Source organism: Ictalurus punctatus, chromosome 1, assembly GCF_001660625.3.
Source record: "Ictalurus punctatus breed USDA103 chromosome 1, Coco_2.0, whole genome shotgun sequence".
In the NCBI taxonomy this organism is placed as follows: Eukaryota; Metazoa; Chordata; class Actinopteri; order Siluriformes; family Ictaluridae; genus Ictalurus; species Ictalurus punctatus.
The window spans coordinates 28438236-28726593 of NC_030416.2; the positions used below are offsets into that span (position 1 = coordinate 28438236).

Sequence of the window (288358 nt, forward strand, 5' to 3'; positions counted from 1 at the left end):
GAAAACGCTTTCGTATTTTCGGTGTGTTGAACCGTCTCGCATTTTCCACTCTGGCTTGAAATTGCTTGATCAAGGAGTAGTATCCAGGACCAATCACTGACTCTGCAATCACATCTTGCAAAGACTTTGGATACTTTGCAACCATCCTTTTGGCAACTTCTGTTAAATTCTTCTTATTTTGACAAGCACTAACTTTCATCATTGCCTTAACAGCAGTCCTTACCATTTCCCTGCGCAAACGAGGACTTGGCCTTTTCTGTCTCTCAAGGGCCTGCATTAATTCCTCCGGAAACATTTTCCATGGAATTTCGAAACTGTCTACCCAGTTCACAGTAGGAGGGGAGCAGGTGTTGGAGGATGAGCAAAAAGAACTCTGGGACAAGGAAGATGCTTGAGATGAATAGACTGGTTGCTTCAAGGGTGCTGAACTTTGCGCTGTAAAAAAAAAAATTAAAAAAAGAAAAGAAAAAGTGTCAGTGATATGTACTTAGTTAGAACAGGTATAGTTCACCCAAAATTTATATTCTGTCACCATTTACTTACCCTCAGGTCATTCCAAATCAGATATTTGTTTGGAATAACAAGAGGATGAGTAAGTAACTTTTATTTTCAGGTACTCAACAATTTCTTTAATTGTTGTGACCAATTTTACCCCACTGTTAAACAAAAACATAAAATGATAAATAAAATTTTAGAATTAAATGTAACAACATATTTGATATTTGGTTTGTCCAACCATAAAGGTCTTTGTACTTGAAACAAATACATGGACTTATTGCTCTCCTTCAAAGCCGAAATAAATTTTCTGACTTGAATGGCCTCAGTACAGCAACCAGATCCGATTCCTCAAGAAATGTTACATCTTCTGGGGTCTCCACTCCAAGCGATTTCAAGGGGTCTTCAAGAGATTGTTTTAGTTGTGACTGGGAGGTCAGGTCATCCAGCAGCAAGGGTGATGCTAATGTTTGGAATGCTAAGCTCTGATTCACCCATTTATGAAAAACAACCAAATAAGAATAATTAACATGAATAAACCAAGTGTGGAAAAAAAATAGAGCCACAATCACCTTCAGTGTGATAACACACAGTGCTTCAATGGAATTACTAGTTTCTCATTCATCATATATGATGATAAGGGATAGAAATCTGCCGGGTCATTGATGCTCACACATTGCATTACTTTGGTCTGGGTTTTTTTCCTCTTTTTTTCTTTTCAATTCATGCAGACTGTACTCAGGAATTAACTCTGCTACACATTTTCTCAGCAGAAAATGAACTTCATCTTTTATTACATCTTTGGTAGCAACATGTTTATCTGTCTTTTTATGTCTACGGTAAAAAAAAAAAAGAGTCTTGAGAGTATTAACCAATCAAACTCTTTGCCCATTGGAGCGAAAGAACATGCTGCATTTTGATTAGATGATGCGCAAGTGTCATCTTTTAAATACTTGCGGAATTTGTTTTCTCGTCTTGAAATATATCCCTGAGTACAGAGACAAAAAGCTTGACTTTCAATATATTTTGTTTCAAACAAACATGTTTTCGACATTAAAAAACGTGAGCTGCTTATAATCAGTGTAGGAAAGCTGTTTTTCAATGCGAGTTATTCTTAATCAACAGCATTTGTTGCATAATGTTGATTACTACAAAATACAGTATCTCACAAAAGTGAGTACATATTTGATTATATCTTTTAATGTGACAACACTGAAGAAATGACACTTTGCTACAATGTAAAGTAGTGAGTGTACAGCTTGTGTAACATTGTAAATTTGCTGTTCCCTCAAAATAACTCAACACATAGCCATTAATGTCTAAACCACTGGCAACAAAAGTGAGTACACCCCTAAGTGAAAATGTCCAAATTGGGCCCAAAGTGTCAATATTTTGTGTGGCCACCATTATTTTCCAGCACTGCCTTAACCCTCTTGGGCATGGAGTTCACCAGAGCTTCACAGGTTGCCACTGGAGTCCTCTTCCACTCCTCCATGACGACATTACGGAGCTAGTGGATGTTGGAGACCTTGTGATCCTCCACCTTCCTTTTGAGGATGCCCCACACATGCTCAATAGGGTTTAGGTCTGAAGAAATGCTTGGCTGGTCCATCACCTTCACCCTCAGCTTCTTTAGCAAGGCAGTGTTCGTCTTGGAGGTGTGTTTGGAGTCGTTACCATGCTGGAACACTGCATACTGATCATGCTCTGCTTCAATATGTCACAGTACACACACGCTTGACACCATCTGAACCAAATAAGTTTATCTTGGTCTCATCAAACCACAGGACATGGCTCCTGTAATCCATGTCCTTAGTCTGCTTGTCTTCAGCAAACTGCTTGCGGGCTTTCTTGTGCATCATCTTTAGAAGAGGCTTCCTTCAGGGACGACAGCCATGCAGACCAATTTGATGCAGTGTGCGGCATATGGTCTGAGCACTGACAGGCTGACCCCCCACCCCTTCAACCTCTGCAGCAATGCTGGCAGCACTCATATGTCTATTTCCCAAAGACAACCTCTGGATATGACACTGAGCACGTGCACTCAACTTCTTTGGTCGACCATGGTGAGGCCTGTTCTGAGTGGAAGGCCTGTTCTGAGTCTTGGCCACCATGCTGCAGCTCAGTGTCAGGGACTTGGCAATCTTCTTATAGCCAAAGCCATCTTTATGTAGAGCAACAATTCTTTTTTTCAGATCCTCAGAGAGTTCTTTGCCATGAGGTTCCATGTTGAACTTCCAGTAACCAGTATGAGGGCGTGTGAGAGCGATGACACCAAATTTAACACACCTGCTCCCCATTCACACCTGAGACCTTGTAACACTAACAAATCACATGGCACAGGGGAGGGAAAATGGCTAATTGGGCCCAATTTGGACATTTTCACTTAGGGGTGTACTCACTTTTGTTGTCAGTGGTTTAGACATTAATGGCTGTGTGTTGAGTTATTTTGAGGGAACTGCAAATATACAATGTTACACAAGCTGTACACTCACTACTTTACATTGTAGCAAAGTGTCCTTTCTTCAGTGTTGTCACATGAAAAGATATAATCAAATATTTACAAAAATGTGAGGGGTGTACTCACTTTTGTGAGATACTGTATATCTTGAGCTGGGTGCTGATCACATGGATGTGACTATTGTGAGTCACGATCATAGCGCCACCACCTGGCAGCAGGAAGTCTGCCACTTACAAAAGGCTTTCAAAGAGTCTTCTCATATTTACCCGAATCGCTACAAACTTGGTCAGATTAATGTCGAGACATGGCTGATGTCAAATTGCAAAATGATTCTTGATATCTTAAATAGTGTTGCTGTAGTAATGCATCAAATTTTAATACTCTTTTCTTTGTATATTTGTGTATTGTACTCTATAGCACTCGCTTCACTATGCATTGATTTCACACACCCACAGGGTGGTGATGGAACCGTAGTGCTTGGGCGTGTCATTGCTGCTTGCAGCTATATTATTTTCTTATTATTACACATTCTTATTTGGTTTCTTGTGCAGTGTGCATTTAAAGGAATATACTTGGTTCAATACACGTTTAGCACAATCAACAGCATTTGTTGTATAATGTTGATTACCACAAAAAATTATTTGACTCAAACATTATTTTAACACTTTAAAAGAGCAGATCACTGAGTCACCTACAATGGAAGTGCATCTGTAAATGATAAAATACTCCTGTTTCTAGAGCCACGGGACATAAACAAATGTATATTAGCATGCTTTTTGTGCCATAAAATCAGTTACTGATCTTTTCTGGGTAGTTATATTCAATTTTACAACTTTGTTGCCATGAAGACACAATGACAACAAACCCTTAAAATCAATAAGGGTAACAATAATAAACAATCTTAAAATCAATTTAAACAAATTTACAGCTTAAATAATACACGTTTTAACAAAAAGATTAAAGTAAATACTTTTATAAAATTATAAGTTTTTCTTTTCTGTCATTAAACCCTCAAAAACTTGTTCACTTTCACTTCCATTGTAATCTTGATAGTGATTTTTTTTTTAAATAAAAGGAGGGAGGAGATGAACTAATATTTTGTAGTAATCAACATTATGCAACAAATGTTGTTGATTAAGAATAACTTACATTGAAAAACAGCTTTCCTACACTGATTATAAGCAGCTCACTTTTTTAATGTGGAAAACATTTGTTTGAAACAAAATATATTGAAAGTCAAGCTTTTTGTCTCTGTACTCAGGGATATATTTCAAGACGAGAAGTCAAATTCCGCAAGTATTTAAAAGATGATGCTTGAGCATCATCCAATCAAAATGCAGCGTGCGCTTTCGCGCCAATGGGCAAAGAGTTTGATTGGTTAATACTCTTCGCGTGCGGCACGCCGTAGTGTTTCCAAGTCTCACAATTTAACTCTGGCAGTTGCTTTTCGGATCTCACCTCTGAAACAGTCTGGGGTACATAATGTAAGATAAACGTTATACGGATAGTTTGTAAGTAAGATTTAGTCGTCTTAGCATTGCCAGGTTTGAAATATAAATAAATACGTCTTTACCTGCTTCCGTACTGTACTCCCTTACGTCTCGCGATGTGACAGAATACTCTGGAACAGAAACAAATCAAACGCACGTGTCTACTGTAAACAATGTCACGGTTGTCAACATCCAAAGAGCATGCGCTCGTGCACGTAGCACGTGTGTGCGCGCCCCCCCTCATAGCTCCGAACGCGCTGCCGGAAGTGGAGGTCGTGAAATTTGCTGGTCTCACTCTGGTTGCTAGGCTATTTGGCGCGTCATTAAACACTTATTCGGCCGAACACCCAAAATGCTTTTTTTCGTTATTTTTGGCCGAATAATTTCGGTTGCCAAACATTCGGTGCATCCATAATATTATATATATATATATATATATATATATATATATATATATATATATATATATATATACATTTATACATTTATACATATATACACTGTAAAAAAAGTGAAATTTACAGTAAAAAAAAACAGCAGCTGTGGTTGCCAGAACTTTATCGTAAAAAACTACAGTATCAACGTTTTAAGGTGTACAGTATTGCACGTTGTTTACTGTATTTTTTACAGTTCATAACTGTCTAATTTAAAGGTTTATGTTGCAATAATTACAGCTCAGTAATACAGGCCAATTTTGAAGGGTAGTGAATGTTTTAAGTACCAGTATTAAGTACCAAACATCAGACAGACAGCAGAGATGAATGTTCGGTTCGGTTGCCGAACATTCGGTGCATCCCTAATTATTATTATTATTATTATTATTATTATTATTATTATTATTATTATTATCCATCCATCCATCCATCCATCTTCTACCGCTTACTCTTTTTCAGGGTCACGGGGAACCTGGAGCCTATCCCAGGGAGCATCGGGCACAAGGCGGGGTACACCCTGGACAGGGTGCCATTCCATCACAGGGCACAATCACATACACACTCACACACCCATTCATACTATTATTATTATTATTATTATTATTATTATTATTATTATTATTATTATTGTTGTTGTTGTTGTTGTTGTTGTTGTTGTTGTTGTTGTTATTATTATTATTATTATTATTATTATATCTGTCTAAGCACTTTATATGCCCAGAATGTACAAATCACTGAAAGCATTTAAATTGGGATTAATTGCAGCTTGGCCTGTTTTGTGTACCGACAGGATTCAATGCAGCTTTTCTATAATAAAATTGAAAGCTATTTTGAATTTAAATGAATGTTTTGGAGTGAGTTTGAACTTAATTTACTATGTTCCTTGAGACTCAGTTGATCAGGTTCACCAGCACTATGGTTACAGAATTCAGAATGCAGAATTCAGAATTCAGAATTCGGAACAGTGAGCGGAATTGCATCACAGTCCAACTCAAATGCTGTTCCTGCACAAGAGAAATCTATTCAGACCTTCAACACAGCAACTAGCAGCACTTAGCAGCACTTAGCAGCGATCAGTATTTCTCTTGTACTCCTGGTCATTATCATCTGTAGTAAGTAGCCTTGTAATAATTTATCAATTAATCTTTTTTCTTATAGTTGAATATTAACTGGTATTCTGAACACTTTTCAGACCGTTTTTATTTGTTTTTCTGTAATTTTATTATTGTACTGAGAGCTGTAAGAACCTTTAGTCCTTTATGTTTTAAGATTTTTCAATTTCCGAGGAGAAAAGTATTTTTTGTGTACTATACTTAATGTTTGTGTTTAAAACTGTAGGTTATTGATTTCCTCCATCACTGAGAGTTTGATTGATTGATTATTTAATTTTTAGGTAGAATGAACCAGGAAATGATGGCCTCACTGTATGTGGGTGATCTGCACCCCGAGGTGACGGAAGCCTTGCTTGCGTGGACGTTCAGCCCTGCAGGCCGCATTCACTCCATCCGGCTCTGCAGGGACTGGAGGACCCGCTCCTCACTCGGCTACGCTTTTGTCAACTTTGAGCAGCGGGCTGACGGTAATACACAAACCACACAGAACACTGAAGAACGCTGTTCTATACACTGCTTCTGCATTTTATACCAGTTTATAGCCTACTAAAGTCTACATGTCTGATTCAACATTATTTTACTGTTTACTGTTTTAAGTTATGTGCCTTATAATGACATGAGGTTTTGTTGAAAATGTTATAAATTTTTACAAGTTATTAAAATAAATACTTCAGTTAAAAGTGTGATTAAGTTAATCAACCAAAGCATTTTTCATAACCTTTCTTACCCATCTTCACCAAAGGTGCCAATTATTCTGAATATGCGCTTATCTAGCCTTTTTAATTGAAATGAATGAGCTGCAATTAATTTTTTTCCCTCAGCTGAGCGAGCAATGGAAATGTTTCATTTTGAGCTCCTTATGGGACGGCCTATGCGCGTCCAGTGGTCTCAGAGGGATAAATCCCTGAGGAACTCCACCGTTGGAAACCTGTTCATCAAGAACCTGGACAAGTCGATTGACACCTTGGCCCTTTTTCACACCTTCTCGGCCTTTGGGAAGGTCCTGTCTTGCAAGGTTCGGGCTTTGAACTGTTTGGATCTGAATAGCATCTGTATAGCGTGATTAGCATGCATTTTATACTAAAGTCCTGTATTAGTTCTGTTTAATATAAATTGTGTGTTGACATGATGTGTCTCTCCTGAAGGTTGTAGGTGATGAGAAGGGGTCGGAAGGGTACGGCTACGTCCATTTTGAGTCTGCAGAGGCAGCGGATTTTGCCATGAACCGGCTCAACGCCAAAGTGTTGAACGGCCGTAAAGTGTAAGCCATGTGTAAATTACTACGTTTTAGCAGCCTGGGTTCTAATGTCAGGGTTCTCTTTCGCTCTTTTGTGTTGAACTAATTCCATTTGATTTTTATTGAAATCCTTATATTGTTGATATAAAGGTTCTGTTTGGTCACATGAGGGTATTTCAGCCAACATCAGCTTGTAATTTTGGTGGCGTAGGCATAAAGACTTAGAGCAGTGCCTCTGTTGTGTTACAGCTTCATTGAACGCTTTAAATCCCGTGAGGAGCGCAAGGCTCAGACGGGCCACTGGGGCTGTAAGCCGTTGTATGTGGATGTGGCCCAGCGGAAAGAGGAACGTCAGGCTTACCCTGCCAATCAGAACAGGCAGAGGATGGCGAGCATACAGGTTAATAACATATAGAACATCTACCAACCCGTGGTGTACACATTAAAATGATTCAGTATTGCATTTAGATATTGCAGTTAAAGGGGTCACTGCCTGCAAAAGAATGAGAACCCCTTCTAACTATGCCAAGTTACATCAAAAGGCTACTGCTAACTGGATATGGCTATCTGCTAGCTGTGATGATGATCTGAGAGAAAAAAGATGAAATAAAGTGTGTTAATGGCTGTGTGTATCTGTCTTACAGGCTCAGAACCTGGCTGTCTCTTACACCCCCAGCCAGACGGTTGAGCTCCGCCCGGATCTGCTCTGGGCTGCCCAGACCATCCAGACACAATGTGAGTCACAGCTGTCTGATTGTATATCAGTATCACATTTGTTATACAGTGTGTGTTCCAATCTCTCCACGGCTGCATAGTGGCTGAATAGTACTAGCATAGCAGGATATGGTTTAGGATGAAGCCTGTAACTATATGTCTTTGTTTGGTGCTTTTTTCTGTGTGCAGATGTCCAGAATATACCCGACGTGGTTCAACCCGTACTGGTGCATCAACAGACTGGTGGCACCATCACATCAACTACTCCAGGCACCATGTTTGAATGAAGAGTGTACCAACCATCATTACACCAACACCTGATGGTACTGTTCCAGTGACAGACACCGTGCCAGCTGTAGGAACAGTTCAATCTGTACATAGTGTCCCAGCTGTAGACACACCCACACCGGGTGAAGCAAATATAACAGAAATATGTTACATGTAAAAAAAAAAAGTATATAATCCTATATTTTTAGCATACTCTGTTTTTCCACACAATTGTATTAGTGCCTGTAAATGAAAAGTACCAAATATAATATTTAAGAAATATTACCAGGCCCTAACACACATATTGGTATTGTGGTTTTTAGGACTCTCCATAATATATTCTGTACTGTACAAACTTTACATTCGTAATAAAAAGTATGTCAACCCTTTGGAATTAGTTGGTTTCCTGCATTAATTTGTCATAAAATGTCATCTGATCTTCATCAAAGTCACAAGTATAGACAAATACAATGTACTTCAGCTAACAACACTCAAGCAATTATAATCTTTCATGTCTTTATTGAACACATCCCATTAAATATTCACAGTGCTGTGGAAAAATTAAATGAACTTTGTAAGTGACTACCTTGTTGTCGTTACCTGGATGATCCACAACTGTTTTTTAGTTCTGTGATAGTTGTTCATGAGTCCCATGTTTGTCTTGAGCAGTTAAACTGCCCACTGTTCTTCAGAAAAATCCTCGAGGTCCTGCACTTTCTTTGGTTTTCCAGCATGTTCTGCATATTTGACCTCTTTCCATTAAGATACATTAAGACCTGGGGGTGTAAACTTTTCCCTTACTCTTTCCACAGCACTAGTCAGGCACCATGTTTGAATGAAGAGAGTACAACCATCATTACACCAACACCTGATGGTACTGTTCCAGTGACAGACACAGTGCCAGCTATAGGAACAGTTCAATCTGTAGATAGTGTCCCAGCTGTAGACACTCTTCCAAGTGCAGACACGCTTCCGTCTCTGGAAAGTGTCCCCTTTGTAGAGACAGTGCCACCTGTAGATAGTGTCTCGGGTCTAAATTCAGTTGCAGATGAGGTTCCAGCTCCACCTCAAGCTCCAGATGCAGCTGAACTGCCTTCCACATCCATCAGTGAAGTGCAGCAGTACAAGGACACAACGGTAAGAACAAAGCTCTAATTGTGTAATTATAATTTTGAGTAATAATAATAATAATAATAAGTTTGCAGGATGTATCCACATATCCACCAGCTGGGAAGCGTCTGACTATCTACATGTTGGAGTCATCTCGTTTAGACGACCAGATCCAGATGGCGCGTGAGTCTCACACTCATATACAGACACAAACACACACGTAAATATGGCTCATATACACTCCTGCTCTGCAACTCAGTGATTTAATACACTTTATTTTACTTCCCCATTACGGTTTGGAACGTGTTTCCTTGCATAGAACTAAAACTTCTACAAGCTCCGGCTTTTGACTCCTCTTGCTTTTGTTAAGCAATAACAATGTATAGAAAGAGTCTGGCCTCTGAGCCCCGTTCATTTTACATGATTTGGATGGCTGGCACCATTCACTCTTCCTCCCTAACCCACCTCACACTCTGAATCTCTCTCTTTCTACAGATGATCACCTGTTACCTCTGGTCGAGGAAATCCACCCGACTCAGGCTAACAAAATCACCTGGATGCTTTTGGAGGATGCGAACAATTTTGAGATCATAGACATGACTGCATACCCTGAGCTCCTGCGTACCAAGGTGAGCACACACACACAAACACACACATACATTTTTTCAATATACCAAGTGTTTCGTATCTGATTCTTACAACTGTTGATATTAAAATGTGTATGTGTGTGTTTGTGTGCAGGTGAATGAAATGGATGCACTCCTGATGGCGAGGGACGCTGGATGCAAGCCGGTGAAGATTTTTAATGAAAACTGGACATGTGCTGATAATCGGTTATGTGACACACAACAATATTTCATATTTATATTTATCGCCACAACACAGTTTACACAGGGATAAAAAGTTCCATTATCAAAGCAGTCAGACACACACACACACACACACACACACACACACACACACACACACACACACACACACACACACAGACTAAAACCACTCTACATTTCTATTTCAGGAAACCCTGAAGATGTTATTTAACAACAACAATAAGAATAAGAAGAACAAGAAGAGAAAGAATAAATACAATACAATACAATACAATAAAACACTGCAACCAATATTGTACATATTATGAAGTGGTCTTTGTCTTGATTATTGTCCTTTATTTAGAATTTAAAGATTGTATATGAATTAGCTCCAGAATGTTAAAATCTTAGGCATTAACTGAGAAGAATTAACGTCACAGAGTCAGAACTCACAGAGATTACGTTGTAAATGGCTGAGTTAGTTAAAGAACGAAGATTTGACCTGATTGCTGAGACTTTGTCAGAAAGGGGGGAATATTCTTCAAATAGTGTCTTGTCAAATCTGAGAATAACTTCTCTAATAGACCATGAGCACCCTAGTTATCTCAGAAATCTGAAATGATCTTAAATCTGAATGTTCATAACATTCGATCAGGGACTTCACTAGAGATTTATTCATTTTTTCAAGCCACCAAAACATTTTTTGTCATGTATATTTTAGAGTAAAAATGGGTATAAAATCTATAGAAATAAGGTTATTTTTGGTCAAGGTATACCTGTCTATATAATTTGTGTTAGAGACTGATCTGATATGACTTACTTAAATTATATTGAAATTAAAGTCCACTTTGTCCACATCCATCCAATACCAACAAAAGGGGAAAATGGCTGTTCTATGTAGCCAAAATACTTTGGGGATTTTATTTAGAGAGAAAGTGAGTGAGTGAGACAGAAAGTAAGTGAGTGAGTGAGACAGAAATTGAGTGAGACAGAAAGTAATTGAGTGAGTGAGACAGAAAGTGAGTGAGTGAGACAGAAATCAACATTACATTACTGCACATTGTCTTTGTTAATTACATTAACTACATTTACATTTGGCAGTTATAATCGAGCTACTGTGTAGTCGAGCTACAGTCTTATTTGTCTGTCCGAGCATACATGACACGATGCGTAATCGAATGATTGAGACAGTTTGGTGCGATGCCTTGTGTTGCACATTACCTTTTGTAATGATCTGGGAGTATTTCCCTTTAAGACCAGGAGTCAGGGGTGCAACTGCACATTTGGTGAGGGGTATGCAAGATCAGAGGTGGTGCCCTCAAATCCCTCCCAACCACTTCCCACTCCCCCCACCCACAGGAACAGTGAAGAAGAAGTAAATATGACAGAAATATGGTACATATAACAAAAGAATATAATACTATATTTTTAGCATACTCTGTTTTTCCACACAATTGTTTTAGTGCCTGTAAATGAAAAGTACTAAATTTAGTATATTAAGCATACTATATAGTATATAGTATATGAAGCAATGTTGGTTAAGCAGACGTGATTCTGTACTAGATAGTGTAAAGTTTCACATTGCAAATATCATGGATGTTTGAAACATTGTTCATCCCTTGAACAAGACCCTTAACCATCAGCTACTGAGCTCTATGCCTGAATTGGAGCATCTTGCTTCTAAATGAATACTAGCCATTCAAAAATCATCTTTCCTGTTATACGATAGAGTTATTTTTTTAAACTAGAACAGTGACAGCCAGGTAATAAAACATACAGTACTGTGCAAAAGTCTTAGGCACATGCAAAGAAATGCTGTAGAGCAAAGATGCCTTCAAAAATAATGAGATGAAATGTTTCTACATGAATAAAAATACTATAAAGAGCAGTAAACAGTAATAAATTAAACAAACTCAATATTTGGTGTGACGACCCTTTGCTTAAAAAAAAGTAATCTCAGGTACAGTTTGTGCAGTTTTATGAGGAAATGAGCTTTAAGTTTTATTGAGCGTCTTGCAGAACCAGATACAGTTCTTCTGGAAACTTTGTCTGTCGCACTTGCTTATTTTTGCAGCAAAATCCAGCAGCCTTCATTGTGTTTTTTTGTTGTTGTCTGAAACGTGCCTCCTACATAATATGCTGCTTTCTTTACTGACATACAAACACTTTTCCTTAACATTTCATTTAAATTCATGTTTTGAAATCTAAAATGTTTGTGTACTGACTCAGTAATGTAGAAGTCATAAAATAAAAATCTGTAACAAAGTTTGCACTAAAAAAAAAGGGTGCCTAGACTTTTGGACAGTACTGTACATTTTCACCAACATATTTTGATCAGATACTCTTATTCCATATCAGTTGATCCGCTAGACCCCCAATCTCTACATGTCTGAGATAAATGACCCATTTGTCCCCCATGTTGTTGGGGGTCCCCCTAGAGTTACTACAATGCTGAACCGGCCTCTTAAGTAAAATCACGGTAGTACAATTTAGAGTAATGTTCTTGTTTTCAAATACATTAAATGAAAATGCTTGTTCATTTTTGAGGCTTTCGTTCCCTGTACCTTTTGTCATCCTTGCTACCAGCAGCGGCTATCATAAACAATACAAACGAACAAAAAAAAGGTTAACACTTTTCACTGAAGAATACGTTATTACAAATTGAGAACTTTTCTCTAATCCCTGTATGAAATTGAAATATATTCACGGATCAATTTATGACAACAGTGATTTAATTTCTCTTAATGACTAAAGGATATTATGATGACTCTATGTGTTACACATTACTGTTCTTTATGTTCTTAAAATATTTCACACTTAAAATGTACATTAATAAAGAATGTGTCTTGGCTTATATTTCCTGGCTAGTCTTCATACGTGATTAAATCAAATCAATAACGGATTCAAATTTTAGACCCTATAAAAAAGCTCAGGTAGAAGTACAAGATTAAAACAATAGCCCCATCTGCTGGAGAAACACACCTAATGTGCCTACTAACGTCCTAAACAATTCTGAAATATTATGCTATAGATTACATGCCATTTTAAAATACTAGTTAGTACTGTAGTGTGTGTGTGTGTTTAGGTATAGCCAATCTGTTGTAAGACATGTGGCCCTGAAAGGCTACAGAACATTTTTGACAAGGAATTCATCGATTTGTGTTTTACTCCTATTTTTACAATTTGTAGGCTACATTTAATGGTGGTATGTTCTTCCATCCAGCCTGCCACCCCCCCCCCCCCCCCCCCCCCCACCAGTGTTTAAACATTTCTATTATTTGAATTAATAATAATAAAAAAGTTTATCATTGTATTATCGCTATGTATTATGTCTAACACGTAGACTCATTACAATAATTATACATCCATTTTCCAAATTGTTTATCCTACACAGGGTCAGGATAATCATTATTCATAATAAAGTAAGCATTTTCATTTAACAATTTCAAGGTCAAACTAAATAAATAAAAATTTAACTTAATTTCTCTACACACTACGGCAGCACCTGACTTCACATTTATATAAAACTACAGGAAATAAAGAGTATGTATAGCTGATGAAGCTTCTTTCTGTATTCACGTAGATCCCCCCCCCCCCCCCCCAACCACCCCCCACTGTGTGACCAGGTTTGTTTAATTAAGCTGTGCAAGAAATCAACACCCTTGATCTCATTTTGGTTTAAAGCCCAATTTCACAACAAAATTTTATTGGACTATTTTTGCTTTATGTAAAAATCATATCTGGGGTTAGAATTTAGTCAAGGCAAAAAATGTAAATATAATATTCATAATTCTGTGCAACTACATGAGAACTAAAAGGACATTGGATTCCAAATTGCTGAATGATTTAGTTAAAAATGAGCAAAGAATGAGCCATGCTGCCCAAGTTAAACATTTATTAGAAAGTTTGAAAGTACAAAGGTGGAGTTATTAACTGAACTTTAAATCGATTTCAAGGAACAGAAAGACAGAGAAATTGTGAAAATATGAACATATGAAAGATTAACACATCTTTATGCCAATTCCTCTTCCTCTTCATCAAACTCGCCCTCCTCTTCAGCTGTGGCATCCTGGTACTGCTGGTACTCAGACACAAGGTCATTCATGTTGCTCTCTGCCTCAGTGAACTCCATCTCATCCATTCCTTCTCCTGTGTACCAATGCAGGAAGGCCTTTCTCCTGAACATGGCTGTGAACTGCTCCGAGATGCGCTTGAACATCTCCTGGATGGCTGTGCTGTTGCCAATGAAGGTGGCAGCCATCTTAAGCCCTCTTGGTGGGATGTCACATACGGCTGTTTTGACATTGTTGGGGATCCATTCCACAAAATAGCTGCTATTTTTGTTTTGCACATTGAGCATCTGCTCATCCACCTCTTTCATAGACATGCGGCCCCGGAAGATAGCAGCCACAGTCAGGTAGCGGCCATGGCGTGGATCACACGCCGCCATCATATTCTTGGCATCAAACATCTGTTGTGTTAGTTCAGGCACGGTGAGTGCACGGTACTGCTGGCTCCCCCTGCTGGTGAGTGGGGCAAAACCAGGTATGAAAAAGTGCAGACGAGGGAAGGGCACCATATTGACAGCCAGTTTTCGCAGGTCAGCGTTGAGCTGCCCAGGAAAACGGAGGCAGGTGGTTACACCACTCATGGTGGCAGAAACAAGATGGTTGAGATCGCCATAAGTGGGAGTTGTGAGCTTTAAAGTGCGGAAACAGATGTCATAAAGTGCTTCATTGTCAATGCAGTATGTCTCATCAGTATTCTCCACCAGTTGGTGCACAGACAGAGTGGCGTTGTAGGGCTCTACCACAGTGTCTGAGACTTTAGGAGATGGCACAACACTGAACGTGTTCATGATGCGGTCGGGATACTCCTCACGGATCTTGCTGATGAGCAGCGTGCCCATGCCCGACCCGGTGCCCCCACCCAAGGAGTGAGTGAGCTGGAAGCCCTGTAGGCAGTCACAGCTCTCAGCCTCCTTACGCACAACATCCAGCACCGAGTCCACCAGCTCAGCACCTTCAGTATAATGGCCTTTGGCCCAGTTGTTTCCAGCCCCACTCTGACCTGTGAAAAGCAGGACAATAAGGCTAAATTACAACATAAAGACACCACAAACATGGCATTTTAAACAATTAAAGTGATCTATATAAAAATGTGTGCTTAATACATGCATTACTATCCAAAAGAAAATATCCAGATCTTTGAATGCATTTTTGGAACTTTCTAGATACACCTTAAGAAATATATGTTGTATACATTGGTTGTGACCTACATATCTAAAATGAGAAAAATATACTATTCAATTCTTCATTCAATGTGACCTTGCATTTCTTTCCCTCATTTCTCTAAATCTGCATTATATTGGGGTAAACTGGACCCTCTGACTGCATTCATCCACTCATTCAGCATTGCTTATGAGCATGACAAAATGTGGCCCAGACACAAGATGTAATAAATAAAAAGATGCGTTCATGTTGGGCAAAACATTACTTTAGGACAGATATTTTACATCTGTATCCAGCCATCTCCCCCCACCCCCAACTAGAAGAACATTTTATTTCAGTAGCACTTTAAAGGCCATGTAAGAAATACCTAGTTTACATTCAGGGGTTCAACCAGACAGATGGACAGTCTTACAATATTTTGAAGGATTCTGAAAAGTAAAACTTTGCTCATTCATGTATTTAATCATTTAGGAAGTCCTACATCTTACTTGCTCAAAAATTCCCTGGATATCCCCCAGATCTCTCCATAACCCCTTAAAAACAAAAACTTATGCATTCAAGGACTGCACATGTGTGACAACAGATTGTCTAAAAAGGCAATAGGTAAGTTGTTTGCACAATATTGAATTATTGTGAAGGATCTGAAGACAATATGTAAGGGAATTATTTCAGAGTGAAACTGCACTTCTGGGTTTGGGTATGGGGATTAGCAATCAGAATTTGACTGGTTTACAGAAACTGGGCATGTCTTTGCAAACAGTATTTATTTTATTTTTTTTTTATCATCCCACCATTTAGCCAAAATTCAGAGGCAGGAGAAAAAACCTAAACAAAAATAAATAAATAAATCACAATGTGACAAAGGAGATGAGCAAACAAGGATAAAAAAAAAAAAAAAAATTTTATTTCAATCATTAAAACTAAAATGAAATATAAATGTCACCCACCAAACACGAAGTTGTCTGGTCTGAACACTTGTCCAAAAGGACCAGATCTTACAGAGTCCATGGTCCCTGGCTCCAAGTCCACCAGTACAGCCCGGGGAACATACTTTCCACCTGTTTCACCACAGGACACACTTTCACTACGGCCAGTTAAGCATTTAAGGTGAGTAATTAAACCGTAAGCTTATTTGGACAAAAGGTGAAGCTATGAATAGCCGGGTTTACCAGTGGCTTCGTTGTAATACACGTTAATCCGCTCCAGCTGCAGGTCGCTGTCACCGTAGTAGGTACCGGTCGGGTCGATTCCGTGTTCATCACTGATCACCTCCCAAAACTACAACAACATCAAATTACAAAACCAGACCGTTATTATAGTCAGTGGTTACTACAGCATGTTCGTAACGTTAGCAAACTAGCTCGAGCAGCGCAGTCAAGGCATCAGCAGCAATTTCAAATAAAAAACAACAAACAAACCAAAAAAGCAGCTATTTTCGACTTTAACCCTGAAATAAATCAGCCACGTCGTAGTTAACGTTCAGTTAAACATGAGAAAAGTAGCTTAATTAGCTAACTCATCAACAACTGCTGCTAATATTCTTGTTGCTAAGTAACCGACATTTCCAACGACCACTTTTTTCCCCTGCAAGTTAACCAACTAATAAAACTAAACGGTAAGAATTATAATAATATTCAAGTTCTAAACTTACTTTTGCACCGATTTGATTCCCACACTGACCAGCTTGCATGTGAACGATTTCCCTCATTCTGAGAAGCGTTTACTAAACACAAACCGTGACCTCAAACACACTCGTCCTCACACTCCTAAGCGTGTTGTATCAACTGGAATAAAGTTGGCTTGATGTTGGATGTTCGATATTCGCGAATGTGCGGAAATTAAGGGACCGTTTCTAAAGTTACATACGACATTGTTAAACACGATTCTAACTTCAATAGCATCTGAAGGGAATGACTTACAGTCATATAACCAACTGGAAAGTGTTCATCTAGGTGTCCGGTATGATGCACACCTTTTAGAATTCTGATATTTAACCTTACAATGCATGAACCAAAAAACCTTCACGAATGCATAAAGGGGGTCAAAATGACCCGTACTGGATCGAATGGTTTCCTTCAAAAAATAGATGTCCCATGGCAATATTTATATATGATTTAATAGTTTATTTTGTTAAATATCAAAAATCTAAAAGGTGTGCAGCATACCTGATACCTAGATGAACACTTTCCAGTTGGTTGGGTGACTGTACATCATTCCCTTCAAATGCTATTGAACTTAGAAACGTGTATAACAATGTCGTATGTAACTTTAGATACGGTCCCTTAATTTCCGCAGTTCTGCGAATATCGAACGTCCAACGTCAAACCAACTTTATTCCAGTTTTGTTTCGGGGACTTTTTGGCCACAAAAAAAATGCGTTCCGTCTCTATAGAGACTGGAATTCCGACTCGTTTTTGTGAATCAGATCAGACTCTACTCAGCTCACCAATAAGAGCCGACTCTTTCGACTCCATATGTCTCAATGACATTTTTCCCGATATTTGTGAAGGTTCTTCTTTGTCCAACTATGGCTGAAATTGTTTAATGAAATCTAACTCCACCCTCCAATTAACAAAAAAACAAACAAAACTTTACATTGCATTATATACTGTACAATGCATTTGAATAACTGTTTCAGCAAGGGACCACACATGTACATCCACAAAAACAGTAAGCATCCCTCCACTGTTGTGTTCTGTTTTATCTGTGTTTCAGTATGAAGATTTATTTCCACTTATCCTGCTACGTGCATTAACTTCCCTCAGACACACTGAGTCAAACACACCATTCGTGCAAACAAACAGCTCAAATGATGAAGACATTTTCATGGAGGTATTTAAGCAGTTATCCAGCCTATATCCAGGAAAAAAATAAATTTAACATGCACACAGAACCTACTTTTCTTTTCATGAAATCACACACCGATTTACTATTAGTTACTGTACTATTACTAGATAGGGGTTTGAGTAAAGTTCAGCCTGTCCACAAGAATTGTGGGAGGTACAATCAGTAAGGTTAGGGTTAGGCAATACATGGGCATCACTTTGTTTGAAAGGTGGTGGAGATAAAGACATGGTGTGGAAAGTAGTAATATAGATATCAACAGGAATTACCTGCTTGAGCTGAGTGAATGAAAATCAGTAAACTAAAACACTTTATTAGTGGTTAATTAACACACCCAAATGCATCCCATGAGAGTTTAATCAGATTCATAGACAACATAAACACAATACTACAACATGCATCTGCACAAAATTACATGAACACACAACTATCTGTGACAGCCATAGTCAGGAGCTGGTAAGGAACACTTACTAGCACAGAAATCTTAATAAGTATTTAAATAGATATGTTAAATAGATATGAAAGTTAATAGATATGATAAATTTCCTTTCAAATATTCCTGTCTATCTTGCCTCTGTGCACAATATCATACTTTCTGTATCTGCATGTGAGTGTTTATTTTAAATGGAGGCACAATGCCTAGGGAATTGGTCATCAATTTTTTCTGAAGACATCTGTGGAAGAAATAGCCTTAACACGAGCTTCATTTCTTAATTGAATGTGAGCTTAATCATAGATATCATCTAAATAGGTGATGTGCTTTTATTTTCCTTATTCCTGCAGTGGCTGACCTTTGAAGATTTAACATGTTTGACTTTCTTTTCAACTAGGGTGCTGGTGGAGCGCATGGTGAAAATCTATGTTCCTACATTCATATGTTATGTTAGATACCAGACTCTCTTATGTTGAAGGTACTTCATAAAAAAAATAAAATAAAATGAATTTAAAAAAAAACCCTGAATATAAAAATGAATCAAGACAGATCCAAATAAACAATAAAGTTCCAATGAACAGTAAAGCTACACGTTCTGTTTTTCTAACTTGTTCAGTACTTGTAATACAGATTAAATACCTGTGGGCAGATGATGTAAACTATGGATCTGGTCCAATGTTATTTGGGAAGAAAGATCAAGCTGAATTTTCTCGACATAAATTTTTGTGTAGTTTGTTATCAGATTGTCTAGATGTACATCACACATCTGATGAACGAGATTTCCTCTCCCATGCTGTAATGATGGCGGGAAACTAGGACTTAATTTCATATACCGTAGAAAGGTCATATAGAACATGGAGAAATCTCATTGGGAATTGAGTCACCTTTCACGTTGCCTTTTATTCTGATCACAACCAGACAGTTATATTGTTTCTGAGTTTAGTCTTTGTTTAGTATTTTTTGATGCTGAAGAAGCAAAAATCTAAGAAACCCTTAACCTTCAGACTAATGATTTGCAATGTCTGAACACAGTGCTTGAAAAGAAACATGTATAACGAACCTGAAAAGGTAGAAAGGGGTTCTATGAATTAGTTAATGGGTATCTCTCTCTCTTTATATCACTATTAAAGTAGTGCTTAAACAGATACATATAGACAGTTTTATTTTGTACACGCATACCAACTTAATCTTCACCTATCATCATTCCCTGTTAACGAAATCTGTTACCACCTAATTAAACAGTTTAAATCACTAACCAAAGTAAGTATACAAACTGAAGCTATGATAAAAGAACAAAAACAACGAACCTTTCTTAAAGAAATTCCTAAATCCTAAGTATATGGCTGTGCAATCTGTCTATTAAATAAATGCCAGTCCTTCAGGCTGAAAAAGAAGGATCAGAATATTCTGCCAGTAGTTTGGCACTGTGACTCAAAAAGTTTTTTAGTTGTTGATCTGACATCTGGAAGCTAACTACTGTCCCAACTGCCCTACAATACTGATAATGCTCTTACACTTAAGAGGGCTGAATGGCAGACCTTGTTAAATAATATTATTATGTTTCTTCCTTATAATGTCTTATATTTTATAAATGTATTCTTATATTTCTGACCTTTTGAATTTAGTATTTAATGCACAGTCTAAAGAGAAATAGGCCGGGTTTTCATTTCATATATATATATATACTGTATAAAACTGTATATGTGACAAATAAAAATCTTGAATCTGGTTGCACAGTGTTTATTCATTCTTTATTTAGTCAGTTAACATGTGTCCATAGGCCATTTGTGGCCCTGAGGCTGGACTTTGGAGAGGACGCCCCTGTTTTAACTGTAAACTGTAAGTTTATGCCCCCTAATTAATTAATAAATCCATCCATCTGTTTAGAATGAATACAGTTTGACTCATTGTGTGCTTTATGTATAGTATGTTTGAGTTCTTTTCATGGTATGCATCACTCAGATCTGTACTTATTATCTAAATGTAATTATAAAAAACAGAAAATAGAAAATGTGTCCAAACCTCTGGAACTTTCCTTCACCTGAATACTATGAAAACCTGTTTTAATTTCCCAAATAAAGTGGGATAAAGTATTATGTTGGGTTTTTTAAATTATATTTTAGTTAAGTCTTAACATTTTTTTTTTTAATCAAGGAAGCCTTATCATTAATGAACAACGAAAAATTATGATTAATATATTCGGACGAGGGGGGAAGGGTGGATTAGAAGCATGCTTGCCTCGCACCTCCGGGGTTGTTTTTTATTTTATCCCACATCTGCCCTGTGTGTGCAGAGTTTGCATGTTCTCCCCGTGCTTTGGGGGTTTCTTCCCCCAGTCCAAAGACATGCGGCTGTTACGTTCTCCAATGTATTTCTGTTTGCTCTATGTCATTTGTGTGACTATGTCGGTGGTGGGATGGGTTTATTTTTGTCTCCGCCCCTTTGCTAGGCCACGCCCACTATATGCATCACGTTCCGGCTTGCTACTGGATGATCACATCTTGTCCACACCTGCTCCGACCTTGTGCGATAGGATTGGTTGGCTGCATGTTTCCGGAAGTGTACTTACGCCTCGTCAGTCTCCATTCCGGGGCAGGTCATTGCCATTGCTTCGTGTGTTGATGTTGCCTGTGTATGGCCTTATGCCTGTCTTTGAACTTGTTTATGCTCTGCCCCGTTACGAATCGAGTGGTACACTTGTGTATATATATATACATAATATTTTGTTAGCTAACACCACAACAGTCACCTTTGTAAATAGTGCACTGTTAATAGTGGTTAGTAGGAAGTCGGCGCCATTTATGTTGATCCTCTTTTCTCCTGGTTTTGGGTTAGCTAAGGAGTGAGGGAAGAAAGTGCATTTTTCTTTTCTTTTCTTGTAGATTAGTTAGTGTTCTTTGTGTAGAGTTAGAGGGTATTTTTGTTTATTATTTTGGCCTGGTCGGCTTATGAAGTGAATAAAACAAGGTAAGAATAAAACAAAGCAAACGCAATCCTGGTCTCGCCAACCCTTTTTTTTCCCTTTATTTTATTGTATGTTGTATATTGTACCTAATCCGGGTCGTAACACGGCGTTGGGTGATTGTCCATAGTATGTGTGTGTGTGGTCAGAATTATGGAACCCAAAAAGCAGAAAATATCTCTAGTCTCTCCTCTCGCTCTTTCTTTGTGTACACAGAGAACAAATGGTTTGTGCTTGGTGCAAAACTTCCAACTGTCTCAGGAAAATATATATTATTGTATTATAGTGTACTGGTGGCAGAGATGACATGGGGGGTTGAAATGTGGATGGTGTGGGTGGTGCAGCTGAAGAGCAGGATGTGTGTCCTGAGTGTCACAGATCATGTTCATTATGTTCCTTTTCAGTCTTATGAGGTATGCAGGGTCTTGAATTTGCCTCGGATCCAATGCAACCTGGTTCCCAAATGTTGCAAAGGCATCTGGAGTTGGGTCAGCATCCACTTTTGCAGCCATCTGTTTTAAGAATTGTATATTCTGCTGCTCGATGTCAGTTTCTGGCCTCTCCCTGCGTTTAACTCGCCTGGTGCTCAGTTGAGGAAGGGCCTTCTTCTGATGAGTCAAGGGAGGAAGCAGTACATGACGAGCTAGCTAGCAGCTGATGGTGTGTTGGGTCTGTGAAGTGATTGTGATGAAAGATCCTGGTCCTCTGTGTCATTCCTTGCCTTGCCTTACCTTGCCTTGGAGAATTGTCTTTTCTTAGCATGTTCAATGCTTTTTCACCTGGGTCAGTTCACTTTATTATACATAACTTTATTACACATAATGGGTTGTTGGCTGAGAGGGCAAAGTGGTTAACATTAATATCAGTTCATTTCTGAGTATCTCCGTCACTCAAAAAAAAAAAAAAAGTTGCGGTATGTTTGTGAATGGGCGTTTGACTTAAACTCAAGAGAAACTGAGATTGTTAAAGTTGAGCCTCCCCACCAAACACAGCCTGGTGATTGGACTTTTTGCTTCATCCTCTGTTAATGCAGACGAGCTGGTTAAGTCTTGCAGCGCGCAGTCAAATACGATATCAGAAACCACTGGATGTGGCGTGAGTAAATTATTACCTCATCCAGATGCAATTGAATAATTCCAGAGGCTAAGTCATTGACTTGCTTGTGAAATAGAGGTTGCTTAGAACCAATAATTTGGAACAATTAAGCATTTTCCCCCACTTGTTTCTACTGAAAATAATGGTGCAGATAAAATTCAATTAGTAATTGACTGTTTAGCAAATAAAACCATTTTCTTGCTTTGTACATGACTGTACATAAAAAAAAAAATGCATCTTAAAAACCTGATATACCACATCTTTTAGTTCAATAGTTTTTAATAGTTTTAAGCACTTTAAAAACTATATTTCTGGTAGTTTTTAACCAGTCTTTCATAGTATATATGCAAGGTATATGTAGTTTACGAAGACTATTCACTAGACCTATTCTAGATGTGGCATTCCCAAGTAAATCCAACTACGCCACCCTGGGGGAGAACCAGGGAAATACTCCCAAATAAAGGCACACAGATAAGTTTTACCAATTGGGGCAAAGAACATGAGAATGAGACATGAGTATGAATATAAAAATTACATTTTATTATGACACTTAAGCATCATTAAAACTTAACATAAATATAAAATCACTCTCCCATGAAGCACAATAAGGATTTTAAAACTAAGCACTTCTCCAGGCCCAGGCTTGGCAGGCCACTTTATAATATGTACAATATTGGTTGCAGTGTTTTATTGTATTGTATTGCATTTATTCTTTCTCTTCTTGTTCTTCTTCTTATTGTTGTTGTAAAATAACATCTTCAGGGTTTCCTGAAATAGAAATGCAGAGTGGTTTTTGTGTGTGTGACTGCTTTGTTAATGGAACTTTTTATCCCTGTGTAAAATGTGTTGTGGCAATAAATCTAAATATGAAATATTGTTGTGTGTCACATAACCGATTATCAGCACATGTCCAGTTTTCATTAAAAATCCTCACCGGCTTGTATCCAGTGTCCCTCGCCATCAGGAGTGCATCCATTTCATCCACCTGCACACAAACACACACATACACATTTTAATATCAACCGTTGTAAGAATCAGATACGAAACGCTTGGTACATTGAAAAAATTATGTGTGTGCGCATTTGTGTGTGTGTGTGTGCTCACCTTGGTATGCAGGAGCTCAGGGTATACAATCATGTCTATGATCTCAAAATTGTTCGCATCCTCCAAAAGCATCCAGGTGATCTTGTTAGCCTGAGTCGGGTGGATTTCCTTGACCAGAGGTAACAGGTGATCATCTGTAGAAAGAGAGAGAGAGAGACAGAGTGTAGGGTGTGTTAGAGAGGAAGAGTGAATGGTGCCAGCCATCCAAATCATGTAAAATGAACGGGGCTCAGAGGCCAGACTCTTTCTATACACTGTTATTGCTTAACAAAAGCAAGAGGAGTCGAAAGCTTGTAGAAGTTTTAGTTTTACGCAAGGAAACACGTTCCAAACCGTAATGGGGAAGTAAAATAAAGTGTATTAAATCAGTGAGTTGCAGAGCAGGAGTGTATATGAGCCATATTTATGTGTGTGTTTGTGCGTGTATATGAGTGTGAGACTCACGCGCCATCTGGATCTGGTCGTCTAAGCGAGATGACTTCAACATGTAGATAGTCAGACGCTTCCCAGCTGGTGGATATGTGGGTACATCCTGCAAACATAATAATAATAATAATAATAATATTAAAAATAATATTAAAAATTATAATTACACAATTAAAGCTTTGTTCTTACCATTGTGTTCTTGTCCTGCTGCACTTCACTGATGGATGTAGAAGTTATTTCAGCTGCATCTGGAGCTTGAGGTGGAGCTGGAACCTCATCTGCAGCTGAATTTAGACCTGAAACACTATCAACAGGTGGAACTGTCTCTACAACGGGGACACTTGGAAGAGTGTCTACAGGTGGGACACTATGTACAGATTGAACTGTTCCTATAGTTGGCACTGTGTCTGTCACTGGAACAGTACCATCAGGTGTTGGTGTAATGATGGTTGTACACTCTTCATTCAAACATGGTGCCTGACTAGTTGATGTGATGGTGCCACCGATCTGCTGATGCACTGATACAGGTTGAACCACATCGGGTATATTCTGGACATCTGCACACAGAAAAAAGCACCAAACAAAGACATAGTTACAGGCTTCATCCTAAACCATATCCTGCTATGCTAGTACTATTCAGCCACTATGCAGCCGTGGAGAGACTGGAACACACACTGTATAACAAATGTGATACTGATATACAGTCAGACAGCTGTGACTCACATTGTGGCTGGATGGTCTGGGCAGCCCAGAGCAGATCCGGGCGGGGCTCGACTTTCTGGCTGGGGCTGAAAGAGACAGCCAGGTTCTGAGCCTGTAAGACAGATACACACAGCCGTTAACACACTTTATTTCATCTTTTTTCTCTCAGATCATCTTCATCGCAGATAGCCATATCCAGTTAGCAGTAGCCTCTTGAGGTAACTTGGGGTAGTTAGAAGGGGGTTCTCATTATTTTGCAGGCAGTGACCCGTTTAACTGCAATATCTAAATGCAATATTGAATCATTTAAATATGTACAGCACGGGTTGGTAGATGTTCTATATGTTATTAACCTGCATGCTCGCCGTCCTCTGCCTGTTCTGATGGGTAGGGTAAGCCTGACGTTCCACCTGAGCCTCGTGCGCCTCACGGGACTTAAAGCGTTCAATGAAGCTGTAACACAACAGAAGCGCTGCTCTTAGTCTTTATGCCTACGCCACCAAAACTACAAGCTGATGTTGGCTGAAATACACTCATGTGACCAAACAGAACCTTTATATCAACAATATAAGGATTTCAATAAAAATCAAATGGAATTAGTTCAACACAAAAGAGCAAAAGAGAACCCTGACATTAGAACCCAGGCTGCTAAAACGTAGTAATTTACATGGCTTACACTTTACGGTTGTTCAACACTTTGCCGTTGAGCCTGTTCATGGCAAAATCCGCTGCCTCTGCAGACTCAAAATGGACGTAGCCGTACCCTTCCGACCCCTTCTCATCACCTACAACCTTCAGGAGAGACACATCATGTCAACACACAATTTATATTAAACAGAACTAATACAGGACTTTATAAAATGCATGCTAATCACGCTATACAGATGCTATTCAGATCCAAACAGTTCAAAGCCCGAACCTTGCAAGACAGGACCTTCCCAAAGGCCGAGAAGGTGTGAAAAAGGGCCAAGGTGTCAATCGACTTGTCCAGGTTCTTGATGAACAGGTTTCCAATGCTGGATGGATCCCTGTGAGACCACTGGACGCGCATAGGCCGTCCCACAAGGAGCTCCAAATGAAACATTTCCCTTGCTCGCTCAGCTGAGGGAACAAAATGAATTACAGCTCATTCATTTCAATTAAAAAGGCTAGGTAAGGTTATATTCGGAATTATTGGCAACTTTGGTGAAGATGGGTAAGAAAGGTTATGAAAAATGCTTTGGTTGATTAACTTAATCACACTTTTAACTGAAGTATTTATTTTAATAACTTGTAAAAATTAATAAAATTTTCAACAAAACCTCATGTAATTATAAGGCACATAACTTAAAACAGTAAAATAATGTTGAATTAGACATGTAGCCTTAAGTAGGCTATAAACTGGTATAAAATGCAGAAACAGTGTATGGAACAGCGTTCTTCAGTGTTCTGTGTGGTTTGTGTATTACCATCGGCCCGCTGCTCAAAGTTGACAAAAGCGTAGCTGAGTGAGGAGCGGGTCCTCCAGTCCCTGCAGAGCCGGATGGAGTGAACGCGGCCTGCAAGGCTGAACGTCCTCGCAAGTATGGCTTCCGTCACCTCGGGGTGCAGATCACCCACATACAGTGAGGCCATCATTTCGTGGTTCATTCTACCTAAAAATTAAATAATCAATCAAACTCAGTGATGGAGGAAATCAATAACACTAAACCTACAGTTTTAAAGACAAACATTAAGTATAGAACATGAAAACTACTTTTCTCCTCGGAAATCGAAAAATCTTAAAACATAAAGGACTAAAGGTTCTTACAATTCTCAGTACAATAATAAAATGACAGAAAAACAAATAAAAACAGTTTAAAAAGTGTTCAGAATACCAATTACTATTCAACTACAAGAAAAAAGATTAATTGATAAATTATTACAAGGCGACTTACTACAGATGGTAATATCCAGGAGTACAAGAGAAATACTGATCGCTGCTAAGTGCTGCTAACTGCTGCTAGTCACTGTGTTGGTTATCGAAGGTCTGAATAGATTTCTCTTGTGCAGGAACAGATCTTGGGTCGGACTGTGATGCAGTTCCGTTCACTGTTTCGAATTCTGTATTCTGTAACCATGGTACTGGTGAACCTGATCAGCTGAGTCTCAAGGAACATAGTAAATTAAGTTCAAACTCACTTCAAAACATTCATTTAAATTAAAAAATAGCTTTAAATTTCTTTATAAAATTCTTTCAGTGACTTGTACATTCTGGGGATATAAAGTGTTTAGATAGATTTAATAATACATTTTATTTAAAAAAAAAAAGCACCTTTCACAACACCCAAGATCACTTCACAAATACAACATGCAAATACAATTCACACACACCTGTAGTTCTCCAAGAGGTTAGTGAGGTAAGTGAGAGCGTGATTATGTAGGGCCTTAAACGTGAGAAGCAGAATTTTGAATTGAATATAATGAAATATGAAGTGTTTTGAATGAATATTTTCCTGTATGTAGTCATTCTGACTGTTACGAAACAAGACTCAAAGAGGAAGTAAGCACAGGAGTAAAGTCAAGGTACAAACTAGAGCTGACACAAAAAACATGAACTTAAACAGGGCATGGAAACACTACCACTTTTAACTAACTTAAATTTCTATCATTTACCTAGAAATGAGGCATGAAACCCAAAACGTAGAACAAGACTATGACATGGAACTCCCATTTAACTGGGACATGGAACTCCCGTTTAACTGGGACATGGAACTCCCGTTTAACTGGGACACAAACAAGGAACAAGGAACTAGACAGGACCTGGAAACTTCACCGCATGGCACCATTACACCATTAAGTCTCCACTCTATACATTAACTAGACCCGCGAAACATGAGCACAAACATGTACACTCTACTCATTTAACTATGGCATGCATCTATCCATTAACTATGGCATGAAACCATCGTTTAACTTTGGCAGGTAACAAGGAACAGGAAACTAGACAGTATGGAACCATTACCACCTGGCACCATTACTCATTCCGTCTTTACTCTAATACGGTGCGCAGCAACGCGAGGGGTTTAAATAACCAGTCACAATTACCTTAGTTGCTGACAGCTGGCAACACTTCACAGAACAGGAACCAAAACAAGTGCACATGTCCATTGTAAACAAAGTCTTAAAGTCCATGCGCACTTCAAGCACGTGCTCTCCAGCTGATCGTGCACATCGCCGCAGCGCCCTCCGCCGGAGAGATCGTGACACTGACCTTTTGAATTTGAATTTAGTATTTAACGCATAGTTTAAAGAGGAGTAAACCAGGTTTTCATTTCACTGAAGGTTATATACTGTATATAATTGTGTACGTGACAAATAACAATCTTGAATCTGGTTGCATAGTGTTTATTTATTCGTCATTAACATCTGTCCATGCACTGTAAAAAATTATTTTGAATTTTAGTTGCTCCCAAGTAAATTTTTAAGTTGACGCAACAAATTTTTTTTTAGTTTTTCAGTCAACTTAACATTAAGTTTTCACTGTCAAAACTAGTTTGTAAGTTGAATTAACGACAGTACCTGTCACCTCAACTTAAAAGCATATGTTGAATCAATACAATAATTATGTCACATTCTGAACATTCATCGCGAGATCTGACGTGAAGCGCGCGAAGCAGACAGAAGACGATAGATGTTGTAGGGCAACTGGGGAGGACTGGAGGAGGAAAACGGAGTACCCGGAAGTAACCCCCGCAGCACAGGGAGAACATGCAAACTCCGCACACACAGGGCCACGGCGGGAATCGAATCCCCGACCCTGGAGGTGTGAGGCGAACGTGCTCTCTATATACACCTATATATTTCTGATTATAGTTTCTATATTTCTTTGCTTACAATATCAATATGTATATGATCTGCTGGCCAGTATATCAAGAGATTTGGTGAGAAAGTATTACTTTGGTCCTGATATTGCTTGTGTACACTGTATATTACATTTTGAATGACTTTTTTTTTTTCTTCATAGTCTTTTTTGTCATATCCAATATGAAAAAATTATTAAACTTGCATTTTTTGTTCTTTTACCTAAAGTAAAGTGTAACTTTATGGACTTGGCTACATTGCACAGCAGTGCTGTAGTACTTTAGAATAGAACCTGATGACAATTGACCTGCAGTGTGAAAATTCAAATGACTTTTTTTGCAGTGTTATTTAACATGTTTCTGTGTTATGTTTGTTTGATGTTCTGTAATGACTGAAGATCAGCGCAGTATTCACCAGACTCGTGTCGATGGACCTGAGTAAGTCGTTTTATGAGGGTCTTGACAAACATGGCTCAAAGCTGCTGTATTTGTACTGCTCAAGGTGCTATGCAGACATCGCAGAAATGAGTGCCATACTGGCGAGCCCGGATAAAAATGTGAGTAGATTTATTTCAAGTGTATTTGCTTTGTAAATACTGTGGTCATTTGCTTTCTTGCTATTTCTCTTGTCCTGTATAATTTGAATATAAAACATTTGTACTTTTGAAGCATCAAATCACAGGAAGAGGGTTGCAGCACTGCTGGGGCTGCCATTGTACATGCAGGAGAATCCATCTCAGTTCTTAAAGATCTGTGAGGTAAGTGTCTGTGAGGAAAGTAAGAAGGGATGTTGGAAGATATTCAGATAATGTAAGTCCATGTATTGATATTTCCAAATATTTTGATGGAGTTTATCTTGTTTTATTTTCATGAAAGATGATAAATTTCAGGAAGTTGTACTGTATTTTTTACCACCTAATATTAATTCATTTTGTGCGATAATTGTAAAGTTAAGATCGGTTCACTCATGCTGTTCTTAAGTCGTTGAGCTTGTGAGGTTGAATGTGTGAAAGCACATTTTAAAGTTTGTCTTTGTTTGTAATACAGCACACAGATTCTGAAGAAGAGTTAATCAAGGGCACGACTGTTGGAATCATTACAGTTGTAGGTGATATGATGGACCCTATTCCGTGTGACTGCAGTGATGTAGCCCTTGTAATCAAAGAAGTTGTCATTCTACGCAATCTTGGTGATGTACCAAATACATTTGTCAACGTGATGGGATTGCTTTATGCACTTAACATAAACTACCCCAAAAACTTCAAATACACCTTTGAGGTCATTCAGAGGCTGTTCATGAACATTGGAACTGATGCCTGCAGTGCACGAGTACATTCACTTAAAAATAAACTGCTGAAGTGGAGATGGGTGTTATGCATTTCTTGTAAGAGCGATTTCATGTGTTGAGGTATAGAAACTATAACATACACATAACACAACAGCATGACTTCAATTTTGTTTTATATTTTCACCGATAAACACTGGGCAATTGAAATTTAATTTTGTTAGGCAAAAACGTCTGGGTTACGCATGAAACCCTCTTCCCTGAGAAGGGAACGAGATGTTGCGTTTAGCATAACAGTATGGCGCGTGACTGGTATCTGAAGCTTGTGTAAAATCATGCCTCTACTTATAGGCCTGTCATGATCAGGTGACGTGGCAATTAAGCGCGTTGCATGATTATATATAAATATATATTTATATATATATATATATATATATATATATGGCACCTGTGAATCATGCCGCCAGCCTCTATTATCTGAAGCGAAGACGCAATTCCCAGGCCTGCCCTGGTATGACAAAGCTACGCAACGTGTTGTTCCTTCTCAGGGAACAGACGTTCCCCTTCAAAGGGAACTTCGACGTTTAGCATAACAGTACGGGAACGAGAATACCAACTCCATCATACCGAGGGTACGGCCTGTTCAAAAAGACCCAAGCCCAAGGGTCACTGCAAGACACTCGAGCCCGGGGGTGGAATGAATATCCAGGCTGTAATAACGAATGAATGTGTGTTGCGTAGACCACCCTGCAGCAGCACACACATCCTGTAAGGATACCCCTTTGGACAAAGCCTTCGAGGAGGCGACCGCCCTAGTGGAATAAGCCCTTATGCTCAGAGGCGTAGCGAGACCGGCACCTCATAAGCAATAGAGATTGCTTCGACTATCCAATTAGAGATGCGCTGCTTTGACACAGCATCACCTCTATTGTCGGCGCCAAAGCAGACCAGCAGCTGCTCCGACTTACGCCACTAGCCGGAGCGGTGGACGTAAGTACAGAGAGCCTTTACTGGACACTGCATGTGCATCCTCTCTTGTTCCGGTGTGAGGAACGGAGGAGGGCAGAAGGCCTGCAACACCACAGGGTGGGCAGCCAATGTAGGCACTTTAGGAATATAATCCGACATAGGATACAGGAAGGCCTCGGCTAATCCAGGGGCAAAGTCAAGGCAGGAAGGGGCAACAGAGAGAGCCTATAGATCTCCCACTCGATTGAGAGATGTCAGGGCCAACAGAAGAGCTACCTTTAAAGTCAGAAGCTTCTGAGGCTGACTCTAAGGGCTCAAATGGGGCCCCTGACAGACCTTCCAAGACCACAGAAAGGTCCCAGGAAGGTGTGCACGGCCTGCAGATGGGCCTCAGCCACCTGACACCACGCATGATCCTCGAAGTTAGAGGATGTTGCCCCACAGAGGCTCCATCTCATTGGTCAAAACGGCAGCCACATAAACCCTGATTGTAGAAGGAGCCAACCCTGCTGAGAAACGTTCTTGTAAGAACTCCAGGACTGTAGCTATTGTGCAGTTCACTGGATCTAGCTGACATTCCTCACACCACAAGACAAAAAGCCACCACTTGAGCACATACAATTTCCTTATGGATGGTGCTCTAGCATTTAACATCTACTAGCTGGTGCCCCTCAGGGGCCAGACCCACAGTTTCCATGGTTCTGGCTGAGGATGATAAATCAACCCTCCGGCTTGAGAGAGTGGATCCCTGCAGATGGGAATCTCCAAAGGAGTATCGTCGACCAGGGAAATTATCACTGAGAACCATATTCGAGCTGGCCAATAAGGTGCTACTAGCAGCAGATGTAGACGGTCTTGGCGAACTCTCGCTAGAACTTGTTGAATAAATGATTGAAAAAGCTAATTTTCCTTGTGGTGTTGTTCAAGTATACTGTATAAACTTTATTAATAGGCACTGTTTCAAAGATAATCAAATGTTTGCTTGTCCAAATATGTAAAAAAAAAAAAAAAAAAAAGCCAACAATTTCCATGGGGTGTACTTATTTTTTCACACAACTGTATATATTTAATCTCTCTTTCTCTATCTCTTTCCCTCTCTGTAATGTGACTCTACAGTATATGTTTTTATAGCTTCTCTGTCTTTCTCCAGAGAGATAGTCTGCTAAATAAAGTCCCACTGATCCTTTTCCATGGCAAAAGTTAGTTTAACCCAGACTGATGTTAGCATTAATATGAGAGACGCCAGGCTCTTCTTCCAATTAAAAAGAATCCGAAATCATTATACTCAGTTGGGAATTCTCATTTATAAGCACAATAAATAATTTTTTGGATGGATTTTTCTCATTTGTTTGTTTTACATTACAGAAACTCTGATGTTTTCCTTCTGATTCCCTACTGATTTCAAGATTTTGAGTGCAATTATGCTTGTACAGAAAGTACACATGTTTACTATGAAATGTGAAGAGGAAATCACAGAATAAAATGTGTTTATTATCCTCACTGTCTTTGATTAATGTAGAATTTTGTCAGTAAAATCTGTTTTTGATCTGAAAATAGCAGTACTGATGGGAGAGCTGTAAGAGATGTTGATCTTAAAATGACCAGGTTTATCATGACATATCATCCTGTCTGAGAGCAAGGAAGCAAATTGACACCAAACGGTCAAATTTACATGCAAATTAACATGGTGTAACTATTTGTTGATTGAATACTAAGCAACAGGCGACATGTGTAAAGTAATATAGTTTTGAAGGTCAGAGTTGTTTGGCCTTCATTTGGTTGACAGCGAGATGAGCTGCCAGAACAGGGAGAGTGAGACAACTCAGAGAATGCCTAAACTACTTCGCCTTTCTTTTGACTTTAATTTTTTTTTTCAAATTTACTTTACTGTCTATAATAGACACTGTGATAGTATTGTAGTTGAAATTCTTTGAATGAATCTGATATTTCTTTTCCCTCTCATTTCTGAACTGTTTTTTTTTTTGCTTGAATTCTTATATGTTTCACATTTTTATCAGTATTAGGTGGTTTAATATTAGATGTAATCTCACTTTAAACCAATTACAGTTACATGTTATAGATAATAGATAATGTTGCACTTTTTCATCAACCATGCAACAGAATGAGGACAACAGAAACTTGCAATGAATGCCATCTAAAAGAACACGTTTTATTTTCATCTACTGTATGTGTCCTCTGACCAATGAGCAGACTACTGGTACTAGTTTCATTGTGTGAATAAACAACTAGGGAATGGTTCGGTTGTGGCTCATGCAATGTCAATGGCTTCCACCAGCTGTACAGAATAATGCTGCTATTGACTACTAGACAGAGGAGGTACAAGTACTAGTATACACATTGTTAACAGTTAATGTATAGTTAATTAAAAGCTCACTGACGATTGTACTTCTTATTATTTATTTAATAATTACACCAGAACTTCTCACACATCTACTTCAAAGTTTTGTACTGGATGAATAAATTCAGTCATGCATCCTTTTAATCTCAGTCAGACAACAAAATATCAAAAAGTTAAACAATAAAGACAATTTTTCACAACCGCGCATATTTACCAAGGGTGCCAATATTAGTGGAGGGCACTGTAACTATATTCAAGATATATTTCACTTGCTAAGATGCCTTTTGTTGCAGTGTAACTTCAGTTTAATACAACTTAAAGTTAAAACACTAATGATGCTCATACTCAAGTTCTTTTTTAACACAATTAGCATTGTTTGACTTTATAGTATACAGCTCTAGAAGATTTATAATCCTATTATGCAGATAAAGATGGGGTCCCTTTTAAGTCTGGTTCCTCTTAAGGTTTCTTCCTGTTGTCATCTCAAGGAGTTTTTCCTTGCCTCCTCTGGCTTTCTCATTAGGGATAAATTTGTATTCTCATTTTTAATTTAATTTAAATATATCCAGATTTCTGTAAAGCTGCTTTGTGACAATTAAGCATCCATTGTTAAAAGCGCTATACAAATAAAATTGAATTCAGCTGAATTGAGTTGAAATTTTGTATGGTACAATGTATTAACTGGTGTGTGCCTCTGTAATTCCATTCAGGCAGATTGACATGTCTGTGTTGCTTTGCAGTAAGGCGCTCGCTTGTTGTAGAAGCTCTTCAGCAGAATGCTGTCATATCTCTTATTGTTATCACCTAGTGGTCTTGCCTTCTTTTCCATCATAGTAAATCTAATCAACACAATACATTTGATAGAAGATAATGCGATGTTTGGGATGACAGATTTTGTTGATAGAGAAAAACATTTTTCCATTCACACAAAACACTGTGAGCTGAAAGGACATACTATTCCCAGGTCTGAGAAAATAGAAAAGAACAGGATTTTACCAGAAGTCAGTGGTTGACTTTGGCTCTTTGGCTTTGCTCCTCTGGGAAAACAACAGCATGGAGTGACATGTTTCATTTGGGGAGGTCATTAACCCCATAAGCCCGAAAAAGAGTCCTTTTGGTTTCTGTCCAAATTATAGGGGAAAAAAGAAGCAAACCTTTTTCTTTAAACTACAGAAAAGGTCTGTCTTTATTAGATATCTCAACTGTTTCTGCTCAGATGTTTTACACAGTGTGACTGGTTCAGGCTTTCTTTTTATTTTCAAAGATATATGATGGAGTTTTTTTTTTGGAACTAAAGCAAATCTGCCTTAAACCCAACAGATTTTCTGGTCTGAATAGAAAGCCATGATTTATTATTTCAAATCTTTGGAGCACCTCATGGTGTACTACGGTGAAGACATACTGAATCTCTATGAGACCTCCTCTGTATGCATTACATCTTCAATTTCAGGCTTCAGTTTGGAGAACTTTGTCCTCACTTTGTTGCCTTTTTGAAATTAAGAACAAGAAAAAAGCATAAGCAATAATAAAGCATGTTTTGTCTTTAAACGTGACTGAGGTGCTAGAAACCTACACACAGGGATGAAACATTATCCATTTTGCTATGGTTTTTGATCCTTTTAGAAGCTGACAAATTTTTTTTTTCCAATGTCATGGGTGGATCCCACACACTTGAACTAGTAATACCAGTGATGGCCACCAGATGCCGTTGAAGTGCAGTTGCAGGGTTTCATATCCTTATTTCAACTAAAATAAACCAGAGCACAGCCAATAGCCTTTAAAGAGCACAGAGCATGATTAAATAATTAAACAAGCGTAATAAAATGTAGTTTCTGCTTACTTAGAATGGAAACCCACACATGCCCTTTGCGGACAAGAGTGAAGACCCCTGGTGTAAAGTAACAGAGATGCAATAGGAACCATTTACCTTCCATCCACTTCAGTGTTAAGGGTGCATTTAAGTATCAAAAGCAGATGAAAACATATTTATTTAATTTAGCAGTTTGTGTGCACAAATATTTATTTAGATTTAACTTCCATTCCTCCGACCTTTACATTACTACAGGCCTGGGAGTGTAATTGAATTTGGTCTACTGAATGTAGTGTGTAAAGGAATGTGGCCTACAAAGGCAACTGTTTAGATAATGCAGTAAAGAGATGCTTATTTTATAACAATCCCAGAAGATCAAAATGTCCCTCATGGCTGATTGACTGAAGTGTTTCCATCTGCGTCCTGCAGGATTACAAACCACACCCCTTACAAAGCATGCCCACTATTACAAATTATGCCCACAACAAATGCAGTTAGGTTTAATGTTACGGTTAGGGAAATTGACAATTTTCTTGCAAGTCTTCAAATGGGCATGGGAATGTTGTGTAGTGTGATTTGCTAGTAGGTGTTCCTTGTAATAAGTGTGGTTTGTAGTCTTGAAGGATGCAGACAGACCCTTCTGGCTAAGCCAGGAGTATACAACTAAAATTTGCAAATGTCCAGTTACAATATATTCCTTGCTTACAAATGTGTGGATAAGCAACTAACATGACTGAATGGTGACGACAGTTCTTAGCCAGTAGTGATTAGTTTATGGCTATAAATAAGACAGTTTAACGTGATTTTGAAAGATGTTTTGCTTTGTAGTGGGGCTTCATGTTACTAGTTTGACTAGCAGTACAGACTCTGAACAGTTGAGACACAGAATAATGGCATATAACTGTTTGCAGATTAATAATCTACAAAAGTCTGTAAAGGATTTCATTTCCCCTTTCTGAGCTAATGTAGCTATAGGTAGTCACTGGTCCAATGAGCTGTCATCAACAGAGGATCTTCTACAGAAGCCGCAGTGTTTATATATATATATATATATATATATATATATATATATATATATATATATATATATATATATATATATAGTTTCCTATCATTGAGACTTTAATGCTTAGGCCACTCGAAAATGCCTTCTTTATGGCACAAAGAAAGTTTTCGATCTTTTAGCTGCATCTCCCACTTGCTTTCCAGTTGGAAACCTTAAAAGTCAAATCTAGATCTGGAGCCTGGTGCTGTTTCAGCAACTTCAGACTTGGCCTTTAACATGATATACTACTCACTCTTTTTGGCCTATTCTTTCTGGGCAGAGATTAAGTGCAGTCTCTGAATAAATACTTCTAACACAGATGCTCCACTAAAAAGACTTTTTGGACTTTGTTACGGATTTGTGTCCCAAACCAGAAGCCCAAGGTGTCCTTGAAATCCTTAACAGCACAGTAGGCTGCCAGATTTCTTCATCAGAAAAGCTGGAAGTTTTAAAGCTCAGAATCTTGCACGGGTGATTTCATCCTTAACTAACCCTCCCGATACGTTTTTCCCATTCTCCTCAGAACCTTCCAGGTGCAGAAGCAGTGCAATTTCTTTGCCTCGTCTTGTCCCACAGGACATCCTGCATCCTAGTCCCACCCTGTCTGCTGCAGAAATCTTCAGCTTCTGACTCACTCTCTTTCTATGCCAAGTCTTTTTCTATCTCACAAAAAATTCAGCGTGTCAGTGGGGTTATTAACACATTGTAAGTTAAACATGGGAAACTCAGATTCTGCCATAAATCTATTAGTGCTGAGCAGCATTTGTCCAAGAACTTTGTCACTTTTCCCTTGCCTTGAATTCTTAGAGAAATCTGTTGCCTGAACAAAGGAGAAGAGCAGTATTTTTGTGCCATCTGGCCACTGCACAATTAGCCGTTGTGTGCTAATGCGGTGGTTAAAAAGTTGCAAGAGGAAGAAATGGTGTATGCATGACAAATTATTCTTCCAAAGATATATATATATATATATATATATATATATATATACATATATATATATAATAATTGTGCCAACATATTCATTTCTTTCATTAGAAATATATATTTTTTAAATGGACAGTTTGGAGTGAAATATTTTGAAAAGTTGCCAGTAAGTGCCCAGCATTGGCGGGAACTCCTTTAATACGGTTTAAAAAGCATCTCAGGGGGATTCCTTGGAAATTCATTCAGAAAATGCCAAAAATATATTTCTGCAAATTCTAGGCAAAAAGGGTGTCTACTTTGAAGATGTGAAAATCTAAAATTAATTTGATTTATTTTGGATTTTTTTCACAAGATAATACCCATAGTCCCATTTGTGTTGCTCCAGAGTTTTGATGAATTTATTATTATTATAAAATGTGGGGAACATAAAGAAAGAAAGAATGAGTGTATCTAAACATTTATCTGGTAGTATATAGTGGTAGTGTATATATAGAATATCGGGCACAAGGCGAGGTGCACCCTGGACAGGGTGCCAATCCATCGCAGAGTACAATCACATACACATTCACACACTACAGACACTTTGGACATGCCAATCAGCCTACCATGCATGTCTATGGACCGGGGGAGGAAACCGGAGTACCAGGAGGAAACCCCCACAGCACGGGGAGAACGTGCAAACTCCACGCACACACAGAGCCATGGTGGGAATCAAGCCCCCGACCGTGGAGGTGTGAGACAAACATGCTACCCACTAAGCCACCGTGCGCCCTGCTGATCATTTATGTTTTCCAAAAATATTTCAGCCAATACATAGAGACATGCAATGACCAGTACACAAGCACGAGACAGCAATACAGAGATATTTTATAATACTTATATTTATCTAATAATCATACCCTACTTTGAGTAAGCAATAAAACATGCAACATGGTGCAAAGTGGACTTACTGTTACCACCCTGATGTTGATTATTTACCAAATACGTCATGACCTGAAGTGTTTTATTTCTCTTATACCACAGCAATTTGCTGATGCTGTTAAATTCTTAATGACACTGGAGATTCCTTCCATACATATTAAATAAACAAAGTTTCACCATATCAATTATGCAGTACATTGTTTGAAATTGAAACAACTGAAAATTGTTTTCCATTTGAGTTTTAAATTGTGATTTGCAGTCAGCACTATTGTCAGAGCTGTTGTTCTAGGCAATTCAGCTGTACTACACACTTTTATCTGCTTCACAGGTTTTGGTTTCCTCTCTATCTTTATCTCTGACTGTTCTCATGCAAATTTAAAAAGCAAACACATTTTAATTTTGCTACATGCTGATTCAGGAAATTCTTGGCCTGTCACTGCACTCAATTACTTTCAGTGGGTTCTTGGCTTAATGTTTTAAGATGCAGCTTCAAAGACATTTTATTGAACATTTAAAGGGATTACTGTAGACCAGACTTAAAGACTCATGAATTGCTAAATAGTGTTAAAAGCAGGAAAAAACAAATGCTGGACACATGAGATGTTCAGCAAAGCTACTGATGTTTGTTGTCTATTTATTCATCTTTCTTCAAGTCAGCATGGTGTTTGAGCTCACAGATTTCTGCTGTCCTGGTGACGTTCTTCCATGTCGCTTTCACATGACTTCCCAACCCCTGCGCTTTGTTCTGGGAACCTTCCTGTCTTTGAGCAGATGAGTTCATCTTTGAAGTGTCATTTCCACTAAGTGAACAGTAAATAAATAGGAAAAATGTCAAACATGAATACGGGCAAGTCTCATGTTCTTGTTGAGTTTGACCATTTCTGAATTGCAAGGTGATGTTTTGTCATTTTGGCTGAAGTAAACAAGAGAAAATGTAATGCACCCTGGTTGGGAAAATTCCTGGTGGTACACACAGACACAAAGGCAATTAACCCATTCCAATTGTGTTTAGTCAACCCTGTCCTGCTCCATCTGGAATAAATAGGGGGATTTTTGGGCGCTCAGAGGCATGACACGGGCCAGTGATCTTACTCTAGTGCATGACTCATCACATCAATAGCATTTGACTTTGGTTTATGTGTTCCACTTACTGGCAGACTTTTAATGTAGGAATATGCCTTGGTTTTGCTCCCATGACCGTGGCTAGATATGTTGATTTAAGTAAGGTGTAAAACACAATAGGATGTGCTGGTATAGGAAAATAATCAGTTACAAGATGGTGTGATGCCACCTGATGCAAAGCAGAGTTATTGACACCAGCGCAAAGTTGATTATTTCCCCAAAACTTCACATCCTAAAGTACTCTTCTCTCCTGTTTACCAAGGCAATTTTCCAACCTTAACAGTTTTATTTATTAAAGAACGACATAGTGTTTATCCATTTATAGTTACATTTAATTTAGAATGTCCAAGGAACAAGTTCACTTATGTTATAGCAGCTATATACAAAAAATTCCCTTACAAGCATCTTTGTTTCCCTTTCTCCTGAAGTTAATAAGGCAGAAACAAAGCACTGACACTGGAGACTCCTTCCATAAATGTTAAATGATTGTCAGGACTACAGTGGATGGAGCATTAAAGACCTTTTGGTGGACCTTGTTGGAGCATTTGACCTGCTGGTGATGCATTTACTTAGGTTGTGGGAAAAAATCAGCCTTCCTTTCCTGCCTGTTCATGCAATAATCCTTATGTTTTGCTTTCTCTCCCTCCTGTCTCTCTTTCATTCTCTTCCTGAACACCTACCCTCCCACTTAACTTTCAAAATCACTAATGCATCACTTGTGTGAAAGTCTTGGGCTCTGGGATCCTCTTTCTTTCCATGGCCTGATAACTCTGCTGAGTAAAATGTGAGTAGGAAGAGAATGAGGTGTCCCCTGCATTACCCCAGCAAGTTTGTAGCTCATCTAATGCCTTTCATGGCAGTCTGTTATCCCCGTCTGCTTCCCCTTGCATTCATCTGAAACTATGAACCTCTTAAAGAATGACTTGGAGGTTGTAACTTTGTTATATTAACAATATATACAGGGTGTGCACACTATATATGGTACACTATGTATATACAGTATATGCAGTGAGTTTGTACATGCAGTGTAATTTACACATTGATGAAGAGTAGCCAGAAAATGATCTATGGCATTTCTGTGCTATGCTTTGCTGCTTTAGGTCTTTTGTGAAATTATTCCATTTCTAATGGAGAGTGTGTATCATGTGGCTGCAGTGATAATGGTTTTAAATTGCATTCTCACAGGCCAGTATCCATCTGTAATCAAGTCCTGCAGCTTTTCCAGCTTTCCGCTCTGAATTATTACCTGGAAAATCTTTTACTGAACTGTGATTCACATTTATTCTGTTGAAATGATCACACTAAAGCAGGCTGTGACCTCCATTTGCTCAATAAATATATATATATAAAGGTAAGGTAGGATAGTGGGATAAAAGAGAAAAATGTTCTTGGCTTGGCTGCACATATATTTCGCAATTATTACATGATTTTTTTTTTTTTTTTTTTTTTTAATCAAGGCTGTAACTCAGAGATTGCCAATGCCATTCTCTGGCATTGGATTGGAGAGATTTCATTGGAAGGTCCATATTTCCTGGAGCCTTTTACTGTCTGAGGCTGTTGGCCAGTTATTTCAATTGTATCAAGGCTGGAATGTGTGCTGTTTGTATTCACAGATCAGGCTTCCTACATCATCACAAACATATCACATCATGGTGGACTGACTACAGATTTTGGTATAAGTTACAGTAGGTGAAATTAGCTGTTGTGAAACTCAAAATGTAAATAAATCTAGCCCTTGCCTACAGCTACAGGCAGTCTCTCCAAAGCCACACCCCTTAAAACACATGTATGTGTGCTCTCTTTTTTGACTGGCAATATGACTGTCTGGAGTGTCATGAGTATTTGGTTGTTGATGGTCTGTATAATTTTTACAGAACGCCTGAGATCTGAGTTTTTAAGCACACATTTCATTAATTTCCATCGATTCATCTTTAAGGTAACCACCTTATCCTGGTCAGGGCTGTGAAGAACCGTGGGTGTGATGGGTGAAAACACCCTGGATAGGATGCCAGTGACCCACCGGGCTCCATGTACACACCATCACCTACTGACAGCTAACAGATATTATAAAATGTGTTATGACTTCTCAGGTCATAGAGAAGTCATTCATATATCTATCAATAAATATTATTATCATTTACAAACTGTATTTTGTGTTTACTCAGATTGCCTTTTGTTTTATCTTAGGTTTTGTTTTAATTTCTGAAACAGTTTAATATGAGAGATACACAGAAGCAGAAGAAATCAGGATGGGTGAAAGTACTTTTTCACAGGACTGTAATCCTCACATCCTAAACTTGCTTTAATCCAACATCTTTACACAACATCTTCATCAATGATTTCATAACATTTTTCACGTCTTGTTTTGTCTCATGAAGCCTCAAAAGGACAAAACATACAGCCTAATTCTCTCATAAAGGATTTCAGATGGCTTGTTCAGTATGAGCAGCTCATGTCCCTCTACCTGAATTTAACATTTCACCTGTGTACAGGCTCATGTTTCCGTCAGTGACAATGACTGCTATTCAGAAGGACTGCACCATGGCCAGTGGTACTGCTGTCTTTATGTCCAACAACAGAAGATAAACCATTAAGATGGATGTAAATCTGTGCATGTGGGTTACACTGATTTCAGACTGATATGTTTACACTGAAGAGTCTTTGAGAAAGCCATGGAAATGAGAGAACATCCATAGTAAAGTCACCTGTGTTTTTTTTTTTTTTGTTTTTTAGCATGTCTTTCCACTTGTGTCTGTAAGCTATTTTATACACTTACTGCTGTGTTGGCTAGCTTCTAGTCTGCATTCCTGTGCCTCTTTCTACAGGAAATCCTATGTGTGACCATTATGTGTACCCTGATAACTACTAGTTTCTGTGTTGTTTTTCTCTTAATTGGCTTAATCTTGTGAAATAACACTGTAAGTATGCAACAGGAACAAGCTGTTTGTTCCTGATACATACTTACACAGTTAAGTGTATTGATAATATAACTGATAAATTTAGTTAATTAGTTCCTAAATTAAAGTGTTGTTTAAAGTGTTTTTCTTTTGTTTGTTTTTTGTTAGTGTATAATCTTCATTTCTCAGAGGAGGAAGCTCATAAGCCTTTCATCTCTTTCTGGCTTTTATGGAAAGGAAGAGGGAAAAGTGACGCTTGTACTGAAGTAAATTGTTCTACATTAATTGTCAGGCATCCATGGGCTTTAATGCAGTCCTGTTTCATCTTCAAATGTTTTTTTGGTTGTTTTTTTTTCTGTTCCTGTGTAAAACAGAGAGCACAGTTGTCATGAATTGGACAGATGGAAACAAATGCAGGTTTTGTGTGTTTTTCAAGCCAGTGTAGCAAACACGCCCCATGGCTAGGCAACACTCAGCAGCACAAGCAATCAGCAAACAGCCATAAACTGGGCAAGATAAATGCTGTGTTTGAGTAAAACTTGTAATACGGAAATTTCCAACTCACATCGGTTTCCTCAACCCAGAGTTCAGCATCTGCTTACAACATCAACAGTAAACAAAGCAGCACTTCTTTACTTTTAAATGAGTTTTACTGTATATAGTAGTATTTTTCTTTCAACATACAGACATATGAGCTTATTAAATCTAGAACATTGACAATACAGTTAACTGTTTTGAGGAGGAAAATATACATCACTCATCACAGTTAGCTGTCTAGATTTTTGCTAACAAAAGATGAACATGGAAGCATCCATGTTTTTTTCCCCCTACTTTGTAGCTCTTTGTCTCTTCCTATTCCGAGTAAGTCGAACACAATAAATGAGCAAATCTGAAACATCAACCAGGTAGATAATAAGGCTCATCAAAGACACGAAGAGTGAGTCTATGCAAAGTAACACAGAGAGTCGAGGTTATGTAAAGAGAATTGTGTAATTGTAAGCAGGCGAGTTCTCAAGTGACTTTAAAGGTCATGCGATGAGGTTGTGGGTTGAAGATCATAGGAGTTTTTTTTTTGTGAGGTGCAGACACGGCTGGGACAAGACTTTATTTTAACACAACCTCAGAGTTTATGCAGCTCTATATCTCTCCATCCACTTTCCCAGGATAATAAAGAATACTGCCACGAATTTTAACATGTAAATGATCTATATATTGACGTTCTGCTTTTTCTTTAAAAAAAAAAAAAAAAAAAAAAAAAAAGCAGTTTACATTAAAATGTATGCAAATTAAACTTCCTCAATGTTAAAGATTTATTAATACGTCACATTAGGTTTTGATACTATCTACAGAAAAGTTGTTTTGATCATTTGTCATTTATTCTGAGTATTCAAGACTTTACTGTAACAATAAATCTCTAGCAGCTTTGACACAAAGGTCCATAAAGGTGCTCCAGACCCACTTTAATAGCCTTTTAAACAATTTTAAGCAGCAACATGCTTCTTAAAGTCATATAATAAAAAATGTAACAAATTTGAAAAGGGATAAACCAAAATTTTTGGCCAAAAGAGAAAAAAGGCCAAAATTATGAGCCGGAAATGTATGCCACCCTGCCCCTCAGTGCTCGGTACTCAGATTTCACTCTCGATCGAGAAATGGGTGCATACAAGTGATGAGGCGCAAACTCCCTCACTTTCTGACAAGTTTGGTGAGATTCTACAGCAAAGCGTCCCGATCCACAGCAGTGCCACAACAAGCAATTACATTAAAATTCATGTAGCCCTGCAAAACTTTGTTCTTGACTTGAAGTTACATCTGTTGTTTACAGTTGGTTTTAGTTCTATTGCTGCCGTTTTGCACTGTTGTTTTGCACAATTATCTTTAATTAATGTGGAAATACGTCTACATAAACAGAATAGAGGCCTAGTTCATTACTTGACTGCTGTTTTGCATATCATAATAGTTTTCTAGAACTTATTTGGATAATTGGATAAAAAAAATAATCTGTTCAATTTGATTGTTACCGGACTGAATGAAGAATAATATATTTATATTTGTTTTGGTGTGTTAATTTCAATATAAGTGTGATCATTTTATTGGTTTGTAGTTTTTCGATTCAGATTAATTAAATTCCTGAAATAAATTAATATTAATCTAATATTAGTCTAATATTAATACAATTATACAAAAAAAACTATTATAAAATGGGTTTTTTAAAAATTTATTTTCAGTTTCGGTTTTCAGCCAAGTGCATCCTGGATTTTCGGTTTCGGCCCAGAATTTTCCTTCAGATGCATCACTAAATTTGAGTATACAAGGGCGATGCACACATAAAGAAAAGTACTGGTTAAAATGTGCACCCTATCCCAAACCTAAACTCCATTATTTTGCATATAAACGGATTTGTGCAAATAAGTATAAATTGTTGGTCCTGAATCGTATAATTAAAGTACACAGTAAGAATACAGTAAGCTACAATATAGACTTATATAATTTCCTAATGAATCAAGATATGAAAGACTATAGCAAAGGCTATGAAATTGACTCCTGGCTTTAAGACAATACAGCTAAAGGCTATGTAAGTGCAGAGTTGTAGTAAACAAGGCACACATGTTAACTTAACTTCTGCTCAGAAGGTCATGAGTTCAAATCCCAGCACTGCCAAGCTTCTACTGCTGGGAGCAAGGCCCTTAACCCTCAACTGCTCCTGTTTATAAGTGAGATAAATGTAAGTTGCTCTGGATAAGGATGTTTGCCCAATGCTGTAAATATGGTGTAATCATAAATAGAAAAATATATTGCATAAATCCACTTTACATTTATTCCAGGACCGAAGTTCACTTTAATTTAACGTTAAATATTGATGTCTAAACAAGGGGGTCTCAAACCTTTTTTTGCAGTCACAGAACACTTTAACTGTAAAATAAATTTCACTTACCCCCTCCGAGCAAAATACCATGTCTTGAATAAATAGCCAGAATGACACTGAATGGGTTGTTCAATGTCATTCTGGCTATTTATTCAAGACATGGAGCTTTTTACCTCTTCAACTTTCCACTAACAGAACACATTATGTCCAAGATGACATTATTTATAGACTTATTTTTTAGTTATTATGTCTTGCATTAGTTTGGCACTGTGGTAAATGGTGCTTTTTTTTTTTCTTTTTTTTTCAACCTTAGCAGTTCCAAAGCGTGTTACACTGTGTCTCATTCACCCATTCACACACACCAATGGTAGCAGAGCTGCCATCAGGAGCAACTTGGGGTTCAGCATGTGGAGTCATGTGGGCCGGGAATCGGGACAACCCGCTCTACCACCTGAGCCACAGCCACCCATGCTTAGTGACAAGCACGTTTGCCTCACACCTTCAGGGTTTGGGGTTCGATTTCTGCCACCACCCTATGTGTGTGGAGTTTGCATGTTCTTCCTGTACTTCAGGGGTTTCCTCTGGGTACTCTGGTTTTCTCCCCCAGTTCAAAGACATGCATTGTAGGTTGATTGACATCTCCAAATTGTCTATGGTGTGTGTGTGCAATTGTGTCCTGCAAAGGGTTGGCAGTCCATCCAGGGTGTTGGGCGCTGCATTCAATGTAACTGACCAATCAAGAAAGCTTTTAATTATAAAAACTCAGTAATAAATAACATACAGTATTTGCAGTATATGCTTTCATAATGATGGGTGGTGATTTCCACCACTGTAACTAACTATAATTAAAAAATCATGTTTTGCTTCACATACCCTTGGGAGTTTCTAGACCACACTTCAAGAACCAATGATTTAAACAATGCATTCCAATGATGCAAAAAAAAAAAAGAGACTTCCCTGAAACTGTGATCAGTTTTGATTCTAACTCAGATCTCAAAAGTGTTTGTGCCACCTCCCACACACATTCACACATATGCATAGCAGACATTTCCTTTACCAGGGGATCAGTCCATCCACCACCCTTAAACTTTGCTTATTTGGAGTATTATCCCCAACCTTGCTACTCATTGTGTGTATGTGTGTGTATTCACGCTCACTTCACCCACAATCCTCAAACAAAGATGGGATCAGTGTGTGTTAGTTAATCCTCTTGCTTCAGACCTGTGTGTGTGTGTATATATATGGAGTGGGGATGTTAGTTCTGCAAGCTCAAAGAGGTGTTCTGTTTGCTCTCAGTAACAGGCAAGTCAGCTACTGTAACTACCAGCTAAGGCTCTTAAAAACAACCATATGAGTATGAGAACTATTCACCCTGAATTTTTCCAAAGTTAGTTCAGTCTAGGGTGGCACTTCACTCAATCAGAGCACGTGAAAGCCCAAAATGCTATTATCACACTGTGACTACCTTGAGTGTATATCTACTGTTCACTTTTTTTTATTTGCCAGCTAACTACAGCTAATTACAAAATCATGATTGTTATGATATAGTGTAGGATAAATAATATTTTGGCTGGTTTGTCTAGGGTTAAATTGAGAATATTACATTGCAAATTGAGACTCTGATACTGAAACCCCACTCGAGTTCACCAGAGAAATTCCAGAGAAATTCTTTACAAACTGTTTTCAGTTTGTAAACAGAAATTTCTACACCCATTTGATCAAATCATTATCCTACATAGAATGTGTATGGTATAAAATTACTTTTATGGAAACTTTGAGGCTTGGCTAGTGAATAATGTGGCAGTCTGAAACATAAGCACTCTAGAGAACCAGATGAAATGGTCATTGGACAGGATACAGAATGTTCTGGACATTATTTGAACACAGTTATAAAAAAACATCTCCGGTCATGTACATGTAAATATTATTTTCTCATTTTCATCACAAAACATGTTCTTTTTATTCAGAGCTTCTGGGTATTCTTAAAGAACCAGAAGAGAATAAAAGATGGCGGATGGAGGAAAAAAGGGATAATCTATCATACACAATGCTCTGTTGCTGTCTGTTTTGGGATGAATCCCATAGCACCACGCAGAGGGCCTGGGATCAAGCCACCCAGCTACTCTCCAAAACCAAGAGATTATTGTCCATGGAGACAAGAGAAGTTTTCATACTGCTTCATCTGTTCTCATTTGTTTCCTGCCTACAAGAGATGTGCAGTTTTACAAAGGCAGATTCTGATACTGTCACACTTTTCAGAGTTCACATCTACTCCTAATAACAGATCTTTTTTGTTGTCCTAAAATATTTCTCTTTTAGTGAGTGTAGGTTTAAAAAGGCTATTTGACAAGTAAATGTGACACGGTTAGCTCTTTCCGTGTCTAAATTCCTAAAACATTTTGTTGTGGGATATTGAAAGTGCAGTGTACAATCACCTGTGCTATATACAGTCCCCTCCGAATTTATGAGAACAGCAAGGCTAGTTCTACTGTTTTCATTCTACATTAAAGACATTTTGGTTTGAGATCAAAACATGAATATGAAACGATAGATCAGAGTTTCAGTTTTTATTCCCTGATATTTACATTTAAATCATGGCACCTGGGATGAAAGACCAACCAATTTTTAGGTGAGCAAAAGTATAGGAACAGATAGTATTAAAGTAAATAACACTTAATATTTGGTTGCGTATCTCTTGCTTGGTATAACTGCATCAAACCAGTGACCCACAGACATAACCAATATGTTGCATTTTTACATTTACATTTATATTTATTCATTTAGGAAACGCTTGTATCCAAAGCAACATACAAATGAGGAAACTTTTCTTTTGTGATGCTTTTCCAGGCTTGGACTGCAGCTTCTTTCAGTTGTTGTTCGTTTTGGGGGTCACATGTTCCAATATTTTTGATCACTTGAAAAAAATGGATGGTTTCAAACAAAAGGTGCAATTTCCTAAGTTGTTTAACACATCTAGATGTAAATATGAGGAAATTCAAGCTTAAATTCTGATCGATCGTCTCACGTTCATCTTTTGATATCAAATCCAAACGTGTTCAATGTGTAGTGAATTTTTTTTTATTGGCCTTGCTGTTCCAATACTTTCAGAGGGGACTGCAGTATTATGTTGCAGTCAGTTAAATCAAGGTTAATCTTTAAATGATGAAGGTTAATCTTTACATGATGAAGGACTGTTCTTAATCTGGTCATTTGGAAATGTGACCACATTTCCTATCTCTATCTGTTTACTGCTCCAAATATTTGTATCTGCATCTGGATTTGGATTTAAACCTGAAGTGGGGTTTTTATTTTATTTTATTAAATATCAATCCTACCATTCAGAGGAAAACACTAATACATAGAAATGCCAACATCAGCACTGGCTGTGAATTCTAGCTCTAACAGTTCCTCAACCTCAGCTACATCACTGAAGAACATGTACCTAATAATTTGTAATGAATTTGGTAGGTTCTATTTACAAAAATATAAACAAACTAGTGACTTAATTTAAACCACCATGACCCTGACCAGGCAGTTACTAACGATGAATGGATGCTTCATATCTGACCGCTCTCGCATGTGAAAGTAAAAACCTCCCACTCACTACTTCTGGGATCCCAGTCCCAATGCACTGATCTAATCTCAACCAGATGCATCTGTTTAGACACATCATCTGTTCATTCTGAATAATATACATACCTGAATAGTATCCAGGTACATCGCTATGGTAATTACACTGAGCACAGTTTATAGATAATATACTTCATTTTCTCTGAAATGTGTGTGCCATGTGGTTTGAGTTTTCCTCAGCATGATTTGAGCGTGTAATGCACCAATATATTTGACACTTTTTTATGGGAAGTTTCTGTTTTTCCTTAATTGCACAAAACAGCTCATCAGGAGGAATTAGCTGCCTAAAGCATGTGGGAACTGAATCAGAGATCATTAAATTTGTGCATGAGTGTGTTTATATAAAGTTTTATATTATACAGTATTTTATTGATGACAGAGTTTCATTTCTGTGTTCCTGAATGACATGTACTTTGTCTGTGAGTTCAGACTTAATTAGTCTTGATCAAGAAAAAGTAGAACAGTACAGGTCTTTCTCAGTGCTGCTAGTGCACTTGATAAAAGTGCAATATCCACTAGCTCATATGTTTTTCTGAGGTCTTGACTCATTGATGTACAGTGTCTGATTTTATATTGTGCACTTTACTGAATCTTAAATGCTGTGCATTCAGATCGGTCTTTGCTTCCAAACATGGAGAGAGAATTTTGTACTTTTAATAGCGTTGTTCGTAACCCGGGTGTCATGGTGGGGCAGCATGTACCACTGGCACCTCAGCTTTGATCCAGACCATAGGTTACTGCCCATGTGGAGTTCTGCATGTTCTCCCCATGTCTCTGTGGGTTTCCCTTTGGTTCTTTCGTTTCCTCCTAAATCCTTAAAACATGTAAATTGTGACTAAATTGCTCCTAAGTGTGAAAGAGTACTGTATGTGGTGATGGACTGGCAACCCATCCAGGGTGTATTCCTCCCTCATGACCAAGTTAATCATGTTTGCAAAGTTGTAAAAAATTGTATAACTAAAGGTTGTACAAAAAAAATGCACTTTGTATTTCATATTTGTGGTTGTATCTCATATTCATAGATTTCATGTAATTTTACATTACATTTTATCATTACTTCTTGGAAGCCTTGTCAACCAAAGGACAGATGAACTCATGAATATTGGGCTCTTCAATATCCAATCCTTGCTTTAGAGGTTTAAGTCTATCTGGCCCTACTATAAGGCCTCTTTATTTGGGAGTGAAGCAGCTTTCATAAGTTTGACATCAGCTCTGAAGAAGTTTCCATATGCTCATAAAGCAAGTCAAAGACAGAACAGGGTGTAAAATGAGATGTCCTTCTACTGCATTATTCAGATTATTTCCATACCTCACTCGTGTGTGTGTGTGTGTGTGTGTGTGTGTGTGTGTGTGTGTGTGTGTGTGTGTGTGTGTGTGTGTGTTAGAGAGAGAGAGAGAGAGAGAGAGAAAGAGAGAGGCGGAATTTCATTAGCAGAGTGATTACTGCAGGGAACAGGGAAGGAAATTAATTTCCTTCACTATTCTTATGGTGATGAAGTTTGCTGTTTGCATAACCACAATACATATTGTCTGTTTGTTGTCAAGGTCATCAGTTTAGTTGACTGACTGGTGCTTTTGTGCTTATCTTTTGGATAAGCTGCTTTTGTTAGCTGTCACTTAAACCGTGTTGATATGAACAACAAATCTGGCACTAGATCTTTGTGAAAGCTTCTGCATCACTGCTCTTGTTGTGAAGGGGAAAACACACACACACACACACACATACACACACACACACACACACACACACACACACACACACACACAGTAGTATTCCAAATAGTACAAAAAGCTTACCATGACTGTATAAGTAAATTTTCAGTATCACTCTACTTTTTGACTCACTCAATTTGAGGACCACGATTTACAGTGTAGTTTCAATAATATTTAATAAAGTATTTCCTGACTCACTTTGTTGTTTGCAAACATTATACTTTCTATAGCATGTACCACCACCAACCTGGATTTACTTCTAGTGTAGGCTTATGCTGAATAATAAAAAAGGCAGGCAAATTCATGAAATTATTCAATCAGCCAATCATGTGGCAGCAGTGTAATGCATAAATCATGTAGATTATGGGTAAAGAGCTTCAGTTAATATTCATATCACATATTAGAATGGGGAAAATGTGATCTCAGTGACATGGACCATATGGTTGTTGGTGCCAGATGGGCTGGTTTGAGTATTTCGGAAACTTCCGATCTCATGGGATTTTGACTCAAAACACATTTTGACCCTTCACATATCAGGGGCACATCAATGAATTCACCTGTGAGCTAGCCATGTGTAGCCTGTGTAGAGGGTTGGGCACAATGGTGCTTGTAGAAGATATAGAAGAAGACTGAGCTTTAGGAATAGATTTCATTTAAGAAAGGCATGGATTTCTTTTAAGAAAAGAATGTGCTTGTGTGTCTGTTTATGTAAAGAAGAAACAAACTACATAATGAATGTGGGCCCATATTAATTCATTCATTCATTCATTCATTCATTTTCAGTAACTTCTTTATTCTGGTCAGGGTCACAGTGGATCTGGAGCCTATCCCTGTCTGCTGGACATAAAGCAGGAATACGCCTATATGAAACGCCAATTCCAAGGCACCATGCAGTCACAGATTTTGCGAGGTGGGAGGAAACTGGAGAACCCAGAGGAAACCCACTGTGAGAAGCAGAACTCCATACAGACAGTAACCTGAGCTCAGGACTGAACCTGATCAAGTCTATGAGGCAACAAAGGCAACAACGCTACCCGCTGTACACCGTGTTGCACCTGGCTGAGCCAGTTAAACACACCTATGCTTTTCTGATTTCTGATAAGGCTGATGCGGGGATTCATTACGGAGAAACCAACGAGAGCAATAAAAGATTTTAATTCTGATTATAAGTTCACACTGTAGGTTGACAGTAAATATGAAGCTTGAACTTTGGCAAACCATGGCTTAAAAACTGCATCATTCTCTTACTCAAGGAATGAATAAGTAACAATACTCTAAAAACAATGTGGAATTTTGTCCCACTCTTGCAGATGTGCAAGAATTTCATTATCATGAACATAATCTCATCTCACCACCTCCATAGCTACATGAAGCTACAGAGTAACACTAAATTAAGGCTTTATATAGTTTCATTACAGAGAAGCCTGCCAATCTTAGTTTCTCTGTATGAATGCATGCCTTTGTTAGTTTGTAGGAGACTGATGGAAATAATATGCACTGAACTTTTTTTTTTTTTTTTTTTAATTTATGTGAGTTTGATTGGCTCAGCCAGCTAGAGCTACAGCATCCATAGCTACAGAATAACATCACAGCACTGAATCCTTCTGGAGAACTGTGATTATGAGAAACAGACACCTTGCTTAGACTTGGACATTTTGCTGGCGTGGTGCACAGCCTAACTCGACCCATGACATTACAGAATTGGCTAGCACTCCTCTAATGTCCTGTTTGACAGAGGTACTGGACCCTTCCCTGTTTAGATCTGCCAGTTTGCCCATCTGTGCCATTACATAAGACTCTTCAAGGCAATGGGCGTTGTCTTTACACTCTGCCATGTCCTGTCTAATGACTTCCACATGAAAAGGGGAAATCAGCAATGAATGCAATGCCTACAAAACGTAATTTACCTCTTATTACCAGGGAATCATTAGCATCAATGTGGCATTCACACAGTTTGTTTCATTGGGTTGTTTATTCGCCTTTTAGTCTGAATTATACAAAAATAGCATGTTTTGAACCAAACCAGCTGTAATACACAAGCACATTACAAAAACTTTCCAGTATATGCCTTAAAAAAAAACAAAAAAAAAACAACAACAAGCTTAGACTCTTGGTGCCTAAATATCAAACATTTAATGAATAGCATCTGCAAATAAACTAAAGATCCCACTGGAGCTGTGCATTTTAATGTTTGCAGAGTTACATTTTAATTTAATATCTGTGATTAATATGTCTGCTTATGACTTGGGAAGAGTTTATCTCTACAGAAAAGACAGAGGAATGAGTTACTGCACCAAGGTATCCCTATAGAAGCAGCAATAATAAGTATTTATAGAAGAACAGTGTGGACAGTTGCCATCACACACAAGCTTTCTATTGTTATACACATAATAATCCAATAAATAAGATTATCGCTGTGTACTTTAGTGTGTACTAATAGAACTATTACTATCACTGATGTCCAATACACTGTATGCGATTTGTTAATATGTGCTGAATGTATAGCTTTGTCTAGTGTATTAATGTTGTTTGCTGCTGTAGCTCCAAAATTTCACCTCGGAGATCAATAAAGTACATCTATCTATCTATCTATCTATCTATCTATCTACTGGCTCTATCTATTTATTTATCTGTCTATCTATCTGTCTGTCTGTGTGTCTGTCTGTCTAATTAGATATAGTAAAGATTTCAGAAACTGAAACACCTTGTTAAGAAAGAAGGACTTTTTGTCCAAAATGCCCTTTTTCTCTGGGAGCTTTGTGTACTACATTTGGCCTGAGAAAAATGTCAGATGTTGCCACTGTTGAATTCTGGAAATAAATAAATACACAAATAAATAAATAAATAAATAAATAAATAAATAAATAAATAAATAAATAAATAAATATGAAAAATTGGTTTTCAACCAATATTGAGTTTTTTTCCTGCCAAAAATATATTTTGTAATCTCTACTTTAAGAAAGAATAAATATATTTGACCAAAACAACATTTTTAACCTTACCTTGTATACCTGTCTGCAAAGCTCATGTTAGGTAAGAAGCCAGTGGTCAGTGCTGTAAGTCTGCCTAAAGATTCTAAAACCTTGCTAGCTAAATGTGCTTTTCTCACAATTTCATAAATGTTTTTTGGAGAGCTGTGTGCTGTGACAAAACAGATATAAACTTAATCTATTCATTTTGTAATCTGATATCAGCTCTCAAAAGGTCTTTGAGGCTCTTGCACCTTCTCATGATCATCATTAAAACATTGAAGAGTACTTACACACGCTATACACAAGACATTGGACAAAGTTTTTTATTTTTTTAATTTTTTGAATGACTTAATACATTCATAAGAAAAAAATTTGAACAGAACTGAACTTCAAAATGCAAGAGGGAAAGTTTTCAGATCAGGAAAGTCTTTCAGAACTAAAGGCTCTTGAAGTTTAAATTACCTCTGCCTAAGTGGCTTAACTATTATGGTGTTGAGGCTTTAAATGTTAGAATCGCACCACATCTTAATAGACATAATTTTTATGTAAGTCTTTGTGATGTGTCTGGTGGCAAAAACATGGCACAGTGTTCCTCTAACACTGACTTCCTCTGCACCCAAAACGAATCCCTATACAGCCTTTTTTCTGTCAAAGGCTGGCCCTGAGAGTTGCGCTTTTATAAGTTGAAAGATTGCTTGAGTAATCACTTCATCTTGTGTACTTGAGAATAAACAGAGTCCCAAACAAATACCGTCCAGATATCTCAACCTTATGAAGAAACAAAGAATATGGGTTTATCACAACATGTGTTTATATTGTACTTTTATAGTTTTCCTTTATCGCATCTTGTTTAACAATTTCTGGACTTGCACATATCAGCTGTGCAGTGATTCTAAATAAAAAGTTTTAAACTATCATCTAAGTAGGCCTTAACACTGCCTTACATGAGAGTGTTTTTAAAGTATGGTATGCCATGGGGAAGTGACACTGACATCAAGTTCAAGTGTTTTTATTGTCATTTCAACCATATACAGCTAGTACAGTACACCGTGAAATGAAACAACGTTCCTCCAGGTCCATGGTGTTACATAAAACAACATACTAACCACATGAGACACAGAACTAAATAAAATCTACACATTTCTACATAAAGTACACATGCAGAAGTGTGCTAAAAACACAGGACAGTACAATACTACTAAAACAGGACAATAGGCACAGTAAGTGACGGTGTAGCGCCAAACAGTACACAGTTTTAGTGTGGAAGTGTCTGATGTAACAGGTAGTGAAGCAGATAGGTGCCAAGGAGTAACAATAAATAATTTAAAAATGGTATCAATGTAAACATAACATGCTATGACTGAGTATTCAGTAAATTAGGTTATACCAAATATGGACATAGCAGTGTGACAATAAATTAAACACTATATTTTTATAATCAATTAAATATAGAGGATTTGTGCTATTTTAAAAAGAGTAATGAATGGGTAAGTGGAGAGGAGGTGTGTAAAATGCACTGCTGTACTGTATGTTTCCCAGTTCATTCCTTAAATATTAAACAACACCAGCTGCTTCAATGTTAGGTCATTATCTGGCTCAAACTTATACCACAGTCAGAATTCTGTGTAAATTTTTAATAACTACTTCCTTATGATCCGGTTTAAATTTTCATTTTTCACCCCATATGGGTTACCATTCTGTCATAGGGCACCATGCACACACACATTCACACCCATTTAGAGTCACCAACCCACCATTTGTTAAAATGATCAGATATCAGTGCTGGATGCAGTATGGCTTATTTTCAATATGGACATCATTTAAGACCATCTGAGGTCAGAATAGTGAATAACTGTCATGCCTATTGGGAAAACTCCACCCTTTTCTTTCTCTTAAGTCTACAGTTATCTTCCTCTGAATTTCAGTACTAGGTCTTCATTTATTACAAATGCTTGACTCAACTCTGAATATATGAATATGAACTCGCGAGAATGAATGGGAGTAAGCTATGAATGCATAGAGTCCTCAAATGACACCAAATCTGGTTTTCTCTATACCATAAGGCATCATGTGGAGTCCTTCTGTAGTTTCTACTGTAAACACAAGGGCATCAAAGATGGCCAGGACGCACTATGTGACATACAGTGTATGGAGTTTTCCTACATCCTTCCATACAGTACATGTCCTGTTTAATGCCTCAAACACACACACACATACACACACACTTCCGGGTTTCCTCTCTTATAAACATGCATATGCCTGTGTACACAGACACACATACAGTACACCCCCCTGGCACTATTTCATATTTTTCCAGCTTTCCACTCCTCCTGTATAAGCAAGGCTTTCCCAAACAGGAGCCTGTGTTCAGAACTGGCCACAGCACCAGTTCAGCCAGGTTGGCTTTAGATACGAAATCTCTGATTGTGTTGCATCAGTGAGCAGCCATTTCTATAAAGTGGAGCTGCGACAACACAAATCTGAGCACAGCATAGGTGGCTGAACTGAATTTTACAGTCCAGGATTCAGTGCATATTGTGTCATGTGACCCTCATTGAAACAAACTCGTACCCAAAGCCCTGTGGCTTTAGTAGACTTCTCCATGTTTGTGTGGAATGTAGTAAATAATAGCACACCATTTTTTAAATATCCATCCATCCATCCATTTTCTATGCCACTTATTCTACACAGGATCATGGGGAGCCTGGAGCCTATCCCAGGGAGGTCAGAGCACAGGGAGGGGGACAACAGATGGGGTACCAACCCACTGCAGGGCACAATCGCACACACACTCACAGACCCATTCACACACTACGGATAATTTGGTAAAGCCAATCAGCCTACAAGGCATGTCTTTGGACTGGGGAAGGACACTGGAGTACCCAGAGGAAACCCAGAAGCACAGGGAGAACATGCAAGCTCGTTACACAGGGCGGAGGCGAGATTTGAACCCCCAACCCCTGAGGTGCAAGGCAAGCGTGCTAACCACTGAGTCACTGTGCCACCCCCAACTCCATTTTTTTCAGGTTTAGAGTTTTTTTCACACAATATTTTTAATTGCGTATAGGGTTGTAAGATTAAGCTTATTAGACTTCAGTGTAGTACTTTTTAAAAAATCTTTATCTTCAATTTTATTAAAGAACAAGATAAGTTTATTGAAATAAACTTATTGTATAACATACAGTATATGATGGTTAATATGCCCCAAAACCCTAAATATTAAGCCCTAATATTAACCACACTGCTGAACCCGACTCTCATCCTCAGTCTCTCTGTGGTCCATGTATATTTTGTATACTTTTCTAGCCACAAGACTCAGAATCATGATGATGCAATCTGATTGTTGTTATGTACACTCAGCACAAGACAATTCCTTGAACACCAAGACTCAGACTCAGTTAACTTTTCTGTGCAAGATGTAGAGAATACGTCTTTGCAAATAGTTTTGTTTGAATCAGTTAGCGGTAAGGAAACAAGATAATGTTGCGTGTTTGGCAACTGGCTACAGGAAAAGGTCTGTGGTTTGTTAACTGCTTTGTCATTCAGATAGCCTCAAATAGTCCAAATTTGGCAAAACATACCACGCTTTATAGTGAATGCTAGAAGTCTGACTTACAGGACTACATAAACCCTCTCTTTAAACCGTGTCCTTAGCCCTAACTTTTAACATTACCACTCTGTCTCATAATGCTAACCCACAATGTTAACCCTGGCCCTCAAACCCTCATACACACACACACACACACACACACACACACACACACACACATATATATATATATATATATATATATATATATATATATATATATATATATATATATATATATATATTACTGCATTTATGCTGTATATATCAAATCTCTAGATAATGTTTGACAAGGCCGATTCATAAGATAAGATAAAAAATTTTAAGGTGCAGTCTTATCACAGCTGCCAAAGATGACAAATTGCAGACTCTGTGCTTCCAGGATCCCCCACAGTACAGTGGGCTGACTCAAGACACATTGATATTTGCTTCTTTCTGTACGTGTGTGTATGTGTGTGTGTGTGTGTGTGTGTGTGTGTGTGTGTGTGTGTGTGTGTGTGTGTGTGTGTGTGTGTGTGTGTGTGTGTTTGTATCTGTTTGCATATGTTAGCTAACAGGAACATGGCCTCTGATTTAAAGCCAATGAGGGCTGCAGCTCCCCCAGCTTTTCTTAGGAAGCTGAATCACTAGCATGACCTTTGACCTCAGATAGTGCCTGTCTTCAGTCTGTTCTTCCAGTAAATTTATTTCTTCTGTCCTCTATGTCAGAGATTATCCTAGGAAGACTTGGCATGAGGTAAGACACCAGTTCATTGCTGGGCAACATTTTCACACATTCACACAGTCATACATACCTCGGGGAAATTTAGCAAAGCCAATCCATCTACCACTTGCAAGGTTGGAGGAAACTGGAGAACCTAGAAGAAAACTCCTTTGACAAAGGAAGGATGTGCAAAAAAGTGAACAGTGGACTAATTCAACAAAGCAGACTTCATATAAAAACCATAATGAACTTTCCTTTACTTTCACACTATCCATTGTTACCCAGATGAGGATGGGTTCAATTCTGAGTCTGGTTTCCCTCAAGGTTTCTTCTTCATATCATCTTAGGGAGTTTTTCTTCACTACCGTTACCACAGGCTCGCTCAATAGGGATAAATTCACACACTTAAAATCTCTATCCTGTGTTTATATGTTTCTGTAAATCTGCTTTGAGACAATGTCCATTGTTAAAACTGCTATATAAATAATACTGAACTGAATTGAATTGAAAACACTATACAGACTGTGACCTGATCTCAGGATGAAACTGGGGACTCTGGAGATGGGAGTCAGCAATGCTACTCGCTGTACCACCGGCTGTGATGAGCACACAAAAGGAGCTTCCTTCCAAAATTTCACCAGATCTTACAATTACAGCTGTTTGTGCATGTGTGTGTGGGTGTATGTGTAACACAAAAAGACGTGGAAAAGTAGCATGTGAGTGAAAACTGATGTGCAAACGAAATCCACTCTCTTGAAGGGAGTAAGTCAATACAACCTCCACTGCTGTTTTCCCTCCTCCCGAGGCTTAAACCAATGAGACCTGACCTTATGAGGGAAAAGCCGAACTGGAACCGGCCATTTTTAAATTAATTTTATTCTTTATTTCCTTTTTCCATGAACGTCTAAAGAATTTAGGACAGATCTAAAAAAGATTAAAACAATGAAAAACTTTGAGCTAATTATGCCTGCTGGGTTGAAACAGAACAAATGCAGTTTTGAGTGTAGCTTTGTCTATATTCATTTTTTATTTATTTTTAAACAATTATTTCTTGCAATCTCAGTCTCTTAAAGCATAATGGGTTTAACATTATCATAGTTCAACACTTCAGCTGGGTTTATGGTGCGTAGAGTGTTTTAATGGTGTATTAATCAGTATTAAAGATGAGCTGATTTTGGGAGATTTTTTGCTGTTGATATTGTAGAGTAGAGAACTCGGTTGTGTTGGATGGTTATAAGTGAGCTCTATTCTCCTGCCGACTTTGTGTCCCCTGCACACCATGAGTTCATGTTTACACTCCGGTTTGATGCTAAAGGCATCTGGTGACACAAAGCCCCTTCAGAGCTTGGCAGCGGTGGGTGGCCAAGATACACAAGCATCAAAGCTGAATTTTGGTCGTGGTTGAAAATTTCAGCCGTTTATATCCAGCGTATAGCTATTACTTAGTTTCACTTGATTAACCTGTCTAGTATGTGTATATAAATGCTTATATAATTAACACGGTGTACAATGCAGCTGCCAGATGCTGTTGGATTTGCTCAGGAAATGGGCTACCTTCAGGTTTGCAATCGATGCCCACTTCACTTTTTTCCACTTTGATTTTTAATTGTTTTGCTTTAAATATCTTTGAAGTTTTGGGTTGACACTCTTCAGTTCCGTCCACATGGGCCTTTTTTCTCTCCCATCACACCTGTTTCACGTCACGTTTGCTAATGAACTGCTGTTAAATCAGATTTATTAGAACAGAGAAACTGCAGTTTCCCAGGCATGGGGCTGAGGTCACTCCATTATTATAAAACCACAAATATGTTCAAAGGAAACATACTTACTGATCCTTTGTCTCTTATTTTCAACCAAAGTTGATTGTTTCCCCATAGAAAGGCATTTTTCTATCTTCACTTACCAAGGGTGATGCTGACTCATGGTAGACCTTGACCTTCATGTCAAATCTATTGAAGTCCCACAAAGTCTCCCTGTCCTCATCACCGACAATACACCTCAACAGAACTGTTTTCCTACAACACAACATCACCATGGAGATCATTTCACAGTCAGAGCAAGAGACTACTTTTCTGCAAACCTTACACTCTCCACATGGTTTTGACCAACTTGTCAAACTATGAGATATACTGTCTCAGCAATGCACACACACGAAAAAACACTGAAACTGTTTAATGATCTCAGATATGATTTATGCTTTAAGTGCTTGGTTGTGGTTGGTGTTATCTCTAAATCAAATACTCATACTGAACAAAAATGGATGAAGGCATTAGAGAGTGCCATACACTCATGAACCAGATGTTCTCTTTCAGGCTTTCTCAAAGGAAATGTTAAGCAAGTTAACACTCAATCTGTACAATGGTTTTGGTTACCTCAAAGTGTTTATCAATGTGCTTTCCCTGTTGTAAAACTTAGTTGGTATGGTTGTGTGAGAACACTTTAAACAAAAATAATGTGGTTTAATTGTTAGTCATGGTAGTATTTTTGGTTAAAACTTCTGTTAAAGGAACAGTTCAACCAAAAATATAGTGAATTAGACAAGATGTGTTTCACTACTTCAGGTTTGTGCTACAATATGAATATAGCTAATAAGTACAAGAAGTTTATACACAGCCAGTACTGTGTTAGCACCATCGCTAAATCATCTGCTTCAAGTTGTATCGAGTTTCAGTGTCTCAAACAGACTTTCTAATCTGGTTTCTGACACTAAACTTTATGACAATGTTGTCTAGAAGAACAAACAAAAATATGTCACATTGCTAAAAACAGTAACAGCCATATTGAATGAGGAATCTCTTAGCAAACAGCTTGGGATCAGTCAAACAAATGTCATATCAGATATGAGGTGATTTGAGAATCCCAAGATTTGAAGCGGAAATTCAATTTTAGGAGTAATCTACATAATAATGTAAGTCCAATATGATATTTGATTTGATTTATGGTGGGGCACAGTGGCTTATTGTTTAACAATGTATCCTTGTACAGGTTAGGGGTTATCCTCTAAGGTTAGGGGTTCGAATTTCGAGTTTGCATGATCTCCCTGTGCTTCGGGGGTTTCCTCGGGTACTCTGGTTTTTTCCCCCAGTCCAAAGACATGCGTTGTAGGCTCATTGGCATTCCCAAATTGTTGGCACCCCATCCAGGGTGTCCCCCCCATTGTTCCCTGGAATAGGCTCCAGGATGCTTGGATAAGCATTATGGATGATGGATGGATTTGATATATCTATTTTGAGCAGTGCTGGAAGGAGGCTGCTTTTCTGTGATCATCACAGCCATTTTCTATGCTAAATTGTCTCTAAATGTGAATGTGTGTGTGTGTTTGCCTGCAATGGACTGGTGTTCCATCCAGGGCATAATCCTAAGCACCAGATTCACTAAACAAGTTAATGAACATACATTGTTTGTTTGTTTGTTTGTATTTAACACGGAATTATTCTGTTTTATTGAACTGTTACAATTAACAATGGTATCACTGAGCCAAACAATGTTTTGGATGTGAGTGTGTGGGGATTTACAGTAGATATTATATGCCCTTATTATATGCACAATACTATACTGTAGTCTTTTCCTTGAATTACACCGTAGCAAAATTAACCCTATAGCTTTAGCGTAAACTGAAAAACCAAACTTCAGATACCAAACACTGTATATCTTTGCTGATTATTTAAATTTGGTGTATGGAGAAATTCCCAATAAAAAGTGCACGGTTAAGGTTTAGGACACCCAATTTGGATTATGCTTTGTATTATCTTAAAGCATTTGTTAAAAATAGACTTTGTGTAAGACATTTCAATGATGCGTTTATTTAGAGGAATAAAAATACTCTTTATATTTGTCTTTGTCTTGTTTGTCTTTATATTTTTGAACTATAAAGATAAACTTCATAAGTGTCTTTCTTACTACTTGCACCATTTCACTCTACATAGTACAAGATCCCATGAGCACTTGTCTGACTTGCCCTAATCATAAATCAAAATCCAGCAGAGTGACAAAAATCACTTCAACATGATGTCATACATCAGCCTTGAAAAGCCAACTATGGCTTCCCAGACTGAAAATAATGTTTTTGCAACACAGGAGCCTTCCGGCTTGTCGTGGATGTCCCTGATGATTCCTCTTGAAGAGCTTTCATTGGTTAGATGTCAGTGTATCAGTGTGGATAGAGAAGGGAATTCCAATGTCCAACATTATCTCTCCTTATTCTCTTTGGCACCTTTCAGGCACCATTGAAGGAGTGAATTCCATCTCCCAAATGAAATACCCCTAGAGATTAATCATAACCATGCTCATGGATTTGTCATTGGAAGAAACTCTTGAATGTTTCATCACTGTCTCCTAGATGTCTGAGAAAGTGAAGTCATATGTTGTGCTGACCACTTTGAGGTGGTTGAGGTATGTCTGGGGGAATATAGTCACAGGGTTATACAAAGTCTCCTCTTTTGGAGCTTTGAAAGAACATGAGTCTTGTTTTGACAGTGAAATCCTGGTTCCATCTGTATTTATGAGTGTGTAGTATTACCTGTATTCCTTGTTTAAAGTTGAAACATCGGTCTAGATTTGGCTTTAAACCTTTCAGTGGAATTAATTAAATTTTGCAGTTAAATCTGGATGAAGTCCATTTGTTCAGTACAGTAATAAACCTTACACAGTATCTCTCAGTAAAGATATTGCAACCCATGAAACAATTGTAATCCAAGTAAACTCCCTTCTTGGTTGAATCCAGATGTGCACTAGGCCAAGGGAGCTTATGCAATTTGCATTAGAAACTGTTCTGTAATGGACTTAGAAATATATGAAGGTGATTATGAGGGGTTGGCTTTCTGTAAAACTCCTAAACATGGGAGTCATCACACTGTACTCATTTCTAAGCAGGTGGTTCATAAACCCCAACTTCAAATCCATACCTCAACCTCACCTTGACCTCCATATGTTTGATGATGTGCAATGTACAAAATATGGTACATTTCAACCACTTGTGCTGGAATCATAACTAATACTGTATACATTTAATACTGTATACATGATTTCATAAAATGTTACTTGTTGCTTGTTTTGTGTCCCTATTCCTGGTCTATATAAGAACATTGCAGAACACTGAAGTGTTATCCATACCACTTATCCTACACAGGGTCATGGGGAGCCTGGAAGTTTATCCCAGGGAACTCTGGGCATAAGGCAGGGGACACGCATTGCAGGGCACAATTGCACACACATTCACACCCCCATTCACACACTACAGACAATTTAGAAATTCCAATCAGCATTTCAGCCTACAACACATGTCTTTGGACTGGGGGAGGAAACTGGAGTACCCAGAGGAAACCCCTGAATCACGGGAAGAACATGCAAACAATATGCGCACACAGGGTGGAGGCAGGATTCGAACCCAAAACACTGGAGGTGCGAGGCAAACATGCTAAGCACATGCCCTCACCCCAATACTGGCTCTCACATTTTCAAATTCATAAAAATTCACGCAACTCAATTAATAGGAAGAATAAATTTAGGAGTTTAAGTTTAAACATTAAATTTAGGAGCATTTGAACCTTACAGCATTTGTATGAAATTGTATGAACAAAATACAATCACAAATTAATTTGAATTTCTCATGAGCTCAGGTTGCCGTCTGTCTGTCCTTCTCTCTCTCTCTCTCACTCTCAGGTTAATAGTGAGGAAAGGAATTTAATTAAGATGGGAATTGTGAGTCACTTTAAATGTAAATTGGTCTTTTGATCTCTGTTTGTTTTGTTCCTTTAGGAAGGGGAACCCCTTTATGAAGCTAAGAACAGATATCTAAAAGACTAAATTTAAATTTTTAAATTTCTAATTTTCTAAATTTAAATCTAAATTTTTTCTCTTTTCCCAAAATGAGGTCTGGAGATCCCAAGCTGTCTATGAATTTCTTCAAAGCGGCAGTGATGCAGATCATGATCAACCACTTAACATCAACTCATCAGCCAATGAACAGGTTATATATAAAACTAAGTGAACTTATGTATGCATATGTATAAATAATGTCAACTTTAATCCTATGGCAAGTTTTATGAAACTGAACAAAAACACACACAGTCTAAGTGGTTTTGCTTTTGAGGGTGCAAAATCTAGGGATTAGTGTGTCTAATAAATTAATTTGATTTTATGGTTTTAGTTATTTGTTAGGTAACGTGACTACACTGCTGGGAAAAAAAACCCCAAAACAATAGAAACCCTCACAGAAATTCTAATGGTTTCCACTACAAATACTGTTAAAAGCCATCAAATAACCATTAAAACCATTACTATTTTTGGTAGCACTAGACATAGCATGCCACCAATAGTAGGCAACAAATTTCCAATAGAGACCCACAGGGACCATTACAGTTTCCATTAAAACCAATACAATTCCCATTAGAACCACTAAAACCATTACGAATTTTATGGTTTCTATTGTTTGTTTGTTTTTTCAGCAGGGTAATATTTGAAAAGTTGGATTATAATAAACTCAATCTGAGTTGTATACTGACGAGTATGTTCTTCACTGTGGAATTTGTGCTTGGTTGAAAAAGTTAGTTTGAAAAGCCAGCTATATGAACTATGATTGATACGATGCTTTGCAAAGCGCAGCCATCTTTTGGGGGAGATAACGTGGGAGACTTGTCTTATCGTCAGACTTTGAGGAGGAGACATGGCGTGCGTCAGTGAGAATGTGGGAACGGTGCAGGGCCGGATAAAGGTGGAGGTCCACGGCTTGAGCCCGGGAGTCAGATTTCAGTGTTTTTGAGGGGGCAGATTGAGCTGAGGGTGAACTGAGGCTGTCTTTGTTCAGGAGCAGCTCCTGAAGGTGCGGAGCAGAGCGCAGTAGAGCAGAGCAGAGCGGAGCGGAGCGCGGAGGCTCACTCACTGCGCCAGCGAGGAGACACACAGCGCCTCACGGTTTCTGCTTAAACCTGAGCGCGGAGACATGACTCGCGGAGATATGCCTTTCTTAAGGTGAATTTAATAAATATTTGATTTGTTTTGTTTAACTCGTTTTCTGAGAGGATGTTTCTCATGCCATCTCTCAACTCTTCTCCTGTCACCAGACTGCCGCCCTGGTGCTGCTTGTTCCTCGCTGCTTTGTGGCTTTTCCATCCAGCGACTGCGTTCCAGCTGCAGGACGGTATGCCACTTTTACACATTTTAGCACTCTTAAAGTTTTATTTATTTTTTTATGCACAGAACAGAGGCGGTTGTATGCTTCTTTCATGTGCTTTGCCTACGTGGTGAGAACAATGAAGTTTGAAGCTGAGATTGAGAAACACGTTTAAGGAAATCCTGGCTGAATGTGCAACTTTGACATTTTGCCCAGTTGAATGAATGAATGAATGAATGAAAGCCATTTCTCCAAATATGTTTGATCGTTTCTGTTCACGTACCTAGAGTTTATAAACCGATGACACTGACATAAAAGGACTCAGATATCTCACTAAGATTTGCTCTGACTACCTCGTCACGTTTCATGTTTGTTATGGAGTTTGTTATGGAGATGATGCGCTATTGCGCACAGTGCATCGTTTTCCCTTGTGCTTTGTGCAAACGTTTTTGAGACTGAAGAACTTCATCACCACCATTCCCAGTCCTGATCCTGGAATACCTCATGTACTGCATGCTTTAGTGTTTTCTCTAACACACCCACTTCGACTCTGTTAATTAGCTGAATAGTTGAATCTGGTGTGCTAGGATTTGGCATGGTCACATTGAGTAAAGCAAAGATTTAGCGCTCAGTCCAATTGCTGCAATACATTATGATTAAGATTATGGCCCATTTGTTCATGCTGTGAGTTATGAAGTTAGCCATGGATGGTGCTGATGTAGAACGGTGTGTTTGTAGCTATAAGCAGCACTGAGGATTTCTCAGTGTGATGTGTACAAATATAATGATGCATTCCTTCTCTTAAATTGAAACGGTTTTCATCATAATTTGATACTTTTTGCAAATTTGTAACATGAAATGTTGCAAGGCATAGGGCCAGGGTGATAAATTTGATTATTTGATTATGAATTTGAACAAAATGCAAATATGGTCCTTGATCATTTCAGTTGGTTCAACTTTTATAAGAGATTAAGTAGACGACCAAACTCTCTTTATCTGTTTCCTACATTTATAGCATGTGGCAGATGCCCTGTTCGTATCTTACAAAAGTGAATGGACATTATATTTATCTATTTTTTTGACAGAGCTTGAGGGTGAAGGGCCTTGCTCAAGGGCCCAGCAGTGCTGGAATTTGAACTTGTGACCTTCTGAGCATTAGCACGCTGCCTTAACCACTGAGCTACCCCTGCCCTGAATACTAATATAAGGTTAAATTTAAGGTGTTCTCTCTGATGAGCTACTCGTCTTGCTCTGACCAGCTACCAGCTGCCAAAACACAAACTGAGCTAATCAAACTGGTAGACAATCTTTACCAGCTTAAGCCATTTTCCAGCTTGTCTAATTTAATCAGTAAAGGTTTCAAATAGTCTGATTGCCATACATGCTTGTTATTTTCCTACAACATGTAACTTGTCTATGATGCAGCATTAGTAGCAGGAATTTGGAAACTGTTTCCTTTTTACTAGCACTTACCATAAAGTAATAAAGGTGGTCTACCAGTTTGACCAACTTGACATGTGTTTCGTCTGATAGCTGGTAAGACAAAGCCGGATGTTCTCATTAGGTAAATTACCTGCCTTTCAGAACTAGCAAATTAAGCATGCATCTAGGTTTACCTAGGGTTGCACCTTTTCCCTGACCATCATTTAGAAGACGAACTGAAGATGTGATCGTGGACTGATAAATCATCCTTGTCTTCATGCCTCAAAGTCAATGGCACTGAAAGACATCCTATGATTTTAACTACAAATTACCTCTGTAATGAGTGATGGGTGGCCAAATGCAGTCCATACATCTGTAGGAATAGCTAGCAAATAGCTATTATGCCAAAGAGTAGGGACTATATACCTGTAATAACCCATAAAGCATGACATTACATACAAAGGCTGGCGTGTTTTCAGACTGTAAGATAATGTTGTGAGCTCATTGCAGACCCTGTTACGTATGACTGGCTCCAGGCGTACAGAAATGAAGCATGCCAAGGAATCACATATTTCACCTTACCATACTTTGGTAGCAAGGCTGTTATGATGGAAGTGCTGGTAAAACATTTTACCATTGATACAGCTGTTGTAAACTGGCATCAGTTTGTCTCTTACGTTGGTGACAAAGTTTCTAGGGCAAGATTTACTGGTTTACATACTGGGAAATTGTCTTCCTGGTGTATTTTGGAAGTGCAAGTCAGTTTTAAAAGACAGATTTGGAGTGAATACTTGGTTGAGGTGAGTTGGGATGACTGATTTTTTTTTTCCCACTAGCTGGCTAACTATTGCTATTCGGCTAATACTGAATGGATGCTGGGTATTGTAGTATTAGTGCACTGATTGGTGAAAACACAACAATGGTACAAATTGGAAATTAAGGTAAAATGGTAAGATGTTGAGAATTGCAACACTGGGCTACAGAATACTACATAATGTGAGGAATAAAACACAATGAACCTTGCTGTTATATGAAAATATTGCATAACAGGGGGATTTATCACCACAAAGTGATTATTTTCCAACAACAGCATGTCCCAAAATGATTCATTCCTCTTATACCAATAATTACAACTTTCAATGTATTAATGAAAACCACACCATACTTTTTATTCATTTATAGTCACACTTAATATTGTGGAAGTTACAGTAGCAAGATAAGTTATTTCATGTTATCACTTACATTATAGCAGCTAGAAACAGTTCTTCCCTCAGCAGCTTCTGAAACTGGAAAGCTCAAAATCTGCTGTCTTGAAGATTCTCCTCCTCCTCCTCACAGAAAACTTTGATTATACGTTTGATTATCAACATGTTTTTTTAATCCGTTTATTATCAGACACCGATTATGTTGACCGTTGGCCATACACGTCACTGCAAATGACTTACTGTAGAAGCAATAAAGTATAGAATATGTGCATTAGTCTAAAATTTTTATCACTTGAAATCCAGCCAGAGGTATTCTCGAGCCATGCTGTTAGAGTAAAGAAATCAACGCCTTCTGACCAATCAGATTTGAGACTTTAGCAGTGCTGTGGTATTAACTATGTTGAAATGATAGTCTTATGCTGAAATGTTTCCTTGACAGTTTTTGTGGCTTTATTGATTTTGTGCATCCATTGTGTAGAGGTTTTGACAATAGAGCTTATGGAAATGAAGTCATTATGTCAGTATATGCATGACAGAACTGTACTATTGTATGGTTGACATTTGACTTCTGTAGTTTTATGACTCATCATGCAGGAGAACACAGCCAGCAGTGTTGTGTATTTGCCAGGCAGCCCATTTGAGGACAAATATTTCCAGCCACAGCTGTAAACACACATGAAATAAAGCCGTCGCTGTGGAAACCACATCGCTGTGTATACGCAGGAATGTGAACCCTTTTCTAATTCAAATGATTGTTTGATTCGCATGTTTGAGGTCTGCAGTAGTGTTAATGGTAATTCACACAGTCTGCTCGGTGTGTGGTCAGTGAGTTGTGTGAATCAGTTTTGCAGTCAGCATATTGAAGTTTTCAAAGTACTGACTTGTTGCTCTTGGCTTGAAGTAAATCCACAGCTGTCCTATCAGCAAAACCTTGAACTTCTTGCACTGTGTATGTTCTAGGGCTGAAATGTCCTCATTTGACCCTCCTCAGAGAAGTATTTAAACAGACATTTAGAAGGAGGTACCTTTAGCACTTCTGCTCTATGTCTATGAATTTGTCTTAGCAAATGAAGGAAAGGCTTTATTTAGTATATTAGTCTCAATTAAGTCTCATTCAGTACTTTATAATAGCACTTCCTCCACAATCGCAGCTTAGGCTACAGGTCCTAGTTATATTGCAAGCAATCAGCAATCAGGCTTAAATTCTTTTTACCAGAGGCAAAATTTCTGCCTGTTTTGAGGGTACCCATATTCAGCATTGAATTTATTTGTGATGTCATGCTCCACAGTAGTTAATGGCTCATATTAAAGTAGACACTCAGAGCTTTAAGAATGTGCAGTTTTTCATAAGCATGTCTTTTTTTAAACTAGCCTAGTGAGTTTAAATGTTTTTTGTTTTTTTTGTAATTTTATTGTGGCAGTTGTAGTCACTATACTCCACACACATAAGCCCAACAGTGTCCTGACTAATCTTATAACAGACTTTCTGTCATTTCCTGCCCTATACAGTGAGGGGAAAAAAGTATTTGATCCCCTGCTGATTTTGTACGTTTGCCCAGTGACAAAGAAATGATCAGTCTATAATTTTAATGGTAGATTTATTTGAACAGTTTGTTTGACAGAATGACAACAACAAAAAATCCAGAAAAACGTATGTCAAAAATGTTATAAATTGATTTGCATTTTAATGAGGGAAATAAGTATTTGACCCCCTCTCAATCAGAAAGATTTCTGGCTCCCAGGTGTCTTTTATACAGGTAACGAGCTGAGATTAGGAGCACACTCTTAAAGGGAGTGCTCCTAATCTCAGCTCGTTACCTGTATAAAAGACACCTGTCCACAGAAGCAATCAATCAATCAGATTCCAAACTCTCCACCATGGCCAAGACCAAAGAGCACTCCAAGGATGTCAGGGACAAGATTGTAGACCTACACAAGTTTGGAATGGGCTACAAGACCATTGCCAAGCAGCTTGGTGAGAAGGTGACAACAGTTGGTGCAATTATTCGCAAATGGAAGAAGCGTAAAAGAACTGTCAATCTCCCTCAGCCTGGGGCTCCATGCAAGATCTCACCTCTTGGAGTTGCAACGATCATAAGAACAGTGAGGAATCAGCCCAGAACTACACGGGAGGATCTTGTCAATGATCTCAATGCAGCTGGGACCATAGTCACCAAGAAAACAATTGGTAACACACTATGCCGCGAAGGACTGAAATCCTGCAGCTCCCGCAAGGTCCCCCTGCTCAAGAAAGCACATATATATGCCCGTCTGAAGTTTGCCAATTAACATCTGAATGATTCAGAGGACAACTGGGTGAAAGTGTTGTGGTCAGATGAGACCAAAATGGAGCTCTTTGGCATCAACTCAACTTGCCGTGTTTGGAGGAGGAGGAATGCTGCCTATGACCCCAAGAACACCATCCCCACCATCAAACATGGAGGTGGAAACATTATGCTTTGGGGGTGTTTTTCTGCTAAGGGGACAGGAAACTTCACCGCATCAAAGGGACGATGGACGGGCCATGTACCGTCAAATCTTGAGTGAGAACCTCCTTCCCTCAGCCAGGGCATTGAAAATGGGTCGTGGATGGGTATTCCAGCATGACAGTGACCCAAAACACACAGCCAAGGCAACAAAGGAGTGGCTCAAGAAGAAGCACATTAAGGTCCTGGAGTGGCCTAGCCAGTCTCCAGACCTTAATCCCATAGAAAATCTGTGGAGGGAGCTGAAGGTTCGAGTTGCCAAACGTCAGCCTCGAAACCTTAATGACTTGGAGAAGATCTGCAAAGAGGAGTGGGACAAAATCCCTCCTGAGATGTGTGCAAACCTTGTGGCCAACTACAAGAAACGTCTGACCTCTGTGATTGCCAACAAGGGTTTTGCCACCAAGTACTAAGTCATGTTTTGCAGAGGGGTCAAATACATATTTCTCTCATTAAAATGCAAATCAATTTATAACATTTTTGACACGCGTTTTTCTGGATTTTTTGTTGTTGTCATTCTGTCAAACAAACTGTTCAAATAAATCTACCATTAAAATTATAGAATGATCATTTCTTTGTCAGTGGACAAACGTACAAAATCAGCAGGGGATCAAATACTTTTTTCCCTCACTGTACGTTAATCTTTCAAACTATGTCTGTTAATCATGTTAAGACTACACTTAAAAGTCAAAACCCTCACTGAATCCTAATTTGAGTTTAGGCAGAATTTTTCTAGGAGACCAGCTGGATTCCATATTCATGTGATTTTCTCTTGGTAGGACAAAAATTCAAAGGTCAAAATGACTGGCAAATCAGCATGCAAATTCTGGAAATTGGAAGAATAAACCATTTTCTTTTTTTAACTTCACAAAAATCTTATGTCATAACCATCTTATTGATGATAATAATGTGATGTACATGGACACCCTTTGAAAAGAACATTCCATCTAGCACTATAAAAGGTTCTTTAGTTAGGCGCTATAGAGTGGAACCTTTTCTAAAGAGCTAGAGCCCTTCATCATAAAAAAATAACCCTGGAAGAGTCTTTTATATAATAGTGTAAATTTTAATCCAATACAACATACAGATGACCATTTATTTGTTGAGGGCCAACACTGGCTCTCTTCAAGCTATAGTATTCAAACTCTCAACCTTTTAGCCACTATCACAGAACCGTAATCCATTTCCCAAAGCCATTACATTTAGCTAATTACTGGCAGGGGGTAAAAAGGTCTGGGGATTTTTAAATAAATTTCTCCAAAATGGCAATTTATAGATCAAGTATGACATTCTCACTTTAAGACTGCTAGAAGGTATATAGCTGGAAATATCTGCCCAGCACAAACCAGATACTGATTGAAAATCTCACTTGTAACTAGTGAGCTGGTTGATTGGCATGTGTTGGTATCAAGCTTCACTGACAAAACTTCCAAAAAGTGGTTTGGGGTAAAACAATCAGCCTTTTTTTTAAGTAAACAAAGACCAGTGTGTGTCAGCCAAAAATAGCTTGTACCCTGACTTTGGTATTAGGTTTCTCAAAGACATTTGGAAAAGATATAGAGGATCACTTATCAAAATGAAGAACTGGATACAAGCCTTTGACCTTTAATTTTTTTTTTAATGATATTGTATTTCTTTGAGCAGGTCAGACCATGGTGAACCACATTTGGAACACATATGGCAGTATTTGGAGCTTCTTAGTGATGGTTTACAATTTGGTGATTTACAATTTTGAATAGTAGAAGAAGATTAAAGATGTGAAAATGCAGTAATACAACCAAAATTGTACAGTTATACAACCAAAATTCCAAAAAAAGTTAGGACAGTAGGGAAAATGCTAATAAAAACAAAGAGGAGTGATTTGTAAATGTACTTTGACTTGTATTTAAACAAAAAGCGTATAAAGACAATGTATTTGATGTTTTACCTAATCAACTGCATAGTTTTTGAAAATAAACATTTATTTTGAAATTGATGCATGCAACATGTTTCAAAAAAATTGGGATGGGGCAATTTAGGACTAATAGTGATGTGACAAGTTGAAATAAGAAGGTGATGTGAAACAGGTGAGGCAATCATCTAATCACAGTATATAATTAGCGTCCAAAAAAGGCCTAGGTCTTCAAGAGCAAGGACGGGTCGAGGCTCGGCAATCTGTCAACAGATGCATCAGGGAATAATCCAACACTTTGAGAACAACATTCCCCAAAGACAAATCGGTAGGATTTTAGGCATTTCACCTTCCACAGTGCACAATATAATTAAAAGATTCAAGGAATCTGGTCAAATAATGGATATCCTGTAATGGGCTCAGGAATACTTTGGTAAACTTTTGTCATTCAACACCATTCATCACTGCATCCACAGATGCAAGTTAAGGCTTTACTATGCAAAGCAGAAGCCATACGTCAACACTGTCCAGAAGCGCCGCCGACTTCTCTGGGCTCGGTCTCATCTGAGATGAACAGTAACACAGTGGAATCGTGTTTTGTGGTCTGATGAGTCAACATTTCAAATAGTTTTTGGACAAAACAGACGTCGTGTACTCCAGGCCAAAAAGGAAAAGGATGGGAAAAGAATGGGGGAAAATTCCGCTTGCTAAACTTAACCAACTGGTGTCTCCAGTGCTTAGTTAAATGCTTAATAAGTGTTATTAATAGAAAAGGTGATGTTACACAGTGGTCAGTCCACTGTCCCAACTTTTTTGGAGTGTTTTGCATATCAGATTTGAAATGGGTGTATATTTTCAAAAATAAATTCAATTCACAAAGTAAAACATCAAATAATGTGTTAATAATGTGTTTTTAATATACTACAGGGAGAACTGAATTTTCAGATGACTCTTTTGTTTGGGTTTTTTTTTTTTTTTTTTTTGCATTTTCCATACCGTCCCAACTTTTTCAGAACTGGGGTTGTATGAACATCATGTATCATAGTACACCTCAAACACAGCTGCTGAAGCTGAAAATAAAAAGTTAATGTGATGTGTGAACCCAGCTGTGTTTAAGTTTCAACATTATGAATCAGTATAGGATGCAAAAGAGTGAGATTTTCCTCTGCAGCACAGAAATATATTCCTTCAGTTTCTGGAAAAAATGAAGCAGAGGATGCAAGCGTATCCAGAGGAAGTCTTCAATGGAGTACAAACATGGGCTGTAGAAAAAAAGACTCATCTTTTTTTCCCAGTGAGTCTTAGAGAACAGAAAAGCCTTTTAGTGAAGCTGAAAATTGGAAAATTATTTCTGTATTTCATTTGTTCTATGTTACTGCTCATTATACAGACCCCATATTTTTTTGCACCTTGCGAACAGTTTCTGATTTCCTGTTGTCTCTTGGTTCTCAGAGTGCATGCATTCTTGGTTTGTAGTGGCCTGAGCGATGCCTAAATAGTGCCTCAAGTTCATCTGCTTAGCATCTGCTCATTCACCATAGTAGTGTCCTGCTCTAGAGACATCCTCCATCACAGAAAACCTGTACCATCTGGAGCAGATGAAATGTCAGTTGTGCTGCACCATCTCAAAGCAATACCCATTAAGTCAGACTGTGTACTCATAGCTAGGCCATGTATTTTGGGCTTGTATATATTAGAGAAATGCTCAGGCAATTGGAAATCATAACAAAGCATTTTACAAGCAACATATCCTCCTGTTGTCAAGCACAAATGGTGACTGTTGCTATTCCACTCCCTGCTGGTTGTGTGATCTCAACAGGAACGTCCAAACAATAGCTCAGGAAACACAGTACCATACGAAGCTGCATGGTAGGGGAACTGATCGAAAATGACAACATATATCCATGTTGATATGATGACTATGAAGAAAAGTAAAACAAAAGAGTGTGACAGGATTGTTCCATAATCTGCATGACCCATCATAGCCAGTGGAAATATAAATGCCATGTGCAGCTTTGGCAAAGTACTGAGCAAATTGTATTAGGTAAAGAAATGTCACAGGAAAGACATTATGTTTATGTTATTATCAGTTTTTTTTTTCAGTGTTCTGTTGGTAATTACTTAAATATATCAATTTCAGCACTAAATACATTATACATTGCCACCATGATTGCAGCTCTTTAGAAACAAAATGATATCAGTATTATGAAACATCTACCATGGTTGGTATTGCTAATTGGAGGCAATCTACAAATCCCTCAAAAATACAAATATCCATGTATGCTTCCAGGCTTTCACTCCTCACTCTTGTGACTACTTACCTTTCCTATTAGCTTCACTACATTTACTCAACAGCGTTGCGTCTGAAATCAAGTACTGTGACAGTAAGTACTGCATTCGATTCCGTACCTACTGCTCGGCTGTTCATACAGTACATACTGATGAGTGTATGTGTGTAGTATGAACACAATCCAGACATACTACATCCGCCATGTTGGCATTGTCATGTGACCTACGACGTCATCATACTTGCAAAAATTTAAGGGGCCCACCACATTAGAGCACCTGCACTGCAACTCTTTTTTCTTGTTTAAACCTTCAACAAGTTAACAATTTACTCAGGTGTTGTTAAATGAGTACGGTTTAACCACAAGGAACAAATTGTAATACCTAACACTTACACTTAAAAAGAGCCGACGAGGTGCCTTCCGCCATTTTTGATTCTGACAGCACTTCCATACTAGCCCCGTTGCCTTATGGGATAACGCAGTGTCCACTGGCTCCATACTGGAGAATCTCAGCAGACGCAGTATTTCATCCGGGTATTTCTCACATACTGTTTTATGGATACTGAGAATTCTGACATACTACTCCTTTGGCTTATTGTTTTTCGCCCACTGTATAGTAGGGTAGTAGCGACATTCAGATGCAGCTAATATTTCCACTCCCTTGACGATAGATTTGCTTTATGCTAAATCAAAAGATTGAGTCAGAGAGGCATGGTGGTGAGGGGTGTAGTGTTGCTGCTTCACAGTTCCGGGGTCCCCAATTCGGTCCTGAGCTTGGATTGTTGTCTATACATGAAGTTTTGCATGTTCTCTTTGTGGTTTCCTCTGGGTTCTGTGGTTTCCTCTTGAAAACATGCTAGTAGGTGGATTATCCACGAATGCAAAAATTTCTCCTAGGTGTGAGTGTGCATGTGATGGACCATCATTCCATCCAGGGTGTGCTTCAGATCCACTTTGACCCTGACTAGGATGAATCTGTTACTGAAGATGAATGAATAAAAAGACTTCGATCAGTAGTTAGTCAGTATTTAAGCTGGAGGCTATGTAAGTTGTTATAAATTAAAGATGGAAAACAAGAGATTGGAAGTGATTAATGTTTAAGGAGGATGAAATTCATATATGATTATTTTGCATAGTTTTTTTTTTTTAATAATTGACTAAATGTAGGCAATTTTATCTATATGCACTTTGTACTTTTATGGACAGTCGACAGTTTAAGTCACAGTGAAGTCGTCATACTCATACTCAGAGCTTGAACAGACATCAATCCATACGGAATACACGGATATTTATGGGTTGTTTTTATCTAGTCTGGATGGAGTGACTATTTGGAAAGTTTTAGTTCACACTACACAATAGGGGAACTTCCAGCAGGTGTGCATGTTTTCAGATTGGCAGAGAAACAGGATATGACCCTGGCCACCTACACTGAATCTACACATCACTATACATTAAAGGCAGTAAAGTTTCCTCTGAAGTTTGCTGATTAAGTTGGAACATGAAAGAAATTACATTGGATGAAGTATAGGGTGTTGATAATAACAGAGAGGAAAGGGAAATGGTGGGAACAGATGTATGGGGTCTGCATTTCATAAAGAGTTATGATTCCGCGTGTCTAGCATTCCGTTAAAAAATCACCTGATGTAGCACATCACAGTAAGACCTACTAGTGCAGTAACATCCACAGATTATTGCAATATTGTAAGCCTAAACTCCTAATCTTAAATCAGTATTTGGAAAACCGCCACATACTGTCTAGAGGATGTGTGTTTTACTGCACCAGATTATTATAGACACAGTGTCATGTGTTAGTTTAAGTAAAGTCCAGGGATTTGTCCACTTTAGTTAAGATGATATATAAGTTCTGATCACAGAAATGACTTAACCATTAACCACCATGCAGACAGTTATAGTGTTCATTATGTTAATCGTATACTTTAGGTTTTCGCTAATCTGCAAAAGTGCTTACTTTTCAAAGAGGTACAGTATAACGTTTAAGCCTGTAATTTGAATGTGCATAAAAATATATATATATATATATATATATATATATATATATATATATATATATATATATATATATATATATACACAGACAGACAGACAGATACTCCTCAGCTGTGTAGCATTTTTATGCAATTTTATGACACTACCGTAGGACTATGTTGAATGGCATTTCGATGCCATTTGATGCCATGGCCTTGTGGGAAAATCTGTCACTTGTATGTAACCATATGTTGATGTAATGTTCTTCTCAATAGTGTCAGTAACACTTGCTAATATTTCTTTACTTTTTATGTTATCTTTACCTTCCTACTGAAATCATTTGTTTTAGCAGCTAATCATTGCTTCCCTCTGTTGTTTGATTAAACAGAGGAACAGTTAACAGTTAACTAAATTGAACAGATAAGCCTATTGCTGCTGAAGTTTGGAATATAGTTATGACTCATTTAGAGTTCTAGAATTTATAGCTCATGAAATGTAATCAAAAGACAGAAGCCAAGTCCTGAAGTCATGATTAAGGCTTAAGTAGTTATGTGGTTTGTCAGCAGACATTAAAAATGGCTTGTGAAAGAGCATTTCGGAAGAGTTGTTAGAATATGCTCTGTTGCCAGACAAAAATCAGTTCCATTGTTGTCCTTGTAGTTGCCTTCTGTGTTGCATGGATTAACCCTAAGAATCAAAAGTGGTCCCAAGTTTCCTTTTTGGCTATATATAGCTCATTCCACAATAAACTTGTCTTTATTTGCTTGGTGTACCTGAAAATGTCTCTATTACCCATTTGCGTAATAAATGTTCTACCACACAACACTAGTTGTACTAATTTACTCTAATTGCCAACTCTGCATTTGTATTTGGAGAAGAATTTTTTTTATTTGATTAGGCTGAGTGATCTTTATACTGTGTGTTCTGTTTTATTTTGGTTTGTTTTTGTTTTTATTTTTTTAATAATAGTTCCTGATGCTTCCAAATGAAAGTCACTTATATAAAACCAAGTGAAGGGATGTAGAGGAACCAGACTCAAAAGGGAACCCTATCTCTTCTGCGTGACACTGGATAGTCAGAGTACAGTATATATTATTGCTCCTCTACATCTGTATACTACAAAGTCAAACAGTACTAAGTGTGTTGAAAAGATGTTCAGTGTGAGCATTATACTATTTATGTCTTTATCAGCAACATAATTTATAGAATATTTAACGAGGACCACAATGCACACGTTTGTGGTATGTTATTCATACACTATAGGAATACTTTCATTATTTTAAGTGTTTTGCTTGAATATTTTGAATAATTAAAAAAAACACCCCAGACTTTTATATGTCAGAATATTTAGAACTAAAATCATCAGGCATTTTAGTAAGTACTGCACTGTTTTGAGTATACAGAGGAATGACAAACTTTTTTCCCCCCAGCTAAACTACACAAATCTGTTTTGCCTACTAATGAAAAAATAAGCACTAAAATAATACATTTCTTGTTTAAACTTATTAAACTGTGGAAATAGAGTTGCGGTCGGGTTAGAAGCAAATGCAGGAAGTTCATCTTAAATGACGGTGATTCCAACTGACATAAAGAAAAACCCTGGAAAAAAAACACTGGAAAGTCGTCAAAACAGTATGGCCTGTAGCTGTAAAACACTGTTCTAGCACTGAAGTTTTATTTCCAGCAGGCTCCTGAAGGTTTTAGTAAGCAGTAGCATCTGCAGGCTGTCACTTCAGTCTAACCAGCTGGATGACGGCACAACTTTAAAAGATGAGTGAGAAACTTTTCGCCAGACAATGTAACTGTAGGAACAACACCTGCAAGTGAAGTGGGAAAGAGGCTAACACTCGTCTCATCTCTGAAAGGATTTTTGCTAGATCGATTTTGAAATTGTTTGCAAATGCCTTTTACTATCTGCAAAAGAGTCTACAAAAGAAAAAAAAACAGGTTGGCATAAATATTTATTGAAAAACATACTGAGTTTAGAGTATACTGGCTTCCTGTTCTTTTATAGGCACAGTACAGAAAACATCTTGAAAATTTTGACTGTGGGGAAAAAATTAATTTTAGGTGACAGCAAGTTGTATAGATAGAATCTGATCCCAGTAGTTTTCCAATAATTTTACACTTCACTAGAATCCAACTATAGTAACTGCTACAATGAGATATTCCTCTCACAGATGTGTGTGTAATGGATTTGTAGCATTTCTGCCTCCCAGCTCCTCAGCTTGATCCTGAGCTGGAGTTGCTGTCTGCATATTCTACCCTTGTCTATGTGGGTTCCCTCAGGGTTCTCAGATTTCATCCCACCTCTGGAAAAACATGACAGTAAGTGGATTGGCTACTCTAGTATGTGTGTACCGTGTCCTGTGATGGACTGACATCCCATACAGTGTGTATCCCCAATTCACACCCGGTGTTCCTGGGAGCCACTGTGACTTTGAACAGGATGGTGTTTGGTAAAGATGAGTGAAGGAATGAATGGTGGCCAGATACAAAGTGGATCTGATGTGAAGCGAGGTTAGAGATATGTGACTTGCTTATGATCACATATGTGAGAGCTTTGTAAGTATTACATTAATACAGTTCTCTAATTCCATAGCTAAAGAGGAGGTTACCTACACTAAGCTGTTTCCCTTACTAATGTAAAATACTTTTTAAATACCTATTTAAAATCATTAAACAGTGGAAATATAGTATGCAAATGCAGGATGGTCATCGTAACTGGCTGTAATTCCAGTTGACTTAAAGAAAAAACCCTGATCATCTCAGAGGTTTTACAGTTTCATTATTACTGTTAATATAGTCATCTCAAACCTGAAAAGGAGGGTTCATTCTATTTTTGGTGGTTAGCTGTGTCCAACTGATACATTATCCTTCCAAAAACAATGAGAAGAATGCACAGCAGTGAGCAGAAACACTGACACGGTAGCTGTTTCACTGTTTTAAATCAAACAGGCACAAGACGTACACCAAAAAGTACATAATGGCAGTTTCAGTTCCATGATTTTGGATTAGCTCCATTTCTTTTTGAATGGGGCAGATTTTGTGTGGTTTTGGGGTTATTTAACTTTGATGTCCAATTCCAAATCCAGAGACTTATTTTTTAGTGGATTAGATATGAATCAATATACTTACTTACTGGAAATAAAATGTGCCATGGAGGGTTTGGCCAGTTCATTCATTAATAATAAAGTTCTTTGTTATCTTTTAATACTATTCAGCTTGATTTCTTTTAGCATTTTCTTTCTCTTTTGCTTGTTTTGACTAGTTCCAAATAGTGAAAGCCTTTGTATCAGTCGGATGATACATTTATTAAAATTGAGGAATCTTGAATGTATCTGTCATCGTGCGGTTAGCTTGAGAAGTACCATTCATCATTTACATTCATCAGAAATTGATATTAGATTAAAGGCCTATAATTAAAGTAGAACCAGAGTTTTTCATTCAGAGGGGTGGTGTAGCTCTTTTTAGATGAGCAAAAGTACAAGGAAGGGGAACGTCAGAATCTGGACTAAATGAATGGAAATAAACAAGGAAGACGGATGAAGGAATAAAGTTAAAAAGAGAGGGTATTGAGAAGGGAGGAAACATGGGTGAGATGAAGGATTGTTTAAAAGGGTAAAAGAAATCATAAAGGGGGAACTGAAGAGGAGGATAAGTACTTCATCTGGAATCTGGAGCTTGTTCATTCTGTTATCCATTCAGATTCAGACTCCTCCATTCCTTGTACATTCTCTCAACCAAAAGAGCTACACTGGCCCTCTGAATGAAAAAAAAAAAAACTCTTGTGATGTCTTAATTACAGGTTTATAATGAATATATATATATATATATATATATATATATATATATATATATATATATATATATAATTACTGATGAATTTCATAGAATTGTATTTAAGTTAAACATGAGATGGCAGATAATAGTAACAGATGTCTTACATTACTATATAGTATGTACTCTATCATCGCCAAAAGACCATTTTACTTTCATCCAATAGTGAATACTTTTTAAAATAACAGCCATATATGTGTAAGTATTTCTCAAGTACAGCAAAATGTGTAACATACTCTATGTGGGCTTTAGTATTCTCTTATAATGCATGTTGAGCATAAAAGGACACCTAGCCAAAAACCTGTCAATTTTATTCTAGTCAGTTTCTGAGTTTTATTTGAAGATTTATGAGTGGAAGTTAACATGAAGTTAAAAAATGATGTGCAAGTTCAAGATCAAAGCTTTACAGGTACTAGCATGCTGTGACTGCCTTCAAATGCTCAACATGTAGATTTATGAGACTTGTGGGCAGTTGTGAACTGGTAAGATTCTTGCAAATCCTGCAATGCTCTTGACTTAACAGCGGAAGGTGACAGATAAACCGCTAATGAATTCGCATGCTGTACTTATCGTATGGGTGACATACATTCTTGGATCGCCTTTGGGGAAAAATTCACTGGGAGTTTGTTTCAGGCAGGACAAAGAGGGAAATTACTTGTATGTGTGAGTGTGTAAGTGTGTGTGTGTGCAGAGAGACCTGGAACGTATAATAATACAAACACATAGACAGACGTCACAGTACACATAATTTTAGCAAAGATTTGTGACACAGAACAATGAGATCACCCAGTAAATATAGCAGGACAGGTGAAAGTAGTGAAATATTCATTCAACTTTCAGTCCTTTTGATAGAAATATTTTCAATTTTACTTTTACCCAGTATCAAGAACATATCTGATATACATGCCATTCTATTGTCCTATGATTATGAATTAATGAAATGTTTTCTATTACCTGTACACCAAACTGCTAACTGGGCCTAATGTTCAATTTTCCAAATTGCCTCACTTTCCCGAGGAGGATGGTATCCACTTTCATTTGGTTTGGTTTTGTTCCCATTTGTGTTCAAAGTTGTTTTATTGCCAGTTTTGCTTTGGTTTGGCCATTCAGGTCTAAGAAACAACTATAGAACTGAGTTGTGACTAAACCTTTTGTAGTAGTTACTATAAATGAATGAAAATATTCTGATCTGAGATATGAGCATGCCAATACAAAGTCTGACCAGATTTGTGTGGTGGTCTGGGAAAACAAATCAGATGTTGCTGTGGCTGAATTCTGTTAAACAGGCGAAAAACCAAAAAAAACAATAGGAAACTTTAATTGCAGTTTTCTCCTTCTTTTTTTTTTTTACTTTTGGATGAGGCAGATTTTAAAATGCTGGTTGAGACACATGCAAATGAGAAACACATTTCACTTCAGGAAAGCTTGTAGTTTTCACATCTCTGTACAGAGGAAAATACTGTCTGTCTCAGATATTTGACTGTATAAAGTGTTGGTATGCCTGTTTGCTGAGTTGCAAGCACTGTGCAATGTTTTTCTCAGAATTGTGGTAACTTGCCAGGCTTTGACATAGAGAGCCGGGCCGTGTAATTATCATTCTGGGAGGCGTTTCGTTCTCTTGACAAACCAGACACCTTCCACAGAGCTTTCTTATTAAAACCACATTCACCAGTTTCACTGTGTCACCACAATAAGATGCAAGAAAATTCACAATGACAGGCTTTTTAGCTGAGCTCTGCATTTCTTTAGCAGTCATTCCACTTGTAAAGGCCTTGCTTTTTTTTCATTATAATGTGAGAAGTGGTATAAAAAGCTGTGTCATGATTTGCTGCACGTGGTATTAATTGCTGGTTTTGAGGTCATGAAATGTCATCAACGAATCATCATGTCCTGGCAGGGACCACACCCACACTAGTTAAGCATATAGAACCTAACCACTTAGCAAACTCAGAGCCTGGGAGAACGTCACAACTCTGAAATGCTGCAGTGTAATGTGAAAGACAGCTGGTTTCACTCAGTGCTTAGTATTACACATTTTCCTTAGGGATTTCTCTAAGGCACAAGCTTGGAAATAGGTAGTTAATGAGTCTGAGTCCAACTGAGCCATTTACAGGAAACTAGTTACTAATTTTGGAAAAGAAAAAGCGGATGAGATGGTTCCAGCTTAATGATAACATTAATTACAAAGCCACTGCTGAGCTATGGCTTTTCAGAATCTTAACATATCAGAGAATTTTTGTTGTGGGGATTTTGAAGCACAGTGATGAACAACTGAAACATTGAAGGACATGATAGAACATCTGAGAAATATGTGTATACTACAGGAACATCTAAGGAAGATGCCGTTGTTGAAACTTTTGAGGAGCAGTGATGGACTATGAGTACATTTGAGGAACAGTGATGAGTTACAGGACCATCTGAGGAATATGGAGGAGCATTTGAGGAGTACCTCAAGAATGTTTGAAAGACAGGCTTGAACTCCACAGACTTTTGAGGATTGGTAGTGAACTACAAGAACATCTTCAATGAATGGATTACTGATGATGGACTACTGACGGTTTTGAGGAGCAACAGAAGAAGACTAGTGACAAACTACAGGAATAATGACAAACCACAGAAAGAGTGATTAACTAAGAAAATATTTGAGGAACACTGAAGAACTCTGGGAAGATCTTGCTGAACTACAAGAAAATCTATGGAATATTGATGAGCTAGTGAACCATTTGAGGAACAGTAATGACCTTTTGAGAAACCGTATAAACTAGGGGAACGTTGATATATAATATTAATAAATATATCATTTTGAGTCTCAACAACACATACTGTAAACCTATAACTGATTTGATTTGGATTAATACACTTTGAATCATTTGATCATTACACAACCTGCAGCCATGTCTCCATGCTCTTTAACATTTGGAAGAATTCCTACATTCACACCAAACCTTAAAATCTCATCCTCTTCCATAAGTCAACACTTTCTCCAAACATTGTTTAAAAAGTTTCACACTCAAGCTCAAAGGCCTGCAGCTGAATGATTACAGTCTGGAGGCAATGCACGAAGGGTGCCTAAACCATGTGTTTAGGTATATGGCTTTACAGCTCAAACACAGGTGTAAGTGGTAGAGGCTTGTTTACACTTTTTACACAGTTTATAAGGATGATAATGTCTGAAAATCTTTAGGTGGCACTTATTTGATGATTTGGTTTGTAACTTTCCAACTTTACTTTGCTATTACATAGCCAAATTTATTAATTACCCAATTTATAAATGCAATTAACAATACATTTTATCCACATTACGTACCTAAAAATCAACATGATGTGAAGTCTTATTGAAGCATAGCCAGGGCTATAAAACCTTGTTACAGTGTTCAAAACCACAACCCACTATTATAGTTATTAGTCTATTTCACTGGTCACTTGAACTGAATGGCTTTAATCCAAACATTAATAACACAAAACAAGTAGCCTATAAATGATGTCAGCTCGGACCTAACGTGATCTATCGGCAGAGCTTCTAGAAATAAAATTGTAATAAATAGCCAAAATAGTTCTGCACTCATTTAAATAATGAAAACATTTTAATAGTTTAATTATGTTCAGAGAGGGTCCATGAAGTTTATTTGACAGTTTAATGGGGTCCCTCAGGATTGAGTAGTTTACCATGTCATTCCAAGAGGAGATCAATTATTCATGTATTGTTCAGACTAAGTTCCTTTGCAGTTACATTTATATAGTCCTTTTCAAGACACTCAAAGTACTTTATATAGTATTGGGGGGGGGGGTCTCCTCAACCACTATTAGTGTGTAGCATCCACCTAGATGATGTGATGGCAGCCATAGTGCACTAGAATGCCCACCACACACCAGATATTAGTGGAGAGGAGAGAGTGATGCAGCCAATTCAGAGATAGGGATTATTAGGGGGCCTTGATAGAGAAGGGCCAATGGGGGAATTTCACCAGGACACCAGGGTATACTCAAATTAATCCTGATTTAGCATGATTAATTTGCATGATTTCAGTAGTTTACCGTGCTGTTGCTATCAAAATGCTTAAGACATGGAATATGATCCACACTCTTATATTATCTAAAGTTTTAAAGCAGGAGGATAGTCTGGGCACCACTCCAACAGGTTAATTATGCTGGGAATTTAAGTGTATTTATTATTTATTAGTTATAAATAGGACTGCCCATTTTTCTGTATGTGTTTGTTCGTAATGTTATATCTGTTAAACTTCTATTATTTATACTTAGAGGAAATGTAAGCACTGCATAGACTGAAGAAGGTCAGCAGTGTTACTCGCTTAAAGTATCGTTGTAAAGGTAGTACAGTGTGTCCATGAAATTCCCCCAAATCTCTCTCTCTCTCACTCTCTCTCTCTCTCATTCCCTCTCTCTCTCTCTCACTCCCTCTCTCTCTCTCTCTGCTTACAAGCTCAGATGCATGAGTGACAGCAGATTTCTATTTTCTGCCCTCCAGTCCTCTAGTTCTTGGCACCAAACTCACACACATGCAAAGTTTGATTTTTTTCCCCCCTAGACAAAAGGTGAAGGGTCAGCCTTCCCTCTGCAATACTTGTGCATTCTTTTAATGGCTATTTGTTGTTGTTGTTTTTTTTTCAGCTAAATTGTTTACTGCAGGCTAAGTGATAACTCCAGACCATCAGCATATGCATTTGGTAGCCTCAAGAACAAGAACACATAGTGTGTGTATCATTTACAGTGTAGGAAAAAAGTATTTGATCCCCTGCTGATTTGTATGTTTGCCCACTGACAAAGAAATGATCAGTCTATAATTTTAATGGTAGATTTATTTGAACAGTCAGAGACAGAATAACAACAAGAAAATCCAGAAAAACGCATGTCAAAAATGTTATAAATTGATTTGCATTTTAATGAGGGAAATAAGTATTTGACCCCTCTGCAAAACATGACTTAGTACTTGGTGGCAAAACCCTTGTTGGCAATCACAGAGGTCAGACGTTTCTTGTAGTTGGCCACCAGGTTTGCACACATCTCAGGAGGGATTTTGTCCCACTCCTCTTTGCAGATCTTCAAGTCATTAAGGTTTCGAGGCTGACGTTTGGCAATTCGAACCTTCAGCTCCCTCCACAGATTTTCTATGGGATTAAGGTCTGGAGACTGGCTAGGCCACTCCAGGACCTTAATGTGCTTCTACTTGAGCCAATCCTTTGTTGCCTTGGCCGTGTGTTTTGGGTCACTGTCATGCTGGAATACCTATCCACGACCCATTTTCAATGCCCTGGCTGAGGGAAGGAGGTTCTCACCCGAGATTTGACGGTACATGGCCCCGTCCATCATCCCTTTGATACGGTGAAGTTGTCCTGTCCCCTTAGCAGAAAAACACCCCCAAAGCATAATGTTTCCACCTCCATGTTTGACGGTGGGGATGGTGTTCTTGGGGTCATAGGCAGCAATCCTCCTCCTCCAAACACGGCGAGTTGAGTTGATGGCAAAGAGCTCCATTTTGGTCTCATCTGACCACAACACTTTCACCCAGTTGTCCTCTGAATCATTCAGATGTTCATTGGCAAACTTCAGACGGGCATGTATATGTGCTTTCTTGAGCAGGGGGACCTTGCGGGCGCTGCAGGATTTCAGTCCTTCAATGGCGTAGTGTGTTACCAATTGTTTTCTTGGTGACTATGGTCCCAGCTGCCTTGAGATCATTGACAAGATCCTCCCGTGTAGTTCTGGGCTGATTCCTCACTGTTCTCATGATCGTTGCAACTCCACGAGGTGAGATCTTGCATGGAGCCCCAGGCCGAGGGAGATCGACAGTTCTTTTGTGTTTCTTCCATTTGCGAATAATCGCACCAACTGTTGTCACCTTCTCACCAAGCTGCTTGGCAATGGTCTTGTAGCCCATTCCAGACTTGTGTAGGTCTACAATCTTGTCCCTGACATCCTTGGAGAGCTCTTTGGTCTTGGCCATGGTGGAGAGTTTGGAATCTGATTGATTGATTACTTCTGTGGACAGGTGTCTTTTATGCAGGTAACAAACTGAGATTAGGAGCACTCCCTTTAAGAGTGTGCTCCTAATCTCAGCTCGTTACCTGTATAAAAGACACCTGGGAGCCAGAAATCTTTCTGCTTGAGAGGGGGTCAAATACTTATTTCCCTTATTAAAATGCACATGAATTTATAACATTTTTGACATGCGTTTTTCTGGATTTTCTTGTTGTTATTCTGTCTCTCACTGTTCAAATAAACCTACCATTAAAATTATAGACTGATCATTTCTTTGTCACTGGGCAAATGTACAAAATCAGCAGGGGATCAAATACTTCTTTCCCTCACTGTACTTCCACACCCATTGTATTTGACCATCTCAACTCCTTAGTCAACCCTGGAAGATGTCTATGTTTTGTATGTTATATAAACCATAATGCCTAGGACTTGTATATAATTGTATATACATGTATGTTTGGCCACTTCATGAAAGAACTCTCACTAGTCAAACGGAGTAGTTATAATTGCGATGGTATAGCTTATTATGTAATGTCTGAACAGGACTATAGTATGCAGGGCACATGATTGCTTAAGGATGCCGACTGTACCTAGTCTTTGGTGTACATTTAGACACTAAAGTGTCAAAGAATTGCAGAGTTTCTTATCCCGTGCTTAAGCATACGTGATGCATTAAAATCCCTCAAGTGTGTATTCAAATAAAGTTCAGGCTTCTCATCATTCAAACTTTCATCCTATTTTACCAGGTCAGTGAGGTCACACACATTGACACTGTCCCATTATACAGGATGTGACATTAAAAAAAAAAAGTTCATGCTCAGATTATGCTTGTTATTTGCTCATGAATGAATGTATCCCATAACTGTGCCATGTATTTGATAAAGAATTCCATCCAAAGATTGAATTTCTGTTATCTTTGAACCACTGCAATTACAAAAATGTGTAGTGTATTCTTAACTGTATTAAGTACACCTCTTTATGGTCTTCACCTTTGGAACACAGTGACTCTACAGATGAACCAGCCTTGTTCATCAAGATTACTGGATGAGACACAAGAATGTCCTGATGAAGAGCTTCTTTTACACTCCATATTCGTGTGTGTGTGTGTGTGTGTGTGTGTGTGTGTGTGTGTGTGTGTGTGTGTGTGTGCTTTCAGAAAGATAAGAATATCTAACAGTTTTGACCCCACAATAATGTTTTAAAAAGCCCAAAGATTTCCAGTTGGTTTCTGGGGTTTAGGTTAGGTTTAGGAGGCATTGCATTAATAAGCTACAATCATCATTATGTCAATGGAAAGTCCACAAAGATAGTGTTTGTGTTAACGTGTGTGTTTGTGTGTGTTTAGTGACCCTTTCGTTTTAGATCATTGGCCTACAGCCAGTGGATTGTTGATGTTACATGCTCCCAGCCACCCTCACCATTCAGAGCATTTAAATAGGAAGGGGTTCGTCTCTTTCTGAGAATGTGTCACATTAAGTAATGTGTTGTACATGTCTAGTTAAAGGGCTGGTTTCATTTTGCCAAATGTTTTCTATGGGTACATTCACTCCTGTTAGTCAGAATCAGAGTGAGATTGAGTGCTTGATTTGGTTTCACACATAATTAAAGAAAACCAAAAACTGGACTGAGACTACCTTGCTCACAGTCTCAGGCTGGTTGTTTTGGTTCGCACCAGAGTGTGACTGATGTTTACTGTCTTCTCACCTGCTTAAATGACCAAAAAAGAAAGCATACCAGGGTTTGATTGAAATGGATTAAATGTTGTATACATGAAAGCGCCCTAAATGACCTTATTAGTTAAATGTCATTATAACTATCCTGTTAATTGTTATTGAATGGTAAAATATATAAGCTCCTGTCGAGCATAGAACATAGTATGTGGTATGAACACTGAGTATGTGGTTATGTCAAGTGGGCAAAATTCAATCCAGTGCTTAAAAAAGGCTACAAAAAGAACAGCAATAGTCACCCTAGATGAGCTGAATAAAACTAGACCTCTGGGTAATTAGCTTATATCTGCTGTGCTATGCTGTCAGTTGTTCTAATGGGTAATTTAGTAGGTAGTTCAGTGCAAGGAAAGTAAATTAACCTTGGTTTATGTAAAACAATGTGTTTTAATCGTCTCTATAGTGATGCCCTGAGACATAATGCTTGCTTGGCATGACACTAATGTTGTGTGTATACATTTGCACAGCTTAGGAATGGTATATACAAATGGCAGGTGTCTGTACACAACATACGCAGAACACAAGTGTGTACTGTATATGTAACTGTGTATATGTTTATATGTGATGGACTTGATGAGATGCCGTATGTTGTGGCTGTGTACTGATACCATGACTACACACATGGCTCCAAGATGAATTTGCAGCAGCATGTACACGTCTCCTTTGTGAAATATACACAATTATTCAGGATGTTTTAGAATATTTCACAGAGATGAAAGGCCTATTCATGTCTCGACTGGAATCTTCCTCACTAATATCTTTTGTGCTGTTGTGAGCTGCTTGCTCTACTTTTGTGTGTGGGCTAGTACTATTCATTGCCTTTAAATGCATTTCAACTTCATTCAAGCTCTGAAATCTGCTGACCTTTAGTTCCTCAGCGTTTAGGTTATGGGTTATTAATCCCCATCAGTAGTATAACATGAATAAGACCAAGCTACTTATACTGGCGTCATTGGCTGCTGTGGGTTATGACCTCACGTCTCAACTTTTAATAGGCCTGACTCAGGTCAAAACAAATTGGGTCAGAAGCTTGTAATATAAGTATGCACAGATGTGCATTAACAAGCCCTGAAACGACCTTCACTCAGCACCACCTCATGCAAGTTAATGTGCTTTCACTAACCCCACAAACCCTGCATTGTTTTGCTTCAAACATTTCTACCTATATTACAGTAGCTAGTTAATATAAATGCACCATTTTATTGTTTTGTTTTTTTTGCCCAAGGCTTATCAGGGGCCAGCTGAAATGATTTAATATTCATGTAAACAATAGGAAACATTATGCTAAGCTGTATTTTTTTGCTTACAGGTAGCCAAAGATTTGTTCCACTTGGATTCTTGCTTGCAAATTTATAACGATTTGTACAAATCAAGTTATGTGAAAAGTTTCAAAAGGTAGGGTTAGGGGCAGAGTCAGCATTGGTACCTTTTCTTAGAACGCTTTGTGTTAAATTTAACAAAATCCAACATCGCCCTTACTGACTCTTAAGAACAGGTTCCATTTGTTAGGTCCTTCTTTAATGCCATCTTTCAATGGATGATTGAAACTATAAAGATGAAAGACGCTATAAACATTTCACATGTCTTATTTGTTCTTTATCATGAATAAGATCTTTGTATTGGTCTAAATAGACACTGTACCATTCCTGCTTTTAATGCTGGGTTTGCCTACAGCCAGTAGGTTGTTGATGTTATGTGCCCTCAGTCAAGCTCACCATTTAGATTGCTCGAAGAGGAAGTGATAAATACAAAATGCTATGCCCTACATGTCACATGTTAACATGCCACATTATTTGAAGTGTGAAACTTTGTATATTACAGAAGTCCTAAGTAGCCATGCATTCTACATTTTTTTCTTTGTTTTTTTTTCTCGTGATCTTGACTTTATTTTCTCGTGATCTCGACAAAACAAAAAATTGTTTTCTCGTGATCTCCATATAACAAAAGCTATTTCCTCCGGACGTAATTTATGCTGAATATCTTGTTCTTTGTGAAAGGGACTGATGTTACATGCATGTTGGCATCTTCGCCATCATAAATGTAATAATTGCCCGTTCCCCTAAACAAATATCGGACAATGTAGAAGTCATCCTGCAAAGATGATGACGTACTTTTGTAGGCCACCCCAGACGTTAGCATCACCCTGGTTACCTCGACAAAAAACTAATAGGATTTTTCCATTGGCTTTTGGATTATTGCAGAAAATAAACTCTGTGACCAACAAAAGTTTATGATTCTTCCATGTTTCGTTCATTAAGACAATCTTCACGAATGAACACAACGTTTATGAATTTTGAAGCCTAAATACAATCGCCAGAACTAAAAAGCACCACTACACCACTACACCACTGTCGCATGACTTCAAAATCACCACCACTAAGCTTCTGACAACTCTTTCAATCTTTAATTTAAAAAACAATACAATTGGGAAATTTGAGCTGCAAGAGCACGAGTATAACCACATTGAGGCTGTAGTAGATGAGTTTTCCTGTTCGGCGTGATGACGTTTAATGTCCCTCACAACCTCTGTAGTACCATTTAGCCACTTGTTAGCAAGACACATAAAGGCGTTTTTAAAAATCTCAAGTGGGGTATTATTGATATATTTTATGTCGTAGTATAAAATGTGAACATATCTTGAGCTTGTGTTAACCACAGACCTTATTTCAGGCATTTAACCAAAAAAAGCATTCAAAAAGCCCATTGACTTCGGGACGATGGATGTTGAGTACACAGGAAAATTAAGTCGAGATCACGACAAAAGAACTTTTGTTATGTCGAGATCAAGAGAAAATTAAGTCGTGATCACGAGAAAACAACAAAGAAAAAAATGAATAATGCATTACCGCTTAGTGATTAGTAATATATGTATAGTGATTAGTAATATGTATAGTGATTAGTAATATGTATAGTGATTAGTAATATATGGATAGTGATTAGTAATATAGGGATAGTGATTAATAATATAGGGATAGTGATTAGTAATATATGGATATAGGATGAATTTATGTCTCTTTTTTTTGGAAGGAAACCAGTAAAACAATTTTCAAGCCTTATTTAGGGTTTGTTTGTTTTAACCAGACCAAAACAAAATAGTATTTTTTTCAATTATGTAGTATGTATTATGTGTAACGTTTTGTTGGCTGCTGTGGCCAAACAAAATATTTTTAACGCTCTAGTTTTGGCCAAAACATGTTGTTTTGTGACACCTCAGCTTTAAAAATAGATATATTTAACCAAAACAACATGTAAATGTAAAAGTTCAGGAAAGCCTGTAGTTTTCAGAATTATACAGTAGAAAATGTGAGGGGGAAAACTCTGCCAAACATACTGTATGTTGTCTTCAACCTGAAATGCCATCTTACCTTTCACTCAAGCACTGCAGTGAATAAATAATGAGAGAAAGGTGGATGTGAGATGGCATTACAGCAGTTCTATGGTTTCCACTCCCAAATTCTACCACTGATTGTGAGGTTACTGAATCACAATACAGAGTGTGTACACACATGTTCACGCCATTTCCTCTTGTGGTTTCACACTACTGTGTCTACAAACTGAGGGTTGTATTGAAGTGCTCTCTCTCCAAATATCCTGTGTGTTGTATTGAATTGTTCTCACTGCAAATATCCTGTTTGTAATCTTCTGCTTACTTGTTGTTTAAATAACCGACGGATGTTTATTAAAGAATGTATGCGACAAAGGGCAGATAACTTTATATCCTCTGCGGATCAGATCAGCGGAGCGACAGCAAAGCTGTACATTAGCGATTACTCATGTTGTTTTGAAGGACTCATTTGGGATTGAACACCCATACTGGGTCCAATTTAAGATTATATGCATTAGGAGATTTATTATGAATATATATTCCAGTACACATTGTTTCAAGTATCTCGTCCAAGCCTAATGCCCAAGAAAGCTTCTTCAAAATCAAAACACAGTACAATCGAGCAGTTTGTAATTGTGGACTACTGTGGATGCCGTTTGTTTTCTCTGCCCTAATGTATTTTCTTTCTTTCTTTTTTTTTTTTTTTTTTGGCTTACCCAGCATGTTCTGACTTCCTTAATGAAAATACATTAAAATCAGGAATAATTTTACATCCCAAAACTGAGGCTTCATTGAGCTCTTGGCTGGTAAAGAGAGTAACTTTCAAGAGGTATAAAACCACAGAAATGCAGGCCTGCAAGCTTGTCAGGAGTTGAGCAGATTTAAATGAAAGCAGTGAGTGTGTTTTTAGGTGTGCATGTAAGCAAAATCACAGCTTGCACATAAACTTAACGGGAATTCAGAGTGCACACTTATCTTTAGTATTACAAGCTTGCATGGCTCCTCAACCAGCTGAACAGTGTGCAACCAATTTGTCTGCAATATAAAGTATACTGCAAAATACATGTAATATGTAATGCATATTATATAGCGTGGAAGGTGGAAGGTAATAACGTACAATTACTCTGTATTTGAGCTTTTCTTTCATCTAATACACCTGATGTTTACTTACTACATTTCAAAAGAAAAAATCTCTACTGTCTACACATTACATCACCACGTTTCTCTGTAATCATATATGTGATGCAGTCAGTTTTTAGTATCTGATAGCTTCAAGAAGTTGAATAAAATTTCTCTGAAAAAAATATTACTTTAACAGATGTGACAGCAACAATGAGGAGTAATATCCATTACTGTAATATATCTGTTGCTATGTACACTTTGTGTTTATCAAAGTAGTTTGTATTGTGACAGCTAGCTATTAGCATTGAGCTAGTTTGTATCTCTATCAGCTGCCTAGATGGTGAATCAGTACAGTATATCATGTACATGAGTTTGGGCACCGGTAAGGACCCTGGCTCACTAAACATTCGGACACTGATAACTCGATTTCAAGCGACAGGCCTACATACTTGTGTTGTAAAACATAATCAAAAATTAAACACTTGAAAATATTTCAGTTTTATGTGTTAAATAAATTTGGTAGCTTAATCACACACATTTTTATCATGGTACATCAAGCAGGATAGTAGGCTAGCTAGTAGATTTTTAACACTTTGAACACTTAAAATTCTTTAGACTCAAAAAAACATATATAGAATGTCAAATAAAGTTATAGATTGCTAATGTAAGTAATCATTTGAGAACTGCAACAACGATAAGAAGCTACTTACATTTGTAGACGAAGTTGACAGAAAGTTTCACTTCAGAAAACATGACATCATTTCCAGTAAGGGAACATAGTGAGCATCGATGCTCCCTGGTTTTATGTGGTGCATTGTGGGATTTTTTTAGGGAGCAAACTTTCCAGTGCACTGGAAGGATTTTTTGATTGAGACCCTTAAAAAGCCCTTAAAATGGCCGAGTCCCTGATCAGTGCCCTGACTACTGAACTAGGGAGCTGATTGAGACACACTGATTGTTATCAGGCTAGTTAACATGCTAGCTGTTAAAGTAGCCTTAGCTAATGTATTCCCATGTTCCTTTTTTGAAAGGCTACCACCATTTACTAAAATAAATACGTGATTCAATTTTATTTTCTGAATCTTTCTTGTACTTTTATGTTTGTACTTTTAAGTAAATGTAAGAGCATATATTTTGAAGCTGCTACTTCAACTTCAACTTTTATCAACTTATTATTTGTTTTGATGAGTAATTGTGAGATTTTCTGACTTTCACCACATCTGTATAAAACTAGGAGCAACCCAGGGCCATGAAGGAAAACTAGCAGGGTAACTTGAAAATACGCTAAATTTTAAAGCTAATCCAGCAATTCAAGCGTGCGTGATCATTACGTGTCAGTACACAAGTGTGGACAAATTATTTTGGAAATAAACACTGACTTTGATGTATTATTTATAACATGCATTTTGTTTTAGATCAAAGTCTATCAGTAGGGTAGGGACAGATGTTTTGCCAAGATTTTAGCAGATGTAGACAGGAAGTGGAAGTGAATAGGTAATTGTTTCTCTCTGGATTTTCAGTGGGTGGGTCATAATTGGCCAGCTGTTTAGCTAAAAACAGCTAGCTCATACAGTGTTGCGAGTGATTTGACCCCGTTTCTCAATGTCCTGAAACTGAGGTCACTTTCTAACACAAACCAGTACGTATCGCAATACACTAAGAATGAGCAGTTTTTGGTGAAAGAGCATTGCACTGCACTGTGTACTTTCACTGTGTACGTAGCACTGTGTGCTGTGCTTTCACTGATCTAACATAGCACAAATGCTCATGATCTGTACAATATTTCAGTTAAAAGAACACATTCCTGTTATAAAAGACTGACAAACACTTGTGTGCTTCTCATGGTTAGCTCTCAGTGCCAACTGTGTGCATCCTATAGTCTGACCTAAATAAGTCAGCATGCAAGTTTGCACAGAGTGGACGTTATTTCTCTTTCCTGTCATACATGATAAAATCCCACTAAAATCCAATTTGTCCTTATTTAAACAAATACTTTATCCTGTCAGCAGTGAGATGTTTACAAATCATAAATCTGTGCAGTAAAGGAGAGCAATTAGATTTTTGTATTGGACAGCGCAGTGCGTGAGGTGGCCTGGTTTCCTCTGAACTCGCTCTGAAATAGGATTGCATGTGAGCTTTGGAAGTCATGTAGATCGCTCTTTGAGGCGAAGCCAGCATTTTCATTCTGCGACTAAATGATTTTGTTCTTCTTCCATGACACATTCAACCCATGGTTAGGAATTTATTGTAATCTAGGCTTGTCTTTTCTGTTTCTTCATTCCATGCAGCCTCTGTGCCAGCCCTTAACTGAATACACACATTTCTCAGGGTCATGATTTAGATCAAGTGCAGAAAAAGGTTTAACCAAAATCAAAACAAAACACAAAAGAAGCTATAAACATATATATATATATATATATATATATATATATATATATATATATATATATATATATATATATATAATATGCATGTTTATATATATTTATATACACACACACACACACACACACACACACACACATAATGCTCGTTAACTAGAATGTGATTCAGGTGGTCATGTGACCGTGATGTAGTGCAGTGGCTGCTGGGAGCTGTAGTGCAAAGTAGCCTCCAGGATATCCATGACACTCAGTATTGTTCGTTCATAAACTGTAGTGTGTGTTTTCTTTAAAAGATGTGCACCCTAAAGCCCCCTCTGTAATGCTCTTAATAAAACCCTTGACCCCTTGTGTATAAGTTATAGATAGATTTTTTAGTCACATAACCACCCAGACAAAATTCTTTCCAAGTTCAAGTTCACTTTATTGTTATTTCAGCCATATGCAGCTGGTACAGTACACAGTGAAACGAAACAACATCCCTCCAGGACCATGGTGCTACATAAAACACTAACTACATGAGACGACACAGAACTAAATAAGAGCTACACATTTTTACATAACATGCACGTGCAAATCCATTAGATTTTTGCAGGAACTTGATGACAGCAGGAAATGGTCCACAGTGACCATCACTTCTTAGCCCAGCATCTTTTGCATGGATGACACAGTGATAAGCATAATCCTTCAGAACGGGAGCTCAGCCTTCATCCACTTTAATCTCTCTCTGACACAGGAATAAAGTAAAACACACAGTCCCCTTTTACCCAGACATCCCATTACTCCACTAGAACTTCCACCGGCTCCATAGATGTGGGCCGGGAGACATCTCTCTCCTCCACATTGCCTCATTTGGCAAATAGAAGTTCTCAGTGTGTGTGATGATGACACACTTGGACACTCTCACACACTCTCTGTCTCTCTCTCTCTCTCAAGCACTCTCTCTTACACAAAAACTCCCTGTCCAATAAAAAGCCACAGCTCCTCCTTATAAGCTAGATGACTCATATGGATCATACAGTTCACTGTAATAATGTAATGTTCATTTAACAACTGGAAAATGAAGGATAATATTTAGCATATCATGTAACTAAATTCTCAGGCCTGCTCAGTTCTCATGGCAGCTCACTGACCTACAAAGCTTCTGTCTTTGACAGCTGTTCAGAAGACTGGGTGCATTTTGCATGCAGCCTAAATGAACGTTTCATAACATTCATGTGGCAGTCTGGGAAATCCTGTCAGATGTTGCTGTGGCGAAATTTGCAATGGGAAACAGTCAGAAATTATGAAAGATCAGCTTTTTTTTCTGCCTGTAATAATATACTTCGACAACCCCAGTTGTAAGAAACCATAAGGACATTTTACTAAAACGATATGGAAATATTTGTATTTAATTTCAATTCTAATCTTGCCTAGGCTTCCTGTAAAGGTCATATTGGATACGGAGCCATTTCAACAAACACAGTGGTAAAAATAATCTACCTAAAGATATCTAAAACCTTGGTAGATAAGTGCCGTGTTGTTTTTTCACACAGTGAACAATTTCACACTTTAATCAGGTTGTTGCATAGCTATGTGCAGTAGCAAAACGGACAGAAGTCTGATCAGTTCAGTTTGTAATTAGATCCCGAATATTAAAATGCAAGGGCATTTGTGTATCAGTGGCTTAGTGGTTAACACATTTGCCCCACACCTCTAGGCTTGGGGATTCGAATCCTTCCTCCACCCTGTGTGTGTGGAGTTTGCATGTTCTCCCCGCACCTTGGAGGGCCTCCTCCAGGTACTCTGGTTTCCTTCCCTAGTCCAAAGTCATGCATTGTAGGCTGTTTGGCATTTCCAAGTTGTCTGTGGTATGTGAATGTGTGTGCGATTGTGCCCTACAATGGGTTGGCTCCCCATTCAGGGTGTCCCTTGCCTTGTTCCCTGAGATCCTTGGGATATGCTCCAGGCCTCCCGTGATCCTGTGTAGGATGAGCGGTATGGAAAACGGAGCTACTCCTGAGAGACTTGCAAAAACAATGCTCATGCTGATTGTAATAATATTTGCTTTATAATTCACACTTAATCACAAACATTCAGTGTATTATTGCATACCAAAATGTAATATAAGTGTGAAAGAAAAACACTGAGGAGAAATAGACTGAAGTAGAGAACTTTTTGTAGCCATCTGGAACATGGCAGTAATTGAAATTTAATGGCAATAAAACCACTAAGTTCTATGTATTAATCAATTGTATGACTATGATAGTATACAGAGCATTTATAGTGGAAAAATATCCATTCTCAACAGACGTCTGTCAGAAGCACCTGATTATAGTTTAAGAAATGACAGTCGAGCAATTCAGGTCTTTTATTATTAAAGTTTGGTGAGTCTTGTATGCATGCTTACATATTATACATACTCTAAATGAGTTTAAATAACTGTCATAATAGAGAGATTTAACTTTATATAATCTTGGGCTGTGTAAAATAAACCTCATCCAGTGACCGATGCAGCCACCCAAAACCAGATTTGTCATGTAACGTATAACAATTAATGATAACCCAATTAATATTAACTAATTCCACCTAAACATCCTATTAGAATAAATCCATCCATCCATCCATCTTTTATACCGCTTATCCTTTTCAGGGTCACGGGGAACCTGGAGCTTATCCCAGGAAGTATCGGGCACAAGGCGGGGTACCCCCTGGACAGGGTGCAAATCCATCACAGGGCACAGTCACATACACATTCACACACACATTCATATACTATGGACACTGTGGACATGCCAATCAGCCTACCACGCATGTCTTTGGGCTGGGGGAGGAAAGCGGAGTACCTGGAGGAAACCCCCGCAGCATGGGGAGAACATGCAAACTCCACACACACAGGGCCACGACCCTGGAGGTGTGAGGCAAACGTGCTAACCACTAAGCCACTGTGCGCCCATCTGCTGAATTTGAACTTTGTTATAGCTGATACCAAACAAACTGCATGGTGATCTCGAAAAGTTGGAATAGTGAGAATAAAATGACATGACAGTTTTCAACTGTCTTATTTGTACAACATTTGGCTGTGCTAAATGAACACAAAGGAATCCTGCATCATCTCTAACTTGAAAGTAAAAACGAATGCAATGGTTGAAAAAACAGTCCTGCTATGGCTGTACAGTTCATAGCATAATTTGGTCCAAAAATGTCATTCAACCAGACTCTGAGGACGGCTCTTTGTCCAGAGCTGCATCTGGTTATAAGATGTTTGCTGATTGTGTTGGTCTCTGGATGTTTGGAAAGTGCATTCTCAGTGGCCTGCACATATTTAACTGCGGTAGTTCGTTCTCTTAGCTGAGATGCGAAGCAGGCACCACCAGTTAGGGTCGTGTCTGTGCTGTAGCCTGTGGGTTTACAACAGATGGCAATGAAGCTGATGTGTTAAGTAATTCTGGCCTGTAAGGCACACATATACACAGAGTTTAAAACATGTTGAAGCAAATGTGGACCACCTTGAGCGTTGACCTTCTTGACCTCCTAACACTAAAAATATATTTCTGAAGTAATATGATGATTAAGTATATTACTATATTTTTGCACAGACTTTAAAACGTGTTATAACCAAAATATAGCACTAATGGTCCTAATATACACTTCATTCGCCAAATTCTCTTCAACACAAAAGTGAATCATTTCAATTAGCCCTATGTCTGACTACAAACTTACCCTTAAGTCTTAGTCCTCTTTTACCCTGAAAAATTATAATGAAGTTACTGTTGGACTACACTATCTTTCCTTCTGTCTCACTGCTACACTGGTATGTGAATTCGTACAGCATTTTTTCCACCATGGCTTTTTTACCACCGTACAGGGGCTCACAAATATTGTCATGCCCATGCAAGGCTGGAAGGGTTTGGCTAAAAAATGAGAATTCCTTGTAACACACCGTCTAAATACAAAAAAATTGATTTGATAATTTAGTCATTGCACTTGCAACCCAAATATTATATGATATGAAGCTATGAGTAATTTAAACATTTTCCATGCACGATTACATTTATACAGTTATAAAGTTAACATCCTTTATTATACAGGCATGTATTACTCCATGTACTGTACCTCAGTAGAGACTTCATTAAGTTATTGCACTGAAACTAGGGAAGGTATGCTAGGGAATGTATTTTGTTACAATAGTGAGGAATGCCTCAACATAAATCATACCAATATGTCCTGGGAGTTTAAGGAGTTAATCACTACACACTGTTATTCATATTCCACCTAAACCATGCCATTTGTGCAGACTGTGCATGGATGTGCTTATGCATATATGAATGCAAATTTTTTTTGATTACGAACACATGTAAGACGAACCGCATCAGTCATTGCAATTACTTGAAGCAGTTCGGTCCCAAGATCTTAAATACAACCAGTTTCAGGGTTCAAATATAATCAGGACTTCAGATATTCTGATCATTGTATTCTGAGGATGTCTACTGTTGTAAAGCAATCTCACAGCTACTATATGAGCAGCACATGGATTTGATATCCATTTTGATGCACCATATTAAGCCTAGAATATTTACATAATCCCTCCTTCTCCCACTAAAACAAGTGTAAACACAAACCATTCATTTGGAGGACCACAATTGTCCCCTCCACTCCTCTTGCCTACTCAGGTAATAAGCAACAGCTGGATCAACAAAGACACTTTTTTTTCTGTTCCGTTATGTAAACGTGCTTGTGAAGAATGATTGCTCCCAAACGTCTCTCAATTCATGCTGGGCAGGTTTTTTTGGGCTGTTTTTTTAAATAGCTCAGCAGTACTGTAACATTATGGTAAAGGAGATGTCTATGAAGCCTTAATTTTGGAATTCTTTTTACATTTTTTTTATTGACTAAAACAGGGTGCAAACTTTGCTAAAAGCTTGCCTGAACTTTTCTTCTTAATCATCTCAGCAAGACTATATTTTGTAGCCAAGTATATATTTTATTTTTTTATTTATTTTTTTTACAGCCATGTACTGTAGGTCAGTGCTGTATCGGGGAACTTGGCAAGTGAGAAATGCTGCTGTCCAACAGACATTTGATATCTTGCCTACAAAAACCTCCTCAGGCATGAAGTTATTGTTCACTCTTTCACAGCTGCGTCAGGAAGTAACTTTCTATTTTACTCACAGGAATCAAGGTCTAATCAAGGTCTGATCAGTATCATAGAGGCTCATTGGCCTGCCAAGAAGTGATAATACCGCACACATCTGCCTTGGTTTACATAATAGAGTTGCTCTACAGTCTGCAGGTTGGTTTACACAGTAGAGTTGCTCTACAGTGTGCCTAGAAGTTTCCATTTGACTTTTGGCCATAAAATATGTAACTTGATGAATATGAAGCTAGACATTATATTGGCTTATGCATAAAATCACATCATGTGCTTGATGATCTCACTGCCACTCCCTGTAATGTAATCTATCTCAGATCTGCAGTTGCGTACATATATGGTATGTAAACCATTAATCAGTGCATGAATTGGAATATGTTTGGACTCAAAGAGTGTGATTAAACACAGCACATCACGCAAACATGTGTAATGATGTTGGACCACAAAGTTGCTTGGAAACGTTAAAAGCATCCTGATAATGATCTGGCAGCAGATTGAAGTCCGAATGGGGTATTCCTCATCAATTTCAGTCCAGAATACACAGTTATTGCATTCCTGTGCTTTAGCCTGTAGCTTATCATTTATATGTTTGGTTCAAACAGACTTCCTGGGTGTCATGGTGGTGTAGCAGGTAGTGCTGCTATCTGATGGCTCCTGGATTTGATCCTGAGCTCGGATTACTTTCTCTGTGGAGTTTCCGTGCATGTTCTCTCTGTGCCTGTGTGCATTTCCTCATAGGTTAGGTGGATTGGCTACACTAAATTACCCCTAGGTGTGAATGTGTGTATGAATGGTGCCCTGGAATGGACTGGGCGTGTAACTGCCTTGCACAAAGTCTTTCCTGGGATAATCTCTGGATCAACCATGAGCCTGACCAGGATAAAGCGGTTAATGAAGATGAACAAATGACTGAGTATCTTGCTTATTTATTGTTGTTACTGCAGCCTACAGTGAACCACAACATGAATGAGAGAGTGAACTTCTGGTAGTGGGTCCAAAGCCCACCACCAGAACATAACACAGAGCATTTATTTAGAATATCTTTGAGATGTTATCAATATAGTTGTATTCTCAGCTTAAACTGAAACTGCTGAGAGGGGATATGAATTTCAGGGACAACCATATGGAATGACTGTTGAGAAAATGAAAGAAACAGAAAAGACAAGCAAACATATGACCACAAGGAGCATTATAACAGTCATGACAATTGTCCTCTTCAATAAACATCAATAGAAGAAGCCCCTGAGGTTTCATGAAAATATCCACAATGTTAGCATTTTTGCTAACAATATTAGCTGTTGTTAGCATTTTTGATAACAACATTATCCACAATGTTGGTGTACATTGCTTTACGGGCTCATGTGACGAAAGCGTAACTTATTTCATGCCTATCTCAGAGATGACCCTAGATGTGTCTACGGCATGGTTCAGAGCAGTTACATAGTAGCCCCTCTTAGTAGCACTGCACATATTATTAGCTCCTTGGTCCCCGTATGACTTAATGCCTTCCAGATGATCCCACCACACACAGTCTTCTTCAGCCTTAATAAGGACCGTATGTGTGAGGTTGGAATACTAAGGGAGATTGAGTTTGGGGTGAACCACTGTGTCAAGGTTTTGTTAGATCTTGCCTGATCCTGCTGAGCTAACACCACCATTGTGAGCCTGTCCTTGATGATGAAGTCCAAAGCTCTACAATAGAGTGCAGTTTGAGAAAAAAAGGTGGGCAGATGGTAATGCTTCAGAAAATTGATGGATGGTTTGAGGTAGGAAGGTCTTTTCCCAAACAGAAGCAGATTAATGTGGTGCAGAGACAATACCTGTACAGACCTGCAAAGTTTCCTTGTACACATGTGGGAGAAGACATTTATAGTAGGAGTGTTTGGCCCAAATCACAGCTGGGTATTTGGCTCTTTATTCAAGAATGATAGAACTATCAGACTGCTGCTATTCACACCCTATACTTAAATATTTCTCTTGCACTACAATGTAGCATCTGCAATTCTACATTTGCCTATTTGTAATAAAGATGCTGCTATTTCTTTTCTGTATAGTTTATATAATCTGTACAGTATTTTGTATTTCTTATTCCAGTAGGAAGTACAAAGTAAGATTTACATAATACAGTACAAGTGTATGTTCATGACTTCAGAATTTTTTGTGAAAGAAAAATACCATCTCATTTGACAAATTCAAAAGATAAGGCATGAACCCCATCTCTAAAATTAAACTTAATCTTTGTAACTTCTCATACAACTTGATTATTATATACCACTGAATTGTCTGCCTATTTAAGCTTTTAATTTAATAGATTTTTTTTGTTTTCTTTCCTCAGAGAGGGGCTCGAGTAACCAGCTGGATCTGACGGAGCTCATTGGTGTTCCACTCCCTCCATCCGTCTCTTTTATCACTGGATTTGAGGGTTTTCCGGCATACAGCTTTGGTCCAGACGCTAACGTAGGCCGCCTCACACGCTCCTTCATTCCTGACCCCTTCTTCCGCGACTTTGCTATTATTGTCACTGCTAAACCCACCACTCGCCATGGAGGAGTCCTGTTCGCCATCACCGATGCCCTACAGAAGATAGTGCACTTGGGAGTAGCATTGGCACCAGTGGAGGATGGGTCACAGCGAGTAGTTCTGTACTACACTGAACCAGGAACCACAAGCACTCAGGAAGCAGCTTCCTTTAAGATGGCAGACCTGACAGGCCGCTGGGCCAGATTCACTCTGGCTGTGCAGGGGCATGAGGTGAAGCTCTATATGGATTGCGAGGAGCACCACAGGGTTTCTTTCCATAGGAGCCAGAAGAGTCTTACATTTGAGCCCAGCTCAGGCATCTTTGTGGGGAATGCAGGAGGAACCAGGCTGGAGAGGTTTGTGGTGAGTGCAAAACTAGGTTTGTGTAAGTTTTTTTTTTTCCTTCCTGTCTGTTTGTATAAGTAAGTATGTTTGTGCATGTGGTCATGTGTTTGTGCACCTGCTTTGTGTAGTTTTCTTGTAATTTCCTACAACTTCATTTGTACAGCTTTTTTTTATTAGTTACAATTAGAAACACACTTGGGGATTTGAATCCTGCCTCCACCCCGTGTGCATGGAGTTTGCATGTTCTGCCGGGGGTTTCCTGCCCCAGTCCAAAGACATTTGTTGTAGGCACATGTCTTTGTTCATATTTCCAAATTGTCCGTAGTGTATGAACGTGTGTGTGCAATTGTGCCCTCTGTTGGATTGGCACCTTGTCCAGGGTGTCCCCTGCCTTGTGCCCAGACACAGAACCTTATGCTAGTACAAGTAGGTCAAGGTCAAAATGTTCTACAGGTTTTTGTTTTGTTTCTTTGCTTGTTTTATTTAATGCAGTTTGTGCTTGTTTAAGTCCTTATTGAAGAAGGTCTTCAGTCTTCATATGAAAACAGCCAGGGACTCAGCTGGTCAGACAGCCAAGAGTTCTTTCCACTACCTGGGTGCAGAGGAGAGTTTTGATTCTTATCTTCTTTGTGTCTTGAGAGATAGGGGGACAAATTGAGCCATAAGTATGATATAGAGCAGGGTTTTATAATTGTCTTGAAGTAGTTGGGGTCTAGTCCATTTTGGCTTCGATTTATATCATTTTTATAGCAATACTGAAACCCTGAGTATTGACCAATATGGAGTTTTAAAAAAGAAATGTTTAACTACCAATGTTTAAAAATTAAAATCTTTTCTTTAAAAAAAACAAAAAACTTTACGTGCACATTCCCACCCACCAGCCAGCTCTGCCCATTAGGGAGAGTGCTTCCTCAGAGACACATGAAGTCAGCCAACTGCGTCTTTTCAAACTGATGTTCATGCTGCATCACAGGGTAGAGTAACACACTAAGAGGAAAGATCTGTCCACCCTCTTCCTCATACATTAGCTCACAGACATCCACGATTGGCCAGTGTTGACAGAGGAGAGAGAGTATGCCATCTTTCCCACCCAAACAGCATGGCCAGTTTTATTCTCTTGGTTGCCGGCTATGGATGGCTGTGGCATCATCTGGATTTATTTCCAATACCCCCAGTGATAGGGCAAACCCTTTTCTGTTGTGCCATTTGGGAGACTCAAAAGAACTCAAAAGGTGACTACCTCACCATAAGTATCTCATGATCTACTATTGTCTTACATTATGTTTCACTACAAGGAATTCTTTGTTATTGATCAGGCAGATTTGTTAATGAAAGGATTAAGGTTTTTTCTTCAATATCTGATCTGGCATTTGCTGATATATGCTGAATAAGATACTGTACTGGATATTGTACCATCTTTGTGTGACATAATATTGCTATCCTTTGTAATTGAGATTTGTTGTAGGATTTTGTAAATTGTGAAAAACTGTAGTATGTTGTCTTTAAAACTGACATTATACCCTTCTGTAGCATGTAGTAAATTCCAGACATGATGTTTGCTATACAATAGAGTTATTGTTCATACATGACACTATCCATCCATCCATTTTCCGTACTGCTTATCCTATACAAGGTCGTGGGGGAGCCTGGAGCTTATCCCAGGGAACTCAGACCACAAGGGGACTGGGAACACCCTGGATGGGATGCCAACTCATTGCAGTGCACAATCACACACACACTCACACACTACAGAAAATTTGGAAATGCCAATCAGCCTACAATGCATCTTTGGACTGGGTGAGGAAAACAGGGAATATAGAGGAAACCCCCAAAGCACGGGGAGAACATGCAAACTCATCACACACAGGGTAAAGGTGGGATTTGTACCCCCGACTCCGAAGGTGCGCGGCAACATGCTAACCACTAAGCCACTGTCCCCCCCTACGTGAGACTAATAAACTGCAATTCCACCGAAATTACCCATAACGATTAATCCCATTTGGTTCCTCCAGACCTTTTTTTCTGCATTTCAGTTGCAGTGTAAAGTACAGAGAAGATTAGACAAATTAGCCCGGTGACGTATGACTTCACCCGACGAGGATATGAAGCCTCGAAGTATGCTACAATCAAACTGATTGTTGACACAAAGTAAGCTGATTTTAATGATGAAATGATGCAATGATGTAAAATGTTTTCTCGGCTCATAAAAACACATAGCAGGCTCTGATTGGAACACAAATGTAGCATATATTAAATATGTACTATGTATATGATGTGTACATAGTAGGGCTACACAAACCTTTGAACAATAACAAAAGCCCATGGCAAAAATACAAAGTTTAGAGTTCGCTGCAACTGAACTGGTGGTCGAGTGGGGATTCAGCACTCTCACCACCACAGCCCGGGTTCGATTCCTGGTCAGGGAATGAATTTTTTAAAAATCTTTGCGTAAAGGTTCATGTTTTAAAAACAGACAGTCTGAAATCTGTTTGAAATATATTTTCTGAAATCTGATCACGACATTGCAATGAAAACAAGCATGGAGGAGATTAAAGCTGTACTGCTGTTGATTGTGCCATATTGCTTTGCTAAAGAGGTAATTGAGAAAACGCTGGAAAAGAGATGAGCTGTGATAGTAGAGCGAATTCAGAATGCTCGTAATGCTAGACTTAAAGTAAGCAAACGGATTTTATCAGCTATTGCAGAGATTGACTGTAAGATTGACTCTGAGCTTCTCTCTGCACTGTTTTACTGTGTGAACAAACGCCCAGCTTGCTTAGCCAACTTGATATTTTTAAGTATACTTTTTCATTGCGGGTCGCCATTTCCAGTTCCCACTGTATTTTATCCTCGGCATAAATACTTAATAAGGCCTGAACCTCGTTGTCAGTCCATCGGTCGTATTTTTTAAGAAACTCCATTGTGTTGATTCAATTTTCAATAAACAACTGTTACTTGAAAAAAATGCATGCACTCAACCAATCAGCATGTTCAGCGCCCAATTCCCCCCGTCCCCCCGTCCCCCCAAAGTTCCTGAACTTTGAAAAAGTACTACTTCCTGTCTAGGGACTTTCTGAGAGGGAAATATTTTACCCGGAACTTAATTTAGACTCTGGTCGCTGCAGTGGAAACACACAGAGAACCTCCAAAAGTCCCTAGTTCCTGGGGAAAGTTCCAGTGGTGGAAACGAGGCTATAGATACTGTTACTGTTCCTTTCTACTGATTTAATTATTTGTTTGTAATTATTTCTTGCTGCTAGTATCCTAGATTAAAAAATAAATGATCCCTGTTGTAGGATGTGCATTTAATGAGAAGTCTAAATTCATGATAAACATAAAAGGAAATTGATTCTTAATGTGGCAATGCAGGGTCTCTATGCAGCTATTTACTCTGCACAGCAGTTGGACCATTGATCAATTATTGACAGATGTGGTATATGAACTTTCAATAGCACAGCAGACTAATGGCAGGTCTGTCAACGTGGCAGTGTTATGTTATGTCAGCATTTCAGTACTGCAGTGGGAGCGGTGCTTCTTTGGAAGTTGGAAGTAGCCTCTGAATGACTCACTGTATGGATGGCAGCTTGTCAGTTGGCCCCGCTGCTCCTGTTGACAACTGGTCTGAAAACTCTTGGCTCTTAACCTTAAAATGCACAGCATATTTGATTGTAAAACATTCATTATGAAACAAAAATATATGGTAGTTACCGGCAGTTGAAGTTCTCCGTTAGATATAAACTGACATAAATGAAAAGAAAATGAAAATGAAAGAAGAATACTGTGACTGTCTTCATGTGACTTTGTGAATAATTGGCTGGAAAGAACAACGTAAATAACGCCCTGGAAGGAGCAGTTTAAGAAATGGCTCTAGCAGGCAGTACGTGGTTTGAGAGACTTCCAAACATTATGGTGACTGAACGTTTGCCAAACGTCATGGATAAGCGAGCAGAGGGAAGAGAGATGGAGGGGAAGAGAAGTGAAGCTCTTATAGTTTGACCAGTTTACAGGATTTGGAATAAAATCATTGCTTAAGGTACTACTTTGTTTTAAAATATTAAGAAAGTTTGCCAAACACGGATGAGGGAGAACAGAGAGAAGGATACAGAGGGAAAGAGAGATGAGCTTCTAAATTGACCAATTTATAGGGTTTGGAATAAAATCATTGCTTAAGGTTCTACTTTGTTGCATGAAAAAGACTAGGAGTACTATTGGTTTAAGTCTTTACTAATGTATAGCTTACATAATACGAAACTCATATAATCTATATCTATAGCCAGTCTAGAAACTGCTGTATTCTGCCAAGGTTGCCAGATTGTGTGGAATTACTTTCGAAAAGCCCCAATCCTACTGGTCTGGAAACAAACAATCTTCAGTTGATAGCTATCATTTTGTTCAGATATCATTTGATCACAATTTGATTTCAAGTCAATTAGGAAGGTTTCACACTGTGATTGTTTTGGAAAATCAGACTAGGCTGGCAACCCTGTTTTCCACATAAACAACTCATGTGCATGAGCTTTGCACCCATGCCAATTTGTGGTAATCCCAACTATTGGTTTGAGATGAAGAAATGCTGAACTGTCCATGGAAATATGGTGTGCAATTCTCAATTATCAGTATTAACTAGTGATATTTATCTATAAAAAAAAGTGGGTTTTAGTTTTTTCATGAGTGATCATTTTTTCCTCTTCTCTCAAACTGAACATTACGTATCCACTTACATTCTCAGTCACTTTCCTGCTTAAGAGTAGTTGCAGTTGCCAGATAGAGACGCCAATATGCAGTTCACCCCAGACAGCACACATACATCTGTATGCTCGACAGAGGTGTGCATATGTTTTGGCAAGTGCCCCAGCTTCATGTGCAATTACTATGTACTGGGTGTCTTAGTTATTTAATCCTTTCCTCGTTATAATGAAATGTAGTTGAAGGAACTCCTCCGTTCCAGATCCTTCCATGTGTCCTGTACACTATACCGTTGTAATCAAAATTATTCAACCACCATTACAAATCAGATTTATTTAAATAAAATGTACAGACTTTCATCTATTTGCAATGAACAAATCAGACAAAAAGCAAGTGAAATAGTTCAACAGAAAGAATGCTTCAAATGGTTTCCCTAAATTCAATTGAAAATGTGAATTATGACAGTTTCACAATTATTCACCCCCCTGAATAGAATTCCTCACAACAGCACAAATATGCAAAACAGGTGCTGTCTCAAGCACACCTGACGCAACTTATCAAGGGCTTCATTTGTTGCACCAGGTGTGCTTGAGCTGCAACATATGAAATAAATGAATAGGCTAGAGGCAGAAAATATATGAAATACCTGGACGGGGCAGAAAAAGGAAGCTATCAATGGCTGCAAGCAGATTTCTGAGAAGGCAGGTTGTGAAAAACCCTCGAGTGACTGCAAAAGACCTGCAGCAAGACTTGGTGGCAACAAGCACTGAGGTTTCAGTGAGCACTGTACGGTATGTACTAAATGCAGAAGGTTTCCAAGACAGAACTCCAAGACACCACTACTAACCCAAAAGCACAAAAAAGTCAGCTCAAAATCATAGAAATAAGCCATAGAAGTTTTGGGATTCTGTTCTGTGGCGCGATGAAACAAAACTGGAACCTTTTGGCACGACGGATCGGCGGTATGTTTGGAGGAAGAAGAAAGAAGAAAGAACACTCTGTCCACAGTCAAGCATGGTGGTGGCTCGGTGTTGCTCTGGGGCTGCTTTGCATCCTCCGGCACTGGAAACCTGCAGCGTGTGGAAGGCAAGATGTATTCAGTGAAGTATCAGGAAATCCTAGGAGAAAATGTCATGCCATCTGTGAGGAAGCTGAAGCTTGGGCATAATTGTACGTTCCAACAGGACAATGATCCCAAGCATACATAAAATTCCACCAAGGCTTGGTTGCAGAAGAAGTCCTGGAAGATTCTACAGGGCCATCATAGTCACCTGACTTGAACCCCATAGAAAATCTCTGGTGGGATTTGAAGAAGGCGGTTGCAGCACACAAACCCAAAAATATTACTGAACTGGAGGCCATTGCTCATGAGGAATGGGCTGAGATTCCTCAGGAACGCTGCTAGAAGCTCTGCATCTCATTTACAGCAGGTCATAACAGCAAAAGGGTGCTCTACTGAGTACTAAAGATGCTTGCCATGAAGGGGTTGAATCATTTTGAAACTGGAGAAATCATTATAAGTTGCATTTTCAGTTGAATTTGGGGAAACCAATTGAAGCATTTACTGTGTTGAACTATTTCAGTTGCTTTAGTTTGATTTGTTCATTGCAAACAGCCGAAAGTCTGTACATTTTGACAATAAACCTGATTTGCAATGGGGGTTGAATCATTTTGATTGCAACTGTAAGTATGATGTCCTGGTACCGCTTTACTCAGTAATTTCTTCCTTGTTTTATTACAAAAATCTTAGGAGGTATATAATCACCAGATATACAATCTCAAACAAGGTGAGTGACAGGACTGCCTATGTGTGTGGTCTGGCTCTCTCCTGGTCTGTGTGTGTACAACTTGAATTTGCAAATGCTGAGTCAACAAGAATGGATGAATGAGGCAGTGAGGATGTCCCACATTCCCTTTTCTGAGCACACACATATCCTCACACACTCAGCCAATATAACTGCATATGAAGTTAAGGCAGCAATTAAGCGATGAGTTGGGCTAAGATCAGATTTGGAATAGTCAAACTGAAACTCTATCTATCTATCTATCTATCTATCTGGTTATACTATGTAAAGTTACCATTTTATATATCTGTTTTTATAGATAATGTATCTTATCATAAATATATCTGTCCTCTGTCTTCACACTACTTTTTCATCAGCGTTGTTATTGTCACAAAGGATTTAACGTGAAAAGCAGTACACACTGAATGGTGAAAATAAAATCTGAAATTTGCCTGGCATTCTGAAGCAGTATGTACTGTTACTTCCTCACAGCTCCAGATTACTCTCAGTGCAGAGTTGCGCATGTTCTCATGTCCCATGCCCATCTGGGTTTCCTCTGGGCTCTCCAGTTTCCTCCCACATCCCAAAAACACGCTGTTTGTAGAGGAGTAGTAGCTTGTTCAGGTCAGTTGGCCATTGCCATGGGCTGTCAGGACACAGAGACAAAATCCTTTTGGTCATTAATGCATACAGATGGATTAAAGATAAATAATGCAGCAGTAAATGCAGTGGAGATCTAAGCAGCAGGGACGCTGCGTGTCCTGGCAGGCTGTGCCCTCGTGATCGGGGCATGTTCGCTGTCACCTTGCACCTGATACATGTAACCAGTATATGATCAGTCCATGGCCAGGTCGTGGGGTGCTCAGCGGGGAAACCTCTAAAACTTTAACCTGCAACCGGATAGCTCCCATATTCTACACTGGTAGGTGAGTTGGCTACACTAAATTGCCCAAAGGTGTGAATGCTTCAGATCCAGTGTAACCCTGACTGGACCATGTGGTTACTGAAGATGAATGATCGGTCGGATTTTCATCAGATTTCATACAAACGTGGCTTGAATCTGTTTAGAAAGTGAGAGAGCGTTCACGGTTTTCACCACATACAGAAATTTTTTCCTGCTCCAATCTGAAAAATCAGATTTGAGCTGCCTATCTGAAATATTGTGACCTGTTTAAAATGATCTAAATGAGTGTTCTGTGTGGTTAACCTCATAATCTACTAGAATGTGGTAAATGGTCTAGACCTACATTCCTTACCCTTGTAACTACACAACTTTCCAATTAGTTTCCCTGTAGTTACGGAATAATATGCTTTTTAACTGAATAATAGGATGTAGTTTTTATGTGGTTTAACTCATACGCTTATGACATGCAAGTTGTATTATAGATCTCAGTATTTTAGTGGAAAATCCTACTTACCTTCCATAAACTTTAATTCTATGATTGTGCGGAACTGGGATTTCCCCAGCGTTAGATTATAGCTCCTATCAGTAGGTTAGTTTTCCCAGAAAAAGGGAATTCACGCCTGGTTCTGTTCTAGCTCTCACCACACTTTTTGTTAGTCTTGATGACGATAACGCTGCACCGCAATAAGAGAACAGTTATTACTCAGAGTGTTTGTCAGTTGAATTCTGAGACATGTGTTTAATGAATTGACATGTGGTGTTGATTTATTTGTTTACAGTCTGTCTCTCTTTCTTTCTATCACTATCTATCTCTCGAAGTTATTTAAAAAAAAGCTTAGGGAATGGAAAACAGGTGTTGATTCTCTGCTGTACAAATAATCTTCCAGCTCTGCTTCTTTGTATGCATTGTACTAAGAAAAAGGTTATATGCGACTCTTACTGTGGCGAAAAGTCCGCGTCACATCAGGTAAAAACCAACCACTTTTTGGTTTAGAGATTCGACACTGTCAGAAAGGACTAAGAGAGCATTAAAAAATGCTGCATCTTAATGTCACAAAAAGTCATTTTTAGTGGGGAGATTGTTGGCTCAAAGTGAGACTGAATTTTATTAGTTTTTTAATATATACACTCATCAACCACTTTATTAGGAATACCTGTATACCTGCACATGCATGCAATTATCCAATCAGCCCACCAAAACCTGTCCAGTTTGGGTGATCCTGTGCCCACTGTAGCTTCAGATTCCTGTTCTTGGCTGACAGGAGTGGAATCCGATGTAGGCTTCTGCTGTGGTAGTTCATCCAACTCAAGGTTTGATGTGTTGTGCATTCTGAGATGCTTTTCTGCTAGCATATACTGTTTCCTGTCAGTTCGAACCAGTCTGGCCATTTTCTTCTAAGCACTCTCATCAACCAGGCAGCTCTGCCTGCTCACTGGATGTTTTGTTGTTGTTGTTGTTGTTGTTGTTGTTGTTTTTGACACCTTTCTGTGGAAACTATACAGACTGTTGTGTGTGAAAATTGCATAAATGTATGAATGATTGTAATGGTGTTCCTAACAGATTGGCCAGTGAGTGTAGGTTATTGTGTTGAGGTGTTTATGACTGATGTGAGATGCCAGTATTTTTCTTTATTTTTCTTTTTCTTTCTTTTTTTTTTTTTTTTAATTTGTTGTAATCTTACAATCTCTCTTTCTCTTTCTCTCTCTCTCTCTCTCTCTCTCTCTCTCTCTCTCTCTCTCTCTCTCTCTCTCTCTCTCTGCAGGGATCTATCCAGCAGTTGGTGTTGACTCCAGATCCTAGGGCACCGGATGAGCAGTGTGAGGAGGATGACCCCTATGTGAGTAATGTCTGGAATTCCTGTTTGTGTTATCTTCTCTCACATGCACTTTTTTCTCTTTTTGATGTGCCCCGGAGCTTTGAACTGCTAACTTTAAAGCCTAGATGACGGTATAAAACTTTCCCTTATAAAGTCACTAAAGTAAACTCTTGAGATGAAAATCCGAGTGAAAAAGCTAAGGGTTTTTGTTTGTTTGTTTGGTTGTTTGTTTGTTTGTTTGTTTAGCTTGATGACGGGGGGCTGGGCGGGGGGTCGTGGGTGAGATGACGATATTATTAGTTGATCATATTTTCCCAGACTTGTGCATGCACAGCGAAAAAAAAAAAAAGAAACCATAAGACATTTATAAGCCAGTAAATGATTGATACCAGTGAATCCTGCATGAATATCGTTCGAACAAGGTACAAAGGTGCATTTATATTTTTTTCTATTATATCTTAATCATGATTTATATTTTCCCATAAGACTGATTATCAGCTCATGTGTGGATTCAGAGGATTAAGTGAAGTGCTGAAGTTAAAGTGTGTGAACAGATGTGTTCCTCAAGGACTACAGAACACTTGTTACGGTGTTGGTACACCAGTCTAAAATTGAGTTATTGCGCCCTCTAGTGGTAAACATTAGGCATTATGGCTAGCAGTTTTGTGCGTTTGGCTTTGCAAGAGGACAAGGCTGACCTGATATATCACCAAAACAAATAGTATTGAGCGAAATTGTGCTAATGGACATTAACTCAAATATTTGACTAAAACATGACAATGAGTCTTTATTTATCACATATGCACAGTGAAATTCTGTTCTCTGCATACCCCAGCATGTTAGGAAATTGTGGTCAGAGCACAGGGTCAGCCATGACACAGTGCCCCTGGAGCAGAGAGTGTTAAGGGCCTTGCTCAAGGGCCAAACAGTGACAGTTTGGTAGTGCTGGGGCTTGAACCCCTGCCCTTCTGATCAGTAACACAGCACTTTAACCGCCAAGCCACCACTGCATGGTTAAGTGGGTTAATTAACTCGAAATGGATACTGATGATCCAGAAATTTGGATATGTGGACAAATTCTCCTGCTTGTGTTTATATGCAGTGTGAGACATGTAACACACAAAAATGTATTAGACAGTTACACTAAAAGAAAAATAAAACAATCCTTACATGCTTATTTTATTGATTGAAGGGGTTAAATTCTTTGTCGTTGGGATTATATAGGAACTTGAATATTTTGAATATTTTCCTCAGCACAACTCGTCAGGTTGTGTCAGATTTTGTTCCCACCTCATAAAAACATACTGGTAGGTTAATACCCTATTTTAAATTGGCCCTGGTTATGAATGAGTATGCAAATGTGTGTACAAGGTATTCCTACAATCTTCAAAGGATAGGCTCCCTGACCAGGATACAACAAATGAACATGCAATTAATAGATTGGTGTTATGAATGTGGTGGTGATAATGTGTGTGTGTGTGTGTGTGTGTGTGTGTATGTGTGTATGTGTGTGTGTGTGTGTGTACTGTTGCAGACATCTGGGTATGGCAGTGGTAGTGATGAGTATGATGACACGGAGACCACAGACGAAGTGAAGAAAGTGCACGAGGAGAGAGAATACCCTGTAGTAAGCAGCTTCACACACATTCAAACTCACATATAAGACTCAGTTATTCTGACTCGCCAGACTAAAATGATTATAATATTTCATTTTCCAGCAGTGCTATTTTACAGTTATTGTGCACCAGGACATGCACAAAGAATTCACTACACAATACCATTTAATAACGTAAACATAGATTGTGGTGATATTCTTATTATTCTTGTTCTTATATTCCATTTTTTTTAACTTTGAGCTTAAAGTCCAGGGCATGTACTGCCATTATCTCCATTTATGCTTGTACACATACACAGCTACAAAAAAGATTCCTTAAAATTCAAATTAATGGCTTTGATATTAAATGGAATATTTGCACGGTCAAACAGTAAAGTGTTGGTTGAAAGCCAAATTCAGATGTTCATATTAGTAATGTAAATGTGAACACACAAACACACCCTATAGAGTTTTTGCTTGACCAGTCTTTCAGCAGGATGTGCTATAATGCTCATTAGTTTGCCAGCACTTATGATGTTAAAGCTTCATGAAGAGAGAATGCCTTGTGAATTAAACTGCTGAGACTTCCTAACATTTTGCATTCCTCATTAGCTTGGCTGTCTGCTTTTAGGATAAGAGTGTGGAGTTAAGTCACTATCAGTATCCTGGCCTGCCGTGTGATCTTGAAAGATTGCCCTGTGAAGGGCTTTGAAGGAATCGTGGAAGCCTAAACAATTTGATAGAGATGGAATTTTACCAGAACAGCTGCTTCTCTATTAGAGTCATTCCCCTGCCAATCAATACTACAAACTCGACCTACAGCAGAGATGCACATACCCACACATTCCAACACACACACACACACACACACACACACACACACACACACACACACACAATATCCAACTCTTTATACAGCTGCAAATTTTCTTTCCATCATCACCTAAACTCTGGGAATTTGTTCCAGAAATCATTAGAAATGTTAGCTTTGTGGTGTAATTTATTTCATCCAAATTAAATATGTAACTTGCCCTATTCCTATGTGTACACTAGTGAAATAAGTTTCAGTATATTTTTTTAGTAGAGTTCAAAGATTATAATATTTTTACTGTATCATCAATTTGTGCTTAAAATTTCTATGAAAAATGTACTTAGATTACTGTTCTCTGCTTACAGCCTGATGAAGATCAGACACTTCCTGTCAGAGCGCCCCCTACTGAAGCTTCTTCTAAAGTTCCGTTTGATGATGAGGACTTGGAGGAAGAGTCCTCAGGTCAGGACGTGGTGCTTACTGAGAGAGGTGAGTGATTATACAGGCTGATCGATGATATTTTAACCTTAAAGTTAACCTTAAAGTGACCTGCGGTTCTTGCCTGGTTTCCCACTGAAGCTAAGCAGGGTTGAGCCTGGCCAGTAGATGGATAGGAGACCTCCTGGGGAAAGCTAAGGCTGCTGCTGGAAGTGGTATTAGGGAGACCAGCAGGGGGTGCTAGCCCTGTAGTCTGGGTGGGTCCTAATGCCCCAGTAGAGTGACCGTGACACTATACTGTAAAAAAAACACCACTGACTTTTGGATTAGATGTTAAACCGAGGTCCTGACTCTCCGTGGTCATTAAAAATCCCAGGACACTTATCGTAAAAGAGTAGGGGTATAACCCCGGTGTCCGGGTGAAATTCTCCCATTGGCCCTTCTCTATCATGTCTCCCTAATAATCCCCATCTCTGAACTGGCTACATCACTCTCTCCTCTCCACTAATAGTTTGTGTGTGGTGTGGTTCTGGCGCACTATGGCTGCCGTCACATCCTGCAGGTGGTCGCTGCACACTAGTAGTGGTTGAGGAGACCCCCCCCCCCCCAACTATGTAAAGTGCTTTGAGCGTCTTGAAAAGTGCTATATAAATATAACTGTAGACTGTAAGCATTTAATTAAATTAAATTTGATTTAATTAAATGCAGTCATTTATAGATATCTCTAGTTGTAGCTTTCTAGTTTTGACAATGTTAAAATGTTTATTTAATCATGTGTTAACATGTTTATCCTTATGACATATTTATCATTGAGATTTATGTGCACTCCACTACACAGTGGCTGCCCAAATTAAAATGTCAATTTAATGTCCATTTCACATTTTATTTTCAGTGTTTATACAAATATGATTTGGGCGTACTGAAAAGGCAACAATCCATACATTTGTGATTGCATTTGATTTCCCTTTACCTTTGATAAATATTGATATTATTATTTGTTTCTTTTTACGTGCACAGAGCCAAACAGGACAGAGAAAGCTGTATATAACAAAGGAGATGTAAGAAAAATATTCCATTATTATAAAAACAAGCTCATATGCATTTATGTATACCTTCAAATACCATAGCATTCATCATTCATTTATGTGGAACACATAATAATGTGATATATTCAAATATCATATATCATATATTCATCCGACTCGGTCATGCCATTTAAGCAATTAATAGAAGCTTAAATCCCAACTCCATTACTCATTCTGTAATTTGGTTTTGCTCAGGATTATCCGCTGATGATGCCAGTCCATAAAGGGGAGAAAGGAGACCGTGGACCTGCTGGACCTCCTGGCCCTCCAGGACCCCCAGGCACAGCGAGCTCATCAGGCCCTAAAGGAGATATCTCATCTTGGGTAGGAGAACCAGGGGCTCAGGGCCCTCCAGGACCTACGGGTGCACCAGGGAAGGATGGCCTTCCTGTAAGTATACCCATGTGTTTTCATACTAACTGGTTTCTCTGGGCATGATTAATTAAAAAAAAAAAAAAACATGATTACTACTGCCTGAATCAATTCAAACCATTGTGGTAAAAATATATATAGTAAATGTGAAAAGCGGTAACTGTTTTGCTGTACTTAAACATGGTGAAATTGTCATGCAGCGTACATTTGAGCATTTTTTCATGTATACAGTGAGACTTTGTTCTTACTACAGAGCATTTAGATCATTTTTGTTAAACAAACTTGGCTACTCTAATAGCTCAGTCACTAACAAACAATGTTACTAAACATCCTGTTGGTTTGAAAGTCATATGAATCTAAATCACTGCATTAGGGTCATGCCTGAACACCATGGATTGCTTAGCATTATTTGATAGTTTGCATGATTAGTATCAGTTAATTCCCTAGATAATAGACAGCTATCCTTCATATTGCACCTGTTTATATATGCAGTGAGAGATCTACAATATCAATTTGATTCTTTTAGACTTGATGTATGATAAATGGCCATATGTATAATATCTCTCTTTTTTCCTTGGCCTTATGGGTGATTATCTTACTAATATGAATCTGTTCATCTGTTGAATTTAGATTTCAAATAAAAGATGTCTCTCATTTTCCAGGGTAGTCGTGGAGAAGATGGAAAACCAGTGAGTGTAATTTGGTCCTTTTTTCTTGACTTGTGTTTCAGCTTAAAATTTAAGATACATAAATTTATGAGATACAGTGAGCACTGACACGTGACACTGTAGTGCAGTGTATAATCACGAGCTTGGTTCACTGCTACTGTGTGAAATTTTGCATTTCGTCCTTACAGATACATTTTATATAGCACATTGCTAGACACTCAAACCACTTTATGGGGGAAATCTCCTTAACCACCACCAGTGTGTAGCATCCACCTGGATGATGCAGCCAGAACGCCCCCCACACACCAGCTATTGGTGGAGAGGAGAGGAAATTGTTATAGCCAATTCAGGCATGAAGATTATTAGGGGGCATTGCTAGATAAGGGTCAATGGGGGAATTTTGGCAGTAGGTATACCACAGTTCTTTAAGAGAATTGTCCTGGGATTTTTCATCCGAAAGACATTGCAGTTTTTATAGTTATAGTTGTCACTATAATGGGGCATTAGGCGCCACACAGACCACAGGGTGAGCACCCCCTACAGGCCTCCCCAATACTACTTCCTGCAGCAACTTTAGCTTTCCCCAGGAGGGCTGGGGCCAGGCTCAATCCTGTGGGACCCCAGGCAAGAACTGCAGGTTGATACGGATCTGGCCGTTCATGGTGCTGATGGACTGGCATCTTATTCAGAGTGTATTCCTACTTTGGGCCAAGTGTTCCTGGGATAGGTTCTGGGTCCACCATGACCCTGATTAGGTTACTCCCAGATCATCTTCAATGGTTGCTGAAGATGAATGTATGAATAAGCAAATGAGCCACTGCAACAATTAATGAGAACAATCTTCCACTCAAGTTCTTTTTCCTACAAGTACTTTTGAGCACATTATAACTATTTTTGGAGTTGGGAGTTTATTGTTCACTAAGCCCATATCAGTAACTCCTCAAACAAACTCAGACCTCCCAGTGTCTCACATATGTCCAACAGAGCTAAGCTAAAATAAAAAATTTTAAAAAAAGATTAAATTCAGTGCAGCTTCATTAGATGTTTGGCATGGCTCATTGATTAAGGAGTAGAATAACCCAGCATCAGACCAAAACAGAGACGTGAGACCTGGACTTCAGTAGTGGACTTTGAGCCTTTCGTCTTTCTCTGGGTTTAGAATAATATCTGCACCTTCCTTCATACCTGTGTGCCTGATTAGACCAAATACAGGCATCTGACCTGCTCTTTTCCACTTTCAGAATAAGTTATCTATGTGTTTGTTTCTCTCTTAAAACTCTGTCATTTTTAGACCTACATGGCTGTTTCTCTTTCCATGTCTCTGCAGGGAGGAACTGGAGCTCCAGGGTTCCCAGGTATACCTGGTGATCCAGGAATAAAGGGAGAAAAGGTACAAATACTCTATACACTGTGTAGACTTCATCATGCCTGTTGATCATTGTTCTGAGAAGTGAAAATTTTATTGTGAGTTTTATACCACCACAGTTGAGAAAATCCAAATCCAGTGAATGCTTATGTTTTTCAGGGTGATCCTGGAGTTGGTCTGCCTGGATCTCCTGGGCCTCCGGGACCACCAGGACGATCAGCGACACTCCGATATGTGGTATGTGTGCACCATTAACCCAGTGCAGGTATCAGCCATGACTGTGGAGATAGAGGCTCCAAATGGAAGGGCATACCTTTACTCTTAAACCTGGGCAATGTTCTCAAAATGAAACACCTTCTATCCATCTATTTATCATGGTACCTTTAAAAGAATGCAATTGTTTAACATAAAATAAAAGACTCATTACAAAATTATAAGAAGTAGTGAACAGTATTTCACATGACTTGCCAACACTTGTAGTTCCAGTTTAGTGCTGGGGACAAATATTAATTTAGAAACAACAGTGTTTGAGAAAATTGCACAGCCAATTATTGGCTGTCTAATTACATGACCACAATGTTACAGTTCTTAAAATAAGCTCTTCCCCATGTTCTTTCTGCATATGCAGGATGCCATTGATGGTTCAGGATCTGGGGACTTTGACATTGACACAGAGGTTATCAGGGTGAGTTGTATCCTCTCCCAGTGTGTATTTCCATCGGATGATATGGTTTGCTGGTCCAAATTGTTGGATTATGTATATACATAATAAATATTCCAAGTCATTTTGAAAAGATATTGGACTTGATATGTCTCTATCAGGGTCCACCTGGGCCTCCAGGACCTCCAGGGAAGCCTGGTCTTCGTGGCCCCCCTGTAGGTCTATCTCCTGGTCCAATGGGACCTCCAGGGAAAGATGGGAAGGATGGGGAAATTGGTAATCCTGGAATTCCAGTAAGTATTCTTTTGCATTCACTTCTGAAAATGTTATCTACAGACAGGTGACAAATTAAAGAAAAGAAACAGTGGCTCTTTTATGCTGTAGGTGGAATTGTGCTGGCATGGTTTGGTCCACTTGTCTCCTTATAGGGAAGGTTCACTGAAAACTAATTCAAAGTTGATCACCTGAGTGATCACCTTTATGCTATGTTTCTATCCTGGAAGTGGTCTCTTCCTGGATGATAATAGCCCCCATCCATAGGGCACAAGGGCTCACTGAATGTATTCATGAGGATAAAAATCGTCTAAATCATACGCTATGGCCTATCACCTTATCATAAAGGCAATTTTATAGCAGTGTGCTAGACAGTACTCTTGACTACCATCATCAAAACACCAACTGAAGAAATATCTTTTGGAATAACGATGTCATCCCTCCAGTACAGTTCCAGAGACTTGTACTAAGGTAAACTGAAGCTGTTCTGGCAGCTGATGGTGGCCCAACACTAACACACTTTATGTTGGTACAGTCTTAAATTTGTCACGCACCTGTATTTGCATACAATATTTCATAAGAGTTTATCTGGAATCCAGAAATATGATTCCTGAATAGAAACAACAGAAACGATGCTCAAATTTGGCATAGTAGAGGACTTCCTTGCCAAAGCTCTAGGATGTCTTACCACTCTACACATTACATTACAGGCTGGTTAAATAAAGCTGAACACCCAATGTTTATATTTTTACATCAGCTGATTCATGCTGTGTTTCAGGTAATTGAGGACTGGTTTAGTGGTTCTGCATATGATGGTGATTCTGGATATGACAGTGGTTCTGGATTTGATGTTGAGTCTGGGATTGATGCTGGGTCTACATTTGAGCTTGGCTTAGACCTGGAGGTATAGCATCTGGTCCTAGCTGGCAAATTAAAGCCACGGGCCACAAAAGGCAGGGTTTCCCCTCAACATGTTCCACCTGCATGCATCTTGCAATAATTCAGGCTTTTGCCTGCTGCATTTGCTTTCATTTGCTGCTTATGTAATCATATATAATCAAAGTGTGTGCATGAATATGTATGAGTGTGTAAGTCCATGCATATGTATGTGTGTGTGTATGCATGAAGTTTTGAGATTGGATTAGTTACAAATAAGAAACCTTGACAGGAACTAAAAGACTTCATATACTAATTATGATTTTAGGGAGTGGGGACATAGTGGCTTAATGCTTAGCAGGTTTCCCTCGCACCTCTGGGTTTGGGGGTTCAAATCCTCCCTCTGCCCTGTTTGTGTGGAGTTTGCGTGTTCTCCCCATGCTTCAGAGGTTTCTCCAGGTACTCTGGTTTCCTCCCCCAGTCCAATGATATGCGTTGTAGGCTGATTGGCATTTCTAAATTCTCAGTGGTGTGTGAATGTGTGTGTGAATGCCCTGTGAAGGGTTGGTGCATGACCATGCCCTCCCCCCCCCCCCCCCCCCCCCCAAGTATAAAATATACTTGTGGAAGCATTTTAACCATGCTTCAAATGAAAACCCAAACAAGTCTCTTTGCTATCTAGAATGCTTAGTCAATGAGTGACAGCAATAAATATATATATTTTTTAAGTGCAGATCAAGTAGGAATATAATAGTTGCTGTAATTCTCACTTCCTGGCTTTCAGTTCTGATATTATATTTACCTCACCTTCAAGGGCTCTACTAAAGTAGGTTTACAAGAAGAATGCTTTATTAGTGACTTATGACTTTGTGGAACTTTATCTTACCACAGTGTCACACAATATATAGTGCCACACACGTGTATCATTTATTTTTCTGTGTAACTATGTAAAAGCACTTGGTAGTTGTATTAAACCTTTCCTGTTGTGTGGTCTGTGTTTCAGGCACACAGGCAATACATTTCCCTTGAGTAGGTACACAGTTTTGACATTTCCCCTCCAAACCTTGGCCAGAGATTTAGGAAAATCCTCCCTTCATGTTTGAGTGTGTCAGATTGTCCTCCAAAACCTTATTTAGTTGTGACATATCTGAGGATGGAGAACATGTTTCTTTGCTCAAGTGGTATTTTGCCAGTATTTTGTCAGAAATTGTGTATCCTGGTTATTTTTAAAGGAGTGTTGTGTGATTGTGAAGAGGATTTTACCAGAATAATTACTATTAAACGTGATTTAAATGCTCTCTGTTGTACTACATTTTAAGAACAAAGAACAAGTATTCCTTGTTGAATGGTTTATCTCTGTCAACTTCAGCGGGAGGGAGTGAAAAGAAATCAGTTTTAATTTTAGTTTAATCCTGTGAACTGGGGGAACAGATTACTATTTAAAGAATAGAATATTACTGGGAAAAGTGTGTGTGTGTGTGTGTGTGTGTGTGTGTGTGCGCGTGTGTGTGTGCGTGTGTGTGTGTGTGTGTGTGTGTGTGAGTGTGTGTGTGTGTGCTGCACTTAATTTAACTTCATTTAACTGGAACTTGAACTTTTCATGGAACATGAAACTTCACCGTGTCATTGAGGGGAAGCTGCCTTTTGATATGAGTCCAATCAACTCTTCACGTTACGACTCAATCTCAACTTGGAAACTTTCTCATACTTTACTGACCATGTAAAATGAAGTGAACATCATTTCACTGATGATGAAACCTTCAACAAGTAAACAGGAATTGTAAATATATATCTCAATAAATGTAAATATAAATATAGAAATATAACAGATTTATATAAATATAAATAATGTGCATTTCAAGTATAATATTTTGTGATTACTCTTTTAAAACTACATTCTTTTTGTGGTAATATGAAATTATAGACTAATTAATAAATGAATATTTGAATACATTTTAATACTAATAGTGTGTCCCAAACGACATACCATACACTATACACTTATACTAGGCACTATACGCTCTGCCGTCTAGTGTATGAATTTTAGAACGATAGTATCATCTCAAACGGCACACTTTCGGTATTGTACTAACCAGGAGAATATGCTGTTTCCTGGTCGAGGGCAAATTACGTCAAACTCATGTAATGCGATGGCGCTAGCATTAGCGAAATAGCCAAACAAATAACAAAAATTAATTGTTACATTTTATTGCTTATTTTAATGTTTCCTTTTATGCCCAAAAGACCTCAGTCACCGTCAGAAGGAGGCGTAATCATCTCCACAGGTGAATTTTGCTTGCACAATTTAAAATCAGCATAGTAAGTTGTAGTTGTGGCTATGGCTGCTGGCAATGTAAACATCTTTTCTTTTTTTCAGTCAGCATATGAGCCTGATATAGCCCCTCTACATTGACTACATAAGGAAAGCTGCGACTGTTGAGTGCATGAAGTGTCTATCATTCCACACGTAGTTTTTTTTTCGGTTGAATGAATGCATCATCCGGGAACTTAAAGTGTGAACACACTAATCACGCTATTTATACTACAAAATGGTGTACAGTAGTGCTTAAGCGTACGGTTTGGGATGCACTATAAGTCTTAAATAGTAGTATTGACATTTTAAAGGCTTTGCATTCAAAGGAACAACCCAAGCCTATATATATATATATATATATATATATATATATATATATATATATATATATATATATATATATATATATATATATATACACACAGTAAAATACATATTTTATGCTACAATACAGAATCTATTTTTTCCTCATCTCTGTTTAATTTCATAACCTGCTGCTAAGAGGTCTAACACTGCTTTTGAGCTATTGTTACCTCTGTGTTATCTTAAGCTACATATATACAGTATACTGTATATACAGTAGCCTATAATAAGCCTGTTGAGTCTTTAGTGTCAAGCTCTAGACACTGGCACTGCCAAAATAACTGTGCCTTTGTACTACTGAGACTAAGTGATTATGTACTGTATGTATTTGTTATGTGGCGGAAAATGAGAAATTTGTCTACCTGACCAAAGGAAACATAGATTTTCAGAAACAAGTGTATGTCTTAAAGTTTATACACGAACAGCACACAGGATCTCCATTCTCTGAATTCTCCGTAATCTTTCAGGACTGGATGTCTCAGTCTCAGTCAAGGCCAGAGTTTTGGCATTATGCAAGTGCAGGGAAAAAGTAATAATTCTACTTTCATGGCTCTAATAGGGTGCTAATGGCAGAGATGGTGAACCAGGAAAAGAGGGCCAGAAAGGGGACAAGGTAAAATATACAATGAATAATTTATATTTTATTAGTTGTTCAGTCTGCTGGCTCTTTATCATGTCCACAATTTGCCACAATTTTCAAAAGTTATTGTGAACTTAACAGGGTGAAGCTGGATTACCTGGGAATGCAGGACAAAAGGTAATGTCATTGCAATTACTGTGTAAATGTCACTGCTATCAGCATCTAGTGCTTTCATTTCTCTAGCTATTCATATCTCTTTAAATAGTCTGTGTGAACTGCATTTTTATATAATGCATATTAACACAGCCAACTTCATTTATACCACAGCATACTAATTTATGTAATTTGTCTTGTAGGGATACAAGACAAATTACAGGTTTATATTCATGTGCTCATTGTAAAAAAAAATGTAATTTCTATAGAAACAACTGAAACAGAAAGTTGTATGATGGACACTCCTCATGAACAGATCTCAGCCATGACAAACCTCGGAATGAGATAGCGAGCTTTTATAGATAGGAATGAAGTGTAAATAGGTCTGGTTTTAGCAGACTGCTACGCTGCTGCTGCTGAGTGAGTACGAATACTTGCTCTGACAGACATGCACAGACATAGAAAAGAAGATAAGCATGCTGCTGCTGCAAAGGGAATAGAAGGAGGAGTTTTTTTATGAGGAGAAATTTATTTAAGATTTATGGAAGGAGTCTCCAATGTCAGCGTTTTGTACCAGTCACAGGTAAAGATGTCATTTTTAAGTTTTCAAACAAAGAAAATCTTTAGGATGGAGAACTTTGTGGTTTCTTGGTGATGTGACAAGCGTATTTTTTTGTCTTATTAACATTGAAGGTTATAGGCTGGTAAGGGAGTTACAGATTATGATGAATGTTTATAGCTGTTATAACAGTACATGGTAACAGGAAAATGTTTGGCGTATGTTTCACAAGATACTAACTATAAACCGATTTTAAAATAAAGTATGGCATGTCATTCTTAAAATAATACATTTTTAAAAATGTGATAGTTGGCAATTTGCTGTGGTATAAGAGGAATAAACATTTCTTGGTAATTTTATTGATACCCCATTGTAAACAGTTACTCTGCCTTGTTATCTTGTTATCACCCGATTGTTGTTGTTTGTTTTTCCCTATAAAAATGTGTTTCATTCCTTTCTTTTGCTTATCTCAGTCTTATGCTTTCTTATTTCTGTCTTTAAAAGGGTGACTCAGGACAGCCAGGCCTCCCAGGGGTACCAGGGGTAGCAGGACCAGAAGGTCCAAAGGGAAAACCTGGCCCACCAGGACCCCCAGGACCTCCAGGTCCACCTGCACGCTTCAGTTTTGATGTACTGGTGAGTTTCAGGACCAATGGAACATTCTTTATGATGTGAATCAGAACTCAGGATCACAGAGTTACTTAGATATCATTTGAAATCCACCAGAGGCCACCATTATCACTTTTCATTTTTGGTGTGAACAACACAGAATAAAGAAAAGCAGATTCTACAATATTTTAGCACTGATGACAGCTCATTTATAATTCCGTGTCGAATACAGCTGAACTACATTTTCTGGTTGGTTACACAAACTTTAAAATGGCATCTAAATTCCCCCAACCCAAAAACCTATTTCATGACTGATATATATAATATGTAGAGCTGGAGAACATATTGCAAGTGTGTGTGTGTGTGTGTGTGTGTGTGTGTACAGGATTCTGACGACTCTGGAGTGTCTGGAAGCAGTGGCTTTGGGCCAGTTCTCCCTAGGGGGCCTCCTGTAAGCACTTTTTCATTAGCAGAGTGGCAGGATGAATTCTTTTCTTGTATTTCTCTTGTAGTTCGGTTAAGAATTTAGATTTGTTTACAAACTCAAGTCTTCCTTTTCTCCTACAGGGTATACCTGGTTTGCCTGGCCCCCCAGGACCACAGGTGGATTTACCTCTGCAGAATGACAGAAACTAATTTGAATGATTTTTGATTTGTTATTTATGTGATATATTCTTAATAGCTCATTTTGTTTTTAATATTTTACTTTCATTTTAGGTTCATACCCATTTTGCCTTTCCATTCAAATAGCACATAGTGTGTTTTGCATATTAAATTATGTTAGTGTGTTTAGTTATTGTTACTCAAAATGACATACATGTAGTACTTAAAGTATGACCGTATCAAGGAGTGAAGGTCTATCATTAACTAAAACGTTGCACTGGATCTCTTGTATTTTTCTGATTAAGGGAAAAGATGGTGTGAACGGTCTTCCAGGTACTTCAGAGATGGTTAGTACCTGTTTATATGACCACAATTGCTAACACATATATTCAGTAAACTTCATTTTTGAAAAGTATCATTATTAGATGTTTTGTGACTTTAGTGTTATAAGTAATATAAAATTTTAACATTTTCAGCTCACCATTATACACTGATCAGCCATAAGATTAAATCCACTAACAGCTGAAGTGAATATATTGATTACTGCATTACAATGGCACCTGTCAAGGGGTGGGATATATTAAACAGCAAGTGAACAATCAGTTCTTGAAGTTGATGTGTTGGAAGCAGGAAAAATGGACAAGCGTAAAGATCTGAGCGACTTTGGCAAGGGCCAAATTGTGATGGCTAGACAACTGGGTCAGAGCTTCTCCAAAACAGCAGCTCTTGTGGGGTTTTCCGGTATGCAAAGGCTAGACAAGCATCTGTGGGATATGTTGGACAAACAAATCCAATCCATGGAGGCTCCATCTCATAACATACAGGACTTAAAGAATCTGCTGCTAATATCTTGGTGCCAGATACCACAGCACACCTTCAGAGGCCTTGTCTAGTCCATGCCTCGACGGGTCAGAGCTGTTTCAGCGACACAAGGGGGACCTACACAGTATTAGGCAGGTGGTTTTTAATGTTATGGCTGATTGGTGTACATTAAATTGACATTATCAAAATTCTAACATGATGAGAAAGTTGGGATTGTTGAAAACTGGTCAAACACAAATAGAAACATTTTGTAGACTCATATACTGTTTGGTTTTAGAAGGTCCAATCTGGCTGTTTCTCATTACATCATCCTTCAATCTAAAAAAAATAGTTAAGTTCAGCAGGGCAAAGACATTTTAATTCTGTTTTGTATAAATAACTTATTCAATTCTTAAACGTATTGAGCATAATTAAACTATGCATTGAGCAAGCTTAAAACATCTGCAGCTAGAAGTTTATTTCTCATCAGGCTCACCATACTGAGGCTTGGACTATGATTGGTCAGCAAATAGCTAAACACTTTGACAACAATAACAATAATAATAATAATAATAATAATAATAATAATAATAATAATAATAATAATAACAACAACACATGAGAATTAAATGTCACCCAGCAATGAAGTATATACAGTTAACTCATTTTTGACCAAAATGTCAAACAGAACCTTGTATTTATGAACCTGGAAACCTCAAATTTCCTAACTTGGCTGGCTAGTCCCATTTTTATTTAATTTTTCTTAAGGCAAAGGATTTCACATTCTCCTTTTTTGTCATAACTCCGCCAATTCAGTATTTTATTATGTGCAGATGATAGGACCATCTGTGATTTATGATTGGTAAATTCCACTCGAAATTATCATTTGTCTCTTTTTTGTGCTCAAACATAGACTGCACTCACATGAAGATATTTAATAAATGAGGCCCACAGTTTCCTGTTCCTTGTTGCCAAAGGAAGCCTGCAGTTCCCAGCCATTTGCTTCCCATTAGGATTTAATTTACCTAATAATCTCTACTGTTCAAAAAAATTATCAAACAGCACATCTGCTGTGGTCGGAAGAACTCACCACCCATATTTACCCTTCCTTTATATTCATTACACAGTGGAAGCTTATAGTTGCAAATCAACATCCACTGGTTTCTTATTTACATTGCTTTTGTTTTGCATGATGCCACTTCAGCTATATTGCTACATTTTAGCGTCCAAATGTGTCACTTAAATGTGTCAAATAGAAAAAATAGCCTGTCTTTAAAGTAGCACTGAAATATTCCACAATGGAGAAGAGCACAGTTTTGGTTCAATACATATGTGACATACAGATGTGGCACCACTTTATCAGTGATTTTAGCAATGTTAGAGCAGAATATTTTCATACTTCTGTATAAATAAACTGAATATTTATTCCACTGTTTAAAATTTGACAAAAGATTGCTGTTAGAAATTTTCTGATGATTATTTCTCACTTATGCCTCTAGGGGGAGCCTGGTCCTGCAGGACCTGAAGGGAAACCTGGACTTCCTGGAAGAAATGTCAGTGTTTCCTGAAAACCTTATAAAAACATAACATTCACAGCTTCATTTATCACTTATCTTTGACTTTTGGTGCACAGGATGCATGAAATCTGCTAGAAATATTATAAATGCTTGAGCAGGGATATTAGAATTGGTATTACACTTACCATTAACTTAAGAACACCTGTACAGCCAATCATATGGCAGCAGTACAATACATAAAATCATGCAGATGCATAGCTTCAGGTAATATTCACATCAAATATTAGAATGGCAAAAAAATATAATCTCTGTGAGTTTGATTGTGGCATGGTTGCTGGAGCCAGGCAGAAATACCTTGAAACTGGACAGTTCAAGGTTGGAACAAAACCAAGTGGCATTTTTCCAATCTTCAGTCTGTCTAGTTTGGGTGAGCCTGTCCCACTGTAGCCTCAGATTCCTGTTCCTGGCTGACAGGAGTGGAACTCAGTGTGGTCTTCTGCTGTTGTAGCCCACTCACCTCAATGTTTGATGTGTTGTTTGTTCGGAAATGCTTTTTGGCTCACCAAGTTTGTAAAGAGTGGTTAATTGAGGTACTGTAAGCCTGATACCTTGAACCAGTCTTCCCATTCTCCTCTGATCTCTCTCATCAACAAGCCATTTTGCCCACTGAACTGTCACTTACTGGATTTATTTACATTTTTTGGTCAGAGTTACTGAGATCACTTTCTTCTGGTGTTTGATGTGAACATTATCTGAAGCTCTTGACCTGTATCTATCAGTTTAAATATTGCACTGCTCCACATTGGATGACTGTATAATTGCATGAATGAATATATATTGTATATTGTAGTTGTTTCTCAAGCAATTCTTAAAATAACAATGGTGCAATAAAGAAATAGCCTGTGGAAATTATGGCACCCATTCAAATTTCAGAGGTCTCATTCTCGCTATGAGTTCAAATTCAACTACTCTATCAAATGCTATACTGTGCTACATAGAGTACATATTTCTTTCCTGTTTTTTGTTTTAACCCAGGGCGAGAAAGGAGAGAAAGGGGAAATGGGGCAGAAGGTATGTTTCCAAACAGTCTGTATCTTACTGTCCATTTCACCCTGCTGTATTTCAACTATAAATGTGAAAAACTCGCATGTGTTTAGGGAGAAAGAGGTCTAGATGGAGTCAGTCTTCCTGGTCCAGCAGGGCCACCCGGACCACCAGGACCTGTCCTCAACCTTCAGGATGTGAGTTCATTCATTTTAACGTGCAGTTAGATTTTAACCTCAACTGAAATATTGCTTATACATTTGTTTATCTTTTTATCTACTTACCAGTTAATGCTGAACGATACTGAGAGCCTTTACAACTTCACAGGGCTTTTTGAACCTCGAGGTCCTTTGGTGAGTACATTTCGGCCCTCTCAAGAAGTATTCAGTTATTCAAATGTAGTTTTCTCATTCTGACACATCATAATGTGGTATAATAATCATGCAATACCAGATTAGTATCAATTCAGTAGCGTCAACTGTATAAAGAGAGAAGTATAGATCATGGTTAAGAAATCAAACACTTTTTGCACAAGATGTTACAGGAAAAAAATGGGGTGGTGCAATTCAGCCAATTCACTTCAATGTGACGCAAAGTTACTGAAACACAGCAATATGCTAACGATGCTTCATTTATTTATTGTAAAAATACTTTCAATTGATCTCTTTATAGTTACATTTCATGTTGTGGATAGTCTGCAAAACAAGTCATTCCCATTATGTTATAACAGTTACAGTATATATCTCACTAGCGTTTCTCAAAAAACCTGCAGACAGTCATGCTACCAATAACCCGAAAAAAGACTTTCGGATGCGTGTCAGAAAGCTTAAAGAAGCAGTAATCGATTTTTAGTCCATTAGCTTACAGCTCATAGGAGCTTATTATACAACCCGAATTCCAAAAAAAGTTGGGACGCTGTGTAAAATGTAAATAAAAACAGAATGCAATGATTTGCAAATCGCATAAACCCATATGTTGTTCACAATAGAACACGGAAAACATATCAAATGTTTAAACTGAGTAAATGTACCATTTTAAGAAAAAAAAGAAGGTGATTTTGAAATTGATGGCCGCAACACGTCTCAAAAAAGTTGGTACGGGGGCAACAAAAGGCTGGAAAAGTAATTGTTACCGAAAGGAAACAGCTGGAGGTTATTAGGCAACAGGTTAGTAACATGATTGGATATAAAAAGAGTACCTTAGAGAGGCAGAGTCTTTCAGAAGTAAAGACGGGCAGAGGTTCACCAATCTGCGAAAAACCGCATCTACATTTTATGGAACAATTTCAGAATAATGCTCCTCAATGTAAAATTGTGAAGACTATCAGTATCTCATCATCTACAGTACGTAATATTATCAAAAGATTCATAGAATCTGGAGAAATCTCTGCGCACAAGGGACAAGGGTGAAAATCAGTATTGCATACCCGTGATCTTCGGGCCCTCAGGCGGCACTGCATTAAAAATGGACATGATTCTGAAATGGAAATCACTGCATGGGCTCACACACCTCCAGAACTCACTGTCTGTGAACACAGTTCTCAGTGCCATCCACAAATGCAATTACAGCTTATCTCTGACCGTTACAAAAGCACTGACACTGGAGACTCCTTCCAAAAATGCTAAATAAACTCCCAGAAATTTAACCATATGAACAATTACACACATTTGAAATTCTGCTCATGTGGAGTGTCTTCTGTACAAGCCCCTGTTTACGCTGTTACTACAGAAACAATTCTATACGTATCGTATGTAGAACCTGTGAATTGCCTTGTAGCCGAACTACAGTCTGACTTGGTTCTTATTCTGTTCAGTACTTTTGAGTCTTCGCAAAACCACCCAGTGAAACTTGTGAGGAGAAAAACACTGTCCTAATCGTGAGTGATTGTGTATGAAAGAGTTTGTGTAACAATAAACCTTGCACCTAATGATCTCAATGCATTAGTGATGCCATCCTACAATGCTCTGCTGCCTGGACAAAGTGTGAAGCAAATCAAGGAGGACAAAACACTGGAGACCATCATTCACCCTAATCAGTTCAAGTTTCCAGTCTGTATTTGACCTAGACACAGTCTTCTCTTCCCTTATGTAAAAGCTTAAAAGCTCCAATTTTACACTGAGGAAAATATCTTCTGTCACTGTATTTCGGAGGAGCAGTCTGGAGTCTCGAGCCTCACATCTATAAAGTGTAATTTTATGTTTAAAACTCTTTTAAGAGATCAGATACAAAGCTTGAGATTGAAGATAATAGATCCAGCTGGGCTTTATGCTGAAAAAAAAAACAACACTTTTCTGCTCAATTGGAGTATTTAGTATGTAGAATAGTATCTGGAAATTAATGAGAGAATGAGGTTTAGGCTAAATGTATGGTATATATACAGAAAATTCAATACAAATGTTATATACAGTGAAGCTTGTTTCTTAAAATAATGTATGCCACAGTGCTATTGATTCCTTTCATCTGACTGGTCAGAAGGTGTTGATTCATTTTCTACAGTATAGCAGCAGCTATAAAAGTAGATCAGGCAAAACACAGCTTTATACTAATGCACTCGTTACGATACGTTATCGTTTCTATAGTAACAGCTCGTTCATAGGGACTTGGCGGCGCTCCACCTAATCTAAAAAATAATAAACAGATTTGAAAATGTGTTGTCAGCAGAGGTAAAGCTGTTTCTTTAGGATTTTGGACACGGGAGACTCTTCAGGACAGAGACCTTTCAGCTTTGTGGTTTCTCTGTAACATGACAAGCTGTGTGGGTTTTTTTTTTTTTTTTTTTTTTGCGTCTTATTAAAATGAGCAAAACAACCGAGGCTGGTGAAGGAGTGACTGTTTTTAGTTGGTATAGTATAAGCGATCATTCTTTTTGCAGACATTCCACAGCATTAAATATAATTACACAGTGTCCCAAAAGTTTCCATACTTAGGGGACTATGTTTCCAGCACCACGTGGGTTGTGCCTTCGTCATTGGATGTTCGTGGACGTCCACGTCTCGGTCAGTCCGCAACACTTCCCGACTTTCTAAAATTGTTAATAAGTTTGGCGAAAATGTCGTGTATGATGTGTATGAAAACTTTTAGAAGATATTCTGCTACAAATTGTTAGTTTCTTAATGTATGGACAATTTTGGCACACACTGTATGTGGATGATGGATAAAAGTGTGATGTGTCAATCTTTAATAAATAAAAAATGTAATCGTTAGCAGATTGCTGTGGTGTCAAAGGAATAAAATCCTTTGGGAATATATATGCTATAGGAAAATAATTAATTCTGGGGTGGTAACAGTAAATATGCTTCACTTCAGGTTGCGTCACGGCACCCAGCCACTGATTATTTTCCTACATGATTCATAATGTTTTATTCCTTCCATGACAAACCTCCTATGTTATGATTTTTCTTTTGCATTTTTTGCACTTTTAACAGTCTTTAATTAAGCACGTCGAAGTACATGTCCTTAACTGAGTTATACAACAGCAATTTGCCAACATGGACTTTAAATAGTATACTTAGTATCTTCATATAAATAGTATACTTAGTATCTTCGTATAAATAGTATACTTAGTATCTTCATATAAATAGTATACTTAGTATCTTCGTATAAATAGTATACTTAGTATCTTCGTATAAATAGTATACTTAGGATCTTCGTATAAATAGTATACTTAGGATCTTCGTATAAATAGTATACTTAGGATCTTCGTATAAATAGTATACTTAGGATCTTCGTATAAATAGTATACTTAGTATCTTCGTATAAATAGTATACTTAGTATCTTCGTATAAAGAGTATAATTTAAACATTCATTTGCTTTTGAATAATTAGTGAATTTACTTTGCCATTATTGATTTACTCTTATTTACTTCAAGAGACTTCAAATGGCTCATGATTTGAGTTATACATTTTTTTCAATTTTATTTTGAATGTTTACATCTATACTGTAGCATTTTCTGCACATTTCTGCACACTGTCTATTCCATATGTTTTGAATTTTCACTTTTCTTTGAATCAAACATGGATTCTGTTCATTGCTGCTTATTACTGTAAATTGGAATCTTTATTGGTAAGTGATCGACTTTAAGCAGTCCTTTTAACCTTTTTCATTTTGTGTTTCATTTTTTTTTCAGGGGCCGAGAGGTCCAAAGGGTGACCGCGGCATCCCAGGAGTCCAGGGCCCCCCAGGGTTAAAGGTGAGGCTGATTATGAGGAAACCTGGCCTAAAGTCAGGCAGAGATTGATTAATGAAATCCTTCATATATGAGAAACCAGTTCTGACATCTATGTGTTAAAACATCACTTTTCCCAGAAAAATCCTTTAAAGGCATGTATACGTGTTAGATTTTAATCAGAGAAGTGACGCACTCAGTTCAAGATTAAAGAGTGTCTCCATATTGAGTTTCTGGCAAGTACGAAGCATTGATGTGTAAGAGCTTAATCACTACCACACACGCACACGCACACACACACACGTACACACACACACACACACTCGCACACGCACATGCGTACACACACACACATACACACGCACACGCACATGCACACACACACACACACACACACACACACACACACACACACACACACACACTCAGACCAGCAAATTCAGTCCAGACCTACTCAGAAAACAGAATGAGATTGTTATCCAATACTAACCTCTTTTAAAAGGTCCTCGGGTGCTTTCTTTGGCATATGGTTTATATTAACCTGAAAGTGTGTGCTTAAGTGTGTGTGTGTGTGAGAGTGTGTGTTCATGTGCGTGCGTGCATGTGTGTATTTTCACCCTGCAATGCACTGCTATACGACACATGACCTTGCCCACATTTGCTTATATATATATGTGTGTGTGTGTGTGTGTGTGTGTATATGTGTGTGTGTGTGTGTGTGTGTGGTACTTGTTTATCCATTGTGAAAACTACTTCATGGTTTTCTTTGTAATTATCTGGATTTCCATATAAATGCCTCATAAACTGTGATCTGATCTTTTCAAGTCACATTAGTAAATATTTTTAACAGACACCCCAAACAACAGTTTGAAATTATTTGCACTCTCAAATACGGTGGGTGATGGGGAAAGTATGTGAATCCTTATATATAGTAACAAGTAAAACTTTGTTTACTGGCGGTAATCTCACCCATCTGCTTTCTGTAGCTGCCGATCAGCCCTGCCCAGAGGTTAGGCGGTATTTTCACTCATTCCTCTATTGCTGTCAGGTATAATCAGTTCAGGTATCATTTGCGATGCCTTGCTTGAAAAGCCTCTTTTAAATCACGCTACAGCAGCTTAGTAGTCCGGTACTTGAACTATCATTTCTTATTCACTCATATGTTTAATGCCATTTGGCACTTTCTTTTCACCAGACTGTGTGATAGAGCACAGTGTCATAATAAAACCATGAGCCCACATCTTATTTCATGTTTCCATTGCCAGGTGACCTGTAATGTCAACTAAATACCTATACTGAAATTACTTACCCTTCTACCGAATGTACTGAACAATGACATATTCACGAGTTTTCAGACAACCGCCATTTTGAAAAAACGAAAAACAAAAAAAAACACTAGTTAGAATCTCTTTACAACAATCTTCAGTGGTAAAAATAAAACATTTTGTTAAGGGTTCATTGGACAGTTAGGGGTTTTTAGTCTACTTTTAACCCTATGTTCACACTAGCAATCAACAAAGCGGCATGCGGCATTCATTTTATGTCCATGATGCAGAGCCGTGATTTCAGCATTATCAGCAAACAACAGCGCAACAGGTGACATTTGAATTGAGATTTTCTCAACTCTATGCGAATTAGATCATTCACATACGTATATTTTACAGTAGTGCATTTAATTTAGAAAACATTGTTAAATGAAGGGGGGAGGGGGCACAGTAGCTTATTGATTAGTACGTTTGCCTCACACCTCCAGGGTTGGGGGCTCGTATCCCGCCTCAGCCTCGTGCACACAGAGTTTGCATGTTCTCCCTCCAGGTACTTTGGTTTCCTCCCTCAGTCCAAAGATATGTGCTGTAGGCTGATTGCCATTTCCAAATTGTCTGTAGTGTGTGAATGTGTGTGTGATTGTGCTCTGCGATGGGTTGGCACTCCATCCAGGGTGTCCCCCGCCATGTGCCCCGAGTCGCCTAGAAAAAGCTCCACACTTCCCTGTGACCCTGTGTACGATAAGCAGGATGGAAAGTGGATGGATGGATGGGGGGATGGATGGATGGATGGATGTTAAATGAAGGAATATCACTATAAAACATTGTCTGTTGTTTGTTTTATAAGTCTATTTCTTTGTATCAGATATACATATATTAATGGGGAATGGCTGATTCATGTAAAAATCCAGTTCATTTCAAAAGAGATAGAACTTTTCATAAGACTTTATGTGTAAATGTATGTGGACGTGTTTTTATCTGTTTTTCAGCTGCTTTATTGATGTGCATGCATGTCTGTATATGTTCATGTGTGCATGTGTTCATGTGTTCGTGTGTGCATGTGCGTGTGTGTAGGGTGAGAAAGGAGAACCAGGGATCACTATTGGTGCAGATGGATCATGGTTGTCTGGAGTGACTGGGCCTCAGGGACCGAAAGGACTCAAGGTGGCTTCTGTTTCATAAACTTTATCTCTGTAGCCGCTTTAAGGTGTGAAGTTGGGAGAAAACCGAGAAAGAAAAGTAGTCAATTATCAATTATTAATAAAAGTGATCTGCCAGTAAAAATAAGGCAAATAATAATCCTTTATAATGCTAAAGTAAAAACACATATTTAGCTTTTTTTTTTTTTTAAATCACTGATAGATAGACAAATGTTTAGATCTTTTTTGACTTTGCATACATGTGTATAATAATATAAAATGAGCAATGCTGCTCATGACTTTGGTTTAAGATCACCACTGAAGAATATATTAATATCAGCAAGCAGTTTAAAAACAGTTTGAAAATTGGATTTCACATTGATTGATTTGAACAAAAGTGACCGCAACTTCATGCATGGATTCATGTGTACAAATATTTCAGTGTAACGTTGCTTCCATTAGTAATTTGTGTGGTTTCCGTAGCTTGGATTCATTACTGTTGTTGTAATGGTATTGTTTACAAGTGGGCATGTTATTGAGTTAAATGCGAATTTCCATCGGCTAACTCTCTGCAGATTTTGTTATATTTTCATTAATTATCTGATAATGCTAACATGTACTGTCTTTTTAGGGTGACAGTGGTGATCCTGGACTGCCCGGTGTAATGGTGAGTGCAAAGACACTACAATGCTATTTTATATATATATATATATATATATATATATATATATATATATATATATATATATATATATATATATATATATATATATATAGATAGATAGATAGATAGATAGATAGATAGTGTGTGTGTGTGTGTGTGTGTGTGTGTGTGTGTTTGTGTATATGTATACTATAATATTAATTATTGGCCATTTGAATTGCTATTATTTTGTTTATCATGCCCTAGTTTGAAGTTTTTTTCTGTTTTCTTCCCCATGCCTTTGTTGTATGGCTACAGCTGCTTCTGTTCAAAGTGTTTTGGAAAATGTTGTGAGGCCAGAGTTGCCTGTACTGGAGTAGACCAAGTGGAACAGTTTTCCTTTTTTTTTGTCTGGCATGTTCCACTTCTTGCAGCTTGACTTCATTTGTCTGTGCACCTGTTATAAAGGCTGCAGTATTGATTAGAGCAGAGTTGTGCCTCAAGGTCATCATTTTTCTGTATTTATCAAACAGGGCCCGGTCGGACCAACGGGACCCAAAGGGGAATTTGGATTTCCTGGCCGCCCAGTAAGTTAACATAAGTTAACATTCTGCCATGCAAATTCAGCATATTTTCTTGGGCTGTCTGTGTTTAATGCAGATGTTGTGCTTCCAAATATGGTCAAATGTTCTGAGTGGGGTTAATATGGTTTGCACATTAATATTTGGACCTCTTCTGTCTTGTCGTAGGGTCGTCCTGGTCTGAATGGACGCAAGGGAGAAAAGGGAGACTCGAATGGACTACCGGTATGTACAATATCAATATCAAAGTTTTACAATATCATATTGGCACCCTTCCAGCAAATGTTAAATCGCTATGTCTTCCCTCATCATGGGGAAAATAAAGCACTCAATACAAAAAGGTGCTTGCTCACCTGCACAAGGTATGGAATGGATATGCAAAAAACATAAATAGTTACTAATGGTCGTTTTAAAAGCTACAATTAAGCTAATTGGGGTCATAATTTTTTTTAAAGGCTACAACAGTTAAACATTTACTGCAAAGATTTGCTTAATTTCTTTTTGGTTTTTTTTCATTTTTTTCTGTCCAGATGAGTTTTCACCTAATATTAATTGTGGACAATTTTGAAACTAGTGTTCTTCAGAACAAATGCACTACTCAATAATATTTCCCATGATGAAAAATATTTCATTACAATAAGACTATACAGCATCCTCATATGTTTAAGCTCAAGATGCCAATCATTGCATTGTTTTTCACTGTTTTTCACTGAATCTTTTTATTTTTGCTCATTTTCATGAAGGATGTCATTAATTCTGTGGTTCTCTCTCTATCTCTCTCTCTCTCACACACACACACACACACACACACACACACACACATCAAAGGTTCTCTTTTAGTGCTAAAATCTTATCTGAGTGTTGACAGTATTTTCAGATTTATGAACAAATCCGTCTGGTTTTCATACTCTGTCCCATCACTTTCCCTGGGACGCTGTAGCAGCGACCCTGTCAGAGACATACAATGTCTGCTGCATGCTAGGAAACTGAAGCAATATTTGAGGCTTCTTAGTGCTTTCATAATGACTTGTAATTATGCCACTTACCACGTTTGTCTTTTTCCAAAGGAGTTCTTGCACTCTAAAAGCACGAAAAGCAACTCTACAACAACAGCATGTCATCATACGGGGATAGAAAACAGCCTGTAAACATAACTGTTTACACTGTAGTTGTAGCATATATCCATGTCTATGTATCAGGAATGAGTGGATAAACTAGTTAGTTAGTTAGTTAGTTATCTATTAATCATATCAATAATATTAAAGGCATCATGTTTTAGGTCATTTTTGAGTTCATTCAATTATTTAGATCCATAATTCTGTTTCTGTAAATATTGTGCTTGCTAGACTTAATGGTTAAACATTTATTTTTGACAATTTGATTTAAAAAAAAATCAGCATTCCTTAAAAAAAAACCTTACTCTTGCTTTATTTTAGTGATTGCATAATAATTCTCTATAACTTTTATAACTTGACTATAACGTGCTATGAAATCTTAATTTCTAGTGCTTTAATTCCTAATAATAATATCACTGTAATTTCTCTCTCTCTTTCCATCCCTTCAACCTCTCTTCCACCACCCCCCTTCTGTGAAAGGGCCCACCTGGTCCCCCCGGCCCACCTGGACGTCCCGGAATATTCAACTGCCCCAAAGGAGTGAGTGTAACCTGTTCTGCTTTTCTTGCTCATACTGAACTGTAACTCAGTGACTCACCGTGTCTACTTTACCTTCACATGTTTATAGACAGTGTTCCCGATTCCTCCCCGGCCCCACTGTAAAACATCCGTAAGTGACGTGGGTCTTGAGCTGGTGTTCAGACTCAACCCCGTAGTTTCACACTCGCTGTGTGTCTCACTCCTGATATATGGTGCATTTGTCAAAATATAGTCTAGTGTTGATTGAATCAATTGAATGAAATGTAAGGTAATCCTGATTAAAGGAATAATCCAGTGTTTTTCAACATCATAATTTCTACCTTCTTGATCTGTAGTGCATGTAGAATTGCTGCAAACAATCATTTAGACATGTTATACAGTACTGAGAAAAGAACAGAAAAACTATTTTTTTAAATGCTCGCTTATAATGGAAGTCTAAGGGCAGCCTGTAAATATTTAAAGATATATGAAGCGCCTATTTTTGTAGAATTTGTTTACAAATTTTTCAATGAAAGTTGAATACAGCTCTAAGACTGTATTATTCATCCTTTTGGAGATTTAGTAAATTGGCTGTATGAGTCTGATGTCACGAGGATACCCCAAATCTTTTGGGAAAGCGTAAATAAAAATCGGAAATGCTTTTTACTGCATTGCTGTTTTGATCAGATGTTTTGTCATATCTGTCACATCCTAAGACATTGATGGTTACTGATTGTAGTACAGAACATCGTTTTTAAATTGTGCGATACAGTCACATATTTTAAAAGTTCAAAAACCGCCCTTAAACTTCCACTATGAGAACATTTTGAGTGAACTCTTCTCAGTATAGGGATGATTGTCTGTGGTAATCACACTGGATAGAGATTAGGTGTGGGGGAAAAAAAACTTTAGTGTTGCTTTAGTTTCTTTTGTCTCATTTCTCCATTTTGGCAAAACACCATATTGTTTGTCTTTTGTCCTTCATCTACCCTGCTTCATACCATCGCATGAAGTTTTACAATTTGAAGTAGCTGTAGATCAGATATGTCTTATCCACACAAAAAACAGTGTGGCTGAAGGTTTTTATTTTAGCCAAGCTGGAAAACACGTGATATATCTCATAGAAAGGTATTTAATGAATAAGAAAGAAGAATTAAATGTGAATCAATTGGTCCTGCTTGATTGGAAGGCAAACCTACAGAACGCTGGCTATTTGGATTAAATTGGACACCTTTGTTGTTGTAGAACATCTGAAGTCTGTCTGTGTGAGTTCAAAAGTTCAGTTTGATTGTGAAAACAAGTCATTATGGGCAATGTCTGAGAACTGTGTAAACCCTTGAGCGAGTGATATCATTTACGTGAAATTTAATTTAGGCTTTTCTTTTCTTTAAAGCTCATAATCCAAAGTCCTGAAGGACTATACAGCTTAGACTGTTCCTTGCTTTAGCAATTTGAAGTTAAAACAGGACTGGTGAAGCAGGGAAAACATTACAACAGTGTAAAAATGTGGATCTCTTTGCCTAATAACAAATAGTTTGAAATGCAAATTTGTGCCCAGGTTCAGTCAATCATTGAACTTGCACAGAAATGAAAACCCCTTAAAACCTGAAATGCATCAGTGATGAGCATGTTGCATGACAGGGAAACATGGTATGAGTTTTCTGCTCATTTTGTGATGAACTAACAGAGTGTGATCATGACATTTTCCCTTTAATAACCAAATATATTCACTAAATGTTGAATATTATATGTCCTCTTGTGTCATAGACAAGAAGTGGAAGTGGAAGTTGAAATTTCAAATGCTTGTGATTAATTTGACTTCTAATTTTCTGTTTCTTCTGTATGTAATGTGGTCCAGTACCGCTACAGTACTACCTCAATAAAATAAAATAAAAAATGGAATTTGAAGACACATATAGTGTATTGACACGTTGAGTTATTTTGGAGATCAATTCATAATAAGCATCAACTAAAATGAGTGTATACATTTGTGAAAGAATTACGGCTTAAAAGCATTTTAAGTTCAGACTTAAAACAATTACAATGCTTGTGATTGGATTTTGCTGTGTACAAAGAGTCTAAGGTGGACTATCCAAGCAAAACGTTACCAAAATGCATATGTGTATGAGATTGAAATACTTTCAGATAGATAGAGAGATAGAGAGATAGAAAGAAACTTGTTTACTAAACCAAACTGGCTGCTACTACTGAAGAAACAGCAACGCCACTGTATTTTGTCTTATGAAAAACATGCGTGTGCCTAACACAAGTGTTTTATGTTTGAGCATTCCCTTTTTTCTTCTCCATGGACTAAATGTCCTGTTTGTCCAGTGCATGATTTCTATCCCATATGGTTTCACTCTAAAATCATTCTGTTTGGATTAACACTACTTTGTTTACTACCGTTCAAGTTCTGCCCTTCATCTTGACCTGTAATTCTTTGTGTTTTTCTCCCTTTTTTTTGGGTTTGCACAGATCAATGGCAATTCTACTGCAGGTTAGTTTTCAAATCCTGCTGATTTACTGTCTCTTTGATTACTAGACTGTTTCATTTATTGTTCAAGCTGACATGACGTGAAGAAAAGCATAATTTTTAATGAAGAACAAAATAACAAATGTCATTAGCACTTTCTATTTTTCGCTTAATCTCTGATTTCAGTAAAGTAATAACTCTTCTCTCCTTGAACTTCAAAATAATACCAATTTTACAAATAGTGGCTTTTTGCTCAGTCCTCTTTTTTTTTTGTTGTTGCTGCTTGCTTTCCCCATTTGTCTCCTAAAGAGGGAGCCAGCTGTTCAACATCTGGAGCCAAAGGGGAGAAGGGTGAAAGGGGTCTTCCTGGCCCTCCAGGTCCCACAAGTATGTCACTTTCTAGTGTCCTTAAGCACTACATATGTAGTGCTCCACATTAAGTCTTTTCTTGTATTTATTTGTAACATTGCGACATTATGAGTGTGTTTATGAACTTTTTGTCCCTATCACAGTTCCTATGCTGGGTGCAGGCACCACGGTGAGTTGGAGACATCTAATGATCTCGCTTTTTTCATGACTTTTCATGGTCACCAGATCATGACTGAATGAAAATGCAATAGAAGTCTTAACCTGCATAACACCCTGTGTTTTGTCTGCATTTACTCAAAAAATGCTTGTGTTGTTATTTTACATGTGCATATATTCTATGTGAATAAGTTTACATTCTTTGTGTGTGTGTGTGTGTGTGTGTGTGTGTGTGTGTGTGTGTGTGTGTGTGTGTGTGTGTGTGTGCATGTGTGTGTGTGTGTGTGTGTGTGTGACAGGGAGAGAAAGGTGACCATGGCTTCCGGGGCGGGAAGGGAGAGAAAGGCGAAGCTGGGATGCCAGGACCACCAGGGATGCCTGGAACAACTGGATTGGTGGTCAGTAAACACACACGCACACACACACACACACACACACACACACACACACACACACACACACACACACAAACATATTTTTTTGTGAGGACCAGGTGATTGTGAATACATTTGACGTTATCACTGTTATGACATTTAGTCCATTTTGGCATCATGTAGGGCCATGTACATATGTATACACACACACACACACACACTTTAGAAAAAAAGGTGTAAAACAGTATTTTTGCAGTAATTGTAAGGACATTTGACAATCTCTTATGATTGTAGGCACATGTGGGCCTCACAAAGGCATAAAGGGTTAAATATATCTAAAGACACACTCACACACACACACACACACACACACACACACACACACACACACACATACACACACACACAAACACATGCACCCACTTACAGTAAAAAAAAGTAAATAAAGTTTATAATAAAAAAAAAAAAAAAACAGTACAAGCACTTTTGTGGGGACCAGGTGATGGCGAGGATATTTAATACTGTCCTACAGTTGTGAAAACATCTGTCCCCCCCTCTCCCCAATATGAGGCCACCCCTCCCCTCCGCACCCCCAACAACACACACAAACTATATATAGACTCTGATTCCCCCTGAATGGTGGCCTGTCCCCGTATCTCCTCAGTATGCCTCCTCCTTTTATTTATTTAAGTTTATTCTATTATATATACATAACTTTTTCTTTTTTCTCCCCTCTCTTCTGCTTACTCTACAGCTTGCCTTACATATATATTTATATACACACTGAATAGAAATGTACATGCACAACACAACCTCACACCTACACTTCACGTAATCACATGCACCACATACCTGTTTTGTTTGTTTTTGGCGTATTGTTTTGTTTGTCCTGTATTGATGTTGTTGTTCTCACATATTTTGTTCTTATAAAAAAATGTTCACATCAAACATCAGAATGGAAAAAAATAAAAGAACAAACTGTATGTACACACACATTATACAGACCAGGTGATTGTGAGGACATTTGATTCTATGCTGTCACTGTGAACACACGTGTTCCTTTTTGGCCTCACGAACAACTAAAAAGATGTACACACACTATCTCTTGCTGTCTCTCTCTCTCTCACACACACACACATACACACATACACACACACACACATACACACATGTACTCACATACACACATACTCACACTCACACACACACACACACACACATACACACATGTACTCACATACACACACACATACTCTCTCTCTCACACACACACACACACACACACACACACACACACACATAGTGCTGTGAAAAGCACTGTGCTGTGATCTGCTGATTTCTTCTGTGTTTGTGTACATCTCACACTAAATAGTTTTAGATCTTCAAAAGAAATACAATATAAAACAAAGGCAACCTGAGTAAACGCACAATACAGTTTTTATTTTATTTTTTTATTGAAGCAAAAAAGTTATCCAACACCCATCATCCATGTGAAAAACTAATTGCCCCTTAAACTTAAAGTCTTGTTGTGCCACCTTTAGCAGCAAAAACTGAAACCAAACTTCTAGGACTAGGATTTACTCGTATGCTTTGGATCATTGTCTTGCTGCATAATCCAGTTGTGTTTGAGTTTCAATTTACGGACTGAAGACTGGACATTCTCCTTTAGGATTTATTGGTAGAAAGCAGAATTCATGTTTCCCTCAATTACTGCAAGTTGCCCAGGCCCTGAAGCAGCAAAGCATCCCCACACCATGTAACCCTTCCAAGATTGATGTATTTCAATTACCTTATTCCTCATCATTTCTGGAATTTATTTCAGCTTTGGCATAGTGTGTTACTGGGTAAGACCTTTTAACCAACTTCATGCTGTTGAAAAAGTTCTATTTAAGTGTTGATTTGATTGAACAGGGTTTGTTGTAATCAGGTCTGGCTGTGTCTAGTCCAGCTGAACACCATTATGAATGCAGTTTCATAGATTTAGGAAATTAGTAACTACAGGGGCAAATACATTTTCACACTGGCCCAGTTGGTATTGGATAACTTTTTTTTTGCTTCAGTAAATAACATTATCATTTAAAAACTGTATTTTGCATTTACTCAGATTGCCTTTGTTTGATCTTAGATTTTGTTTTAATTTCTGAAACAATTTAGTATGAGATTATACACAAAAGCAGAAGAAATCACTAAAACTTTTTCACAGCACTTTACTTTAGAAAAAGATACTTAAGAAACAGTCATTTTTTGAGGGCATTTGGTACCATCCTATCATTGTGAAGATTTGGTCCTTTTGGGGGGTAAATACACACACACACACACACACACACACACACACACACACACACACACACACACACACACACATTTTTGTGCAACATTACATTTGTCTTGTAAATCAGCTATCCATATAGATAATTCCATTTTGAAAAGACTGACCTTTCCTGATAGATTGATTGCATGTTCTTTTATCCTCTTGCCTTGCTCTCTATCTCCCTTTCCCATCTCTCTGATCTCTCCCATCTCCATTTTTCTGTTTTGTTCTCCTGTCTGCCTTACATTTTTTCCCGTTTGTCTCTGCCTCCCACTTTCAATCTTATTTCTTCATATCTGTATTTTTCCTCATCAAACTCACCCAATTTCTCTCAACTGTATGCTCGTTTGATCTTTTTTGTGTGTGTGAGACTTTGGAAATTTATGATTGATGTTCCTTTGTAAAAAATAATTGCCTGATGACAAGCTGCCTTAAATTTTTTTTTAAGTGCTCCGATTCCTCGTGTAATTAGAAATGGATGGGTTGGCAAGCCTTTATCTAGAGATTAAAAAGAATCCAGGCAAAACAAATAAAAAAAAAAGAGAGAGATTCAAACCACTATGAAAATAATGGCAGAGTGCACTTTGTAGAGTGGGTCTCTTCGCTTCATAAATTCGAATTTAAATGGTGTTACAAGCAGCAAATAAATTACTCCCTGTTTGTACTGCTATCAGAGAACAGAAATCTCCTGGGTTTACTATCAGCATGAAAGAATTTGTTCTGGTGGCAATAGCTTATAAGTAATTTGTAAATTATTAATGATCTGCCATAGTAAATAATTAGTAGCAACTTTGTAATGTTCTTACTTCTCTCTGAAGGGACCTAAAGGAGATTCAGTCATTGGGCCTCCTGGTCGTCAAGGACTTCAGGGCCCACCCGGTTCTCCTGGTATCGGAAGACCTGGCACCACCGGACTCCGAGGCCCACCTGGACCTCCTGGACCTCCTGGCTATAGCTCTGGTAAGACGTTAGAGCTTAATACAAACTTAAGCTCTCTTTGGTGTTTTCTAGGCTCAGTATTGAAACAGATATCTCAGAAAAAATTCATTGTCCATCTGTACACCATCTGAACTGTAAAGGATTATGCTTTGTACTAGACTCAGTGATAATAATTGTTTTGGATGAAGGACCAAATCAATGCTCCTATCAGCCAGCATGATTTAAAAAAAGTCCTGATGATACTGTTAACGTATTAAACTCCCAGAACTTGTTGCCATGTCCACACTCAGTCCTCATTCCTCAGTTTGTAACTATACACTAAATAAATACTAGTCATCTGAATCTATGCATAACGAAATAATCAGCTTAGACTTTAAGGGGTTAAACTTCCCTTTCTGATGATGATGATGATGATGATGATGCATGCCGGTTATGAGGTATCAGGTGGTCTCTTAATGGAAGTCATGGAAGCATCAGGAAATTCTGTATCTTAATAATAAACAGACTGATACTAAAGTATTTTTGTGATTTCAGCTGCTGTTATTCCTGGCCCACCTGGGCCTCAAGGTCCTCCTGGTCCACCAGGACCAGCTGCTGGTGGCTCTGGCTCAGTGAGTGACACTCATCATCACACGCCATTAACCTACAACACTAAGGGCCATATTCACAGATGAGTTACACCCTCGTAGTGAGGAGTTAATAGTAAAATTGGACAAATTTGAATTCAGATCTCAGGCATGACTACAGACTTACGCACTACTCAGACTGTTGCAGAGGAGTTGTACATGAGGGATGGAGTTTGGCAAAAACATAGGCATGTCTCAGTTATATGTAATTCTGACCTTCAATTCAAGTCGATTTTTCTTTCATGATGTTGACAGTTTGCATTTTCTATCAAATAGTTATTTTTTCGGGGCTTAATGGCACGTGTTTTTTTTAAAAGATGATTGTCTAGACCCTATTGTAGAGCTGTCTCTGATGAGTCTACTCAAGAAAACTCTGGCAACCTCAGAAACGTGAACTACAAGCAAGAATCTGAATAAACAGCCCAGAAGATCAACTTAAGCAACCGCATGAGTCGATTCTGAATACAAGGAACTTTCCCTGCTTAAATGTTGATGTATCTTTTGAACTTAAGTTGTCAAAACTGAATATGGCCCTATGTTACTGTCCCCTTAAAGCCTATAACATCCTGAACTGTTGTTGCTAATGTAGTCCCTTCAGTATTGGCCACTGGCTTTTAAATAATGTAAAGATATGTTACATAAACTGGGTCAAAAAAGGCCTAAAATTTACAAGCCAAATGCTTGAAATTATGTTATATTATATTATATTATATTATATTATGTGTTGCATTTTTTTTTTTCATTTTTAACAATGGTTACAGAAATCTGCATATAATGCAAATAATTATCAAATTATTTGCTTCAATATGTTCTTTGATGTATTGAATTACTTAATTTAATCAATATTAAGTTATCAATATCATTAAGTCAATATGTAGCCTAATAAACTGCTCATAATGTAATATTAACTTATTACATGTTGGGTCTATACCAGGGGTGTCCAATCTTATCTGGAAAGGGCCGGTGTGGGTGCAGGTTTTCATTCCTATTGAAAGATTGGACACCCCTGGTTTAAACAGTTGCCATACCTACAGTAATATACAAAATATTGCATCTGTGTGCTGTGACTCTAACGAATGTATGATGTTGTTATTTCAGGTAAAGAAATACGCAAGTCTCTATGCCATGAAGCACGAGCCGTATGCGGTTGAAGAGGGAACATTTTCCATGGTTACAGATACGAGTAAACTCTACCTCAAGGTCCAAGGGGGTTGGAGAGAGATTCAGGTAATATTTTACTTTTCTTTATTCTATCATATGTATATTCTGTATCAGTCATTCTGTATCATGTCTTGTGTCGGAATGTTTTTGGTACAATATTTCCTAACATCCAGTCACTGTATCAATATCAGTACATTAAAAAATAGCTATTATGAGTTACTGTGAAACAGTTCATGAATGAAGATGTATCTAATGTTAAAAACTAGCTAACTATGTTTTCTTTTTTTTGTTTCCTAGCTTGGAGGGTTGATTGAGGTGAATTCCCCTACTGTCCTTTCACAAGATGATGTAAGTTCCAGCATGTTGTCTTTCACTGAAAACAGCACTTTTTATAGACAAAATTTTGTTTTGTGTGATGTGGGTAAAGAATGCAGCAAAAAATGTGGACCTCAACAAGTCCAGTTTCTCCTTAGGAGTAATTTCCAAACAGCTGAAGGTACCACATGCATCTGTACTAACAAATGTGTGCAAATATAAAAAATCTTGGGACCATACAGACACAGCATCATTCAAGAAAGAGGCACCAATTAAGTCCCAGGGATGAATGAACTTTGGTCTGAAAGGTTCACCTGAACCCCAAGACAACAACAAAGGAACTGGTCAGACAGTTAGAGGCATCAGGTACCAAAATATGTACAGCCACCATTAAGATAGTCTTACAGCCTCATGGCCTTAAAGGCATGTTGTGCAAGGAAGAACATGGTCTTACTTATGGTCATTTTTTGCCAGTCTTACTCTAAGACTGGCAAAAAATTTCAGACTGAAGTTTGCAGGTGACCACTTGCCTTTTGGAGGAGTGTTCTGTGGTCAGATGAATAAAAAGTTTTACTGTTTGGCCATAATAATCAATGCTACTGTGCTGTGAAAAAGTATTTGCTCCCATCCTGCTTTCTTCAGTTTTTGTGTATATCTCATACTAAAGAGTTTTAGATCTTCAAACGAAATACAACATAAAACAAACTCAACCTGAGTAAACACAAAATACAGTTTTTATTATTTTTTTATATTGAAGCAAAAAAAAGTTATCCGACACCTATCACCCATGTGAAAAACTAATTGCCCCCTTAAACTTAAACTCGGGTTGTGCCACCTTTACCAGCAATAACTGCAACCAAACGTTTCCGATATCTGGAGATCAGCCTTTCACAGCACTGTGGCGGAATTTTGGCCCACTCTTCTTTGCAGAACTGCTTTAGTTCAGCCACATTGGAGGGTTTTCGAGCATGAACTTCCTGTTTAAGGTCCTGCCACAGCATCTCAGTTGGTTCAAGTCAGGACTTTAACTAGGCCAGTCCAAAACTTTAAATTAGCTTTTTTGAGCCATTCAGAGGTGGACTTACTCCTATGCTTTGGACCATTGTCATAAAATTAAAATCTGGTTGTGCCACCTTTAGCAGCAAAAACTGGAACCAAATGCTTCCGATAACTGGAGAGCAGTCTTTCACTTACTTCTAGGACTAGGACTTACTCCTGTGCTTTGGATCATTGTCTTGCTGCATAATCCAGTTGTGCTTGAGTTTCAACTTACAGACTGAAGACCAGAGATTCTCCTTTAGGATTTTCTGGTGAAGAGCAGAAATCATATTTCCCTCAATTACTGCAAGTTTCCCAGGCCCTGAAGTAGCAAAGTATCCCCATACCATCACACTTCCACCACCATGCTTAACTGTAGGTATAATGTTCTTTTTGTGGAATTCTGTGTTTGGTTTACGGCAGATATAACAGGACCCCTATCTTCCAAACAGTTCCACTTTCGACTCATAAGTCCACAGAACATTCTCCAAAAAGGTTTGAGGAAATTCAGAAATTCAAATTTCACCTCACCTCTCTTCCATGGATGCATTTGATGTTGTCCTTGGCTCTTTTGTGACTTGCTGGATGAGTCGTTGCTGTGCTCTTGCAGGAATTTTGGAAGGTCGGCAATTTCTGGGAAGGTTCACTACTGTGTCGAGTTTTTTTTTGCCATTTGGAGATAATGGCTCTTACAGTGGTTCTTTGGAGTCCCAGAACCTTTGAAATAGCTTTGTAACCCTTCCCAGATTGATGTATTTCTGTACATTTAATTAAATTGGACAACCACAGGGGGGCATGGTCAGTTAGTGGTTAGCACGCTTGCCTCGCACCTCCGGGGTTGGGGGTTTGATTCCTGCCTCCCCCCTATATATGCAGAGCTTGCATGTTCTCTCCATGCTTCGGGGGTTTCCTCCAGGTACTCCAGTTTCCTCTTTCAGTCCAAAGACATGTGTTGTAGGCTGAGTGTCCATAGTGTGTGGAGGGGTGTGATTGTGTCCTGCAATGGATTGGCACCCCATCCAGGGTGTGACCCTGTTTAGGATAAGCAGTACAGAAAATGGATGGATGGGACTACAACTTTTTTTTAGTGCTACTTCTTTGTAATTTTGGCTTTAACATAATATCATAATATTTTCTGCGGGATACTTTCTGGAAGATACATGATAGTGTTTTAAATGACCAAAATGTACAGTCTATACACATCAGTTAAAGTGTGTTTACTCACTTTAAACTTTTTCATCTTAAAAATTGTTCTCTAATCCTCTTTAGGCTCACCCTTTAATATTGGCTCCTCGATTCAGCAATACTCCTAAAATTCACACAGGAAGTGCGGTAAGAATGGCCGTCTTTCTCTGACTATTCTTTTCTTTTCAGCTAAAAAAAAATACATGATATTGTTATTTGTTATGGTTTTGTGTGAAGCTTGTAAGGGGAAAAAATCATTGGTTTAATTCTAGCTTGTATTTCTGTGGTTTCCAAGGTTCCTGTTTTAGACTATAAATTATGGTGCTGTCCATCCAGCGCTGTTGTAGAACGTCCCAGCTAGTCTAAGTTTATTTTAGTGGTTAGCTCAATGGCAGGTCCATTTGAATAATGGACGCTCCAAAGCATAAGTATACAAAAGATGAAGAGAATCTGACAAATAGCACCTTGCTGTGTTTTAGCACGTGTTTAAGAGACCTATTTTTGTGTTTCAGCGTGTTGGTATGTTTGTCATGCTTCATTACAATTTGATCACTCCTGCTATAAAGTGTATAAGTGTAAGGAATAGTGCAAAAGTCTTATGCAAATGTTTGCACTCCCTTAAGCAACATTTATAGCAAGAAGACACAATGTGCTAGATTTACATTTACATATGTAACGAAAATGAATAAGGTGGATTATTTACTCTTTCATCATTTTTCCCCGAAAATGCCTTGGGAGGAGAAACTGAATGTACATAGATTAAGTACACATTGTCCCGTCAAAATAGAATCGCACAGTTATTTATGACAGAAGCATAGGTTTAGTGGTTTTTGTTTTGAATTAACTTGTTACAACCTACTGAGATAGATATTAGATTTTAGTCCTCCCATCTAATATCACGGCCAACCATCGTTGAACTGGTTTTAATGTTCAGCCCGCTATAGACCACCATTCTGCACATTCTTCATGACATATCTGACATACCTTCTTCAGATCAGGTCTGGAGCCTTAGAGGGACATGACAAAACGTTGGATTGTTTCATTTTTAATATTTTTACATTTATATTTTTGTTTTGTAGATAAATTGTAAAATAGAGGTGTATTTCCATTTTTTCATTGAAACAGCTTTTCAGCGTTTCACCACCTCAATTACTTTTAGATTGGCAATTTTCTCCACATTTATTTAGCCATCTGTACTTGACATATTATTATACACTGTATTATACACTGAACTTGTGATTATTTGGTAAAAATGGCTGTTTAGCATATGATGAATGCAATCCAAAACATAACTATTTCAATCATAAGATTTCAAGCTAAATATCACACATAATGTATGTGTGTCAAAAAAAAAGAAGAAAAAAAAAGAAGAGCAGATATAAATGTAATCAAAATGTAAAATGAATCTCATATTTCATTACGAGACTAATCATTTAGGTAAATATGTCTCACAGCTCAGGCTGGTTGCCCTCAACACACCACTGACTGGGGACCTGGGCTCCATCCACTCAGTGAATAAGCAGTGCAGACTACAAGCTCAGGCCATGGGCATCCGAGACGAGTACAGGGCTTTCCTTTCTCACCACCTACAGGACCTGATCGACATTGTGCAGCCACCCTACCGCACCAGCTTACCCATTGTTAACCTCAGGGTGAGCCACTTATCTTCTCTGATATGTAGATGTGTTTTAGTAAGAGGGGAGGGGTGTTCAAAAGCAGGAAAAACTAAATAGCGACCGTTTGGAGATTTAAAGCTATTAAAATCTATTCCAGTTCATATTTTCTTTGGTTTGAGCTGAAAATATTTTCTTTTCCTCATAACAGTACATTAAATAAAGTGTCTATCCTATTTTTGCAGGGTGAAGTTCTGTTTAAAAACTGGGAAAGCATCTTCTCCAATCACATTCTCCCCGGTGGGATCCCCCTCTACTCTTTTGATGGACGAGATGTGATGAGTGATCCTTTCTGGTCAGTTAATTTTAACACCATTAACACCAGTTAACACCTAGAACTAGTTTGTTATAAGAAATATGTAAAGGGACAACTAGCCAGTGCAGCTTATATAGAATGTATGTCAAATGGGCTGATGTTTTGTGCATCGATGAAGACCTTAGCTGTAGAGTTTTGAATATATTGTCATTTAGTGTGGTATACCAGGAAGATAAATAAAAAGGAGTGGTACTTATATTAATTAATTTACATTTACTCATACGTCTGAAGCTTTTATCTGAAGTGAATAACAAATTGAGGGTTAAAGGCTTGGTAAACCCAACAGTGTCAGATTGGCAGTGCAGGGTTTTGAATTCACAAGATTCCAATCAGTAGCTGAAAGTTTTAACCACTGAGTTACACTTGCTATGTATTAAATTTCTGAGAGGTACTAATTCCTTATGGTTATTATAGCACGTCATTTATATATTGGCTAAAACAATATAATATTTCTCCTTTAAACAAAATGATGAGTCTATGTTCATAGACTTTTTTTTTATTTCAGCAACAAATGTACAAACGTATTTACATTTGCACAATGTGAATGTTGTATTTGCATCTTATTACGCATTATGGATGTAACAGAATATGAATACATTATTCAGAATGAGCAGATAATTAGCTTTAAAATGGATTAAAAATACAGAATTAATTTGGAATACTAAACAGATAAAGATGACATGATGGCATTGTCGAAATTAAAAAATAAATGTAAAAAAAAAAAAATGACCATAGGTGGCTCTGGTGTAATTTGAAGAGTGGATTAGGAAAGATGTGTCCACATAATGTTATACAGAGGGCAAAGTTCTTTTTTCCAATATCTCTGCAGTAAAAAACCCATCTATTGCAGTTCCCGAGCTGTTCCCCTAAATGAAAAAAAAATCTGGCTTGCCCAGCCACAAGCTTGGGCTTCACTTATCAATTTTTCTTCCCCATTTTTCCACCACTGTATTTTGCAGCTAGTTTTGCCAGTTCCTTCTCTGTTTACATCTATTTATACCCGTGGGTGGTAAATATAGCTACTCGTACCATGCATCCGTGGCTACTGTGACAGTAGAGCTGCAATTGTGGTTAGCAAATCCTCTTTTTCAAGCTGTTTGTGAAACCTGATGTTTTTAAGCGATATGACAGCTCTGGTTTCAGTAAGTTGGCATGAATGTGCATGAATATGCTGTTGATGAAATCTAAGTTCATTGTCTAGGAGTGTCTTTTTGTACAGCTAGGAGCATTGAACTACTGCAGTCTTCTCTAATAAAGCCTAGCCTGCATGTGTGTTGTATTAGTAGAAAATGGTTACTAACAATTGTGAACACTGGATTATGACAGATAGAAAAAAGTCTAGACAGCATTTTATTCATCCTGTGCTGTTCCGAAAAAGATTTTCCCAACGAAATATTACCATGTACGTGCCAGTGAACACCATGTTCTTTAGGTTTTTGCTAGGTTCATATTAAGTCATGAACAGATTTCAAACTCCTGTTAGAAGTGGGGTTTATTTTACTGCTTGTATATTGAGCAACCGTCTTCTTTCTGTGGTCAGTCATTGGTTTCACTCCTATGTTTTGGCAAGTTAACCATCCCACTGGACTGAACCTCTGAATTTGATTGATGTGTTTCACGAAACCTTTGGCCACAAGGGGGCAATAATAACTATGTTGTTATACTAGATTATACACTTTGAATGGTATCCATGGAAAACATGGCAAATCAACTTGTGACATTCAGTTCAGTCATGAAAACCAGATGATTTATGCCTTAAAAATCAAATTTAGCGACCTTGATTACAGTTCATATAAGGGTTTTTGGTATAATTTGTAAATGTGCATGTATTTCTGTACATTGTCTGTTTAGTCTCACATTTTACAGCTGCACATTTCAGACATTAGTCACAAAGTCACAAAAGTCAAACAGTTTGTGCATCTGAAAGAGTTTTTGTCCAGATATGCTACATATATGAGCCTTAAGATCAGAGATGAGAAGTAGCACAGTACTACTTCTTTGTTACTGTTAAGTGTACTTGAGGGTTTTTTCTTTCTTTCACCAGTTTACTGTTGAATTTTACTTACTATGTTTCAAAAGAAAAGTCTCTGCCTTCTTCTCAATACATTGTCAAACACTGCATCAGTGTATTTCTCTATAATCATATATTTGTAAAATATGACTAAATATCATCTGACAGTCCTGATGAGTCAATCTAAATTCCTAACAAATTTAAACTTTAACAAATGTGAGAGCAAAAATTAGACATAATACCCATCACATCAATCTATCTGCTGCTATGCATGATTTATTGCATAATTTATTACTGATTTATAAGTGTGTGATTTGATGCCTTTTTCTTTTCCAAATCTTTCTTGTATATTTACATTCATAAATGTAAGATTTTAAGAGTTGAGTGAAGTTGTACTTCCACTTTTACTCAACTGTTTATGTAGATAATTAGTTGCGCTTTTACTTAAATAAATAATTTGGATATTGTACCACTTCTGGATGTGAAAAATGCAAGAAAACATATGATCCAACATATATGATCACATACTCGATTGGAAATTGTAGTTTCACTGCATGAACACTATACACTATACTTGTGATTCAGATATGAATAAATACAGATATAAATAGGAGGAGCACTATTTAATTTTTGGTTTTAGAACGTTTTCCAGAAAGCTTCACAGGACATCTGGTTGAGAATAGAGATGGGAATGGGATCCCATGGTATGCACAAGTAGGAGGAATTTACTTTCATGCGTGTGAGAACAAGTGGACAAATAGAAACTATGCTCATTAATATGAATATGATGCACTGCGTAATGCTTTCACAACATCGTTATATTTGTCTAAGTTGAACGTTCAGATGCTCCATAGTGAATGCGAATGAATCATGGTTACGCTATCACATTCTGCAGCATTGATTCGTCAAGGAAACGAAAGTTTGTTCCTGAGTCAAACAGGATATGCTGTTGCTGCTTAGTACCCCTACCCCACCCCCACCCATCCCAAAATTGGTTCAGACTGTCATCTACTCCACCAATCAATGTGTTCCTTTGGGGGGAAAAGGAGGAGGATGGAAATTCCTCATTTGAGAGACACATCTCTTTTATTTACACATCTACATTGTCAGTAAATAAAATGCCTTTTTTCATTGAAAACGTCTAGGATATTATTGTAATAAATGCCTATAACTTGCAAAGGGAATGTTAGATAAAGACAAAATTTTATTTGGAACTCTAAAACATCCAGGTATAACTTTCTAAAGAAAACAAATCCTAACTTCAGGAGGTTTTGTTTAAGTTCACAGTTAAAAACTCCAACTCGTTTCTGCCGTTTTTCTAAAACCTCTGGATGATTCATCCATTCTCAAACAAAAATAAAACTTAGAATTGGGACATTAAATGAGCTAGATTGAAAACTAAAGTTTTCCTGTTTGAAATGATATATGGCACTTATTGCTGATTGCTAGAATAGGTTAGAAAAAATAATACAGGAGGATCAGATTTCCCAAAAATCGTTCTAGGTCTTTAAGGGTTAAATGTCATTACTACAGTAGTTTGTTTAAATTCATTAGAAAATATCTCCAGTAGGTGCATACAAAAATAATAATTGTGTGAGCAGGATACAAAAAAAACCCTACATCTCTAGTTGAGACTAATTATGAATTCGGATGATATAGCTGATGTTGAGGAACCATCAGAGTCAGATGCTGATTCTGCTGCCATTTCTACCAATGGAGTTTCTCCGGTGTCTTCCAGGACTTCTGTGGGCATAGTGATTCCTATTTGTTTGTTTGTTTGTTGTGGCTTAAACCCTTCTGGTTTAGGCCACACCCACTTCTGGTTTAAATCCAAATACACATACATGCGTTATTCTCTGCATTGGTATTCATATTTGTGTTTCTCTGCATTTGCACTGATCTATTTGTGTTTCCTTGCACGGTCTCTCTGCAGGCCACAGAAGGCCATATGGCATGGTTCATCAGAGAGGGGAAGGCGTCTTGAGGATAAGAACTGTGAGTCCTGGAGAGCTGGTGACATGGCCATCACGGGCCAGGCTTCTTTCCTCTACAGTGGCCTGCTGAATCAGCAAACCCGTAGCTGCTCCAACCAGTTTGTCGTTTTGTGCATCGAGACCAATCCCAACCAGAACACAGTCAACGAACTCAAACAGGCACAATATCGCCACAGACGCTGGCATTACAGATATTGACATCTACACCAGAAAACCTCTGCAATTAACACGTCAACATTTCAGAAGGTGTAAATATCTGTACGCTGATAAAAGGCCATGTCATTGAGAAGCTAATGAACCATCAGTGAGAGCCATTCTCAGGTTTTGAGCACATGGACATTTAGTAGCAAAGCCATTTCTCTCACAGTGTAAAGCTGCATGATCACCATGTTTAAGCAGAGGGACGCACCAGACTTCCAATCCCTACAAGTCATTTTGATGCACTGTATTTTCATTTTTCAGTTTTTGGAAATTCATAGATGTCTTTTTTTTTCTACTTCACATCATCTTTTCTTTTCGAGTAGCAAAAGATGTCAGTATTTAATTTAATTTCAGTGTTTTATTTATACTTGACCGCACATAATCTAAATATGTCCAAAAATTGAGGATAAATATGTAATTTATAGTTTCAGTTGTTCAGATGAAATCTGCTCCTGTTTCTTGCCTCTTTTATGAAAGAAGAATTTCTACAGCCTCTCTATTGATCAAATTATATTCCATTTTTTTAGTTTCTGGAAATGTGACTGCAGATATTTTCTTTTTCCAGAGAGCAATCAAGTCCTCATTTTCCGGTGTTTCAGTTTTTAGGCCAACAATTTGAGCAGTGGTTAGTGGTAAGAAGTAAGGAGTATTCTTCATTTTCACTGGTGCTTATTGAATAAAATCTCTTTTTCAAATATATTGTCTATGCTGTCATGTGTTTAACCTTTCATTGTGTAAACAAAAATTCAGCTTTGCCTTATGAGGGATCTTAATACCATTAAAGCCTATTGGCACAATGCAATGAAAAAACCATGCAAATGTTTCTAAAAGTATTAATTATGAAAAAAAAAAAAGTTGTTTCTGAAGATGTAGTAAAATATATTTAGATATATAGTAAAAGTGTCAACTTGAAATAGCTCTCTAATTGACCAAGGTTTAAAATTTAAAATGGCTCCAGTAACTTTTTATAACTTAACCCTCCTATTATCTTTGGGGTCAATTTAACTCCATTCAATGTTTAACATCTGTAAATACTTGATTGACATAAATTTATTTTTGCTTCAGATTTAATGACTTTTCCTAATTTAACAGGGACAACTCTGTAAGCATAAAATTAACATGATATTTTTTCAATGTCCTGTACACATTTTGTAGCATCTGTGTTCTTTAGGGTCAATTTGACCCCAGGCTCTTTTAGCTGTATAAAACATGAGAAAAATTTTACACACATTTGTTTTGGTTGTTTTATTGAGGTTACTAACATGCTATAATTTTACATATTCAATATACAGTTGCAATCAAAATTATTCAGCCCCGATTGCAAAGCAGGTTTATTGTCAAAATGTACAGACTTTCAGCAGTTTGCAATGAACAAGTCAAACAAAAGCAATTGAAATAGTTCAACACAATGAATGCTTCAAGTGGTTTCCAGAATTTAAATGAAAATGCAACTTATAATGATTTCTCCAGTTTCAAAATTATTCAACCCCCTGAATAGAATCCAGCACAAATATACAAAACAGGTGTTATCTCAAGCACACCTGATGTAACTAATCAAGGGCTTCATTAGTTGCACCAGGTGTGCTTGAGCTGGAACACGTGAAATACCTGAACTGACTAAGGGTAGAAAATGTATGAAATACCTGGACGGGGAAGAAAAAGGAAGCGATCAATGGCTGCAAGCAGATTTCTGAGAAGGCAGGTTGTGAAAAACCCTCGAGTGACTGCAAAAGACCTGCAGCAAGACTTGGTGACAACAGGCACTGAGGATTCAGTGAGCACTGTACGGTATGTACTAAATGCAGAAGGTTTTCATGCCAGAACTCCAAGACGTTCATCACAACTGACCAAAAAGCACAAGAAAATTAGCTCAAAATCATAGAAATAAGCCACAGAAGTTTTGGGATTCTGTTCTGTGGAGCAATGCAACAAAACTGGAACTTTTCGGCATGATGGATCAGCGGTATGTCTGGAGGAAGAAGAATCAAGAAAGAACACACTGTCCACTGTCAATGGTTTATATAAAGGGCTATTTAAGTAGTCAACAAAGTCACATAAATTACCTGAGACATAAATCTTTGTAAAATAAAAATAAATAAATAAATAAATAAAATCATATTCTGGAGGTTTAAATTGCTGGGGTCAAAATAAAAATTTGATCAGATTTGAGGGTAACATCAGGGTTAAAGGCATACCTTCCATCTAAATAGATTACATGAGAAATATTTCCGGTGTACGAGTGTTTACATGAGGCTGTCTCTGTCAGTTTGACCTCAGGTGACCTTGGTGTTGTGTCTCTGTCCTGGATAAATAAATTAACTTAAAACTAATGGCAACTCTTACACTGGATGACTACCATGATTTCAGCTAATTGCTTTGCCATTTTATAGGCAGGTTTGCACCTCCTATAAACAGCATGTAACAGAGAGTCATGGCAGTGCCACTGGTTGGCAGTAGAAACTGGGTTGGCATTGTATTTGGCTGTTGTAAGGCCATTTTGGTGAGGTTCTGAGGTTTACCTCAGACTTTAATCACTGCACTCTTATATCACCTGCCAACAAGCATCACACTGCCCATAAGCTGATGTTTTGCTTTTTTGTTGTTGTTGTTCTTTAAAAAAAAAAAAAAAAAAAAACTTCAAAAACACCAATCCCTTTCAACTGTCTCATCACCCCAACATCTTAGCTCATCTTTGTTTTGCATTAGTCTTTCATTTTTTTCATTTTCTTGGAGCTATTTGCTGTTTCATAATGAACCTACTACAGCAATTATATCAGGACAACTGACAGCATTTACATATAAAAAAAAAATGCTTTTAAAAGAAATATTCAATAAAGTAACATTTATTTCAGATGCTTTTATTTGCTGTTACATTGCACTGTTTTCATTTACTAAAATTGCTTTTTTTTTTTTGTTTGATGTTGTAGTTGCAGATTTTGTTTTACCCCAACAATGATTTGGATCCCCATAAAAATTAATAGTTACATTTTTGTAGTTTTAACTAAAATTGTTTACATTTTTATTCAAGAATGTAAAGAAATGAGCTGCTGAGTGAATGTTTTAATTATTAAGTTTTGTGAGATGGAGCAAGGATGAATGTGTGTGTGTTTTTATTATTGAGGTTGGGGGTATTTAATATCTTAAGGGGGTTAGAATCTATATGCAGATTTGTCTTTGTGGGAAACATTGAAGAAGGAGGAGGAAAATAGCTTTTTTTGCTCAAAGAGCTGAGGTTATGCTTAGGGTTAGGCATCGCATTACTAATGAGCATTAATAATTTCATTATATGGCCAAAAGTTTGTGGACATCACACCCAGATGTGCTTGTTGAACATCCCATTGCAGATTTAGTCCTCTTCTTTGCTGTGATAATGACCTCCACTTTTCTGGGAAGGCTTTCCACTAGATTTTGGAGCGTGGCTGTGGGGATTTATGATCATTCAGCTACAAGAGCATTAGTGAGATCAGGCATTGCTGTTGTGTGAGGAGTTCTGGGGTGCCGTTGGCGCTCCAGTTCAGTGGGTTCAGTGGGGTTCAGGTCAGGACACTCAAGTTTGTCCACTCCAACCTTCACAAACCATGTCTCCATGGAGCTCGCTTTGTGCACATGGGTCATGTTGTCATGTTGGAACATGTTTGGGCCTCTTAGTTCCAGTGAAGGGAAATTGTAATGCTACAGCATACAAAGACATTCTCTACAAGTGTGTGCTTCCAACTTTATGGCAACAGTTTAGAGAAGAACCAAATATTGGCGCGAAGGTCAGGTGTCCAAAAACGTTTGGCCACATAATGTGTGTCAATGGAAAGTTTTCACAAGAAAAGTAAGACAAACGTTTGCATGTATGTGTGTCTGGGAATAACACTGACAGGAAGACTGACAGTCCGACTCATCAACGATTCTCAGCCTTCATACTTGGGTCAGCCCTCACTGTCACATGAGGATAACTGGAGGACTTGTAAAAAAAAAAAAAAAAGTATATTGAAAATGTTTATTAATTAAATGATTTGGGTAAACAAATGCCTGGCAGAGGTGAAGACATAAGGGTGCTAAAACTATACTGAAGAATAAAGAATGCACTTTTTACAAGTGTTTTTGGTTGAACTTCATATATTGGGTTTTAATGTCTAATGACTTCACAAATGATTTTTATACTGTACACCTGGGGGTTGTGGAATTCATATAGGAAGTAAGGGATTCTACAACAATCAAGCATTGCGAAAAGATTAATGTAATTGGGAATAGAGTTACATGAAAAATAAACTCACACAAACCATCATTTGAATTCAGAAAGCATCATCACATGACCATTTAGATTCATTAAAAACAAACATTGCATAATTAATCAACGGGATAACAATAACAACAATCTTCCTATTACAATCTATTCCATGTTCAATCCGACGAGTTTATAGGGTACGTGTAGTGCCACATTGAATTAGACACATATGAATGAAACTAGGTTGTGCGTGGGTTTCTTTTTCAATGTGTTTATGCTGTTTGAACATTTTTAGGTATCCCTTCTGTATGTGGCTAGTGGAAAGCTGCAGTGTGAAATCCCTTCCTCTCACGGTGAGGGTGACATTTAAACTCCATCAGAAGGGGACTCCTCGGCTTTCATTAGTCTCCTGCTCTATGATTAGGCAGCTGCCTCAGCCTCATTAAAGTCTAATGAGGGATATGCTCGGCTCTTCATATGAGGTTTCCTCTGTCTAAATATAGCCCAAACTCTATACTGGTGGTGGACCCAGGTCTACCAAGGGTGAGCGACTCTACACGTGTAAGCCACATTGAGGAATTAGTGCCACTTCCTGAGCTTCTTTCCTCTCTTTCAAGTTGGAGCCGGTTCATAGCCACAACAAAAATTGTGGTCATAAGCTATAATTAGAACACTACACAGGATGTGACAGCATAGTGCCTTAATGTAGATGGGTCTGTATGACATTTGTGTTTAATTAAATTTAATGTGAGTCAGTTATTTGTTGTTCAGTCTTATTCTGAGACTTGAAAAAGTTGTTTTATGTAGTTGGCGTTTGTTACCCAGGTTAGATGTGGCATACTTTCTGTAATTACATCCTGCCAAAATATAGCCTTTTATTGACAACTAAAAATCAATATGTCATTAAAGTATGTAATGTAAGGCCACATGTGGATATAGAGTCCAGCAAATGGGGGGAAATTAAAATGTGTGTGTGTGTGTGTGTTGGGGGGACCAAAGTTATTTTGAGGGTTGGACAGATACATTAAAATGTCATTCTAAAGTGTTACCACTATTATTAAAATACGATGGCGAATCAAATGAAAACCTTATATACAGTGCATCCGGAGAGAATCACAGCGCTTCACTTTTTCCACATTTAGTTATGTTACAGCCTTATTCCAAAATGGATGAAATTCATTATTTTCCTCACAATTCTACAAACAATACCCCATAATGACAACATAAAAGAAGTCTGTTTGAATTCTTTGCAAATTTATTAAAAATAAAAAACAAAAAAAGGACATGAATTTCCGGATGCACTGTGTGTGTGTGTGTGTGTGTGTGTGTGTGTGTGTGTGTTTATATATATATATATATTGCATTGTTTATTGCAAGGAGGTGTCACAGGTAAAAGTGTATCAGGTTTAGGTAGCAGTAGAAGGGGCCAACGGTCCAGTAGTGCCTTTTTACTTCTGCATCTACAAATGTAACTGTTTGTACTGTTTCTGTTTTATGTCATTTTTAAGGTTTTTGTTTGACTCACGCTCATACATACCAAATAATGACCATGTATGCCTCATAAATCATGTTAAACCTCAAACTCTGATAGACTGGTAGGTCAAACAGCGTCCATTTTGCTATGCAGGCACAGAAGCTAAAAATCATTTGAATCATTTATGCACACTGTTGATGCTGATTCAAAATGCATTTTGCACCTTTGTACCACACTTGTGTTTTGTTATCTTAGTGTAGTTTACATTTGTATTAGCAACTGATGACAGGGATAGAGAAATGAGAACATGAGTTTCTAAACTCATTTGCAGCTAGATCAGCCAATTAGCTCTGTGAGCCAGAGGAGCAGGAATGGTCATGGAGATGTCACAGGATAGCCTTGGGCACTATATGATGAACTGCCTGCAACATAAGGCTCATTGTGTGTAGCAGACCCAGTGTGTTGATTCAATTATAGTTCCTCAATCAAAGAATAGAATAAAATGATTTGCTTCACAAAACTGCAAAAAGAGGTTCTATTGCACAATAAAAAACAGATTAGTATATTTTATATTAGATTTTTTGAACACTTAACTATAGCAACAATCATTACCGCCATTACTTTCCTCAGTTATCTGTAAATTAAATTATGCTATAATTAATTTTTGAACATTCACATAGATTTTAGTGCTGAAAGTATAGCTCTAGATGACAGAAGGTTTAACCTCTTTATCCTGCTCAGGGTCACAGTGAAACCAGAGCCAATCCCTTGAACACTGGGCAAAAGGCTGTAGAATTCATAGTGGATGGGGTGGCAATCCATCGCAGGGTACCACGCACACATTCATTTACACCATGGGTCAATTTAGCATAACCAAACCACCTACCTGCATGTTTTTGGACAGTGAAGGGAAGACATGGCTGCTTGGTAGCGCTGGAGCTCAAACACATAACCTTGTGGTCAGTAGACCAGAGCCTTAACCATACTAAACAGTATGTTAAACTAGTACTCCAGCATCTACTATAACACCAAACAACCTACTTATTGTGTCCCACCCTGCTAAAAAAAAAAAAAAAAAACAATAGAAAGGGTCACAGAAATTCTAATGGTTTCCACTACAAATACAAACCATTACAAACCATCAGCTAACCACTAAAACCATTAATCCTTAATGCTATTCACTGGACATAACATGCCACCAATAAAAGGCATCAAATGACCAGTACAGTGACCCACAGGGACCATTAAAGTTTCCATTAAAAACAATACAATTTCCATTATAACCATTAAAACTATTACAAACTCTCTGAGAGGTTATTTTTCCAGCAGGAAAGACACTATATTACAGTTCTAGACAGCATATTAAACTAGTACTCCAGCATATATTATTGCTTTGTGTAGTCTGATCTCGCCTGCTGTTTAGAAGTACAGTATAACGACTGGAACCAATACGCATGCGCAGTCCGGTCCAGCCCATCTCTTGTAGGCGGCCTGTGTGTGTGTGTGTGTGTGTGTGTGTGTGTGTGTGTGTGTGTGTGTGTGTGGAGCACGGAAGAAAAAGCCGCAAACACACTGATGTAGAGTTATCTGCCCGGGGGAGATGTTCTCATGGAGCTGGTCACACCGACAGCGTCTCGTTTGTGTTTGACTTCACCATGCACTTTAGGACTTCAATAAGATGCGTGTGTGTTGTCAGATAATCATTTTGCTTCTCGCCTGCAACTTCTGCGCATTCGTTTATACTCAGGGTAAGTCTGTTTTGGGTTTATTGCACTCTTCTGCACCGATTAAAGTTGTGCTGTATCACTTTGTGTGAAGGGAAAGTGATGAGTAATAAACCTGTGACTGTACCTCAGGAGTGTTTTTTTACTCTAGATTCCGTTTGGGAAATATCTGGGCTACTTTTGTGTTGATTTGGTACAGTTCGTGTATTCTACAGACCGGATATTTGTGTTGTACTACTATAGAATTGAACATAACACATACAAAAACAAGCAAGGTTGAGAATAAATATGAATGATGTCTTTATTAAAGTGTATGAAGGCGGAGTTTCTATGGCCGGTGTCCGTTATTCCGTCGTCATTCCTCCGAGCGGTTTCACACAGAGCTGACAACTCAGTCAAAAAGTCCAAAATTACACTCTGAACGCTCAGCTCCAACTACACAACATTAAACCAACACAATAACACCTAAAAACGTTTGATAATCTTCTTATTTTCCGTTAAAAAAAAAAAAAAGCAACTTCGATAGCCTGTAATACTGAGCTAATGCTACCTTCACGTGCCGTCGGAATTATTGTGAATCTGAGTTTCCGATCTAAATGCTATGTATGAACGTCGTTTCAAGTCGTAATTACACTCTGTTATGGATCTTGACCAAAAAAATTTTCACCCAGGTTTATAATTTGTCACTATTAACGTTTTATCACGACGGAGGTTCTGTATTATCTTTGTTTTGTTATACTTTTAGTAGTCCAATCACTGATTTGATAGTGGTTTATATCTAGCTGCACCCATGAGTGCATTATGTAAAATTGTTTTTACAGTATTGGTTACATGTTAGAAAGATACCAAATGACTTCCGGTTGGATCATTTGGAAATCGTAGAGATTTGAGTACTTGAATGTAAGTAGCGTAAAAATTAGAATCACCAGAGAATAGACGAAGCACGTGAAGGCAGCATCGGATCACTTTCATCACCGCGGTGAGTGATTTAAACATGTTAAGATTCTGTGACTTTGTCTCGAGTGTTGGATTCTGTTTTATTGGGATGTTTGGTGTTATTTGATTGTATTTTCCAGATACAGAAAGTTTAGAGCGAGAGAGAGAGAGAGAGAGAGAGAGAGAGTGTACAGTTTAGAGTAACAGTGAAGTTCTCACTCTGATGCTGGCCTCACTTGACATGTTGCTCAGTTTTCCATTTGGCCGTCCTTATTTGTGTTTGTTTTGCATGCTGTTGTGAAGCAAATGGCAGTTTGGCAAAGTGTTAGGCTAAACCCTTGCCTGAGAGCTAATTCTTACTTATTTCTGTATTCAATTCATGCTGGAAAAGCAAAGAAACCAGGCTATAGGAACCGTCACAGAAAAACTAATGGTTTCCACTACAAATACCATTACAAACCATCAGCTAACCATTAAAACTGTTACCATTATCATCATTGGTCTTTCATGGTATCCGTTAGACATAACATGCCGCCAAGAGAAGGCAACAGTAGAGACACACAGGGACCATTCAAGTTTCGATTAAAACCAAAACAATTCCCAATATAGCCATAAAAACCTTTACAAATTCTATGAGAGTTTCTACTGTTTGTTTGGGGGGTTTTGTTCAGCAAGGATGATTTAATCAAAGGGCTACAGAAAGTAATTAGCATTAAAAATGACACCTAGGACATGATATTCACCTGGTATTCACTACCATGCGTGTCCACTGACAAACTTAATAAGATCACATCTGATGGTAGGTCAAACCTGTGTGACAGTGCTTTTACATGTAATTACTCCAAACTCTATTGACATTAATCCTGTTCAATTTATGAAGTCGAAATACTCAAGTAGCAAATTCTTCTTCTTCTTCTTCTTCTTCTTCTTCTTCTTATTTTAAACAATTGCTCCAGATATCAGACTTTTCAACACCAAGCTGTCCACAGGTTTTCACTCACATCTGTCTGGTGTCTGGTCAAGTAGCTTCTCATGTTGTACCTATTTGAAGTTCTCTTTTTTTCCGGAGTGAGCATCTGTAACCAATTTAAGCTCCCTGCAAGTGAGATTCGGGACACAAGGGGGTGGGGAGAGGTGGCACTGAGAGGCGCCCCGCACCAAACAGCTTTACTTCGTATGGCTCATGGCTTAAGCACTGCATCGGAAATGATGTACATTTGCAGTATCTCAGGGTTCTTGAGTTGTATGAAGTCTGAGATGTATGCTATTTAAAGAAAAGACACTCAAAGACACTTCCCAAACCTGGGAAAATGTGTAAGTTTAAAAAAAAGAAGTGATATTCAGTTTTCAGAGTAAGACCTAGGACAAGACTTCTTTATGCATTTTATGTTTTGCCTTTTTTTTCGATTCGTCGACACATATGTCTCGGTAGCCGAACAGGACACGCCCGCCTAACACTCTGCTATGCCCTTTATGTTGTCCCAACCCTTTGTAAATGCGCGGTCATAGAGCTGACTGTCGTTTAAGGGAACGGATGACTTGGGGCAGGAGCAGTTTGTACAGGTCCTGTTGGGACCTAAGAGGGCAATGATAAGTTCCACTTAGGCATGCTCTCTTTCTCTTCTCTCTCTCTTTGTTCCACATGATAGCCTGTACAGGAGAAGGGATGTACATATATGGTCGTTTTGCTCTCCCACAGGCGCCTTGCGTACAAGTGCTTTTATCACCTCGGCCTTCCCGAACGCTACATCTTCTGATCTGAGTACACAGAAATGTCTGTCCCTGTTCTGACAGGATAAGCTTTCTGTTCCTAGTTAAGTCAAGCAATGATTTAACTGTCAGACCCCCACTCTTTCTCTTTTTCTGTTTATATATACTCTGCTTATATCAGCATTACACTAAGAAGCTTTCAGTGAATTCTGTGTCTGTGTGACTTATTGCCGAGCTCGGTACTGAGAGGGTAACAGCAGTGGGGGTCCAACAATTTAATTCTAAAGCCGATATCGACGAAATCCTATCATGGCCTTTTACAGTATGAAGAAAGTGAGCACAGACGTGCTGGAAAGTCTGGGAAAAGGGGCTTCCGGAATATTTTCATGAGGAAAGAGAAAAAATATTGTATCTCACTCACGTCTTTGCTTATCTGTTTTTGTCTCTTTCTCTGTTTACCTCTCTCTCTCTCTGTCTCTCTCCCTCCAAACACTATTTATTGGCTATTAGATGTAGCCAATTGGAGATGTAGTGTTTTTTTTTCACCCTCTTCCTAAATAATGGATAAGCATTATGGAAGTGAAATCTGAACTAATATTGACCCGCAAAGTGTCTCAGTACCCACACACACTCAGTATCAATAAAGCGCCATGTATATCTGCGCCAGGAAAATCCCAGACCCGTACTCAAAAGTCGCACGTTTATGTACATATTACACATACACTGCAGCATTATAGATGTAACACCATGGGAGTTGCATGGGAGTTGAGACATTTACAACAAACACACACCATATTTTTGAGTACTTTTGCATAACTCATGTATATAATGCATATAAAATCGAAATATAATGCAAATAAAATTCACTGCTGAGGGAAATCGAATGTTATGTGGGAGAAAATTCCTTAGTAGGAAATAACCACATATGAATGTTGAAAAGAGACCAGAACAGAGTTTTCAGTGCTAATAATCATTACATTACTGCATTTGGCAGCCAGCCTTATCCAGAGCGACTTAGAATTATCTCATTCATACACACTGAGCATTTGAGGGTTAAGGGCCTTGCTCAAGGCCCAACAGTAGCAGCTTGGCAGTGCTGGGATTTAAACTCACAACCTTCCGATCAGAGGGCCAACATCTTAACCGCTGAGCTACCACTTCCCTGTTTTTCACATGCTTACGTTTACCCCTATAAGACTCAGCTTATTATTCGCTTATCCATCGAAAAGCATATTAATCAGTAGCTACAATGTTTTTTTTTCAGTAACTACAGTGAAACTAATAGCAGAATGTGTGTAGTTACAAGACTGAGGAATATACTGTAAGGCCAGTGTTATACGTGATGACACTGATGAGGTGATGTCTCAAATCACATAGTCTACATTTATAAGTATTTATTAATCAAAACGATCCAGAAGATTGATTATATAAAACAATGTTGTTCCCCCCATGTTGTTTTCTCCCCATGTCTGGTCACCTGATAATTTTTAAGTTTTAAGATACCGCCCCATTATTTACGTTGGTATTGCATTGGCACACACGTTGCACCCATTTTAATTTTTTGCACCTGCACAGTAGATGTGTCGAAGGAATGTGGGATATGCACAGCTGCCGTCTTGCGTATGTGCATGGATAGTTAAAATGTACAGAGTTGGCTAGTGTGGACCCTTCTATAGATCCTGAGACTGCATGTCTTTGTCTGTCTCTTGCACTTTGTTTGTCTTTGTTTGTGTGAAAAACACACACTAAACATTCTTTAAAATTTTTTGCACTTAGAGTCTAAGAGAAAATACGTACACGGAAAAGATTCCACACTAAATATAATCCAACACATCGCTTTATGTGCTCCACTCTTGTTGTGTGTGAAATTATTAGTGCAGTCTACAGCCTTGAGCTGCAGTGTTTTTGTGGTTATATTGATATAACTAAGTTACATTATTCATTGCCAGTCCATGCTTTTTGCCCTCTGGCTCCTGATGAAGTCACATGGTTTTGTTTTTCAGTATGTTGCTCTGCATGTCTCGTGCAGTGGTAGTGTGGGCTGGTCAAGCAACTCGCAATAATAACGCGAAAGCCATCAAACTGTACAATTTGATTAGAATGTTACCGAGAGAAGCTGAAAAGATAACGTCAGATTTCTGTATTTGTCTGTGGAATCGCACTTATTCTTCGGCCATTTTCGTATTCTTATTACGGGCTGGATGTTCGGACATCCAGCTTGTCAGGATTAGGAGGCGCTCTTACGTAACAGGGTAGGACGCGTCTCTCGTTTGATCCTTCGCCAGCCGATCTGTTGAGCAAGTCCACCAGTCACGCTCTTCATCTAAACATATGCAAACCATTTCATTCATTGCGTCCTCTCTCTGCCTCTTCAGTGTGGACGAGGATGACATGTCTACAATGTGTCTTCTGATGTCCTGTTATTGAATCCGAAACAGTGGTGCTCTTCTGCTTTCTATGAGAACTGGCGGGTTCTTGACATCTGCTGAATGAAAGTGAGAACTCAAGTGCTTCAAAGCTCGTCTAACACACACCATATACATGTTAAAACACCTGGAGTACACATGTGCGAAGCTCCGCAGCCAGATTCATGTTGCGACCACATCTTTTTGCCATCGTCACCTACACGGTGCATGCACCATGAGGATGCCATCGCGTTAACGTATGTCGATATTGTAAATATGTATAAAATATTTCCAGATGTATTTACAGCAGCGATGTAACTTTTCGATATTGAACTTTCTTTGAAGAAACATTCGGAGTTCATTTTTGAAAAGACGGGATTACAGTTTTTGGCCATGTGCTTGAGCTAACAGTTTAGGACAATGTCATGCGTAGATGACTGGCATGTGTTGGCCATGTTTGAAATGTTTTCATTGTTTCTGCTCTTTAGATCTTCATTTAACTGACCTTGGACAAGCTATTTGTCAGATAGCCTTCTAAACCTAGTGTCCATTTGCTTATTGAGAGCAATTCATAATTCAGTTGCACGATTCAGAAATTAGTCACCGCTTGGATTGTGTAGTCTCTGATTCATGGCGATTACACGGCTTCAAAAGATGTGTTTTGTAGCCACTGTGTCCTGTTTGAGGACCCAAAAATAAATAATTCACTTAGCAGTATGTGGCTGCAGCCTTGAACGTGGAGACGATAATACAGTAGCCATTCACTTTCTCTGAAGTGGTGGCTGTGTGGGGCTTTCCGTCCAGTTCTTTCATTTTTAAATTTGAAAAGGCAAATTAAAGAAAACCTGAATGGAAATCCCCACCTTGCACCCCGATCCCCCCAAAAAAACACTCCACATAAATAATATGGGAGTGGATGTGGCTCAGGTGGTAGAGCGGGTTGTCCACTAATTGTAGGGTTGGCAGTTCGATTCCCGGCCCACATGACTCCACATACCGAAGGCAAGACACTGAACCCCGAGTTGCCCCCGATGGCAAGTTAGCGCCTTGTATGGCAGCTCTGCTACCGTTGGTGTGTGAGTGTGTGTGTGAATGGGTGAATGAGAACCAGTGTAAAGCGCTTTGGATAAAAGCGTTATATAAGTGCGCCATTTACCATTGATCAAAGAACAGTTTATACAATAGACTGAGATGGAACATCTGCTGATCAGTTGATAAAGTCTCAAAATGCTAAAAAATAGTGATGGGAACAGTTTTTTTCTCTCTCTCGAGTGAATGAATGGGGACTTTGGGAATATACAGTGGGGGAAATAAGTATTGGACGCGTCAAATATTTTTTCAGTAAATATATTTCCGATGAGGCTATTCACATGAAATTTTTACCAGACATCAGTATTAACTCAAGAAATCCAAAAATATAAAGACTTCACAACATTAAAGTCCATAAATAAAGTTATGTGTAATAAAGTGGAATGACACAGGAAATAAGTGTTGAACACGCTAAGAACAAGCAGTTCTCCAAGGCAAGGTAAGGCATGGAACCAGCTGAAATCCATTAGTAATTATACCCCCTATATGTGCAAATTAATATCAGCGGGGTTAGTAAATTGATGGTCTATAAAAAGGCTTTTCATTACCAAGGTGTCACACAAGAAACATCTCATGATGGGTAAAAGCAAAGAGCTCTCCCAAGACCTTCGCAACCTTATTGTTGCAAAACATGTTGATGGAGTCGGATACAGACGTATTTCAAAACTTTTTATGCACCAAGTGGAAGCAACATCACTCTGTCATCAGCCGGCCACACACAGGAGTTCCTCGCAAGATTTCTGACCAGGGAGTCAGCAGAATAGTCAGAAGAGTAGCCCAAGAGCCAAGGACCACTCAGAAAGAGCTCCAGAAACACTTGGAGGCAGCAGGTGCCATCGTCACAGAGAAAACAATAGACAATGCACTCCAGTGCTCACGCTCACCCTGCAAGACTCCATTACTAAAGAAAAGGCATGTCGAAGCTCATTTAAAGTTTGCTACAACTCATTTGGACAAGCTTCTGAAATACTGGGAGAGTGTAGTCTGATCAGACGAGAGCAAAATTTAACTTTTTGGCTGTCAACTACACACCATGCTTGGAGAAGAACTTAAAACAAGAAAAAAAATCAAGGCGTTAGGGAGAATGGCCCAGTCAGTCACCTGACTTGAATCCAATTGAACAAGATTTAAAGACAACATGTTTAGAAGAATCTGCCAAAATCACACCTGAATACTGCGGCCCATTAATTTCTTCATACAGGAAGTGTCTTGAAGCTGTCATTACAAAAAAAAGGCTACTCCACTAAGTATTAAATAACTTTCAGTTAGCGTGTTCAACACTTTTTTCCTGTGTCATTCCACTTTATTACACATGACTTTATTTATGGACTTTAATGTTGTGAATTCTTTATATTTCAGATTTCTTGTATTAATACTGATGTCTGGTGAAAATTTCATGTGAATAGCCTCATTGGAAATATATTTACTGAACAAAAATATTGACGTGTCCAGTGTTTATTTCCCCCACTGTACTATGCGTTATGCTTCAGTGATTATATCTAGATTCATCTAAACATAAATATGGCCACAACAGATACTCATGCACTGTTTGGAAAGAAGAAGAAATGCAAGTTTCATCAAATATCACAACAACTGTAACCAGAAAATAAAAATCACTTATTGAGGGTGAATGAAAGGATGTCCATTAAATGTTAAATCTATCCATTATGCTGTTCTTTTCTTTCCATCCACAGGCGATAAAAACAGCCGTGCACTTTGGGTATTGTAGGCTTCCATCCCTAATCACTTCTACATAATCTGCAGGATTTTTGATTATTCATGACTATAGTTAATGGGAACACAGATTCATTTGCATTTTCTTTAAAATGATGAAACGTTTGGAAACATGGCTTATGGTTTTTTTCTTCAACACTTAACTTTTATCACCCTGAGGGATAAAATGCCCTGAATACCGAATATGCCCAGTTATTAAAGGCAAGCTGCATACATTCTCAGTTCACTTAAAGCTTGGCTTTGTGACATAAATGTCTTGACCGAGGTCCTGCTGTCAGGAAAAGAAGTGAGAGGATTGGAATGTTTTACATTTCTTCTTATTCCTTCCCTCCCAGTCATTCCAACAAGAGATTTAGCTATTAACGCATGACAGCATTTTTGCTCATGTCAAAAGTTGATTAATTGATGCACAGGAAGTCAACTTTGACCTGGAAACATTATTCGTTCTTCCTCCAAATGGCTGAGCTGCCGTGCAGGAATGCAGGAGTAAAAACAGACATGAATTGACCATTCAACATAGTACATCTTTATAACGCTACAGCTACTATATATCCGAGGGAGAGTGCACTAATGGTCATTTCAGCCAGAAGTGAACAGCTAAAAGTCTATTGAATTCTTGGCTTGTAGCAATTATTGTCTGTTCTTCCTGTATAAAGTCAGGAAGCAGTGTGCTTTCACTCCAGCTGTGGAAAAAAGCAGCCATGGAGCCGAAAATCAGAGGGAAAAGGAAAAAAAACCTATGAAAAAAGGAAGTGCATTGGCAGGAAATTCAAGCCATGATTTGTGTCTCATAATTCCACTCTTCATCAGCCGAAAACATTTGTGCAAAGATTTTCTATTTCAGACTTTGTTTGTCACTGAGTAAATATCCTTTTTCGTCCCAGCTTTGGCTCTAGCTGAGCCGTCTGTTTCTTATGATTGAAAGTGGGAAGAACATTTTGACTCTCCGTGAGCCTCGAATGAACCGTGACCAGCTTGAGCTGGCTCAGAAGGAGAAACAGCCAGGACCTCGTAGTCACACCCTCTTATTAAACCCAGCAGATGTTCCAGTCAAACCTCCACGACACCGACACCTTGGCAGCACAAAGTGAACAGGGGTTGTGTGCAATAAAATTCCCTCAGGCCATCAAGCAGTAGGACTTCAACCACAGAATATGATTATAATGCAGCAGTGACTGTTCAGATTACCATGCCCGGAGTCGACACGGCACACTCAGATATGACTTGCTCTCACCAGAAGACGTGAACGTTTAAATCAGACCTCAGTTTGGGAAAGAGCTTCTGAGTCAGCCACGAGAGAATCTACTGTACACACCCTTCTGTGCTCTCACCCCAGCAACTACCCAGAAATTCAAACATCGTGGTTACACTCTGAAACTTAGCCACATAAGTGCTGTCCACAAGTAGAGAAAAAAAAAGGACCTTTGTAATTATCTGCGAAAATAATGGAAAGCGAGTGCAGGATAAAGTGGTCTGGTGTTGATTGCTATAGATAGAGGCCAGGAGAAAATCCCTGTATGTTTCCCAAAACAGTTGGTTAAGCATGACACAGGCATCCTTCACTGTCTGAGCAAGAAGAAATGTTAAATAATAAATAAATAAATGCTGGACAAAAAATCGACATGGGGTGTTATGTTAGCAGGTCTTGAAGAAGTCCTATTGTTTTTTGTTTTGTTTTGTTTTGTTTTTAAACAGAAATTTAGAATAAATGTTCCAATATTTTTTTGAGAATGATAATGGATAATGGAAATGATAATGGGAAATGTATGAAGCAGCTTTAAAGAAAAGTCTGTCTTTCTTGGCACGCATTAGAATGGGACATTAGTCTGCGCTATAATAATTAAAAAACTATCAAATATTGACTCGTTTTTAATTGTTGCTGCCTGTTTCACCACAACATCTAGAACAGAGTTGATGTGGAAGTGCACACTGTTCTCTGGATAAAGATGTGTACTCTGGAACCTTACTCCGTTTTTTTTTTATAGAAAACATGATAAAAGATGCAGAACTAAATTTCAGGTGATTTTTCAAACGTTCTCAAATTGTAGCACCTAGAAAATTCTGCAGACGTTTTCATTCACCATGTCGTCCTCCCTCATCCAGAATCTCCAGGATTTCACGGTTTTGCGATCACAGAAATGAAGGAAAAATCAAGCAAACGGCACAGTATACTGAGGAGCTCGCAATTTTTCAAATTTACCTCAGATTTTCCGCAGATTTGGGATGCCGAGACGTCATCACAACGTACATTCAGCCAAAGCCCGCTTCGATGCACTTGCGTGGAACACGAGTACAGCTGAAAGGTCTCGTTTACCAACAGACATCACTGTGAAAAATTTGTGCAATCGCAGTTTCACCAATTCAAGTAGTTTTCTGTAAAAAAAAAAAAAAACGCATCAAAAAAATTGGCATCACAAATTTTGAAAAAAGCCACAGCAGAATGTATTCCGTTACAGTTACAAATGACTTCATAAATAATGGAATCAGTAACATAATCCAAGTATCACAATATGAAAGTAATGTATTCTGATTACTTTTGGATGAGGTAGAGTTTATTTTGGGATAAATTCCAAAATTTATTTTTGTTTATTTAGTTTATTTTATTCTAATTTAGATTATTCTATTAAACTTTTATTTAGTTTATTCTAAAATTTATTTAGTTTGGGATAAATTCACACCTTTATTATCTGTATACCGTGTTGATATTTCTGTAAAGCTGCTTTGAGACAATGTCTATTGTAAAAAGCGCTATACAAATAAAACTGAGTTGAAAATTGAATTGAATTTTAAAGTTTAAAAACATGTTCAATGTTTGGATTCGTTTCAATAAAATTAAAAAATCACTGTCCCTGATGTGGGTAACATTACACCACAGAAGCATTTCAGAGAACAATTTGTTAATTTCTTCCTAATTAACTTTGCTCAAAATTGAATTGCGTGTGCAATAGAGAACCTGAATGATAATCAAGCAGCTGTCTATATTGTGTTAGATCAAAAGATTCATTTCTTTGGTATTAAATGATAAAAAAAAAACGAATGGTAAATGTTCTGCACTTATATCACGCTTTTTTAACCTTAGCGGTTCTACAAACGCTTTACACTGTGTCGAATTCACCCATTCACACACACACCAACGGTAGCAGAGCTGCCATGCAAGGCGCTAACGTGTCATCGGGAGCAACTTGGGGTTCAGTGTCTTGCCCAAGGACACTTCGGCTTGTGGAGTCACGGGGGCCGGGAATCGAACCGCCAACCCTACGATTAGTGGACAATCCGCTCTACCACCTGATCCACAGCTGCAGATCCTCAATCCTGATTGTATTCCTATTTTTTACAAAATGTACCTGTAATCTGATTAATAATCCCCATCCCTGAATTAGCTACATCACTCTTTTCTCCTCTCCACTAATAGCTGGTGTGTGGTGTGGTGCTGGCGCACTAGGGCTGCCATCGCATCATCCAGGTGGATGCTACACACTGGTGATGGTTCAGGAGATCCCCCCTCCCCCCATACAATGTAAAAGCGGTATATATATCTAAGGAATTATTATTATTTTCATTATTATTATTATTATTATTGTTATTATTATTATTGCTTTGGTTTTTGACGTAACTGTAACAGATTACAGTTACCTTTTTTTTTAATCCTGATAACGTAAGGCCGTAACATGTATTCCGTAACTCCCCAAGCCTGCCAGTAATTGCGGATAAACATCAGAGTCACTGAAAGTCATTCAATAATTTTAGAATTAAACTGACTCTGAAATCATAACAAACAATCAGAAATATGAGAGATTTTTGCAATATTGATCAATGTCTACGTCTATGCGTTCTAGTTTGTATTTGGGAAGACTTGTGGCGGTTACTGTGTATAAAAAAAATTATATATATATATATATATATATATATATATATATATATATATATATATATATATATATATATATATATATATACAGTGATGGAAAAAAGTATTTGATCCCCTGCTGATTTTGTACGTTTGCCCACTGACAAAGAAATTATCAGTCTATAATTTTAATGGTAGATTTATTTGAACAGTGAGAGACAGAATAACAACAAGAAAATACAGAAAAACGTATGTCAAAAATGTTATAAATTGATTTGCATTTTAATGAGGGAAATAAGTATTTGACCCCTCTCAATCAGAAAGATTTCTGGCTCCCAGGTGTCTTTTATACTGGTAACGAGCTGAGATTAGGAGCACACTCTTAAAGGGAGTACTCCTAATCTCAGCTTGTTACCTGTATAAAAGACACCTGTCCACAGAAGCAATCAATCAATCAGATTCCAAACTCTCCACCATGGCCAAGACCAAAGAGCTCTCCAAGGATGTCAGGGACAAGATTGTAGACCTACACAAGTCTGGAAAGGGCTACAAGACCATTGCCAAGCAGCTTGGTGAGAAGGTGACAACAGTTGGTGCAATTATTCGCAAATGGAAGAAACACAAAAGAACTGTCAATCTCCCTCAGCCTGGGGCTCCATGCAAGATCTCACCTCGTGGAGTTGCAATGATAATGAGAACAGTGAGGAATCAGCCCGGAACTACACGGGAGGATCTTCTCAATGATCTCAAGGCAGCTGGGACCATAGTCACCAAGAAAACAATGGGTAACACACTACGCCGTGAAGGACTGAAATCCTGCAGCGCCCGCAAGGTCCCCCTGCTCAAGAAAGTACATATACATACCCGTCTGAAGTTTGCCAATGAACATCTGAATGATTCAGAGGACAACTGGGTGAAAGTGTTGTGGTCAGATGAGACCAAAATGGAGCTCTTTGGCATCAACTCAACTCGCTGTGTTTGGAGGAGGAGGAATGCTGCCTATGACCCCAAGAACACCATCCCCACCGTCAAACATGGAGGTGGAAACATTATGCTTTGGGGGTGTTTTTCTGGTAAGGGGACAGGACAACTTCACCGCATCAAAGGGATGATGGACGGGGCCATGTACCGTCAAATCTTGGGTGAGAACCTCCTTCCCTCAGCCAGGGCATTGAAAATGGGTCGTGGATGGGTATTCCAGCATGACAATGACCCAAAACACACGGCAAAGGCAACAAAGGAGTGGCTCAAGTAGAAGCACATTAAGGTCCTGGAGTGGCCTAGCCAGTCTCCAGACCTTAATCCCATAGAAAATCTGTGGAGGGAGCTGAAGGTTTGAGTTGCCAAACGTCAGCCTCGAAACCTTAATGACTTGGAGAAGATCTGCAAAGAGGAGTGGGACAAAATCCCTCCTGAGATGTGTGCAAACCTGGTGGCCAACTACAAGAAATGTCTGACCTCTGATTGCCAACAAGGGTTTTGCCACCAAGTACTAAGTCATGTTTTGCAGAGGGGTCAAATACATATTTCCCTCATTAAAATGCAAATCAATTTATAACATTTTTGACATGCGTTTTTCTGGACTTTTTTGTTGTTATTCTGTCTCTCACTGTTCAAATAAATCTAACATTAAAATTATAGACTGATCATTTCTTTGTCAGTGGGCAAACGTACAAAATCAGCAGGGGATCAAATACTTTTTTCCCTCACTGTATATCAGAACCCACTCTGTGATTTTAATGGCTCTTAGTCTGATCATTGTGTACATGCGAGCTCCATCTGTTAATTGCCAAGCTCTCTGATGTTTTCTATCAAGTGGTACAGGGAGGAATTGCTTTTCTTCCTCATAGCAGCAGCTCAGGGAGTACGAGAGGAAACAGCATGGTTTTGCCGTAGCAGATGTCCCATTCACACCAAGGAAGGCACGTGTCATGCAGCCTGATTGATAACTGCCCATATGTGGGCATCACAGGGAGCCTGGCAGCTTTGGAACGGCTGGCTTCACACAGAGGCAAATGACGATAAAGTTTGAGCAGGCAGTGCCTTTTAATCAAAGATTAATCTGAAGTGTCTGGGAGGTATGTAGCTAAGGAAATGTAAAAATGTTCTTGTACCCTAACAGGATTTAACAGAGATGATCAGCAGCCCGTTGTCGTTCATTTGGGAAGCTTCGTTGTCAGCGCATGGGGCTTTTCGCTTTCCCTGTATTTAAGTGTCGGTTAGGACAACAGGCAATATGGTTATACTGCATTAGCAGCGAGCCGTCTTACACTCAGAATTACTCTGCTCATTTCATCCATTTACTCCTCTATTGTTCTCCTCCACCCCGCCCATCAAAAGCCAATGTAGGTCTTAACAGCTTGAAAGGATTACCTCAGACCCCATGCTGCCCACTAACATGTCGGTGTTTATCTTCCGTGCTGTCGAGGGCATGTCTCCAACCGGGAAACTGAAAACCTCATTCTATCCGTACGTCTTACTTTGTTTATCTTACTCTTTATAAAGAAATTAACCCAAACTAACAATTATATTCATTCATTCATTCATTTTCAGTAACTGCTTTATCATGAATAAATACACCCTAGATGACACACCAGTCCATGACAGGGCACCACGACACACATTCACACCTAGGGGCACTTTAGCTTAGCCAAATCACCTACCAGCATGTTTTTGAGCGGGAGAGATGGGAAGAAACTAGAGAACTCAGGGGCCGTTTACACAACAATGTTTTCAACTAAACAAACGTTAACGGTTTTTGGGGCCTGAAAACACAGACTTTTGAAAACGGGTATCAAGTGCAAGTTTTTGAAAACGATATAGTTATCGTCTCAGTGTAAACGTACAAAAACGAGAATCTGTGAAAACGATTATGTCATGCGCACGCGTGTTCAGTATATAGGTTGTGCGCGTGAGTACTTCAAAACAACACGTGAGACATTCAAAACTACAGGAATGTGTTCGTTCTGCTCAAGATTATGAGTTTATCGACGCTTCTCCAGCAAAGTAGATTTACTGTATCACTACCATGACCAGCAGAGACGCATTTGTTACATACACCACGGGATTAACCCACATCTACACCAACAAAGGGTATTCAAAATTTTATATTTATCTTTGCAATTGTCTGTTTTGGAGTAAAGCTGTATCATTTTATTGCTAATAAAATACAGAAGCAGACTGACTGCCAGTGTCTCAGTGTTTGATTTATATTTGCCGATTTTGTTCCATTTTGGTACAATGATGGTCAATTGTTAGTACTTAGAGTATTAATCATTTATATAATTATATAATTACTAATAATTTAAAGTACTTAAATTAGTACTATTTTTCAGCATTTAAAAATGAACGAGCTTTGTTAACAGAATTCTGACCTGGAGCACAAGAAAAGCTAAAAGATGGGGTTGAAGACAGAAAAATCTATTTCAACAATGAAAAATAATTTATGCACATTTCATGAACATTAAATTACATTACATTAGGGACGTCTCAGAATTTATTAACCAAGAATAATAAGCCGAATCTATGCTTGACAAGCGTGAGTTTTCACAATTCCTTATGACAATGAATCATTTTCCAAGTCTAACGATCGAGATTCTAAGTAACTGGAGACGGAATTTGTTTTTCTACTCCATGTAGATCATAAACCATTGAAATCGTTTGAGAAATGTAAAAGTTATTGTGCTTTATATCCAGAAAAACCGCAGCTCCCCCGTTTACTTGTATTAGTTTATAGGGCAGTCTTGCCTGGATCAATATGGTGGACGCATTGATGTGAATGTTTACGTGCGCAGGCGTGTAGTGTTTCTTTACAAAGTGACATCGCCAGCTACTGGCCTGGCATGCATGATACAGCGATTTTAGTCATTTCCCCGGATCCGTGTGAGCGAAACTTTTCAAAAACGCAAAGGAAAAACTTTTCCGTTAGCACATCGTTGTCATGTAAACGGACCCTCCGAGGAAACCCACACAGGCACACAGGAGAAATCAGTAACCTGAATTCAGGTTTGAAATCGTTGACCCTGGAGCTGTGAGGTGGCAACGCGACCCACTGCATCACACGCCACCCCTGTGATTCATCATTTCAATAATATACTGCAAGAATGTATTTCTGCAATACATTCTACCACTTTTCTGCATGGATATTAGGGATGTTCCTACAATTGGTCGCTAGATCAGTATCGGCCGATGATCACATTCTGTGACTCGATCGGTAGTCTCTAAATTTGGCCGATCTCACGAACCGATTGCAATTAGATGACGTAAAACATGTGAGGATGTAAAACACTCGATGACGTTAAACTTTAGCGCTGCAGTCACGTCATCACCAGTGTGGAATTATTACGAGGTCTCAAGAAACGATGAAAAATTCGCCGTTTGCCGTGTATTTTTAAAGGCCTGTTAAAATGTTCATTGTAAAGTGGATATTTGTTGTGCTTATTTATTTGATTCTGAATTAAAACAACAATCTACAACATTACTGTAAATAATATAACCAAGGCAAGATCTGTGGTATTTATCTGGAAAAAAGTTTAGCAGTGATGGTCATCAGAAAGCTTATATATCATTATATGAAGCTTGAACGATCGGGATCGTCCGATCATGATGACAAGAAATTGATAATCGGTATCGGCTGCGAAAATCCCGATCGGAGCGTCCCTAGTGGATATCACTAATACTTCATTTTTAAAGGCTTTTTAAATTATACGTCCACTGATCACTTTAATAGTAACACCTGTACCCTAGGGCTGCACGATTATGGTCAAAATGATAATCACGATTATTTTAATCAATATTGAGATCTCAATTATTTATCATGATTATTCATTGATTTTAGGGACAACATATTTTTATTGCACTTTCACATTTAAATAAACAGACCGCTGCTTTCACCTCCATGTTGTGCTACTGTCACGTATCGTGACGGAGCGGAGATAGGACGGATGCAAGTGCAGTATGAACAGTTGTTTATTTTAAAAGAGAGACAGGCAGACAAATCCAAAACGTGATCCATAAATGTAATCCAAAACAGGCGAAGGTCAGGCGATCGGCAAACAGGCATACACAGGGTTAAACATGAATCAAGGTCGTGGTCACGGAAAACAGGGTCGGTAAACAAAACGAGAAACATGAACTATGATGAGGAACTGGGAGCGGATAACCCAGCGTGAACTAACTCTAAACGTGGAACGTGACTATGACTACTGGGGAAATCATGACAGAACCCCCCCCCCCCAAAGGCACTCCTCCCGGAGTGCCATGAGTCATCTCATTTCATTGGCGGCCCCGGCCCCCTGGGCTGAATGTCCCAAGCAGAGCCAGGAAACTACACGGTGTTCTTGGCGGAGCAGGGAAGGGGAGCGACGTCCCTGGCTGAACAGGGAGGCAGAGTAAAGACCACAGCCGGGCAGACAGGCTGAGCGACGTCCTCGGCAGAGCATGAAAGCGGAGCGACATCCTCGGCGGAGCAGGATGGCGAAACGACGTCCTCGGTGGAGCATGAAAGCGGAGCGACGTCCTCGGCGGAGCAGGACGGCGAAGCGACGTCCTTGGCGGAGCAGGACGGCTGAGCGACATCCTCGGCAGAGCAGGGAAGCAGGGCGACGTCCTCGTCGGAGCATGAAAGCAGAGCAATGTCCTCGGCTGAACAGGTAGGCAGAGCGACAACCACAGCCGGGCAAACAGGCTGAGCGAAGTCCTCGGCGGAGCATGAAAGCGGAGCGACGACCACAGTCGGGCAGGCAGGCTGAGCGAAGTCCTCGGCGGAGCATGACAGCGGAGCGACGACCACAGCTGGGCAGGCAGGCTGAGCAACGACCACAGCCGGGCAGACAGGCTGAGCGAAATCCTCGGCGGAGCATGAAGGCAGAGTGACGACCACAGCCGGGCAGGCAGGCTGAGCGAAGTCCTCGGCGGAGCATGAAGGCAGAGTGACGACCACAGCCGGGCAGGCAGGCTGAGCGAAGTCCTCGGCGGAGCATGAAGGCAGAGCGACGACCACAGCCGGGCAGACAGGCTGAGCGATGTCCTCACCGGAGCATGAAAGCGGGCGACGTCCTCGGCGGAGCATGAAAGCGGAGCGACGTCCTCGGCAGGGCAGGGAAGCAGGGCGAAATCCTCGGCGGAGCATGAAAGCAGAGCGACGACCACAGCCGGGCAGGCAGACTGAGTGAAGTCCTCGCCGGAGCATGAAGGCAGAGCGACGACCACAGCCGGGCAGACAGGCTGAGCGACGTCCTCGCCGGAGCATGAAAGCAGAGCGACGTCCTCGGCGGAGCATGAAAGCGGAGCAATGTCCCCGGCTGAACAGGGAAACAGAGCGCTGTACTCAGGAGTGCAGGAAAGCGAAGCGAAAGTCCCCTGTGAGGCCAGGGAGATGAGCGTGGGTCTCAGTGAGGCCAGGGAGAGGAGCGTGGGTCTCCATGAGGCCAGGGAGAGGAACGAAGCTCTCCTTGAAGCAGGAGGGGGGAACGATGCTTCGTTCGATGGAGCAGGGAGGCTGAGCGACGACCTCAGCCGAGCAGGGAGGCTGAGCGACGACCTCAGCCGAGCAGGGAGGCTGAGCGGCGTCCACAGCTGAGCAGGAAGGCTGAGCGACGTCCACAGCTGAGCAGGGAGACTGAGAAACGTCCACAGCTGAACAGGGAGGCTGAGCGGCATCCACAGCTGAGCAGGGAGACTGCAGCTCTGGAGTGGAGCTCTCCTCGTAGGTCTCAGGTTCAAACTCTGAGGTCGCCAGGTTAACCCCAGGCTGTAGATCTGGCGCTGACACCTCCTCATAGGTCTCGTGCTGGAACTCTGAGGCAGCCATGTGGACTTCTGGTTGGAGCTCGGCGGGTGAGACCTCCTCGTGGGTCTCAGGTTCGCACTCTGATTCTGAGGTTGCTACGTTGACTTCTGGCTGTAGTGTTATAGGGGCTTTTCGGTGTAGATGTTTGTGCTGATGCCAGCTGCTCTTGAAGCATTCTTTGGAGCAGAAAAATGCTTCCTGGAGGCCCAGCTTCTTGCAGGTGGGACATTGAAGCCGAGTCCCTCTCCCGCAGCCCTCAGTAAAACATCGCGCAGAATTCTTCCCTGCGTTGGCCGGAACATGAAGTGGATCACTGGTGACTGCCCTGTCAATTCCCTCATAATAGAGGTTGAATGGCGGGTCAGCCTGGGGCTGTCCATTGACTCTCCACCCCAGTAAACCCAAACCATGAAGTTGTCCGGGCTGCGTGAACTCCTCCATAAAAAGTTCCGCAAACTGAGTCACATCATGGAGGGCTTGGTGACCCAGCACTCACCAGCAGTTCCGCCCAGTCATGGGCCGGACCGCAAAACCTGGACACCAGCAACCCGATCCACTGTCTCTTAGAAGGCTTGGGATATGCCAGGCTGCAAAAATATACCTGGCAGCTAAACAGAAACTCCAGCGGGTAGCTCCCCAATCCCGCTGTCTCTGGCGGAGGTTCAACGTCGTACCTTTGGGGAAATTGCACGGACAAAAAACGCAGCCAGTAATCCGAGCGTTCCCCGATGAGGTATTGTCCTACTACTTCCCTGGTTTCTGTAGTGTGACTTCTCTCTCTCGTCCTCGTGCTGCATCCATGTTGTGGCGGAGGATTCTGTCACGTATCGTGACGGAGCGGAGATAGGACGGATGCAAGTGCAGTATGAACAGTTGTTTATTTTAAAAGAGAGACAGGCAGACAAATCCAAAACGTGATCCATAAACGTAATCCAAAACAGGTGAAGGTCAGGCAATCGGCAAACCGGCATACACAGGGTTAAACATGAATCAAGGTCGGGGTCACGGAAAACAGGGTCGATAAACAAAACAAGAAACATGAACTATGACAAGGAACTGGGAGCAGATAATCCAGCGTGAACTAACTCTAAACATGGAACGTGACAATGACTACGTTCACATGGACAGTAGTAATCTAATTATTGACCTTACTCTGAGTAAGATAATAATGTGATTAAGGTGTTTACATGAGTCGCTTTTAGAATACTCCTGTCATGTTCCCATTTTACATGTTTTAGAACATAAATAGATTAACAGTCCGCGTCATTACGTCACCGCGCCACGCCGTCCGACGTCCCTCCAGAATTTCACGTATCAACATACAGTTCGTCTTCGTTATGGTACCGTATACAGTTTTGGGTGTTTTTATTTATTTTTTTGACGAACGCTTTAAGTGCTGTTAATTATTTGTCATGCTATACGTGCTAATAGACAACTGCTTGAAGCGGTGGGTGTGTCCCAAATCACGTAGTTACCGTCTATATAGTAGCCGAGATACATATATTTTCCCACACTACAGGCCTATAGTAGGAAAGTATGCGATTTGGGACACAGCCGAACTCTCTTGTTCGCTGTAAAACGTAAAACTGCCATGTGTGATCGTGTCCTGTCGCAAAATGCGGTGAAAACTCCCACACGATGTTCATAATGTGATTAAGGTGTTTACATGTCACTACTACACGTCCATAATGCGACTAAAACAGGAGTACTCCACCTGTCTTAATTAGATTATTGTTTACTTCGATTATGACCTTAATTAGATTAAGGTAAGTAAAAATTGCTGTTTACATGGTAGTTTCTTAATTAGAGTATGGTCTTAATCGGATTAAGAGTGGATTATTGTTGTCCATGTAAACGCAGCTTATGACTACTATACGAACTAATTTAACTCTACGATAATCTGCTGGGAGACGCGTGGTATATATGTGGACATGATCAGCGTCTAAACTGTTAGCAGCTGAGGGCAATACAGACACACGTGAAATCCCAGCCAATGACAGAACAGGGAGGAGACATGACAGAAACATAAACAAAACACACGTGTCCAGATGTCACTACTGTCAACAATGGAAAAGCAGGTGCTCGCGCATTCACGCTTAGAGCACGCTGCTTCAAGGAGAAAACATGACAGCTACATTCCTGCTAATGTACAAATCTTTGTATGAAATTAGATTGATCCTTAAAGTGAATCATCTCGTAGAAACAAAATATAAATAAAATTGTACCCAAAATATAGGACAAATAAAAATAAAAATGCCGTCAACCAAATGAAAATATGCAAATATCAAATATAACAATATGCAACCAAATGAAAACAATTCAGGTGAATGCAGAACAGTGTTTACAGGAGGAGAGACGCAGACAAATCACCCAACAGAGAGGTGCAGATCATTTTGTACCGAAACCCAGAAGTTAGCATCACACTGGTTCCCTCAACAAAAACCCAGTAGGATTTTCACATAGACCTTTGAATTAGTGCAAAAAAATAAAAAAAAGAAAAGCTCTGGAAAAAAAAAAAAGCCCTGTGATCAACAAAAGTTTACAATACTAACACGTTTTGTCCATCAAAGTAATTTTCACAAACGAACACAACTTTTATAAAGTTTGAAACCTAAATACACTCGCCAGAAATAAATAGCTAACCGTACGCTATAAACAAACTACACCACGGTCGCTCGACTTCATCGTCACCATCACCGAGCTTCCCACAACTTCTTCAAACATGATTTAAAAACATTTTCCATAATACAGATTTTTTTGAGAATTGTGCACAGCATACCTGAACCAGTTTATCTGCAAAGACTTTTCCTGTTCGGCGTGGTGACGTTTAATTCCCCTGTCAACATCTGTAGTCCCATTTTGCAACATGTTAGTGTCATGATTTCCCCTCGCGCAAATGCTAAAGCACGCAGCTCGCTCTGAAACCCGAAGCAAAGCTGGCAGCGCTAAAATTCCCTAAAATGCTAACTCATTTCCAGGTTTTAACTTTACAAAATGACGTCATCCCTGCACCACTCTGTGGTGACTGGCTGTAAGTTTAGGAAGCGCTTGAGTTTTCTATGAGCGGAGGACGAACTTTAAACGTCAATATCGCAATCAGTCATATTCATGTAATCGTGGGCAGTCAAAATCGCAATCGAGATCAATATTCAATTAATTGTGCATACCCACTGTACCCATGCATATTCATGCAATTATCCAATCAGCCAATCACATGGCTACAGCACAATGCATAGGATCATGCAGATACAGGTCAAGAGCTTGAGTTGATTGTTACATCAACAGGGTAGTCCCACACACAGAATTGAATGCTTTTTTGTTTTTCGCACTACTCTATGGATTGTTGTGCGTGAAAATCCCAGATCAGCAGTTTCTGAAATACACAAGCCAGTCTGTCTGACAACAACAACCACACCATCCATGCTCAGAGTCACTGAGATCACATTTCCCCCATTATGCTGTTACCATGAGACTGCCTGACTGTATAATTGTATGAATAAACAGGGTTACAGGTGTTCCTATTAACGTGACCAGGGAGTATATATTATAATGCAATCATTGAAGTGTAACACAGCTGTTTAGAAACTAAATATTGCAACACATACTGTATAGTGTTTTGTAAAAAAACAAACAAACAAAAAAACATTCTTCAATGACTTTGATATAATATCCATCCATCTTCAACCGCTTACTCCTTTTCAGGGTCACGGGGAACCTGGAGCCTATCCCAGGAAGCATCAGGCACAAGGCAGGGTACACCCTGGACAGGGTGCCAGTCCATCACAGGACGCAATCACATACACACACCCATTCATACACTACGGACACTTTAGACAACCATGCATGTGTTTGGACTGGGAGAAGGAACCGGAGTACCCGGAGGAAACCCCCACAGCACGGGGAGAACATGCAAACTCCGCACACAGGACCACGGTGGGAATCGAACCATGGACCCTGGAGGTGTGAGGCAAACGTGCTAACCACTAAGCCACCGTGCACCCTACAGGACAGTACAATACTATTAAAACAGGACATTAGGCACAGTAAGTGACAGTGTAGCACCGAACAGTACACAGTTTTAATGTGGAAGTGTCCGATATAACAGGTGCAAAATATAGGTGCCAAAAGAGTAACAATTGCTGTTAACATTCCACAGGCTTTCTGTTTCTGATCAAAATGAGCTGCTTCCTGAAGGGTGGATATGTCCCTTGATGACTTTTAAGGAAGAAGTGAGTAACACCCCGGAGAAAAAGGAAAGGGAGAGTGTAAAGGATAAAAACTGTCTCACAAACATAGTCATTTCTGAGGAATTCTTTAGTTCGTTCCTATAGCTAATTTCCCTCTAAACACCCAAGACACCAGACATACCAGATGCTTAATGGAATCCCTGTGCATTTATTTGACTGAATTTGACTAACACCATTTGGTAGACAGGTTCCAGTCATGTTTGAATCCATTTCTTTCTCTCGACCCCTATCCTTCCTGCTCTCTTCTCTTTCACGTGAGCCCTGTGTGAGCTCCCTCTGGAGGCTTCACATCTGTCTACAAGGCTCTCTCATCTCCATCTTCCAGCTCTCCCAGTTCTCTATACTCAGTCTCAGAGGATCTCCTTGTCTACCACATGCTTCACTCTTATAAACGAGTCATCCCCCCTAATCTAAATAGTGTATTTCATTTTAGTATTGAGAGATATCGTGAGCCATGTAGACCTTGTGTAGACAGGCAGACTGTATACAAATTAGAAGAGGACAAAGAAAAGAAAAACTAAACGTGTTTAAAGTTTGATGATATCTTTAAAATGATCACTAAAAGCAAATACCTGTTTGATGATGTATCATTACAGTACTGTTACTACACAGCAAAAATGGCTTAGCATTGGTTTAACTATAATATTATACATAAAATAAATTTGTAATCAAATTTGAGGCAAATAATTTTAATTGTCTAAAGGTACACTATGTGGCCAAAAAGATTTGTGGACACCTGACCTTCGCACCCATATGTGGTTCTTCCTGAAACTGTTGGCACAAATTTGGAAGAACACACTTGTCTAGAATGACTTTGTATGCTGTAGCATTACAGTTTCCCTTTACTGGAACTAAGAGGTTCAAAGCGTGGCAAGCATGGCAGTGCCCCTGTGCACAAAGCGAGCTATATGGAGACATGGTTTGTGAAGGTTGGAGTGGAAGAACTCGAGTGTTCTCAACCTCAGCGTTCTCAACACTGGCTGCACCTCAGACCTCCTCACCCAACACCAGTGCCTGACCTCACTAATGCTGTTGTGAGTGAATGAGCACAAATCCCCAAAGCCATGCTCCAAAATCTAGTGGAAAGCCCTCCTAGAAGAGTGGAGGTTATTATAACAGCAAAAAGGAGGACTAAATCTGGAATGGGATGTTCAACAAGCACATCTGGGTGTAATGGTCCGGTGTCCACATACTGGTGGCTGGTCAGGTGGTCACATAGGGTTAGGTGACACTAACCCTAACTCTTGGCCATATAGTGTAACTACACTTGTGCAAATATTCTGAATGGTGCCAGTTATATAAACAGTATGACTAAAATACATCATCATTTAATGCCAGACATTTCAGTTCAGGTTTTTTTTTATGTACAAATTCAAAATTTGCATAACAATAACATAACAAATTCCAGTGTAACAAGTTCCTTGTTGCTGTCCTCCTCCTCATTAGCAGCCACTAGGACGCCTGACACTAAACATTCTGACGAGCACTTTTAGCTGCCCTTTGTGTAACCTTAATAAAGAATTTTAAACACACACACACACACATTAGGCCATTTTCTGGCTTGCTAAAGAATTCTCCCCCTCCTTTTATACTTTAAAGTAAGCTCTGAACTGATAGTAATATTAGGAAACAGAAATAATAAAGGCACAATTAACTGTTATATATTTTTATTTTTTAAAAAAAAAGGCTTTTATCAACTCCTAGAGCAACTGTAATTTGTATGGCCAGGGCTGAATGTGTAGCGTCCTTCTCTCAGGGCCAGAACAAAAGGATGCAGACGGGTGGATGGAGCAGAGAACTGGAGCTGCAGTTTGGCCTGAATGCTCTGCTGCACCTTCAATTGTGTCATTAAAATGGCAGCTTGTTAAAGGAGCAGGGCGGCGACCACAAAGAGAAGCCAGATTGCCCTGCTGCCCTTAACAGTGCAGAAGTACTTCAAGCAGAAATTTCCCAATTACAGCAAGCAAGAGCCAGCTTCAGCTATGCAAATCCTAACCTAAGAGCAAATAAGGCAAGCTAGCCTCAGATAATATTTGCTATTTGCCAGAACCGACAGCTGATTTGACTAACGCTTGCTCCTCAGAACTACTGGAGGTAATACTATTGAGGTGCCAGCCCTTTTCTTTGGCAAGTAATTAGTCTTGACAAGAATCTTAGCAAGGCTATTAGCTAAAGTATTTTCAGCATTGCCAAATCAGCATTTGCTTGGACTTGTGTAGATATTCCTGTATGTCCCGTTAGCCAGCATCTATCATACCTGAAAACAGTGTAGTATAGTGAATGGATAGATGTACCACATGTGATAAGTTGTTTACATTGTTGGATACTCTATGATTAGGGGTGTAATGCAATGACGCTATCTGTATCTATTAACTGCTCCATATATCTATATCTCTATTCGAGGTGTGGCCTAAACCAGAAATAATTTGTATGTTTGCTTGTATTACATATGAACCCTATGACTATGCCCCAAGAAACCATAGAAAACACTTTAAATAAATAAATAAATGAATAAATATATAAATAAATGAAAAGATAGATAGAAATGCCAGCACTGTTAGCATGGTCTGTGGATTTTGCTCCTGAAAGTTCGTCAAACTCAAATACATCACTCAAGTTCATAATTGGTCTCAACTAGAGATGTGTGCTGGACTATTTTATAATCTCACTTGCGCAGTTTTTCCCCCATGGATGTGATATTTTCGAACAAATTTGGTTGGTTCTTTGTCCTTAAATGTTAAGAAATTAGTTGACTACTTGTACCCTTGACCAGGCAGTTACTAAGACTAAGGATGTAGCGCTCAGTATCTGTATCAGATTCGTATCTCTATTTGTATTTATTTATATAGAACACATTATTCAAATTATACTGTTCACGCCAAACAAGGGTTACAGCCCTATCTGGAATGGACTAACGTTCCTTCCAGGATGTATTCCGACCAGCCCGTGGTCCTGGTCCAGATTGATTGGAACTCTAAACCGGATAAAGCAGTTTCTCAAGATGAATGTAAAATGGTAGGATCATCTGTGGCAATATTGCTCTGAAATTTGTCTCACATTGGTTTTAATTTTTTAATACACACCACTGGGTCTTCATTCAAAGGTGTTCATATCTGCTTATAAGAATTCCTTCCTTGTGCTAGTTTTAGTTTGGGTCTCATCATCACCACAATGCTACCTTATGCACTTCTCTGCTTAACCAGTCCTTACTTGTTTGATGCACAGTACTACAGATTTGCTCGACAGTTAGAGTTTGGAAGTTCACATCAGAACCTCTGTAAGGTTCTCTGAGCTAAAACCCTCTACTCTGCTGCTGGATGCTTACATAGTGAATAACGTTTATATCAGTAAATGCTCATACTATTGTATTGCTAGTAGATGTTGATCTTTGGTCACATGCCTACACACAGAGCTCTGTTAATGTCTGGGATATTTGCCCCTTGTGTTGCTTAAGGGCATGGCACTTTGACCAGACAATCTGTGAAGGAATGCAAGCGCCTGGGTTTTGCAAGCTCCAACAGAGACAGTCCAGGAACAGATGTCCCCCTGAGACCCTGCTCTTTTTTTTTTTTGGTCCTCCTCTCTGGATTGAACCCACCACGTGAGCCCGACGTGTCAAGGGCCAGTGTTTCTGCTGTTCCTCATGCTGAGATTTTTGAGCCCAAATGCAATCCAGAGTCTTCATGGCTTCTTGTGGAAGTGTCTCGGTGTTGGAGTTCCACAGCATCACATCCTGAGCTTCCCCAGCCCCCTGTTTTTTGCCTTCAGTTTTCATGTCTGGTTCTCATTCGGTTTTGATCGGCTTCGGCGGGCCTGTCAGAGAGCTGCGCTTTTAAGTTAGCTTTAATTTCTGCCAGAGATGCCTGCTTCTCTGGACATCAAATACACACTTTCACATGCACCCTACATGCGAGAGGCTTCTGGGTGTTACACCCCCTTCTCTTCCTGTACCGCTTGAACACTGCTGGACCCCCTCTTCCCACTGCTAAAAACACGCTTTGGGAATGGGAGGGGTGGAAAGGGGGGCTTCCTACAGCTTGTCGAAAAAGAGGCTCGATTTAGATGTTTACATGAAGGGCTTTGTGGAGGGGAGGGGGGTCACAGAGGGAGGGGGCTGAATTTAGGGGGGGTCACAGAGGAGAATTCCTTTGATGTGGCTTGTGGGTGGCATTATTACTTTTCTTTCAAAAACAGGGACACAGTAGCGGGTAAGCCCAAAGTGCTAGCACATGTGAGCCACACTGTGGAGATAATCTACAAGCTTTTTTTCTGTGGCCCAAAAACGTGTTGTAATTTTTGCAGACAAATACAAAACACGGATCTTGAGAGTGCTTTTTTGTGTTCAGGCTGTCCACATTCTCCTGGCAGGCCTAAATAGAATATTTTAATCTGGTCTACTGTAACTCTCATTATAAAGTGTATAGAATGCATTAATACTCTTTCCAGACTGTTTCTCCACTAATGTTCACACACTGTCTGTGACTTTGGTAGCTGAGCAGCGTGAGCCTTCTTCTGAAAGTGTCTACTTCACACTTTGAATGTGCGTTTATCACAAATTGAACGGTCTTGTCAAAAAAAACAGCTCAGCGAGTTGGACAACCCATCGAAGAAAACTGTTTTCACTGACCTTCATCAGAGATAATAACTTCCACTATTCATGAAAAGCCAGACATAGAACAGCGTGACATCACAGGAAGAGCATATTTGTGGGATTTGGATTGCAAATGGCCAACCTTTTCAAGAAACTACTCTAACGATGTTTTAAGAAGGTATGCCTGGAACTTATTTCAGTACAGTAGCTATATTTTGTGATGAGAGCATATTTTGCTATCTCGCATCATTTAAAAGTTTGATTTCTTGTATTCAAATACCAGGTAAATCATTTGAAATCAAAACGCTGCCACGACTGCTGTTTTTTTGCAGTTTGATAAGGTTGCCAAATATGATTTTTTTTTTTTTTTTACAGCTGTTGTGAGAAAGAAATAATAGGCGTGAGAGTGAATAGACTAAACGCTGATGCAAACCTGCCAACCTTTACACATTTCGCATAGAAACGCTTAACATTTGAGCACTCTGCTATGATTTGTAACCCAAAAATACACTGCTTCTTTTTTTCCCCCTCAATAAAAATGGCACACAAGCCAATCGACATGTGAATCTGGAATGATTGACACGTTGCACAGGTGTGAACTCTCTGATATTAACTGACACCCTGGAAGCCCCACCTCCACCCTCAGATTAGTCATTTATCTGGTTTTTCTGCTTGAATGATCAAATCTGTCAAGGTTTTACATAGCTAACATTAGACAAGTGTACAATTAACATCAGTTAACTATATTTACTTGGGATGCCACTGAAAATGTGGCATCGTTTTAGGCCAGATGAGAAAATAAACCAAAAGCACAAAAGACAAAGTTTAAAAATTGCAATTATAATTAGACAGTTAGTAAAAATCGCTGTTTGCTTGGCTGCGGTCTGGGTAGCACATTGCAGTAGCAATTGGAGTGTGCGTATGTACGGACACAAGCACTTCGGTGCAAAAAATTGTGCTTTTCTGTATTAGTTAAGATATAGGCCCGAGGAAAGTTTTTTATTAGTTGCTGTATGTAACATAATTTTAGCAGTCCCTCCAGGATTCTGCGATCACAGAAATTAACGCAAAAATCAAGGAAACGCCGCAATATTCTGCGGTGCTTGCAATTTTTCAAAATTACTACAGATTTTCCGCAGATTTGGACCAAGACGCGTCACGTGACGTCATCACAACGCACATTCAGCCAAATCTCTCTTCGATTCACTTGCGTTGAACACGAGTACAACTGAAAGGTCTCATTTACCAGCGAACTTCACTGGGAAAGAGCGTGCAAAACAGGTTCGTGCAATTGGAATTTCACCAATTCAAGTCATTTTCTGCAAAACAAAAAAAACAAAACTCTGCAAATCACTCTGCAAATTTTGAAAAGGAGTGCAGCAAAATCAGGTGTTTTCGGCCAAACAATCCCCCCCGCCCCCCAAGCCAGACAGAAAAATCCTGTATGGACTGATTAAACACAGAAAGTAACCCATTCCAATGTAAACCTTTCTAGTGTCTACATTTACATTTAATCATTTAGCAGATGCTTTTATCCAAAGCGACTTACAAATGAGGAAAGACAAGCAAAACAACTTAACGCTACAGCTTGAAGCTCACCTGCTGTGACGTAGCCCCCCCTTCCCAAATGGAACGACTTCCCATTATTACACTTTGGGGTACCACATGATGCAGAACTAGCACACAAATAGTTGTTCTTTTAAAGTAGTCCATGGCAACACCTTAGAGCTGACAACACTACACTACAATATCACATACTGGCTGGTCTCACAGCCTCCTCAAAAGCATTCTACATCTCCTAGCAGTGTACAGAGTCATGGAAAGACATGCACCAGGTTCTTAATAAGTCTACAAATGGCTAAATGTCAGCTAGTGTTCATATTTGTTTAATTATTTCATCATTTGAAGTTCACCAGCTTCACCCTTTGACATTGAATGCTGACATACTGGTGTTAGCTCATTACAGAAAGCCGTCTCTTTATCAGGACCTCGAGAGGTGAAGCATCCTGCACTCTCTCACTCCTGAGGCGTCTGACTGGTTCAGACTCATAAGCCTTTGTGATAGAATCCAGTACCAATCCAGACACTCAGCCACAGGCCCCTATGACTCTCTCCTGAGCCCACGATGTCACTCAAGCCTGCACTTAACGCTGAGCATAGCTCAGTCATAGCCTACACTCCTTACACCGTCAGAAGAGACAGGAGACAGGTAAAAGACAGACCGGACAAAAGAAAAGAAACAGATCGAATCACGCTGATGAAAGGCTCAGGTTTGGATGAGACACAAATGGATGACGGCCGAGACTAGGGAGAGATGAAAGCGCACCCGTCTGATAATAATGATATTTTCTGGAAGAGCATAAACAGATGAGAATATGTTTTTAAAGGGTCCTCGAAGCCTCACCTCCCCGTTGCGATTATTATAAACAAACCATTGCGTCCACACACAAAGAGCACGCTCTTTTCGATCCTGCTATGCACTGTGTTTCTGTGAAACCTGTTAAACCCGCAGGTCTGTTTACAGGGGCTTCTTGCGTTTCAGTACGTGTTAGTGGTTTCATTTTTTTTCTGCGATGGAAAAAAAAGAAACCATTTTTTATTGTAATTCATGCAATTTATTTTAATGACTTAAAATTAGAGCTTAGAGTGGGAGTAGAAGAAAACACTGACTAAGCTGTAATATTTCTGGAGTGTGTTTTCTGCCTAAACAACTGTTTCATATTTACTTTTGTTACTTTAGTGGGGTTTTTTCCCCCATCAACTTCAAAACATTGACACTGAATAATTCTGCTCTGTTGGGTCATTATTATTGGCTCTGTGTTCAAGCAACGGACATGAAAATGTTCCCAAAATTTAGCCGATCAGGCAAGATGTTTTTATCCAAAGTTTGCTGCGAGGCAAGTGAGTGAAGTTTATATCTGCCAGACTGCACCAGATCCTTCAAAAGACATCGTTTACCTCAGTAACCATTTGCAGTTTCATAAGATAGCAATCTGGATTTAAATATTTAACATATTCAAAGTGGGGTTTTTTTTCCTCCAATATTGCACTACAGCTACCAATCCAGGAAGCTAAAAGCCAACACACGCTTCGTTTGATACATGTATAAAGCCACCTTTTCAGCAGGACACGCTGCTAGGGCTGCTGAATGCACCAGTATATTCTATAGTCAAGACCTGAAGAGAGGAATGACATTCTTTCCATCCAGGAAACAGGGCTAGTTATACTCACTTAGATGTTCAGCTATGGATTTCTGTCAGGATTCAGGTTTCCAGTGACAGGGCACTTAAACAGGAATGTTAAGTATGTCCCAGTATGTCTCAGGTTTTTTTGTTGTTGTTTTTTTAATAAACAACCAGCAAAAGAGTAATGATAATGAGTCTTTATTGGTCACGTATACATTACAGCACAGTGATCTTTGCTGTAATGTTCTTTGCATACCCCAGCATGTTAGGAAGTTGGGGTTAGAGTGCAGGGTCAACCATGATACAGCACCCCTGGAGCAGAGAGGGTTAAGGGCTTTGCTCAAGGTTTCAACAGTGGCAGCTTGGCAGTGCTGGGTCTTGAACCCCCGACCTTCTGATCAGTAACCCAGAGCCTTAATATCCAAGTCACCACTGCCCCAGTAGAATTCTAGTAGATGTGAAAAACTGAGTTTAATGGTACTTTTACCTTTACATTTACTTGCACAAACGTAAATGATTTAACATTGAAAAGGAGGAAAAAATTCAAAGTTATGTAAAAAAGTAGAACATTTTAAAGATTCACTAAGAAATTTCTATGTGAGTATGCAGCAGTTATTTAAGAAACATTTTAAAAAATGTTACAAAGATATTTAATGGTGATGTGATGCCACATTTACAGCATTTGGCAGACTCCCTTATCCAGAGCGACTGAGCTGTTGATGCCTTGGTTGGTTAAATGCCTTGTGCAAGGGCCCAGCAATGGCAGTTTAGTATTGCGCAGATTTGAACTTCCCAATAACCTTCCATTAAGAAATCCAATTTCTTAACCACTGGTATACCACTTCCTGCTTGTGGGTGATTTCAGCATCACACTGGCTACTACTACTGACTATTATTTTTAGCTATGGTAGTTGTGTTTTATATATATATATATATATATATATATATATATATATATATATATATATATATATTTACATTTACATTTACATTTATTCATTTAGCAGACGCTTTTATCCAACGCGACTTACAAATGAGAAAATACAAGCAAAGCGATATATCAAGCAGAGAACAATACAAGTAGTGCTATCGCACAAGATCTGTTAATTGAGAGACGCAAAGTGCGCAGAGTAGAGGTGTAAGTGCCAGAGTAATTTTTTTTTTTGTCGGTTGGTTAGGTGTTCACGGAAGAGGTGGGTCTTTAGCTGTTTTTTGAAGATGGTGAGAGATTCTGCAGTCTGGAGAGTATCATACGGCATCAGAAACAACAAACAAGTCTGCTTGAGACTTAACAACTCAACAACATTTGAAAATGATTATGTAATGATTTATGATTTACATATAGGGTGCAACATAATATTTCCAAAAGCAGCATTCCAAAAGCTAATGCTATCTTCAGGCTCAATAGCACAGTAAATGAACTAAATAATAAAGGTAAAGTACTCTGCAAGTTGAAGGAGAAAATGGTGGCTCTATTAAGCTGTGGGGGGCATTTATTTTTGCTGGCATGTTTTTTTCCCCACATCTAAAGAGCATGAGGTCCCACTGAATGGTTTGATTGGGATGAAAATGATGTAAATCATATATCATGGCCAGATCTCAAGCAAGTTGTGGAGGATTTTAGAGTGACATGTAAGGTGGCGCTCTCCACCAGATAATTGTCTCAACACTAACTGAGGGAGAATCTTATGGAAGAATGGTGTTTATACTTTCAGTGCAGTTCCAGACACTTGATCTGGTTCTGGGAGCTCGTGGTAGCCCAGCACCTTGCTAAGAAAATCGACCCTCAAATCAGTACACACAAGTTTGATGCATGGATTTGTTGTAGATTGGCATTGTATTGGAGCAAATAGGATTAACTCTGTGTGTCTGTATGTCTGTGTGCATTTTGCTTTTATAGACCCCTCCTGCTGCCATCATGCCGCGGAGCTCCCCCAGTGTAAAGACGCGTGCGATCAGGTAAGAAATAAGTCACAGGTTTTAATCCACATACGAAAGCCAGTTTGCTCAATAAAGCATTTCTGCAAACGTGTCTTTAGAGTGTATACATAGTTTTAGCACTATGTGTCTGTTTAACTTCTTAAAACCTTGAATTATTATTCACTTATTTATCATGAAGCATTTTATTTAGCATCCACTATAAATAATTTCAGTGTAAAATATGGCAGTTAGAAGCAGGGCACAAGTGAGTATACATATCGGCTTCTTTAATAAGGGCGAATCCGATACTCATAACCCACAGAATAGGACAAATCTCTTGCAAATAAGGTATGTCTATAATCACAAACAGGAAACAAGGCTTGGATTTAAAGTAACACAGGCATGATACGAGTTTACAATGAGACAAACACACAGGAAATAAATAGAATAAATAAATAGAAAACTAACCTAAAGAACAGATGACTACGATGAGGAAACAAACCGATGACAGAATAGGGACAAAGACAGGACTAGGAAGGAAAATTCAAACACCCCAAGTCATACTGTGAGGTGATTTGTGCCATTCAGTGACTAGAGTGAAACTAATAGCAAAGGCATGTCGTTGTAAGGCATGTAAGGCTGGATCTGATTACAAGTATTTAAGGGTTTATGTAATCAGCATTTTGTGGAATTGTGTGATGAAACATAGAATTGGCATTTGGGAAACCTTTTGAGATTTTAATTCATTCATAGTTATAAGTCATTCAAAGTATAATTGATTCACATCTGGACATAGTAAGAATGTTAACACAGCATCCAATCTTTTAGTCTTATCCACAATTAGTAGTTACAACATAACATTGGTTTTAATGCCATTTCTGACATTCAAACTCTTGGCTGATCTTTAAAGCGCTGCAGTTCTTTAGTTCTTAGTTGGGCAAAAATGGATGAATATATCTTTTTGGCATGGGGCTATATAGGGCCAATCCATCAGTTGTTATGAACACTGAAAGGAGCTTTAGCAAAAGCAGAGAATACACAAGCTTATTTTCTCAAGCAGTGTATTTAGTGTCAGCGCTGCTAGAAATATATAGACTGTTTGAACGAGAGGTGCTGTTTTTTTTTTTCTCTTTGAAGTCGGGTGATGAGAAAGAGTGCGAGCGAATAAAAGTTTCCCTCACTCCTCCCATCATACTGAGGAGCAGGTGAGGGCTTTTTCGCCGACTTTTATTTACTGCGGGGGAAAGTATGCGATGAGGCCAAGAAGGCTTTCGTAGATTCCCGTCTGTCTCCTAAACTCCAAAGACATGAAAGAGACGTCTGAAAGGACTTTTTGGGCAATCAGAAACAGCTGAGCCAGTTGCATTACTTTAACCTTGAGCCCTCTGGCAGTGGCAGCCCCCTCCTCTCCGAAAGTCCCATTCAGATTATGGTGGCTGTCCAGACAACGCGCCAGCTACGGGAAGCCTGCTTATGCCAATAATTGCACCTGCCAAAGAGAGGGAGGGAGAACACAACACCATTTACACTGGGCAAATCAGTGCGAGTTTGTTCAGAAATGAGTGTCGAATGAAAAAAATGAAAATACTGGATAATGAATGCTCACATGAACAAACTAAATATATACCTGGTCTTAAAATGGGCAGAAAGAAATAGCAAGAAAGAATTGGACCCCGAGTCTGACATATTGACAACATGAAAGCCATTGCTGACAAAAAAAAAAATGTACTAGCTTAGAGCTTAGGACAATAATGACACCCTGTTAGTGCTGGACTGCAGCAGGGTTTCTGTGTGGAGGGAGGGAGGGAGGGGAGAGAGAGAGAGAGAGAGAGAGAGAGAGAGAGAGAGAGAGAGAGAGAGAGAGAGAGAGAGAGAGAGAGAGAGGAGGCTTCCAGGCTGTGTCACTGTAATCGCCCAGCTATTTCACCTTAATGGAAGCTTGGAGCTTTGATGAGACGCGGCCTCGAGCCCCTTGAAAGAAGCAAGACGGCCTTCTTTAGATGTTCTGCCTGGCACCCGCCATTGATTTAGCTTTCGAAAAGAAAAGAGAGTAAAACTTTTCTAAATGGACTGGATAGGTCATTCACTCACAGAGGCTCTGGTCCTTTTCTGTTGGAGTGTGCAGCAGGTTTTCTTTGAAGAGCCGCCAAGAAATCACTGGCCATCAGCTGCTCTTGTTTTAGGTATACACAAAGAGGTTGTTAGAGACTACCATACAGCAGGCTGGACTCGACGCCATAATTAATCCGAGCTGATCAGCGAATGTGCAAAATTTGGTAACGTACGGACGTCCTGTAATTGTAGACGCCAGATTTTTCTAGCACTTTATGACATTAATTAAAGTGTGAGGCCAAACAGCTATGAAATACAATGCAAAATGCCAGGGTGTTTACATACATATAGAAATCACAGTCCTCAGTTGAAGGGACCATAAACAATTAGACATCTGGGGGTTTTTTTCTTTTGTTTTGTATTTTTGCCTGGCTGTGTATCATTAATTCATACACAAGACAGCGAACAAATAGTATAGCATGGATTTTAGATGTGGCATTCATGTCTGGTGTCTGTTGCTGTTGTCTATCAACATGAGGACTGAAGAGGTTTAAACATCAGTAAAGAAGGCCTTCATGAGACAGCAAACATAAAGGATGTTAATCAGAGACATGGCAAATCATTGCACGCATTTAAATGACCTGTTTAATACATGATGAGCAGAGCAAAAGCTAACCATGGACAGGCACAAACGTAGACGAAAGTTCCGATGTTGGAGAGATCAAAAATCTCCAGGATGTGGACAATGACTGCCATGAAGAGAAGAACAGACCAGCATCACTTCAGAGGGCTCACCACAAGATACAGACCACCATAAAACACATAAACAAGCCTTTAGAGTTCTGGAACACAGTATCCTGAGAAGATGACACGAAAAGATGAGTGATAGACAGAGGAATGTCTGGCGAAAAACGGGAAATACTCATAGTCTAAAGCATACCGCTTTAATACTGGGACTTGTGGTATTTATTGATGACCATCAAAAAAGAAGCATCTTCACTTTACACAAACATCTTAACTGCTAAGAATCTATGGAGACTAGAAGGTGTAAGGTTCTTCACTACATTGATAGCAAAGGTCTTGCTAAACAATGTTGGTTTAGGCATGGTTAAAATAGTCATGTCCACAAAAGTGGACATTATGTACTTCAACATCATTTTTCATTTCCAATTCAATTTGCTGTAGCAGAAACCCACAACAAAACAACTCTTTGTTGCTGTCAAGTTACAAATGGAATGTATCTGAGCACAGCATCCACGAAATAACTGATGACTCCTGTATTTATCACATATACTTTACAGCACAGTGAAATTCTTTTTTTCCACATGTCAGAGCGTAGGGTCAGCCATGAAAAGTTTTAGGCACATGCAAGGAAATGCTGTAGAGCAATGATGCCTTCAAAATAATGAAATTAAATGTTTCTCCACTTAAAAAAATACTATAAAGAGCAGTAAACAGTAGTAAATGAAACAAAGGCAACATTTGGTGTGACAACCCTTTGCTTAAAAGTTAAAAAAAGTAGAATTAGTGCAGTTTTATAAGGAAACGAGCTGTAAGTTTTATTGAGTATCTTGCAGAACCAGTCACGGTTCTTCTGGAGATTTTCTCTGTCGCACTCACTTCTTATTTTTGCAGCAAAATCCAGCAGCGTTCATTGTGTTTTTTGTCTGAAAAGTGGTTCCTTACCACTTAATATACTGCTTTCTTTACTGACATACAAACATTTTTCTGTAACATGTCATTTTGTGCTGGAAAACTAATGTTTGGAAATCTAACTTTTTTTTTTTTGTTTTGCACTGACTCGATAATGTAGAAGTCATAAAATAAAAATCTATAACAAAGTTTGTACTAAAATAAATAGGGTGCCTAAAACTTTATCACAGTACTGTATATCCCAAACTTCAAAAAGTCATTTCATACCTAAATTTATCTTGACTACCAATGTGCAGGAAGTCTAATTTTAAAATGATCTGATAAAATGACTGTTTAGTTCTCACTAACTCAAATAGCCTGCTAAACAAAGGGAGATTTAGATCACATTTATATCACAAAACCTCCACTAAGATTCCACCACCCAGCTTGCACGAATGTATCCTAATTTGTTAAAAGAAGATTAATTAAAGCTGAGCATGTGGAATTCAAGTCAGTTTTGGCAGATACTTTTCTGTCTTGCCTGCAGCAGTTCGGAAAAATGACAAACTGTCCTAGAGACTTGAATGCTAATTAATCTCACACACTGAATGTTCTCTCAGAGTAATCCTCACCCCCAAAAGCTGACTAAGTAAATTCAAACCAACCATGACATCTTGCCCGTGGTGGACTTGATTGATTTTCATAAAACAAACCATATATCATGAGAACTAATACTTCCTGCAGCAGATTGGTGATTAATCACCTCATTTGCCTGTTACGACTGGTTGTTGAATTTCAGAAATTGCCGACACACTGAAATTTTCCAGCGTGTTTGACATTATCTGCCACAAAGCATGTAGTATGAGCACGTGTAGTAAGAACATAGACGAGTGTCATGGATTCTGCTTTCATCTTGTGGTTCCCATGGTGACAAGCGCCACGTGCTTATGTTTTGGTTTATGTTCTAATCCCCTCTCCACCCCATCCTGTCACTGGTTTGTTCTCTGATTGTGTGCACCTGTTCTGTGTTACTCCTTGCCTAGTTTGCCAGTGTATACCCTGCTGTTTCTTTGTTTTTGTCACAAAGTTTTAACGTACTTTCTTTAGTGTAGCCCTAGCCTCGTTTTTCAAGAGTTGCTTTTACATGCATCTTAGTTTTCTACACGTTACAATTCTAATTGTGGATTGTGCTTATAAAGCACACACCATGTTTACACACATTCGTCCTTGCCCATGTCACTGCATGTTACAATGAGCAACAACCCGTCACGGATTGAGGTCCCACGGAGTGTCACGGATTCCGCTTTCACACTGTGGTTCCCATGGCGACAAGCGCCATTTGCTTATATTTTGGTTTTTGTTCTAGTCCTGTCGCCACCACATGTTGTCACTGGTTTGTTCTCTGATTGTGTGCACCTGTCCTGTGTTACAACTTGATTAGTTTGTCAATGTATATCAAAAGAACCCATGTCACACCCCTCTTCATCTCCCTCCACTGGCTTCCTGTATCCGCCCGCATCAAATTCAAGGCGTTGATGCTCACATACAAGACCCTGTCTGGAAGAGCACACCCTACCTCAACACTCTCCTTGAAGTTTATGTTCCTCACACAACCTGCGATCAGTTAACGACCGACGCCTGGTACTCAGCGAGGCACGAGGTCTCTTTCCAGAACCTTCAAACTGACTGTTCCTCAGTGGTGGAATGAACTTCCAACCTCAATCCGGACAACAGAATCTGTCACTATCTTCAAAAAACAGCTAAAGACCCAACTTGTCCGTGAGCACGTAACAAACTCCTAATTTGCCAACCCCCAACAACTAGAGCAACAATAATTGTGAATGTGTTCGCTGTGGATCAAGGAACGAGCATAAAATCTTAGTCAGAATAAAGTGAAAAAAGACATTAGTGCATATAAAAACAATTACAGCAAATTACTCTGACTCACAAGATAAACAAATGAATGAGGCAATGGGATATTGAGTTCAGGCTTTCTTTATATGCTGTCCCACCTAGTTATGCAATGCATAAGCCTGGTCTGTGCTCAATTGTGTAGTGTGAGCACCGCGATGTCATCAATTCAACAGATTGCATATAATAAACACCATAGAGTGTGTACAGTAAAATGATTCTGAGTTTCTGATAATGATAATGAGATTCTGGTAGTCACGTAGTGTTCACTAGGCATAAAACTTCAGACATTTTGTTGACTGGATAGGAATTGACATAAGCCAGTTTTAATTCAAATTAGCCTTTATTTGTATAGCTTTTTTTCTTTCTTTTTTTTTTCTTTTTTTTTTTTTTTAAATATCAGACGTTGTCACAAAGCAGCATTACAGAAATATGGGTCTAGACTACTAATATGAAAGCCATAAAATTCCCTGAGATGGAAGAAGTCAGAGCCAGACTAAAAATAAATAAATAAATAAAATCAAGGTAGCTGTTCATGAGTTTCTGGGATGTCCAAGTGAGATTAGTCACTGCAGCAGGAAGGAAACTCATAAGTGCAAATAGCTCCAAGGCTAACAAGAGTAGAGCTTCAGGATCATGCTCCAGGTTAATGTCAGGCAAAATCCACAGCCACAGCTGAAGAAGTCTATTTAAAACATTAAAAAAAAAAAAGCCATCAATGCACTGTATACTTTCTGTTAACTCTCAGTCCTTTTTAACTGTACTTTGAGAAATTCTATGAAGATAGCTCCTTATAAATAAGGAATAAAACATGATGGGGCGTGCTGTTACAGGAAAATAACCATGAAGTGGAATTACTGTTACCACTTTGAAGTTGGTTATTTTCCAATAACAGCATGCCAACAATTATAGTTTTTCTTTTTTAAATGAATGAACAACACGACACACCATGTCTTGGGTGTCCACCGCCTTGTGCCCCGAGACCCCTAGGATAGGCTCCAGGGATAGGCTCCAGGCTTCCCGCAACCCTGTGTAGGATAAGCGGTACAGAAAATAGATGGATGGATGAAACAACACATCATACCTTTTAACCATTTGTAGTTATAATTATTGTCCACAAGACAAGCCTATTCCTGTCATCACTTGCATTATAGCAGCTATAAATAGTAATTTCCTCACCAGCCTCTCATTTCTCGGTTGAAGTCAATAAGACCAAAAACACAGCTTGTCATGTTAACAACCGGAAGAAACCAGAAAGCATCCTGTAGCAGAAGACTTCCCTATTGTTACAAACCACTGACACTGGAGACTCCTTCCATAAACGTTAAACAGCTCATTACAAAAAGCTTCACTACAGTATATAAACACTATTTAGTGTTGCTCTTAGATTAGATTTCTTAGATTAGATTTCGAACATATAAGTTCCTGTCTAAGTTGTTACTGAAGAAATGATAACGTATTAAGATGAGCACATTAATATAAGCCTGTGATTAGATTTACAGCTGGTACGGCTGCCCAGACTGATCTGTTATAGAAAACTAATAATCTTCTGACCAATTAGAATCAAGTATTCAGCAGTGCTTTGGTATAAACACAAAGGTCCTGGTACAAAAACATCCTACAACCCATGAACAATTAGACTGCCTAAAACAATATTGATATTAAAATAATAAATGGTAAATTGTTTTTTTTTTAAATTAGTTTGTTTGTTTGTTTTTTGTTTACAGCTTGCAACTATTAGAAGTGAATCCCGTCTGAAGCACCTTCTCCAGCGTTTACCAAGTTACTGTCCTGAGTCTATGGTAAGCCGAACCACCTGTCCATCCGATTGACCGCTAAAGTAAACAGTGCATGTTCCTGGCTTTGCGTGACATACGCCCCTCTGTTTTGGTCTCACCTAAGCAAGATATAAAAAAAAAGACCAAAAAAAAGTACAAAAGATAAAGGCTGACAAACAGCTTTATATACTCCACCCTCATCCCTAATTACAAACCTGGAATGCTGGTGGGAGCAGCATGCAATTACAGTCAGCCTCTAATTAGGCAGCTAGTGGAAAGCTTTATTTTATTTGGACACGTGTCCTTCTCTAATTTGCCCAAATGGATTTTGGAAGTGGTTTGCACCACTTTGCACACAGAGAGCTTCAGATCGCTCACTGAGTTGCTGGAATTGATGTGTGATTAAAAGAGCCACATAGTGGCGAGAAGATGGGTTTGGAAGGCGTCAAAAGCAATCGTTAACATTTCTGACATTTTATTCCGTGTGAATATATGCCTTTTTTTTTTCTTTCCCGCCTTTCACAAATAACAGTGATGGACTTTGACAGGAGCTGCTTTTTTCAGCAGCCAGAGAGAACGAAGGAATATTTACAATGACGTACAGCACTAACCTCAGAAAATATCCTGTTTATTTTGTCGAATATCTCATGAAAGCCAGAAACAAAATCCTTCAGTAGATCAGCATGCTTTTTCTGTCTCAAGCGGCCATCATCTGAGGGATCGTAGCTGCTGCAACACCGTCCCACATGGCTTTGTTGAGTTTCTCTGATCCATGTCTTTTTAATTTCATAATGAGAGGCCCTATGGAGCCATGCAGAAATTAAATAAATAAATGAATAAATAAAATAAACACTATGAAAGCAATACTCAGATTGGCAAGAGTTTAATGAATTCATTGTGCAAAGTACAGCTGGATTTCATTCCTTGCCTTTGGGTAAGTTTGGTTCAGACAATTTAAATAATTATATTTCTAATTTGTTTTATATATTTTTCCATTACAACCCTCATATGCCAAGTGTATGAAAATAGCTGTCAATCATGTGACATGATGTATTAAAAAAAAAGTTCATCCGTCTAACAAATAAATGCCAGTTAAAATGATGAAAGGACAATGTTGCTGGTGCTACAGCCTTTATTAATACGATCTTCATATGCAAATATAGTGTTGTAAAATACTGTAAATATATTTAAAGGAAACATTATTTTGTAATGAAATTAGAGCTGCAACAACTATTCGATAAAATCGTTGTCAACAAATCTCATTATCGATTAGTTGGTCTGCACGCGGTACATTTACTCATTACGTTACTAATGCTCCGAAAACACGCTTCAGAGAGTAAATACTTAAGTTGTGTCCCAAATGACGTACTATACACTTACACTATGTATTATGTGCTCTACCGTCTATTGCAGTTTCCGCTGACCCCTAGTGGTGTCAGCGGAATATATATATATATATGTATGCATTACTTTTATGGATGCAGAAAAAGCACTGAATTAAGCTATAGTCTTAAATGAATAGTATATATTCTGGTGTGTGTATTGGGTTCTTTTCAGTCTTATATAATTGGACAAACAGTTGTGTAAAGTTTTAGTCTTAAGTTTATATTTCTAACACTCAGTTCGTGGATTTTATTTTAAATAAATGAAAAACTGGTACTGGAAGTTTAGCCTTATCATCCGATTAATCGAAAAAATGATCAGCCAACTAATCCATTATGAAAATAATCATTAGTTGCAGCCCTAAATGAAATTCACTTTGTGTTTTGACACTTTGTGTTTTTTACTTCGACTTTCTTTAATCACCAGATCACATATATTTCGATATAAATATATTTACTGTGTTTACAAATGGATTTTTCCTTTTAACAAACAGAAAAACATACAGCACAGTTTTAGAATAAAATCAAGTAAGCACAAAAAGGCTTACTTAAAGTTATTACAGACATCTTAAAGTGGATTCAATTCAAAATGCAATATCAGCATGGTCCTACCAAAGTCTCGAGTTTCACTGCAGGAGTTACAGCAGATATAAAAGGTCTACACACCCCTGTTAAAATGGCTGGTTTTTGTGATGTAAAAAAAAAAAAACCAAGCCAAGATAAATCATGTCAGAACTTTCTCCACCTTCAGTGTGAAATTTCAAGGTATGAAACAATCAGAAACTTCTGAGGGAAAATAAAGAAGTTGGATGTATAAGTGTGCACACCCTTTTATAATTGGGGATTTGGCTGTGTTCAGAATTAACCAATCGCATTCAATTTTATGTTCAAGAGTAATTACCATACGGCTGTCATCAATTAAATTACGCTGATTTTATCTTGGTTTTGTTTTTGTTTTCTATGTCATTAAAAAAAACTACAATTTTAACAGGGGTGTGTAGACTTCTATCCATAGTAAATGAAACGTGAATTTCTTTGCAATCACAGCTGAGCAGAAGAATCTGTCCACTGAACTAGTTCACGTTTATTTAGTAAGGCAACTGCAAATGTCTACAGTATCTCTGAAGTCTTATGATAATTTCTTGTCATTTCTTTGCAGAATGAGCTTTGGACCTGCATTAACTCTACCTTACCGGGTAAGACCTGAAGCCAGGCATGCACCACAGGGATGTGTGCGTGGTTTTTATCTAAACACACATGTTTTTTTCTCCTCAGTACCTGTAGTCTTAAAAAAAGAATATGATGTTTTCCAAGTGCAACAATTTCACAGCTTGCATCCACCAAAACTTCATGTAACAATGTCCATTAACCCTTTCATTTGTAAACTAGCTGTAAGCATTAAAATTACATGACAAATTTACATGTAATGTTAATGCTTACAACTAGTTTACAAACGAAAGGGTTCATCTGAATTTGAACTTTGACTTTCTCTAAAATTCACACGTGAATGAATAAATGGATTGTCCATGTGTAGGACTACCATGAGTAAAAAAAAAAACAAAAGGATAAACTGTTAACAAGAACTGTTAATATGTTTATGTTCATAAACATTAGAATAAAAATATATTTTAAAGTAAATCTTTTTAAAGTAATCTTTTTTAAGTTTTACAGAGAACATTAGTACAGATATACTAGAGACATTTTGTATTGATCATCTAGAGAGCAACTGAAATCAATTTGATTTATGTGATTTAAATGTGATTTGAAATCAAACTGAAACTGGACAATTATTTAGGTGAAAATATTGCTCTCTAGTCATTTGGAGATGATTTATACCTTATATTTTTCTAAATTTAAAATAATAATAATAAGAAGAAGAAGAAGAAGAATGATGACTGGCTGTCCATAAGTGTGGACTATGCATGAAAGGGTTACAATAACTGTCCAAGTCTGATATGATCCAGGACTGCAGACAGGACATTAGAAATATATTGGGCAAAATTTGCTTGTAATAATGATCATATTGCTGTGGTTCATAAGTAATGTGCATGTATTATTAAACTTCTGATGAAAGACAGAGAGAAAGAGAGATTTTTTTCTGTTCTGTGCCACTCTACCATTATGTTTGTGATCCTTTCTAGGGGCATCAAGGAAATCAGATGGATGGGTCGGCCTTGGCTGCTGTGAACTGGCCATCTCCGCAGAGTGCCGCAGGGAATGCAAACAGGTACAGTAAATACTCCGATGATCTTAGCCTCGGAAAAGGGAAAATGTCCTGAGAATATTATACTGTACAAATACACCGTGAGAAAAAAAAACTCTGACATCTTAGGAAGTGAAAATATTTTGAATACAGTCACATTTATTTCTAGACTTTTTTATTTATTTACTTACTTATTTATTTATTTTTACTTAATTTAAGCTTGAAATGATCTTGCTCTGTTTGGCAGATCATTTTATATTTTTTATTTTGTAGAAAGAACCACAACTTTCTGCCAGCAGTATAAGAAAATGTAAAGCTTGAAAGGAGAACAACAATCTTCAGGCTGTATAATCTCACATCTGATTGATAATAATTTTATGATAAGAAATATTAGATTCATTTGCTTATATTCAAGATATTTTCACTTGCTAAGACATAATGTTTCTGCAGTGTATATTATTAGAGGGATGGCGTATTGAATTTGTGTCTTTATTGTGCTGTGTATTTATAGCATCTATTATAATTCTCTGATGCTTTACTGTCTTCTTCTTCTTCTTCTTCTTCTTCTTCTTCTTCTTTCCCAGGCTTCATCTAAGAATGATATCACAAAAGTCTGCAGAAAAGACACAGAGGTAAGTCTGTGGGAACAACAGGTCAGTTAAAAAAACAACAACAACTTTACAGTAGAGGTGAGTGATTATTGCAAAAAGTTATATTATATCAGGATATGTAAACAACTGACAATAAATTATTGATTGTGAATCAGAATTTTAAAGATGGTTACATAAGGAAAAATGAAGTTTAGTGCGGCTGTATTGAAGTCTTGAAGTGAAAGGTTTCTGTGTAGGAGTTAAATGAGGTGTTTTGGATTTCAGTGAAATTTTAGTTCAGGGTTTACCACAAGAAGCTGACTTAGCAAAACACTACGATTTCAATTATTATTACGCAACATCTGATGCATGGTGAAATTGGGGCAATGGGGCACCACTGGGGCAATAGGACACCATTGGGGCAATGCTGGCTAAGTGGTTAAAGGCTCTGGGTTACTGATCAGAAGGTCAGGAGTTCAAGCCCCAGCACTGCCAAGCTACCACTGTTGGGCCCTTGGGCAAGGCCCTTAACCCTCAATTGCTCAGTTGTATAAATGAGATAAATGTAAGTCACTCTGGATATGAGTATCTGTCAAATGCCATGTATGTAAAAGGAGTGTCCAATGTTAGAGCTTTGTAAGAGTCAGATAAAGCTGTTACATGAAGAATTCTGATCAGGACAGTAGGCTTCACAGTTTTTTCTCAGTAACATAACAAGCTGCAACAATTTTTTTTGTCGGCAGGTGAGGGAACTACTGTTTCATGGATGTTTCACAACATTAAACATAGCTATAAATGGATAAAAAGTATGACAGGTCGAGCTTTAATTATTAATAAATTTGGCAGGTTGCTATGGTATAAGAGGAATAAAACGCTTCAGGATGTGCTGTTAGGAAAAGAATCAACTACAGGGTGGTAAAGGCTATCTGATTCACAATAGGCACAATAGGTGGTTTCTTCCTAATTTATCATGATATCAAGATCATACTGATATATTATCCAGGCTTTCTTTACAGTCTGTAGCAGGACTAATGAAAAAGTACAAACAGAAATCTTAGTTGTGCTTATTGTATTTAACCGAGTAATCGGTTGTTAATTAACCAACCAACTAACGGGTAATTCATACACATTTATATACTTTGCACATTTTCTCATAATTCTTCCTGGATGGTATTAGTTCTATCTCAGCTTATTTACCTCTGTTTGTTTTTAAATAAACAGCAAACAAAGCTCTAATCTAATCAAAACCCACAGCACTCATTAAGGAGTTTCTCAGTGCTGACTTGTGAGCTGTTTATTTCACATGACTTGGAGGTTTGTTGCAAGTTGCTCTGTTGTCAGAAGTGGGACTGAAACTTTATTTGTCTTTATTTCTGTGCTAATAAAAGCTATTTCCCATGCATCTATCCTACCTCTCTCACAAAGTGGTTTCATACAGCTAGAGCTGAGACATCTGGGTTTTGGCAGAAATGTCAAGCGAAGGTGCAAATATGAAGAAAAAAAAAAGAAGGAAAAACAAAACAAAAATAATAAAAATATAAATTTTTCAGTGTAGAACTTGGCACATACCCTGTCATGGCTACGTTTTCCCCTCCCTTTATTTCCTCCTTTAATCTGGATCGCCGCCTTGTTTGTCTAAACAAACAAACAAACCACTGGGCATAATGTTTGGTTTGGAGGAGACACACTCCCGCTTTAAACCCTGAGCCGCTTTCATCTCACACGCTCATTTTACGAGCAACCTTGTTCCGAGCCAAAGCACGCAACAGGCTAAACGTCATGAAGCACTTACGAGAGCCCCAAGTTTGTTTGTTTGTTGTTTGTTTGTTTGTTTTTTACTCGGCATGCAAGTCAAAGTAAGGTGTTAATGACCAGCGCTATAAACCTCTTCTAAAAGGATGATTTTAATTGACATTTAAAAGAAGGAGCATGGAGAAAGATCATGGCTTGAACGGTATCTTCATAAATTTCTATACAAAAATATGGGATGGGAGATTTGAAATGTCTGTCAAGGACGAAACACAGCCGTCTGAACGCTTTCCAAGTATTTGATCTGCTTTTACTTTGATGTCGATATACAGAAGAAAACAAAACGTGTTAAACGAAGCACTGCCAAAACCTACAAGTAACAGAATTGCTTTCTCTATCAAGGATGTTATCGCTTTCTATCCAGCAATGCCTGTGTTTCATGTGCTCTTCTTTATCTCCTGCAGAAACCACTCTACAGCTGTATCTCCAAAAATGAAAGTAAGCACTCATCGCATATTCTTCTTTAGAAACGAACTGAACGATGCATTAAAAATGATACAAACTCAAATATCTATCAGTTGTCTAATTTGGAGGAAATATTGGGTAATACTGACACTGCTGTGTGAGTTCTATGTATGTTAACTTGTGCGAAAAGGAAACAAGACCTCCATTCTACTTGGCAAATCATGTTTCTGTGCCTGCAGGGCAGGGTCATGACCTCCCATCTTGCTGAAATTTACCCTGATACTGAGCTCACCAGTGAATGAAATGCTTATTTGTGTTCATATGTGTGAGCACTGCCCTGCAGACACCGTCAGTCACAGATGCTATGAGTTTCCTGTCCAGACTTTGGACCTCCGGATATGTAGCCCTTTGCATAATGGGGCATAACCTCTGGTTCAAGTGACTCAAGGGGTCCATGACATATTCGGGGGGGTTTTTAGCTACATATATTTACTACATATGTACAGCGATTAGCTATAATATTAAAGCCATCTGCATAATATTGTGTAGGTCCCCCTTGTGCCACCAAAACAGCTCTGATTTATCGAGGCATGGACACCACAAGACCTCTGAAGGTGTTTGGTGGTGTCCGGGACCAAGACGTTAGCAGCAGATCCTTTAAGTCCTGCAAATTGCGAGGTTGGGTGAAGGGGTGTACTTGGTCTGCAGTAGTGTTTAGGTAGGTGGTACATGGTGTCAAAGTAACATCCAAGTGAAAGCCAGGACCCAATGTTTTCCAGCAGTACATTGCCCAGAGCATCACACTGCCTCCATTGGCTTGCCTTCTTCCCATAGTGCATCCTGGTGCCATATGTTCCCCAGGTAAACAACGCACACACACCTGGCCGTCCACATGACGTAAAAGAAAACATGATTCATCAGACCAGGCCACTTTCTTCATTTGCTCCATGGTCCAGTTCTGATGCTCACGTGTCCATTGTAGGCGCAAGGGTGCACAGGCATGAGCATGAAGACTCGGACCGGTCTACGCAGCAAGCTGCAATGCACTGTGTGTTCTAACACCTTTCTGTCATATCCAGCATTAACCTTTTCAGCAGATTGTGCTACAGTAGCTCTTCTGTGGGATCGGACCAGACGAGCTAGCCTTCTCTTCCCATGCACATCAGTGAGCCTTGAGCGCCCATGGCCCTGTCGCCGGTTCACTGGTTGTCTTTCCTTGGACCACTTCTAGTAGATACAAACCACTGCATACCGGGAACACCCCACAGGACCTGCCGTTTTAGAGATGCTCTGACCCAGTCGACTAGCCATCACAGTTTGCCTCATGTCAAAGTCACTCAGATCTTTCCACTTGCATATTTTTCCTGCATTCAACACATCAATTTTGAGAACTGACTGTTCACTTGCTGCCTAATATATCCCACCCCTTGACGGGTGCCACTGTAACGAGATTATCAATGTTATTCACCTTACCTGTCAGTGGTTTTAATGATATGGCTGATTGGTTTATTTGTTTGTTTGAGTTACAGGCTCAGTTTAGTGGACTAATTTTTGCAGTTTTGAGAATGTCATGAGCTCAGTTTTTATTGGTGTGTCGTCTTGTGTTCTTGCAGTGGGCTCGGTATGCTGCAGCTATGCCGGGAGACACACTCACTGCCGGGAATACTGCCAGGCCATCTTCCGCACAGACTCCTCACCCACTGTGTCTCAGATCAACACTGTCAAGGAGTACTGCCAGAGCATTAGCCCTCAGCTTATCAGCTGCGTGGCCAACTACACCAAATCATATCCGACCAGGAGTCCCATCGACAGTGAGCACACCTCCTACACTCTGCACAGCAAAACGACCCATCTAATTATTAATACAGTTCATATTAGCCTAATTTATCAAACATGGAAACATATGTGTGATGGTCTGGGAAAATTCTGCAGGGAAATTCTAGGGGAAAAAATAATGCAAAATGGGCTTTTGACTAATGCTTTATGCCAATAATACATTTTGATATCTCTTCTGAATGAAAACATAGAAATATTTTACAAAAATCATAGCAAGATGGGCATAAGCCTAATCAATTCTGTTCGAAACCAGATACCAGTGGTAAAAATGTCCATTATGCTCCTGCACCATCATCATTATCATCATTTAAATGACCTAACAAAAAATCATTACAAGAAATTTAGCTAAAAGAACTGACAGAATTAATCAGAGATTATTTTCCCACTGATATTATCTTGAACCGAGTCACAAGACGACGATGAGGCTTGTGATTAAATGCCATGAGTAACTTTTACCTCAGGTGATGAGACAGAGACTGATGTGGATGATGCTGATAAGCAGTGAAAACTCATTTCCCATTTTAATTTTAGAATTTTTCAAGAAGCCCTTGACAGTGATTCTTGGATTTAACCAAATAAAACACATGTTGAGTTTACACACTTGCATCGTGCCTTTGCCCACCCCATGTTACATTCACCTTTAGGGGTAATGAGACTTTAAAATGCTATAACTTTACTGGGTTTGATACACTATACCGCCAAATGTTTGGGAATACCTGACCATCACACCCACATGTGTTTTTTCTTCCAACTGTTGCTACAAATTTGGAAGCACACAGTTGTATAGGATGTCTTTGTATTCTGGAAAGGAAATGGGGGGGGGGGGGGGGGGGTAGAGATAGGGTTAGGGGGACGCTCCGTCATGACAATGCCCCTGTGCACAAAATGAAGTTTATAAAGACATGGTTTTCCAGTGTTTGGTGTGAAAGACCTGGAAGGGTCTGCCCTCAACCACACTGAACACCTTTGGGAAGAATACTTCACCCCAGGCCTCCTCATCCAACATCAGTGCCTGAACTCACTAATACTCTTGTGGCTGAGTGAGCACAAATCCCCACAGCCACGCTCCAAAATCTAGTGGAAAGCCTTCCCAGAAGAGTGGAGGTTATTTTAACCGCAAAGAGGGAGTAAATCTATAATGGGATGTTCAGTAAGCACATATGGGTGTCATGGTAAGGTGTCCACCTACTTTTGGCCTTTTTAAGTGTATATGCAAATGACAAACGTCTAGTTTTCATAACTATATGTAGTAGGAAATGTCAAAATGATTTTAGTTCCATCTAAATCACCAGACTGAAATTTCCTATAATCATATGATACTACTTCACCCAAAATGAAAGCATATGAACTCCAGCTACCTAATTTACCAGTCATAATAAATTTCCTCCTCATGATGTTACTCTCTGATATTCGTTTGCTTTTTATGGTTTCATGCTTTATGTGTTATTGCAAAAACATGGTTGATGTTCATGTTACACTTGTTTGATGAGCAACGTTAAACCATGTCATATTCAAAGAAGCAATAGATCAAATGCTTGTTACCTAATCAGGACATTTACCTTTTCCGCCCTGCCAGTAAATCCCTATGCATTCTTCTTGTCATACTTTCTAACCGTAAGCATATGTACTCCTCCAGGCCTGTACTGTTGTGACCGAGCAGAGGAGGCACACTGCCAGACGGCGTGTAAACGGATCCTGCGCACCATGAACACCGAGCACGAGATCATGGAGGGCCTGATTGCAGAGTGCGGAAGCCAGCCCCTCCCCCAGGACCCACTGTGGCAGTGCTTTCTGGGTAGCGCTCACCCTCCGGCCAAAAGTGACCCAGAGACCTCTCCAACAGCCAAGATGGACTGTGCCAAGCTCCACTGCTGCTCCAAAGCGAATACCTCACAGTGCAGGTCAGCTCAAGATCGCATTTTTTTTAACCTAAGTTTTGGGTAGCGTGACATTTTGCTTGGAAAAGCATAACCCAAAGCAGATCAGCAGACAGGCCCACATGTGTTTGCACCTCTGAATGCAGTTGTGTAACTTATTTTTCATCAGAGTTATGTGCCAGGAGATCAGCACCAACTGGGGAACTCAGACGTGGCAGGAGTTTGACCAGGTCTGTGAGTACAGTCCTGTTGAAACAGATCTTATCACCTGCCTTGCAGATGTGAGGGAACCATGCCAGCTGGGTTGCAAAGATCTCACCTACTGCACCAACTTTAACAACAGGTAACAAATCCAAAAACCAAAAAAAATTCACCAGCTTGGTTCCAAAAAATCTAGAAGGCCAGAGTTCTGGTTCATCAAATGAGTTACTTTTAGGCCAGTTCACACTGAATTTTTTTTTAGTTGTCTCTCAACAAGCATAGGCTTCCATTTAAAAAAAAAAAATTAACTATATTTTAAAACCATAATCTATGTTGTTGGGGACTTTAAGCAATATTAGCTATAGGGACAGCTATAGCAACCAGAACTAAATGTATTCACACTGTTGTCGTGGAAACCAAATCACTAAGCTACAACTGTAATACTAGGGTGGGCTAAGAAAAAGCCACTGAAAAAAGAAAGAGAAGAAGTTCTTTAAGCATTAGAAGTTAAGGTCATCTCAGACCAAGAGTTTGTGCTGTTTTGATCATTTTGCTTTGACTATAAATTGCCCATCAAAGGTATGTTCCTACCTCATACCGATTGTTCTCGGGATAGACTCCGGATCTACTGCTACCCTGTCCAGGATAAAGTGTTACTGAAAATGAATGAATAAATATACATTCTGTGGAGAGAATTATAACCCGTAGCCAGTTTCTTGTTGTCAGTAGTGTAATGGCCAGTCTGTTGTCAGGTCACTCGTACTCTCCACCTCAGATGTAGGTCTGCATGGTCTTTGTTATTATGGTAGGGGTGGTTGTTGCCCATGCTAAATTGTTTGTAGATTCACATGCCCTCCACATCACCCAGCCCAACTATTCCATTTGGCCCTCGCGATGGTTTTAGGGCCAGAGTCTCAACCGCGCCAATACAATTTTATTGAGTTTGCAACAGCATCTTTATGTTCATGGTTTGATGATGAACTGTTGTCAGATGGTAGGACCCTGGAGCATTTTCCTTCAGATGTGGCTTGGTGAATTGGCGCACTCATGGGTTCTTTGAAAGGGCAGATTTATTTTATGACTTTCAGTGGCTGTTGGTGATGAATACACACAGACATCAATGTAAAAATTGTAACACCAGAGAAACAATCATGTAGAACAAAATCCTGTCATTGTAAAATCCTTACAATGTAAAAATGCATCCAAGAATCCAAGACATGACCATAATAGACAGTAGAAGGCAATTCGCTACTAAACCAGTAGATTCTACAGTGGAGGTCCTATTTAGCATTACCTTCCAGGACCACTAGCTGGGACGAGGTATACACTACAATATTAACATACACAATAAAGTTATCAATACAAAATCATGAGCCTGTGTCCAATTTAGGACAATGCTGCCTAGGTAGACATTAATGATGAGGCAATAGAAAAGCGTTCTCTCTTTTATTGGGAGATTTTCAAGTTGAATTTCAATAAAGACACAAATATCCGTTGCTGGGGGTCATAGAGAGCAACATTGGCTGTATCCCAAACGCAGGCGTCTTTGTGAACTCTGCACTGTGATTTAGCATGAGCATCAGTTAGGCGGAAAAAATTTGGTTTGGCTTCATGTGTATCAGAGGAACTATGGGCTAACCTTCACCCTCCCCAGTTGGTAGCTGTCATGTGACAGAGGAGAGCTACCTAATTAATGGCAAATAACAAAATTGGGAGAAAATGGCTTTAAAAATCATCAATTTGGGACATCGTAAATGCTCCTGAGCTAAAAATAAATAAATAAATAAATAAATAAATAAATGAAAATCTATCCCATTAAAAGTAGCATAAGAACAAATAAGCTCTCTTAAAGGTCCTGACTTTGAATGAATACGGAAAGACTCCCATAAATCTGCTCACCAGACAGGAGTTTTATGAAAGTTTTCAAGAACATGACAGACAGGCCTTTATAAATGCACCTCAGCTACATGTATCATGCTGGAATTTTCTAAAATATTCCTCTGATTAACCGTCTATAGATAAACAGAAGTCATTCCCATGGCTGCAGTTAGCTAGCCTGTCTAAAAGAGAACATGATAACTAAACAGTGTTATGTAGTTAGTTGTTATGTTAGTCGATTTGATGCTTAGTAAGAACAAGTTAACAATATTAACACTATTACAATTTTAATACAATATAGTGATAATATTCTAAATCATTCTAAATCGTTGAGTAATTATTATGGTCCCATTCTGTTCCCATTAAAACTGTCTATATGTATAAATGATATGCTTTGATGTATGATGTTTGTATGTTCCTCTACACAGACACTATTTTACTACATGCAGCATGTGCTTTATCGGACGTTGACAGTGAGTTGTCATGCATTTATTACAATGCCATGCAATTATTACATACTTCTCAAATCCTAAAATAACTGAAAGCGCATTTATCTACCTAGAATTCACCTAGGGAAATGTTTTAGATGAAGAAAGCTATTAAGATTTATTCCCTCTGCTTTAGACGTTTTATCTTGTCAAAGATATCATTACTTATAGGATCCTTGCCCACATCCCCCAGAACCTCAGGCATTCAAAGCAATCTAAACTATTCTGTGTATTGTTTAGACTGGACAGGGTTGATGAATCTTTCTTTAAGATGACAGCACCCTTGCCTCCATGGCGGGATTCAAAGGTCATGCAAACAAACCCTGGCTTTGATTTCCTTTGAAGGTTTCCTATGGAGAATTGCACTGGTGGGCACCCCTGCAGATTTCAAAAGCTGTTGCTTCGAGGACTTGGCAGTGGCACAGAGCACAAACTGAACACAAAAACTGTTGGGGACAAATATGGTTGTGGAGCATTGTGCTCGTAGCAGTGTTGAGCAGTACCAGTAAACCCTGCACACACCCCGTCGTCGAAGGATGCAGAGAGAAAGGGTTGATTTCGCCTGTGAGGATGCTGTTTGAGTCAGCGTGTGCATCGACAGGAAATGCAGTAGGGAATATGGAAAGCTAGTGTCAGAGCTAGTATCAGCTACATGTTGAACCATACACTGAATGTTTGTGGATCAACTTACATTTACATTTATGGCATTTGGCAGACGCCTTAGAGCGACATTCATTTATCTCATTTATACAACTGAGCAATTGAGGGTTAAGGGCCCAACAATCGTACCTTGGCAGTGCTGGGGCTTGAACTCCTGACTTAACTTAATCTTAATCATCATGATCATTTTAGGGCACTTTCACGTGTATGAATATCTTTGCCATGAACAAATCAGAGTGAAATTGATATTTTTGGTTTGTTTGCTAATTGGTTTGGTTTGGTTTCACACTGCACATAATTCAACAAACCGAAAAAGAAAAAAACTCTTTGACTGAGGCATATTTTGGGCTGCTTTGGGATTCATGGGCCAGTTTACAAGCTCACATCTACAAAAATGCTGCCTGTAACCCAAAATACACCGCATCAAACCTCACTCGGAACTGGGTGGAAACCACTTCACTCGGACGGTGTCGGAACTGTTGTTTTGTAATGAACCAAGTGCGATTGCTGTGTTCTCACCTGTCTAAAGAATCTCACCAACAGGGAAAATCCACCAGGGTTCAGTTCAAATGGACTAAATGTTGCATAGGTGACAACAACCCTAGTGATCTGTCTTGGTCAGTATTACTAAAGGAATGTTCTTATTTTTTTTAAAAAAATTTTTATCAAAGCACAAAGAATTATGCACAATAAGCATAGTTTCACACTTTGAGGTAGCTAGGATTTAATAATGTAATGCGCTAGACTCAGGAGAAGGTTTCATATGCAGGAAGATTTTAATGAGCAATACACAATTCAGAATGCTAACACACAGTGCGTTTACATGGACAACAATAATCCAATATTAGCCCGATTAACACAATACTCTGATTAAGAAACTACCATGTAAACAGCAATTTTTAATTACCTTAATCCGATTAAGGTCATACTCATATTAAACACAAATCGTATTAAGACGTGAGGAGTATTCCTGCTTTGGTCGCATTATCGACGTGCGTTACAGACATGTAAATACCTTAATCACACTATTTTATCTACAACAGGTCTATAGTAGGTAGGTACGCGGTTTCGGATGCAGCCGTACTCTCTTGTTTGCCGTAAAACGGTTGAGCACTGCCGTGTTTGTACGTGTCCTGTCGCAAAACATGGTGAAAACTCTCACACGACGTTAATAGTGTGATTAAGGTGTGTACATGTCTGTACATGCCGATAATGCGACTAAAACAGGAATACTCCACATGTCTTAATTCAATTAGTGTTTAATTCGAGTATGTCCATGTAAACGTACTGAGTGTCAGGCATCAAACGACAGAATCAGAGAATAATCCGAAGTGTAGTCAAATGAACAGCCAGAAGATCTAGAAATATACAAGGCTAACAGGCATAAACAGGGCTCGGAACATGCTAATAGATAATTGGCACGACTTCGCAACTGAAAATTGTGAGCATATATACGCAAAGTGAGGAAGTGAGCAGGAAATTGGGGTCAGAGGTCACATTAGAACTCAGCTGAGTACGACCTCTGCTGGCAGTCAGACATAACATCCTGAAAGATAGTGTTACAAATAAGATGTTTATCTGTTTTTAGAAAACCAAATGAATATGGACAGGCAATTGAAGTAATGTTTTCGGTTCCTCAGAGAATTCCCAGCCACAGTGCTGAGTTCTTGCACTCTCTTGTTGAAATGAGTTCCTCCCCTCAGTGTTAAGGGCTCACACTCACGCACCCTCTTCCTCCAAAATAAAACATTAAAAAGTGTTGTAAACAAACGCTTCTCTGAACAGCAAGAAGCTTCTACAACTCAGTATGCTGTGTTCTACCAGAGCATACAAAAATCCCCTCTCTGAACCCATGCTAGGACTACATGAGAGGAGCTTCTTCTGGTGGATTAGTAAAGAAATCACAGGTCTCCCTGAACGCTCCTTCTGCCAGTGTTGAATAGTGTGTGGTTTCGGGGCAGGTTTCAATTCTGACAAGTGGTACGCAGTGAGTATCAACTGATCGGTTACATCCATTGGGGATCCATTTCTGAGCCAGTTTGGGCTGACTTTAAAAGATATTGTTGGTCTGCTTTTGGTCTGCTCAGATTTGGCCCCTAAATAAGACTTTCTCTGGCTCACTTACAGTATGTACTAAGAGCTTTCACTCTGGCCAAGATCTAGACATCCCATTAACATTGACAAATCTGGATGATAAACAGTTTAATCTGGATAGTAAACAGTCATGGTCAGGAGTGGGATACTTGCAAGGACTGTGTGCTAAAGACTGACACATGAAATTACATTGATATTTATGCATTTAGCAGACGCTTTTATCCAAAGCAACTTACAGATGAGGAAATACAAGCAAAGCGATATATTAAGCAGAGAACAATACAAGTAGTGCTACCATACAAGATCTTTTAATTGAGTTCTAGAGAAGCAAAGTGCGCAGAGTAGAGGTGTAAGAGCCAGAGTACTTTTTTTTTTAGGATAATGTGGGATTGGTGTTTTAGGGGTTAGTTACGTGCTCACGGAAGAGGTGGGTATTTAGCTGTTTTTTGAAGATAGTGATAGATTTTGTGGTCCGGATTGAGGTTGGAAGTTCATTCCACCACTGAGGGACAGTTAGTGTGAAGGTTCTGGAAAGGGACCTCATGCCTCGCTGAGAAGGCACTACTAAGCGTCAGTTGCTAATCGATCACAGATTGCGTGAGGGAACGTAAACCTTCAGGAAAGTGTTGAGGTAGCGGGGTGCTGATCCAGACAAGGTCTTCTACGTTAGTGTTTCACTCTCTAACTGAAAAAAGACTTCTTCTTTTTTTAGGCCAACAGAGCTCTTCCGGAGTTGCAACATCCAGTCTGACCAGGGTGCCATGAACGACATCAAACTTTGGTCCAATGGAACCATAAAGATGCCTCTGATGAACATCCCAGTTTTGGACATTAGAAAGTGCCGGCCGGAGATGTGGAAGGCTGTGGCCTGCGCACTCCAAATCAAACCCTGCTACAGCAAATCAAGAAGCAGCGTCATCTGCAAGTGTGTATTCCACTTCCAATCTCTCCATATTGGTCCTGTTTCTTCTTCTCCCATGTTTAGTTGTTTAGTTCAGGCTGACTTTAATTTGATTTTAACGTATTAACTTAAGGGCTGCTGTTTTAAACTGTATTCACAGAACTGTATTAACAAAGTTAAGTCAAAGTAACACTGACAGGAAATTTCACTGTTCAGTCTATTCTGTTACAAATGGAGCTACCAGTAAGTGTGTATAGTTCAAGTCTCTGAACAGAGATGCTGTCTTTACTGAAAATAAAATGCACTGGTTATATAGTTATTGCCTTAACTAATGGCAGAAAAGAGAGTCTGAAATAGTGAACACTCATGTTCAGTGATCATACAGTTAAAGAAATACTTGCTAATGAGATTTTTTTTTTTTTTTTTTTAATAATAAAATTCCCCCATGGAGATGGTTTCAAACAAATCCTGACCAAAATATGAAAGAATTTACCTGGAGTTTTACCTGTTTGCCTTCGAGAAGAAAATAACCTTTCTATATAAAGTATAGAATGAAATCATTTAGATTAGTTAAATACTTTAGAATGACTGAAACCAGTGTTTTGCACTAATAAATTGCACGTTATTTATCATTTGTTTATTATTATATATTTGTTTGTAAACATGTTTCACAATTTCATGAAGGGTGCCAAAAATTTTGGAATTGACTGTATGAGTAAGGAATACGTTGGCTGATTGCTGGTGTAATCCATGCTCTGAGGTTGTTTGACCTCATTTGGCATGTCGGAGTTGAGATGTTCCACCTGACAGTTTCATTCACACACACACACACACGAGAGCAACACTGGCTGTTTTGTTCGCATTTTATCACACCTGTGTTTACACTCTGAGCAAAAGCTTGTCTCATTTGGCGATCAGCGGCCCGTCCCTCGGCACTCACTTGAACTCCGGTACTGTGAGGATTAGTGCTCCTCACGCAACAGTTCTGGAGAATGGCTTAGAATGCTCACGCTCATGTTTTTGACAAGAAACACCATGACTCCAGCAGCTCAGGACAAAAGCCCATGTCAGTGAGTGATGGCAGGCTGTGACCTCACCGTCATCCATCAGCATCCCTCCTCTTTTGACCTGTTCCGGCACGCATCACTGTTTCTTTCTGCTAGCAATCAGAACTTGACGGTTTGTGGACAAGCACGTATTCTTACATGCGTGTGCGAGTTTCAAGTTTGTCACAGCGTTCGTCCTAGGAAAAATGTCGTTTTACCGTCCCTTTTTGACATTTTGCTAAGTCTTGTCCAGTTCGTTACTGTCGATACATCTGCTAATGTTTCAAACAGCATGTCAGTTATAGAGTTTCTAGAGACATGGGTGCAAGGTTTGCTACGTGTAATTCGTGCTAATTTTGATGATCTTAAATTTTAGAAAGGAGCAGACACAAAAATGTCTTCAAGATACTGAAGCGAAAGTGTATAGACTCAGTCGAAAAGTCAGCAGCCTTGCACACTAACTAGTCATCTATGGAGATAAATGAGCAGCACTGATCCGGCCATGCAGGGGTATGATTATATGTATTTCATGAGAACAGCTGGGTCTTAATAAATATTTTCACTGTCGGCTAGCAAACAGTGATTAAGCTGCTTCCATTCACAGTGGTAATTTACTTTCAGTCTTTGTTTCAGCGACACATGCCCTTGTCTAGATATAGTAACCAAGATTTCCTTATGAAAATGTACAGTACAATTTAGTATCTTTCTTAAAGTGTATTACAGCGCAGGGAAAAAGTATCTGTCCCCGTCCTGATTTCTTCTGTTTTGTGTACATCTCACACTAAATAGTTTAGTAATAGAAATACAATATAAAACAAAGGCAACCTGAGTGAACACACAATACAGTTTTTATTTAATTTTTTTATTGAAGCAAAAACAAAAAAAATGGTCCAACACCCATTACCCATGTGAAAAACTGATTGCCCACTTAAACTTAAAATCTGGTTGTGCCACCTTTAGCAGCAATAACTGCAACCAAACACTTCCGATAACTGGAGATCAGTCTTTCACTTACTTCTAGGACTAGGACTTACTCCTATGCTTTGGATGATTGTCTTGCTGCATAAGCCAGTTGCACTTGACTTTCAATTTACGGACAGAAGACCGGACATTCTCCTTTAGGATTTTTTGGTAGAGAGCAGAATTCATGTTTCCCTCAATTACTGCATGTTACAGAAGTCCTGAAGCAGTAAAGCATCCCCACACCATCACACTTCCACCACCATGCTTGACCGTAGGTATGATGTTCTTTTTGTGGAATTCTGTGTTTGGTTTACGCCAAATGTAACCGGACCTCTGTCTTCCAAACAGTTCCACTTTCAACTCATCAATCCACAGAGCATTCTCCCAAAAGGTCTGAGGAAATTCAGACGATCCTTAATGTTCTTCTGGGTTAGCAGTTTTTTTTCATCTCTCCACTCTTCCATGGATTCCATTTTGGTCCAGTGTCTTTCTGATAGTGGAGTCATGAACAGTGACCTTTATTGATGCAAGAAAGGCCGGTAGGTCCTTTGATGTTGTCAACTTTGTGACTTGCTGGATGAGTACTTGCTGTGCTGTTGGAGGAATTTTGGAAGGTTGTCCACTTCTGGGAAGGTTCACTACTGTGCCGAGTTTTTCCATTTGGAGATAATGGCTCTCACTGTGGTTCTTTTGAGTCCCAGAGCCTTTGAAATCGCTTTGTAAGCCTGATGCATTTCAATCACCTTCTTCCTCATCATTTCTGGAATTTCTCTCAACTTTGGCATAATGTGTTACTGGGTAAGACCTTGTAACCAAATTCATGCTGATGAAAAAGTTCTATTTACGTGTTGATTTGATTGAACAGGGTTTGTAGTAATCAGGCCTGGTTATGTCTAGTCCAGCTGAATCCCATTATGAATGCAGATTTGGGGAGTTAGTAACTATGGGGGCAAATACATTTTCACACAGGCCCGGTTAATATCGAATCACTTTTTTGCTTCACTAAATAACATTATCAGTTAAAACCTGTATTTTGTGTTTACTCAGATTGCCTTTGTTTGATCTTAGATTTTGTTTTACTTTCTGAAATAGTTTAGTTTACGAGATATACACAAAAGCAGAAGAAATCAGGATGGGCGTAAGTACTTTTTCACAGCACTGTGTGTGGGCATTAAGTACATACAGACGAGTGTCAAACTGAAATAAAAAAAGTGTCTTTGTAAAGCTCTTCTCCTGGAAGAGCCCATTCCCATCAGGATAGAAATATTTCATCCTGGGATAAAGCTGATCAGTCAGAAGAACTGTGCATTTTGCAACAGACAATAAAATGGAACACGACTGGATCTTATTATTTCTGCGATACAGTGATTGCTAGTTTGGTTCCAGCTTTCCAACACACCACATGTACAAACCTAAAACTAAGTTACTGAAGGTCCTGAAATGCTGTTCTGGATCATACCAGCTCACATTAACCACTGGGGACAAGTGAAGGTAAATAGGTTACCTGAAGTTTGGTGTACTTCTCCTCAAGCATACTTGCACATGCTTGTCTAACAAAAGTGCACTTAAGTATACGTAGTGTATGTCTCTGTATATACTGTGTGTGTGTGTGTATATATATATATATATATATATATATATATATATATATATATATATATATATATATATATTTATATATAGTACAATTTAAGTATCTTTTTTGTAAGGGTTCAACTGATCGGTGTCTGTTTAGTGAGGGTCAGTTGGAACTAAGTCAATGTGATTATGTTTTTCACCGACGTGGCTCTGTTCCATGAATTCCAGATGTGTGTGTGTGAAGACTGCAGACATGTGTGACACTGGACAAAGAAAACAAAGAGTGGATTTCTTACGTTAATATGAATAAGGTGAATAACGAAACAACCGGCAAGTAGCCCGGATCGGAAAAATCACTGCTGGATGTCAAATTTGTCGAGTCACTCTGGGATGGTCTCAGTCACAACAGATAAAAACAGCACAGAGAAACAGCTCCAATGTGTGTCCAAGCATGAAGCTGTTTTATGGTGTAAACAGTCAACAGGAAGCGTCCTTTCATCTCCTCTATCTGAACACAGAGGCCTGTACTGATATGTGTGTGTGTGTGTGTGTGTGTGCGTGCGTGTGTGTGTGTGTGTGTGTGTGCATTCCAGGCTGGCAGGAACACAGAGAAGTGGTGTGCTTCCGTTCTCTGCAGCAGACACTTGAAACAAGATTTTATATTATAGTTTTTACCTTTAATTATTATATACTTGTCTTATCCTCTACGGAGACCTTTTTATGTTCTAATTTATACGGTGCTTTCCATATTTACCGGTTGTATCTTATTCCAAGTTTGAAAGTGGCAAATAACTGGTATGCATTTGATCCCAAGCTTAAACAAAGTAATCCCACTCTAGGTGCCGCATCCCCCCCCCCATAATATCGTTCAGATCTCATTTGAACATTTCACGTTCACCTTCAGGTCGGACTGTGTGGACATCCTTACCCACTGCGGTGACTTCTCACGCTTCGGAGAAGGCCACACCCCAGAGCAGATCTGTGACCTTCTGTCCCCTACCGACGACCCAGACAGATGCATTCCTCTGCAGAGATACCTCGGTGAGTCTTAAACCCTTCAACTTCAGCTTTCTTCTTCTGTTTATAAAAATGACATTCATCTGTACATGGAATTCCTTTGGTTCCGACAGCTCCTAGTCCCTTTGAAAACATCATCGAGGAGGTAATCCATCCCTGTAATCCCAACCCATGTCCCAGCAACCATCTGTGTGAAGTAAACAGGAAGGGCTGTCACCCAGGACAAGACTGCCTGCCTTACTTCTGTGTGCCTGGTACTTGGTTTTTATATCATTAGTCCAACATTCAACATTACTGTGGAATACATTTTTTTATTTTTTTTATTTTTTTTTTAAACAAGATCTGTCTGTTCTCAGTTACTTTTATAACTGATTGTTCACCAGCGCCTGGTTAAGGTGTAATGTCTTTAAACCAAACTGGAAACTGTCTCCTGTGGCAGGCTGCAAACTGGGTGAAGCATCCGAGTTCCTCGTGCACATGGAGGCTCGGATCCAGGTTCCAGTGCGCAGCGGGCAGGTAGGCTGTTACGAGGTATGCACCTGCGGGCAAAGCAGCCGTCTGGAAAACTGTGCCGAAATGCCCTGCATCGACACCACAAAGACCTGCACCGTCGGAGGACAGAGGAAAAGTGAGACGTGACAGACTCGCTATATCTTAACCTTTATTATTTTGATGTTTTGTTTTGTTTACTCGGATCATGACATATCATCCAACCCAGAAATTTTGTCAAGATGGTGAATGTTTTCCGAAAAATGAGTGTGTAATTGTTAACAGAGAGCAATCATGCGATGATTACACAATAATTATCTCGGTTAAAAGGAGAAAGGCTTTTGTTCTCTTTGGATCCATAAGAGAAAAAAAAAACAGCAAACGCTAGAGCAAACGCAGCCCTCAGCCGTCTCGCTCGTCTGAAAGAATCCCCTAACAAAACATTACATTAAAGGAGAAGAGTAAACGCCACCACAAGCTGGAATTTCCTTCCTGCGGTCTCCTTTTGGACAGCCTGAAATGTCACAGAGGAGCTTTTAGAGAGACTTGCCCTTCCTTGGCATGAGCCGTAAATGATTGATTCACGCATTTGACTGCCTCGAGTAACGTACTTCTTTTGAGGCTGACGCCTAGCGGTGTAGCGCTGTAGCAGTCACAAAAACAACCGGAATATCAAACCTGCAGGCGCTGGTATTATTCATAACTACCATTTCTGAAAATTAGTAACGATCTTGTGCTGGAAACACTCATAACCATGTAAAATAAATATGCAACAAATTATGAATTTATTATCATGAATATGAGGATTTGCCCTAAGAGAAGTATATAAGTATTGTAATGGCCCGACTCTAATTTAAGACAGTTTTATTTATGGGCATCTGTGTTGTATTGTTCATTTTGTATCGTATTGTAAATGGTGGTCGGTTTGAACCTGAATGACTTTCATGCTTTGCTTATTTTCTGAGTGGATTGGCTATTTTGGGCTTATTTCTGACAGATTTGTTTAATAAAGCACTGCACGGCTATGTCCTCATTTTGACACAGGACGGGCCAGGCCTAAGAGAGCATTATGTAAGGAAATTGAAATCTCATAGTTAATACTGGGTATTTGTGTAAGGTGCCATTAAAAGAAGGAAACACTGGAGCAGGTTTGTGGCACAGACATCCCAACATCTTTACAGAGAGTTAGCAGTTAGCTTTACATGGCCATGCCGTACCTTCGGTTAACATATCGGTTCTTTTTTCTTTCGGTTGCTAAAGCGCTTTTTCTTGTGCAGCTAGTAAATAGTTTGAAAATGTCACTTACATTTGCACTAGACAAGACAGAAAGGAGACATGTTATTATACTGTGTTGTAGGAGTCAGTATTGTAAATGTTAAACACTTGCAGTTAAAGGATTTAGATGTTTATGTATACGCAGCCATACACTCCTATTGAACCAGTTTGTATTTTAAAGGTCATGGAGCATCTTTCAAGGTGGACTGTAAGTCCTGCTTTTGCAACGCTGGAGAAACCATCTGCTTCCCGCCGCAGTGCCCCAGTCTAGACAACTCATTTACAGGTGAGTGTATATGTTTCACTGCTCCTACAGTCTTTCAGCCCTACAGTTTACTTCCTGTTCCTTTCTCTGTTTCAACCTCTCTCTCTCGCAGGTCTTCCATGTGGCTGTCCTGATAACTTTGTTCCAGTGTGTGCCCGTAATGGACGCACCTACCCCAGTGCCTGTGTGGCACGCTGTATGGGCTTCCAAGACAATCAGTTTGTGTTTGGCTCCTGCAGGAGCACTGGACCCTGCTCACCCAACCCATGCCAGAGAAACCAGAGGTGAGAGCAGGACTGTCCCAGAGCAGTGATGGCACATTGCCCAGTCTGTAATTACATCAAGTATCATTAAAAACAATCAAGTACACAGCATGTGTGCTCGGCGATCCCCGGGTTAAGGCCGAACTCGGGTTTAATATCTGTGTGAAGTTCACACAGATGTTCTCCTTGTTTCGGTTTCCTCCCAACTCCCAAAAACATGCTGGTAAGTGGATTGGTTGAATAAGTGTGTGTATGACGCCCGCAATAGACCGGTGTCCCATCCAGAGTGTGTTCCTGCACCCAGTCGAACACGTCGAGCATATAAATCGAGCCTTTATTTGAATTCGGCTGGTTGGACTTGAACAGATCAGAGTATGAAATGCAGTTAAGGCCCTTTCGGGATTGAGAGTAACGTTGATATACGCTCGCTGTACCAGTGTGTGGTTGCATTAAAACATCCCAAGTACTCTATATAGTCAAGTTTTCATTTTTTTGCCCCACCTGGTGATTTTATGGCACTTCCTCTTCCTGAGAGATTTTTTTTTTCTTCATGATTCCCATGCTTAGCCGTGTTGTTTATTCAGGTGTGATGTTCAAACATTCCCCTCCAGCCCAAGCTAATATTTTCTGGAGGTATTTTGTGGCGAGAGTGTTTTGTAATCCTTCCTCCGGATACTCTTACTGGGCCGTAAGCCCTTTAGCTTAAGAGTGTCAGCCTCCTCCGGGGACAGCATGAGTTCACGTTAAGCCATGTGCTAACTGTGTCTTTTATTGTCAGAGTGAGTGATGAAGTGTTAAACTAGTGTGAAATCTTATTGGAGTCATGAACACTTTAAGCATTCAAGAATACTATTAAAAAGTATCACCCATTTATGAACACCTCTCCTTTTAGTCCTAATCATGGAAAGTAATGAGGAGTGTGGAAAGTTTAACCTTGTTAATGCGAGTTCTGTCGCTTCGTTTGTGTGCTTCAATCCGTGCGTTAATGTGAATCTTAACAAAGCATCTGTTGGACTCTTCTGGCCGATTTTCCATTGTATCCCCAGACCATTTGCTTACTGTAACAACTCAAGAGAACAAAGTCTTCAAGAGCTCTTGAGCACATTGAAGAAGGCTCCTGCTTGTGTTGCTCTCCCTCTGAAATGAAACGTCTTGTGGAATCTGTCTTATGTAACACCCAACAGCTTGTTTTATAACCTCCCTGCCTGGCCCAGCGTTCAAAGCGAGAACGTAATTCCATTGTTTGTTCTTTGGTAAACAAGATGATAAAATGGCAAACCCTCGCTGTGAAAAACTCGGTCGCGGGGCTTTTATGGAGCCAACCTTGATGCATTGACATTCATAAACAAGTCTAGTTGCCATGGATCAAGTGTCTTATGTCTGATATAAAGAGCTGCTTGTAGTCCTACGAATGTACTGAATGAACAGGTCGCTTCCGTTTATCTTCAGGATACAGTTTACCTTGGTCAATGGATTCGGTGCCTACCCCAGGAACACAGGGTACGAAGTGGGAATACACCCTGGATGGGACGCCAGTCTATCACAGGGCACAATGTGACATACTTTCACAGCCAGGGGCAAAAGAATTCATGGTTTCGCTCTGATTCATGATGCTAGGGACTAAAAGTAAGTGCCCTTGAAGGCATTTATTTTATACTTATACTTGTACTCCCATTCCAAATTATGGAATATGTGCCATAAGACATCCATATCTGTTCTTACTATCAGTTCCCTGTAGTTTGGCCTCTTACCACAGAGGGGCAGAGTTGCCACACTGTTTTGACACGCAGGCCACTAAATGATTGATTTGATTATGGGTCGCGGTCTGGCAATGCAATGCAATATGACTAACAGCTTGGGCACTTAAAACAAATGAGTCTGCCACAAAAATCTAATCTGAGCTGTTTAAAATGTACTCCACATTTGATCTTCCCTTCCTTTTGTGTTGTGCAACTGCTGTGTAATATGATCCAGTGCTACACTTTAACCTCTAGCACCTTACTAAGCTCACTTCTACTTCAGAAGAACTCTCTGTCTTTTTAACATGATACCCGACCGTAATACCAACCAACACACAGCGGACAAACTACGTCTTCTCCAAGCACTAATATATTTCCAATATCGCACATATTTCAGCAGAAATATTTCCAGCAAATTGCTCACAAATAGCAATCGCAATACCGCAGTATTATTCACATTGCAGTCCTTATGGTCCTTATGGGAGGATGGGAAAATAGTCAAATTATTTTCCCTTTTTTTATTTCTTTCTATTAGAAATTCTTCTGTGGCGTGGCCTGCATCCGTCCTGTCCACATTGGACAGGAACTCATTTTCTGCCTTACCTTTTACATTCAGCTTTCTGTCGGCCTGCGTATATCCTGAGCAGTACCTCAGTGTATCGTTTAGGTTGTGCGTGGAAACACTGGTAAATATTCTACCGTTTTTATCTTTTAGTAATAAAAAGCAAAGCCCTGTAGAAAAGAACAGGAAAGAGGATTATGAGATTCAATAATAACTTATACGCACAGCTCAAGCCTCAGGATTTAAACCTCAGAAGTTATGAAAAAGGCAGGAGGAAGGGAACAGCCGGATATACAAAATAACACAACCTCTCTTCTTTCACTCACACTTTAAGGACTGAATATAGAAGAAGAACGTATTTATAATTAAGACCTCTTAAAGCATTCTAGACTAAAACTATATAAAGTAAAATTTTCTTATTTATTTTATAATTTGTTTTCAGTAACCATTACAGCCTGGTCAGGTTTGTGGTGGAATCGGAGCTTTTCCCAGGAACACGAGTCGGGAATACACCATATATGGATATATAGCGTGCCAGTCCATCGTAGGACACATACAGGCGCATACATTCAGACACATATTCACACGTAGGGGCAAGTTTTGGGGAAGTTGGAGGAAACTGGAGAAACTCACATGGACACAGAGATAACATGTACAGCCTACAGCAAGCCTGCCTCTGTTCTTATAAAATGTTATGTAATACCATACAATCCCACTTAAAGTGTCATATATACAAATTACATTACAAACAAACTATTTTGCGTAGATACTCCGTTACTGTTACAGGTGGTGACCGACTTATGTAGCACAGGGCAAGCAGTAGCTTCTCTCAAACTGACACTGTCATTTAGAGTAGAGACAGGGCCATAAGTATTTGGATAGCAATGCAATTTTTGCCTCTGTATACCACCATGATGGATTTGAAATGACGCAGTCAAGATGGGATTGAAGTGTCGATGTTCAGCTTTGAACAAAAATATTGCATCAATACGTTTATGAATTACAGCCACTTCACAGATTTACAGATTCCCTCCACTTTCACAAGCTCATAAGTAATTGGACAGCTGACTGATAAGTAAATGGTAAATGGTCTGCACTTATATAGCGCCTTTTAACCTTTTAGTGCTTTACACTGTTTCTCATTCACCCATTCACACTCACACACCAATGGTAGCAGAGTTGCCATGCAAGGCGCTAACTTGCCATTGGGAGCAACTCGGGGTTCAGTGTCTTGCCCAAGGACACTTCAGCATGTGGAGTCATGTGGGCCGGGAATCGAACCGCCAACCCTACGATTAGTGGACAACCCGCTCTACCACCTGAGCCCTTATGAAGTTATGAAATAAGCAGTTTCATGGCCAGCTGTGGCCTGTTTTCTCGCTTTTTCATGACAGATTAAGCAGATAAAAGGTCTGGAGTCGACTCCAAGTGTTGAATGTGCATTTGGTAGCAGTTCATGGGAACTCTCGATATGCGGTCCAAAAAGGTGTCGATGCAATTGAAGGTGGCCATCATTAGAGAGACAGCAAAAATGTTAGGAGTGGCCAAATCAACAGTTTGTGCTTTTCACTCACTGAACGCAGAAAGATCCACAAACAACCAGCAACTGAAGGCGGCTGCAGTAAAGTCCTGGCAAGGCATCTCAAGGGAGGAAACTCAGCATTTGGTGAGGTCCAGGGGTTCCAGATTTCAGACTGTCATTGACTGCAAAGGATTTTCCTCCAAGTATTAAAATAATCCTAATATTTATGATTGTTAGCTTGTCTATTACTTCTCAGCCTGTGAAAATGGAGGGACTCTGCAAAAAATGACCGTAATTCCTAAACAGTTAATGCAGTATTGTTGTTAAACCTGTTGAATTACAGCTGAACTTCTACACTTTAATCACATCTTCATTGCTTCGTTTCAAATCCAATCCAAATGTGCTGGTGTACAGAGGCAAAATTGCAAAAATTTTGTCACTGTCCCAATATTTATGGACCTGACTGCAAATTAGCCATTCAATATCTGCTTATACTACTCGCAGAGTCATTTATCCGTGCAAGTCTATCATGCTGTATACTTCAGATGACTTGCATTAGCCGTTTTCTATCACCCGTGATTAAACAACAGCATTATTTCATATTCGCTATCTCAGGTGCATCCCGAAGCGGCGTGTGTGTCTGACGAATACAACGGACTACCCGTGTCTGCAGTACCAGTGTGTGGGCCGCCCTTCCGGCTGCGACGCAAACCAGCTGGATCCGGTCTGCGACACAGACAACATGGAGCACACCAACTTGTGTCTCCTGTATCAGAGCGGCAAAACCCTGGCATACATGGGACACTGTCAGGTATACACATTACCTCCATTACTGCACAAGAACTAACACAGTTTATTATTCTTGATATGTTTATAGAACGGGCGCACGGTGGCTTAGTGGTTAGCCTCACACCTACAGGGTTGGGGGTTGCGGGGGTGCACCGGTTTCCTCCCCCAGTCCAAAGATGGTCCAACCATGGTAGGCTGATTGGCGTGTCTAAAGTGTCCGTAGTGTATGAGCGGGTGTGTGAATGTGTGTGTGAGTGTGCCCTGCGATGGATTGGTTCCCCGTCCAGGGTGAACCCCGCCTTGTGCCCGATGCTCTCTGGGATAGGCTCCAGGTTCCCCATAACCCAGTAGGATAAGCGGTATAGAAGATGGATGGATGGATGTTTCTAGAACTATAAGGGCACACCTACTCAACGCTACCTCTTATTGCTTAAAGGCGACTCACAAGGCATATGTACATTCGACAGAGGAGATGGGGTTGAGGAGAAGTGCAAGATTCCCTGACAGGCAACTAAAATTACAAACTGCCCCTTTAATAACTAATGCCTCATACATTGTGAACTTTCTGTATATCTGGACAAGAATGATGTAATCCTGTTTGAGTAATATTTTTTTTCAAAAAGTTGTTTTAATAGTAGCTGAAGAAATGATATTAGTTATAGTATTTGCTAAAAGAAAAAGTCTTGTATATGTAAAGCAGCTACGTGTTTCTGTACTGGTACTGATACTGTGTTTGAGTGAATCTTTTATCCAAACTGCCATAGAGTAGCACTTGAGCATCATTTAGCTCCCAATCTGTCATTTCCCAGGTCCCACCCACTAGGGGGGTGAAGGTGAAGTCTAGCGAGTGCTTCCTCTAAGACACAAGAAGCTTGGAGGACACACTTGGGGGGCGAACGCGGTCTACCTTCATCCGCATACATGAATTCACAGACACACCTGATTGGCTAGTGTTGCCCTTACTGACAGGAATTTTGTTGTTGCAAAGATAAATCGCATGAGGTAAAAAAAATAAAAATAATTAAATACATAAAAATTACCACAGTTTTAGTGGCATTGCACGCAAAGAGGTAATGACGTAAGTAGAACGCAGTAATTTTCTTTAACTTCGGCTCAGTCATTAGAGGTGTTTCGTTGTGCTGTATAACCTGACGTAACGAATACGTTATCTCGGTCCGTTATCTTATTCAGCCAACCTTTGATCGAGATCCCTGTTCTGTCATGTTTCTGAAGCGACACTAGAGGGCACTTGTCCGAATAATATCAGCGTGTGTTTACGCTCTGAGCTCAGGCTGTAGTTTCCAGGAATCTGGGTCAGAAGACTCTACATTAACTATTGCCGTCTGCTGAGGCCAAAGCCATTCATTTAGCTTCAGCTATAAACAGCAGCCTGAACACGGCGTCAACACGGTGCACTGTGTTCAATGATGTGCACAACTTTCATTACAGGAACAGCGCAGGGCATTTTTCAGCGTCGGCACTGCGCGGTTAGACGGTGTGGGGAACACTTTTCTGTCTAGCTGTGTGTGTTTGTCCTCATTTATACTAACACACACACACACACACAAATAAACCTATAAACACCCACAGGGTAGGTAAGAGCCAGGGAGAGCTCCGTGATTAGCACTGAGGCTCAAATTCTGAGTATCATATTGCTAATTGCGCTTAGGCTGTGTTTCATAGGACCTTCACAGACACATATACCAAACAAACATCCCACCACAGCGCTTCTTTTCTATCCTTACAGTTCAAATTTCTCACCCATATTATGCTAGGCTTAGAGCACTTAGAGAGATAAGGTGCTTGACACATCGGTCAGCACTTAATCTTCCTGCGGTGCTCAGGTTGCTCAAGCTAACTCACCATACGCTTCCCGAGGTCCGATCTCACGGAAAGCAGCTAGATCAATTACCAGCTCATTAAAACACCACCAGCAAGGAAGCAGGCCAGTTAATGAGGATGTGAGCATGAGCAAATCTTAGGTATCATGTTTAAAAACGAGAGACATTCAGTGCATTTAGCAGCACAAGGCTCAAGGCATCTGCATCTGCCAGACTGTGGGATTTACACATTATGTCGATTTCACCACCAATTATTTATTTTGAAAGAAAGGCATGGAAATAATAAAAGAACGTAATTTAATATTAATCATTATATGTTACACAATTACATATAGTAAGCTGATGCATGACACTGATGATACCCAAATCTACTGAAACTTAGAGACTCAAATGCTCCTGAACCACTTTTGGCTTGTTTAAAAGAAACAACAACACGGTCGTCTTCAGTGGTGGCTTAGTGGTTAAGGCTACGGGTTACTGATCGGAGGTTCAAGCCCACTGTTGGACCCTTGAGCAAGGTCCTTAACCCTCTCTGCTCCAGGGGCGCTGTACCATGGTTGACCCTGCCATGTCTGACCCCAACTTCCTAACACGCTGGGGTATGTGGAGAAAAGAATTTCACTGTGCTGTAACATATATGTGTACAGTATATGTGACAAATAAAGACTCATTATCAAATTTCCTACATTTAAACGAGAGTAAGACAGAGATTACTATATTTGGTCCTGCACCCTACAGCACCAAATTCAATACTTAACTCAGATCAATTTGCATCCTATATGAAACCACACGTAAAAAAACAAATCTGAGATTTTTACTGGATAGTGATCTCAGACTGGACGAGCAGATTAACACGGTTGTTAGATCGAGCTTTTTTCAACTTAGGCTCCTTTCTCTTGTCTTCTCATTTGGATTATTGCAACACTCTCTATTCCGGAATTAATCAGACATCCACAGACATCTGACTACAATTAGCCCAGAATGCTGCTGTTAGACTCCCGTTGAGTACCCGGAGGCGCAAGCACATGGGGTGCCATCTGATGAGAGCAGGGATGGTGTGTAAAAATCTTTCGAACATTTCTAAAATGCTCAAATGTGTATAAAACATTTAATATATATGATAAATATCTGATGTCTGAAATAATAACACATACCCAGAAATAATAAGACAGACACACACACGCATAATAATGAAAAATGATATATATATATTCAAAATAATAATAATTCCCTTCCCCTCGACCCCCCTCACTGACCTGTCAGCAGCACGTCAACGTCAGTACGTGTAACGTATGTGTGTGTTTTATCCTAATAATTTGCAGGGATATTAGAAAAGAAAAGCTCCAGATGTTTCTGGACCATCAACTTCATCCTCATGTAGCTAGCGCTGTCTAGCATTAGTGTTTGTGTAGGGTGGCACAAATTTTTGAACATTGTCAAAGAGTGCCATGACTGGAAAAAGGTTGGGAAAGGCTGTGGTGCAGAATCAATTTTAAAACCCTCTTCCTAGTAGTGATGTGTCGTTCATGAATGATTCATTCACTTTGAATGAATCTTTACTTTGACTTGGGAACAACGAGTTGTCTTAGAGAGTGACACAGAGAGAGAGAGAGAGAGAGAGAGATTTTAATAATATCCTACTGAAATGAACGGAATGACTCGAAAAAAGATTTGTTCATATTGCTGAAAAAGATTCAAAGATCCGAGTCAGTGAAATGATCCGAACTTTCCATCACTACTTGGTACAGTAGTTTACAAATCTCTGAACAAACTAGTGGCGTCATACCTTACAGAGCTTCTATCTGCTCATAATCCCTCGCAGGTCATGTGATCAAATGCTACTAATGGTTTCAAGATCTAGATCAAAGCTTAGAGGTGATCGTGTGTTCGCTGTAGCTGGCCCTAAGCTTTGGATTATAGCCTATCTCTACACATTAGAACTGCTCCTATTTGTTCAGTCGTGGAGACAGTTTTATATTTGTCATATGATTGTTGTCACGTAATGGAGGCACAGACGGACGCAGGTGCAAGTATGATAGTTTAATAAAATAACAAGTCCAAAGGATCAGGGAGAAATCAATACACGGACAGACAAGGGTCAATCGATCAGGCAAACGTCCAAACTAGGCAAGGCAAAGAGACAAGGTTGTAAATGTGAACAAAGTCAAAACCAGATAAACCAATAGTCAGTACGTTTACATGGACAACGATAATCCGATATGAACCCGATTAAGACGATACTCTGATTAAGAAACTAGCATGTAAAAAGCGATTATTGATGACATTATTCAGATTAAAGTCATACTCGAAGTAAACACAAATGGAATTAAGACATGTGGAGTATTCCTGTTTTAGACGCATTATTGACGTGTATTACAGACATGTACACACCTTAATCACACTGTTAACGTCATGTGGGAGTTTTCACCGCATTTTGCGACAGGACACGTACACACACGGCAGTGTGCAACCGTTTGATGTCAAACAAGAGAGCATGTCTGCGTCCGAAACCATGTACTTACATACTACAGTATATATACTAGGTGAAATACATGTATTTTCAGCTACTATATATTAGGTAAGTACGCGGTTTGAGACACAGCCCACGGCTTCAAGCAGTCGTCTAGTAGCACGTACAGCATGACAAATAATTAACTGCACTTGAAGCTTTCGTAAAATTAAAAATGAAACACCCAAAACTGTATACGGTACCTTAACGAAGGCCAACTGTATGTCGATACGTGAAATTCTGGAGGGAACGTCGGATGGCGTGACGTGGAGACGTAATGACGTGTACCGTTAATCGATCTATGATCTATAACATGTACAACGGGAACATGAAAGGAATATTCTAAACGCGACTCATATAAACACCTTAATCACAATATTATCTTATTCAGAATAAGATCAATAATTAGGCTACTGCTGTCCATGTAAACGCAGTCAGTGTATCGAAGCTTGGTAACGACAGAGGCGAAAGGCAACTGACCGTATCCTTCACAGTTTCCTGTGTGCGTGAGAGTCTCTCATGTAGTGTGTAGTGCTGTGATTGTCAGATGACATGATGATTGTTATATTTTTTTTATTTTTGCTTTTGTATTTATTGCTGTAAATGACTTTGGTCAACCTATATTGTTTTTAATGGTGCTATATAAACACATTTGACATTGACATGAAATATCTATTAGCTCTTTTTTTATTAAGCTTCTGCTACGAAGAGGTGGAGGCGTTATGTTTTCAGCTCGTACGTCCGTCCGTGATTCTCGTTAGTGTGATATCTCCAGAACGAGTGATGGAATGTTAATAGTAAGAAAGGATTTAGTTTTACAATTTTTTTGTCCCTTTCAGAGCAGAAATTTAATTTATTTATTGTATAATAATTATATTACAATAATAATAATAATAATAATAATTTCTACATTTGCACTGAGCAACTACTAACTATAAAAAGCTTCAGTTCTAAAATCTGACTGGCTGAGCCACATTCAAAGCTGTTCAAGGTAAACTCCTTCATATATACACATGTGACTTCAACCTAATAGATGAATTCTATAATAAAGCTCATTACATTTAAGCCATTGGTCTGTCCATATAAAGCCCTAAGCTTAGCCTGTTATGTTGCTTAGCAACCCAATCTTACTGTTAACAGAATACATTGCCTAGCTGCAGAATTGTGAATATTATTAATAATAAATGTAATTATTCACTGAACATTGCTTCACGTCGTACCAAAGAGCAATATGTTTATTTTGTTTTACCGTGTGTGTGTGTGTGTGTGTGTGTGTGTGTGTGTGTTTTGCACACAGGATGCCTGCAGGGTAACTCGGGAAGTGTGTGGACACAATGGTGAGACGTATAACACAGTGTGTGAGGCGTTTTCAGACCGCATGGCTGTGGATTATCAGGGCCGTTGCCATGCTTTGGGTTCTGTGCAAGGTTTCCCATCTGATTCAGGCTGTAATGCCGTGCCCTGTCCTGCCCTCTCTGCTGCAGGCTGTAACCCCATCACTCCACCCGGTGAGTTACACTCTGCTCTTCTCAGCTTTACACAACTCACATGTGTCTACAGGTTTAGACCTTTTCCCTTCCCACCCCCCCTCTTCCTGTGTGTGTGTGTGTGTGTGTGTGTAGGTGCATGTTGCCCTGTGTGTGCCGGGATGTTGCAGATCCTCTGGAATAAACAGCAGATGAATGTATTCGCCAAGGTAATTATCTTCTCTGTGCTCGTTTTCTGCCCTCTATCTATATTTAAGTAGTACAGAAAATCTTTGCAGTTCAGTTGGTGTCTTCCGTCCTCGTTGCATCTTAATTTCAGTAACACAAGGTGAACAGTAGATGGCAGCATGGATCACATTTCGCCTACAAATGCTCCAGAGCGTACTGAATAATGATTTCAGCCTTAAATCACCTTCTTTCTTTCTTTTTTTTTTAAGAAAAAAACACTTCAATTTATTTTTTAATCCCAATAATTGAGTTATTGATTTTTTTCAGCATGTGCGGGTGTACATAATTGGCTAGAAATGCAGAAAAAAATGTAACTTAATTGAACACTACACCTTCAAAACGGCCACAAGTAAACTCAGAATAAAGATCTGCCAGTAAAGCAAAGTTTAAAGAGATTAGTATCTGTTTATTGACCTGCTTAAATAAACAAAGAGTTGTTGTTTTTTTACTTAAGTAATATGTAGGTGGATGAACTTAAGTCTGATTTGATTAGTTGATTAGATTATAAAGAGAATACTGAAGATGAACAAACGTATTCGGTAATATACAACAGAAGTGCAATGCAGGAAATGCAGGACTGCAAGGCAAGTCACAGTTTTAGATTAATGCAGTTGTTATAACATGTTATTGTTCCTATAGTAACCAGTCCGTACAGGATTTAGTTTCGGGGGGGGGGTTTGATTGTTCCAATCAAAATTAGTGGGTGTTTGTGCTGTTATTGCGGAAAACTACTTGAATTGGCGAAATTACACAGAATTGTTTTGCACAGTCTTTCGCAGTGATGCTTTTTGCTAAATGAGTCCTTGTATTAGTACTCACAAGGTCGATGCACGTGAATCGAATAGCGTTTTGTCTGAACGTCAAATGACACGTCTTGGCCAAAATTCCGCATTAATTTTGGAGAAGAAGAAAAACGCAAACTCCTCAGAATATTTTATATTTATTATAATAAATATAGAAAGAAAACACCTCATTGTTGACAGGTGTTCTATAAGAAGACATTTATTTAACATTTATGGAAGGAGTCTCCAGTGTCAACGAGTAATAATTGCCAGTGAGTTTTCCGCCACTGGAAAGTCTTCCGGTGAAGAGTTTACGCATTGTGGTTTCTCGGGAACACGCTGCATTACGCTGTCTTTTTAAAATAATTGACTTTATATAACTGATCTAATGTAAGGCATAACAGCAAGCGGTTTGTTTAAATTTAGCCATAAATGGATACAAAGTTTGTGTGTACAAACTGTAACCATATTGGCAAATTGTTGTATATTGAAATACGTGAGGATTGGAAGATTATCAGCTTTGGGCGTGGTAAGAGTAATTCTGCGTGTTGTTCTACATCACACTACTGCATCGGTGATTATTTTCCTATAACAGCACAACCAACATGATTTATTCCTTACATAGAACATATCAGACTACCTAGTATTCTGAAAGGATGAGCACAAAAATCTGTTTTTGTCCAGTTCAGTCCTAGCCTAGGGTCTTATTTCATTCAGAACATAAAACATATATGTATATGTAATAATGTAAAAAAAAAAAAAAAAAAAAAAAAAAAAAAACATAAGTTCAGCTAATCACAATATTAACCAGCAGCATAGTGTTTTCCTGTCAGTGTTGATTTAGCTCTTTCCTAGTCTAACAGTGTGTGTGTGTGATATTTTCAGCTGAACCGGAATCAGCCGGTCACGGTGCATGACATCCTGAGAGTCCTGCGTCTACACATCTCCGTTCCTCAGTGTGATATCTTCGGCTACCTGAGCATCGACTCTGAGATCGTGATCCTCATCGTACCCGTGGACCAGCAGCCCACGCCACTGCAGGTGTGTGTCTGTATTTAGGTCTGCGTGTACACTCTACACTGTTTTGTTTTTGTTTTCCCCCTTACTAGAGCCTTGAGCTCTTTTGTCAGCATTCACTGTAAATTCAGAGAGAATGCCTGCTGCGCTGTCAAACCCATTATCTTCACTCAGATGCACGTCATGGAAGAGAGACTTCGACATACAGAACGTATATATATATAGATACGTATATATACAGTGTGTATGTATAGTGTTGGATAGACAGGCAGTGAGATGCCTTTTGACAGCTCGTCAATCAAATAAGCCTCGCAGCAAGGCCGCAAGCATAATTAGAGCTTCTCGATGAAAATAAAAGACAAGAGCTTAGAAATGAGATCAAGAAACTTTGGCCAGTTTTGTAAGGAACAATGTGTATTTTTGTTAAATTCGTACATTGCTGTAGCATCATTTTTCATAGCAGATGTTTGAGAAGGACAGTTTGTGTGCATTGTGAATTACTGAACTGATTTACTGCAGTACTTAATGCTAGCCAAAGCAACTGCTATTTAGTAGGACGCCAAGAGCACAGTGTGTCCCCCAAAGCTATAAGGAAACTAGCGTATTAATATCTTATTAATGAAATAATAAATCATTGCAATGTCTCTGCTTTTCTGGTGATAGAAATTTCATACATTTTCTCAACATTTTCTTAGTTATACTATTTTTGGGAGTATAATATTGAGTACCCTGTCCAGGGTGTACCCCGCCTTGTGCCCGATGCTCCCTGGGATAGGATTATTGTTATGGGAATATCGGATTATTGTTGTCCTTGTGAACGTGCTGATTGTTGGTCATAACGAGTAAGGAATAGTTGCACTCTGTTCTTTTATGCAGTGGTTATGCAAAATGCAAATGCTGCAGAATCAGTGATGTTCTTGAATCAGATTACAGATTTCAAGAGATACGCTAATAAAAGAAAATGACTTTGGATCAAATGAAAATGACTTTTTTTATTCAAAACTCTAATCTAATGTTTCAGTTCAAGGTCTTGTTGATAAACAGACAGACACACCAGACAGATAGTTCAGCCATATGAAATGTAATTTAATGCCCTGTTGTCACAAAGCGCAGTTATCCACCCACCACCACCACCTACTTCCTGAGGAATTTTACATTTAATTAATTCCTTAGTTGCATATAGCACTTGTCTAGACACTCAAAGTGCTTTACATAGTATGTGGGGGGGTCTCCTCATCCTCCACCTGGATGATGGGACAGCAGCCATAGTGCACCAGACCTCCCACCATACACCAGCTATTAGTGGAGAGGAGAGAGTGATGTAGCCAGTTCAGAGATGGAGATTATCAGGGGGCCATGATAGAAAAGGGCCACTGGGGGAATTTCACCAGGATTTTTAATGACTACAGAGAGTCAGGACCTCGGTTTAACGTCTCATCTGAAAGACGGTGTTGTTTTTACAGTATAGTGCCCCCGTCACAGGGTTAGCACCCCCTGCTGGCCTCACTAATAACACTTTCAGCAGCAAGCTTAGTTTTACCCTGGAGGTCTCCCATCCAGGTACTGGCCAGGCTCAACCCTGCTTAGCTTCAGTGGGAAACCAGGCGAGAGCTGCAGGGAGATATGGCTCTGGCAAGTCAATACTTTTGGACTGATTTTTAATTTCCTCAAGGTAAGTTTTAATTAAAGTAGGTTTTATTTAAACCAGTATTTAAGCACTAATGCCCTTAAACAAGAACTTACCTTTGGCTCGAAAGTGAAATCAAGTATACACACCGCCCTGCTACTGTTCATGCTAATATGTGTCTGGTGAACAATTTCTTTTTCTTGCATCATATTTTATCTGTTGGTTGAATGTACATACAAATATTACCTCCGATTTGATCATCTACTCACAGTGTGTGTGTGTTAAAATGATAGAAAGCCCTGTACACTGTTGCTAAACACAGTGCGTGTCTGGTGTGTATCCCCAGATTGAAGCCTGCAGTAAAGAAGCCGAGAAGATCGACTCTCTCATTAACTCGGGCAGTCCCACGCTGGTGTCCCACGTCCCCCTGTCCGCCTTCCTGACCTCTGAGCTCAAACTGTCCACCGTTAGCTCTGCTGCTCCCCCCAGTGCTTCCCTCAGTGTGTGCACCTGTCTCTCTCTCTGTCTCCTCCTCACATTCCTGCTGTCCTACCTAAACAACCTGAAAGGTCATTGCTGAGCAACAGCACCCCCAGGGCTGACCTTTGACCTTCCTCGCCTCGTTCCCAGAAGCCCCAGTCTGCATAGCCTTGACAATCACAGAAATGCCAATCTGATGAGAACAATCACTCGAAATATGACAGGACAATGAAGTTAAGGAATCGATAATGGACTGTTGAGCTATATTCCTGTCAAGGGTAAGCTGAGGGGTCTTTTTTTTAGCTGTCACAGAGCAGTGAGCCTCAGAAAGCATGAGGAATAAAGCAAGGAGATGGATAGAGTGAGATCTCCGAATGAATTTCTGGCTCTGGTGCTCCTCTCTGCTGCCTTTCACTTCCGGTCCACTGGAGCAGATACTTTAAACAATATACATTTCACACACATCATTTTATAGATGAGAACTGAAGAAGATAATCAGTGGAAGTGGAGAAGGCTTTCTACCCCAAAATTTCCTTCATTCCTCTCTGTATATAATTTAATAGACTTAAAAGGAGAAACTATAGCCATCCGAAGCCGATTTTTCACTGTACGATTTCAGCGGCCTTTTAAGATTATTACTTGTCACACTGCATGAAATGATCCCAGAGAAATCTTGGCCAAATTCTCTACCAGTTCTCTGTATCAGATGACATGATGAAGATCCTCTAAAGATCTTAAAGGATCGTTAAAGAACGATTGTTTAAGACTTATTAAAGAAAGTGACTAAGTCCTGCTTACCAATTAGGGTAGTTTGTGCTCGTACAGAAAAGGGGGACACATTAAACAGAAACATGCTTGAAAGTGAGCTTGTCGCGACGAGCATCTTTTGTCTGTCCATTAGCATGCTTTGTTTACGTGTTGCCTTTGCTGTTACCGAATTTGTAGCTGTCCGGTGAGTTTTGCGCCATCCTACTTATTGACAGCTTTTGTACAAGCACGGTAACAACAAACACGCTGAGATTTTAATCACAATTTTCTGACACTACCAGGACTTTGCCGTCTTTGGTTGCAATGGTGCTGAGTCAGTCGCCAAGTAAGCCTGTAATATTATTCATTCAAAAGGCTGGATTACACTTTCTTTTAACTATGCGTTCACGTCCACAAGATGGCTGCCACACATATCCTGTGGTCATTATGAGTGTCGCTTGCTCGCATCCTCAGAAATGAACAGTAGGCATCCACATCTGTATTAGTAAATATGTGAATGTAAGGTCAGAGTTTACAATTTGAGACTCATGACGACATTCATGACGATGGTAGAACGTTTCAACAGAGCTTTTACAGTTTTACAGTTCGACTTGGAAATCTGTCGGACACTGTGGGTGTTTTGGCTCTAAAATGCCATCTGGTGTAGCCGGCGACTGATAGTGGATTTTACCGATACCGATAACCAAGTTGGGCAGTACCTGCCGATAACCGATTAATCAGCCCATTGATTATTCAATTGTTTTTAAAACTGATACTGGATGAAAACATAACACTCAAAGTAAAATATTGCTGAACTTTATTACAAAAATAAACAGTACTGCCTGTACGATGAAAATGTTTTTGTACTGAATTTTTTTTAATGAACTAAATATATAAATATTAATATATATTAACTATTAATAAATTCCAAGTAAATAAAAGATATACATCCAAACTGAACCAAAAAGTAACACTCCAAATAACAAATAAAAATAGACTTTAAAAAACAAAAAAACAGTACAAATATCACAACAAAATTAGTCAGTTTATATTTCGCCTCTAGAGGCCGCTCTTGTACTGTATAATGACAGTCGACCCTTCTCAGCCGCTCCCGCAACAAACCCTACCGGGTAAAACTATCGGTGTGGATTTTTGCCCATAACCGATCATTCTAGCGATCGTTTATCAGTGCTGATTAATCTGCAAAACCGATCAATCGGTCGACCTCTAATCTAGTGGATGTGGTTTTATTTCTCCGGATGTACACGAAGTACATAGTTTAATATGTTTAACAGTGCTGCTGTCATTTTTATTCACATCAAAAATAAGACAAATGATCTCAACTCATGGCTAAAAATAAATATTTTAGCACGTGTAAATTTTGTCCGCTGCAGCAAAATCGGGCTGAAAATCGTACAGTGTAAACCTGGCTTTAATGAATATGACAATCATATCCACAATTGGGTAATCACAACAATATGCCTTGTTTATATAGATTATATATGTAAAGATTTATTATATGAAGTGTTGCAAAAAAACAAAACAAAAAAAAGTATGTTGTTAAAAATACTTAAATGTTTATTTTAAGATGTTTTCTGACCCGGAGGTCGGAGCCACAATGTGCCATTTTGAAATCTTATTCTTGCATGATGACAATTATGAAGTGTTTTTACAGAAAGCTGTGTATCGTTCTGTCCTGTCCGTGTCTGATTACATGTTGTCTCTGCCTATGTCAAATGAAGGATTTCTTATTTTAACAGTATTATTGTGCTTGGGCAGCTTTTGTAGCATTTCCACTCAGTGGAGCTTTGTGCTCTTTTATGTTTGTGTGTTTGCAATTCAACTGATGTATTTTTATAAGATAATTATAATAAAAAGTGTTCATATTGCCAAGTGTAAATCGTGTCAGGCCGAATGTATGTTGTGTTTTTTAGAGCACGCCTTCTCTTTTTTGTGCCTCAGTTTTTTGTGTTTACAAACTGCTGTTTTGTCATCACTTTGACGTGTGCAATCAGCATGATGCAACTGCAAAGCTTCAGACTTGTACACTGAGATTGGCCATCATCAAACAGAGGAATAATATTCTCTCCCACACCAACGCATATCTATATTTTTATTTTTATTTTTTTGCAAATAGTTTCCAAAAATGATATCAGTTCCCATGCTTACAAACTATCAGTTTTCTAAATGTCTAAATGTTTTTTTTATATATATAACGCAAAATATGTCTAATGTATTAATGTGTTAGTAAAAATAAATTGAGCAAATATTCATTTTCCAGGGAAAACGAACACATTGTAATTAAAAATATTTTGTGTGTCAATAAGGAAAGTAGCAATCCGTGCTGTGAAAAGTATTTGCCCTCATTCGGATTTCTTCTGTTTTTGTGTATATCTCATACAAAATTTTCAGAAATTAAAACAAAGGCAATCTGAGTAAACACAAAATACAGATTTTAAATGATAATGTCATTTACTGAAGAAAAATAGTTATCCAATACCAACGGGGCCTGTGTGAAAATGTATCTGCATTCATAATGGGGTTCAGCTGGACTAGACACCACCAGGCCTGATTAATGCAAACCCTGTTCAATCAAATCAACACTTAAATAGAACTTTTTCAACAGCATGAAGTTGGTTACAAGGTCTTATCCAGTAACACACTATGCCAAAGTTGAAAGAAATTTCAGAAACGATTAAGTTATTTCAAAGGCTCTTGGATTCCAAAGAACCACAGTGAGAGCCATTATCTCCAAATGGAAAAACTCGGCACAGTAGTAAACCTTCCCAGAAGTGGACAACCTTTCAAAATTCCTCCAAGGGCACAGCAATAAAGTATCTATCTATCTATCTATCTATCTAACTACTCATCCAGCAAAGTTACAAAAGGGCCAAGGACAACATCAAAGGACCTATAGATCTCTCTTGCAGCAATAAAGGTCACTGTTCGTGACTCCACTATCAGAAAGACACTGAGCAAAAATGACTTCCATGGAAGAGTGGTAAGGTGAACACCACTGCTAACCCAGAAGAACATTAAGGCTAATCTGAATTTTGCCAAAACACACCTTGATGATCCTGAAACCTTTTGGGAGAATGCTCTGTGGATTGATGAGTCGAAAGTGGAACTGTTTGGAAGACAGGTGTCCCATTACACCTGGCGTAAACCAAACACAGAATTCCATAAAAAGAGCATCATACCTACAGTCAAGCATGGTGGTGGAGGTGTGATGGTGTGGGGATGCTTTACTGCTTCAGGACCTGGGCTATTTGCAATAATTGAGGGAAACATGAATTCTGCTCTCTAACTGAAAATCCTAAAGGAGAATGTCCAGTCTTCAGTCCTTAAGTTGAAACTCAAGTACAACTAGATTATGCAGTAATGATGACAATGATCCAAAGCATAGGAGTAAGTCCCAGTCCTAGAAGTAAATGAAAGACTGATCTCCAGTTATTGGAAGCATTTGATTGCAGTTGGTTGAAGTTATTGCTACTAAAGTTATCTACTTATTTGTCATCCATCATCTCTGTAAAAAAAAAAAAAAAGGTTTTCATTTGAACCCTTTCATGCAGAGTGGTCACTACAGTGGACAGCTATTCAAAAGTTATTTTCTGGCTATTGCAAGGATTTCAATAGAATAACTGCATAACAGACACTAGAGTGGACACTTCAATAACTTTTTGCAAAAATGTATGTAAAAAAATTATTTTTTATGCCTAAAGAAGAGTAAAAACACAAAAACATTATGAAATCCTTGATGAAGATTTCATCATTCATGCATGGAAGGGTTAATGCCTCAACAACTTACAGGAACAACTTCGCTGGCTGAATTTATGGCACTTGTAAATAACTTTGATTATAGCCGTATTGGCAGTTGCTCCTGCGATATTTAATTGTATATTACTACGTATTTTTTCAATCTCGGTTGTTCTATTTATTTTCTTAATGTGGGAAAAATTTCTTAATGTGTTAACTGCTGTTGTGTCGTTCATTATTGTGTTTTTGCTGCCTTCTTGGCCAGGTCACTCTTGCAAAAGAGATTTTATCTCAGTGAGCTTTTATCCTGGTTAAATAAACGTTACAAACAAACAAACAAAAGGTGACACAAACAGATTTTAGGTTTAAGGGTGCAATTAGTTTTTCACATTGGTGATAGATGTTGGGTTTTTTAAAATTATTATTAATTTATTTATTGCTTCAATTGAAACAAAAACTGTTTTGTGTTTACTCAGGTTATCTTTGTTTCACGTTGTATTTCGTTTGAAGAACTGAAACTATTTAGCACGAGATGTACACAAAAACAGAAGAAATCAATATAAAATACTTTTTCACAGCGCTGTATTTAAGCACATTCCACAGCATTAAATGCAGCTATAAATACATATATAAAAAAAAGTATGAAGCCATTCTTTAATAAATAAAAATTGTAATCATTGGCAAATTGTTGTGTATAAGAGGAATAAAACAATTGGGTGTGCTCTTGAAGGAAAATATTTAACTTTGGGGCAGTAACAGCCCTCTTCTTCACTTCACACCACCTTATCCTTCCATTATTTTCCTATAACAGCACACACTAAACTGTTTTAGTCATCTTATATTGCAACAATTTGCCTGTCTTTATCTGTTTAAAGTTATCTTTTGTGAAATGTTAGTTTCTTTAATCCCTTTAATATTGTAACAGCTATATATAGCTTGTAATTTTACTGAAAGCGTAAACTCCTCGGTTCTGAAAACTTTAAGGAAAGTTTGCCTTAGCTCTGTAGCAAAGTGCTGACACTGACACTCCTTTAAATATGTTGGAGGAAATTCATTTAAAAAGTTCAACCTATCACCGATTACACAAGCAGAACTGTTGTTATAGACCCATCAGTATTCAACAAAAAACTAACACAGCATAAAATATATATATATTTTTTATTATTATTCCCATGATCTAGTGATAAGCCTCAAAAAGACATTTTATTTCCTCCTCGTCTGGGAATCAGAAAACGGACAGTACATGGTGAATATAGATATGAAAAAATATCAGTGGATAATTTGATTGACATAATAGTTATGCTAAGTTACAGAAGCATGAGATCTACCCATTTATGTCACACATGTACACAGAAAATGAGTGGGCAGGGGATGAGTATAAACAGCCAGTGAGGAAACTTAGCTCTTCACTTGACACACTTCTCACACTCACATGATGATGACGACGAAGTTGTTCCTTCTAATGATATTCTTCACAGTAAAGCAATCAGGTAAGAGAAAGATCATTATTCTTTGTGTATTTTTTGTGGTGAAATCTTAATTTTGTTGGAAAACACTGTAGTTAATAATCACAAAAACAGCCACAGTATTTGTGTAAAAAAAAATGCTACAGTCAGTGATGATGTGTTGGCATGGATGAATTATATTACTATAGTAACAGGAAGGCCAGGTTTGAAAAACACATTTATTCCTTTGGAAGATGCTTTTATCAAAAATGAGGCAGGATACAATGTACCGTTGAGCGTTTTAGGGTTTTGTGTAAGTTCCGGATGTCTGGTACAAACATACTACCACACAAGTATAGTATACATCGCCCAACATTGGCACCCTTGGTAAATATGAGCAAAGAAGGGCGTGAAAAATTGTCCATCCATCCATCCATCCATCTTCTACCGCTTACTCCTTCTTCAGGGTCACGGGGGACCTGGAGCCTATCCCAGGGAGCATCGGGCACAAGGCGGGGGTGAAAAATTGTCCTTATTGTTTAACCTTTTGATCTTTTATTTTTTTTTAAAAATCACAAAAATACTCTGCTTTCATGGATATCAAACAATTGAAAACACAACACAGGATTCTCCAAAAAAAATTATTGGCACCCCAATGAATTCATATGAGAAAAGGTTTAAAGTATGTTGCCATTGATATTTAAAAAGATTTTAGTACACCTGCGTGACTGGGAACAGGAAATTGTTCAACGACAACTTCCTGTTTCACTTGGGTATAAATATGAGGTAACATATAGGCCAAATTTCCTTAGTCATTCATGAAAAGGTTGTTGAGCTTCACAAAATGGGAAGTGGTTATAAGAAAATTGCAAAAGCATTGAAAATGTAAATTTCCACCATCAGGGCAATAGTTAAGAAGTTACAGTCAAATGGAAATATTATGAATCATGTGTCTACAGTATATTGTCTCAACGCACTATTAAGGGGATGGTTTGAGTGGTCAAAAACTCTCCAAGAATCACAGCTGGAGAATTGCAGAAGTTAGTTGTGTCTTGGGGTCAGAAAGTCTCCAAAACTACAATATGACGTCACCTATGGAAATGTACCTAATGCCCACAGTTAAATATGGTGGTGGATCTTTATTGTTTTGGAGCTGTTTTTCTGCCAGAGGACCTGGACATTTTGTTAGGATACATGACATCATGGACTGTATCAAATATCAACATATATTAAATGAAAACCTGACTGCCTCTGCCAGAAAGCTTAAAATGGGCCGTGGTTGGATCTTCCAACAGGACAATGATCCAAAACGTACATCATAATCAACACAAAAATGGTTTCCTGACCACAAAATCAAGGTCCTGCCATGACCATCCCAGTCTCCTGACTTGAAACCCATAGAAAACCTGTGGGGTGAACTGAAGAGGAGAGTCCACCAGTGTGGACCTCAAAATTGGAAGGATATGGAGAGATTCTGTATGGAGGAATCGTCTCAGGTCCCTTGCCATGTATTCTCCAACCTCATCAGCATTATAGGAGAAGACTCAGAGCTGTTATCTTGGCAAAGGGAGGTAGCACAAAGTATTGACTAAAAGGATGGCAATAATTGTTGTACACCTATAGTATACAATTTTTTTATTTTTTTTTGATAAACCTGTGTTGTGTTTGCAATTGTTTGATATCCATGAGAGCAGAGTATTTTTGTGATTATTTTAAACAAAACATCAAAAGGTTAAACAATAAAGACAATTCACATTTCACAGCCTTTTTTGCTCATATTCACCAAGGGTTCCAATATTACTGGAGGGCAACATTTTCCAATCTTCAATTGTCCAGATTGGCTGAGCCTGTGCCTACTGTGCCTCAAATAGCCTCCTGTTCCTGACTGACAGAAGAGGGACATGATGTGGTATTCTTCTGTTTAAGACCATCTACCTCATGGTTTCACATAGTATGCATTCTGAGATGCTTTTCTGCTCACCATGGTTGAAAAGGGTGCGTATTTGAGGTTCGGTAGCCTTCCAGTCAGCTCAAACCAGTCTGGCAACAAGGAATTTCAGACTGCAGAACTGCTGCTTCCTGGATGGTTTATTTTGTTGTTTTGTTTTCTGTACCATTCTGTGTAAACCCTAGAGATTGTTGTGTGTGAAAATGCCATTAGATTAGCAGTTTCTGAAATACTCAAACCAGCCCTTCTAGCTTCAACAACCTACAACAATGCTTCAACAATTCCATATACCAGTCAGTGAGATCACATTTTTCCCCATTTTTCCCCGTTTCCCCATACATGCATGCTTATATCTTCATTAAACAAACATATCCTTGTGCTAGTACAAGGTCGTCATCTGAACTACTATCAGCTAATCCCTGTTAAAGTGGAGCTAGTACAATGAAAACAATACTTAGTGAAGAGATAGGTCTTCAGACTTGGCTTGAAGTTAAGGGAAGTTCATTCCACCATCTGGGTGCCAGAACAGAGAAAAGTTTTCATCCATGTTTTTCTTGTACCTTGAGGGCTGATTGGTCAAGTACAAATTCTGGAGGCTCAGAGGAACATGGTGCAGAGCAGCCTTCAGGTTGTTATGAAAAGGATAAGAATATAGACCCAGTGTGTCTGGACTATGAATGCAGCCAATTATTGAGTAAAGTCCTTCTCTTAATGGTACTGCATACTGAAAAGTGCTGCATGAATGAAACAGGCTCAAAATTAAATTGCTCATAATGAAGTTCATATTTATTTTCTCTTTTCACTTTTCAGCATTCTGTGTTTATAATGCACAGAAGGTCGATAATCAAAAGCTTGAGTTTGTGATAAAAGCTGCATTCACAGGCCAGAAAAATGTAACCATTCTTGCCTTGTCCTGTGCATAACATGTAGCCTACTACTCTATTGTCTCTATATGTATATACAGTACTTTAAATAAGTATTGAACACCCTTGAATTTTTCTACATTTCATAGAATTACAAATTAGGCCCCTTGACTGCTTCTCTGACTAACGGCCTATTTACGCATTCACTTTAAGTGGTTGGACACCACCACAATGGATTTGAAATGAATCAATCAATATGTGATTAAAGTGTACCCTTTCAGCTTTAATTCTAGGGGTTTAACAATAATATTGCATTAACTCTTTAGGAATTACAGCCATCTTTTACACCAGACAGCTTCTTAAGGAAAATAAATCAATTGTTCTTAAATGGCCGACTCAGTCACTTGACCTCGACCCAATGGAGCAATATTTTTTGTTAAACCCCTTGAATTAAATTGAAAGTCTACACTTCAATCACATCTTGTTTGCATCATTTCAAATCCATTGTGGTGGTGTACAGAGGCAAATAGACGAAAATTATACCACTGTCCAAATACTTATGGACCGGACTTTAATCACTTTCAATGGATCTCTAAAGCAAACTAATTGAATGTATCTGTGTGTGATTTACAGATAGAGATGCACAAAATTGATTGAACTGCTTTCTGTATGAATAGTAACAGATGCGCTAAAAATGTACGATTGTCTAAGTGAAGAAAGAACATTTATAATCAATAGCCCACAATAAATCTTTTTTAAAATCATTAATTCTATTAAATAATATTAATTCTACTAATTCCACTATTCTGCTGTGTTTTTCTTCCTTGCTCCTGCAGTTTCTCAGGCTGTCATCTCAGTGGATAATGTGTCTGTACAACAAGGAAAGTCCATCATCATTCCTTGTTTATATAATGCAAAATATATTAATAATCGAAAGTACCTGTGTTATAAATATTTATGGACATTCTGCAAAGATGTTCAGCAAAGGAAAGGCAGAAAGGTGTTCGTCTCGGATGACAAAACCCAACATATATTTACTGTGACTATGAAGAATGTAACAGCTAGTGACACTGGTAATTATTGGTGTCGTGTTGGATCTAATGTCAAAAAAAAAATTCGACTACAAGTAACACAAGGTGAGATTACCATGCGCCATCCATTTGTGTTCTGACATATGTACTTGGGGCATATTCACATTTGAGGTTTTTTTTTCCTGTAAAGAAAATAACATTTATGAAAACAAGCCTGTGATGATGACAAGCCAAGAACTGATCCTAGGTCTGGACTTAAGTATTTGGATCACATGTGAAAGTGCCCTAAATCCACATTTTAGTACAGGTGTGGACAAATCATAAACTCTTTCTCTAACAACTGAACACTCAAATGTGCCCAGTTGTTTGTTTTGGTTGCCTTTAAACCTAACTGATTGGATTAATATGTAGTAATGTAAGAGTAATGCAATAAAGAATTTGGCCAAATGTTTGTAGACACTTGACCATCACACTCATATGTGCTTGTTGAACATCCCCGTCCAGATTTAGTCCCTCTTTGCTGTAATAATAATCTCCACTCTTCTGGGAAGGCTTTCCACTAGATTTTGGAGCGTGGCTGTGGGGATTTGTGCTCATTCAGTAACAAGAGCATTAGCGGGATCAGACACTGATGTTGGGTGAGGAGGCCTGGCGCACAGTTGGCATTTCAATTAATCCCAAAGGTTTTCAATGTGGTTGAGGTAAAGGTTGTATAGGACACCCGAGTTCTTCCACTCCTACCTTCACAAACCGTGTCTTCATGGAGCTCGCTTTGTGAACAGGGGCACTGTCATGCTGGAACAGGTTTGAGGCCCTTAGATACACTGAAGAGAAATTTTATTGGTACACGCTATTAAGACATTCTAGAGTCTAGACAATTGCATGCTTCCAACCTTGTGGGAACGGTTTGTGGAAAGCCCACTTATGGGTGTTATCTCCATAGTCCTTTGCCCATAAAGCATATGGCAGGCAAGTTAAGTACTGAAGAGCACCCTGAACAAAGAGACACCAAATTCTGGGTAAACACTTGGCTATGAGCTGTGGGGTTTTCCCTTTATTTTACACATAAATATTATTATTCAAGTCTTTCAGCATGAGGTGTTGTGCTAGCAGAAAAGTACCATGATGTCTTTACACTTAGATTATTTTGTTCCTGATTCTGACTTGATCATCTGTCGACCAATGTGTGTAGTGCAGCAGGTGGTGGGATTCAAGTAGTGTGCTATAGTTACAGAACCTACTTATCCACCAGGCAACAATGAATTATAAACAAATAATAACACATAATCCTCCTGGGTGATGTATCCACCACTGTAGTGTAATCATGTTTGTTTGTTTGTTGTTTCATTTATATTGACAAAGGCCACATATACTGTAAGCAAGAAGAAATTAAGAAATAACGTGTTGTTATTGTTTTTTTTTGTTTTTTTTAAAAAATCTGATCCTTTCTGTATACCCCTCAGCTACTCCTCAGCTGTATGTGAATGCTCAGATGGTAACTGGATATGAGGGCAACAATGCTGTGATTTCCTGCCATCATCAAACCAAGAAACCAAAAGAATGGTGTAAGATTGGTGGTGCATGTGTGAGCACTACTGGAAACATCAGTGGTGCCTGGGTTCAGCTCAGCAGTATAGACGGGGGTTTTAGTGTGACCATGAGCAAGCTGACGATGGACAACACAGGATGGTACTGGTGCTCAGCAGGAAATGAACAGATGCCTGTTCACATCACTGTGCTAAGCAGAAAACCCAACAGGGAGAGGTAAAATCCTGCTTCTATGAATCCCTGAAGGAGATTAATTTTATATTTTTGTTATTTGTGTGTGTAATATATTTGTATTTTGTTAATTGCTATATACTATATAACAATTTCTCACTGTATACTACTAGAAAAAAAGAAAGGTTCTTCATGGGTTCTTGTTTTGGATCATTGAATATTTGAAGGATGGGACTTGTCACATTTTGTGACGTAACGAAGATGAGGTAGGATGCAATCGCAGCTTAAACAGTTTTATTGAGAGACATGCAGGCAGGTAAATCCAAACAGTAATCCAAAACATAATCCACAAACATAATCCAGTAACATGCAAAGTTCAGACGATCGGCAAACAGGCTTACACAGGGCTAGGCAGGAATCAATGTCGTGGTCACAGAAAACAGGGTAGATACACAAAACATGAAACATAAGCTATGACTATGAACTGGGAGCGGAAAAACCAGCATGAACTAAACAAACGAATCTAAACATGAAACATGACTATGACTATGGTTTACTATGGAAAGGACTTTGTAAGGGAATTAGACTTTGCTGGACTCCTCTATGATGCGATCCCGCAGCATTCGGCCAATTTCTTCCTCGATGGCTTTGCGCCGGGCCTCTGGAAAACGGTAGGGCTGTTGTCTTACCACTATGCCCGGAGGAGTTTTGATCTCGTGGTGGACCAGCTGTGTCATCCCTGGGGAGGCCGAAAACACATCAGAGAATTGGTCTACCAACTCGGTGAGCTCCTGTTTCTGGGCGGGGGTAAGGTCCTCCCCCAACCCAACCAAGGTACACTTGCCATGGTCTGTGTCCCGGGCCGCGTACGCCAACACTACCGGTGCCGGTTCCACCCACTTCTTTAGAAGGTTCACGTGGTAGAGCTTCTCCTCCGCGTGCTTACCGGGCTGTTGCAGGCGGTAGTTGACGGGGCCCCGGCGCTCGAGGACTGTATACGGGCCTTGCCACCGGGGCAGGAACTTACAGGCGCTGCTGGGTACTAACAGGAGGATCCCCCGGCTGGAATTCTCAGGGCTGCGCCGGGCAGTTGTATAGCCTTCGTTGCTCCTCCTGCGCGGCGCGCATGTGCTCCCGGACTATTGGAGCTACCCGATCGATCTTCGCTTGCATCTCCTGCACATATTCGACAACTGAGCGAAATGGGGACGGTTGCTCCTCCCAGGCTTCGTGGGCCACGTCCAACAGTCCCCGCGGGCGCCGTCTGAAAAGGAGCTCAAAGGGGGTGAATCCCGTGGACGCCTGGGGGCACTCTCGGACCGCGAAAAGCACGTAGGGGAGGAGGAGGTCCCAATTCCTCCCCTCCTCGTCCACCACCCGGGATCCGTTTGAGCGTCTGGTTGAATCGCTTGACCAGTCCGTCGGTTTGCGGCTGGTAGACCGATGTCTTAAGGTGCTTCACCTGTAACAGTTGACACAGATCGGACATTAGTTTAGACACAAAAGGCGTACCTTGGTCAGTCAGCACGTCCTTTGGGATCCCCACCCGACTGAACAGGAGTACCAGCTCCCTGGCAATGTTGTGAGAGGTGGCTTTGCGCAGCGGCACCGCCTCAGGGTACCGGGTGGCGTAGTCGACAATAACCAGGATGTACTCATGGCCTCGGGCAGAATTGGGAAGGGGGCCCACGAGGTCTATGCCCACTCGCTCGAAGGGGACGCCGATAATGAGCAGAGGAATAAGGGGCGCCGGCAGGGGCCTCCGTGGGGCAGTGCGCTGGCACTGCGGGCATTGCTGGCAGAAGGCCCAGACCTCCACGTCCATCCCGGGCCACACAAAGCGATCCCTCAGCTTCTCCAGGGTGTTTCTTGGCCCCAGGTGGCCGCCGAGGGGATGGGTATGAGGCAGATGCATTACTGTTTGAGTCTTTGGTTTGGGCACCACCAGTAGGTCCACCTGCTCCCCGCGGCGGCAGGCCCGCTGATGGAGGGAGTCGACCAGAGCCCTGACCTGAGACTCCCTACCTCGTACTTTCTCGTTGGGAGCGGTCTCCTCTATCACTCGCACCTGGGCCCAGCAGTGCTTCAGGCAGTCGTCCTCCTTCTGCTCCCGTCCAAACTTCCCCTTCCGGTTCACCTGGTAAAAGACAGAGGGTTAGTGTGTTGGGGGACCTTACCTTCCACGCCGGCTTTACCCCGGATCTGGACCTCGGCTGCTGGCACTTCTGGGTGTCCCCATGGATGCAGGTTACGGTGAGAACCCCCCCGGGCAAAGTCCTTTGGGTAGAATGGATGGTCGGGCGAGGGTCACCGTGCTCCCGGTGTCCAGTAGGGCGGTTACCGGGCTCCCCTCGACCCACACCGTCAGGGTGGGCCATCCGGCGGCTGCCGTAAATGGAGGGCACACCCCGCTAGCCATGGCTTCTGGGGCGGCCTGGCGGGTTCCATCTCCAGCTCCGTGGGCACGGGCGGTCCACGGGGGTTACACGGACGGGTGATCTCCGGCGGGCCCTCCAGGTGCCGGGACGGGGTTGGCGGTCAGGCCGGGGGCCAGGGGCACCAAAGGGCGTGTCGGGGAGCCGCTGTTCACCTTGGCCAAGCTCAAGGGTGGCCATGGTTCACTCAAGGGCGGTTAGGAGCTCCTGGGGCGTTGCCGGTGCTTGCACCCCTACGGCCTGGCGTTCTGTGCGGGGCAACGCCCTCAGGAAACGGTCTATGGCCACTTTTCCCGCCACCTCCGCGGCGGTATGCCGGTCTGGCTGGAGCCACCTTTTGGTTATCTGGATGAGGGTGTTCAGCTGTCCGCGTGGTCAGGCCCCCGGCCGATAGGCCCAGCGATGGAACACCGTCGCTGCCTGGTAGGGGGTTCGCCCGCACCACGCCAGGACTCCCTCCTTCATCGCCCCTTAGTTAGCCGCCTCCTCCAGCTCGAGGGCATAGTAGGCCATGCGTGCTTCTCCCGTGAGCAGTGGGCCGAGGGCGCGAGGCCAGTCGACCCGGTCCCATCCCTCTCGACGGGCAATACCCTCAAAGGCCTCGAAGTACGCCTCGAGATCTTCCTCGGGGGAGAGGGGGGGTAGCAAGCGGTGGATCTCACGTCCCAGGTCAGGGAGGGGCACGGTGGCAGCGGGGGTCTCGGTCCTCAGGTCAACCAGCGTCTGGGTTGCGACCTGAAGGCTTTCGGCGAGCTGCTGTGTAACGGCTTGCTGCTGGATGCTAGTCTCCAGCAGGTGTTTCAGTGCGGGGTCCATGGTTCTTTTTCTCTCGTTTTTTTTTTTTTTTTAGTGGTTGTTATTGTTGGCGGGTCTGTGCTCGTGGCTGTATCCTCCACCAGTGTAATGGAATTAGCCCGGGGAAGGGCTGAGCACAGACTCACAAGAGGCAGGTTTTAGTGATGCAGTGGTTAGGGTTTTATTTTTCTATGGGGTGCTGTCTGCAGTGAGGAGGCGTGTGTGAGTGGGTTTTGTGGGGGTGTGGCTGGCGTTGCGACGCTCCCGAGGGCGTGTCGGGGTTCACCATCCGGTGGCCTCGTCCGCACTTGAACGTAGTCTGTATCTTAGCCGTCCTCCTCGCACAGGCGGAAGAGCGTCCTTTTATACTCTTCCGCCGTCGCCTGAGTGGTGGAATTTTCCCGACGGACTCCCCAATCGCCGGCCGGTTTAGCGTCGACGGTCCCGTCCCACCGTGACGGTCCTTCCGGCTGATGGTGTGTTTGGCACTAGGCTGTCTGCTTCGTATCTGCGTGGCAGTCGGGGAAGGAGCGACTTTCTTATTATGCGCACCGGCTGTCGGTCCGTCGCGACAACTTTTAAACTAATCTACTATACTATATCTATTCTAATATTCCGCGCCGTGTGCTGGGAGGCGCGCGGTATATATATATACAAACATAATCAACGTCCTAATAACTGACGGCTGAGGGTAATTCAGACCCACGTGAAACAATAGCCAATGACAGAACAGGGAGGAGACATAATAGAAACATAAATGCACATGTCCAAATGTCACGATTGTCAACAACGAAAAAGCAGGTGCTCGCGCACCATGCTCGGCAGCGTACACTCACATGCTCGGCAGCACGCTGCTTAAAGGGGAAGTCGTGACAGGACTATATTGTACCTAGCTGTACATAAACTCATGGTTTTCCATTATTATTTCCATTAAATGTTTCATGGTTTTAACCGTGATTTCTCTTTCTGCTCCACAACAGACGCTCATTTGCATGGCTGGTATTTTTGGGATTGCTGATCACATTAATTTGTATGGCTGTGATTGTGTTCAGGAAATATAAAAAAAGTAAGTCGTTCAATTAATATTTCCAGTTTATTGAGAATGCTCTTGCACAAGGAGTAAATGATTGCTTGCTCAAATGCCATGGTATCACCTTTACAGATAATGGCATTCTATGAAATTGCAAAACTTCCATTTTTTTCAGAATGTCAAATATTGTCATTGCGCAAAAGGCCTGAGAATACATATGTAAGCATGAAAAAAACAAAACTACAAGTAAGTATAACACCAAGTTGCCTTCTCAGGCAAAAAAACAGCAACACAACAACAACAAAAAAAACCTATACATACTTATCCTGTACATATATCACACTGATTATATGTACAGTATTATACTGTACATAGATCTTTTTTATTCATTTGTCTAACTATCACGTTAATTGACCTTTTCCTCTTTAAGACAAAGCAAGACGATGAAGATGAAAACGTTGAAGCTCAAGAGTATGAAATTATGTCCAGTCCCATGCAAAGACTGGAGGTAATACAATGCTGGACATTGTACAATTTTCTGTTTTATCTTTTTCTTTTTATAGTTCGCACACTTTCAAGTTGTGAATAATGATCATTTAGTTCTACTGAGTAAGAGTACATGATTACATCATCACATTATTCACTGGAAATAAACAATACACCATTTACATTGTTTATATACTAGAGTTTATACACTATACTTTTTATACACTTGTGGGTTATGAATAATGATCATTTAAGTTATTAAGTGTTTACAACATAATATTATTCAAAATAAATAAATGATTATTATTCACAACTTTAAAATACACATTTACACTGTACACTCTATACTATTTATACAGTAGTGTTTATACACAATTTATACTTTTTAATTATTGGGTCTATTAAGTGCTTGCAATATATTACTCAAAGGAAAATAAATTATTCATTATTCACAACCTAAACGTGCAAATGTATGCACTATTTATACAATTTATTTAGTAGGGTTTATACACTATTTGTACTCTTTTACATAATGATGTGGGAATAATGATAATTTAGCTCTATGGTGTAATAGGTTGACAAACTCTTAGCTAATGTCTTTATCTACCACATTCAAGGTTCAGGAGAAGAACCCTGAAGGCAATGAATCACCAAAGACTGGTATGTATTTATGTTTTATTATATAAATAAAACTTATATCGTTGAGGTGTGACATTTTTCCCATGTTCTTCTCCAGCCATGATTTTGCCAAGTTACAGTAAAGTGTACTAAGGGGGTGTGAAAAAAGTGAAAAACAACAACAACAATCATCATCATCATTTTCATAATCATAATCTTTAGTTGTATAGTTCTTTCTATTCTCTATTTCCAATATCTCAAAGTTTAAGGCTGAGTATTAACCATAGGTCGGTTTCAGCTGAATGACGTGTTAAGGATAGGGCTATAGTGCTTTAGGATTTCAGCAATATACACCAGCTCTAAACCATTCAGGAATGTAACCTTTCTAAATTTCTGAATTTCAGGACTTTTTAGTCATTGTGGAGCTTAATAGGCAGCCACTGTAGCTAGTGGTCATAATGAGGATTGCTGTGTTTTGAACAAGCTGGAGTTTGCTTAAAGTAGAAGAGCAGCCAGACAACTGTTTATGTTATAGTAATGTAAAGTGGAGGTTTTTCAAAAGCATGGACTAGTTTCTTAGCATTATTTGAGGTTAGCATATTTCTCATTTAGCTACGGTTCTTTGCTATTGCTCATGTGATATAGTCGTTCATGGAATAGCCGTTCAGCTCCATGTTGAAATCAGCATTTTGGGGGGGGGGGGGGGGGGGGGGGAGGTGAGGGAAATTGCAGGCAGACTTGCAGATCAGTGTTTCCTTTTTTCTCTGAATTTAAAAGACGAAACGGTTTGTTTATTCACACATTGCGACTCGTTCCAGTTTTGGCGTCATAGAGACATGTCTTCCTTTAATCGAAGGGGAAAACATGTTTTTTTTTACATATTCAAAATGTCTTTAGTTCCTCTTTCACTCTCCAGTATTTCACCAGTTTCTTGGGTTGGGGACAGATACTGATATCGCTTAAGATTGCTACATTGATCACCTCTGCTGTTTTCTGCTCCTATTATTATTCTGCTCCCTAATTTCTCCATATGGGGAATATTAATAAAGTATTATCTTATTATACTTGTGATCTTAATATTATAATGCTTTATCTCTCATTCATTCTTATTCTCAGATAGAACCTTATAACACTAAAGTCACAAACTGTATCAGGCTGATTCAATCTATTATATATAGATACTCATGTGAGGGTTTAAAAAAAAACTATTTTAAACATTTTAGAATAATTGTGAAGACATGAATGCTATACTATATGGCCAAAAGCATGTTGAAAAGCCCATTTCAAAACCAAGGGCAATAATATAGTTGGGTTAGTTCCCTTTCGCTGCTAAAACAGACTCATATCTTCTGGATGTGTTAGATGTTTTAGAACTGAAGGAAAATTTGTGGATACCTTATGCTGGATTGTCCTTTAAGGTCCTTTAATGTACCTTTAATTTGTGTTTATAATCTGTGTTTATATATAATTTCCTGCTCTATTGCTATTCTTTTTACACCCAGTAGCTACTTTATTCAGTACACGTACAGTGCATCCGGAAAGTATTCACAGTGCTTCACTTTTCCCACATTTTGTTATGTTACAGCCTTATTCCAAAATGGATTAAATTCATTATTTTCCTCAAAATTCTACAAACAATACCCCATAATGACAATGTGAAAGAAGTTTGTTTGAAATCTTTGCAAATTTATTCAAAATTAAAAACAAAAAAAGCACATGTACATAAGTATTCACAGCCTTTGCTCAATATTTTGTTGAAGCACCTTTGACACGAATTACAGCCTCAAGTCTTTTTGAGTATGATGCTACAAGCTTGGCACACCTATTTTTGGACGGTTTCTCCCATTCTTCTTTGCAGGACCTCTCAAGCTCCATCAGGTTGGATGGGGAGCGTCGGTGCACAGCCATTTTCAGATCTCTCCAGAGATCCTGTTGTCCTATAGCCACACCTTTGTTATCTTGGCTGTGTGCTTAGGGTCATTATCCTTTTGGAAGATGAACCTTCACCCCAGTCTGAGGTCCAGAGTGCTCTGGAGCAGGTTTTCATCAAGGATGTCTCTGTACATTGCTGCATTCATCTTTCCCTCGATCCTGACTAGTCTCCCAGTTCCTGTCGCTGAAAAACATCCCCACAGCATGATGCTGCCACCACCATGCTTCACTTTATTGATGGTATTGGGCAGGTGATGACTGGTGCCTGGTTTCCTCCAGACATGATGCTTGCCATCCAGGCCAAAGAGTTCAATCTCTGTTCAATCTTTGGTCTGAGAGTCCTTCAGGTGCCTTTTGGCAAACTCCAGGCGGGCTGTCATGTGCCTTTTACTGAAGACTGGCTTCCGTCTGGCCACTCTACCATACAGGCCTGATTGGTGGAGTGCTGCAGAGATGGTTGTTCTTCTGGAAGGTTCTCCTCTCTCTACAGAGACACGCTGGAGCTCTGTCAGAGTGACCATTGGGTTTTTGGTCACTAACTAACCTGACCAAGGCCCTTCTCCCCTGATCGCTGTTTGGCCGGGCAGCCAGTTCTAGGAAGAGTCCTGCTGGTTCCAAACTTCTTCCATTTACAGATGATGGAGGCCACTGTGCTCAGTGGGAGCTTCAAAGCTGCAGAACTGTTTCTGTACCCTTCCCCAGATCTGTGCCTCGATACAATCCTGTCTCGGAGGTCTACAGACAATTCCTTGGACTTCATGGCTTGGTTTGTGCTCTGACATGCATTGTTAACTGTGGAACCTTACATAGACAGGTGTTTGCCTTTCAAATCATGTCCAATCAACTGAATTGACCACAGGTGGACTCCAATCAAGTTGTAGAAACATCTCAAGGATGATCAGTGGAAACAGGATGCACCTGAGCTCAATTTTGAGTGTCATGGCAAAGGCTGTGAATACTTATGTACATGTGCTTTTTTTGTTTTTTATTTTTAATAAATTTGCAAATATTTTAAACAAACTTCTTTCATGTTGTTATTATGGGGTATTGTTTGTAGAATTTTGAGGAAAATAATGCATTTAATGAATGTTGGAATAAGGCTGTAACATAACAAAATGTGGAAAAAGTGAAGTGCTGTGAATACTTTCCGGATGCACTGTATGTAGCTTATATATATATATATATATATATATATATATATATATATATATATATATATCATAAGCAAACTGATATTGTTTCATACTTCGTTCACAATAGTCAAGTCAAGTGGGTTTTTATTGTCATACCTTTATATTCCTCCATATACTTCGGAGTTTCTTCAGGACCATGGTGCAACACATAACAGTACGCAAGACTACATAAAGTGCGAATACATAAGCGTGTAAGATGAGTGCAATGCAAAAAAATACACGCACAATATGCACGGAACAATAAATACACAGGACAATAAATATACAGAACATGGGCTGTAAACTTTAAACCCTGTGTAGTGTAGTAGCCGTATGGCCTGATATCATGGTCTTCCACTGTGGTTTACGTTCCTTAGATCATAATCATTTCGTTAGTGATGTAGACAATGCTGTCGGGTCAATATTATAATAATAATAATGATATTTCAAATGACACAGGTGAAAAATGCTGAATAATTCCAGTTCTTACACAGAATGCTCTTCATGTTTTACTTACAGTGATACTAGTGTTAATGTACAACACAGTAGCTTAGCATTTCTTCCCGAATTTGATGCTTGAGATTTATTAGCGCTGTGTGATGGGTGCCTTGACTTTCTAACTTGAGATTTTTTGTTTCAGACGGAGGTCACATTACGTACAAAGTTGACGTTGTTCCTGAAGGACCTTACTGCACCTGCTGAATGTGATTTTCTTTACTTTAATATGAAGTCTAAAGAAATACTTTTCCATAAGCAGAACTGAAGAACCATGCAGAGCTGTCCAAGATCAGATTCGCCAAAAGTTTACGTGTATTTTTCAAATACCTTCCAAAGAATAAACACATCAACAGAATGAATATTTTATAACACGCTAAAATCTAGTCACACAGAGTACTGCTGCTTCATAACTAATTTAAAATGTTTTTATCTTTGCCTCTAATCTGACAGCACAAGGCAAGGGCGTCTGTGTTTACTGTGTAAGAGAACTCTATGAAAGCAGGGAGCTACACTTTAATACTGCATGTGGTGACTCATTTTTCCTCAACAATGTTCAGGAAAGCATTGCACTGAGCTCGACTGAACGCCATTATTGCAATTGTGCAACTTTTTTGACGTTGCAGTTGCACTTGTCCTCAAGAGGGCCTCAGTGATATTTGTTTAGCTTCAATTGAGTACGGTATATAATTGTTTGGTATACATTTATACATGGTGTAAATATGCAAACCAGCATTAGTCTATGGTCTTCAGGTTATTATATTACATATTCTCTAAGTACTTTGTATCAGTTCATGTTTTCCAAGTTGGTCTGGATAAATGTATCTGCCAACTGATTCATGATAATGTAAATAAACATGTATAGGGAAAAGAAAGATATATTATACTTTGTTATATGCTTTGTAAGTCGCGTTGGATAAAAGCGTCTGCTATATGAATAAATGTAATTATTGCTGAATTCTCAGATATGACTGACTGGGACTATTATTGGAAAATAATCTAATAAAATAAAACTTTGTGGTGGTTATACTAACTGTGCTTCATATCAGGACGCATCATACCACATCATCATTGTTTATTTTCCTATAACAGCACACCCCATGGGGTTTTATTCCATACATGCCCAAGAAATACAATTTCCTTCTTACAATAATACTTTAAACCTTTTATTAAACATAAATACATTCATTATTTATTATTATTATTATTATTATTATTATTATTATTATTATTATTATTAAATAAATAAATAAATAAATAAACAACACCTTTAAGACTTTTGTACAACTATAATATACAGTATATGTAAAAGATTACAGATAATATATTAATGTTATTGCTACTAAATGATGGGTACTGCTTTACAGAGAGTGTCTTCTGGTTCATAGGGTCTTTGTTTAGGTAAAACAATGGGCATAAAATACGATCAAAATGAGATTTAATGGTGATGCTGAGGTAAATTCTTATTCGATACTAAAAGGCCTAATTTCTAATTCAGTTGAGTCTTTCTAAACAAACGAAGTAATAAATCTGCGTATAATTTCAGGCACAATATGAAAGACTTACAAATGGAATAACGGAGCTAATTTCATTGTGAGTGTCATTGTGAGTATTATGAACTAGTGTGAAGTACCAGCCTGTGTGTACTGTAGTTCCTGCTACTGAGGCATTAGTGTAAGTATGGTAATGGTGACCACATTGTATTTCACTAGCTTGTTAATGAGTAAGGTTGTGGTGTGAAAGAATGAAAAAATATATAACAGTAAATGCTTTAAATGAACTGCTTATGAGGCTGCAATGGCAGACAGTCTCAGATGTGAGACAGCACTGGTGTGGTTTGATGACACCAACTTTGTACAGCTGATATATTCTCAATCGCTGAATGGAAATTACTTAGAACAGACTGTTGACAACTTGACACGATCTGGTTTAATGAAACTGTTGAAAAGTTGTCCCGATGGAATTTCCAGTGTCTGTATTTATGTAGTTGGAATGAGGGTGTTTCCAGTGGGACTGTACTCATTAAAATGTGATAAACACAACAGCTGACCACTGATTTCCGCGATGTGTCACACATCAGCCTTTCCAAGAAATGACCAATCTTGGTAAGGAAAAGAAGATGGAGTCCTTCCTTTTACCCCAATGGGTATAAAACATACCGTCTACCCAATGCTACAGTTCTAGGGTGATTGAATTGCCCAGTGCCTAATCAATTTTCACAATTGCATAACGTTACAGAGTACAAAATTCAGTGCATTGTGTAATTGGTTGCTTTTGTGACAAAAACAGGCTACGAATATCTAAAAGCCACAACTAAAAGAAAATGAATGAATTATATAGTAACACCTTGCATATTGCACAACCTTTGGAGTTAACAATTTCTATTAATTAATCAACTGCAATTTATGCAAGTATGTAATATTCTGTAATGATAAAAAACGATCTGCTCCTATACTAGTGTTCTCTTGCACGAAGAGTTTCTTGCTTAGCAAAATAAATGGTCATGCAAAATCACCAACCAGCAGAGTTCTGAAGGCAGCTCTATCCAAGAGGCTGGAGGAAATTGATTGGTTTACACCCAGAGGAGCAGGCAGCACACATATCCATTATTTATTAATTAACATAGCTTTTTCTATTTCTCCATCAAAATATGCATGGTACCAGCAGGATTTATATCCACAAAGGTATTAGCTAACACTAACTAGCCTGCCAGATACCTAGCTAGCTAACAAGCAAATAAAACAAACTAGCAATTCAAAGAGTTTATGGTTTGTATACCTTAGCTGGAGAGTCTGGGCTATTTTCTAGTTTAAGACCACTACTAAAAATGAACAAGCTAACACTAACAAGCCAGTTAATGTTGTTGATAATATTTTGTCTTGTATGATTTGTATATATTTCTGAGCAGTTTTCTAGTTTAACACCACTAACACTGGGGTAGTGGTGGCTCAATGGTTAAAAGGCTGTGTGTTACTGCCAAACTGCCACTGTTGGGCCCTTAAGCAAGGTTTTAACCCTATCTGCTCCAGGGTTGCTGTATCATGGCTGACCCTGCACTCTGACCCCAGCTTCCCAACAAGCAGGGACATGCAAAGAAAGGAACTTTACTATACTGTAATGAAATGAAAAAAAAAAAAAAAAAAAAAAAACTGTTTCACTATTTGCAAACACTATATTATTATGGTGATCTAAGATCACTACCTTGTTTAATTAATAATTTGTCTTATATAGGCATAATATATGAACTTCGCCATGCTTCTGCATCAAGTGTACAAGCAAGTCAGCTTCTGTACACAATTTTATTAAAAGTCTCCCAGATTTATCGACTATCACGTGACTGAATACATAGAGACCACTTTCTCCGACATAATGTATCACCACTTTAAAGAAAAAGAATGAATACCTGACCATGCCCTGAGGACCTGCCAGGCCCATCTTGAGGGTCTGTTTCTGCTTGGAGCTTCCTTCAGCTGATAATCACTCACTCCTGTGAGAATGGCCCCATATGGATAGTCTAAAGATTGCTGTGGATGGTAAAACACGGATACCCTGCTGTGGATGCTCTCATTTGGATAGCCTAAAGACTGTATTCACTGAAAGTAGTTTATGCCCGTCTCATCTATTCTTGAGTGGATAACTTCATGAGCATTGCATAAGAAAGATTTAAAGCTAAAACCCCAATGAAAATTTAAAGGCCCCGATGCTAATTCTGAAGATCTTTTCAACACATTCAATAGTATTTGATTTTATATGTACAGTCATGTGAAAAAAAATAAGTACACCCCATGGAAATTATTGGCTTTTTTGATACATTTGGACAAGCAAACATTTGATCATATTTGAAATCATATTTATTAATAGTGCCTATTAATAAAGCTGATACAATCTATCAACTGACACATAAAATTGGCATTTTGTAGTTATTTTCGCAATTTAAATGAACAAAAAAAAGATCCCTGAGGCAGCAAAGCAACCGTAAACCGTAGCATTTCGTAGCGGCCAATCTTGAACACCTGACTCAAATTTTATGGATTTGAAGGTGTGATAATTGTAGGGGTGTTTTGTTCATTTAAATTGTGAAAATTACTACAACATGTCAATTTTATGTCATTTGATAGATTGTATCAGCTTCATTAATAGGCACTGTTTCAAAGAGGATCAAATATTTGCTTCTCCAGATATGTCAGAAATGCCAACACTTTCCATGGGGTGTATTTAATTTTTCATAAGACAGTAGAATACACTTGTGGAAGAATACTGATGCATAATTGCACCTCCGGTGTCACCCAGAAGAGGATGGGTTCCCTTTTGAGACTGCTTCCTCTTAAAATTTCTTCCTCATATTTTCTCATTGTCTCGCTGTCGCCTCTGACTCATTAGGGATATAAATCTGTCTGGATTTCTGGATATCTGTAAAGCCTCTGTGTGACAGTGTCCACTGTTAAAAGAACTATATAAATAGAAATGTTTGAATTGAGTAAATAAGAACCAACTTTTGTTTTGTTTGTTTATAGTACATTAAAACTGTTTGAATGAGGAGAGTTTTCTGTGCAGCCAAGCTAGCAAAAAGTACTCCAAGAAATGTCTATAACTGAGCAAGGATATTCAATTTGAAAAGGTTACATAAAATCCCTTACTTACAAAGGTCTGGACAAGAAACTAACATGACTGAATGATGAGAACAGTTACCTTTTACTGTTAGAAATACAAACAGTAAATTCAATTCAAAATGGTTCTGTTTTGTTAAGATAAGATAAGATAAGATAAGATAAGATAAGATAAGATAAGATAAGATAAGATATAACTTTGTTAAATGTAGTTATGTAATGGCACTTCTAATTACCACTTCGGACTAGTGCCACAGACACAATAGACAAGACATGAGTTTTGAAATTGATGTGGGGAGAACAAACACATAAACACATATTTCTCTGTCTATTCTGTTTTCATCATGGACCTTTTTCCCAGACAAGACCAGAGATGGTAAAAAATAATTCTGACCCACTGTCTCTTGCCTTATAGTTAGTCTCTGGTCTGATGAGTTGCCTTCAGCTAAATAATTTACATACAGTAAATGTGTGTGATTAGATAAGCAACAACAGAGGATCTGCTACGGAATCCCAGCTGGTTCATGTTTAAAAAACTAGAGTTGCTGGGTCTGCATCCGGACCACGGTCAGCCAGCTGAAGACCCGTGAGCTAGATAATCAACACGATATTAGAAAAGTATGCTCCATCCATTGGTGGTGGTTTGGACCAATTGATTTCCTCCTGTTCCCAATGTAGAGCAATTTTCCTTAGCAAATGTATTTGTGGAAAGAACAGCACTGGTGAGGACCCTGGCTCACTACACATTGGGACACTGATAACTCTATTTCCAGTGACATGACTACATACTCGCGTTGTAAAATGTCACCAAAAATGTAAAACTTACCTCAAGCATGATCGTAGACTAGCTAGTGGATTTGAAAAAAAACATTAAACACTTTAAAGTCATTACACTCAACAAAGCGTAACAAAGAACTACAAATAAAGTAAAAAATTGGTAACGTAAATAATAATTTGAGAGCTGCAACAATGATAACAAGCAACTTACATTTGTAGACTGATGCTAAAAGGCTTCAGAAAACTTGACGTCATTTCCAGTAAGGGAACATATTAAGCATCGATGCTCCCTGGTTTTTGTGGTGCATTGTGGGATATTTTTAGGGAGTGAACTTTCCAGTGCACTGGAAGGATATTGCGATTGAGACAGCCCTTAAAATGGCCGACTCCCTGATCAGTGCCCTGACTACTGAACTTGGGAGCTGATTGAGACATACCTAAAGTCTTCAGGAAGGTACATCTCCAGGAACAGGGTTGGTGACCACTGGTCTAGAAACACCACTAGCTGGCTATTTCTACTATTAGTGTGGTCACACATGAGCACAGAGAGGCTGATGTTCTCCCCTGAATCATAGTGAGGTTAACCCCATGAAGCCAGCATTAAAAAATCTGGTGCTTCTTCTTCTCAGAAGACCTGACACTGAATTCAATGAAACTACTACTTTTAAAACATAAGTATTGATATAATTGTATGCAATTACAATTTTATATTTTAAAAAAATCTACATGAATCTTAAACACACATTCCTTTTTGATCTCAGATCTTCATCTTTGGTGCTTACTAAAACACTATAGATTTACTGTCAGGTAGCACTTTGATCAGCTTTTATGTTTGGAACAGAGTACTGATTCAGTTTAGCTTTTATGTCAATAAGGGTCTAGTGTGAGATTTAACATGTATCTCATGTTGCTTCACCCCACTGATAAGAAACGGTCACATGACTAAGGCAAGGGGAGGCCCTCATTGGGTGGGGTTTGATGTGGAGTGTGGGAAAGATGTCCAGGTGGTGGGTGGTGGTCCTTAGGGATGGGAATGACAGCTGGGGTATATTTCACATACAGGGGCCATCGATGTCCTTCTCATTCCTTCTCTCTTCTTCTCTGTGTATGTTTATTCCAGTTTGAGACTGTGGTTCTATTGCTCTGTATCTGTATTCTGTTCCTTCATCTTCTCTTTTCCATTTCTTTCTAAATCCACCTTCATTTCCCTATCCATTTTTCCCATTTACTCTCTTCTCTCAGTCCTCCTCAGCCAGTAATGGCGGATAAACAGATGGCTAGAAGCAGGGCTCTGGATCTACCTGCAAGGACAGCTGGTGGCTTCCCATTAACGCTTAAACAGAGGGTTGCCTTCGTTTCCCCAACTGTCACCTGAGCACCATGAGGGCCCTTGACAGGCTCTATCGAAACAGCAATTTAGAAAACGAGGGATAAAACAAACAGAATACATTCTGTTCCTTGGTTAGAATATTTTGTTTTGATACTGTATGAGTATCCCGAATTTCTGGAGCAATTGGAGCTTTGTGCTTATGCGAGTATTAATATTGTCAACTCCTAATCTGATCCCAAATTTAAACAGGATGGCAAATATCTCGAAAGCTTCAATCCATCTATCATTTGTGATGGTGGATATGAACCTTGTGTTTCAATCCATTTTCATTCTTTCCATGTACTTTTCATGAACAGCCTTAGATACCTCATGAGTATAAAAGCTAATTAAAGATAAATGCTGTATGACCTTCAGCAACCTGTAGGAAAAGCTGAATCATTTGGGCGGACAGACATTAGAGGCACATGAGAACATGTGTGACGACGTCTGCTGTCTACTGTCCTCGTTTGCATGTCTGCATGAAGTCCACTTCCTAAAATTTTAGACAAGCTTCTCGTTCCGAGCTGGGAGGTTTGGTTGGATGGACACTTTCTTTGCCTGACGCCTATGAGCAGCCGCACCAGGAACCGCTAGATAAACTTATCTCTCGTCTGCACCTCTGCAGCCTGGTGACTCGTACAGACACATGAGCGTCGAGTGAGACTTTCGGACGCCTGTTGGGAGGAAGGGTTACACAAGGACTTCTCATTAACCACAAGCAAGATACGTTTAACAAAGTCAGTTGTTGGAAACACTTCAGTAACAGGAGCGATGCTATCAGTGTCAGTTAATGGCCTACGTAAGCGAGGGCAGTTAAGTGGAAAGCCTGAGTCCTAACAGGAAAGTGCCAGAGTTTCAGGACAACAACTTTCAGTCAGACATTCTTCATGATTTAACATAATACCATCAAAATAACTGAAGAACATAGAAATGTAGATCATGGGTAATGGGACATATGGAACTTTGTAATGCTTTACAGCAAATATGCTTTTGGAATTGAGGCTGTTGTTCATACTGTCAAAGTGTTGCGTGTGTTTTTTTTTTGTTTGTTTTTTTGTTTTTTTAAATACATTATTCTTATCATAACAATGCCGAACAATAGAAGAAAACCATATTACCATGGATTCATGCCATCCTGTCATATATGACCTCTCATTAAACGCATATAGACACATTATGAAGATTAGAAGAAAGCAGCAGAGATCATTGGTGCCTCCAATGACTGGATGTAGTGTGGTTAATATACTGTCGTTAGCTTGCTTCGCTAGTCTGCTAATCCATGTACAATGCACACCCATGAGCGTATATAAACTATAAGTGGCTTGTTGCTTGCTAGTGCGAACATAAGGTTAGTTTATCTAACCTCTCATTCTCTGTTTATATGATATGCACTTGTTTTGGACACAATATTTATTTATACTGTCTTACAATGGAAATTCCAGGATAAGTTCAGTTGTTGATATGTTTGATGAACTGTAAAATCTTACTTTATATCCACAAAATGGTCAAACGTCTTGTAGTAGTCTGGGTCCTGAAGCTCACAGAGATTACTAATTCCTCTCAGCTCTGCACTGTTATTCAGGATGTAACACAGTGTATTTGTTTAATTAGCAAGCAAACACTGTTATCTCTTTGGTCTGTGTACTATCATTGCTTGAGTGCAAAGTATTCCTCTAATCTTAGACATGCTCTACCTATCCACAACCCCCTTTAACACTTAATAGCTACAGTTTCTTTTTGGAGTATAACAGTGTTGTACAATAGAAATAGCTGGGTTTTATTTTTTTTTACTTTTGGTTTTAATGTAAGCAATGCACAACACAATGCATGACAAGGCTTTTTTTAACGTGCATGTCAGGATTTGTAAATATACTTGATCTGTTTTGCTAAAGATTTTAGCTTGAATCATTTTCTACCACATTTGCTGTTAGACAGCTTGGCCTGTTTTTGTTTATAGGTTTCCAGAGAAGCCATTAAAAAGCATTTAATGAAGAGTTTGTGCTCAATTTCATGCTCTGGCCTTTTTTTTTTATATGTATTCCTAATAATCTCAGTAGTGGTTATTAGGTATAAATGACAGAAATCTTCATTTTTGTTCAAGTATTGCAAAGCAGACTGTAACTATGCTTTCATATCGAATCATACTTCTGCTTCTGTTATTTAGCAATTCATTAGTTTCAATGTCTGTCTATAAGTAACACCACAGAATCACGAGTACCCTAGTCCGAGTCTTCCGGTTATGGCTAGACATGATGAAGTCAGCTGATAATCTTTATCGTGCAAGAACATCCAACACGGAGCCTCAGAGTCAATAATGCCACCATGGTGGCGGATTCTTTGGACTCTGTTATGCCCAGCAAAAATAGATAACACAAGAAACCCTCCATGACCTTCAGTGGTCAAACTCCATTGGCCTGGCTCTGCTTTTCATGTCTGTGTTCATCTTGCTGTCCTAATGGTGCACAGTCCACAGATAGACAAGCTCAAGCTGTCACAATATGTACAGGATAGTGCTTCCTCATGATGTCCCCTTCCCCCTTTAATCAATACGTTATGTTTTAGGCACAAGTCTTAGGGCAGAATTGAATGAGGCTGCTGCTCAGGCTGCAAACCTTGTGAGAACGAGCTTGAACAATAGACCTTCATCAATCTCTGTCACCACAGATGGGCGTTGGGGAGCTTGAAGTTTCAGGAGGTCACGTCCTTTGTCCAATCCTGATGAATATATGCAAAAGGGACAGGAGCAATGGTTTGGAGACACATAAAGGACCACACTCGACTAACCCTGAGCAAACGCTATTGTGTCCATGAGTAATGGACTCATGGAGTAATATTGCATGGGTCAGCATAAACCATTTGGTCTTAGATAATATCTTTTTGGTTTATATGTCTATCTCGATATTTTACAGTCCATAAAACACCAGTCATTGTTTGGATTTTTCACATTTTACTAGAGAAGCTACCTCAACCCGCATTATTTTCAAGTTTAAAAAATTCAAGTTTATCATATACTTTTTTTCCATGCCGTACTAGTCACAGGCTACAAAAACACATTTGCCAGATTAATCCATGCAATCTTATATTATATTATTTTGGTATCATAGATCCTTCTTAAAATTTTGATATCCATCATTCAGGAGTCTTTATTTATTTATTTATTTATTTATTTTTACTAGTGGATCTGCTGCTTCAACACGTTCACATTTTATAATATCTCAATTTTTGTTTTCACCACTATCCTTTCAACACTAATTGGTGTACCAATTCTCTGCATTGCCATAATTAAGCTACTATAGCAGTGGTTCTCAAAGTGGGTGTAGATACAGGATTCACAATTCACCTTGTTCAGAATGAAAGATACACTGGCTAGCTCTGAATGGTTTAGAGTCATATCTTGTCATCTTGTTGATCTCCAGTATAACCTTTAAACATTTGTTCAGCTGATGGAGGAAGACCAGAGCCTTAAATTCTAATATATTAAGCACTTTGAGTTATTAGTTTTAAAATAATAATTGTAGTGGATCCATAGCCTATACAAGGATAAGTGGAAATACACCCCAGATTCATCACAGGGCCCCATGCACACACCATGCGCATTCAATCACACAATTTGCATAACAAATTATTATTGTTGTTGTTGTTCTTCTTATTATTATTGTTATTAATATTATGAGTGCTACTACTACCACTACTACTACTACTTCTATTACGATGAATAGTACTTCTATTACTACTACTACTAGTAGTAGTTATATAGTTACATAGTCATAGACAAACATAGTAGTTATATGATGAATTGAACAATCACTTTATGATGAATTGAACAATCACTTAATGAATTTAAAATTTCGCCAGCCACACTAATGTGTTTTTGTATAGAATGCTGTTATTTTCCTAGACTGAAACTCGTTTAAACCCAATCACTCAAAAACTCTGACATATCTAATATCTAATCTGAAAGCTATTTCAGAATGTGTTGGATCATTGAACACAGCGGTTTGGGCAAGGCATTCAGAAATAATAAGCTTGAACTCCAATACCTAAACATGGTAGCGCATATTTGGTTAATAAATAAATTATTAATAAATAAAACAAATATATAAATATTTAATTAATAAAATCAAATAAAATATTTGTTATGATCTATATTATGCTACACACTTTGAGAAACCCTTTACAAGTGGGATCCTCTACAGTGATTGTAAAAAAAAAAAGAAAAGAAAGAAAAAAAGTGGGGTCTAGGGAAGTATAGCAAGGGGGTCAGTTACAGCTCTGTTACACTGGTGGAAATCACAATTCAAAGTTACGTTATTTAGTAATTAATTACTAGGTCACATGAATTGAAGAGGATTCATTCAAACCAAATACCTCAAAATTAATAGACTTGGATGTAATGTGTTCTGCTGGTGGGAGGTTCGAGAGTAAAATGCTCTATGGCCAAAATAAATAGCTAGAATATTTTTGTACATGAGTGACATGACGGTACAGTGGGTAGCGTTGCCGTTTCACAGCTCCAGGGTTCTTGTTGTCTCAGGTTACTGAGGTTACTGAGGTCTGTCCAGAGTTTGTGCGTGTTCGCTGGGCACGTGGAGTTCTTCCTGGTTCTCCAGTTTCCTCCGACCTCCCCAAAATTGGATTCAGACAGAATTGATCATGCTAAATCGTTCCTTGGTGTGAATGTCCATGTACATTGCTTCCCTGCGATGGACTGCCCCACAATCCCATTCAGATTGTATTCCCAGCTCGTGCTCAGTGTTCCTGGGATAACCTTCAGATCCACTGTGATCCTGGCCTGGATAAAACCGCTACTGAAGAATTCAAATTCAAATTTTATTGGTCACACACACAACAATACACAGTACGACAAGCAGTGAAATGCTTTTTGTTGACTGTCCATGATACAAAATAGAATTTACATAAACCAGAAATTACTTGTACATAGGCAGAAAAGGAAAACTATAAAACTATAATATAAGGGATATAAAAGATAGGTGGCAGCAACAGTATGACTATATTTGGTATAAAGTGCAGTATAATGCTGTGCAACTTCAGGCTGTGGTAGTTGTAGTGAAATTGCCAACATATATAATAAATATTTATAAATACAGTTTAATAACAGGATTGTAAGTTGTGTAGGTGTTGTGCAAGTCCTAGTTGTTGTCCTGGTTGAGGGCCTGAATGGCCTGTGGCAAGAAGCTCCTCCTCATTCTTTCTGTGTTGGCCTTCAGAGAGCAGAAACGCTTCCCTGACCGCAACAGAAAGACAGGCCCATTGTTTGGATGGCTGAGGTCCTTCACTATCTTCCTGGCCTTAGTCCAGCACTGCTTGCTGTAGATAGACTGGACCCTCTGGAGAGCCTGCCTATCCTGCTTGGTGCTGTTCCCAAACCAGGCTGTGTAGCTTCTCGTCAGGATGCACTCGATGGTGCAGGTGTAAAAGTTCCTTAGCACTTTAATATGACAAATTAAATTCCTTTAAGTGTCTATGGTGGTAAAGATGCTCAAAGGCCTTCTTCACCAGGGTGATGATGTGACAGGACCATGACAGGACCGTGATGTAAACACCAATTTACTGGAAACAGTCCACTCTCTCCATTGCGGCCCCGTTGATCTTTAGAGGGTGGTAGCTCACCTCCTGCTGATGTCCACTATCAACACCTTTGTCTTGCTGACATTCAGGACGAGCTTGTTCTCCTGGCACCAGTTCTTCAGGCTTTTAATCTCCTCTAGGTAGGCCTTCTCAGAGGGTGAGACATGTTTGCACTACTTGTGGTCGGCATGTCAGGAAGTTGGACAACCACGGACACAGGGACAGGCTAAGTCCCAAGTCCTCCAACTCAGTGGTGAATGAATTATACTGTACACGTTTGAATAATGAGCCTGATATATAAAGACATTTGGCTCGCACTCCCAAGGTTGGGGGTTCGATTCTCGCCTCCGCCCTGCGTGTGTGGAGTGCGCATGTTCTCGCCGTGCGTCAGGGGTTTCCTCCAGGTACTCGGGTTTCCTCCGACAGTCCAAAAACATGTGTTGTATTTTAATTGGCATTTCCAAATGTTCCTTAGTGTGTGAATATGTGCGGTTGTGTCCTGCAATGGGTTGGCACTTCACCCAGGGTGTCCCGAGTCCCCTGGGATAGGCTCCAGGCTCTCCCCGACCCTGTGTAGGAAAAGTAGCATGCAAAATGGATGGATGGATGGATAGATGGACATGTATTGCCAGGGCTCCTGGGTGCATAAAAAGTTTGAGAGCAACATACAACATACATTCTAGGTAGGAATAGTTGTTTTTTTTTTGTTTTTTTAAACAGAAATTACATGTAGACAGTCAAGAAAATAAATGGAACTGTGTGTAAAATTAAGTCACTCTGACCAGACAACATTAATAGTGAGCTGGGCGGAAAACAGTGAGTGTATGTGTGTGTGTGTGTGTGTATGTATGTGTGCGTCTGGGCGGGGAGTGGCGCTTCCAGCCAATCACACGTGCTTCACTCCTCTATAACACTGAGCTGGAGAAGTTCAGTGTGTATGTGTGTGTGTGTGTGTGTATATATATATGTATGTGTGTGAGAGAGTGTGTATGTGTGTGAAGGGGGGAGACAGAGACAGAGAGAGACATCCAGCAGCCAGTGTAGAGTAAAGTGTGATTCGAGGATGGATGCAATACAGTGTTGTCTCGCTTTCCTCCTTCTGTTCTTTAACGCTTGGATTCACCAGTCTGAAGGTAAGAAGCCTGTGTGTTTGTGTGTGTGTGTGGCTGTGTGGCTGTGTGTGGCTGTTGTTATTTATTTCCCGTTTCTCAGTGAAGTTGTGTGGCGGAAGCCGCCGTGTGTGTTGCTCTTTGTTTGGAGGAGCGAAGCTGTGCGGACCCGGAGACTCTTTTCAAAGATGGCGCAGGTCAGAGAGAGAAAGAGCCGTGCTTTCCACAGGAATGTTTATTGTTTTGGGGAGGGGGGGATGTGTCTGTGTCTGTGCCTGTGCCTGGTGTAGAGAAATCGAGTTAGAGATAGAGAGAGAGACAGAGACAGAGACAGGCAAACACCGGACAGGCGTGTTTTAGCTGAGTGTCTTTTAATCTTCGTGCGATGTAATACACACACACCCCAATAAATCATGCCACACTCTTTAATAAATATCAACGTGTTTTAATACATAAAAACCTACTCATTTCATGGCCAGAGAGGTTTTACTCCTAATTATTCTTCCTTCAATGTGTCCTAAACCTCCTGTCCTGTTTGTGTTTTCGTTACTACAACACTACTTAGACAGGCGATGTTGTGATTCACACACCACTAACATAACCCACACTGTTACTCTTTTCTTGCCAAGTCATACACATTATATATATATATATATTTCTATATCTCCATACATGTTTAACTAGCTGTTTGATATTAACTTAATGAATTCTTTCGTGAGTTCAACTACTAAACGTTAACGACTCTCCGAGCAGGCAGCTCGGTGTCTTTGAGTGTTTAGTGTAGCAGCTCTTAATAGCGTTGTACGACAGTTAGCTAGCTGGCTAAGCGGTCGAGTTTTTGCAATGTTTTCCTTCAGTTAGCTTTTAGTTAGGTCAGCTGGCGTCATTTTCTTCAAGTTACTTTCTTTTATTAGATAGGCAGTTTTAAAGAATTGAGTAGTTATAAAGTAGTTATAGTCCGGCTGAATAACGGGTTAGTAGCGAGCTAAGCTATTTGCTGAGCCGAGTTTACCGTTAATTGGCTCGTGTTTATAAGCCGTGCTACCTGTTAGCTAAAAAAAAAAAACTTGCACACAAACTCACACTTCACACCTGTAACTTCACCCATTTTACCTAGACTAGCAGAAATAATAAACAATTTAGTCATTTTTAGATGTAATAACGTTTAAATTAGAGACTGACTCATGGGTAAACTTCGCTAGCTAAACCATAGGGATTCACATACTGTTTTTTTTCTCTCTCTCTCCCTCCAACATACTGACTGAGTTGTGGCTCTGAAGTAAAAGTTATTGTTTTTTTTTTTTTAGTTAATTAAATGTTTTTTTAATTCTCTTAAAATACTAAATGCATCCTTTCAGTACTCCAGAAGCTTTATTCTTGGAGATAAATACAGCTTATAAGTGTGCTGTTTGGGTAAACAAGTTTATTCTGTTCAAAACTATGATAAGGAGCTATTTAGGATGATAAAAAGACACACTTTATACAGAGATGAGTGATGATCTGCTTTTTATCAGCGCTGCAGTGGGACCGGTATTCAGCACACTGCTTTTTTTTTTGTTACTGATAGTTTGTGCTGAATTTTCAGTACTGGTTATGCGAGATCTGAATATCTGTCTACACTCATTGATGTGAAGCATGGAGAGGTATGCGGTCAGACAGGACATTAAGGTGAGCTGTGTCCTACGATCAGTTGAAAATCTGTGTTTTGTCAGTCCATGTACATACTGAGAGAAAACACAATATTACAACAACAGCAAAGAAAACAAGTGCTGAAAGTCAGAAAGGAGCACTCAGGAAAATGGAGGCATCAGGGTCAATACTGGCATTTTATATAAAATACATCTGTGGATGTATTTGTCAGATCGCGCTGATAAAATGAGTACTGGTATCAGGAGCAATACTCGCGCGTAAATTGTTGGCTCAGTATCAGATCTGACATGTTTTCTGATCTTAGATTTATGTGTATAATGTCTGACGAGCCCTGGTCTGCGCTCAGTACATGATCTGTGCTTCAGCCTCGCACATCCACACCATGAAATGTCTGTGTATCAGATCAGAAAACATGCCGGATTGATCCGATACCAATCCACGCCAATACTGACCCTGATGCCTGTGCCATTAATCAGATCTGAGCCTGGCTTTGGTCTGTCCTCCTTTCTGCTTTTCGACACGGTTGATTATTATTATTTTTTGCAATATCATGTTTAGTTTGAGTATCATGCGCATCAATGCAGCGATTGTGCTCTAACCTTATCGTACACGCAGAGGACACAGAACCCTTGGTACGGCATTTTTCACACACTTTACCAGCTGGTTTGCTGGTACAAGTTGTCCTTGTATGTAGAAAATTGGATTTATAACCAGTTGCTTTAGAGACATCACAAAGAGCAGTTGCACTGTGCAAATTCGATATTTTAATTAAACAGCAAAGTCGTTATTCCATATTGCGTTATGGAAGTGCTATAATGAGGGTTTGGACATTGGAGATTGGCGTTACTGTTATTACTGTTTTATTTCTCTGGGCACAAATCAGGTCAGTTAATTTTAGGCGTGTACGGGAAAGAAAAGCTGCTACAATACATTTTACGGTGCACTCGTTTGTATTCTGCACGGTGCGTTATTATTAAACGGAGCAATAAACTGTTTTTAAAATGGATTTCCTTTTACTATGCACACAAGCTAAACTCTTAGTGCGGGTTGTCCACTAATCGTAGGGTTGGTGGTTCGATTCCCGGCCCACATGATTCCACATGTCGAAGTGTCCTTGGGCAAGAACCCCAAGCTGCTCCCGATGGCAGGCTAGTGCCTTGCATTGCAGCTCTGCTACCATTGGTTTGTGTGTGTGTGAATGGGTGAATGATAAACAGTCTAAAGTGCTTTGTAGAACCGCTAAGGTTTAAAAAAAAAAAAAAAACGCTATACAAGTGCAGACCATTTGTCTAACACAGACTAACGGCCAAAATAAAAAATCGGCTTTTTTTTTATTTTTACGTGCAATAAGAAAATTATTCTTCAACTACTCCAGGAGCTCTGGAGATGAACTGCTGACCTGGTCGCTAATTTCTGAGGCACAGCTAGTCCAGCAGTTGTTTTATTCTGTGCTAGGTGAGATATATTTCACTTTGAGGGTTGAGGCGAGTGAGTTGAGGTGTTCAAAGCTCTGTACTTATGGAGTACACAGTGAAAGAACACACCGTTCCAGCCATAACACTGAATTTCACTCTACAAGTACTGGAGCACTGAGCTGGGCTATAGTCTGTTGTGTTGATGTCTTTATTTTTGAAGGTATAGTTTCCAAATATGATTCTGTAAGTCTCTTGAGCCCAGAAGTGCAGTTCATATGCAGGGCTCATGGGTGAAACTCCAGAAATCGTTAATAATTTTGTCTATTAGTTTGTCGAGTGACTAAAACTGGGAGTAGAAATGGTACAAAGTATAATACCTTCAGCAAGTGTTCAGTACTGAATGGTTGGTTGATTAATTTCCTATAACAGCAGCTCTGAAAATAGTATTGACTGTCATTCAAATCACAGATTTGTAGTGATGCACTCCTTCTAAGACGTTCTTGTTTCTATTGTAACAGCTTCTAGTTAAGCTCAAAATTTTGAACAGGTGTAATAAATCGTTATTATATTTTGTCTTCTAGGAAACATGTAAATATCTTATGTAGTTTCGGAAGGGAAGTACTAAATGAAAAAAAAACCAAGATTCTTAAATGAAATAATAACAATTTACGATTATTCTGTTTAAAAGTTTACACCCCTCTGGCACTTAATGTACCGTGTTGCCTTCTCGAGCATCAGTGAATGTTTGCACCTTTTGTAATAGTTGTGTACGAGTCCCCCAGTTGTCCCCAGTGTGAAAAGATGGAACTGGTCATCATATTGCCGCTGTTGGAAAGTGATTTTCCAACGTAAGTACATGTGTACTCTGCTGATGACGAAATTTGCGCTACGCTTACTGTACACTGTTCCTAGCATACTTTCCGCTTGAGCCGACACATCTAGCTCAACTAGCTTGCATTGATTCAGTGCAATCTGTGAGTGGGGTTAATTCAGCGGTAGAAGTGGATGAATCAATGCAGGCTAGTTTTGGGCAAGGCTTTGAGCGGAACAAAAACAACGATCATGAAACGTTGTCATCTGCTGTGCAGTACTTGTTCGAGCGATTCCTTTCAGAAGCAGAATGAGAGAGACAGATCATGAGAGATCTGTGTAAAAAAAAAAGCGTAAGTTGGTTCAGAAATGGAAAAAGCACCTTTTATCTATTGTAAATGTCAGCGCGATTGTAATTGTGAATGATCGCTAACTTGGGCAGGAGGATGGAAACGTGCACAGTTAGCTTCTGCGTGCAGGTTTCATTAGGCTAATCATACTTAGGGCGACAAGTTAGCATTCAATTTAACACTCGGGCTTAATTTCGTATTTTTTAACCGCAGCTTATTTTTTGTAACGCTCTCAAAATCTGATGAAGCTACTGAAACAGTCGTCTTGTTGAAATCACAGTTTAATCTGCGTTAATAGCTGAAAAATTAATCACGTATTTTTGAACCGATGGTTAATTCAGAAATATATGGTCAGCGGCAGTGCATTCGCCAGCGGTACAGTGTGTGTGTGTTTGTGTGTGAAAAGCTGTCCTTGACTTTCGTGTGCAGACGTTTTGTTTAGTAACAGACTAGAAATGAAGTTCACATGCAAGAGACAAAGCTGTAAGCTAGTTTAAGCTCCTCGTTGGTGTTGTTGTTGTTGTTGTCTTTTTTTCTCTTACACGTCTCCCAAGTATCTTTAGAAGGGTGTGTGAGTGTGTGTTAATGCTTTAACAGCTGAACACATTAGCTAAAGGCATACAGCTTTGTATCCTGCTGGGGATGTATGCTGCACTCATATCCACACGCACTGGGGAGCACGATGTGAGCCAGCGTTCAGCGTTCGCAATGAGGCCCTAAGAAAGGGCTCAAGAGCGAGCGGTTGAGACACAGCAAATACATTCATTTTGTCTTTTCCTGACGGAGGAATCCAAAGCAATTGTACGGCCCCGATCTACCCGTTGTCACGTCTTAAGGGAGTACACTGTTGTGTTTGTGCCAGCTGTGGTTGAATTAGAGTTTTTGCTCGGCTTTTTTTTTCAACGTTTGAGATGCAACTTGTGGAGTTTTTTGGGGGGTTTTTTTTGCAGAAAATGTCTGGGTTAATGAGCCAGTGGTAAAATGGCTGTGCTGGAGGGAAAAAAAAAACCTGCCACCATCACAGCCGTAAATATATAAAATATTCAAGATTCCACACTATTCCTAGGTCCCTATTTAAATGTAAGCAAATTAGTGATATTGACCAACTGTTAAGTGCTTCGTACAAAAGTTCAGATTGTCCTCATGCCTGATCTCTTCCACTGAAGCATGCGTTTAGACGACACTCCGATGGATCTGATCTAAAATGGTTCATAAGGTTTTGGACAAAGCTGTGGAGTCCATGCCAGCTTGAGTGCACACTGTGATTAAAGCAAATAGAGGACGTACCAAATACTAAAAAACACATGTAAATATTACAACGATTCTGCTTTTCACGCAAGTCGTTGTCAACAATAGGATCAGTAATGAAAACTGTTGTATTAAATTAGAAAAGGCTGCAATATAGACGCATTTTCACTAGCAGTCTCAGACTTTTGGACCCCGCTGTATATGTGTAATACAGTTTAATTACGTATAAAGAGAGTTCTTAGAAGATAAAAATGAAATGCGGTTGAATCCTATAAAAAGAGATATAAAGCTGAAAAGGAATCAAAAGCAAAAACATACATCGAAGTTTTGTTATGACCCTGAGCATTTCTGGAATCGTAAAGGATACAAATGTATTAGATGTCACTGTTAAAGCGCACCTATTATGGATTTGAAACATGCCTAATTTTGTTTTAAAGGTCTCATACAATAGATTCACATGCATCCGAGGTCAAAAAACACTTTAATTTGCTCTTAATTTAAACTGCAGCATGACCTTTTCCCTACCCAGTGTCACAAACGACTCGTTAAATGATTCCTTCTAAAGGATTCAGTCTAAACTCACACTCTGCTCTGATTGGTCAGACGTCCCAGTCTGTTGTGATTGGTCTACCGCTGTCAGCGAGCAGCCGATGAAGACCAGAGGCGGGGCTTTTTGTTACAAACCTACGTCAGTTAGTGCAGGAAGTAAGTCTGGAATTACTAACGGCTCGTTTCAGGTGTTCAGAATCGGTTCTTTCTTTTGCGAGTCAATAACTCTGTTTGTCATGCACTTTGTTTTTTAAACTTTGCAGATGTTTTTACTTTCACAGACAGCTACATATATAACACACTACACGAAAGGTAATAATTGAAAAGCCATAATAGGTGCGCTTTATTATTAGAGAATATTTATGTCATGCAAAGGGAGATGCACACTTTAGAGCTGATGTTTTACTATTAATTTCCTAATATAAGCTGTTTGATCAGTTTTGTTACGTGTGTCGACGTCGGAACATTCCTGTATACACGGTTACCGTAAGTTCGCTGGTCTACACATGCACTTTTCCTTTCCCGCTGTTATTTTCCGGGAGATTCAAGATTCTGCCCATGCTAGGCACAATTCCTTGTGGACTGAGCATGCGCGTATATCTCTTTTCAGTGGATTTTCTGAATAAGGTGTTTACATGTAACGAATTTCTGATTAAAACAGACATATTCCAGGGGTGGGAATCAGAATATGAGGAATCAAAGTATCGTCATAACCTGAATCGGGGCAATCGGATTGCGGCGACTTGGTACTAATTAGAATATCACCAAATTGCGATTAATATCAGAATATTGATGTGCATGTAAACATAGTCAGTAAAATCCAACGCAAGGAATGCCTCTGTGAAATTTTCTTTATTTCTTTTATTTTATCCTAAGGGTGTGCAAACGTTTGTACTCATGCACAAGAACGCCACAGGCTTATTTTGCAGTTGACTACAATGCCCTGACTTACTGCTTAGAAATACCTTTAAATCCATCTTGCATCCGAGGAAGAAGAGAGGAATGACAGATCTCATGCTGGGTGTATTGCGAATTGATGATTTCTGGCTTATTTTGGGGGGGTGGGGGGAGGGTGACTCAACACGTGAAAACCTTTCTGTATAGTGTTGTTACTTTTAAACGTGTATTGCGGCACACGTACATCCTGTTTGTTTCAGTCAGCCTTTCATTTTAGCTGTGGAAATACCCTGATCAAATGTGTTATCGATTCCTGGCGTTTAATAAATGATCTAGTCTCGCGAGGGATGACACGGACGACGGATACGAGATCGTGTCACGAGTACCTATCATTTTCTGCCCTGCTATTAGATACACTCTAAAGTGCTATTAAATATTCTCTCAGTCAGCATTGGTGGAGAATAACGATCAAACCCCATCTGCACCACATTACAGCGCTGTAACTCCGTACGTACGCGCACACGAAATCGAGACAGGACGCTTTAATGACTTTCTTAAAACATTTTCAACATGCCTGGAACTCCGGTAAGCATTTCCTGTAGTCAGTTTGTTTGCTGTATGCTAACGTGGACCAGGGTAAGCGCTTATTTCCTGTGTCGAAAGCTCTCACGCTTCTGAGCCGCATCTTTTCGATGCACATTACATGGGAAGAATCTGTTTCCTGTATGTCAGGATGAAGCAGATGCCAAGACGAGGTCGTCTCACAGCCCGCCGCCCATCAGCTTTCCATCTCGGTACCTAGATGAGTACCTGTTTGAGGATCATTCGTCACGTCTCATAATACACAGGCTACGCCCAGACTGTGGTGTCTGCGGTTTCGGAGACAAGAGACAGGACTGTGATTAATGGGCTGTGTGTCTGGATTGGTGCCAACTCCCGATTACAGTTCACATAGTTGACATGGTGGCATGAAAAATCCACACAAGCGCCGAGCTAGTAGTTTGGAAAGTGGACGGGGTAGAGAAAACCCAAACGGTGAAAAATAGCTTTATTTCGTTCACCGTTCCACAGTTTGTTTGACAAATTCTGTCATAATTATGACATTATTTGTTTGGCAGCTTTCAAAGGAAATACCGTAGGTTTGACTACCTTTTCCTTCGGTCTCTTTATAACCGGCTGCAACAGCCGAAAACATGAACAGGAGCTTTACGATTCTCTCGGCTCCAGAGACAGGAAAAAAAAAAACCCGCTCAGGCTTTTGTAGCATTTAGCAGCACTTGAGCATTTGGTGGAACGTGCTTCGTGACTCTTATTGCTCCTTTCCTCTCTCAGGGCTCATTAGCCTGTCAGGTTGCTACACACTGCACTGTATCTGACGAGTATGATATTTTAAAGTGTCCTGGACACTACACTTAAACCGGACGGACGTATTTAAAAAGCTTTTCTCAGGCAACCTTTTTCATTAAACGAGGTGCACCGAGACGTTCGTGTGCGGAGGCAAGAAACAAAACAGTGAGCTCGGTATCGCGGATGGAAAAGAACAGAATCAGAAATCACAGTGTCATCCTCGTTGGCAGCATTTCACCTGCTTTACATACGACAGCACCGATGTCCCCTGAAAACCTGTCCCGACTCGACTCGACTCAGCCATAGCTACGCGTACCTGTTGGACAGACTTGCAGTATTGTTAACGGTGGGGAAAAAGTGGGGTACGATAATCACAGTCTACTGCGTGCAACTTCACGTTTTCAAAGCGGATAACATTAAGTAGTATCTATCCTAATCCTAGGAAATGTGAACCATGAGACGGGCATGTCTGTACATAAGGCTAGCCTTCCTTACAAAAAGATTTCAGAACAGAATATCTTAAGAAATCTGGTTATCGGTTTCATTAAGACTTATTCCAGCTGGATTCATTTTACACAGGTGGGGTTGGGGGGTAGTTGGGGTTGACATCTTGCTGTATGACTTTCATTAGTAGGTCACATGACTAACATGTATGTAGTAGGGCTGAGCGATATGTTCGCCAGCACAGTGTCGTGTTGTGCCTTCGTCAGTGGATGTTCGTGGACGTCTGCTTCTCGGTCGGTCCGCCACACTTCCAGTGTTTTCGTTAATAAGTTTGGTGCTTGCCATGTTTCCTGTCAAAGGTATTATTTGTCAAAGGCATTATTAAAGGCTAGCTGAATAAAAATAAACACACACACACACACACACATATATATATATATATATATATATATATATATATATATATATATATATATATATATATATTACAAAATATATATATTATTTATATATAAATATATATGCAGCGTGGTACATTAAAAGCCAGAGGGGTGTAAATGTTTAAACAGAATGATCGTAATTTGTTTTTGTTTAGTTTAAAAATATTATGATATTATGTATATAAATATAAATGAACTAAATATATATATTTTTTAAAAGATATTTTGCTAAAAACTGTTAATTTCCCCTATGTATGGAGGCCGTATGGAGGCTACTGGGACAGCCTGTATACAAAATTGAACAGAACTATCACAGATGAGAACAAGAAAAACATAACACTGTTAAAATGGGAATAATATGAATACAAAATATATAGAAAAAGTTCATATTAAACCACTCTATTCTGCTTTAAGTTTACGGAATCCACTCGACAGTACCACATCCATTGTTTAGGTACAGGTTCCTCATCTTGTAGTTCAGTGTCGGAGTGCTGTGGGGAGTTTCGCTCTGGGTCACGCTCCACCATGCTGCTTTCTGTTTTTCTTACAGCACACCCATAGTAGCTTCTAGCGCCGACCTGTGATGTAAACCGACTGCTCCATGACATGTATGGCCGTATCGCACAGGCCTTGTATGCGTGTAAATGTCACGTAGAAAGAGAGGAGAAGAAGTCTTTATCACATATACATTATACATATACATATACACTGTATAACTGAGGCACAGTGATCTTTCACTGTTCTGCTTTTTAAACTCGACCAATACTTGGTTGTGGTTTGTTTTGGCAGTATATGACAGAAAAGATTGTGTGTCTTTTTACTAAAGAAAAAGCCCAAAACTTCTATTCCCACAGGATATAATGGAATTTTTTACTAACAAGTTAATTTGAATGGGATATAGCCTGTGTTACTTAAGATAAAATAAGATGTACCTTTATTGATCCCCTATAGGGGAAATTCAAAACTTGGGATTATTTCTACTGGTCATTTTATATAAGGTCAATATTTCCAATCTTTCCAGACGCGTACACATGTAGTGGCTATGAGGAACGGCTGGAAAGTACTGAAAAACCTTGAAAATAGACATTTTTTTATTTATCCAGTGGCACTTGAAAAGTGAATTATATAAAAAAAAAAAATCAATAAATACGCAATCAGAAAAGTTTATTTTCAATAGAACACGAATACAACGAATACATCCTTTCACTGCAGCACCTTCTCCTCCTCCCGCTATTCACAGGCTCATTGTGACGGAGACCGCTCCTGTTCACTTTTCAAACGCCTTTTGTGACTTTTTTCCTTTCAAAAAACACCTAGTGACAAATCGTTCCACTTTTGATCGAACCTTGGTAAATTTCCATATAAGAAGGTAGGATGTCACGATACCAAACATCTAGTAGTCTGTACCGATACCACCAAAAGTACACGATACTCTATAACAAAGTCGATACCACAGTGTGGTATAAACATAATATTAAAAACTCTCCTGGAGGACATCCTCATCTGGCTGATACTGCCAACAAAGAGAGAGAGAGAGAGGGGGGGGGGATGTATTTTATCAAACACTGTCTGACAGTGACTAATAAAACAGTGGAGGCTACAAGTGCTAAGGTGCACTCCTAAATGCACACACACACATACACCTTATACTCTGAATGCAAGCATTAGTTTAAATTCATTGATATGGTAGCAGGCCAAAACGATTTATTAAAAGCATGAACATTTGAATAATTATTAGTGACAGTAGCTACATTTAGCTGACAGGACACGGGCTGAATGGCGATGCATGGTGGCCCATTAGGAGGTTGTTTATAACACTGCAATGTGTTAGCGTCATTAACAAATAACTGGCTATCGCAAACATTACATGGAGCATAACGTTAGCTGGTTTCATGTCAACGATGCAGCTGTCTCAAACAAACATAATATAGGAAGGTCTTTCAGGTGCTTCGCCAAATTCCAGGTGTTTCCTCGCTTTGTTTGAAATGAGCGATAGCGTCGGTTGCACACCAGCTTCAGAGCATCAATTATATGTTTGCTGTCATCCGCCTCGAATGCGAAGTATTTCCATATTTAACTCTTACCACCTTTCCTCTCAACGAGTCGGGGTGGAGCTCAACTTATCGCCGTCTTCTGTAGTTTTTCCCGTGTGCTTGTAGGCGTTCTTCTTCTTCACCGACTAAAACACTTACGTGTATCTGCTGCCCCCTTCAGTTCCGGAAGAATTGCAGCACCGGTATTCTCATTAGCATCGATACCAAGACTACTGCAGGAAAACAAGTACCGTCACGTTTTAAGAATGTTGGTACCAACTTGGTACCGAAGTATCGGTTCTTGTGACATCCATGTAAGAGAGTGGCCAGTACTGCCCCACGATTGTGAGGTCCTTCTTTTCCGCGCTCTCTCTCTCTCTCTGCATCTGCTCTGTTGACTGGCAGAGAGGAGCAGCACCTTCACTCGCTTCTAACTTTCTCTCTGAGTGATCATTTTACATGTAAATGTAGTAGGCTTGCTGTGATAGTCGGTGTTACCGGTGTTCCGCCCCCACCATCGTTTAGCTTTTTTATAGTAATAAAAATAATTTATCTCAGTTAGAGAATGGACGCTACAATTGAAAACTGAACGTGTCTGCACAATTCAGGAAATGCAAATTATAGTCCAGCATGGCTGGAAATGGCACCATTTAAAAATTGGTTGTGTTTTATTATTATCATTATTATTAATATTATTATTATTATTATTATTAATGTTTTTGTAATTTAAAAAGAAAAAATTAAGAATATGTTTGAATGACATGTCTTGTGGTAGGCATGGTGGCTTGGTGGTTATTACGTTTACCTCACATCGCCAGGGTTGGGGGTTCGATTGCTGCTGGCGCCCTGTGTGTGCGGAGCTTGCCTGTTCTCCCCGATTGTGCCGTGATGGGTTCGCTCTCCCTATCCAGGGTGTCCCCTGCCTTGTGCCCGAGTCCCCTGGCTCCCTGTGACTCTGTGTAGGATAAGAAAATGGATGTATGGATGGACATGTATGGTCCTTAAAAAAAATAGTGCTTGAAAAGTCCTTGAAAGTCCTGGAATTTCATCATGAAGAATCTGTATGAGCTGTACTGATAATAGTAGCGGCAGCAGCGTAATGTGTTTTCGACATTAGTGGATCACACAGCGAAAGTGTTTTCAGTGCAGCCGTGTCTGAGAAACGCAGGGTACTGTAGTGTGATTTAGGGACAGCACAAAAGGGACAAGATTGCCCGGACTAACGAACTTAATCGGTTAAGAAATGAATCAGTAGACGGTAATAGATGGAAATGCATTTTAATTGGAGTTTTGAAAACATTAATGATACAGTTATACACCGTGACTAACCTGGAAACTGCGACAAGTAAGTACCTGAGGTACGAAAACTGCTAATAGACAAGCTTCTTAAGTAACAGTGGTGTCTCAGTGGTTAAAGGCTCTGGGTTACTGATCAGAAGGTCAGGAGTTCAAGCCCCAGCACTGCCAAGCTACCACTGTTGGGCCCTTGGGCAAGGCCCTTAATGCTCAGTTGTATAAATGAGATAAATGGAAGTCGATCTGGATAAAGGTCACCTGTCAAAATGCCATGAATGTAAAACGTTTCCTTATGAATTTGGTACAAAGAAGTAGAATCAGTTTTGAAAGAAGACTAGCCTCGTGTCCACAGGTCGCCATTTTAAATTGCCGAGTTCATTATTGCGGTATTGAACCATGCCAGGATTCCTTCAGATTTTGTTGATACTGTCTGATCTTCTCTGATTTGTTCATGTCTCTGAATAAACTGGTTCTTCCTGTTCAGTATAATTGTTCTTTGTTTACCTCTGAGCAGTTTATGTTTCACTAACCAGGGCGCACGAGTTCCACTGAGACTCCTGAACAGAGCGATATCACCATGAAAACCCATTCCTCTTGAATACATTGGGTCACGTGTCATTTTCTGCTCACTTGCTTGAGACATCAGTACAGTTGGTAACGATGGTCTTGCTGTTCTGTTCGTTTCATTTAGGTTTAGTGCTGGATAATATGTTGTTTTTTTTTAATAGAGGATATTTATTTAATGCCGGAAAATAATGAATCAGGGTGAAGGCTCGTGTTTAGGGACAGAAAAAGCAGAGACAGAAAATTTGTTTCTGTAATGACCCCCCCCCCCCCCCCCCCCCCAAAAAAAAAAAGCCTTTCACATCATGTTGTGTTTTTATAATGATGTAAGTATCTTAATAAAGGAGGATACGTTTACTAGATGTAATCTTTTCTCTGCCAGTACGGGGGTCTGAAATCCTTGCCAGAACAGATGTACACAAACAGACCAGCGATTCATCAGTAAAATCAGAGAAGTAGAGATGTCAGGAAGCCCACCTTAAATGTTAACCGTCATTAAACTCAGAGAAAAAGACGTGTTAAGGCTAAACCTGCTACGGAGTGGTAATGTTTTAATAGTGAAAAAAACACTGAAAATTTTTTGCACGGGTTGAGAAGTTGATGATTGGAACATGAATGGAATTATTGTTGGACCTAGGTCAATTGAAGTAGCTCGTGGGTTTGTCTCCTCTGTTTTTAAGACCACTGTACAACACCTAACCACCCCCTCCCTTGACCTTAATTTACTACATTACAAATATGCTGCTACCTTGTTGTAATATGGGTGACATATTGTACTATTTATTTACATTGCTTACACATCACTACTTCATAGTTATTGTTATATGTCTACTCTGATTATAGCATACAGCTGCAATATGTATATAGTATTGTGTACATTGTACATATGCGGTTTGTACATGGGCTATATGTATAGTGGGACTGTACATTGTTGTTTGTTGTATATATACTGCTCATATGTATATGTGTGTGTGTGTGTGTGTATATGTATATATATTATATATATATATATATATATATATATATATATGTGTGTGTGTGTGTGTGTGTGTGTGTAATATATAGTTTGCACTTATGTCTATACATATTTATACATCTGTATATACTCGTTATATATCCCTGTATTATTCTCCTTACTATCTTTTTGTCCTTCACCTGTCTTGCTGCTGCGGTCCCTCCTAATTTCTCCGTCTGCGGATTAATAAAGTATTATCCTATTCCTAATATTGGTTAAAGTCAATTGTAAAGTTATTACCTTTTATATCGGTTTGCGTCCCTGGATGACACTATAGTTTGTACCTACAGTACATACTGAAAGAATTTATCTAGGCAATTATGCAAATAAATTACGGTGTCTATACTGTGATTAGCGCCAGCTTTCTTTTTCTCATCAGTAAGATACGGAAGAGCAAATTGTTCTATCCTGTCTGAGATTTTCATATAAAGGGGAGTGCCTCAGGTCTTAAACGCTTGACACTCGCACGCAAAACCCCATGCCATTGATAGCGGTTTGGCAAAACTAGAAACGCTCAGTTTTTTTTTTTTATTGTGGCTGATGCTTCTATTCACAG

General features: G+C 39.0%; 8 protein-coding genes and 2 long non-coding RNA genes across 15 annotated transcripts in view; 7 read left to right on the forward strand and 3 right to left on the reverse strand.

The window, feature by feature from the left end:
- The window catches only part of LOC128634019 (uncharacterized), an 8707-nt gene extending 4027 nt beyond the window's left edge, over window positions 1-4680 (reverse strand). The window contains exons 1-2 of the long non-coding RNA XR_008397211.1: window positions 4530-4680; window positions 1-435 (exon numbers count right to left, since the gene is read on the reverse strand). The exon at window positions 1-435 is cut by the window's left edge and continues 633 nt beyond it. This is a non-coding gene — a long non-coding RNA (uncharacterized LOC128634019). The remainder of the gene's footprint in view (window positions 436-4529) is intronic.
- Window positions 4681-5613: 933 nt separating this feature from the next.
- Window positions 5614-8604, forward strand: LOC108263194 (polyadenylate-binding protein 1-like 2). Its single transcript, XM_017463756.3, has 7 exons — window positions 5614-5992; window positions 6274-6459; window positions 6814-7007; window positions 7138-7253; window positions 7479-7629; window positions 7874-7964; window positions 8133-8604. Exons 2-7 carry the CDS (start codon window positions 6279-6281, stop codon window positions 8228-8230), a joined length of 831 nt encoding a protein of 276 aa, XP_017319245.1. The 5' UTR covers window positions 5614-5992; window positions 6274-6278; the 3' UTR covers window positions 8231-8604.
- Window positions 8605-8818: 214 nt separating this feature from the next.
- On the forward strand, window positions 8819-10311 carry LOC124628746 (polyadenylate-binding protein 1-like). Its single transcript, XM_047158974.2, has 4 exons — window positions 8819-9347; window positions 9416-9503; window positions 9816-9949; window positions 10062-10311. Exons 1-4 carry the CDS (start codon window positions 8943-8945, stop codon window positions 10218-10220), a joined length of 786 nt encoding a protein of 261 aa, XP_047014930.1. The 5' UTR covers window positions 8819-8942; the 3' UTR covers window positions 10221-10311.
- Window positions 10312-14007: 3696 nt separating this feature from the next.
- On the reverse strand, window positions 14008-17599 carry LOC108278890 (tubulin beta chain). 2 transcript variants are annotated; one of them, XM_053683630.1, is made up of 4 exons: window positions 17526-17599; window positions 16530-16638; window positions 16308-16418; window positions 14008-15199 (listed from the first exon to the last, which is right to left on the reverse strand). In XM_053683630.1, the coding sequence occupies exons 3-4, from the start codon at window positions 16366-16368 to the stop codon at window positions 14142-14144; spliced, it is 1119 nt and encodes a 372-aa protein (XP_053539605.1). In that variant the 5' UTR covers window positions 16369-16418; window positions 16530-16638; window positions 17526-17599; the 3' UTR covers window positions 14008-14141. The 2 variants fall into 2 exon arrangements, with proteins under 2 accessions (XP_053539605.1, XP_017348113.1); XM_017492624.3 differs by lacking the exon at window positions 17526-17599 and adding an exon at window positions 17012-17275.
- A 5614-nt stretch (window positions 17600-23213) lies between these two features.
- On the reverse strand, window positions 23214-27009 carry LOC108263329 (polyadenylate-binding protein 1-like). Its single transcript, XM_017464016.2, has 11 exons — window positions 26843-27009; window positions 26375-26560; window positions 25846-26027; window positions 25603-25718; window positions 25280-25379; window positions 24948-25038; window positions 24414-24781; window positions 24243-24330; window positions 23799-23932; window positions 23629-23679; window positions 23214-23462 (listed from the first exon to the last, which is right to left on the reverse strand). The coding sequence occupies exons 2-11, from the start codon at window positions 26553-26555 to the stop codon at window positions 23382-23384; spliced, it is 1392 nt and encodes a 463-aa protein (XP_017319505.1). The 5' UTR covers window positions 26556-26560; window positions 26843-27009; the 3' UTR covers window positions 23214-23381.
- Window positions 27010-27174: 165 nt separating this feature from the next.
- On the forward strand, window positions 27175-27623 carry LOC108263465 (uncharacterized). Its single transcript, XR_001812175.3, has 3 exons — window positions 27175-27304; window positions 27411-27470; window positions 27565-27623. It is a non-coding gene; the product is annotated as an uncharacterized LOC108263465 (long non-coding RNA).
- Window positions 27624-64237: 36614 nt separating this feature from the next.
- Window positions 64238-155474, forward strand: col15a1a (collagen, type XV, alpha 1a). Of its 3 annotated transcripts, XM_017479277.3 has the most exons (43): window positions 64238-64521; window positions 64614-64690; window positions 101800-102347; window positions 111467-111541; window positions 113055-113147; window positions 114291-114414; window positions 115381-115421; window positions 115644-115838; window positions 116483-116509; window positions 117816-117878; window positions 118014-118091; window positions 118483-118539; window positions 118677-118808; window positions 119567-119692; window positions 122901-122954; window positions 123063-123098; window positions 124138-124269; window positions 124628-124693; window positions 124810-124845; window positions 125151-125192; window positions 127146-127199; window positions 128199-128234; window positions 128321-128404; window positions 128495-128560; window positions 132335-132397; window positions 134713-134802; window positions 135409-135444; window positions 135954-136007; window positions 136170-136226; window positions 137597-137656; window positions 137745-137786; window positions 140111-140132; window positions 140418-140495; window positions 140621-140646; window positions 140933-141031; window positions 144137-144278; window positions 144792-144868; window positions 145982-146110; window positions 146342-146392; window positions 148667-148729; window positions 150037-150234; window positions 150441-150550; window positions 154516-155474. In XM_017479277.3, exons 1-43 carry the CDS (start codon window positions 64493-64495, stop codon window positions 154772-154774), a joined length of 3927 nt encoding a protein of 1308 aa, XP_017334766.1. In that variant the 5' UTR covers window positions 64238-64492; the 3' UTR covers window positions 154775-155474. The 3 variants fall into 3 exon arrangements, with proteins under 3 accessions (XP_017334766.1, XP_017334772.1, XP_017334778.1); XM_017479283.3 differs by lacking the exon at window positions 137745-137786; XM_017479289.3 differs by lacking the exon at window positions 119567-119692 and having other exon boundaries at window positions 64240-64521.
- Window positions 155475-161987: 6513 nt separating this feature from the next.
- On the forward strand, window positions 161988-242468 carry reck (reversion-inducing-cysteine-rich protein with kazal motifs). 2 transcript variants are annotated; one of them, XM_053683651.1, is made up of 22 exons: window positions 161992-162215; window positions 184405-184745; window positions 194626-194684; window positions 201968-202042; window positions 204560-204596; window positions 205542-205627; window positions 206188-206235; window positions 208407-208440; window positions 210021-210218; window positions 211880-212144; window positions 212290-212463; window positions 218154-218366; window positions 222834-222970; window positions 223060-223200; window positions 223386-223574; window positions 224892-224996; window positions 225088-225259; window positions 229677-229872; window positions 235498-235708; window positions 235823-235896; window positions 237583-237738; window positions 239688-242468. In XM_053683651.1, exons 2-22 carry the CDS (start codon window positions 184610-184612, stop codon window positions 239919-239921), a joined length of 2940 nt encoding a protein of 979 aa, XP_053539626.1. In that variant the 5' UTR covers window positions 161992-162215; window positions 184405-184609; the 3' UTR covers window positions 239922-242468. The 2 variants fall into 2 exon arrangements, with proteins under 2 accessions (XP_017334788.1, XP_053539626.1); XM_017479299.3 differs by lacking the exon at window positions 184405-184745 and having other exon boundaries at window positions 161988-162215.
- A 3248-nt stretch (window positions 242469-245716) lies between these two features.
- On the forward strand, window positions 245717-261257 carry si:ch1073-59l16.1 (cell surface A33 antigen). 2 transcript variants are annotated; one of them, XM_017458677.3, is made up of 8 exons: window positions 245717-245814; window positions 249417-249716; window positions 251075-251375; window positions 255541-255626; window positions 255766-255836; window positions 256021-256098; window positions 256694-256736; window positions 260439-261257. In XM_017458677.3, the coding sequence occupies exons 1-8, from the start codon at window positions 245757-245759 to the stop codon at window positions 260498-260500; spliced, it is 999 nt and encodes a 332-aa protein (XP_017314166.1). In that variant the 5' UTR covers window positions 245717-245756; the 3' UTR covers window positions 260501-261257. The 2 variants fall into 2 exon arrangements, with proteins under 2 accessions (XP_017314166.1, XP_017314329.1); XM_017458840.3 differs by lacking the exon at window positions 249417-249716 and having other exon boundaries at window positions 245721-245814.
- Window positions 261258-273537: 12280 nt separating this feature from the next.
- tgfbr1b (transforming growth factor, beta receptor 1 b) overlaps window positions 273538-288358 on the forward strand; it is a 91475-nt gene continuing 76654 nt past the window's right edge. Inside the window, exon 1 of the mRNA XM_017479431.3 lies at window positions 273538-273768. Coding sequence (XP_017334920.1) covers window positions 273699-273768 — 70 coding nt within the window. The 5' untranslated portion in view covers window positions 273538-273698. The remainder of the gene's footprint in view (window positions 273769-288358) is intronic.

What these genes read in the sequence shown, in the direction of transcription:
- LOC108263194 (XM_017463756.3), top strand. Translation starts at nt 6,279, where the DNA reads ATGAACCAGGAAATGATGGCCTCACTGTATGTGGGTGATCTGCACCCC. An exon ending in GTGTTGAACGGCCGTAAAGT is followed by an intron (nt 7,254 to 7,478) that starts GTAAGCCATGTG and finishes GTTGTGTTACAG; the next exon opens with CTTCATTGAACGCTTTAAAT. An exon ending in CCAGACCATCCAGACACAAT is followed by an intron (nt 7,965 to 8,132) that starts GTGAGTCACAGC and finishes TTCTGTGTGCAG; the next exon opens with ATGTCCAGAATATACCCGAC.
- LOC124628746 (XM_047158974.2), top strand. Translation starts at nt 8,943, where the DNA reads ATGTTCTGCATATTTGACCTCTTTCCATTAAGATACATTAAGACCTGG. An exon ending in CGACCAGATCCAGATGGCGC is followed by an intron (nt 9,504 to 9,815) that starts GTGAGTCTCACA and finishes CTCTTTCTACAG; the next exon opens with ATGATCACCTGTTACCTCTG. An exon ending in CTGAGCTCCTGCGTACCAAG is followed by an intron (nt 9,950 to 10,061) that starts GTGAGCACACAC and finishes GTTTGTGTGCAG; the next exon opens with GTGAATGAAATGGATGCACT.
- LOC108278890 (XM_017492624.3), bottom strand. Translation starts at nt 17,068, where the DNA reads ATGAGGGAAATCGTTCACATGCAAGCTGGTCAGTGTGGGAATCAAATC. An exon ending in GGAATCAAATCGGTGCAAAA is followed by an intron (nt 16,639 to 17,011) that starts GTAAGTTTAGAA and finishes ATGTTGTTGTAG; the next exon opens with TTTTGGGAGGTGATCAGTGA. An exon ending in ACCAGACAACTTCGTGTTTG is followed by an intron (nt 15,200 to 16,307) that starts GTGGGTGACATT and finishes TGCTTTTCACAG; the next exon opens with GTCAGAGTGGGGCTGGAAAC.
- LOC108263329 (XM_017464016.2), bottom strand. Translation starts at nt 26,555, where the DNA reads ATGAACCACGAAATGATGGCCTCACTGTATGTGGGTGATCTGCACCCC. An exon ending in AGAGGACGGCGAGCATGCAG is followed by an intron (nt 25,039 to 25,279) that starts GTTAATAACATA and finishes TCTGTCTTACAG; the next exon opens with GCTCAGAACCTGGCTGTCTC. An exon ending in CTGAGCTCCTGCATACCAAG is followed by an intron (nt 23,680 to 23,798) that starts GTGAGCACACAC and finishes GTTTGTGTGCAG; the next exon opens with GTGGATGAAATGGATGCACT.
- col15a1a (XM_017479277.3), top strand. Translation starts at nt 64,493, where the DNA reads ATGACTCGCGGAGATATGCCTTTCTTAAG. An exon ending in CTGGGAATGCAGGACAAAAG is followed by an intron (nt 123,099 to 124,137) that starts GTAATGTCATTG and finishes TGTCTTTAAAAG; the next exon opens with GGTGACTCAGGACAGCCAGG. An exon ending in TTGGATTTCCTGGCCGCCCA is followed by an intron (nt 136,008 to 136,169) that starts GTAAGTTAACAT and finishes GTCTTGTCGTAG; the next exon opens with GGTCGTCCTGGTCTGAATGG.
- reck (XM_053683651.1), top strand. Translation starts at nt 184,610, where the DNA reads ATGCAAACTCCGCACACAGGACCACGGTGGGAATCGAACCATGGACCC. An exon ending in GCCGCAGGGAATGCAAACAG is followed by an intron (nt 205,628 to 206,187) that starts GTACAGTAAATA and finishes CTTCTTTCCCAG; the next exon opens with GCTTCATCTAAGAATGATAT. An exon ending in GCCTTACTTCTGTGTGCCTG is followed by an intron (nt 223,201 to 223,385) that starts GTACTTGGTTTT and finishes CTCCTGTGGCAG; the next exon opens with GCTGCAAACTGGGTGAAGCA.
- si:ch1073-59l16.1 (XM_017458677.3), top strand. Translation starts at nt 245,757, where the DNA reads ATGATGATGACGACGAAGTTGTTCCTTCTAATGATATTCTTCACAGTA. An exon ending in AGAAAACCCAACAGGGAGAG is followed by an intron (nt 251,376 to 255,540) that starts GTAAAATCCTGC and finishes GCTCCACAACAG; the next exon opens with ACGCTCATTTGCATGGCTGG. An exon ending in CAATGAATCACCAAAGACTG is followed by an intron (nt 256,737 to 260,438) that starts GTATGTATTTAT and finishes TTTTTGTTTCAG; the next exon opens with ACGGAGGTCACATTACGTAC.